The 288,358-nt window shown below is 42.9% G+C and overlaps 7 protein-coding genes and 1 pseudogene across 8 annotated transcripts; 7 read left to right on the top strand and 1 right to left on the bottom strand.

Moving 5' to 3' along the window:
* Positions 1 to 5,210: 5,210 nt before the first annotated feature.
* LOC311308070 (lymphoid-specific helicase-like) lies at positions 5,211 to 21,431 on the top strand (the record flags this gene model as incomplete). The annotated part of the gene is made up of 13 exons (XM_084437008.1): positions 5,211 to 5,300; positions 6,382 to 6,550; positions 7,209 to 7,265; positions 7,962 to 8,019; positions 8,372 to 8,399; positions 9,004 to 9,200; positions 10,138 to 10,237; positions 10,828 to 10,989; positions 11,481 to 11,629; positions 12,049 to 12,193; positions 14,091 to 14,174; positions 14,275 to 14,394; positions 21,282 to 21,431. The coding sequence occupies 13 exons, from the start codon at positions 5,211 to 5,213 to the stop codon at positions 21,429 to 21,431; spliced, it is 1,509 nt and encodes a 502-aa protein (XP_084293134.1).
* Positions 21,432 to 56,952: 35,521 nt separating this feature from the next.
* Positions 56,953 to 58,068, top strand: LOC311308071 (7-alpha-hydroxycholest-4-en-3-one 12-alpha-hydroxylase-like; annotated as a pseudogene). The gene is made up of 2 exons: positions 56,953 to 57,177; positions 57,210 to 58,068. The product of its transcript is annotated as a 7-alpha-hydroxycholest-4-en-3-one 12-alpha-hydroxylase-like (transcript).
* A 56,405-nt stretch (positions 58,069 to 114,473) lies between these two features.
* LOC311308072 (uncharacterized protein) lies at positions 114,474 to 129,662 on the top strand (the record flags this gene model as incomplete). The annotated part of the gene is made up of 7 exons (XM_084437009.1): positions 114,474 to 115,014; positions 115,165 to 115,248; positions 117,166 to 117,299; positions 125,967 to 126,033; positions 128,364 to 128,452; positions 129,271 to 129,361; positions 129,655 to 129,662. Exons 1-7 carry the CDS (start codon positions 114,561 to 114,563, stop codon positions 129,660 to 129,662), a joined length of 927 nt encoding a protein of 308 aa, XP_084293135.1. The 5' UTR covers positions 114,474 to 114,560.
* A 904-nt stretch (positions 129,663 to 130,566) lies between these two features.
* On the top strand, positions 130,567 to 228,621 carry LOC311308073 (uncharacterized protein; the record flags this gene model as incomplete). The annotated part of the gene is made up of 30 exons (XM_084437010.1): positions 130,567 to 131,048; positions 133,409 to 133,536; positions 133,804 to 133,914; positions 134,061 to 134,118; positions 134,390 to 134,518; positions 136,953 to 137,381; positions 137,473 to 137,541; positions 137,682 to 137,815; positions 137,911 to 138,030; positions 138,320 to 138,377; positions 138,864 to 138,941; positions 139,692 to 139,784; positions 139,914 to 140,081; positions 140,426 to 140,620; positions 142,746 to 143,414; positions 143,547 to 143,600; positions 144,062 to 144,195; positions 144,312 to 144,440; positions 144,542 to 144,599; positions 144,726 to 144,806; positions 144,910 to 144,957; positions 149,893 to 150,959; positions 160,002 to 160,088; positions 160,438 to 160,490; positions 169,038 to 169,197; positions 169,469 to 169,471; positions 178,373 to 178,459; positions 198,747 to 198,833; positions 228,093 to 228,176; positions 228,535 to 228,621. Exons 1-30 carry the CDS (start codon positions 130,652 to 130,654, stop codon positions 228,619 to 228,621), a joined length of 5,055 nt encoding a protein of 1,684 aa, XP_084293136.1. The 5' UTR covers positions 130,567 to 130,651.
* A 21,365-nt stretch (positions 228,622 to 249,986) lies between these two features.
* Positions 249,987 to 259,953, top strand: LOC311308074 (uncharacterized protein; the record flags this gene model as incomplete). Its single annotated transcript, XM_084437011.1, has 11 exons — positions 249,987 to 250,011; positions 250,166 to 250,243; positions 250,430 to 250,566; positions 251,062 to 251,184; positions 251,410 to 251,470; positions 252,110 to 252,424; positions 252,555 to 252,694; positions 252,831 to 252,944; positions 253,089 to 253,146; positions 256,343 to 256,420; positions 256,769 to 259,953. The coding sequence occupies 11 exons, from the start codon at positions 249,987 to 249,989 to the stop codon at positions 258,448 to 258,450; spliced, it is 2,811 nt and encodes a 936-aa protein (XP_084293137.1). The 3' UTR covers positions 258,451 to 259,953.
* A 3,684-nt stretch (positions 259,954 to 263,637) lies between these two features.
* Positions 263,638 to 264,823, top strand: LOC311307796 (c-Myc-binding protein-like). Its single transcript, XM_084436671.1, has 5 exons — positions 263,638 to 263,698; positions 264,084 to 264,156; positions 264,253 to 264,301; positions 264,528 to 264,657; positions 264,764 to 264,823. The coding sequence occupies exons 1-5, from the start codon at positions 263,684 to 263,686 to the stop codon at positions 264,806 to 264,808; spliced, it is 312 nt and encodes a 103-aa protein (XP_084292797.1). The 5' UTR covers positions 263,638 to 263,683; the 3' UTR covers positions 264,809 to 264,823.
* A 3,621-nt stretch (positions 264,824 to 268,444) lies between these two features.
* On the bottom strand, positions 268,445 to 271,047 carry LOC311308075 (uncharacterized protein; the record flags this gene model as incomplete). Its single annotated transcript, XM_084437012.1, has 3 exons — positions 270,870 to 271,047; positions 268,801 to 269,064; positions 268,445 to 268,681 (listed from the first exon to the last, which is right to left on the bottom strand). The coding sequence occupies exons 1-3, from the start codon at positions 270,942 to 270,944 to the stop codon at positions 268,445 to 268,447; spliced, it is 576 nt and encodes a 191-aa protein (XP_084293138.1). The 5' UTR covers positions 270,945 to 271,047.
* An 8,011-nt stretch (positions 271,048 to 279,058) lies between these two features.
* Positions 279,059 to 282,272, top strand: LOC311308076 (mitochondrial carnitine/acylcarnitine carrier protein-like; the record flags this gene model as incomplete). Its single annotated transcript, XM_084437013.1, has 4 exons — positions 279,059 to 279,064; positions 279,848 to 279,947; positions 281,563 to 281,684; positions 282,139 to 282,272. The coding sequence occupies 4 exons, from the start codon at positions 279,059 to 279,061 to the stop codon at positions 282,199 to 282,201; spliced, it is 291 nt and encodes a 96-aa protein (XP_084293139.1). The 3' UTR covers positions 282,202 to 282,272.
* Positions 282,273 to 288,358: the final 6,086 nt, after the last annotated feature.

Here is a 288,358-nt window from a genome sequence, read left to right on the forward strand (position 1 = left end):
CGTTATGCATTTTGAATACATAATCTGATTATTATGCATTTAAAGCAAATAGACTTTATTTATACTGAATACATAAACCTGGTGATTATGCATTTCAAATAAATAGGTTTTATTACACTGACAAATATGCATCATGTTAAGTTTATTAGGTACATTTATGTTAAAACTACCTAAAGCAAATTCATGGAAATTTGTCATGCAATTAAATTACATAAATCTTAAAAGTTAGGCTTAAATATTTCTGTGAGTGCAGTGTACCAGTAGAGACCAGTGTATCTGGAGGAGCCCAGTGTACCAGTAGGAGACCAGGCCTAGGTCTGTGTGAGTTTCAGAAGAACATCTTCACTCTTCATAGTGTTTATAATCTGATAATCTGCATCCTCTGCTTGCAGTTTGAGGTCTCCTAGCTGAGCTCTGTGCAACACCGCCACTATGTGGTTAACTGCTATCATTGCATGTTGATGAAGGTCTTCGGGTGGCCAGTTAAATAGTGTTACAGAAACATGACAATAACTAGAATAGCGCTCAAGAGAGCACAGACCTCTGCCTGTGATGCATTTCGTCAGCATGGACAATTGTTGAATGTGTGCTTTTTTAGTTTAGCAGTTCTATATGGCCAACTTGAAAATGCTTGTTGCAGATGAAATATTGATCACCTTGATGTAGCTGAATCTGTTGTAGTGTGAGACCAAGCTGATCAGGGTGCTGTTCTGGGTTTAAAATGACCCGCCATAGGAATTGAATGGGTAAAATGACCCGCTATAGGAAATGAATGGGTAAGACAATATTATGTTCATCCAGCAGATGGAAAACATCCCCATACACACCCACAGCCACAACTCACCTGGGTTACCCGGGTTCTAGGTCTAAAATGAGCCCCCGTTTTATAGTGTTCAAGGCCAAATTTGACTATTCTGTTTTAACTGCTCTTATATGAACACAAAACCCATAAATCCCCAAATGAATGTGAACCACCTGAAGCATTCAGGTCAATACCATTCTCTTAGTGTACACCACATGCTCCCCCACACGTCCATAGTGTGAAACCACTTGGATACTGAAAGTGTAGAGCCATTACCAGTCAATACAAAGTTATTCTAAGTGATCATCTTTATCCTATTAGTGAAACATATCCAGATGAAAATGATTTATTTCAAAACCGCAATACACCCATCCACAAAACACAAAATCAGTGAATGTTTTGATTTGTATGAACATGATGTCAATATGTTGTAGCCTTCCAATTAATCCACTTAAAACCTAGCTAGTGTTGTGTTCGGCTGCTAACACTTAATAATGGAACCGGACAACAGTGTGCATACGGCTATACTTTTATTCACAGCTCCCATTACAGGCGGCCATCACTCTCGCTGGCTCCCGCATCACTGCCTCGATCAACCTAGACATCCGTGACATCACGTATGACACATCTCTCCTGTCAAGAACTATGTTTACAGTGTCTGGAAACATAAACAATTTCTCTTAAACGCCAAACAGTGTTTCAGCTTTAACCCTCAATTAACAGTTTCAGAGCCTGTAACAATTACAACTGTAGAGAATAAAATAATAACATAACATGACAAACAAAAACAAACTCTTGTTACTGTCCCATCACCTCATATCACCAAGCTCCCATCACCTCATTACTGCCCCATCACATTTCCTCAATGAGTCTCTTTGGCGCTTTGGTCTGTCTACCCAACCTCCTCTCTATGTCTATGTGTTCACCACACTCACGTATGGGCGTGTCACACACCGGTGACCCTGCACTAGCGCCCTCTGCATTTGTCAGTACTGTCTTCATTTTTAGGTACCTTGAGTAATTGTCTGCGATTTCACCTGTATGTTACCCCCTCGCGCGTGTGATTAGGTAGTCCACTGCTATGGACGGTTCTACGTCTCAGACTGTCCTCTCCAGGGTTCTACTGTTCTCTACAGGGCTGTAGACTGTTCTCCAGGGTTCTACTGTTCTCTACAGGGCTGTAGACTGTTCTCCAGGGTTCTACTGTTCTCTACAGGGCTGTAGACTGTTCTCCAGGGTTGTAGACTGTCCTCTCCAGGGTTCTAGACTCTTAAGCTATTTGATTAATGTCAGATTTTCTGTTGCAATATGTGAGATTCACCCCTTTTCTCTTCACCAAATGCCAATAGAATTAAAAATATATTTCTGTATATGCACTGTGATGCATCCTATATAGTTTCTGGTTGATTGGGGACAGTGTTGTGTGGACATCAGACAAGAAAACATGCATCAACCTTTTTTTTTTACATAGGCGAAAATTGGAAATTGGTATATTTGTCACATACCTTCCATCTGCATTTTTCATTACTTTCCACCACTGGGATTTTGGGGGACTAACTGATATGTTATAAAGAACATATGTATGACACTTAAACAGTTGAAATAATTTCTGTTGCAATTTGTTCAAGGTTATGTCATAAAATGCCTGGACTATAGGGGCAGGGGAGCATCACTACTGATCCATAGCCAGGACTGGGATGCCCTCAGTGGAGGTCCCAAGTCAGTCTTCCAGTCATTCAGCCAGCCTGTCAGTAGATGTGCTCTACTTGTATTGATTTGTTCATACACTAGTATTCCACCACAGGTTATGTTCTTGAATGCTTCTGGTGACTAGCAGTTCTCTTAGCAACCTAATTTAATCCCTATCACCATTTTCAGATCAACATAGGGGAAACATATGGCTGAGAGATGTGTGGAGGAAAATCAACAGCACCCCACACACACTTGCATAACCAACCAAGCAAGTTCTACCTTTCTATACCACAAATATAAGTTTGAGAACCTAGGATACATACAGCCCGCCTAAGGGGGTTCTAATGTACTGACCTCCCGGCACAGGCCTGACCTTGCTGGCAAGCTGCCTTGGGCCTAGCCAAGGAACAAGCGTTTCAGCTTCCGCTCACCTGTATGCAGCTGACACCATGCCTGGACTAGTTACCACATCCACAGTCTAGCCAAGTTAGAGATACCCTTGTGCATTTGACAAAACAAGTGTCATACAATTAAGGTTATCATTTGTGCAGCATGTGTGCTGTAAGTGTAAAGACAAGATACAGATAATTTTCTCCAGGTTTTATTGAATAGCTTGTAGACCAGACTGAAACACTGGGCTGACAGTTCAGTTGTACAAGGCGGACCTGGGAGACCATTCAGGACACCTTGTTTGGGTCGAGGCTCTGCTTAGTCTACTGGCCCAGGTGAACCATCAAACTGGATGTACTGACGCTGAGAATGGAGACACACACATGACACAGCTGGCCGACACTTCCTGCACTCTAAGAGGTTAGGGTTAGGGCTAGACTGAATGTAGGTTGGCATAAAATACATACTTATTTTTAAATGGATGGAAAGATGCTGCCCATGCCTAGATCTTTATGTCTATTCAGCATGTCTGTTCTCACCCACTGAGGTCCCATCACCAAACGTGAAGCCTCTGATACAATAATAAAACAGGGGCAGACAATGAAAGATAGAGATGGACAGACAGACATGTAGACAGATAGGTTAAAAAATTAGATTAGAACTCTTAGTGTTGTGATCAGACGGTACAACCAAAATGTCACCACAGTGTAGTGATGCAGACAGAGTTATGAACACCTGCTCCTTGATTAGAAGGAGGTTATCATCTGCCCTCTGAAACATTCAGGACCAGGGCCGTACGCAGGATTTTTGTAATACCGAGGTCATTTAGTTGTGGTGCTTCAATCTGGTGCACTTTGAGAGCAAAATGAAGAGGCTAGATCTATAAAGAACAACACGCATCATATTGGATTAATATCATCTTTAACTGAGAGCAGTGGAGGTCATCCAGAGAGGACACAACTTAAGTGAATGTTGATGAGAACACACCATCTATTAGAAACATGAGACTAGCTCCTCCGGTCACCTCTCTCCCAGCCTGGCCTCCTCCACTCTGATGTCCATGCTGGTCTCCTTCTGTCACCTCTGCTCCTGTCTTTTGTCCATGTTGGTCTCCTCCACTCTGATGTCCATGTTGGTCTCCTCCTGTCACCTCTCTTCCACTCTTGTCCGTGTTGGTCTCCTCCTGTCACCTCTCTTCCACTGTGGTGTCCATGTTGGTCTCCTCCTGTCACCTCTCCTCCACTGTGGTGTCCATTTTCATCTCCTGTCCACAAATTAACAAAACATAAACATAAGCTATAAACACACCCACCCCCACCCACCCATCCATCCACATTATTTTTTAAACTTGCAGGATCTAATTAATGTAGTGTCTCTTTGGCTAACATCAGGTATCTCCCCTCTCATCTCTATGTCCTCTCCTCCTGTCCCCTCTTCCACTCTCTTGTACCTCTTGGTTTCCTGTCAACAAATTATATATTTTTAACAGAACATAATCATGCATACTGTGTATATGTATACACACCTACCTGTCTATTTATTTATCTATATAAGCGGCACACCTGATTAATAACTTCCATCCAATGGTATAGGACAGGAAATAAGGATGCCTGTAGAATTTCAGGAAGTAGTGGAGCTTGTGCAAAGAGCCTAAGTGCTTGGCAACACCAAACGCCCAGTGTTTACATGAGAAAATAAATATGATAGATTTCTTTGTAGAAGCACTGCTCTGTTTGTGCATGTGCGCAGGTACACCGCTTTGCTAATGTTAACTTGGGTCAAGAATAGCCTACACCTAGCTAGCCACGTTGTGACGGCTAGGATCATGGATGTATTCACTAACTAGCTATTTATCTAACGTCAGGCATCTCAGCATCTTCGTCTACGTTCTTAAATGTGAGCATTTAGGCGCTGTCAATGTTATAACTAATTGAAAATACGTTAAAATAACTGCTTATTGTTATGTTACTTGTGTCAATCTCCCTTACCTCGAAAGACGTCCAATATGTTCGCTTGATCGTCCGCAGCTGACACTTATTAATGACAAATTAGCTTTGCGTCTCACACCCCTTCTCCTAAGAGAAAGAAGATTCGCCAAATCAAAAGTGATTCAACCGTTTCAGGCGAAATGAGTTTTTGATTGACAAGACGATTGTCAGCCTCTGATTGGCCAAAGTAGAAATTGATTGACAGTTGACCCGCCCCCTCGAAGTCTCCGGGCCTGCAGAGATACCCTTCTCCAAAAAACGGCTCCAACGGGAGGCGGCTCCATCGGTCTTAAAAGAGGCGACCGACACATGATCATTATCAGAGATCACATGAGATCATGGCTGACAGACCAACTGCTCCCCCGGCGCTGCCCACCATAAATGAGCCAGAGGTCATCCAGCTGGCCCAAAAATTGGAGATGTTCAACGTGAGTGATTAAGAGTAAATTGTAGTAGGCCTATTTATGAAGAGGGTGTTCGTGATAATTAGGCTACTGCGTTTATGCTATCACGCATTTGTAATTGGCGTTGACAAATTAGGCTAATGGTTTGGATAGCCTACGTTTATAACACGTGCTATGACTGCATGTATCATATGCTTGCACTATTTATAATTCGCATGAACAAATTCATGGTTTTGATTAGACCATAGTGGCCTGCGTTAAACCACGTGCATTATTTGGTGATGGCATTTCCATCGAATTAATTCAATTTGTCATTTGTCGTCAAAAAAGTAGGCCCCTAACAGTAGGCTAGGCTCGTGGTTAGGCTATTGGCTGTAATGTTTTCACATTTTACCTTTTCACATCTAAACACCAAACTATCAACATACAATGTTGTTTTCATTAAGTTAGTCGCTTGAAAAAAAAATAACATATTGACATTAACATTGTAAAATGCAGCGCTATGTTGAAGATTAGCAACCAAGTTACAAACCGACAAACGCAGTTACTGTATATTTAAAACCCGGAATTGTTTACAACATGTTTACCTACAAAGTAGGCTACATAGATGTCACCAAAGATGGTGTGTTTTTTATACATTTTAGTTTTAATAAAAAAAATAGGTGACATGGCATTGGCTAAGGAACAATATACAGGGTAATATATTTGAATTTACAGAGTAAAAATTGCATGAGGAGAGCAGGAGATTGATCTGCAAGTCTTAAGGGGAACCTTGGCTGAGGACAGGGTGGGAGGTTCACCGGGACAAGTTACCAGGTGTGCTACAGGAGACAGGGAGGTGTTCACAGGACCTGTTTAGAGTAAAAGGGAGAGATACTAGGGAGGAGGGAGGAAGACAGGATTAGTATAGCATCTAAGCAGACATGGGGGTCATCTATCAGGCCCAGGGTGGTCTGCGTGTGGCAAACATGTGTTGCTGTTGTGCATCAGGCAAATCAATGTTACCTGAAGCATGGATCCAGTGTACATTTTTGTTCCTTATTGTGTTATTGTTTTCCCTTTTTTCATTCACGTGTCCTTAAATGTATTGTTGTGTTTTTTACAGCTACAAATAATGAATCCGTGGGCGACAAGGGAGTACCTCCACTCGGAGGGTCATGTACTGGCCACAGAGGTACTCCAGGCGCTGATCCGCCACGTCAGGTGTGCACGTGCCCGTGATCAGCGCCTGGAGTACCTGGAGGGGCAGCTCCTGGAGACCTCTGCTGTGTTTGGTAAGTGTTTATGTCATTGAATGATATTTATTTGTTGACTTTAGATTCGATTTTTCCCAGGCTTTGTTACTGTTTGAAAATTACTGATGTTATTTTTCTCTACACCATTATACTACTGTTGCACTTTGAGTTCTAAAATATAACAATAATACATTTACTTTTTATACTGAAAATATTAATGACATATCTCAACACAACATAGAGTGGATTTATTGTACTCTACCATCAAAAAATCTCAATGATGAAATAGCTGGCATATTGCCTATAATCTGTGTGTGCCAATTTATATAAGCAGCTTGAACATGGCTGTGAGGTGCAGTAGGCATAGGGCCTATAGTTTGCTGTTACATAGCCAATAGGTAATAATTTAATGATATGAGGTTATTCACCTCATCCACAGTTTTGTGAATTGTTTTGAAATGAATTTGACAATAGCTGTGGTGTTTACTTGAGTAACATTTAGAATGTATTTAACTTCCAATTACAAGAAAATATCAGCTGTGAATTACTATACAGGAAATCATGACACAACTGATTGTCTGTTTGTGTAGGCTATTTTACAAGATAAGGCATTGTGAGTGTTTTTATTTTGTGGGCAATGTCAACAATTTTTCCAGAACTAATGTTTATTCAATATATTATTCCATGTGAATCTCAGCTGACAGCGATTTTGAGGAGGCAGCACAGGGAGAGGACCAGGCCACTGCGCTCTCTCGTAAGTGTCCAGCGAGTGATGAGGTCTGTTGTGTTGAAGTTGTCAAGTTTGATTCGCCATGCCTGTCTCCATGCCTTTGTGTGTCTCCCTTGTTTAGTCAGGGGCGAGGTATACGCGTTAAGTGTGAATTATGCCTCCATGTTGAATCGATTGTGTAGGTTATGGGTTGCTAGCCGTAGGTCAGTCGTTATGGCTTAAGCTAAATTGTAGCCTGACGTGCACCTTCCCAAAAATATAACTATGCGTCATGGTGATGTCAATCAATCAATCAATCAAAGCTTTATTTGTATAGCGCATTTCATACCCAGAGGCAACACAATGCGCACAATGCGATGTGGTTTGTAACACATGAACGTAGAAGCATAAATGACTGACAGCGCTGTAGGGTACAGGCGTTCAACCATAAATCACGCTTAAGGTTGTCTGCCTATAGCCTACTGAGGGTGGAGCTGTAGTTTTCAAACTTTTTCATAGTTGCAGTCACCATCCTTACCATACTGCAGGAATAATACAGAATGTATAGTCTCTTTGTGTTTGGCGTAGATATATCATATTGAATGGGATTTATATGAGGGGTATTATTGCCAATGTACACATTAGTACTGTTTATGCTGTGTTTATCAACCCAACACCATTAATAAAGGTGTTGTATCTCACAACTAATGTTTTTCTTTCTGTTTACATTATGATTAATAGAGTGCATTGAACCGATGGAGGCTCCAGTGGAGCTCCCCCCTGTAGAAGGAGTCCCTGTGTGAGTATTGTTTTGCAATATCTACCGGGAGAAAGTAGTGTTGCAGCCTACAGTAAATGTCAAGGGGAAAATTAATGGATTGGATTTTAAGTCCAAAATACTTTTTCTTCATGTGATTTTGAAGTGTCAAAAACAGTGGCAGGTAAAATGCAAATGCCTAGGAGAGCATAGAAGCCGGGTATTGTAAGTTGAAGGGGTGCAGGGAATTACTTTAAATGTAGTTGCATGGGTGAAATGACCGCTCCTCTGCATTTGTAATGTTAAAGGAAAATGCTCGTTTTTGACAACCTGGACCTTATTTACGACATATTATAAGAAGTTTGACTCACCCAGATCACTTTTGTGCATGCAGCATGGCCATCGACAGGAAGTACCTCCAGGTAGGCCCCCGCCCACCTGCCACACTCTTCTCTGTGGTTCACTTGTGTCCTTTCCTGCGAACAGTACAAGTTTTCTGTCAAAGTGACCCAAAAAAAGTGTTTTGCGAAGCGATTGATGGTGTTTTGTGCATTTGTGGCTTCAGGAGAAATCCCTCACTTCTCTAGCTGAATGTTGAATTCATTGAAATTGATGGAATCTATTGAATACATTTTTTCATTGAATAACGTGAACATGTATGAATGTGTACATGTATTCATTCATTTCTTAATATGGCATGTTTGGTAAATGGACTGCACTTATATAGCGCTTTTCCACCTTAGCGGCACTCAAAGCGCTTTACAACGGCCTCTCATTCACCCATTCACACACACATTCACACACCAATGGCGGTAGCTGCCATGCAAGGTGCTAACCTGCTCATTGGGAGCAATTTGGGGTTAGGTGTCTTGCTCAAGGACACTTCGACATGTGGACAGTCGGAGCTGGGATTCGAACCGCTGACCCTTCGATCACTGAACGACCCGCTCTACCAACTAAGCTACAGCCGCCCCGTGGTCATCCATTTTGATCATCCCTTTCCTTCCCTCATCCCTTCCCACCCAGCGGTTCCAGTGGAAGTTCCTGATCGTGGACGAGGGTCACCGGATCAAGAACATGAACTGTCGCCTGGTGCGCGAGCTGAAGATGCTGCCCGCGGACAACAAGCTGCTCCTCACGGGCACGCCGCTCCAGAACAACCTCGCCGAGCTCTGGTCCCTGCTCAACTTCCTGCTACCGGAGGTGTTCGACGACCTCCGCAGGTAGGCGTCCCCTTCTGGTGGAGTGTTGTCAACATGTGGCCGTCGGTGTCTGGTTTAGGCCACTGGTTGGGGGGTATTTAAAAGTCTCACTGAAACGGACGTTTGAGATCATCTAACTTCCGTAGTTTGACGTATTCCTGACGCAAACAAGCTATGAGGGCGGGACATATGTTTAGAGGAATTTGATTGGAACATTGACAAGTGGACGGGTTTTAAGAACTTTAGACAGATTCGATAGAAGGATAGCGTTGATTGACGGGTGGATGCCGTGAGATTATTGGCCTAAAATCTAAGGTACCTGTTGTCGTCATTGCACGTGACCTACCGTTTTCCAGGAAGTAAGAAATTATATACTTCGATATAAAATTCTGTAAAATTTTTGGCATACATCGTTGAATAGGTGAACACTATGACCAATTATGTGAACCAAAATGGGACAGAATGCTTTTTTCATTTCAGTGCGACTTTAAGGTGTCTGAACACGGCCACAACCGCACCAACCAACTCCCAATACCCAACATTCTAAAGTTGTCAGTTGTTGTTAGAATGTGGGAAGTTTAAAATTCAGCTGCAAAATCCATCCAACCAACGGCAAGAGTCACGAACAAGCATGGCACACCAATCCAGCAGACACCTTTAGTGTACAGAGATTCATTTTTGGCTGCAACCAGCAGTTCTATAGCTTGTTCTGTCAGTCGGTCCACAAAAATGTTCACAAACATGCGAGTTTAGCTATTGTGAATTTGCGCTTTTTATTTTAACTGCTGCAATGGCCATGATCTCACTCACTGCAAAGGAAACGAACAAATTTGATAGAGGAAAAAGTGAGAATTATGTCTTAATGTTTATTTATTGTTGACATTTACTTATTGTTTACGTTTCCTATATTTTGGGTCGATCATTCTGAGGATGTCGTTGTTGTCGTTGTTCTCTGCAGCTTTGAGTCGTGGTTCGACATCGACACCATCATCAGCTCGGACGCCGAGAACATTGTCGCCAACGAACGCGAGCAGAACATCCTGAACATGCTTCACCAGGTACTCCACCCTCACCAGCGGTCATACCAGAGTTACAGGACAATGCTCGTTTTTGACAACCTGGACCTTATTTACGGCATATTATAAGACGTTTCACTCACCGAGATCACTTTGGTGTAATTCGGAGGCCTGTAGAAGAAATTTCAAATCCAGCGCGAGCCAAGTATATCCATGTAATGGCGGCGGACGGGGCACCGAGAATGCAGCTTCTAAAAATCTATTTTCTGCCACGAAACGGTTGTTTTCATCAATCTGTCTTCATGAATCGCTAGTTGTGCTTGCATAGAGCCAGGGCTTGTTGTGGTTTTTCACATGCCTCTGTAATATGATCTTTAGAAACGTCTTTAGAAACGAAATGGCTTCCCCACTTGCTCCAGCACGCATGCGCACAGCGCGCAAGCGTCGCTCCAGTTTAACCGTCTTATAATATGCCGTAAATAAAGTCCAGGTTGTCAAAAACGAGCATTCTCCTTTAATCACCAGTGTCAAGTCACTCTAGGCCTGAACTTGAACTTTATTTCCAGGTTGTGGTTTGTGTGTCTGGGACCCTTGTCATGTGACCCCCTTACGCCTTCTGTCTCCGCCCCCAGATCCTCACGCCGTTCCTTCTCAGGAGGCTGAAGTCTGACGTGACCTTAGAGGTGCCGCCGAAGAAGGAGATCGTGGTGTACGCCCCCCTCACCGCCAAGCAGGCGTCCTTCTACACGGCGGTGGCCAGCAAGACCATCGCCAAGATGCTCGGCCAGGAAAAGGTTAAAGTTCAAATCTACCTTCTCTTCTGACTGGGGGTTTCAATGTCAATGTTCCAATTCTCCAAAAAGCACCCCCCCACGACGCTTTGACATGATGTAAACCGTTATTGGGATTTGAAAACAGTATCTTAACACAGGGTACCCACGGGTCATGGTATTTCTGGAATATCATGGAATTTTAATTAGATTTTTGGCCCAAGTCATGGAATATCAGGGAATTTTGTTAGCATTTTCAATTTAAAAAAATAAAAATGATAATATTTTCCATGCAGTATTTTTCTTTATCAGGTTATTTAACGCGTTTCCTGTATTGCGTGAGTGGTTGTTGTTCAGCAAGCATTTATCCTCTTCCCACAGTTTGTCTGTGCATTACAGGTCATGGAAATTCAGCTTTTCAGTCACTGGAAGTCGGGGAAAAGTCAGGGAATTTGACATGTGGCTTAAGAGTGTGAACCCAGTGAACACGGTGTGTGTGTGTGCTCTCTGTCCAGGTGGAGGCCCCGGTGGAGCTGACGCCCGGCGGCCGGCCCAAGCGACGGGTCAGGAAGCCGGTCAGGTACTCGGAGACGGAAGACGACTCTCCCCACGACCTGGAGAAATACCTGGAGAAGCTCCAGAAGGAGCTGGAGGCGAAGCAGAGGTCTGTAGCAGCTCCCTCCGTGTCGTTAGCTCCTGCTCAGTGGAGCTAGTGGAGGCTGCGCACCCAAGCCCAAGTTAACATGTCAAACATTTAGACCAGCGTTTCTCAACTGGTGGGTCGCGACCCATAGGTGGGTCGCGGAGCCGTTTTGATTGGGTCGCGGCCTCGTGGGCGGTTTCCCTTTCTTTTCTTTTTTTTTTTAAGGGATTTAAAAATATATATTTATAGAGAAAATGTTGGGTTTTTATTTTGCAGGACACACAATTCAATAATTTCAATAATTTATTTATGAGACATGACAGGAAGTGGGCTAACCTTGGCGTGGGCCAATGTTGTGTTATGTGTCACGGACTTTTTCTATTTTTGCTGAATAAATTTGAGTGCTGTGGAATAAATTTGGGTCACGACTTTCTCCCCAGCTCTGGCGCAGTAGTGGAGGTTCAGACGCCCCTCGACGCCCAGATCAACCTGAAGCTGCGCAACATCCTCATGCTGCTGAAGAAATCCTGCAACCACCCCTACCTCATAGAGTACCCGCTGGACCCCGCCTCTCAGGACTTTAAGGTAATGTCCCTACCTCATAGAGTACCCCCTGGTCCCTACCTCATAGAGTTCCCCCTGGTCCCTACCTCATAGAGTTCCCCCTGGTCCCTACCTCATAGAGTTCCCCCTGGTCCCTACCTCATAGAGTTCCCCCTGGTCCCTACCTCATAGAGTTCCCCCTGGTCCCTACCTCATAGAGTTCCCCCTGGTCCCTACCTCATAGAGTTCCCCCTGGTCCCTACCTCATAAAGTTCCCCCTGGACCCTACCTCATAGAGTTCCCCCTGGACCCTACCTCATAGAGTTCCCCCTGGACCCTACCTCATAGAGTTCCCCCTGGACCCTACCTCATAGAGTTCCCCCTGGTCCCTACCTCATAGAGTTCCCCCTGGACCCTGTCTCTCAGGAGTTCAAGGTAATGTCCCTACCTCATAGAGTTCCCCCTGGTCCCTACCTCATAGAGTTCCCCCTGGTCCCTACCTCATAGAGTTCCCCCTGGTCCCTACCTCATAGAGTTCCCCCTGGTCCCTACCTCATAGAGTTCCCCCTGGTCCCTACCTCATAGAGTTCCCCCTGGTCCCTACCTCATAGAGTTCCCCCTGGTCCCTACCTCATAAAGTTCCCCCTGGTCCCTACCTCATAGAGTTCCCCCTGGACCCTACCTCATAGAGTTCCCCCTGGACCCTACCTCATAGAGTTCCCCCTGGTCCCTACCTCATAGAGTTCCCCCTGGTCCCTACCTCATAGAGTTCCCCCTGGACCCTACCTCATAGAGTTCCCCCTGGACCCTACCTCATAGAGTTCCCCCTGGTCCCTACCTCATAGAGTTCCCCCTGGTCCCTACCTCATAGAGTTCCCCCTGGACCCTGTCTCTCAGGAGTTCAAGATAATGTCCCTACCTCATAGAGTTCCCCCTGGTCCCTACCTCATAGAGTTCCCCCTGGACCCTGTCTCTCAGGAGTTCAGGGTAATGTCCCTACCTCATAGAGTTCCCCCTGGTCCCTACCTCATAGAGTTCCCCCTGGTCCCTACCTCATAGAGTTCCCCCTGGACCCTGTCTCTCAGGAGTTCAAGGTAATGTCCCTACCTCATAGAGTTCCCCCTGGTCCCTACCTCATAGAGTTCCCCCTGGACCCTGTCTCTCAGGAGTTCAGGGTAATGTCCCTACCTCATAGAGTTCCCCCTGGTCCCTACCTCATAGAGTTCCCCCTGGTCCCTACCTCATAGAGTTCCCCCTGGTCCCTACCTCATAGAGTTCCCCCTGGACCCCGCCTCTCAGGACTTCAAGGTAATGTCCCTACCTCATAGAGTTCCCCCTGGTCCCTACCTCATAGAGTTCCCCCTGGTCCCTACCTCATAGAGTTCCCCCTGGTCCCTACCTCATAGAGTTCACCCTGGACCCTACCTCATAGAGTTCCCCCTGGTCCCTACCTCATAGAGTTCACCCTGGACCCTACCTCATAGAGTTCCCCCTGGTCCCTACCTCATAGAGTTCCCCCTGGTCCCTACCTCATAGAGTTCCCCCTGGTCCCTACCTCATAGAGTTCCCCCTGGTCCCTACCTTATAGAGTTCCCCCTGGTCCCTACCTCATAGAGTTCACCCTGGACCCCGCCTCTCAGGACTTCAAGGTAATGTCCCTACCTCATAGAGTTCCCCCTGTCCCCAGCTGGGTGATCATGTCAGCCTGCTTCATAAAGTAGAAAAATGGTTTGCGCTCTTTTCAACTAGTTCAAAAGAATATATTTTTGAACAGGCGGATAAGCCAAATGGATTTAAGATTTAAAACAGAAAAAAATGCCCCGTTTCATACACACATGGGAATGGCAATCTGACACCACAGACGTGACGGAACAAAGTATGCATGGTTTGGTCAGATACAGTAGTTTTGAGTCGGTCTGTCATTGTGATGTGTCTCTAGATTGACGAGCAGCTGGTCCAGACTTCCGGAAAGTTCCTCATCCTGGACAGAATGTTGCCCGAGCTGAAGAAGAGAGGCCACAAGGTACAAACTTGTCACATGGGTACAGATTTAGTTTGACCACTTCCTGGACCAGCAGCCCCAGATGTGAGCTCTTGGGGTTTTGTGTGGCGTTTGTGGGCAGGTGCTGGTCTTCAGTACGATGACGACCATCCTGGACCTGCTGGTGGACTACTGCTACCTGCGGGGGTATCAGTACAGCCGTCTGGACGGCGCCATGGCCTACTCCGACCGAGACCACAACGTGAGTCCCCGGGACGCACACACTCAGGGCTGTTCCTGGCGCAGAATGAGGCGGTGGGGGTACTGTGTCTGGGGGGTCTGGGGGAAATTTTGGGCATCAAAAGCTTCATTTTCTGCATTCTGGGGAATTTTCTATACACTGTGTGCTTTATTAGCTTGTCTGCCTAACTATATTAGCCTACATTATCCAATTTCATTTATTTATTTTTAAATAACAAACAGGCTAGAACATTTGTGAGCCTCGTAATTCTCTATGCGTACACTTGAATCACTTATTTGTTTTAAATGACCATTAAGCCCCTATTACCGTGCGTGCAATTCGAAAAACGTATTCAATTACCACTTATAACAACGATGTGTTAGTAATATGAATATAGTGATCTGAGTATAGTTTACTACACCCATGAGTTTACTACACCCATGAGTTTACTACCCATGAGTTTACTACCCATGAGTTTACTACACCCATGCGTTTACTACCCATGAGTTTACTACACCCATGAGTTTACTACCCATGAGTTTACTACCCCCATGAGTTTACTACCCCCATGGGTTTACTACACCCATGAGTTTACTACCCATGAGTTTACTACACCCATGAGTTTACTACACCCATGAGTTTACTACACCCATGAGTTTACTACACCCATGAGTTTACTACCCATGAGTTTACTACACCCATGAGTTTACTACCCATGAGTTTACTACCCCCATGAGTTTACTACCCCCATGAGTTTACTACCCCCATGAGTTTACTACCCATGAGTTTACTACCCCCATGAGTTTACTACACCCATGCGTTTACTACCCATGTGTTTACTACACCCATGAGTTTACTACACATGAGTTTACTACCCCCATGAGTTTACTACCCCCATGAGTTTACTACACCCATGAGTTTACTACACACATGAGTTTACTACCCATGAGTTTACTACCCATGAGTTTACTACACATGAGTTTACTACCCATGAGTTTACTACACCCATGAGTTTACTACCCATGAGTTTACTACCCATGAGTTTACTACACCCATGAGTTTACTACCCATGAGTTTACTACACCCATGAGTTTACTACCCATGAGTTTACTACACCCATGAGTTTACTACCCATGAGTTTACTACCCATGAGTTTACTACACCCATGAGTTTACTACCCATGAGTTTACTACACCCATGAGTTTACTACACCCATGCGTTTACTACCCATGAGTTTACTACACCCATGAGTTTACTACCCATGATTTTACTACCCCCATGAGTTTACTACCCCCATGAGTTTACTACACCCATGAGTTTACTACCCATGAGTTTACTACCCCCATGAGTTTACTACCCATGTGTTTACTACACCCATGAGTTTACTACACCCATGAGTTTACTACCCATGAGTTTACTACACCCATGAGTTTACTACACCCATGAGTTTACTACCCATGAGTTTACTACCCATGAGTTTACTACACCCATGGGTTTACTACCCATGAGTTTACTACACCCATGAGTTTACTACACCCATGAGTTTACTACCCATGAGTTTACTACACCCATGAGTTTACTACCCCCATGAGTTTACTACCCCCATGAGTTTACTACCCATGAGTTTACTACCCATGAGTTTACTACACCTTTGAGTTTACTACCCATGAGTTTACTACACCCATGAGTTTACTACCCCCATGAGTTTACTACCCATGAGTTTACTACCCATGAGTTTACTACCCCCATAAGTTTACTACCCCCATGAGTTTACTACCCATGAGTTTACTACCCATGAGTTTACTACCCATGAGTTTACTACACCTTTGAGTTTACTACCCATGAGTTTACTACCCATGAGTTTACTACCCATGTGTTTACTACACCCATGAGTTTACTACCCATGAGTTTACTACCCCCATGAGTTTACTACCCCCATGAGTTTACTACCCCCATGAGTTTACTACACCCATGAGTTTACTACCCATGAGTTTACTACCCATGAGTTTACTACCCATGAGTTTACTACCCATGAGTTTACTACACCCATGAGTTTACTACCCATGAGTTTACTACACCCATGAGTTTACTACCCATGAGTTTACTACCCATGAGTTTACTACACCTTTGAGTTTACTACCCATGAGTTTACTACCCATGAGTTTACTACCCATGTGTTTACTACACCCATGAGTTTACTACCCATGAGTTTACTACCCCCATGAGTTTACTACCCCCATGAGTTTACTACCCCCATGAGTTTACTACACCCATGAGTTTACTACCCATGAGTTTACTACCCATGAGTTTACTACCCATGAGTTTACTACCCATGAGTTTACTACCCATGAGTTTACTACACCCATGAGTTTACTACCCATGAGTTTACTACACCCATGAGTTTACTACCCATGAGTTTACTACACCCATGAGTTTACTACACCCATGAGTTTACTACACATGAGTTTACTACCCCCATGAGTTTACTACCCATGAGTTTACTACACCCATGAGTTTACTACCCATGAGTTTACTACACCCATGAGTTTACTACCCATGAGTTTACTACACCCATGAGTTTACTACACCCATGAGTTTACTACACCCATGAGTTTACTACCCATGAGTTTACTACCCATGAGTTTACTACCCATGAGTTTACTACCCATGAGTTTACTACACCCATGAGTTTACTACCCATGAGTTTACTACACCCATGAGTTTACTACCCATGAGTTTACTACACCCATGAGTTTACTACCCCCATGAGTTTACTACCCCCATGAGTTTACTACCCATGAGTTTACTACCCATGAGTTTACTACACCTTTGAGTTTACTACCCATGAGTTTACTACACCCATGAGTTTACTACCCCCATGAGTTTACTACCCATGAGTTTACTACCCCCATAAGTTTACTACCCCCATGAGTTTACTACCCATGAGTTTACTACCCATGAGTTTACTACCCATGAGTTTACTACACCTTTGAGTTTACTACCCATGAGTTTACTACCCATGAGTTTACTACACCCATGAGTTTACTACACATGAGTTTACTACCCCCATGAGTTTACTACCCCCATGAGTTTACTACACCCATGAGTTTACTACACCCATGAGTTTACTACCCATGAGTTTACTACCCATGAGTTTACTACACATGAGTTTACTACCCATGAGTTTACTACACCCATGAGTTTACTACCCATGAGTTTACTACCCATGAGTTTACTACACCCATGAGTTTACTACCCATGAGTTTACTACACCCATGAGTTTACTACACCCATGCGTTTACTACCCATGAGTTTACTACACCCATGAGTTTACTACCCATGATTTTACTACCCATGAGTTTACTACACCCATGGGTTTACTACCCATGAGTTTACTACACCCATGAGTTTACTACCCATGAGTTTACTACACCCATGAGTTTACTACACCCATGAGTTTACTACCCATGAGTTTACTACCCATGAGTTTACTACACCCATGGGTTTACTACCCATGAGTTTACTACACCCATGAGTTTACTACACCCATGAGTTTACTACCCATGAGTTTACTACACCCATGAGTTTACTACCCCCATGAGTTTACTACCCCCATGAGTTTACTACCCATGAGTTTACTACCCATGAGTTTACTACACCTTTGAGTTTACTACCCATGAGTTTACTACACCCATGAGTTTACTACCCCCATGAGTTTACTACCCATGAGTTTACTACCCATGAGTTTACTACCCATGAGTTTACTACCCATGAGTTTACTACCCATGAGTTTACTACACCTTTGAGTTTACTACCCATGAGTTTACTACCCATGAGTTTACTACCCATGAGTTTACTACACCTTTGAGTTTACTACCCATGAGTTTACTACACCCATGAGTTTACTACCCATGAGTTTACTACCCATGAGTTTACTACCCATGAGTTTACTACCCATGAGTTTACTACCCATGAGTTTACTACACCCATGAGTTTACTACACCCATGAGTTTACTACCCATGAGTTTACTACCCATGAGTTTACTACCCCCATGGATTTACTACCCATGAGTTTACTACCCATGAGTTTACTACCCATGAGTTTACTACCCATGAGTTTACTACACCCATGAGTTTACTACACATGAGTTTACTACACCCATGAGTTTACTACACCCATGAGTTTACTACCCCCATGAGTTTACTACCCCCATGAGTTTACTACCCCCATGAGTTTACTACCCATGAGTTTACTACCCATGAGTTTACTACACCCATGAGTTTACTACACCCATGAGTTTACTACCCCCATGAGTTTACTACCCATGAGTTTACTACCCATGAGTTTACTACACCTTTGAGTTTACTACCCATGAGTTTACTACACCCATGAGTTTACCACCCATGAGTTTACTACACCTTTGAGTTTACTACCCATGAGTTTACTACCCATGAGTTTACTACCCATGAGTTTACTACACCCATGAGTTTACTACCCATGAGTTTACTACACCCATGAGTTTACTACACACCACGTTTTATGTTTTACTCTACTTTATTGAGTTTATTGTTACAGGGATGGTGTCAGATCATTTTCAACTGTAGTCCCTTGGCAGGTTATAAATAAAGGGTAAATACTGAAAATGACAATACAGACAGATAATGAGCAGGCAATGAACACAGACAGAGCAGTATGATGCAGACAGTGTAGAGGTTTAAAGATTGAAATTATATTATGCTTGTTAAAGTCATAAGTCATATATTTTTGTTCTATTAATTAGTTGTTTTCTAGCTGTGACTCAATGCACCATTCACATTATATCCAGAGAAATATGTGGCCTTGATGAAATGTACCCAGATCTGTATGTTGATAACTGCTGCACATATGGCGCTTGTTGTGCTGCTGTATGAATGTAATCTGAAGGGAGTACTATACTCTTCAGAGAGATGTTGTAATGACTCTGTGTATTGTTTCTCTCCATGCCGCATATAAAATAAAGAATTTTATACCTGAAGCCACAAAGAGTGAAGACTGAGTTTTCTTCCACAAGAGCAACACATGACAAGCAACACTGTAAAAGAGCAGGATTACCCATGCCCTGTACAACCCAACCTGTGATGTTGAGTGATAATCTACCAAGACTTTTGGGGGTTTCTTTCCCCAGCCGTTTCTTTATGGGAAATAGACTTCTTGTCCCCCATGGTGTCACATGACTTGCAATACTGAGCTTTGGACACAAACTGGCTTCATGCACTGGGTGAGCAGTGGAATGAATGGGCAGCCATTGTTCAATGCCATGTCCAGTTATCTTAATATCCATGCTAGACCCCAGTAGTGGACAGGTAGACAGAGTTGTGACACATGGGAAGGGACAGTGGAAAGATTGGATTCTATCTTTCAAACTGAACAGTGCTTGGGAATATACCCTTTTCCCACCATTTTGACAGCAGGGCAAACAGGTGCAATTGATCAAATTAATTAAGGTCCTATTCTATTATAGTCTGTCAGCCATTCCAGTGAGCCTGCATGCATAATATTAGGCCCCTGGCCCACCTAAATCCTACATGGCACAGGACATAATTACTGTTATTGATTACACCTGTTTACCCTGCAAGATGTCAAAATGGCTGTTGGGAAATATAGTCTATATTGGTCACAGGAAGCGTACGATTCAACTTGCATATAGTAGCAGCTGGTAACATTTCTACTGATTTATTACATTTGATTTTGGTGGGACAATTGTAGTCTTGGTGTAGCCTAGGCTACAAGCTTTCTCAGTCACAGCAACTTTGTAGCAGTTGTCGAACTCAGCTCTCAGTTGCTGAATGCCAGTTTATGACATCAGTTGCTGATAAGGAGAGAGACCCTGGCGAAACCTCCATAGGCTACCAGAGCAACCTGCAAATCTTATGACTTGCCTCCTCTACAACTTCCTGCATTGAAGAGAAATGGCGACGGGTGGTTTAACTCGGGAGCAGTTCGTCTGTTCAATCTGTCTGGATGTCTTCTCTTGCCCAGTCACCATTCCCTGCAGGCAGAGCTTCTGCCAATAGCCTACTGCCTAGAGGCCTACTGGAGCAGAGGTGAGTGCAGCTGCCCTCTCTCGAGATCGTTCCCTCAGCCTCCTGAACTGGCCATCGACCACATTCTAGAAGCTCTGGTGAACAATCTTAGTCTGGATGAGTCATACCTTGAACCAGCCACAACCTCGGCTTCTCTAAAGAAATGCCTGTAGTAGCAGATCTGCCCGAAGTTGCCAATGTGTGTGAAAAGCACGATGCGCCACTATCTCTGTTCTGCATGAATGACCAAACTCTGCTGTGTCCAAAATGTCTGCCTGTCAAGATCACAAATCCCAGATAACTCTACCTGCTGAAAAACACATCCCCAAAATCAGTGTAAGGAGTGAGAGAGGTGAAAAGGGCTAGAATTATTGATATTCAGACACTTATAATTATATCAAAACTGAATTGAGATTAATCTTTGTAAGACTTTTGAAGTCCAATGTCAAGGAGTTTGACTGTCTAGTGTCAACTGATATTTCAATGTCAATTCGTAGAGCATGAGTAAAGCTAATGTCTTGTTTATTTTCAGCAATTGCTGACGGAAAGAGCTGCTTGTTATAAAGAACAAAATGTACTCAGTAAAGATGGAGATTCTCAAACCAAAGACAACCATGGAAACTTTTAAGGTGAAGTCATGCAATATCCTCCACTGTTTTCCATATACAAATATTATTATAAAAATAATAATACAGATGAATGAATGAGAAATAGGCATTTGTTGGATGTGCAGTCCTTCATTGAGGTGGCAGTCTCATGGAAAGGTGTTTTGTTTACACTTTTATGTACCCACTGCATGAACTAACATGTGGGATTGGGTAAACCTTCTTTTCTGTCCCATTCAGTACTACTGCCCTCTAGTGGTGCTCGCCAGGAACTCCATAATGAACTGTGTCTCATATTACCCATCTCTCCTGTGCCTGTCAGACAGCTGGCAGACTGCAGTGAGAGGATATGGAGAGCGGTTTCACCATGCTGATGTCAGCTGTGGATGACGACGAGTGTTGGCCTCCATGGCAGAGAAGGAGAGGATAATGCTGCAGAGAGCTGATGGTGAGCTGAAGGAGATGGAGAAGAAGGGAGGAGATCCCCAGATGCTGCTTCAGGTGACTTCCATTTCCACCTTATTTCATCTGATAATATGAAATAAAAGCTCTCATTGGATTTGTCAACATTTTGTAAATGTATCTTTGAATTTTAATACTTTGTATTAAAACAGGATGTTTAACTCCCCCACACACACACACACCCACTCAGAACTACATGGTGAGTCAGAAAGGTCCAGTTGGTGCCGCTGGGATCTCTGAGCTGCTGGACCCAGAGGAGAGGTTAGTAGAGATAGGAGACCCAGAGGAGAGGTTAGTAGAGATAGGAGACCCAGAGGAGAGGTTAATAGAGATAGGAGACCCAGAGGAGAGGTTAGTAGAGATAGGAGACCCAGAGGAGAGGTTAGTAGAGATGGGAGATCCAGAGGAGAGGTTAGTAGAGATAGGAGACCCAGAGGAGAGGTTAATAGAGATAGGAGACCCAGAGGAGAGGTTAGTAGAGATAGGAGACCCAGAGGAGAGGTTAGTAGAGTTAGGAGACCCAGAGGAGAGGTTAATAGAGATAGGAGACCCAGAGGAGAGGTTAGTAGAGATAGGAGACCCAGAGGAGAGGTTAGTAGAGATGGGAGATCCAGAGGAGAGGTTAGTAGAGATAGAAGACATCAGGAAGCAGCTGAAGGCTGAGGTGGACAAGATCTTGAGGGGTGAGTAGTTGATTAATGTCCCCTCATGATTCTCTTATGCTTCCCATGTCATGTTAATACTGTATTGTCCCCATATCGTGCCATTATGGTCCTCAGAAATTCAGAAGTTCCTTTCTTTTTAAAATAATTAAGGTGTTAAACAATCCATGTTTTTTTCCCCAACAAACTGGATTTATTTTCTATTTGACTTTTCAAATAGAAAATAAATTTTCTATTTCTGTTTTCTATTTGACTTTTGACTTTGACTCAGAATGATGACAGAAATTAATTATTTCACATAAGCGTTTTTGTTTTGATTGTTTAATCTACAGAACAAGAATCTATAACTGCTTCAGCTTTTGGCTTTAGATTTCCCACCCTCCGACGTCCCATGGTCAACACTAGAAAGATGTAAGTGTCTCTGTGTCCGTAGGCCAACTGCACTCCTAGAAAATATGTTAAAAACAACACACATTACATTATTTTAACACATCTGTGTATTTGGTTAAGGACAATATAACACATGATGTTTTGAACACATCTGTTCTGAGTGTTTAATGTAAAAACAGTGTTGGAATCCCCCAGTGAAAGGGAATTTATTCTACAGAATTTATTCTACAATGTGAGTTGAATCAATTACATCTGTTGGCACAGACATTTAACTGATCTTGAAATGATTCAACAGATGGAAGCACCGTCACTCTGGATCCTCACACGGCCGGCGGTCATATCTGGGGGTCCGCTGATGGAACCAGAGCTCGGAACACAGTCCCACATATCCAGCCTGGTGCCCCGCACCAAGACAGGCTTGAAGACAGAGATATGGTGATGGTCACATAAGGAGCGGGCGCCACCAATCTTTATGTAGTATCTGATCAGAAATGCAAGGTTGGAGTAATGTACAAGGCAACTCAGGTAAAAACAAACGAAACGTGCAGGCTAAAATGGACAGGACGGAGACAGGGGGGCAGGAAAGAGAGGGAGAGGATGGATTTGGGTGGGTGCTGGCGGCCACATTCATAACATGGAGCTGCAGTCCCTCTCTCACCATCTGTCTAACTCTCTCTCTCTGTCTGAATGTGTGTATATGTGTGTTTGTTCTGTATGTTTGTGCCTGTAGTTGGGGGTCCTACTTTGCAATGGTCAAATGCTTTGAAACATTTATTTCAGGATAATCTACAAAATTATCATTTTACAATACATGATATATAAAGGAAAAAAGGTTTGTCAGTGTGGTCACTATTTTACCTTACTGTACCCCAACACAGTGCTTTTAAAGGTAGGTCTAATTGACCACAATACTAAAACACGTTATATTAGTAATAAGTCACTTGTAGTCCAACAATAACAACGATGCACTGAACATAATTCAAGAACATAACCAGCATCATTGGTTAATATGTTACAGTAGCTGCGCTGTCACGAACACAGCAAGCCACTTTATTTTCTACTCTAGTTCTAGTTCCTCTGCTAAGTTCTCTGAAGTGTCTCACTAAACTCAAAACAGTCCAGAAGACAGGACTCCATTAATTTGCAATGAAGTGACATGTAACCAACATGAAGGAAGTGGTGGCTCTGGGTGTCAGGCAAACTGCTGTAGCCTTTTTAACCCTTTATTGCAATGAAACACATTCTCTGTCGTACAGTCTTGATTGTTGTTTGGGAGAGTTTTTTTCTGCTTGGGATTAAGAGCATGAATGTAGCTTCCGAATCCCTTGTCCTCCACGATTGACAATGGTTGGAAATCCCTTGCAATCATGTTACCCAATTCCTCATCAACTGTGTTCTGTCTAGCTGGGGTTGTGGCCTTTGGCATACTTTGGCTTCTAGAGCACTGAGTTGCAATAGGTGTACCTGATGCCTGAGCGGTAGTGCGATCTTTAGTAAAAAGTAAAAAGTATTACACTGCTGTCAAATGTAATGATGAAATGTAAGGCTGATGCATGTTGCTGAGCAGAGAGGGGGGTTTTATGGTTTCAAATACATAGGAATTGAGCTACTGCAAGAAACCACAACTCTGGTTTAGAGGTGTTCGCAGAAACTTCTCACCTATTGCAAAAGTAGCCTACACCCTATCTGGTTTTGTAAGAGTACGTCTGTGTGTTTTCTAGGTCAAACCACAAACGCCCTTTCCGTGTGCTTGTGTAGTATTTTGCAGCAGGGAAATTTCCCTTCTGGGATTATTAAATTATTTTTATGTACAGGTATCTATCTAAAACAGGAGAGTCCACACAGAGCATTCTGCTGGTGTGTCTCTCTCCTTGCAAGAAGAAATGCCGCATACTGTATTGTACTAAAGACCATTGACCGGTCCCAGCTGGCACACGACCGACCTTCAACGTTGAAATATAGTTGGATTAATGTCAGTTGTCGTTTCAACCTTGAAACAATATTTAATGCTCAATGGTTGAAAAAGGTTGATAAAATACTTATAAATCAACGTTGAAATTCTGTTGAAGATCTGTACGTTGATGTACAACAACATCAACATGATGTCTTCAACCAGCCTTATAGCCCTTTAATGCACAATATGGGTAAAAAGTGGCCCAACAGAGGTTTTGCTTTATATATCTTTACAATAAATTAATTATATTGGTCACAAATTCTTATTTTGCGCTTGCACAAAGAATGAGATTCGAATTTCCTTTCGTGGACGTCCGAGGATGTCCTATTATGGACACTGTAGTTTCTTAGGAAATTTTGGTGCGGTGCATCGTGTCTAGGCCTAATGTTTGTCTCGCACTAGCTGGATGTAGCTAGTATCTACATACATACAAGCTGAGCAATGTGCCAGTCATTCCCTTGTTGTCCAACTTTTGCAGCTACTTGTAGATTGTAAGGTTACTATATTGTTTAGCTTGCTAGTTGAGATGGTTTTGCTTTCGCGTTTTAACACAGCAGACCACCCTGAGTCCGATAGATACCCCTGTGTCTGCTGTGGATGTCGTAGCAATTAGTTAACACACACACACACGTACACACAGACATACACCAGTCCACTTTAGGCATGGACCTAGTCCCCCCTTCCCCTCACCCTAACCCGGGTCCGTATCCTTTTCCTACCCCCACCCTACCCCTGACCCCTGCCTCTACCTGGACCCAGGCACACACACACACACACACACACACACACACACACAGACATACACCAGTCCTGGGCTCAGATTGTAATTTACAGATCCTGTAATTTATTGCTTTATAAATGTTCTTAGCCGGTAGACAAACATACTCCAGGAGCTTGCTCGATCGCCTTGTTGAGAGGGGTCAGGAAATAATTTTTACAGCTCACTTATCTGGCCCCCGGGTGATACTGTTTTTTTGCTTCCCTCTGGAATATGTAGAGAGTGGGACCTATGCCCACCTCCCTTGTTCTCTGTAAAGCGCATTGTGTTGCCTCTGGGTATGAAATGCGCTATACAAATAAAGCTTTGATTGATTGATTGATTAACATAGGCTACATCCTGGGTCGTATTGTGCTGCAGAGGTTGTATGTTTAGAAAACTAAAAGCTGTTACCAGCTGGCAGATTGACTGTGAATGCCTTTTTCTGTAGCATTGCTGTATAGAAGGATGTCACAAAATGTGTGTTTGTGTGTGTGTGCATGCCAGTGCCACAAACATTTATTTTTCACATTATTGTTGGATTGATGTTGTTGCTATTTGCAGTTGTCAGTGTTGCAGCCCCATTCACTGCTGTTGTGGGCCTACATGTGCATCTTGATTGTAATGTAAAATAAAATTGAAAAAACTTTACGCCTTTCTTCTCCGTGGCTACATGATTGAAAAGTAAGAAGTTGACAGTTTCAACAGTGATGCAAAGTTGACTCAAATACCTTAATTTACCCATGTTGAAAAGTAAGCAGTCAAAACAAAGTTGGGACTTCAAAGTTGATTCACCTTTCAAATTCAACACATTCAACAGTGATTGTAAGACCTTAATTCACCCATGTTGAAGAGTAAGATGTTGGAACAACGTCATGATATCAACGTTAATTCACCTTTCAAAATCAAAATCTAATCCAACGTTGATTCACGTAGTCACATGACGTTGAATCACCCATGAATCAAAGTTGAAATGCCAGCTGGGGTGAGGCTCACGTCTACCTGAGCATATCCAGGTGGAGATTTTCCACCACAGTGGCTGGAGACACTGCAGCAGCAACGGTTCCAGTAGACACTGGCTTTTATGTTCAGGAGAAACGCTAACTTGCGTTACTTCTTCTAACTGCACTGTTGGATGTATAATTCTAATATACCTGTGAAGGTTAGACCCTGCTTGATATATTTTTACCTTACAAATTCTACATTCTGTCTTTATTCTACATTCTGTCTTTGTTGCCTATGTTATTAAAATACATCCAAATGCTACTTTGTTTACGACTCACACTCATTGTGTTTTCTTCTGTCCTCTGTTGATTGGCTGCCTCGTGGCTAGATAAGCTCAATGGCACACGTGAGGTAAAGTGATTTCTCTGGCCACTGCCTAAGTTACTTTCTAATTTGTTGCAAGAAATAAATATGCAATATTCTTCATCTGCAATATATTGATGGTTAAAAAGTGTGATATGTCAAGAATAACCATTGCGTATAACAGAAATAACACTGCTAATTAAATTGTATGGTTAAAACATAATTACACAGCTCTAAACAGACATATATTTCAATTTAATTTGTATGATAAATAATATGAAACAAAGCATTTCTGCTCTGTTAAATGTTATTGTGTCGTCATGAATTTCCTGGTACAGCCAAAACAACCTGTTCAAAGCTCAACGTTCTTAAGACAGTGGAGTTGCTTCTGGAACCAGGCCAGGTCCAGCCTGGCTTATGTGTGTTGGCTGGCTTGTTTCTGTGCGGGACTGGTAGGACGGTAATGTTTGATAAATAAAGATGGGTCTTGTCACCTGGACACATCAGTTCCAATGCTAATCCAGCACAATAAGAGCAGGATAGCCAGTTAGCTCATGGGCTCACAACAACTAGCAGCAGCTTCCATAACATTAATGGTAGCGGTCAGTGGCTAAAGCAGTTACACTGATGATAACATAAAGTCATCCCCACCAGGAACCCCGGTCTCCTGGGTGGGAGTCCAATGCTCTCACCACTACTCTACTTGTGCAGTGGAGATCGGCGGGTGGGTTTTGGTGTCCTTCTTCCAGTCCCTAGAGTGGGTTGGGGTTAGAATATGGGTTGGGGTTGGGACATGATCTGATCTATAAGGCAAGGGGTAAAGGTTGGAGTGAAAGGATGAACATGTGGAGGTTTGGGGTATAGTCCCATAAAGTCATCCCCACCGGGTCTTCAACCCCAGTCTCCAGGGTGGGAGTCCAATGCTCTCACCACTACTGTACTTGTGCAGTGGAGATCGGCAGGTTGATTTTGGTGTCCTTCTTGATTTTGGTGTGCTGGGACTACTGCCTCTTGTGGCCAACATTGTGCCAACAGAGAAATGCAGGCCAACATTGTCCGCAGTAACGGAGGGAGGGAGGGAGGGAGTGATAACCGGACGAACGCTATACTAGGTGCGCTGGCTTACAGCCACGCACAAAAAAGCATCAATACATTAAGCTAATTTCTCCATCACCACCTAAAGCTGTGCCAGTCAACAGTCAGTCTAATCACTGAAAATAAACCACATAGGCGTAGAGCGACTGGTGCTTCACATCCTATACAAAAATTAATTACTATTGTATTTGAAGTGTCCTACTCCTATTGTAACGAGGACTGTCTGTCTATAATGCAGTAGCGTACCGTGGGGTCTTGCACAGGGTCTTCTCCGACATTGTTATTACTCCCAATGCCCCCCAACCCCCCCCCCCCCGCCCGCACACCCCGTACACACACGCAGATAGGGAGAGAAACTACGCACGTAGGGGTCAGTGGAGTCTGGTGGATCCTAGAACTGGGTAAGCCAGGACCAACGAAGCACGCATGCACGCGCAGTGCGCATGATTTTCTGGGGGGTGCGCTGTCAAAGCATGCCCTGATGGGTTTCACAACACCAGAAGGGCGCTGAGCATTGGCATTTATATGTAAAAACATACAGGAAAACTATAGTATCCTAGGCTACTGATGTTTTTTTAAACACATCAACAAAGGCCAATAATTTGAGAGCGAGCGAATAAGAGGGCAATATTTAGGCCGAAACAACCAAGCTTTTAGGGACACACTAAATAAACTACAGAGCCATTATGACAACATTGGCCAAGCACCACGAAGAGAATGGCAGGACGATAAAATACACCCCCTTAGGACACAGCACTCAATAGCCTACTCCCCTACTTCACTAATCAGTGTTTAGACTACTAGCCTACTAGGCTACTAGGCGTATTAGCCCACCGCTCCAGGTCTTGATTTGGTCTTGATTTGATTTGGTCTTGACTTCCGTAAGCTAGAATCATTTTATCTGGCCTACAATGTTAAGTGAATAACGAGCTAGTAAGACCGGTGTCAAAGGACCGTAACATGGACTGTATTTTCATGAGGAATGTAGGGGGCGACGGCGCACTACCAAAATGCTAAACACTGATGAAAATGAAGCGATATGGCAGAATACAAGACGCATTTAAGTCAAAAACAGTCTGAAAGTCGATTTCAGGCTTCCCCTTATGGTGTCAGAACGATGGCTTATGATCAAGTTTTCAAATCAAGTTTTATTTGGATTCGTATGGGTAAGCCAGGATTACCCTGGCTTATAGGAGCAATCGCCACTGGTAGGGGTACCAATAATTTGCAACACTTGGGACAATTTAATTGTTCCTATCAAAACGTAAACAACTATAATTCCGCACCAAAACTTAGTCCATTAGGCTACGACAACTCCTGCTCAAACACCACAACGCCTTTTATCAAACTGAAATAGCCCTGCCATGTGCTAACCATCTCTGGGCTACTGTATTTAACATAATAACATCGCATTCATAAGCCATCGTTCTGACACCATAAGCGGAAGCTTGTCAACGACATGTGACAACAGGTCCTTATCTCTCACATAGCAGCAAATTCACACACATTGCCAACATGAGCAATCTGAAATGCATAAGGTTGCGTGTCCACCGACAAGCTGTATTTTAGGGCGCTATAGGGACGAGAAAATGACTTACCTGATATAAAATGGGCACCGCAAAGGCATTTCTGATTATGTCTTCAGTCCAGTCTGTAGGCTATGCTTAGCCACAGGTGACTCCAGTTCTGAAAAGGCCGGTTTCCTCTTGAAACGAATAAAGTTTGTCACTAGAGCGCCGATTTGTAGCCTACACCCGAAGACGCAACAGCCAGACATATTGATGGTATATAAAATACTAGTCTTTGCACTAAAATACGGCTGCTCTGAAATCTGTCTCCCCCTGCTTCTGTTTCAAGAATGCGCGCGCATACATAGCTGGGTCTATAATGAACAAATATGACCCATGCTCTATTTTAACAAATGCTGGGTTTTGAAGCCTCGGCGCTACCAATAAATAACTTATTTAGACGCTACCAATAAATAACTTATTTAGACGCGTTCTGTCTGAGTGAAATTATTTTTCCGAGGTAGTCTTCTTCTGTGGTGGTGGCGGTGCTTTGAAGCTTCAACCCAGCATTTGTTAAAATAGACCCTTTTGCTTAGGTAAATGAAGTTTCATGTTTATCTGACACTTGTAGGCTAAATATGAGCGCCTCTCCTAACTAGGCCGACACCGATTCATTTTGACGGAAAAGTGAATGGACCAGCAAAGGACTGTTGTCTGGCATGAGCGAGCGTAATGCGACAACGGGACTGAGAAGGGCTACATTTCAACCAGACATTCCAGTGAAACCAGGTAGTCAAAATAACTTACCTGATATAAAATGGGCACCGTAAACGCAGGCATTTCTGGTGATTTCCTCAGTCCAGTCTGTACGCTTAATAATGGCGATTTTGTCTGTCTTCCTCTGCTACTGTTTCAAGAATGCGCGCGCATACTTGTGCTGACTAGGCTGTAAAAGGGTCTATAATAAACAAATATGACCCACGCTCGTTACATAACTTCTACAACATCCAGTGACAAAATATGTCATGGTACCTTGGTATGTCCACACCAAGGATTGAACTCACAACCTTCGTGATGATAGGCAGCGCACTATCCACTCAGCCACAGCTAACCTGGGATTCTGTGGGGTTTTGCTGTTCTGGGACCACTGCCTCTTGTGGTAGCAACAATAGAACTGCAGGTCAACAACAAGAAGAAAGAGGAAGGGAGCGACAAATACGATTCCCTCTTCTTGGTGTGTCGGCTTACAGCCAACACACAAAAATCCAGCCCCCATCTGAATGGCTCCCCGGTCGCCACTGTGGATTCCTTCCTCTTTCTGGGCACCGCCATTTCCTGGGACCTCAAATGGGAACTGAACACCAGCTCCTCACGAAGAAGGCACAGAAGACGCTTCCTGGGGCAGCTCAAGAAATTCGGCCTACCATCATCAAGTCCATCCTCACCTCCTCCATCACCACCTGGTCCTACCTGGCCAAAGATAGGGCCAAAATGCAGCAAGTCGTCTGCGCCGCGGAGAATGTGATTGGCTGCAGCCTGCCTCCCCTCCAGGCCCTGCACGACTCCAGGGCCTGTAGCGGGTCCCCACCCGGCCACAATCTCTTCGTTCCACTCCCCTCCGGCAGGAGGCCGCGGTCCATTGTATATACACTGAAAACACTACATTTTCTATACTGTTTTAATCTCATTTTGCATTCGTATTTTGTACTGCTCATTTGCACTGTCCTGTCTTTACACTGTCCAGTCTCGTCTCTGCACCCTGTCCAATGTTGTCTTCATGTTATTGTTGTCTTATGAACCACGACCGAACCGAACAAATTCCTAGTAGGCCTATGTTGAAAAACTACATGCCAATAAACAAATTCTGATTCAAAAGATAGAATACTAAAATGGTACACATGGATAGATATGTGCCCCCTGTACAATTACAGACAGACACGCACATGTGCGCGCAGACACACACACACACACAGACATAGCCTACTAAACACAATTATGTCCGCAGTGGCGTATTTAGGCATGGGCAACATGGGCAGCCGGGGGGGGGGGGTGTGTGGTGGCAAGAGGAGCAGAAAAAAACTCTGCGAAGTAAACCGCGTCCCCCCCCCCCCCCTCCCCCCCCAATTATGTCCGCAGTGGCGTATTTAGGCATGGGCAACATGGGCAGCCGGGGGGGGGGGTGTGTGGTGGCAAGAGGAGCAGAAAAAAACTCTGCGAAGTAAACCGCGTCCCCCCCCCCCCCCCCCCCCCGTCAACAAATCGCACGTCAATCAGAATTGCCTGACAGCCCCGCCCCCCCCCAAAAAAAACACAACAACAACTTGCTGACAGTTTATCATTCACAATCGGAAAGCCCGTTCATTTCACTTTTAAAAAACGAAATTGAAAGTGTTCCATCTCACCGCATCGGCTCGGGGCCGGGGGGGGGGGGGGGGGGGGGGGCGCCGTAGCGGGGGTGAAAATAATATATATTACCGTTTAATATAAAACAAATAATGAGCATTCAAAAAATGTGTTGACAAAACTTTGATGAAGATGAGGTGTGGCATATTTTTTAGGTAGCCTACTTTTTCCAGTAAACTCTTTAACTGATCTTGTGGTTATGTTGGTGTGTGGGTATTTTAGATAAGCCCACACCCTGGCTGGAAAGTTACAGGGTGACCTTTTAGAAAATGATGAAGCTGCAGCGTAACAGATAGAGCCAGGGTGTAGGTGCACAATCATGTCACTTTTTATTTTCCTATTTCTTATGCACGGTTTTGAAAATGGGGCCCATTTTGTCATTTGCCATTTTGTCACAAATACAACCATTTTGACACCATATGGCACACGTTTCATACGATTTGATTCTGTTTGAACCAGTTACATGCTCCTGTGCTCAATCTGAAACCTTTTTAACATTCATACTTTTCTAACCTAATCTGGGTTAGATTTTTTCTGAGATATTGTTAGAGTAAAGTACATGCATATATTGACCAAACACAAACACACAAGACCAGTACTGCACACTGATGAACATACAGTAGCCTATCTCTTCTGAGGCCGACGGCGTTCCTGATGCGAGTGGCTCCGTGTTCGACGAGTCATCCGGTCGTTCAACTGCGACCTCCCTTGGCTGCTAGCGAGAGCCGCGCATCACCTGCAGGTTCCCCTCCCGGAAGTAGAGGCTGAAGTGGGGCTGCCTCCGCCCAAACCGTCGGGGTCGTTGCCCAGCTTGCGATCGTGCCGCAGCATCGGAAGTAGCTGCGCTTTGCGTTCCAGGGCGTGGCGTACGAGTATACCAGACTCCTGTTTGGGTATGCTCTTGCCCCTAGGACAGGCGCGGATCTATGGGTGGGCCTGGGTGGGCCTAGGCCCGCCCAGATTGACAGCTGGCCCACCCAGTCAGATTCATGAAAATACATATTTTTAAAAAATAAAAAATAAAATATTTTTAAAGTTTAATTTTCACTAACTACCTTGAATGTGAATAGTTTTGTCTTGGAAATGATTAAAAGTATGTATTAATACTAATAATATTCAACTTCCTCTCTTACGTTTACATTGCGTCAACCGTCTTTTTCGTACTGCGTAAGTTAACGTTACCTGATTGGCGCCGGCGGGCAGTTGTTCAGTGCGCGCGCTATGACTGCTAAACAGCTAACATTGACCCGCTTTCTTAAAAAGCCACGTCTGGAAGAGAATGAAAGTTTGGACCAGGCCTTGTCCAAAGACAGAGTGGAGGATCGTGGGGAGATGTGTGCGGGCTCTGGGGATGAAGAAGGAGAAACGGCCACAGCTTCAACATCTCGTGAGTGTAATGCTAACGTGAGCATACAAGCTGAAGCTCCACCGAAGCGACCCTCATTGCCACCGGCTTCTGACCCAGCAAACACGCAACGTCAGGGAGACGTTCAGATCATGTCTTAATAACGTCCGTTGGTCCAGAACCCCATTTGTACGTCTGCTGGACCCCTCAATATTCAAACGTCTGGCTTGGACCCCTCTAAGACGTCTGTGGACGTGCAAAACGGGTCCAATATCTGAACGTTAAAAAAAACATTCACTCTGGCTCCTATAATTGGATGTCTATGGACGTCCGAAAAAGTCAAAAAAGACATCTAAAAGACGTCTTTTAGACGTGTCTTTGCTCAGTGGGGAAGAGGAAGTTCCACCGAAGCGACCTTCACTGCCACCGGCTTCTGAAGAGCTAACTGGTAGGCCTGCACCGTCAGAGACTTTTCCCCGCAACAAACCGGATCAAGACACGCCTGAGATCATCAATGTTGACTGGACGCTTGAACAACCTGACGCTCCTGTCGTTTGAAAGAGAACTAACAGAGACATTGGATCATGACGACATCATCAGTTTCTTCAATTCCACACCCAGACGACTCCGCCTTGTATAACCAACCGATAAGGTAGGCCATGGTTTCATATTTGAGTCTGGCCCGCTGTGGCATGTATGTTTATGATTGCAGGCACCCTCTGTGAGCGAGGGACTTCTGAATTGTGACAGGCTACTGTAGGCTATTGGCTATTTAATTTGTGTTTGTATGATTACAGCCCGCCGTGGCATGCACGTTTATGATTAGGAAGCCTCTGATAAGCGAGGGAGTTATTTAATTGTGGTTGTATCCCTGTCAGTGCACTAACGAGGGTTATGCAACATTTGTTATTATCGCGAGATGTTCCATCCATTCATCTGGCTGCTCATACATAGGTCTAAAACGTGCGGTGATGAGTTTCACTCAGGCCTACCCAGATTTTTCCAGGCCTACCCATCAGCCACTTTCTGTATCCGCCACTGCCCTAGGACCTTCTCCATATGTGTGGAATCGGCGCTGAGTGGATCACAGTACTGGCATACCTGCTTAACAAGCAAGACGCTAGTCATAATCAATTAATGAATTTAACGTAATGATGAACACCACACAACCAATGTCAGTAGAATTTGTTGTTGGTACAGCATGTGATCTTATTGGTACAGCATCTGTCAGCACAGCCACTTAATTACCTAATTATTAATTAAGTTATTAATTAATTATTAATTAAACTTAATTATTGTCCACTTAATTGATAAGGCCATAGAAGGGCCACCTGCTGGTGGTGGCCAGTCCTTTAGATAAGATTAGTTAGTTTAATATAAGTTAGCAGTCCCCTAACTTGTAACCCTGGTTACACTTATGACCGCCCATCACGAACACACAAGTACTGTAGATCTGATCCCCAGACTACAATTCCATTGGCGTAGGCTATGCCATGACATTATTTTGCTTAGATGAATATTTATTCATGGCATAGGCCTAATTCTTTCAGCTGCAACCCATGAGCCTTGGAAAGGGACAACACTTAAAAGTTAAGTCATTAATGTTTGCTTCAGGTTGGAGCAACGTGAGGTCTCTAAACAAGAGGAGTTTAGAACTCAAGATTAAGCTTAACAAAATATGAAGATCAATAAAGAGAAGCATTAAGGCAGAGACCACAGAAATTACTAATGCATCACTCACTGATGTCACATTCTGAAAGTTTCCTTCATTTAGCAGATAGCATTTCCTTCTTCATCTTCACTCATAGTGGTGTCGGGCTCAGAGGTCTACATACTGATACACATCAACGGGAGATCATGTTACCCTCTTACTGTCAGGTCCTCAGTTTACTGGTAAGACTGTTTGTATCATGTTAGTGCTGTGTTGAAAATGTATTCTTACTTTAATAACAAGGCAGAAATATCTTGAAAACACTACTTTATGAACTTTAGGAACATTACTTCCTCAAACGCTTTGTGTCACAGATCACTGAGAGAAAGTTGCAATCGTAAATCTCAGATCAGAAAAAAAGTAATTATTGTAAATTTGCACTCAGTAAATTAGCCCTCAACTGTAATAACAAAAATGCAAAATCTCGATATCTGTAGAGTCGGACGACCGGGCCGATGAAGCGCTTTCATAGGCAAATTGCATTGAGAGTAACAGGGCGTTACACGTAGGATATCGCCCTGGACCAGGTCTAATCCCACCCAACATAATTTTTAAATTATTATTAAAACAGACGTCAATCGGTCAGTTTGCAGAGCCGAGCGGAGAGCTGAGGGGAGCGAGAGCAGCCACTGCGTCGGAGGGACGCGGCAGCCAATGAAAACGAAGTGGGAGGGGCATTGTATGGAGTCAAAATGAGGCCAGAAAGCATTGTAAACGTAAGTGAAGTATTGTAAACAAAAACATATGAATTGTAAACGTAAGTGAAGTATTGTAAACGTAAGTGAAGTATTGTAAACGTAAGTGAAGTATTGTAAACAAAAAATATATAAATTATTACTTAATTATTAAAAAATAAAATAAAAATTGCATTTACAATACTTTTTTGCGTTTACAAAACCTTTTCTGCATTTACAAAACTTTTCTGCCTTTACAATACTTTTTCTGCGTTTACAAAACATTTCTTGCGCTGCAAAACATTCTGGCCTCTCTTTGACGTGGGGGCGGGGCTAGATGAGTGGCGTGTCCAGAGAGGAAGAGGCGGAGTTTCGGGATGCCCACCGCCATATGAGCGCTGCTCAACGTTTTTTGGACTTCTTCTATGGTTTTGATTTATATATGGTGGTGGGCATCCCGAAACCCCGCCTCTTCCTCTCTGGACACGCCACTCATCTAGCCCCGCCCCCACGTCAAAGAGAGGCCAGAATGTTTTGCAGCGCAAGAAATGTTTTGTAAACGCAGAAAAAGTATTGTAAAGGCAGAAAAGTTTTGTAAATGCAGAAAAGGTTTTGTAAACGCAAAAAAGTATTGTAAATGCAATTTTTATTTTATTTTTTAATAATTAAGTAATAATTTATATATTTTTTGTTTACAATACTTCACTTACGTTTACAATACTTCACTTACATTTACAATTCATATATTTTTGTTTACAATACCTCACTTACGTTTACAATACTTCACTTACGTTTACAATGCTTTCTGGCCTCATTTTGACTCCATAGCATTGAGCTAAACTGGCTTGGGAATCGTTGGCACGCCGCTGGAAGCATGGAAGTGCTGTCCCATTTAATTCACGGCCCTGCACCCTCTGGCCCTTCCAGCTGACGTCAATTAAGTGCTCAGGCCGCAAGGGTGGTTTGCGCACTCAGCTGGATTCAGCTATTGTTACTTGACTGTAATGTTAGCTGTTATTTCTCTCGCTACTTTTCCCTCTCTGAAGATATCCCAAAGATGCAGATCTTAGGAAGAAGTGGGAAGTCGCCCTCAAAAGGAAAGATTTTGCTGCCAAAGAAGACTGTCATTTGCAGCAACCATTTCGAGGCAGAGCACTTTGACAGGACCGGTCAGACTGTCCGGATTAGATCTGGTGTCAATCAATCAACTTTTATTATGCAGACTCATGGTCCATTACAAAACACATACAACAAAAATTAAAAAAGGCAACAATACCAGTGTTTCCACATAGGTGACTGGTATCTCACCGCACTGAAAACAGGATTTGACAGCAGCACAATAATGGAATTCTGAGAACCATTTAGTCGGCATATAAATTTGTACATCAGATTCCTCAACAGGGCTATATTGACACCTGCACTACAAAACAGTTCACTTGCACTGTACCACCTTGGCTTTTTAAGCAATATACGCATGCAGTCATTATAGGCAACCTTAAAGGACTATGCTCGTTTTTGACAACCTGGACCTTATTTACGACATATTATAAGAAGTTTGACTCACCCAGATCACTTTTGTGTTGTTCGGAGGCCTGTAGAAGAAATTTAAAATCCAGCGCGAGCCAGTATATCCATGTAATGGCGGCGCACGGGGCAAAGGGAATGCAGCTTCTAAAAATCCATTTTCGGCCGCTAAACGGTTGTTTTCATCAATCACATTGCATGAATCGACAGTTGATATTCCTCTACGCGAGCCATTCTTTCGGTTTTCAAATACGTGGTCTGTAGCCACTGTAATATGATCTTTACAAGCCTCTCCCCCACTTGCTCCAGCACGCATGGTCAAAAACGAGCATAGTCCTTTAAGCTTATGGATGCTAGCCTTTTTAAACTTTATCCACAAGGGAGCAGTGTAGAGAGGAGTACAGTACGCTCTAAACAGGCTTATCTTGACATTGTCTGAGCACCAGTGGAATTTCCTAACCAACATGTTAGCTTGTGCATATAACATGCGGCGCTGTCTATACAAGTCATCATCATCAGACATTTGATCTGTGATGACATGTCCCAGATACTTAGCTTTACAGCAGACAGATAGAACTTGCCCTGAGAGGTAAAATGATGGGAAGATTAGATCTTTGTCCCCTTTTGTTTTACAGATCATGACAATGCTCTTTTTAGCATTGTATTTCACATCAAATTGGACACCATACTCAGAGCATATATTCAACATCTGTTGGAACCCAGCACTGCTAGGAGAGAAAATAGCCAGATCATCGGCATACATAAGATGGTTTACCAGGGTGTTACCAATCATACATCCTATTTTACAGCCTCTTAGCTGGTCAGATAAATCGTTCATGTACACATTAAAGAGGGCTGGTGAGAGTAGCCCCCCCTGGCGCACCCCATTACCAACACCGAAAGGTCCAGAGACTGCATTACCCCATTTGACCTGCATGCTCTGGTTGGCATACCAATATGCCAGGACCCTAATTATACTGTTAGGCACTCCTCTTTGACTCAGTTTTATGAACAGCTTATGATGGTTGACTCGATCAAAAGCTTTAGAGGCATCAATAAAACCAATTAACACAGAGGAATTCTGTCTTCTATACATTTCAACAGTTTCCTTCAGGGCATAGATACATAAATCAGTACCATGCTTAGCCTTGAAGCCAAACTGGTTGTCTGTGGTACCAAAATAAAAACATAATCTGTCTAATAAAATTCTTTCCAGGACTTTGGATAACACACTAGCTAGAGCAATTGGTCTGTAATTATCCAAGCTCCCCACCTTGCCCGCTTTGTCCTTGATGACAGGCACCAGAGTAACAGACAACATGGAGTCCGGCAGCAGACCATGATTCATAAGGCCAGTAAAACAGATGGCGAGAAGGGCAGCGACCCTCGGACTTGCAAGTTTGAGGTGCTCTGCAGTGATCTGATCTAAGCCGCTAGCTTTGTTATCAGCTAGCTGTGTAATAGCTTGATAGACCTCATTGGCTGTTGTTCCCACTGTGTCACTGTTGGCAATGTTGCCCACTTTGTAGGGGTCACTTTTAACACAATTGAATAGCTCAGAATAATGTTGTCTCCACAAATCAGCTATGTTGTCGGCTCCCGAGACTCCTTCTATGGTACATGGTAACGATGTACTGCCTCTGTTCAGAGCTCTCACCTCCTTCCAGAAGCCAGTAGCATCGTTACCAAGGAGCTTTTCAGCCATAGAGTCCGCTCTCATTACTTGTTCGTGTTTGCTGATATACCGAACTGCATATTTATATTGAGCGTTAGTACGCTTTATGTGATCCAGGACAGGCCCCTCTCTGGGCCTACCTGCCAGGACCCACTCCTTAAAGGCATTCTTAGCTTCAGCATGATGAGCAGCCACATGTTTATTCCACCCTGGCTTAATGCTGTGTCTTTTATCAGAGTGAGTAAAGCATGGCCTACTAGCTTCATACACAGCTCCCACAATACAATTATACATGTGACAGATGTCCTTACAGTGAGAGCTTTTGTTACAATTCACATCAGGACACATAATTGCATCTCTGGGTAGATATACATTACTTAGAAGGACATCAGTTCTCCCGTAGTATAACATCACATCCTCATCTGTGAGTTTAGACCAATCCAGTTTAGCCTTACAGGCACTATTAACCTCCTGAGACATCTCTGGGAGACTGTCACAATCAAGTGACATGACAAACGGAACATGATCAGACATAGATGCCTCATACACAATCTCCATAGATCTTAGAATAGCATGAGCATCAGCAGTGCTAATGCAGTGGTCAAGCCATGATGTAGAGTGCCAGGCCTCACTTATGTAAGAATAACTATCTGCAGGTAGGAGCTTTTGGCTGGATAATATAAGATTGTTATCATCACAAAACTGCAGCATATGCTTTGCAAACAAGGAACTTTTGTCTGATAGATCAGCATTCATGTCACCGACTACATAGATACTTGTGGAATGATTATCAGAAATAAAATAATTTATAAAAGCTAGACGATTCAGGTATTCGTCTTCATTTTGTTGTGACTCATACGGTGTGTATACATTGAGGATAGTAGCCTCTTTGTTATTCATTTTTATCTGTATAGCGATACACCAGTCAGCTTCTAGCCTAATGACATGCCTAGCCCCATGGAAATTGTCATTAAAAGAGTTCAAATTTCCCAAGTCCTGTTTAGATAAAAAAGTTTCTTGTAAACATAAAATATCACAGTTTTTCAGCAGGTTGTCAACTACTCTACGTCGGGCTCTGTCTCCTGCGTTGTTTCCCAGGCGTAGCCCTCGGCAGTTGTATGATCCAACCCGCATAAAGTTTAACTGGGCAGGGTGACCCCGTTCGGCGCTCTTGCACCAAGTGAAGCAGAGATAGGCCTAGCTGTGCTAGCTCCCGTCTCTCCCGCTTTGCGTGGCTCATAATATCGCCTCACAACAGAGCCTTCAGGCCAGAGTTCTGGGTTGTACATGTCCGCAACTTCATTGCACTCAACACACACTTTAAACGAGCTATATCTGTTGCTCGCAGTGACAATATGTTCACAGTTAACGACACGGTCAAGTTGAGCAGCCAAATAGTTAGACAGCGTCTCTGCATCAAGGTCCGGTGAGAATTTGGTAGCAAAAACACTTACCAACTTCGTCTGAACCACTCTTATATTCCCTTGCGCACGAGTACCAACAATAGGCTTGGACACCCTCCGTTCAGGTTTTCCAGCACGCTGTTTGAACGCTTCGCGGGCAGGCTGGCCCTCGGCATGATTCTTCCGAGCTTGGCCATGTTTCACCACACGGCTCCATTTCGGCGAGTTTTCCACCGTTCCTCCAGGAGTCAGACAGGCACGCCCCGCCCCACTCCCTGCACCTGCCTTGGCATAAACGCCCGGGGTCAGCTCCGTGCGAGATGATGCAGGAGCCGGGAATCCACCGTTGGAATCACCACCAGCAGAAGGGCCAGGGGCACTCGTATTAGCCGGCACCACGCCATTCTCCCCAGCCGGGGGATTGTGCGGTGTGCTCCCGAAGGTCGTTCCAGCATCACTCGAGACAACCAGCCCTCCACCACCACTCGGTTCCAGCCGGCGCTCAACAGCAGCAACTCTGCAGTCCATGGTCACAGCCACAGAACGTAGGTCCTCGCCAACATCTGCCTGTAGTTTGACTGCATGCCTTAGCGCGCAAACCTCGCTGTGCAGCCGCTCCATCTTGCTGAGCAGGTTTGAGACATCCAGGTTGTTAAACGTCACAGGTGGCAGCTCGTCCAGGTAGTGGGAAACAAAACGGGGGATATTTTCTCCACACTCGTTCAGCACTTTTAAGCAGCTTTTAACATTGTTTGCGTCCTTATGGTTGCCTTTGGAGGCCACGTACCGTTGTTTAGTAGGACAAAGTTCAAACAACACCTTTTTAGAAGACTCAATCCACTCGGAGTTGAAGGTGTTTGTGGCTACAAGGACTAATTCGTCCTGGGTCATTGTTTTAATTTTAACCGCAAGGAAATTAAGGAACTCATCCTCTACAATAACTTGGTCGTCAACAGTTTTGTATATTGTAGGTTTTTCTCGAGGCCGGTGGTTAAAACCAGGAGCTGCCGAACCACGATCCACACCATCCGCCATCTTGGATCAATCATCAAAACTGATCATTGCTTGATGGTGTCATACCATCAGTCTTTAACTTCCCGGCTCATCTCCAAAGAAAGAGTAGGTTTTTCATTAAGGCTTTCTGCATTCTGTATGTCAATGATGGGGGTCCCCCGGGTTGAATATACCTGATGTTTTACACTCGCATTTTCAACCTGGGACGGAACTTTCAACCAAGGTTGAATCAACACAAGTAAAGGCTAGGGTTGAGTTTTTTCAACCCAGGTTGAAATGCTCTTCCCAGTTAAACATACATATATAATGTTGTATCTGAAAGAATGCCATTGTGAGTGAAAACACGCTGGGTTGAACTCTGGAGTGAGTCAACTCAGAATGCTTCTCTAACGTCTCTCTGTCGTGTGCTCTGTTTCTCCAGGTGGCCGGCGAGACTCAGTACATCTACAGTTTTTGTGTCCGACCCCGAAACCTCTCCACGGGAACAGAACCTGGAGAGAAACTCCCATCCACAGACCTGTTCTTCTTCTGGGGACTTACTGTTGAGGGCCGTTTTTAGTACGCCATGCTGGCGTTCCTACGATTGGTTTAGGACTTCTACCCTGTCCTCTGGAATGCTCTCTAGTTTCAGCTTAGCTGGAAGGACTGCTCAAACCGGAGGCCAACTGTTTTCTATTGTTAGTTTTGATTGCTAGATTTGTTTTAGCCCAGTGGGACATACTGTGTTCTGTTCTGTTGTCATTTTCTTTGGGCCCAGATACTGGTTGTTGTTTTTTTGCCAAGTTTTTTTTGTTGCATTTTTAAAAACAATAAAGACCCAGGTTCTGGTCTTAGTTTAGTTAGGATCAGGTTAGAGGTGTCTGAACGCACAGGGCTGTATTTTCTTTTGTCCAGCTGCAGCTCTCCTCCCTGGTCTCCTACCCTCTGTTAGTCCCCAGCGTTGATCTGTTTTTGTTAAATAATAAATTGCATTACACCATCCAGAGAAGGCTGGACACCAACCACTACTGGGGCACCAGCAAGGACATGCAGGACTTCAACACCATGTTCAACTGATACAACTATAACAAGGTAGGTGGTGTACACACACACACACACACACACACACACACACACACCACACACACTTCCGGAGTGCTGATGGGTGGGTAATTGCAGGACAACATGATGTTGCTGTTCACCTATTTTTTCCAACTACTACTCTATCACTTTGTCTCCAACAATGTAAACACTGCTGCTACAGATCATATGCAAGCTTAACACGGCTGTGTTTCTGTGATGGAGGTGATTCGATGACCAGTTGACTTGTTAGACATGGACTTGCTCCTAAAGCTGACCAAGAAGCAAGCCAGAGGCTCCGTCAGGGGGATGAGAGAGTGCCCCTGGTGTTTGTGAAATGGATGGGCACACAAGATGTTTCAATCTGATCCACCATCCATGCAGCCCCACTCATGCCTTGTCCACACGGGCACAGGTATTTTTGTCCAGCAGGGGAAAGTCTGAGAGTCGTCACAGTCAGACAGAGTGGGGCTAGAATCCCTGAAAGAGAACTGTCTTGCACACTTTCTTCCTTGTGCTTCCACTCTGCCAGGTGAGGGTTGTCATTTTTGCGATGTGGTGCAGCCGGATTTTCAAAAAAACAGACACAATCAGAGACAACAGTTGGGACTGATGATTGTCAATCCCGAACTGTGTCTCCTCAATGTGCCTGCCGAGTGAAAAGATGTCTTCCTTGCCCATCTCTTCACGGATGATGTGTGTGACAACCAACTCGTTTGGAGCTTGCCCTGATGGCCCACGGCGAATCACCCTCTCTGCAGCTCTCACCACCTTCAGAAAGAGAATCAGAAGATGTTTCATGCCATTAAAGCTAAGCCTATTATGAATTAGTATTGTCTCAGTTGTGTATGGTGTATTCAGTTTCAGATCAATGGCAATGCACTGTTAGTGCAGTAAAGACTACACTGTGTTCACTTGTGTGAGTGTGTGCATGTGTGTGTGTGTGCGGGGGGGGGTTGTCCTTGTGGGCAGCATGCTAGCTGGGGGTACAGAGGGGCAGATGGATGTTCTGACTCACCTTAACCGTTCCTTCTGAGGGAATCACCAGCCCACCGTTGTTTCTCAGCTCAAGAAGCTGGTAGCTCTCGTCGAATGATGCGTGCACAGCATCTGTCACCAGGCTGGTCCGGCACACATCACAGGACAGGCTGCAGAGAATCCGCCTAACAACAAATCCTGCGATGTAGACCAGAGCATTCTCCACAAGACCACCAAAGCGGCTAGGGAGGTAGCTGTGGTCATTCACAATGGCAGAAATGTCGGCGAATGGGGAATGCAGATCTTCAGCAGGGGAGGCATCAGGAGAGGACAGGGATACTGCAGACAGGGACACAGTGGCATCCTGTTCTGTCACGTTGCCAGACTGAACTGGCTTCACACCGCACCGGAACATCAGCCGGCGGAAGATGGCCTGGAACTGTCCAGCAGTGGGATTGTTGTTGCTGCCGCCTTATAGGGAAACAAACACACACATACAACATTTTATAAAGATCTAGTTTTTCAGGGTTTACTTACACGAGTAGTAGAGAGAGGAGTGGTAGTGTAGAGAGGGGAGTAATGAGAGAGGAGTGATAGAGTAGAGAAGTAGAGTAGAGAGGAGTGATAGAGTAGAGTAGAGAGGAGTGGTAGGAAGAGGTTTGTCTGTCTGTGGCTCTGTCTGTCCCTACAAGTAGACCAATCACAGTGCACACTGCTCACAGGTGACACAGTCAAACAGTAAACTGAGGTCATGATCAGCATAGGATGGTGCATGCAAGTCCTATTTCAGGCTGGAAGGTTTGCTACTGTAGCCTAACTTGAATGTTACTCTGTGTCCACAGACGCACAGTATACCCACAACCAAACACAAGGCTACTTGAGATCAAGGCAACTTGCTTATTCCATAGTAACACTATACCAGACACGGAGGCCACAAGGTGATTAGACCCTTTTTTGTTGCAAATACTATAAAATGTAAATCAAACCTGATGCTCTGATTGAATTGAAGAGCAGCTCCAAATGATCCTAGCTAAACCTGTAGGTCAGCACATACTGCTGGTCCTCCAGCAGTTTTGGGATCATTTGCGTCAAGGTATCGATGTTAATCACCAGCCCAATGACAGACAGGTGCCTTAAAAGGAAAATGCTTTGATTATATTAAATTAAAACATTCAGACAACATTGAGAGAATTGTATGAACCCCATTCTAACAGTGCTGTGAGGCCTTTGACCTCGCAACCCTCTGGCGCTATCGTGAGGCCTTCTCAGCACATCACCAGGGCGTCGGCTCTTTCCTCCACACCCGAGAGTGATCTGGCAGTGATCTGATTGGCCTGCCAATCAGCCGACGCCTATAAAGACCCAGCGCAAACAACCACCAGTGCCAGTTCTTACTGTTGCTGACGGGTCACCTATGCAGAGTGACTAACAGCGTTTTATTCTTTGTTCCTCGTGTTTTCCTACCATGCGTGTTCTTTACCCCAGTCTCCTGTGTTCCTCCCCAGGTTTCTGTACCCGCTTCGGTGCTCCTGTTTTCCCATGGACCTTTCCCGGCTTCCATCCCTACTACCCCGGATTCCTCCATTCCCTTCTCAGCCTCCCTCTTCCCCGGATTGGACCTCCTCCTCAACGACCACAGACCCACCTCGACTACTCTCACGGATAAACGATTACATGGACACAGATGTTATTATTATTTAGTTATTTCTTGCTTGGACTAACAACTAACAAACAATTTTTCCCTCTGCTTCCGTGTGGCCCTCCTGGGTTTTGTCAGCATAGTGTAACACAGAGCATCTTATGAACTTGATGCAGAAGATACATGAGCATCTTATGAACACTATGCAGAACAGCATCTTGTGAACTCGATGCAGTCTGTATTTTTAAAAACCTCTTTGACTGGTGAAGGTATTTGCCATCCTGCATCACCAAATCAATCAGGTACTTCCTGGCTCTCGACAAGAAGTCTAATTTCTGGCACCAATTGAGGTTCCCAAGAGGAGCTTTGAATCCTCCAGCTCGGGGATTGCGGCTATTCATTATATCGAACAGCCTGTCAATCATCTGAAAAATGTGTGGGTTAACTGACACATCTAAATCACCATAACATGTTATCTGATGCCATAGCTACGGCAACTACAGAGGGAAGAAGCTGATGACCCATAGGTATCAGAGATCTAACTTAATTTTTGATGGTCAGTGGCACAAAGTTATAATGGCAAGAGGGGGCTGCCTGGAAAGGGGGTGAGAGGGCATCATTGTCCCTACACAAAGCCACTCTACCTTCACAACTCATTACAACTCTACCATCACAACACATCATAATCAGTGCATTGTTCTTGATGCTACAATTCAACTTTTACACTAATTATTGAAATACTTTGACAGGCTATACTGCCATGCAAGTGTGTAAGAGATATGTAACCTAATAATAACCTAATGTCGCAATACCTCAATGAACTCTGAAGCTGTGGCTTCAGTCTTTGAACTGTGTGTAGCCAAGATCTCTCAGTGTCCGGAGGGCCACTGCAACTGAGTGGCTTAATGTCTGTGCAGCCAGGGACACCTTAATAATAATAATGGAATTTATTTGTATTGCACTTTACATTTGAACGAAGCTCAGAGTGCATGAACATACAACATACATACACAGGTACATACATACCTTCATTTTTTGGTTGTTGAAATTGACATGTTTGTCTGTCAATATATTGGCCGCATGTAGTCCAGCATTTTTTTGCACATTATTCAGCTGAATAATGTGCTTCCACTCAATCCTGCCACTGCTGCTTTTGGTAGTCCTGTATGACTACAGACATGGAATCAGAATCATTATTTGTCACTACTTGCACAAGTACAAGAACAAGGCTGATGTCCAGTGCTTTGGCATCTACAGAGGGACAAAACTAATCAGTCATAGCATGAAGACATGAGAAAGAATAGTGGATGCTAGGTTAAGAGAAAAGTGAGCAGTTCCATCAAACATTCATTAACAAACAAAAACAGTGAGAGAGGAGGATACAGAGGATAGGAATAGACATTATCTGCTGTGGAGAGGACTGGCACAAATACTAATAGAGACATTTAAAGCATCAATTACCTCGAGCATGTTGCGTGAGAGCTTGAGCATGTGGCACGCATCCATTACAATGAACACCTCTTCACCTGAAGAGGGGTGGGGAAAGCTGGTCTTCAGAGGAACTTCCGGGTTTCCCTTCAGGTCACATCCAAGCAGGTGGCAAATACCCATGTTGGTGGCATGTCCATCCATTGTAATGCTGACTACTTTGATGCACCTCTCATGCAGTGCCTCTAAAGCGTGGACAACCAGCTCTTTCTGTGTGTCTGCGTGGAGTGTAGATGTAAGGTAATACGCGATTGGTGACTTTTAATGGCCTTGGAGGCCAACGACCATCAAGACCAGAGCTTCAGTGGCAGGATCTGTTTCATTGCTGCCATCGCCGGTCTACATAACCTGACATGTTTTGAGCGCGTGGGTTGTACTGCAGGTGCCTCTTGATGGACATGGCATCCAGCATCAATGCAACCCGTCCATATTTGTCCGGGTCCTCCTCGCGTCTTCGCCTCAACATGTCCAGCATCATGACATTCAGCCCCAGCTTGTCATCCAATGATGACAACCACCTTTATAAAATTAAAAAGTACCTTTTAAATTAGTTGACCAGGTGAAAAGTAAGAATTCAGCGATTTAAAATCAGGTGTCTAAAGGAATAGGAATTCTACAGTGACTGACTAAATACACAGCAAAACATTTCAATTTTGTAGAATAAAAAAAGCGCCTTTCCCCACTTGCTCCAGCACGCATGCGCACAGGCCAGCGCGCAGACTGGCTATTCTCCGGCTCACATTCTCTGCGCTACGATCGGATTGTTGCTGACGAATGACGACGACAATATTCTCGGCACCAACAACGATCGTAGCGCAGAGAATGTGAGGGAGAATAGCCAGTCTGCGCGCTGGCCTGTGCGCATGCGTGCTGGAGCAAGTGGGGAAAGGCGTGTAAAGATCATATTACAGAGGCTAAAGACCCAGTATTTGAAAACCACCACTACAATGCCTCGCGTTGAGGAATCTCAACTGTCGATTCATCCAATCTGATTGATGAAAACAACCGTTTAGCGGCCGAAAATAGATTTAGAGAAACTGCATTCTCGTTGCCCCGTCCACCGTCATTACATGGATATACTGGCTCGCGCTGGATTTTAAATTTCTTCTACAGGCCTCCGAACTACACCAAAGTGATCTCGGTGAGTCAAACTTCTTATAATATGTCGTAAATAAGGTCCAGGTTGTCAAAAACGAGCATTGCCCTTTAAGACCTCCTCCTTATCTCTCTGGGCTAGTGGAAAGGGCTCTCCCCCTCCCCCAACTTAACATTCTTGAAGCTCACAGACCTGCTTCCACAAAACACTGATTCTTCTTCCAGGAACACAAGGTGATATTTCCCCCACGCTGCCCAGAGACATTCACAACAGCTCTTTGTCCTGTAACATCTGGGCCCCGACGCCTGGTTTTAGATAGATTGAATCCAGCTTCATCAATGAAAATTAGGTCATGACGCTGTGCAGCTGCGCCAAATACCACCAATAGGCCGTTCACACCTCTCATATTGAAATGAATGGAATGCACAAGAACAAGAGCCCTGGATCAGGTCCAAATCCAGCCAGCTTGCTAATAACACCAGCTAACATTAACTAGCCAACTTCAGATAGAAATCTAACCAGGTAGATATGAATAGGCTATTGCAGGATCTTGACTTGTCGTAACGTTAGAAGACCATAAACGCAAATGAAAACGCAAGTGCTCATTTTACCATACTTTGGAAAACAAGTACCCTAACACACCCTATAGAACATGTAATCTATGGGCTGCAGCTATTGAGTCTGAGAGAAATAATAATAGGCACAAATCCTTATTAAATCAATTTTAATTCATTGCTTTTATCTCTAGCAAGATTGATTATGCTCTCCTAAAGCTATAATCAAAGTTTTGATGACTGAGGCCCAATCTAGGGACCCAAATAAGATTGAGTCCACCCAAGAAAAAACAAAACGAATAATTCCCTTTATTTGACAAGACAATCATAGTCTACATACCAGTGATTATACCAAAATGAGGTCATTTTAAGATCAATCAAACATTCAGTTCCGAGTCCGGGTCCAGAACCAGGGCTACAGCCAACAGCAGGGGGAGGCGGACTGGACTGGGAACGTGTTTGCATAGTCCTTGAACTCTGCTCCCTTCTTTTCTCCTCCAGATCCAGGTACCTATAGCCGTCACAACGTGGCTAGCTAATTGTAGGCTATTCTGGACCCACGTTAACATTAGCAAAGCGGTGTACCTGCGCACATGCACAAACAGAGCAGTGCTACAAAGAAATCTATCATATTTATTTTCTCATACACTGGGTGTTTGGTGTTGCCAAGCAATAGGCTCTTTGCACTACAAGTTCCACTACTTATCTAAACAGTCTGTGTTTGTACATCACATGAGAGAATGTCACCCTTGGCCTAGGGAACATGTAAATCTGTCAGGTGGAGACACGTCCCCTGCCTAGAACCCCCCTTGAGTATCAACGTGACCCCCTGGCGTGACCTCCTTCTCCAGAAACCCTCGGGCGGTCACACAGGAGTCACACACAAAAATTAGAAACAGCTTACAGTGTTAAGATTGACATTTCTTGATAACAGCCAGCTCCATACATTTTCATCAGTATGTAGGGCTACTAATATGTTCATCCAGGATTGCTACAGTGTAAATAAGCTGTGACATTTATAATTTTTTACTTAGAGCTATCTGAAGCCAGCCATGCTCTCCTCATATTCACTGCACATTCTAGCTCAATAAATCTCTAATGTTCATGATTTAAAAAATGTAATTTTCATAGGTATAGGTATAGGTACTGCATTTGTAACGCGCTCCCCATCCAGTTGTTACACTGGCCCGGAGCCCCATCACATGATAGATGAAGTGTGAAATGTATTGTGTGCCAGAAACAACCACAAACAACCTCAGATCACAACACCAGATTTAACTTTTCTCCATTTCCATGGTGGCCTGCTATACACTGTCGAACAGTGTCACAATATGGATTAGAGCAGGGGTTCCCAACCTTTCTTCCCCAGAGCCCCCCACTTACACCTGATGGAATTTGACCATCAGCACCATTTCCCCCCCCCAAATCGGTGTGAACGTCCGGTCTGTGTATGTTTGTGTGTGCAAATTACATCAGGCGTAAGTTAGGGTACATATAAGTACTTTGCCAATGTAGCAGGAATATTAAATGTTGTCACGATTCATAGTCTCTGATTAATGTGTTGAATGTATATGATATTGTAGTGCCGTACATACAAGGCTTTTTGGCCCTTCATCAGATATAATCATGTATTTTGCTGTGTGACATGTCAATAACATGATTCTTTGACAAATATTTGTCTAGCTAATATTAGGGCCTCAAATTATCTGAGGTCTGGCGCACCAAACAGAACAATAACAAGACAAGACTGGCTCACTAGTCACCAGACACCAGTCGTCTAACAGGGTTCTTATCACAAACATGCATCAGCAGGTATGTGTGTTCTGATTGGCTGTGTGACAAGCCGCTGTGTGTGTGTGCCTTGTTTTCTCTTCCACAGTTCAAGTTCTGCAGCCTGTTCAGCTATGAGGACTGGGGGAATCATCCCAAACTCCTGCTTCTGCCCGGAAAGGCCAAGCAGCAGGGACGCTGTCAGGGGATGAGCTTCACAGTGAGCCATCTATCAATACACACACACACACACACACACACACACACACTCACATAGACACCAACAGACACACACACACAGGCCAACACACACACACACACACACACACACACAGACAGACACATGCACACACACACATAGACTGATACACACTCACACACACATGGACACACACAAACACACACATGCTGTAGGAGCAGCAACCTTAGCTGGCAGCATCATCTCTGTCTCTCTCTCTGTCTGTCTCTTTCTCTCTCAATAAACAGTATAAAGGAGAGTTCCCTATGGTGACAAAGAAAGGGGCACCATCTTTTATCTTCCGTTGATTAAACCCACCCCCCTCATTTCTCTTCTATCTCAGTACATGCTCAGTTATGGGGTTGGCAAGGAGGTCTACAAACAGGTGAACACTAGACTTCTGTACAGACTTATTAAGGAAATGATCAATCAATCAATGATGTGCATGTGTGTGTATGTGTGTTTGTTTGTGTGTGTGTGTGTGTGTCTGTGTGTGTGATTGAAACGTCTAGTATGTCCCTAGCACGTCTGTAACGTCTCTCTCTCTGTCTCTCTCTCCCTCTCTCTCTCTCTCTCTCTCTCTCTCTCTCTCTCTCTCTGTCTCACAGACATGCTCCTCCATCCTCATGGCTTCCTCTCCATGGCCGATGACATCATAGTGGGGATCTTGTTGGGGTTTGCGTCCCTGTCTGAGTAGCCAGTTCTTCACTGGCCTGCCGTCCTAACGGTCACCTGGCTACATAGTTCTGAAGCTGTGCCCACAGACCATAACAAGCACATTTGCTGTATGGAAATATGGTATAAAGCCTGATTTACCTTGAGCTGCTGTGTACAGGAAGTCACAGATTCAAAACACAACAAAATATGTACAGTAAGGGTTATGGTTCACCTCACGATAACAGAAACGTATGTGAGAGACTGGGGGAAATTCTACTGATGTAACTGAAATTGTTAGATATGAAGTGAATGGAAAAGAATGTTAAATCCATTGGGTGTTAATCAAAAAATTACATAAATGTGATGCATTTTGATTTAATTAGGTTTATTGCATAAGCCTCATTATTATGTATTTCAAACAAATATATTATTAATCTTGAATAGATAACCTGATTATTATGCATTTCAAACAAATATAGGCTACGTTATGTATTTTGAATACATAATCTGATTATTATGCATTTAAAGCAAATAGACTTTATTTATACTGAATACATAAACCTGGTGATTATGCATTTCAAATAAATAGGTTTTATTACACTGACAAATATGCATCATGTAAAGTTTATTAGGTACATTTATGTTAAAACTACCTAAAGCAAATTCATGGAAATTTGTCATGCAATTAAATTACATAAATCTTAAAAGTTAGGCTTAAATATTTCTGTGAGTGCAGTGTACCAGTAAAGACCAGTGTATCTGGAGGAGCCCAGTGTACCAGTAGGATACCAAGCCTAGGTCTGTGTGAGTTTCAGAAGAACATCTTCACTCTTCATAGTGTTTATAATCTGATAATCTGCATCCTCTGCTTGCAGTTTGAGGTCTCCTAGCTGAGCTCTGTGCAACACCGCCACTATGTGGTTAACTGCTATCATTGCATGTTGATGAAGGTCTTCGGGTGGCCAGTTAAATAGTGTTACAGAAACATGACAATAACTAGAATAGCGCTCAGAGAGCACAGACCTCTGCCTGTGATGCATTTCGTCAGCATGTACAATTGTTGAATGTGTCCTTTTTTAGTTTAGCAGTTCTATATGGCCAACTTGAAAATGCATGTTGCAGATGAAATATTGATCACCTTGATGAAGCTGAATCTGTTGTAGTGTGAGACCAAGCTGATCAGGGTGCTGTTCTGGGTTTAAAATGACCCGCCATAGGAATTGAATGGGTAAAATGACCCGCTATAGGAAATGAATGGGTAAGACAATATTATGTTCATCCAGCAGATGGAAAACATCCCCATACACACCCACAGCCACAACTCACCTGGGTTACCCGGGTTCTAGGTCTAAAATGAGCCCCCGTTTTATAGTGTTCAAGGCCAAAATTGACTGATCTGTTTTAACTGCTCTTATATGAACACAAAACCCATAAATCCCCAAATGAATGTGAACCACCTGAAGCATTCAGGTCAATACCATTCTCTTAGTGTACACCACATGCTCCCCCACACGTCCATAGTGTGAAACCACTTGGATACTGAAAGTGTAGAGCCATTACCAGTCAATACAAAGTTATTCTAAGTGATCATCTTTATCCTATTAGTGAAACATATCCAGATGAAAATGATTTATTTCAAAACAGCAATACACCCATCCACAAAACACAAAATCAGTGAATGTTTTGATTTGTATGAACATGATGTCAATATGTCGTAGCCTTCCAATTAATCCACTTAAAACCTAGCTAGTGTTGTGTTCGGCTGCTAACACTTAATAATGGAACCGGACAACAGTGTGCATACGGCTATACTTTTATTCACAGCTCCCATTACAGGCGGCCATCACTCTCGCTGGCTCCCGCATCACTGCCTCGATCAACCTTGACGTCCGTGACGTCATCACGTATGACACATCTCTCCTGTCAAACACTATGTTTACAGTGTCTGGAAACATAAACAATTTCTCTTAAACGCCAAACAGTGTTTCAGCTTTAACCCTCAATTAACAGTTTCAGAGCCTGTAACAATTACAACTATAGAGAATAAAATAATAACATAACATGACAAACAAAAACAAACTCTTGTTACTGTCCCATCACCTCATATCACCAAGCTCCCATCACCTCATTACTGCCCCATCACATTTCCTCAATGAGTCTCTTTGGCGCTTTGGTCTGTCTACCCAACCTCCTCTCTATGTCTATGTGTTCACCACACTCACGTATGGGCGTGTCACACACCGGTGACCCTGCACTAGCGCCCTCTGCATTTGTGTCTTCAGTACTGTCTTCATTTTTAGGTACCTTGAGTAAGTGTCTGCGATTTCGCCTGTATGTTACCCCCTCGGGCGTCTGCACCTCATATGACCTTGGGGCCACATTCTGCAGCACTCTTGCATCTAAGTTCCAGTACTGACCATTGTGCAGTTTTACTCTGTCATCTGGCCTCAGCTCACTCAGGACTTTAGACCCCCTGTCATAGTCTCTTTTCTGCCCCAGTTTGTTCCTACGTTTTGCCACCACTACTTCTGTGTGTCCTGTAGCTGATGTCCCTTCACTCTCCAGTAACTGTGGCATCCGTGTTTTGATCTGTCTATTGTTGTACAGTAGCTCAGCTGGCGCTTTGCCATTAGACAGTGGAGTTGCTCTATAGTTAAGTAGAGCAAGATAAGGGTCAGTCCTTGAGTCAAAAGCTTTCTTAAGCAGCAACTTTACGATTTTCACCCCATTTTCTATGAGACCGTTAGACTGAGGGTATTTGGGGCTTGATGTCACATGTTTGAATGTGTACGCCTTAGCAAAGGCACTAAACTCCTCACAGCTAAACTGTGGACCATTGTCTGTCATTACATAGTCTGGTATGCCATGACGGGCAAATACCGACTTGATGTGTGTGATAACCTGAGATGCTGTTGTGTTTTGTAGGAGCGCCATCTCTGGAAAGTTTGAAAAGTAATCTACAAGGAGCACATAGTGCTTCCCTTCTAGCTCAAACAGATCTATACCCACTTTGCTCCATGGTTTACACACCTCCTGTTCCTCAACCCACATGGGTTCTTTTGTCTGCCTTGTCCTATGTTTTTGACATGTCTTACACGAGCGTACAGTTTGCTCTATGTCTGAGCCCATCCCAGGCCAGTATAATGCTGCTTCGGCCCTTCTTTTAGACTTTTCCATGCCCAGATGTCCCTCATGTATGGTTATTAACATGTTGCGTCGCATCACCTTAGGAACTACTATCCTAGAGCCCCTAAACAGGATGCCATCTACCGCCGATAGCTCATCCCAGTACTGGTGGTAGGGTGCAGGTACTTTGTGTACAGACTCACCCAGGGTGATTGCTTTCACTACCCCTCTAAGTGTGTCGTCCTCAGCTGTGGCTCTCGCTATGACAGTCCACATTTCATTTGAGACTGGGCAGCTCTTCCTTATCATGCACAGTTTCATCTTGCTCATACTGTTGCACTGGGACTGTTGTGTCGTACGCACGTGAGAGCGTATCTGCTACTAACAGTTCTTTACCTGGTCGGTACTCAAGGTCAATGTCATATTTCTGCATTTTTAGAAACAACCTTTGAACCCTAGGTGGTGTGTCTGATAAGCCCTTTTCCGAGATGGTCACGAGCGGCTTGTGATCTGTCTCAGCCCACACCTTTTTACCATATATGAACACATGAAACTTTTCACACCCATATGCCAGAGCCAAAGCTTCCTTCTCAATTTGTGCATAATTGCACTCTGAGGTTGTCAACACCCTTGAAGCGTAGGCGACAGGGCGCCATCTGCTGTTGTACCTCTGCAGCAGCACTGCACCTAAACCTGACTTTGATGCATCTGCTGATATTTTGGTTTGACGTTTCTCATCATAGTATTTCAAGACAGGGGCTTTCACTATTAAGCCTTTTAACTCATCAAACTCTCGCTGATGGTTGCTGTCCCAGTTCCAGTCAGCTGTTTTGACCAGCAGTCCTCTCATAAGACTGGTGTGACTGGCTAGGTTAGGAACGAACTTGCCTACGTAGTTTACCATACCTAAAAATCTCTGGACGCCCTCTCTGTCTGTCGGTGCAGGCATGTTTCTGATTGCAGAAACTTTGCCTTGGTCTATTAGTACACCCTCTTGTGTTAACCGTTCCCCCAGGAAGGTGATCTCTGTTTGCCTGTACTGGCATTTGCTTGCATTTAGCTTTAAACCACTGGACCTGGCTGCGTCTAGGGCCATTTTCAGCCTCTCATTATGTTCCTCCATTGTGCTTCCCCAAATCAGGACATCGTCTATGTATACCTTTGCACCCGGAACCTTCTCAAATATCTGTTGTACTGTTCTATGAAATACCTCAGGTGCCGAAGCCAATCCAAAAGGTAACCTCTTAAAGGAATACCTTCCAAAGGGGGTATTGAATGTGCTGAGTTTGACACTGTCCTGGTCTAAACCTATCTGCCAAAACCCGGAGGAGGCATCTAGTTTAGAAAAGTATTTTGCACCAGCTATATCCCCAAATATGTCCCCTCTTATAGGCAGCTGGTAGTGCTCTCGTTTCAGATCTTTGTTCAACTCTTTGGGATCCATACATAACCTTATTGAGCCATCCTTTTTTTCCACCACAACGAGTGAGTGTACCCACTCTGTAGGCTCCTCCCTCTTCTCTACGATGCCCAGGGACTCTAGCCTGTCTAGCTCAGCTTTAAGACTTTCTCGCAGTGCCAAGGGCACCTTCCTGGCAGCATGTATGACCGGTTTGCATGGCTTTTTAATCTCTATTCTGTGTGTGACACCCAGCTTCCCAATGCCCTGGTATACATCTGCATACTGATCTTCTATGTTGCCCTTGTCACTTGCCGTCACCTCATGTACACGTTTCACTAAACCTAAAGCATTGCATGTTTTGAACCCAATTATGGGCGTCTTTTTACCTTGCACAATGACAAATGGCACATCATATCGCTCACCTTTCCTGGACAGTACCAAAGTGCATGTACCACATGTGGGAATAGCCTCCCCACTATATGCTCTTAGTTTCACTCTGTCTTTAGTGTTCACAATGGCTGGGATCTCCAGCCTGGCCAAATCAATCTCAGACAGTATGTTGGCTTGCACTCCAGTATCCAACTTGAAGCTGATGTCTGTACCATTGACCCTGTACTTGCCAGTCCAATCTTCATCCTTCACTGTTGGACCGGACACCATCCCTATGAAGAGTTCTCCTGTACCGTCACTGTCAACGCTGTCACCACTGTCGTGCTGTTCGATGCAGCAGACCTTCTTCTGTTTGCAGACCCTGGCGAAGTGGTTCCTACCACCACACTTGCGGCATTCTCTCCCGAATGCAGGACACTGCTGTGGTCTGTGTTCTCCACCACAGCGCGAGCACTGCCTTAGCTCCTCCCTCTGGTTTTTTTCTTGTCCTTCGCCGCTTTGCCGCTTTTGTTTGTGCTTTGTAGCCATGTCTATTTCCATAACTGTGTCTTTCAACTGACTACAGTCCATGCTTTTTATTCTATTCTGTGTCACTTCTCTTGCCTGACAAATCTGTACAGCCCTTTCCAGGGTCAGGTCAGTCTCTCCAAGCAACTTCTCTCTCAGTCGCTTATCGCGCACTCCCATCACAATCCTGTCGCGGACCAGTGAGTCAGCAAGCCCGCCAAAATTACATGACTGACTTTTTAGCTTAACGTCCATGATAAATTCCTCAACACTCTCTGACTCGGTCTGTGACCGGCTGTTGAAAATATATCTTTCAAATGTCCCATTCTTTTTCGGAATGCAAAACTCAGCGAATTTATCCATAACCAGCTTGATATCTTTCTGCTGTGCCTCAGTTAGCTGCATACTATTGAATACATCTAACGCATCCGCACCTGCTACAGTCAGGAACAATGCAACCTTCTGTTCAGCGTCCCTGTCAGCACCCGCAATTGCAGTCACATAGAGCTCGAATCTCTGTTTGAACTTTCTCCAGTTCGCCTCGACATTTCCCGTCAGCTTAAGTTCGCCCGGAGGCTTCAGATGATGCTCCATCTTGACAGCGCGGCGTGTCTCCCGCTCGCTCGCCTAGCTAACTTTCACTTCACTTGCTAGCTAGCAACCTGCCGTCTCGTCCTCCGACTTTTTCTTCTCTTTTTTTTTTTCCGTCGTTTTACTCGTCTGCCCGCGAGCCATTCATGAGTCTGAAAACTCCTGGTACCATGTTGTGTTCGGCTGCTAACACTTAATAATGGAACCGGACAACAGTGTGCATACGGCTATACATTTATTCACAGCTCCCATTACAGGCGGCCATCACTCTCGCTGGCTCCCGCATCACTGCCTCGATCAACCTTGACGTCCGTGACGTCATCACGTATGACACAGTGGCGACATTGCACGCATACTTTATTACATGACTCTATTGGTACAAACATTTACCCGCCAGCGTGGCAGATAGCCTCCGAAATTTAGTCGCCATTGGCGGGTGTTAATTTTCAGCCCTGAGCACAGTGTTTGACTAATACAAAGGAATATGAGCTGGAGAACAGATTAGCTCTGCGAGTAGCACAGGAGAGGACGATGGGCTTTCTGCTGCCATTCCTGCTTGCTCTGCTAGCCTTCCTCCTTGGAGGACTCTATCTCCTGGGGACCTTCCGTCAGAGGCGTCCCGGGGAACCCCCCTTAGATAAGGGACCCATTCCTTGGCTGGGCCATGTCCTGGAGTTTCGCAGGGATACTGCAAAGTTCCTGGAGAGAATGAAAAGGAAACATGGGGATATTTTCACAGTGCTGCTGGGGGGCTTTTATTTCACATTCGTCACAGATCCAAGCTGGCCTACAGGGTGCTGCTGCCGTCGGAGAAGATGGAGGTGGAACGTCTGAAGAGGCTGTTCTGGAACACGCTGTCGGTCCAGAAGATCAGCACCAAAGACAATGTTAGCGGCTGGGTGCGCGATCAGCAGGAGATTAGGGAGGAGCACGGCATGCAGGAGTTCATGCAAGACAGGTACATGTTCCTGCTTCTGTGGGCGTCCCAGGGTAACACGGGGCCGTCAGCCTTCTGGCTGCTCCTCTATCTCATGAAGCACCCCGACGCCATGAGGGCGGTCCGGGCGGAGGTGGAGGACGTGCTGAAGGAGGCCGGGCAGGAAGTGAGGCGTGGTGGGCCGCTCATCGACCTGACCCGGGACATGCTGCAGAAGACGCCCTTCATGGACAGCGCCGTGGAGGAGATCTTGCGTTTGACCGCCGCCCCCGTCCTCACCAGGGCCGTGCTCCAGGACATGAGCCTCAAGATGGCCGACGGACAAGAGTACCAGCTCAGGGGAAGGCGACAGGGTGGCCCTCTTCCCCTACACCACCGTTCAGGTGGACCCAGACATCCACCCCGATCCGCACACGTTCAAATATGACCGTTTCCTCACACCAGACGGGGGCAAGAAAAATGATTTCTACAAGGGCGGGAAGAAGCTGAAGTACTACAACATGCCGTGGGGGGCTGGAATCAGCATGTGCCCTGGTCGTTTCTTCGCCACCAATGAGCTGAAGCAGCTTGTTTTCCTCATGCTCACGTACTTTGACTTTGAGTTAAAGAATCCAGATGAGGAGATCCCGCATATTGACATCAAGCGCTGGGGCTTTGGGTCCATGCAGCCAACTAGAGACATTCAGTTTAGGTACAGGCTCAAGTTTTAGGTTTGAAAGCACACTTAGATGTTAATCTAACCAAACTCATAGTAGTGAGTGAGTATTTAAGGGGTAATTTGTTTGAGCGCACAACATGTCCTGATGAAGACTGACAAGGTCGAAACATGTTGACTTTTTTAAATTATGTAAGCCTGATACATTAAAGTCGCACTGAAGTGAAAAAAGCATTCTGTCCCATTTTGGTTCACATAATTGGTCATAGTGTTCACCTATTCAACGATGTATGCCAAAAAAATTACAAAATTCTACTTTTGTTGTAATCCTATATCAAAGTATATAATTTCTTACTTCCTGCAAAACGGTAGGTCGCGTGCAATGACGACATCAGGTACCTTAGATTTTAGGCCAATAATCTCACGACATCCACCCGTCAATCAACGCTATCCTTCTATCGAATCTGTCTAAAATTCCTCTAAACATATGTCCCACCCTCACAGCTTGTTTGCATCGGAAATACGTAAAACTACGGAAGTTAGATGATCTCAAACGTCTGTTTCTGTGCGACTTTAAAGGTTTTTTAACATTACCACTTCCTTTCCGAATACTTATTCTGAGTGCCTGGATCTACTTTTGTTTTTGGATATTGCCTCCATTCCCAGTGATCCAAGAGCACCAACAACACTAATGGTTTATCTCACTTTTTGAGCACCTTGTTCCTCCCTGTTGTCTAAACTCATAGTAGCGTTCATCATTACAGTAGGTTATGCTTGAAATGTTGCCATATTCAATAATAAAGTATTTTAGATCATCATGTTACTGTGAAAACTGTTATACGTAGATTTACTCATATCTTATCATCTTTATTATAACAGTATTAAAAACTGAATTCCATCAGGTGTAAGTGGGGGGCTCTGGGGAATAAAGGTTGGAACCCCTGCTCTAATCCATATTGTGACACTGTTCGACAGTGTATAGCAGGCCACCATGGAAATGGAGAAAAGTTAAATCTGGTGTTGTGATCTGAGGTTGTTTGTGGTTGTTTCTGGCACACAATACATTTCACACTACATCTACCATGTCATGAAAATGACATTTTTTAAATCATGAACATTAGAGATTTATTGAGCAAGAATGTGCAGTGAATATGAGGAGAGCATGGCTGGCTTCAGATAGCTCTAAGTAAAAAATGATAAATGTTGCAGCTTATTTACACTGTAGCAATCCTGGATGAACATACTAGTAGGCCTACATACTGTGATGGGAATGAGTTGTGGGACTCTGGACTGAGCATGGATTCACTGATTGACTGAATTGAACACAGGTGGGACTGATTGAGATGTAAGCAGACAACAGGCTGGTCAGATGAAGAGATGTAAACAAAATGAAGAAACAGTAACATCTACAAATAAATACATAAATAAGTTAAAAAATCATGTCACAGCATAATGCCTGAGTATGTACATGTATTAGCATTTTTATTCTGCATCCCCCCTGGGCTTGAACTCTTGTTGAGTTACCTGCCATGTGAGAAGCCATAGATGGTTTCATACTGACTTAAGCAATCACAAGGGCTGCATGTAACTGTCACAGGTGCATTGAGGTTTCAGCAGTTTTCACAAAACCAAAGACCAAACAATAAAACCACGGTATACACTCGACAAGTGAAGAAGAAAAGACAGAGCTTCTAAACTTACAGACTTACAAGATGGCACCGGAAACACCAGGGACTATGCACAGCTACAGCAAATGGAACAGACAAAGAACAAGATGGGAGCTACTGTACATGTAGGCTAGAAATACTGTACACATACTAACGAGGCAGATGGAAATCAATCAAACAATCAGTGGCACAGGTCTCTCAATCAGAGCCAATTTAGCCAGTTGTAGTCCTAGGTCCGCTATTGGGGCGGGGTTGCCAACAACAACAAGTACTGTACACATGTAAACATGTTGTCCCCCACCCATTATGCATGTTCCCTTGTGGTATCAAGCCCCCTGCTTCTCATTAGGCGTTTTTATACAGAGACCCCTCAATTTTCCAAGTGTGTATCTCTGCAGGCCCAGAGACTTCCAGGGGGCGGGTCAACTGTCAATCAATTTCTACTTTGGCCAATCAGAGACTGACAATCGTCTTGTCAATCAAAAACTAATTTCGCCTGAAACGGTTGTCAATCACTTTTTAATTTGGCGAATCGCCTTTCTCTTAGGAGAAGGGGCATGGTGGAAATAACGCTAGCTAGTTAGCTAGCTGTCTACATTGACTTTGTTTGCTAGCTTGCTAGTTACGTAGGCCTAATGCATTTTGTTTTGGAGTTAGATTGACTGGATTACATGACTGTGTGTGAGAGAGAGATTATATTTTTTAATGCAAATAATGTAGCTTGAAAGACGTTATCCATCAACCTCCCTGATAAAACTCCCCTTGGTATTCTCTTAGTAGGCCTATGATCAATGTAATGGCTTGTGGGTAGAGGCTAGCAATGGTCTACACTAGCCCAGGGGCAGGGGAGCATCACTAGCCTACTGATCCATAGCCAGGACTGGGATGCCCTCAGTGGAGGTCCCAAGTCAGTCTTCCAGTCATTCAGCCAGCCTGTCAGTAGATGTGCTCTACTTGTATTTATTTGTTCATACACTAGTATTCCAGCACGGGTTATGTTCTTGAATGCTTCTGGTGACTAGCAGTTCTCTTAGCAACCTAATTTAATCCCTATCACTGTTTTCAGATCCACATAGGGGAAACATATGGCTGAGAGAGGAGTGTGGAGGAAAATCAACAGCACCCCACACACACACACTTGCATAACTGTTGCACACTTGGACATTTAAGAATGGCGTTCCAGGCATGCATGGATTTTTATGTCTTCTTTATCTCGGCAGAGTACTGCAAAATACAAAACGTGGCACACATCATTCACGCAGCAGTCTCGCATTCTCTACGCTGCCTCTGGGAGAACTGAACGTCTGCTCGTGCGCGATACAGAAATATTCCTGAACATACCCAACCTAGAATGTTCACTAAACAATATAATGTTACATCTAGAGCACGGAATTCACAGTATCCGCTTAATAATCAAAGGGATTCTCTACACACACTCACACTGATAACATTCTACACACATTCATCATTGATCCATTACTGGCTTACGTGACATTAACCACTCAGCTAGCTAACATTACATGGCTAATCTGTATTGCTAGGCGGAGCTCCGTACTTTTATGCAACTAGCAAAACTCCGGTGGATTACAACATAACAAACGTCTACATTGCAGATCCTCCATACATTACATATTCATCATACAGTGGCGTTGCATACATTTTGTCACATTATCTCACCTGCAAAATACAAAACGTGGCACACATCATTCACGCAGCAGTCACGCATTCTCTACGCTGCCTCTGGGAGAACTGAACGTCTGCTCGCACTGACGTCCTGACCTGTACCCAAGGCCCACTGCTGCCCTCTACTGTGCCCTTGGGAGCATAACTCGTTCTAGCCATAATGAATCTATTGAAATCACAAGTGATGAATGCACATGAATATCTCAATTGCAAGTGAATAAAACAATACAGTATCCCAGTACATAAACAATGCAAAAACAAAACAAGTTGATGGGGGGTGCCTCAGGATGTCCCTAACTTGACTATAGTCCCACATAACCAACCAAGCAAGTTCTACCTTTCTATACCACAAATATAAGTTTGAGAACCTAGGATACATACAGCCCGCCTAAGGGGGTTCTAATGTACTGACCTCCCGGCACAGGCCTGACCCTGCTGGCAAGCTGCCTTGGTCCTAGCCAAGGAACAAGCGTTTCAGCTTCTGCTCACCTGTATGCAGCTTATACCATGCTGACTGGCCTGGACTAGTCACCACATCCACAGTCTAGCCAAGTTAGAGATACCCTTGTGCATTTTACAAAACAAGTGTCATACAATTAAGGTCATCATTTGTGCAGCATGTGTGCTGTAAGTGTAAAGACAAGATACAGATCATTTTCTCCAGGTTTTATTGAATAGCTTGTAGACCACACCGAAACACTGGGCTGACAGTTCAGTTGTACAAGGCGGACCTGGGAGACCATTCAGGACACCTTGTTTGGGTCGAGGCTCTGCTTAGTCTGCTGGCCCAGGTGAACCATCAAACTGGATGTACTGACGCTGAGAATGGAGACACACACACACGACACAGCTGGCGGACACTTCCTGCACTCAAAGAGGTTAGGGTTAGGGCTAGACTGAATGTAGGTTGGCATAAAATAATACATATTTATTTTTAAATGGATGGAAAGATGCTGCCCATGCCTAGATCTTTAGGTCTATTCAGCATGTCTGTTCTCACCCACTGAGGTCCCATCACCAAACGTGAAGCCTCGGATACAATAATAAAACAGGGGCAGACAATGAAAGATAGAGAGAGACAGACAGACAGATAGATATGTAGACAGATAGGTTAAACATTAGAACAGTTAGTGTTGTGATCAGACGGTACAACCAAAATGTCACCTCAGTGTAGTGATGCAGACAGAATTATGAACACCTGCTCCTTGCTTAGAAGGAGGTTATCATCTGGCCTCTGAAACATTCAGGACCAGGGCCGTACGCAGGATTTTTGTAATACCGAGGTCATTTAGTTGTGGTGCTTCAATCTGGTGCACTTTGAGAGCAGAATTAAGAGGCTAGATCTATAAAGAACACACATCATATTGGATTAATATCATCTTTAACTGAGACCAGTGGAGGTCATCCAGAGAGGACACAACTTAAGTGAATGTTGATGAGAACACACCATCTATTAGAAACATGAGACTAGCTCCTCCTGTCACCTCTCTCCCAGCCTGGCCTCCTCCACTCTGATGTCCATGCTGGTCTCCTCCTGTCACCTCTCCTCCTGTCTTTTGTCCATGTTGGTCTCCTCCTGTCACCTCTCATCCACTGTGGTGTCCTTTTTCATCTCCTGTCCACAAATTAACAAAACATAAACATAAGCTATAAACACACACCCACCCACCCATCCACCCATCCATCCATCCATCCACATTATTTTTTAATCTTGCCAGGATCTAACTTAATGTAGTGTCTCTTTGGCTAACATCAGGTATCTCACCTCTCATCTCTATGTCCTCTTCTCCTGTCCTCTCTCTTCCACTCTCTTGTACCTCTTGGTTTCCTGTCAACAAATTATATATTTTTAACCGAACATAATCATGCATACAGTGTATATTTATACACACCTACATACCTGTCTATTTGTTTATCTATATACAGACATACAATTTATCCCATCAATGTGCTTTTCCCATCATGTAAAGTAAAGAGTAGGCAGTGTACCACCATCATCACCTCTTTCTTTTTGATCTTGTCCTCAACAGTTCACTTTCCAAAGCTGAGCTTTGTTTGATGAAATATTTTCTTCTTCTCCTTCTCTTTCCACCTCTCTCTCTCTGTCAGTGAAGAAAGCAAACACGGTCAACTGTTATGTGAATAACGGCCTCTGCTATAGTTGCAATGGAAAAGAGGGGGCTTCATTTCAACATGAATTTCAACCATTTACACGTCATTGACGATTTATCAGTCACAGACATGCAACGTGCCAGCAGTTGACTTGTGTGATTTACACTGTTCCTGAAGTACTGTCTGACAATAGGCTCTTTGCACAAGCTCTACTACTTCCTGAAATTCTACAAGCATTTTTATTTCCTGTCCTGTACTTTTGGATGGAAGTGATTAATCAGGTGTGCGGCACAATGGTATAGGACAGGAAATAAGGATGCCTGTAGAATTTCAGGAAGTATTGGAACTTGTGCAAAGCAAAGAGCCTATTGCTTGGCAACACCAAACGCCCAGTGTATGAGAAAATAAATATGATAGATTTCTTTGTAGCACTGCTGTTTGTGCATGTGCGCAGGTACACCGCTTTGCTAATGTTAACGTGGGTCAAGAATAGCCTACAATTAGCTAGCCACGTTGTGACGGCTATAGGTACCTGGATCTGGAGGAGAAAAGAAGGGAGCAGAGTTCAAGGACTATTATGCAAACACCTTCCCAGTCCAGTCCGCCTCCCCCTGCTGTTGGCTGTAGCCCTGGTTCTGTACCCGGACTCGGAACTGAATGTTTGATTGATCTTAAAATGACCTCATATTGGTATAATCACTGGTATGTAGACTATGACTGGTTTGTCAAATAAAGGGAATTATTCATTTTGTTTTTTCTTGGGTGGACTCAATCTTATTTGGGTCCCTAAATTGGGCCTCAGTTATCAAAACTTTGATTATAGCTTTAGGAGAGCATAATCAATCTTGCTAGAGATAAAAGCAATGAATTAAAATGGATTTAATAAGGATTTGTGCCTATTATTATTTCTCTCAGACTCAATAGCTGCAGCCCATAGATTACATGTTCTATAGGGTGTGTTAGGGTACTTATTTTCCAAAGTATGGTAAAATGAGCACTTGCGTTTCATTTGCGTTCATGGTCTTCTAACGTTATGACTAGTCAAGATCCTGCAATAGCCTATTCATATCTACCTGGTTAGATTTCTATCTGAAGTTGGCTAGTTAATGTTAGCTGGTGTTATTAGCAAGCTGGCTGGATTTGGACCTGATCCAGGGCTCTTGTTCTTGTGCATTCCATTCATTTCAATATGAGAGGTGTGAACGGCCTATTGGTGGTATTTGGCTCAGCTGCACTGCGTCATGACCTCATTTTCATTGATGAAGCTGGATTCAATCTATCTTAAACCAGGCGTCGGGGGCCCAGATGTTACAGGACAAAGAGCTGTTGTGAATGTCCCTGGGCAGCGTGGGGGAAATATCAACTTGTGTTCCTGGAAGTAGATTCAGTGTTTTGTGGTGTGTGGAAGCAGGTCTGTGAGCTTCAAGAATGTTAAGTTGGGGGAGGGGGAGAGCCCTTTCCACTAGCCCAGAGAGATAAGGAGGAGGAGGTCTTAAGGTGAGGTAATTTTGGCTGAAGTATGAGACTCATTGTTTTCTGACCACACATTTGTACTCTGATATCCCTGCTCTGGAGATCAGACATACCTTGTGAGCTCACAATAAAATAATTTAAACATGCCTTAGTTTACGGAATATAATTACTAGATTGATTATCAACCTGCAAAAACCTAGATATGGCCTTTGAGGGCTGAAATCATTTTCAAGAGGTTTCTACATCTGCAAGGAGTTCTCCATCACCATGCCACCCTAGGTCCATCCAGTACTGCACACATGATCACGTTCTGAGGAGGCGGCAGCAGCTCAGGAGGTAGAGTAGCCGTCTGGGAGCCTCCAGTTCAATTCCAGCTATCTCCTCTGCTTCGTTGACATGTTCTTGAGTAAGACACTAATTTATCCCAAAGAGCAGGCTAACACCAGCTGGCCACCATTGGTGAGTGAATGAGAGAAGATATTGTAAAGCGCTCTATGCTTTAGAAGTGCACTCCACTCACAATGACATATCTGGTGCTCTATATAATGCAGTTGTACAGGATGGAGCAGAGCAGCCCAGGTTTGTTGTCATGTGGGATAATGTTAGGTTCCACCGGGCTGCTCTGGTCTGGGACTGGTTCACCAACCACCATACATAACTTCACAGGTGGATACACTGTTACCCCCTTACTCCCCATTTCTCAGTCCCATTGAGGAATTATTTTCACTTTGGCGTTGGAAGGTTTATGAACACCAACCATATACCCGCATGACTCTCCCTGGGAGCAATGGAAGAGGCATGCAGAGACACTGAGGGAGGGTCAGTCCAGGGTTGGATACTGAGGTGGGGTCAGTCCAGGGTTGGATACTGAGGGGGGTCAGTCCAGGGTTGGATACTGAGGGGGGTCAGTCCAGGGTTGGATACTGAGGTGGGGTCAGTCCAGGGTTGGATCTTGAGGGGGGGGGGGTGGTTAGTCCAGGGTTGGATACTGAGGTGGGGTCAGTCCTGGGTTGGATACTGAGGTGGGGTAAGTCCAGGGTTGGATACTGAGGTGGGGTCAGTCAAGGGTTGGATATTGGGGGGGGGGGGGGGGGGGTCAGTCCAGGGTTGGATACTGAGGTGGGGTCAGTCCTGGGTTGGATACTAAGGTGGGGTCAGTCCTGGGTTGGATACTGAGGCAGGGTAAGTCCAGGGTTGGATACTGAGGGGGGGTCAGTCCAGGGTTGGATACTGAGGGGGGGTCAGTCCAGGGTTGGATACTGAGGCAGGCACACAAATGAACACACTCTCTACAGTACCTCTCTCAGGTTACACAATGTTTATTAAAAAGGCTAATGAAAAAAAAAACATTCTGAAAAGTAAGGGTTAGAGTTTAAAATGCAGCTGTCCAGCCATCCAACCAACGCCAACAGTCACAACAAATACATTTCCATCCCAGTTTGTGTTCCATGTCTGGTGCGCATCCACTGCTTTTAAAATAATCTCAAATCCAAAAAGTTAGGCTACTTATTCCAATCTAGATCCAATCTTCCAAAGAGATACAGTTGTAAGCCATGAACTCAACCAGGTATATTGGAATTCATTTAAACAGTTCCCTATGCAATCACCATTTCATTTACTTTGTGTTGCAGTACTTTTTGGTTTTATTCTTTCATGCTTTTAAAGCAATTGACTTTTACCCAGAGGACAAAATTAAATCCATTCATTCACCCAACTTCCTGAACAGCATTCCATAGGCCTATAGGATAAGGCCTGCCGTATTATTCAGTTCACCAAGGATCTTCCTCAAGTTCCTCTTTTCATTTTCTCCAGTAATCCAAACTCCATATCCAATTCCTATTTTGATCATTGGCTCACACCTGAATAAACCAATTGCTTGTAGAGTGATTACAGATCTGATTTCAGAATATTATTCCAGATTAAACTGTATAAAATATTTGAGGGGTTCTTTTGCAAAAGCAAACATCTCCTTTTACTGGCCTAATAGGTACCCTAAATCATGTTTGTCCATATCTGTGGTGCGGTTTAAAATAGTAGGCTTATACATCTCTTGATGGTGATGTTTTAGAACGACACCATGCGGGACAGACAGTTGGCATATTCGTAAAAACATTCACATACCCTGATAGATATTAATTATTATTATCAAGTCTCATCATAATACGGGAGATATCGTGAGGGAATGGATGAAGGACTTAAAACTAAATGATTGTAAGGACTATATATCTGAATATTTGGACTGTATTTGAGTATTGATTAGAGATATTATTGAAAAAGAAAAGTGCAGGAATGCTGGGAAGTTCAGACAGGTGTGATCAAGGTGATATTTGGTCAGGAACAGGAAAGGCTGAGCTGGGGAGTCTACCAACACGTGTAGCAGCATACCTCAATATATATCTTATATAGCTATAGCTCAATAAAAATATTGTAACTTTTTGCTAGTTACTTTTCTTTGAACAAGAGAATATTATTATTTGAGGCGTCTATTCTCATGTAGGTTATGATTTGAAGTGTCTACTTTTTGGGGGGAACATGTAAACATGGAATACAGTGAAATTCCTCCTATGATATTATCCGCTTGTCTGATTAACTATAGTATACAGTAAGACACTATGTAGCTCAAACTCGTGAATCATCTGTTTTATTGTTATAAGGTGAAGTTAACACATAGTTACAATGTAACCCTATTCCTATAGTTTTTTTTTCTCAAAGGCCTCCGGATCTGCCTATTACACTAGAACGCATCTCCGGATTTAAAGAAACAAAACGTGGCCCCGGACGTATCGATCTGCCTCCAGAAAAACTCAGTAGTGTAATCCAGTCCTAAGGCTGTGACTTCTCTCCTGTATGAACACACTGGTGTGTCTTTAACTCTCCTGACGTAGTGAAGTTCTTTCCACACTGGACACAGTGGTATGGCTTCTCCCCTGTATGAAAACGCTGGTGTGTCTTTAAATATCCTGATGTAGTGAAGTTCTTTCCACACTGAACACAGTGGTATGGCTTCTCCCCTGTATGAAAACGCTGGTGTGTCTTTAAATATCCTGACGTAGTGAAGTTCTTTCCACACTGGTCACAGTGGTATGGCTTCTCTCCTGTATGAACACGCTGGTGTATCTTTAACTCTCCTGACGTAGTGAAGTTCTTTCCACACTGGTCACAGTGGTATGGCTTCTCTCCTGTATGAACACGCTGGTGTTTCTTTAAATTTCCTGACGTAGTGAAGTTCTTTTCACACTGGTCACAGTGGTATGGCTTTTCTCCTGTATGAACACGCTGGTGTATCTTTAACTTTAGTGAGTCAGTGAAGTTCTTCCCACACTGGTCACAGTGGTATGGCTTCTCTCCTGTATGAACACGCTGGTGTTTCTTTAAATTTCCTGACGCAGTAAAGTTCTTTCCACATTGGACACAGTGGTATGGCTTCTCTCCTGTATGAACACGCTGGTGTGTCTTTAAATCTCCTGACGTAGTGAAGTTCTTTCCACACTGCTCACAGTGGTATGGCTTCTCTCCTGTATGAACACGCTGGTGTGTCTTTAAATTTCCTGACAAAGTAAAGTGCTTTCCACACTGGTCACAGTGGTATGGCTTCTCTCCTGTATGAACACGCTGGTGTCTTTAAATGTCCTGACGTAGTGAAGTTCTTTCCACACTGATCACAGTAGTATGGCTTCTCTCCTGTATGAACACGCTGGTGTTTCTTTAAATGTTCTGACGTAGTGAAGCTCTTCCCACAATGGACACAGTGGTATGGCTTCTCTCCTGTATGAACACGCTGGTGTATCTTTAACTCTCCTGACGTAATGAAGTTCCTTCCACATTGGACACAGTGGTATGGCTTCTCTCCTGAATGAACACGCTGGTGTATCTTTAAATCTCCTGAAGTAGTGAAGTTCTTTCCACACTGGTTACAGTGGTATGGCTTCTCTCCTGAATGAACACGCTGGTGTATCTTTAAATCTCCTGACGTAGTGAAGTTCTTTCCACACTGCTCACAGTGGTATGGCTTCTCTCCTGTATGAACACGCTGGTGTGTCTTTAAATTTCCTGACAAAGTAAAGTGCTTTCCACACTGCTCACAGTGGTATGGCTTCTCTCCTGTATGAACACGCTGGTGTGTCTTTAAATTTCCTGACAAAGTAAAGTGCTTTCCACACTGGTCACAGTGGTATGGCTTCTCTCCTGTATGAACACGCTGGTGTATCTTTAAATCTCCTGACGTAGTGAAGTTCTTTCCACACTGCTCACAGTGGTATGGCTTCTCTCCTGTATGAACACGCTGGTGTGTCTTTAAATTTCCTGACAAAGTAAAGTGCTTTCCACACTGGTCACAGTGGTATGGCTTCTCTCCTGTATGAACACGCTGGTGTGTCTTTAAATGTCCTGACGTAGTGAAGTTCTTTCCACACTGATCACAGTAGTATGGCTTCTCTCCTGTATGAACACGCTGGTGTTTCTTTAAATGTTCTGACGTAGTGAAGCTCTTCCCACAATGGACACAGTGGTATGGCTTCTCTCCTGAATGAACACGCTGGTGTATCTTTAAATCTCCTGAAGTAGTGAAGTTCTTTCCACACTGGTTACAGTGGTATGGCTTCTCTCCTGAATGAACACGCTGGTGTATCTTTAAATCTCCTGACGTAGTGAAGTTCTTTCCACACTGGTCACAGTGGTATGGCTTCTCTCCTGTATGAACACGCTGGTGTATCTTTAACTTTCCTGAGTCAGTGAAGTTCTTCCCACACTGGTCACAGTGGTATGGCTTCTCTCCTGTATGAACACACTGGTGTGTCTTTAACTGTCCTGACGTAGTGAAGTTCTTTCCACATTGGTCACAGTGGTATGGCTTCTCTCCTGTATGAACACGCTGGTGTTTCTTTAAATTTCCTGACGCAGTAAAGTTCTTTCCACATTGGACACAGTGGTATGGCTTCTCTCCTGTATGAACACGCTGGTGTATCTTTAAGTCACCTGACGTAGTGAAGTTCTTTCCACACTTGTCACAGTGGTATGGCTTCTCTCCTGTATGAACACGCTGGTGTGTCTTTAAATATCCTGACGTAGTGAAGTTCTTCCCACACTGGTCACAGTGGTATGGCTTCTCTCCTGTATGAACACGCTGGTGTATCTTTAAATGTTCTGATGTAGTGAAGTTCTTTCCACACTGGACACAGTGTTATGGCTTTTCTCCCGTATGAACACGCTGGTGTATCTTTAACTTTCCTGAGTCAGTGAAGTTCTTCCCACACTGGTCACAGTGGTATGGCTTCTTTCCTGTATGAACACGCTGGTGTTTCTTTAAATGTTCTGACGTAGTGAAGTTCTTCCCACACTGTTCACAGTGGTACGGTCTTGGCTTGTCTGTGTCTCTCTTTCTCTGGGCGGGAGCTGGGGTGAGGGGGGTGGTGATAGGGAGTGATTGAGAGGAGGAGGAGGAGGAGGAGAGAATCTCTTGTCTGATCTGTCTGCTCGAGAGACGAGAGAGAGAGACGTAGAGGTTGTCATGGCTCCTCTTGAGGTGCTTGTTGAGGTAGATCTGGGAGGTGTAGGTGAATGGGCACACAGAGCAGGAGAACACCTGAGTCTGGGACAAGTCTGACATCACTCCTGGGAGAGTGAAAGAGAACGAGACAAACATTAAAAAGGATTCTCACACCTGTATTACAAGTGCAAATACTGTATAGAGTGTTTATACGTATGTAACTAGTGGGGGGCGAAACACGACACCACAACTTCAGATTGAGGACAGGAGAGAGAAAGATATGTAAGAGGTTCCTCTGGCTGAGCTCGAGTGAAGGAGAGCGACAGAGGAGAGAGAGGAGTGAGAAAAAGAAAAGAGGAGAAAGGAGAGAAAACAAGCATGAATACATTGAAGCCCACGGCAATAGCTACCTTAGATAGCTAGAGTAAGCTAGCACTCCTAAAGATAAGTCAAGCTACCATGTTCCATGGCAACTAACAGCATTCCATTTTGTTCTGAGCAAGTGGGCCTGCCTAATATATATATATCTGAGCAAGTGTGCCTGCCTCAACAGCGATTTGCACAGGCACCATTGCAGTTCATGACATAGTGCCCTCTGTATCGTTGCATCCATGAGTGTCCTGAATTTCACGCTGTATGCCCATGTCTTGCCTGCTGGCTGGCACCATGGGAAAAAGACAGAGGAGAGGAAGGACGGTAGAGGAGAGCTACTTGGACAGCGGTTATTATTATGACCAGCAGACCTCTTGTTCTTTCAGCTTTAAGGAAAGAGGTGGATGAGAGAGAGGGAAGAAGAGTTGAGGACAGATACCTCTAGCGGTGCTCTTTTCTTCCCAGACGTAGTTGAAGGAGATGCTCTTGTATCTGTACTCCTGTCCGTACCAGACCAGCAGCTCCTCCCCGACAGCCAGCAGCCGACAGCCGCGAAAAAGGATCCCTCCACGTTACTGAAACGCTACTAGGTTCTGCTCTTCCTCAGTACGGGCACAGTTCACATACCTGGGGGAGAGAGGGGGTGGTTTCATAAGAACAAACAGGTGAGGGAGGGAGAGACGGGAGGAAGGAAAGATGAAGGAAGAGAGGGAGGGAGAAAACCAAGTGGATGAGATGTAGGGACTGACTGTATGGAGGGAGGAAAACTTTCAAGACTGGAGAGATGGTTTATTTTGAGTGAGAGCAGCAGAATAGATTCTGGAAATATGAGAAATTAGCATGTGTTCATATTTCTTAACCTGATTGTAATGCCTGATTATTCTACAGTTTACACATGCAATGATGGGTCCATCCCTGACACGATCTCTAAAAAGCCTGCCTATTGTTGTCCTGTTTAATTGTTCATGAAGTCTTTCCCTTAACATAGCCTTTTTATTTGCATCTCATTGTTTATAGGCCTCTGGATTCTAGTTGCTTCTCTATGAACTTCCTTCTGTTAGTTCTATCACAGTCCCTTAGCATCTCTGGATCCTGCTGTTTCTGTCTCTCTAGTGGCATGATGTTCATATGCGCAGTTTGACTTTTTGATCAGGGGGGCAGTCAGTCCCAGCCTACTTCTAACAATATAGATTAGGCCTACTTCTATCAATATAGCCTAGGCCTACTTCTAGCAATATAGCCTAGGCCTACTTCTAACAATATAGCCTAGGCCTACTTCTAACAATATAGCCTAGGCCTACTTCTAACAATATAGCGTGAGCGCAGCCAAATACATTCTGGAAATTTGAGAAATGAGCATGTGTTCATATTTCTTCACCTGACTGTAATGCCTAATTATTCTACAGTTTACACGCGCAGAGTCCATCTATTTGTAGGCATCTGGCATGACTTGCACATAGTCCTCCGTGGGAGCAGTGAAAACAAGTGCCAGGGGAATGCTCAAGTCCAAGCCATGCCAAACATGTACAAATATTGGGATTGCGATACATTTCACAGGAGAGCATATTGAGACTGATTACACCCTGTGCTTCCCGTCTCAGTAAAGCACATTTTCACTAACACAAATCCCTATCCATCTATCCATCCATCCATCCAAGTATGAATGGATAACTATCTGTATGTCTTCTATATTTTACTTCAATTCAAAGGGCTTTATTGGCATGGGAAACATACATTTACAATGTCAAAGCAAAGATCCCAAAGGGTCACAGAAATGTTATGGTTGAATTGAATGAATAAGTAAGTGTAATATTTACAAATGTATTTAAATGGTAACTTTAAAGTTTGTATGTACAGTGTGTATATGTATAGTGATCAGTGCGGTGTGCAGGGATACTGATTGAAGATTTTCAATCGTGGAACCAAGCCAACCAGCTATCTGATCAATCGTGACCACAAGTCCGTATGGTAGAAGCCATAGCGCGCCACAGACTGGAAGATGAGGAAGAGGAGTATGCCCACATGATGTACAATATCGATGATGAAAAAAGAGTAGAGCCATACAGAGAGCAGATGGCAGTGAATGGATTAAACATTGAGTTTGAAGTAGACACTGGGGCAAGCCTGACTATAGTGAATGAGAAAACATACAGGAAGATGGGAGGGGGGAAACTCCACCATACAAGAACAAAGCTGTATATGTACACCAGAGATAGTGTAGGGGTGCTAGGCAAGATGTACACACAAGTCAGTTACAAGGGGCAGACCAGACAGTTGCCATTGATAGTGGTAAGAGGGGAGGGGCCAAATATCTTGGGGATAAATTGGCTAGAGGCCATTAGGCTAGACTGGAGGGCCATTTTCAGACTACATACAGGTCAGCAGCAGGAGTTGAGTGAGCTACTCTCACAACACGGAGAGGTGTTTAAGGTGAGCTGGGCAGTTTAGTGGGAGCTACAGCAAAGATCTCTGTTGACCCCGAGGCCAAGCCAAGGTATTTCAAAGCCAGGCCTCTGCCATATGCCCTCAAGGACAAAGTTGAGACAGAGTTGGTTAGATTAGAGAAGGAAGGCATCATAGAGCCTGTGAGTTTCCGAGTGGGCCGCTCCCATAGTTCCTATACTTAAACCAGACAAAACAACTAGAATATGTGGGGGACTATAAAGTTACCGTGAATCCAGTGTCTAAGATAGATAACTACCCAATTCCAAAAACTGAGGACTTGTTGGCAGTACTGGGAGGGGACAGAAATTCACCAAACTAGACATGTCTCAGGCATACCAGCAACTCCCACGGGATGAAGAATCTAAGAAGTTCACAACAATTAACACTCACCGCGGTTTATACCAGTACACCAGGCTACCCTATGGGGTGTCATCAGCCCCAGGCATAGGAGAGAGAAATGTGTCTTCATGGCACCAGAGGTGGTGTACCTGGGATACAGGATCAACGAAAAAGGAATTCATTCCGTAGCAGATAAGTGTTCAATCTGGCTGATTTTCAAAGAAATATTGATTTAATCTGATCCTGTTAGCTATTTCTAAATTATTATGATCGACCTCTGACTATGGCTGTAGCTGGTGTGTTCTGTAAGAAAACGGTGTCCCTCTTCCATAGACTTATGAGATAAAGATGACATTCTTAGGGCTGGTACATTCTGTGCTAAACAGCAATTGTTGTGGTTAGCGCCGAGGCGGCGTAGCTTATCTTGACCAAGCAAGGCCACAGAAGAGATGAGAAAGACAGTCTTATCGGAGAAGAGACGAGGGGGGGGGGGGAGACACCCGAACCATAAGAACGTTGCAACGAGACCAATGCTTTAATTTGAGTTCAGACAGCATACAGAGAGGTCAAGTGTACATTAGACTTTATGCCATCGTCTTTTGTATGTTAACCCTTCTGGAATAAACAGCTTTTGATGTCGCTCAAATCCTGTGTTGGAGAGATTAATTTGGAATACATCAGGACAAGGAGACACTGGACTGTGTGGTATTGTGTGAGATCGGGGGCCGTCTTTTATTGTAATCAAAACACAACGCAGAGCTTAATAAGGACAATGATAAAAGACAACGAAAGTCAACACAAGGTACAGGCCATTGCAAGCGCTCCACAGCCAACTGACCAGACACAGTTGAAGTACTTCTTGGGCTTCATGCTTAACTACAGTAGGACCCCTAATTCCCAACTTCAGAGAGCCCAACCTCCCGGTTTACCGGACAGGCTTAAAAAACTTTCTTTTTTTTTAGCCTGCTATCTGGTTACTGGTGGGATTTTCATTACAGTACTGTACTTAAATCTGTCATAGTAAACATGTACTGTATCCTACTGTGAATAAAAACTGAACTGTATGTAGACCTACATGTTGCCTGTAGGCTGTAGCCTATTGTCACGTTTCATTTCTTTGTTACTCTAAAGCGGGAAAATGTCGAGCACAAAACGCAAACGAGTCGTACGAAGTACTGTATTTGATCAAAGCACGCACTCAAGTGGAAATTCGTTTATTTTATTATAGGCTAGGCTATATGAGTTTAGTTGGCTATTTGATTGCAATTTTGATGCATTTTCACAAGTAATTAAGGGTATTTATCGGTGTATTATGAGTCTATATGAAACAAGTATGCCACTTATTGAATTTGGTGCATTTTAACATACGTTTTAGTCATCCGGACATTTCAGAGAGACGAACGACCTTCGGTCCCGTTGGGTTCGGATAAGTGGGGTTCTACTGTACTACTTCCTTGTAGTCTAATAAACATGATGAATCACTTGAATGTCTTTCCTACCTTGTAATTTCTTCGGAAAATGATATTTAGATAATGTTAAATATTAGCTAAAACAACAAAGATGTGTGAAACGTCACTATTGTGTGCTCCACGTATTGACGCAATGACGTAGTATGCGATTTTCAGGGACATCCTCAAATTTGCTCTAGAGCGAATACTAATGGTCAAAAACTACATTGGGTAACTTTAAAGGAGTAGTAAGGGGGAAAATCATGTTTAGCCCTGCTTTAAGGTTACTTATGATCATATACAAGAGTTTGACATATTTTTTGAATGATTTTCCACAGTGCTCACCCACATCCATTGTATGACCAAAACGGTGGTAGAGCAATTATCCCACTTTCTCAAAAGTGCTAGTTTTGTCAACTTTTTGATCTGAACCATTGTATATGATCATAAGTAACCTTAAAACGGGGCTAATCATGATTTTTCACTTTACTACTCCTTTAAGAAATTCCACCAGTATCTGTTTGGGAAACACTGCACCATTGTGACAGACCACAAACCGCTGCTGGACCTCCTGGGAGAGAGTAAAGGCATCCCACACCCACACACACACCTCCTTTACCTCCTTTAAGAGGTTACCTTTTGGATTGGCTTCGGCACCTGAGGTATTTCATAGAACAGTACAACAGATATTTGAGAAGGTTCCGGGTGCAAAGGTATACATAGACGATGTCCTGATTTGGGGAAGCACAATGGAGGAACATAATGAGAGGCTGAAAATGGCCCTAGACGCAGCCAGGTCCAGTGGTTTAAAGCTAAATGCAAGCAAATGCCAGTACAGGCAAACAGAGATCACCTTCCTGGGGGAACGGTTAACACAAGAGGGTGTACTAATAGACCAAGGCAAAGTTTCTGCAATCAGAAACATGCCTGCACCGACAGACAGAGAGGGCGTCCAGAGATTTTTAGGTATGGTAAACTACGTAGGCAAGTTCGTTCCTAACCTAGCCAGTCACACCAGTCTTATGAGAGGACTGCTGGTCAAAACAGCTGACTGGAACTGGGACAGCAACCATCAGCGAGAGTTTGATGAGTTAAAAGGCTTAATAGTGAAAGCCCCTGTCTTGAAATACTATGATGAGAAACGTCAAACCAAAATATCAGCAGATGCATCAAAGTCAGGTTTAGGTGCAGTGCTGCTGCAGAGGTACAACAGCAGATGGCGCCCTGTCGCCTACGCTTCAAGGGTGTTGACAACCTCAGAGTGCAATTATGCACAAATTGAGAAGGAAGCTTTGGCTCTGGCATATGGGTGTGAAAAGTTTCATGTGTTCATATATGGTAAAAAGGTGTGGGCTGAGACAGATCACAAGCCGCTCGTGACCATCTCGGAAAAGGGCTTATCAGACACACCACCTAGGGTTCAAAGGTTGTTTCTAAAAATGCAGAAATATGACATTGACCTTGAGTACCGACCAGGTAAAGAACTGTTAGTAGCAGATACGCTCTCACGTGCGTACGACACAACAGTCCCAGTGCAACAGTATGAGCAAGATGAAACTGTGCATGATAAGGAAGAGCTGCCCAGTCTCAAATGAAATGTGGACTGTCATAGCGAGAGCCACAGCTGAGGACGACACACTTAGAGGGGTAGTGAAAGCAATCACCCTGGGTGAGTCTGTACACAAAGTACCTGCACCCTACCACCAGTACTGGGATGAGCTATCGGCGGTAGATGGCATCCTGTTTAGGGGCTCTAGGATAGTAGTTCCTAAGGTGATGCGACGCAACATGTTAATAACCATACATGAGGGACATCTGGGCATGGAAAAGTCTAAAAGAAGGGCCGAAGCAGCATTATACTGGCCTGGGATGGGCTCAGACATAGAGCAAACTGTACGCTCGTGTAAGACATGTCAAAAACATAGGACAAGGCAGACAAAAGAACCCATGTGGGTTGAGGAACAGGAGGTGTGTAAACCATGGAGCAAAGTGGGTATAGATCTGTTTGAGCTAGAAGGGAAGCACTATGTGCTCCTTGTAGATTACTTTTCAAACTTTCCAGAGATGGCGCTCCTACAAAACACAACAGCATCTCAGGTTATCACACACATCAAGTCGGTATTTGCCCGTCATGGCATACCAGACTATGTAATGACAGACAATGGTCCACAGTTTAGCTGTGAGGAGTTTAGTGCCTTTGCTAAGGCGTACACATTCAAACATGTGACATCAAGCCCCAAATACCCTCAGTCTAACGGTCTCATAGAAAATGGGGTGAAAATCGTAAAGTTGCTGCTTAAGAAAGCTTTTGACTCAAGGACTGACCCTTATCTTGCTCTACTTAACTATAGAGCAACTCCACTGTCTAATGGCAAAGCGCCAGCTGAGCTACTGTACAACAATAGACAGATCAAAACACGGATGCCACAGTTACTGGAGAGTGAAGGGACATCAGCTACAGGACACACAGAAGTAGTGGTGGCAAAACGTAGGAACAAACTGGGGCAGAAAAGAGACTATGACAGGGGGTCTAAAGTCCTGAGTGAGCTGAGGCCAGATGACAGAGTAAAACTGCACAATGGTCAGTACTGGAACTTAGATGCAAGAGTGCTGCAGAATGTGGCCCCAAGGTCATATGAGGTGCAGACGCCCGAGGGGGTAACATACAGGCGAAATCGCAGACACTTACTCAAGGTACCTAAAAATGAAGACAGTACTGAAGACACAAATGCAGAGGGCGCTAGTGCAGGGTCACCGGTGTGTGACACGCCCATACGTGAGTGTGGTGAACACATAGACATAGAGAGGAGGTTGGGTAGACAGACCAAAGCGCCAAAGAGACTCATTGAGGAAATGTGATGGGGCAGTAATGAGGTGATGGGAGCTTGGTGATATGAGGTGATGGGACAGTAACAAGAGTTTGTTTTTGTTTGTCATGTTATGTTATTATTTTATTCTCTATAGTTGTAATTGTTACAGGCTCTGAAACTGTTAATTGAGGGTTAAAGCTGAAACACTGTTTGGCGTTTAAGAGAAATTGTTTATGTTTCCAGACACTGTAAACATAGTGTTTGACAGGAGAGATGTGTCATACGTGATGACGTCACGGACGTCAAGGTTGATCGAGGCAGTGATGCGGGAGCCAGCGAGAGTGATGGCCGCCTGTAATGGGAGCTGTGAATAAAAGTATAGCCGTATGCACACTGTTGTCCGGTTCCATTATTAAGTGTTAGCAGCCGAACACAACACTAGCTAGGTTTTAAGTGGATTAATTGGAAGGCTACAACATATTGACATCATGTTCATACAAATCAAAACATTCACTGATTTTGTGTTTTGTGGATGGGTGTATTGCTGTTTTGAAATAAATCATTTTCATCTGGATATGTTTCACTAATAGGATAAAGATGAACACTTAGAATAACTTTGTATTGACTGGTAATGGCTCTACACTTTCAGTATCCAAGTGGTTTCACACTATGGACGTGTGGGGGAGCATGTGGTGTACACTAAGAGAATGGTATTGACCTGAATGCTTCAGGTGGTTCACATTCATTTGGGGATTTATGGGTTTTGTGTTCATATAAGAGCAGTTAAAACAGATCAGTCAATTTTGGCCTTGAACACTATAAAACGGGGGCTCATTTTAGACCTAGAACCCGGGTAACCCAGGTGAGTTGTGGCTGTGGGTGTGTATGGGGATGTCTTCCATCTGCTGGATTAACATAATATTGTTTTACCCATTCATTTCCTATAGCGGGTCATTTTACCCATTCAATTCCTATGGCGGGTCATTTTAAACCCAGAACAGCACCCTGATCAGCTTGGTCTCACACTGCAACAGATTCAGCTTCATCAAGGTGATCAATATTTCATCTGCAACATGCATTTTCAAGTTGGCCATATAGAACTGCTAAACTAAAAAAGAACTGTACATGCTGACGAAATGCATCACAGGCAGAGGTCTGTGCTCTCTGAGCGCTATTCTAGTTATTGTCATGTTTCTGTAACACTATTTAACTGGCCACCCGAAGACCTTCATCAACATGCAATGATAGCAGTCAACCACATAGTGGCGGTGTTGCACAGAGCTCAGCTAGGAGACCTCAAACTGCAAGCAGAGGATGCAGATTATCAGATTATAAACACTATGAAGAGTGAAGATGTTCTTCTGAAACACAGACCGAGGCCTGATTAATCATTTTAACTCTATTCACCTGTTCTCTTTATTATGTTGGAGATACTGTATCTATCTGTGGGTTCACTTTCAAACGAACACTTCTGAAGATGGAAACACCAGCCTCTCCATGTTCTTTTTAATCTGATGATCACCTGTTGTGACCTTAATTGACTTCTGCTTCATTCCTTTGGGTTTAGGAATGTCTCAGGACATATTTTAGATATGAAGACATTTTAGGTATGAGGAACTGCTTATCTCTACATTATAGCTTATCTAATGATCATTACTTATCATATCTAACCTTAACTCCTCCCACTGCTGCTTGGACCAGTGGGTCCAGTTTGTTACATTCCTCATAGGGCTTCTGTTAGTATGTTTTGGCTACTGTACTGTTCACATTTCTCCTAATTCCACTGGATTAAACATTGATATTCGTAAATAAATACATTGAGTGTTCCATAAAGTACGTTTTTAACATATGGATGGAGTTAATGTTTAACATTTAGTGCTAGTGCCTATTGTACTGTAAGTGGGGTACTGGGGTGCTGAGAAAATGTATTTGATCCAGCATTAAACTATCATACCAAAATATAAACTACACACATGTAGGAAGAAAAAATACCGATATTATTTGGTCACTTTAGGTGGTACCGAGTCTGGATAGGCCCCTGGACTAAATGGTTAGTTTGTAAACTGCCTGATCAGCCTTTTCTATCCATTTTGCATCTTTCAGAATGGCATATTATGCAAATTAATTGATTACTACTTCTAGCTACTTTTGGGAGAACCAACAGCTACTTCCCTTACAGAGGAGCTGGCAACACTGCACTTAGCACCCCGATATCAGTCAGTCTTTCATTGTTCATGGAGTTGCGCACTGAAATGTATTGATTTCAGTGCAGAAAAGTTGGCATCAGCTGTGCTTAGAGATAGGTCCATGGCAGGGTCTTGAAGACAACAACTTGTTAAAGAACGTAGTGTCTGGAGTACTCGGGTATCTGTTGTGCAAGGGGGAGGAGCACAGTCAGGGATGAAAATTAACTTTTTGGCTCACCTGCCAAGGGGACTGGTAGATGAAAAAATCCGCCGGCCAAGTATATTTTTTACCGGCCAAAATAATAAATTGCCTTTTTTGTCACATTATACATCTGTTTCAGTACTTTTCATTCAGATAATAGTATTATGTTGAATACATGCTTAAGGAAGAGGCCAAAGTAAAATTTCAAAAAAAGTACTTTAATTCGATGCCTAGAAACATTGCAACTCATAGAAATCCAAATATTCATGTCCATTCACTTCCACGGTGTAGAATTATCCATAACTAGTTAACCCTACACAAATATGAGATATAAATGATCCAAGCCTTCACCTCATGGTCTTTATGTGTTTATGAACAAAATAAAAAATACTGTAACATATTCACAGCCTGTCATCATGTAAAGTTAAACCTGAGCTGGTTGCAGGGGCGTAGGTTTGATTTGAGCTTTGGTAGGGACACAATAGGTTGTTGTTGTTTCACGTAGTCTGGATTGAATCTGGGCCGAATCAGATTAATTTCCGTCGCCACTGATTGGGCAATGTGACAACGTATGACAAGGTTTATCCACAAAACCTACATCTGTTGAGTCAGACTATAATCTCACCTGTAACCCTGATGCATCTCCCGCCTGCCTCTCCAGGTCCTGCCTTTCTGCTGCTTTGACCAAAACAATTCTAATGTCGGTTTTTGTCTTATTTTTTCTGGTCATAAAAGGGAAATGATTGACAATATCAAACTACTTGCAGACATGAAACACTCTTTTCCGTGTAACCTACAGTTACACTGTAACAGAAAACCTATTCTGTGTAGCATATGAAATATGAACATAATTACGCTGGACTTGGACTGAATTGCATAAACAAACCAGACGTCTCGTCTCGTTTGTTTAGCCTGTTATGCAATTCAGTGGGCGAGTGAACCTAGCTAGTCATTGCTCAAACCTAGGAGTTTGCAACGGTTATACCAAAACTGATTTATTACTAGCTAAAGACAACTGTTATGACAACATTACAGCACCTTATCTCTGCCTCAGCAAACGTTTACGAGACCTAACGTTATAGCTAAATACGTACAGCTCTGACTAGCTGCACCACCAGCACTAACATTACAGTTTACAGGCATTTAGTAGGACGCAAACTAAACTATTATCATTGATACTCTGTACTGAAAAATAATTGTCGGTCAACATATTGTATTCCCTATTGTTCAATAACTTCAATCTTACTTCTGCTTAATCAAAATTCCCGCTGTTGCCGACAGTCGATGCTCGATGTGCTGTGAGCTGCTGAGCTCGCGAGGCCCTCGCTGGGTCACAGAGGGAGGGAGGGAGGGGGGGAAGTAGGCTACTGTACATTGAGGGGGGGAAGTAGGCTACTGTACATTGTTGAGGGAGGGAGGGGGGGAAGTAGGCTACTGTACATTGTTGAGGGAGGGAGGGGGGGAAGTAGGCTACTGTACATTGTTGAGGGAGGGAGGGGGGAAGTAGGCTACTGTACATTGTTGAGGGAGGGAGGGGGGGAAGTAGGCTACTGTACATTGTTGAGGGAGGGAGGGGGGGAAGTAGGCTACTGTACATTGTTGAGGGAGGGAGGGGGGGAAGTAGGCTACTGTACATTGTTGAGGGAGGGAGGGGGGGAAGTAGGCTACTGTACATTGTTGAGGGAGGGAGGGGGGAAGTAGGCTACTGTACATTGTTGAGGGAGGGAGGGGGGGAAGTAGGCTACTGTACATTGTTGAGGGAGGGAGGGGGGGAAGTAGGCTACTGTACATTGTTGAGGGAGGGAGGGGGGAAGTAGGCTACTGTACATTGTTGATTGGATAGCTTGCTGAACGCAGCTGTCAACCAGGCCTTAATTCCCAACCGTTTTGCTTTCTTAAGTTGTGAATGGTAATTAAAAACTACAGTTTCAGTACTCTGTATTATTTTTGGTAGGGACAATTCGTGTTCCCGTGGCTTTGGTATGGACATGTCCATAGCGTCCATACCTAAAACTACGCCTATGACTGGATGACCAGTGAAGTCAGTCAAGCAGGAACCAGTACCTGTTGTGTTCGGCTGCTAACACTTAATAATGGAACCGGACAACAGTGTGCATACGGCTATACTTTTATTCACAGCTCCCATTACAGGCGGCCATCACTCTCGCTGGCTCCCGCATCACTGCCTCGATCAACCTTGACGTCCGTGACGTCATCACGTATGACACATCTCTCCTGTCAAACACTATGTTTACAGTGTCTGGAAACATTAACAATTTCTCTTAAACGCCAAACAGTGTTTCAGCTTTAAACCTCAATTAACAGTTTCAGAGCCTGTAACAATTACAACTGTAGAGAATAAAATAATAACATAACATGACAAACAAAAACAAACTCTTGTTACTGTCCCATCACCTCATATCACCAAGCTCCCATCACCTCATTACTGCCCCATCACATTTCCTCAATGAGTCTCTTTGGCGCTTTGGTCTGTCTACCCAACCTCCTCTCTATGTCTATGTGTTCACCACACTCACATATGGGCGTGTCACACACCGGTGACCCTGCACTAGCGCCCTCTGCATTTGTGTCTTCAGTACTGTCTTCATTTTTAGGTACCTTGAGTAAGTGTCTGCGATTTCGCCTGTATGTTACCCCCTCGGGCGTCTGCACCTCATATGACCTTGTGGCCACATTCTGCAGCACTCTTGCATCTAAGTTCCAGTACTGACCATTGTGCAGTTTTACTCTGTCATCTGGCCTCAGCTCACTCAGGACTTTAGACCCCCTGTCATAGTCTCTTTTCCTCTCATTATGTTCCTCCATTGTGCTTCCCCAAATCAGGACATCGTCTATGTATACCTTTGCACCCGGAACCTTCTCAAATATCTGTTGTACTGTTCTATGAAATACCTCAGGTGCCGAAGCCAATCCAAAAGGTAACCTCTTAAAGGAATACCTTCCAAAGGGGGTATTGAATATGCAGAGTTTGACACTGTCCTGGTCTAAACCTATCTGCCAAAACCCGGAGGAGGCATCTAGTTTAGAAAAGTATTTTGCACCAGCTATATCCCCAAATATGTCCCCTCTTATAGGCAGCTGGTAGTGCTCTCGTTTCAGATCTTTGTTCAACTCTTTGGGATCCATACATAACCTTATTGAGCCATCCTTTTTTTCCACCACAACGAGTGAGTGTACCCACTCTGTAGGCTCCTCCCTCTTCTCTACGATGCCCAGGGACTCTAGCCTGTCTAGCTCAGCTTTAAGACTTTCTCGCAGTGCCAAGGGCACCTTCCTGGCAGCATGTATGACCGGTTTGCATGGCTTTTTAATCTCTATTCTGTGTGTGACACCCAGCTTCCCAATGCCCTGGTATACATCTGCATACTGATCTTCTATGTTGCTCTTGTCACTTGCCGTCACCTCATGTACACGTTTCACTAAACCTAAAGCATTGCATGTTTTGAACCCAATTATGGGCGTCTTTTTACCTTGCACAATGACAAATGGCCCATCATATCGCTCACCTTTCCGTCCGTCAAGCAGCAGCTAGGTCCCAGTGTGTGCACTCACATTCTCTTCATTCATGCTATAGCTGGGTGTGACACTACGTCCTGCCTTTATGGCATTGGGAAAGGAGCTCCCCTCAAGAAGTTCAGAGCCAGCAGCGAGTTCTATCAGCAAGCTACAGTGTTTGACAGAGCAGAGATTGTTTCAGCAGGAGAGAATGCTTGGCTGTGCCTGTACAATGGGAAGCCTGGGGAGGGACTTGACAGTCTAAGATACAAGCGCTTTTGTGAGAAGGTGGCTACCAGCACTTCTCATGTACAGCCACAGAGTCTACCAACAACGTCAACAGCAGCAAAGTACCAGAGTCTCCGTGTGTACTACCAGGTGCAACAGTGGAAGGGACCTGTAGATGAACTCCTGCCACAAGAATGGTTGTGGAAAGAGAATGATGGGAGGCTTGTCCCTGTCCAGACGGACTTACCACCAGCTCCACAAGAACTTCTTAAGATCATCAGATGCACCTGCAAGACAGACTGCAGCAGCCTGAGGTGCACATGCAAGAAACATGGCCTTGAGTGTTCTGTTGTATGTAGCAGCTGTGAAGGATCAGGGTGTACAAATTCACATCAGGCGGCATGTGATGATGAAGATGATGATGAATGCAAGTTATTATTATTATCATCCTGCTCATGTTCTCTTCTCTCCTGAAGTGGACCCTCTAATCGTGTGTGTGTGTGCGCGCGCACGCACGTGTGATTTTCTCCCACAGGTATCTGAAGTGGACCCTCTAGCACCTGGCTGCTCTGCTATGGACGGTTCTACGTCTCAGACTGTCCTCTCCAGGGTTCTACTGTTCTCTACAGGGCTGTAGACTGTTCTCCAGGGTTCTACTGTTCTCTACAGGGCTGTAGACTGTTCTCCAGGGTTGTAGACTGTCCTCTCCAGGGTTCTAGACTCTTGAGCTATTTGATTAATACACGTCAGATTTTCTGTTGCAATATGTGTGAGATTCACCCCTTTTCTCTTCACCAAATACCAATAGAATTAAAAATATATTTCTGTATATGCACTGTGATGCATCCTATATAGTTTCTGGTTGATTGGGGACAGTGTTGTGTGGACATCAGACAAGAAAACATGCATAAACCTTTTTCTTTTACATAGGCGAAAATTGGAAATTGGTATATTTGTCACATACCTTCCATCTGCATTTTTCATTACTTTCCACCACTGGGATTTTGGGGGACTAACTGATATGTTATAAAGAACATATGTATGACACTAAAACAGTTGAAATAATTTCTGTTGCAATTTGTTCAAGGTTATGTCATAAAATGCCTGGACTACAGGGGCAGGGGAGCATCACTACTGATCCATAGCCAGGACTGGGATGTCCTCAGTGGAGGTCCCAAGTCAGTCTTCCAGTCATTCAGCCAGCCTGTCAGTAGATGTGCTCTACTTGTATTGATTTGTTCATACACTAGTATTCCAGCACAGGTTATGTTCTTGAATGCTTCTGGTGACTAGCAGTTCTCTTAGCAACCTAATTTAACCCCTATCACCATTTTCAGATCCACATAGGGGAAACATATGGCTGAGAGATGTGTGGAGGAAAATCAACAGCACCACACACACACTTGCATAACCAACCAAGCAAGTTCTACCTTTCTATACCACAAATATAAGATTGAGAACCTAGGATACATACAGCCCGCCTAAGGGGGTTCTAATGTACTGACCTCCCGGCACAGGCCTGACCTTGCTGGCAAGCTGCCTTGGGCCTAGCCAAGGAACAAGCGTTTCAGCTTCCGCTCACCTGTATGCAGCTTATACCATGCTGACTGGCCTGGACTAGTCACCACATCCACAGTCTAGCCAAGTTAGAGATACCCTTGTGCATTTTACAAAAAAAGTGTCATACAATTAAGGTTATCGCTCACCTGTATGCATCTTATACCATGCTGACTGGCCTGGACTAGTCACCACATCCACAGTCTAGCCAAGTTAGAGATACCCTTGTGCATTTTACAAAACAAGTGTCATACAATTAAGGTCATCATTTGTGCAGCATGTGTGCTGTAAGTGTAAAGACAAGATACAGATCATTTTCTCCAGGCTTTATTGAGTAGCTTGTAGACCACACTGAAACACTGGGCTGACAGTTCAGTTGTACAAGGCAGACCTGGGAGACCATTCAGGACACCTTGTTTGGGTCGAGGCTCTGCTTAGTCTGCTGGCCCAGGTGAACTATCAAACTGGATGTACTGACGCTGAGAATGGAGACACACACACATGACACAGCTGGCCGACACTTCCTGCACTCTAAGAGGTTAGGGTTAGAATAGAGACACACACACATGACACAGCTGGCCGACACTTCCTGCACTCTAAGAGGTTAGGGTTAGGGCTAGACTGAATGTAGGTTGGCATAAAATAATACATATTTATTTTTAAATGGATGGAAAGATGCTGCCCATGCCTAGATCTTTATGTCTATTCAGCATGTCTGTTCTCACCCACTGAGGTCCCATCACCAAACGTGAAGCCTCGAAAACAATAATAAAACAGGGGCAGACAATGAAAGATAGAGAGAGAGAGAGACAGATAGATATGTAGACAGATGGGTTAAAAATTAGAACAGTTAGTGTTGTGATCAGACGGTACAACCAAAATGTCACCTCGTGTAGTGATGCAGACAGAATTATGAACACCTGCTCCTTGCTTAGAAGGAGGTTATCATCTGCCCTCTGAAACATTCAGGACCAGGGCCGTACGCAGGATTTTTGTAATACCGAGGTCATTTAGTTGTGGTGCTTCAATCTGGTGCACTTTGAGAGCAGAATTAAGAGGCTAGATCTATAAAGAACACACATCATATTGGATTAATATCATCTTTAACTGAGGGCAGTGGAGGTCATCCAGAGAGGACACAACTTAAGTGAATGTTGATGAGAACACACCATCTATTAGAAACATGAGACTAGCTCCTCCTGTCACCTCTCTCCCAGCCTGGCCTCCTCCACTCTGATGTCCATGTTGGTCTCCTCCTGTCACCTCTCTTCCACTGTGGTGTCCATGTTGGTCTCCTCCTGTCACCTCTCCTCCTGTGTTTTGTCCATGCTGGTCTCCTCCTGTCACCTCTCCTCCACTGTGGTGTCCATTTTCATCTCCTGTCCACAAATTAACAAAACATAAACATAAGCTATAAACACACACACACCCCCACCCACCCATCCATCCACATTATTTTTCAAAACTTGCCAGGATCTAATTAATGTAGTGTCTCTTTGGCTAACATCAGGTCTCACCTCTCATCTCTATGTCCTCTCCTCCTGTCCCCTCTCTTGTACCTCTTGGTTTCCTGTCAATAAATTATATATTTTTAACAGAACATAATCATGCATACTATGTATATATATATACACACCTACCTGTCTATTTGTTTATCTATATAAGCGGCACACCTGATTAATAACTTCCATCCAATGGTATAGGACAGGAAATAAGGATGCCTGTAGAATTTCAGGAAGTAGTGGAGCTTGTGCAAAGAGCCTAATTGCTTGGCAACACCAAACGCCCAGTGTTTACATGAGAAAATAAATATGATAGATTTCTTTGTAGAAGCACTGCTCTGTTTGTGCATGTGCGCAGGTACACCGCTTTGCTAATGTTAACTTGGGTCAAGAATAGCCTACACCTACAACCGTTTCAGGCGAAATGAGTTTTTGATTGACAAGACGATTGTCAGCCTCTGATTGGCCAAAGTAGAAATTGATTGACAGTTGACCCGCCCCCTCGAAGTCTCCAGGCCTGCAGAGTCTGAACAGTGAAACGCGTCATTGTTCCCGGCTTTCACCGATTGGTTAAGAGCATTGAAAAGACTAGCAGTCACCAAAAGTGTATATAAATTGTGTTCGTAATTTGTGTCTCTCTCAACCTTGGAAACTTTTCACAGTTGAACATTGTTTGTCACAACTGTAAAGATTCCCCATTGCAAAGATTTTTTCATCCATCTGAAGAAAACAAGTGAAGCTCTTTATTCTTTTTGAGTAAACAAACGTTTTCATCACAACCTGCTCACTAGCCTTTCACTGTAGGCTACGACAATCCTCAATTCGGTAAGTTGTATGTTATTTTTCATTTTTGAAAGATTAGAGCGAAGCCGTTTGGGGCTTCGGTTTAGGAAGTGAACTTCGAATGAACAAGGGAGGGTTAGACGACTGTTTTTGAATTTGAGTCCAGGAGAGGGTTACTGTTCTTTTTAATTTGAGTCCAGGAGAGGGTTACTGTTCTTTTTAATTTGAGTCCAGGAGAGGGTTACTGTTCTTTTTAATTTGAGTCCAGGGGAGGGTCATATAGCTACACATTTGAATCGAAAACAGAATAGTTTATTCATCTTTTCGGAATTCAGCAAGCTGTTTTGTATGACCATGTTGAGAGGGAAGCGCGTGAAGCGAACATACCGACATGCGGTCTGTTTTCAGTGAATTTCTCTGTTGCTGGTCGTTGCTGCGTGCGTTCACTTCTTTTATTCGCTGGTGATATTAAGTGGAGAGCATGGCCGTATAACGTAATTCATAAGCAGATCTAGAGGCCACCACCTGTGCTGACTCAAAAAAAATAGCTGATGTGACCGGTTTGGTCTTGTAGCCTACGCATGTGTTTCTGCATTGTGTATTAAATAGCTGGACCACTTCTTGCTGCTGAAGGCTGATTTATTCTGGATAGAATAAACACACACATAGTTATACATTTGCACTGAGGCTGGTCAGGCATCAGATGGACCGCCAGCAACTGAGGTTTACATGTTGCTATACAATTACTGTAATTAAGTCAAGGATGATACACTCTCAAAGTTATTTACTCTTTATTGCATTCTGCACTTCAGACCCCATTACTACGCATTCTGGTGGTTATCTCCTTGCTGAACGTTACTTCCGGTCCCCCTCTACATTAAGCCCCTCTCCTTATATCACCTGACTGCCTGACTGAATATAACATACAACATGAATCAGAACATTACAACATTCCTCCCCCCATAGTCTACAAAAACCCTTCTTTTATGTGCTGAACAAATGCACTTAAACCTAGTCTGATTCTACGAGGGGATTATTCAGCCCCTGCTACCACTTAGTCCTTGAGATACGTGGGTGCCTGTCTAACTCTCACTGGGTAACAATTTCCCAAAACCCCAATGTCTGGAGGCCCCGGTGCCACTGCATCTGGTGCTGGATTCTCTAGTTCTGCTGGCGGCACCAGTATGCCTGGATCCTCTGCTTCTTGTGGCAGTGCCCATACTACCTCGTGTGCCTGATTTTCTAGTTCTTGCTCTGCTGTGTCCACAGGAACACTCTCCTCTTAGAGACAGGGGTCAGCCAGGTTGTGATCATAACATGGCCGTATCTGATCCTGATGTCGTCTCACCAGTTTCCCATCCAGTGTTTTCACTCTCCAAGAGACTGGACTGGTCCTCTCTATAAGTTGCCGGAATCCACTTCTGGCCTGAGTATCCCCTCACATAGACAGAAATTACAAGGTAGGAAAGACATTCAAGTGATTCATCATGTTTATTAGACTACAAGGAAGTAGTACAGTAGGACCCCACTTATCCGAACCCAACGGGACCGAAGGTCGTTCGTATCTCTGAAATGTCCGGATGACTAAAACGTATGTTAAAATGCACCAAATTCAATAAGTGGTATACTTGTTTCATATAGACTCATAATACACCGATAAATACCCTTAATTACTTGTGAAAATGCATCAAAATTGCAATCAAATAGCCAACTAAACTCATATAGCCTAGCCTATAATAAAATAAACGAATTTCCACTTGAGTGCGTGCTTTGATCAAATACAGTACTTCGTACGACTCGTTTGCGTTTTGTGCTCGACATTTTCCCGCTTTAGAGTAACAAAGAAATGAAACGTGACAATAGGCTACAGCCTACAGGCAACATGTAGGTCTACATACAGTTCAGTTTTTATTCACAGTAGGATACAGTACATGTTTACTATGACAGATTTAAGTACAGTACTATAATGAAAATCCCACCAGTAACCAGATAGCAGGCTAAAAAAAAAGAACGTTTTTTAAGCCTGTCCGGTAGACCGGGAGGTTGGGATCTCTGAAGTTGGGATTAGTGGGGTCCTACTGTAGTTAAGCATGAAGCCCAAGAAGTACTTCAACTGTGTCTGGTCAGTTGGCTGTGGAGCGCTTGCAATGGCCTGTACCTTGTGTTGACTTTCGTCGTCTTTTATCATTGTCCTTATTAAGCTTTGTGTTGTGTTTTAATTACAATAAAAGACGGCCCCCAATCTCACACAATACCACACAGTCCAGTGTCTCCTTGTTCTGATGTATTCCAAATTAATCTCTCCAACACAGGATTTGAGCGACATCAAAAGCTGTTTATTCCAGAAGGGTTAACATACAAAAGACGATGGCATAAAGTCTAATGTACACTTGACCTCTCTGTATGCTGTCTGAACTCAAATTAAAGCATTGGTCTCGTTGCAACGTTCTTATGGTTCGGGTGTCTCCCCCCCTCGTCTCTTCTCCGATAAGACTGTCTTTCTCATCTCTTCTGTGGCCTTGTTTGGTCAAGATAAGCTACGCCACCTCGGCGCTAACCACAACAATTGCTGTTTAGCACAGAATGTACCAGCCCTAAGGATGTCGTCTTTATCTCATAAGTCTATGGAAGAGGGACACCGTTTTCTTACAGAACACACCAGCCACAGCCATACTCAGAGGTCGATCATAATAATTTAGAAATAGCTAACAGGATCAGATTAAATCAATATTTCTTTGAAAATCAGCCAGATTCAACACTTCTGCTACGGAATGAATCCCTTTTTCGTTGATCCTGTATCCCAGGTACACCACCTCTGGTGCCATGAAGACACATTTCTCCTATGCCTGGGGCTGATGACACCCCATAGGGTAGCCTGGTGTACTGGTATAAACCGCGGTGGGTGTTAATTGTTGTGAACTTCTTAGATTCTTCATCCCGTGGGAGTTGCTGGTATGCCTGAGACATGTCTAGTTTGGTGAATTTCTGTCCCCCCCCAGTACTGCCAACAAGTCCTCAGTTTTTGGAATTGGGTAGTTATCCATCTTAGACACTGGATTCATGGTAACTTTATAGTCCCCACATATTCTAGTTGTTTTGTCTGGTTTAAGTATAGGAACTATGGGAGCGGCCCACTCGGAAACTCACAGGCTCTATGATGCCTTCCTTCTCTAATCTAACCAACTCTGTCTCAACTTTGTCCTTGAGGGCATATGGCAGAGGCCTGGCTTTGAAATACCTTGGCTTGGCCTCGGGGTCAACAGAGATCTTTGCTGTAGCTCCCACTAAACTGCCCAGCTCACCTTAAACACCTCTCCGTGTTGTGAGAGTAGCTCACTCAACTCCTGCTGCTGACCTGTATGTAGTCTGAAAATGGCCCTCCAGTCTAGCCTAATGGCCTCTAGCCAATTTATCCCCAAGATATTTGGCCCCTCCCCTCTTACCACTATCAATGGCAACTGTCTGGTCTGCCCCTTGTAACTGACTTGTGTGTACATCTTGCCTAGCACCCCTACACTATCTCTGGTGTACATATACAGCTTTGTTCTTGTATGGTGGAGTTTCCCCCCTCCCATCTTCCTGTATGTTTTCTCATTCACTATAGTCAGGCTTGCCCCAGTGTCTACTTCAAACTCAATGTTGCATCCATTCACTGCCATCTGCTCTCTGTATGGCTCTACTCTTTTTTCATCATCGATATTGTACATCATGTGGGCATACTCCTCTTCCTCTTCTTCCAGTCTGTGGCGCGCTATGGCTTCTACCATACGGACTTGTGGTCACGATTGATCAGATAGCTGGTTGGCTTGGTTCCACGATTGAAAATCTTCAATCAGTATCCCTGCACACCGCACTGGTCACTATACATATACACACTGTACATACAAACTTTAAAGTTACCATTTAAATACATTTGTAAATATTACACTTAATTATTCATTCAATTCAACCATAACATTTCTGTGACCTTTTGGGATGTTTGCTTTGGTATTGTAAATGTATGTTTCCCATGCCAATAAAGCCCTTTGAATTGAAGTAAAATATAGAAGACATACAGATAGTTATCCATTCATACTTGGATGGATGGATGGATGGATAGATGGATAGGGATTTATGTTAGTGAAAATGTGCTTTACTGAGACAGGAAGGGTGTAATCTTACCAGTCTCAATATGCTCTCCTGTGAAATGTATCGCAATCCCAATATTTGTACATGTTTGGCATGGCTTGGACTTGAGCATTCCCCTGGCACTTGTTTTCACTGCTCCCACGGAGCACTATGTGCAAGTCATGCCAGATGCCTACAAATAGATGGACTCCACGTTGCGTGTGTAAACTGTAGAATAATTAGGCATTACAATCAGGTGAAGAAATATGAACACATGCTCATTTCTCAGATTTCCAGAATCTATTTGGCTGCGCTCACGCTATATTGTTAGAAGTAGGCCTAGGCTATATTGTTAGAAGTAGGCCTAGGCTATATTGTTATAAGTAGGCCTAGGCTATATTGATGGTAGGCCTAGGCTATATTGATAGAAGTAGGCATAGGCTATATTGATAGAAGTAGGCCTAGGCTATATTGTTAGAAGTAGGCATAGGCTATATTGTTAGAAGTAGGCCTAGGCTATATTGATAGAAGTAGGCCTAGGCTATATTGATAGAAGTAGGCCTAATCTATATTGTTAGAAGTAGGCCTAGGCTATATTGTTAGAAGTAGGCCTAGGCTATATTGTTAGAAGTAGGCCTAAGCTATATTGATAGAAGTAGGCCTAGGCTATATTGTTAGAAGTAGGCCTAGGCTATATTGATAGAAGTAGGCTTAATCTATATTGTTAGAAGTAGGCTGGGACTGACTGCCCCCCTGATCAAAAAGTCAAACTGCGCATATGAACATCATGTCACTAGAGAGACAGAAACAGCAGGATCCAGAGATGGTAAGGGACTGTGATAGAACTAACAGAAGGAAGTTCATAGAGAAGCAGCTAGAAATGAATCCAGAGGCCTATAAACAATGAGATGCAAATAAAAAGGCTATGTTAAGGGAAAGACTTCATGAACAATTAAACAGGACAACAATAGGCAGGCTTTTCAGAGATTGTGTCAGGGATGGACCCATCTTTGCATGTGTAAACTGTAGAATAATTAGGCATTACAATCAGGTTAAGAAATATGAACACATGCTCATTTCTCATATTTCCAGAATCTATTCTTCTGCTCTCACTCAAAATAAACCATCTCTCCAGTCTTGAAAGTTTCCCTCCCTCCCTTCCTCCCTCCATACAGTCAGTCCCTACATCTCACCCACTTTTTCTCCCTCCCTCTCTTCCTTCATCCTTCCTTCCTCCCGTCTCTCCCTCACTCACCTGTTTGTTCTTTATGAAACCACCCCCTCTCTCCCCCAGGTATGTGAACTGTGCCCGTACTGAGGAAGAGCAGAACCTGGTAGCGTTTCAGTACCGTGGAGGGATCCTGTTTCGCTGCTGTTGGCTGCTGGCTGTCGGGGAGGAGCTGCTGGTCTGGTACGGACAGGAGTACAGATACAAGAGCATCTCCTTCAACTACGTCTGGGAAGAAAAGAGCACCGCTAGAGGTATCTGTCCTCAACTCTTCTTCCCTCTGTCTTCTCCATCTCTCTCTCATCCACCTCTTTCCTTAAAGCTGAAAGAACAAGAGGTCTGCTGGTCATAATAATAACTGCTGTCCAAGTAGCTCTCCTCTACCGTCCTTCCTCTCCTCTGTCTTTTTCCCATGGTGCCATGGGCATACAGCGTGAAATTCAGGACACTGAACAGGATACAGAGGGCACTATGTCATGAACTGCAATGGTGCCTGTGCAAATCGCTGTTGTGAGGCACGCAAATTGCCAATATTAGGCAGGCACACTTGCTCAGAACAAAATGGAATGCTGTTAGTTGCCATGGAACATGGTAGCTTGACTTATCTTTAGGAGTGCTAGCTTACTCTAGCTATCTAAGGTAGCTATTGCCGTGGGCTTCAATGTATTCATGCTTGTTTTCTCTCCTTTCTCCTCTTTTCTTTTTCTCACTCCTCTCTCCTCTGTCGCTCTCCTTCACTCGAGCTCAGCCAGAGGAACCTCTTGCATATCTTTCTCTCTCCTGTCCTCAATCTGAAGTTGTGGTGTCGTCGTGTTTCGCCCCCCACTAGTTACATACGTATAAACACTCTATACAGTATTTGCACTTGTAATACAGGTGTGAGAATCCTTTTTAATGTTTGTCTCTTTCTCTTTCACTCTCCCAGGAGTGATGTCAGACTTGTCCCAGACTCAGGTGTTCTCCTGCTCTGTGTGCCCATTCACCTACACCTCCCAGATCTACCTCAACAAGCACCTCAAGAGGAGCCATGACAACCTCTACGTCTCTCTCTCTCGTCTCTCGAGCAGACAGATCAGACCAGAGATTCTCTCCTTCTCCTCCTCCTCTCAATCACTCCCTATCACCACCTCCAACACCCCCCTCACCCCAGCTCCCGCCCAGAGACAGAGAGACACAGACAAGACAAGACCGTACCACTGTGAACAGTGTGGGAAGAACTTCCCTACGTCAGGAAATTTAAAGAAACACCTGCGTGTTCATACAGGAGAGAGGGCATACCACTGTGACCAGTGTGGAAAGAACTTCACTAGGTCAGAAAATTTAAAGACACACCAGCGTGTTCATACAGGAGAGAAGCCATACCACTGTGTCCAGTGTGGAAAGAACTTCACTACGCCAGAACAATTAAAGATACACCAGCGTGTTCATACAGGAGAGAAGCCATACCACTGTGACCAGTGTGGGAAGAACTTCACTACGTCAGGAGAGTTAAAGACACACCAGCGTGTTCATACAGGAGAGAAGCCATACCACTGTGTCCAGTGTGGAAAGAACTTCACTACGTCAGAACAATTAAAGATACACCAGCGTGTTCATACAGGAGAGAAGCCATACCACTGTGACCAGTGTGGGAAGAACTTCACTACGTCAGGAGAGTTAAAGACACACCAGCGTGTTCATACAGGAGAGAAGCCATACCACTGTGACCAGTGTGGGAAGAACTTCACTACGTCAGGATATTTAAAGACACACCAGCGTGTTCATACAGGAGAGAAGCCATACCACTGTGACCAGTGTGGGAAGAACTTCACCGACTCAGGAAAGTTAAAGAGACACCAGCGTGTTCATACAGGAGAGAAGCCATACCACTGTGACCAGTGTGGAAAGAACTTCACTACGTTAGAACATTTAAAGATACACCAGCGTGTTCATACAGGAGAGAAGCCATACCACTGTGACCAGTGTGGAAAGAACTTCACTAGGTCAGGAGAGTTAAAGAAACACCAGTGTGTTCATACAGGAGAGAAGCCATACCACTGTGACCAGTGTGGAAAGAACTTCACTACGTCAGGAGACCTAAAGATACACCAGCGTGTTCATACAGGAGAGAAGCCATACCACTGTGACCAGTGTGGAAAGAACTTTACTGCGTCAGGAAATTTAAAGAAACACCAGCGTGTTCATACAGGAGAGAAGCCATACCACTGTGACCAGTGTGGAAAGAACTTCACTACGTCAGAACATTTAAAGATACACCAGCGTGTTCATACAGGAGAGAAGCCATACCACTGTGACCAGTGTGGAAAGAACTTCACTAGGTCAGGAGAGTTAAAGAAACACCAGTGTGTTCATACAGGAGAGAAGCCATACCACTGTGACCAGTGTGGAAAGAACTTCACTACGTCAGGAGACCTAAAGATACACCAGCGTGTTCATACAGGAGAGAAGCCATACCACTGTGACCAGTGTGGAAAGAACTTTACTGCGTCAGGAAATTTAAAGAAACACCAGCGTGTTCATACAGGAGAGAAGCCATACCACTGTGACCAGTGTGGAAAGAACTTCACTAGGTCAGGAGAGTTAAAGAAACACCAGTGTGTTCATACAGGAGAGAAGTCATGGCTATAGCCTTAGGCATGGATTACACTACTGCGTTTTTCTGAGTTTTCGCCTGCCTTTGCGCCTAGCAATTACAATACCGAGGCCAAAATGAGGCTCGAACCCGGAGGCAGATCGATACGTCCGGGGCCACGTTTTGGTGCTTGAAATCCGGCGATGCGTTCTAGTGTAAAAGGCAGATCTGGAGGCCTTTGGAAAAAAAACTATAGGAATAGGGCTACACTGTAACGCTGTATTCACTTCACCTTATAACAATCAAACAGATGATTCATGAGTTTGAGCTACATAGTATCTTACTGTATACTATAGTTAATCAGACAAGCAGATAATATCGTAGGAGGAATTTAACTGTATTCCATGTTTGCAGGTTCCACCCAAAGAGAAGACATTTCAAATCATAACCTACACAAGAGTAGACACCTCAATTATCTTGTTAAAAGAAAAGAAACTAGCAAAAAGTTTTCTTGTTAAACCTTTTTATTGAGCTATCGCTATATAAGATATAAATTGAGATATGCAGCTACACGTGTGGGTAGGATCCCTTGCTCAGTCTTTTGTGTTCCCGACAAACAGCAACTTGATCACACCTGTCTGAACTTCCCAGCACTCCTGCCCTTTTCTTTTTCAATAATATCTCTATTCAATACTCCAATTCAGTCCAAATGTTCCAATGTATTGTTCACAATCATTGTGTACAATCAGCTTGTTTTAAGTCCTTCATCCATTCCCTCACGATATAGCTCCCATATTATGACGTAATATGTTTTTACGAATATGCCAACTATCTGTCCCGCATGGTGTCGTTCTAAAACATCACCATCAAGAGATGAATAAGCCTACTATTTTAAACCGCACCACAGATATGAGCAAACATGATTTAGATGACCTATTAGGCCAGTAAAAGCAGATGTTTGCTTTTGCAAAAGAACCCCTCAAATATGTTATACAGTTTAATCTGGAATAATATTCTGAAGTCAGATCTGTAATCATTCTACAAGCAATTGGTTTATTCGGGTGAACCACTGAGTGTGTTTACATGCACTCAATAAACCTTGCTTAAACAGAATATTGACAATGGCCATGCAAACATCAATAAACCGTTTGAATAAACGGAATATGGGCATATAACGAATATAAAAAAAAACGAAGTCCCCTGGTTTATTCCTTTTCCAAACCGAATATTGGGTCATGTATACGCTTATCGGTTTATTCCCACCAAAAGGAACATGAATTTGTGCTTTGCGCATGTTTTATTCGCAAGGAATCTTGGTTCTAGATTGCTGAACTAACGTTAGCCATTCTCAAAATGCAATACAACACAAATATATAGTATATTTCATAGGTAGGCCTACAGTTTATTTTATTCTGCAAAATCAATTGTTATTTTTAAACAAACTAGTTTTGTACTGACTTCTATTTGTTGCTGCTGTAATGATTGTATTTCTGCTTATGTTCTCTCCTGTTCTGTGATTGTATTTATGTATTTCCCACCAATCCTAGCTGCGAATCTTCATCCAAAGGGCCCGGGGGGCTCTGGTGTGAACGAGTGGCATATGAAAGAGAGCCACAGCACCGGCGTTTAACATTTCCTCTCGTTTTTTCCTTTCAGTAAGGAAGTGAATGAGGAGGAGTGTGAAGTGGTGTTGCTGGATGAGAGCAAGCACTAGCGCACCACAAACATATTGCTATCGTTTCCATTCTTTGCTGTCTGGGGAGATGGGCTAAACAGGAAGAAGAAACGCGCCGAAAAACTTTCATTGCGATGATGTTCTCCGTGCATCGCTGGTTTAAATTCGGAATATACCGAATGATTACAATTACCATACAGGAATATTCCTTTTTGCTTGCGCATGCAAACTCCTTATTCCTAATGTTTCAATAACCGGAATATGGACAATAAACCGAATATTGAGTGCATGTAAACGTAGTCAGTGATAAAAAATCTAAATAGGAATTGGAGTTTGGATTACTGGAGAAAATGAAAAGAGGAACATGAGGAAGATCCTTGGTGAACTGAATAATACGGCAGGCCTTATCCTATAGGCCTATGGAATGCTGTTCAGGAAGTTGGGTGAATGAATAGATTTAATTTTGTCCTCTGGGTAAAAGTCAATTGCTTTAAAAACATGAAAGAATAAAACCAAAAGGTACTGCAACACGAAGTAGATGAAATGGTGATTGCATAGGGAACTGTTTAAATGAATTCCAATATACCTGGTTGAGTTCATGGTTTACAACCATTCATCTCTTACAATATACATGAATAAATTATCAGATGAACAGTAGTAATGGTAGGCTATAATATTGTTACCACAGCAGTGCAGATTGCAATTAGAGATTAGAATAAGTAGAGTATCTTTTTGGATTTGAGATTATTTTAAAAGCAGGGGATGGGCTCCACACATGGAATACAAACTGGGATGGAAATGTATTTGTTGGTGACTGTTGGCGTTGGTTGGATGGTATTTTAAACTAACTTTTCAGAATGTTTTTTTTTTTTTTTTTTTCATTAGCCTTTTTAATAAACATTGTATAACCTGAGAGAGGTACTGTAGAGTGTGTTCATTTGTGTTCCTGCCTCAGTATCCAATCCTGGACTGACCCCACCTCAGTATCCAACCCTGGACTGACCCCCCCTCAGTATCCAACCCTGGACTGACCCCTCCTCAGTATCCAACCCTGGACTGACCCCTCAGTATCCAACCCTGGACTGACCCCCCCCTCAGTATCCAACCCTGGACTGACCCCACCTCAGTATCCAACCCTGGACTGACCCCACCTCAGTATCCAACCCTGGACTGACCCCACCTCAGTGTCTCTGCATGCCTCTTCCATTGCTCCCAGGGAGAGTCATGCAGGTGTCTGGTTGGTGTTCATAGACCTTTGTTGACTTTCGTTGTCTTTTATTATTGTCCTTATTAAGCTCTGCGTTGTGTTTTGATTACAATAAAAGACGGCCCCAGATCTCACAATACCACACAGTCCAGTGTCCCTTCTTTAGGTGTATTCCAAATCAATCTCTCCAACACAGGATTTGAGCGACATCAAAAGCTGTTTATTACAGAAGGTTTAACATACAAAAGACGGTGGCATATAGTCTAATGTACAGCTGACCTGTCTGTATGCTGTCTGGACTCAAATCAAATCATCTGAGCTCGAGCACGGTTCTTATGTGGTTTGAGTGCCCCCACCCCCCCCTCGTCTCTTCTCCGATAAGACTGTCTTTCTGGTCTCTTCTGTGGCCTTGTTTTGTCAAGTCAACCTACGCCGCCTTGGCGCTAACCACAACAATTGCTGTTTGGCACAGAGTGTACCAGCCATGGAATGTCATTTTTATCTCATAAGTCTATGGAAGAGGGTCACAATTTCTTACAGAAAGCTCCAGCTACAGCCATACTCAGAGGTCAATCATTATAATTAGGAACAGCTAACAGGATCAGATTAAACCAATATTTCTCTGAAAATCAACCAATATTCAACACCTTCCAACACCAAAGTGAAAATAATTCCTCAATGGGACTGAGGAATGGGGAGTAAGGGGGTAACGGTGTATCCACCTGTGAAGTTATGTATGGTGGTTGGTGAACCAGTCCCAGACCAGAGCAGCCCGGTGGAAACTAACATGATCCCACATGACAACAAACCTGGGCTGCTCTGCTCCATCCTGTACAACTGCTTTATATAGAGCACCAGATATGTCATTGTGAGTGGAGTGCACTTCTAAAGCATAGAGCGCTTTACAATATCTTCTCTCATTCACTCACCAATGGTGGCCAGCTGGTGTTAGCCTGCTCTTTGGGATAAATTAGTGTCTTACTCAAGAACACGTCAACGAAGCAGAGGAGATAGCTGGAATTGAACTGGAGGCTCCCAGACGGCTACTCTACCTCCTGAGCTGCTGCCGCCTCCTCAGAACGTGATCATGTGTGCAGTACTGGATGGACCTAGGGTGGCATGGTGATGGAGAACTCCTTGCAGATGTAGGAACCTCTTGAAAATGTTTTCAGCCCTCAAAGGCCATATCTAGGTTTTTGCAGGTTGATAATCAATCTAGTAATTATATTCCGTAAACTAAGGCATGTTTAAATGATTTTATCGTGAGCTCACAAGGTATGTCTGATCTCCAGAGCAGGGATATCAGAGTACAAATGTGGTCAGAAAACAATGAGTCTCAAACTTCAGCCAAAATGACCATCTTAAGACCTCCTCCTCCTTATCTCTCTGGGCTAGTGGAAAGGGCTCTCCTCCCCAACTTAACATTCTTGAAGCTCACAGACCAGCTCCCACACACCACAAAACACTGATTCTTCTTCCAGGAACACAAGGTGATATTTCCCCCACGCTGCCCAGGGACATTCACAACAGCTCTTTGTCCTGTAACATCTGGGCCCCGACGCCTGGTTTTAGATAGATTGAATCCAGCTTCATCAATGAAAATGAGGTCATGACGCTGTGCAGCTGCGCCAGTGTAAATCACACAAGTCAACTGCTGGCACGTTGCATGTCTGTGACTGATAAATCGTCAATGACGTGTAAATGGTTGAAATTCATGTTGAAATGAAGCCCCCTCTTTTCTCTTTATTTCTGGGGATAAATTGTATGTCTGTATATAGATAAACAAATAGACAGGTACGTAGGTGTGTATAAATATACACAGTATGCATGATTATGTTCGGTTAAAAATATATAATCTGTTGACAGGAAACCAAGAGGTACAAGAGAGTGGAAGAGAGGGGACAGGAGGAGAGGACATAGAGATGAGAGGTGAGATACCTGATGTTAGCCAAAGAGACGCTACATTAAGTTAGATCCTGGCAAGTTTGAAAAATAATGTGGATGGATGGATGGATGGATGGATGGATGGATGGATGGATGGATGGATGGATGGATGGATGGATGGATGGATGGATGGGTGGGTGGGTGGGTGGGTGTGTGGGTGTTTATAGCTTATGTTTATGTTTTGTTAATTTGTGGACAGGAGATGAAAAAGGACACCACAGTGGAGGAGAGGTGACAGGAGGAGACCAACATGGACACCACAGTGGAGGAGAGGTGACAGGAGGAGACCAACATGGACAAGAGACAGGAGGAGAGGTGACAGGAGGAGACCAACATGGACAAAAGACAGGAGGAGAGGTGACAGGAGGAGACCAACATGGACATCAGAGTGGAGGAGGCCAGGCTGGGAGAGAGGTGACAGGAGGAGCTAGTCTCATGTTTCTAATAGATGGTGTGTTCTCATCAACATTCACTTAAGTTGTGTCCTCTCTGGATGACCTCCACTGCTCTCAGTTAAAGATGATATTAATCCAATATGATGTGTGTTCTTTATAGATCTAGCCTCTTAATTCTGCTCTCAAAGTGCACCAGATTGAAGCACCACAACTGAATGACCTCGGTATTACAAAAATCCTGCGCACGGCCCTTGTCCTGAATGTTTCAGAGGGCAGATGATAACCTTCTAAGCAAGGAGCAGGTGTTCATAATTCTGTCTGCATCACTACACTGAGGTGACATTTTGGTTGTACCGTCTGATCACAACACTAACTGTTCTAATTTTTAACCTATCTGTCTACATATCTGTCTGTCTGTCTCTCTCTATCTTTCATTGTCTGCCCCTGTTTTATTATTGTATCCGAGGCTTCACGTTTGGTGATGGGACCTCAGTGGGTGAGAGCAGACATGCTGAATAGACATAAAGATCTAGGCATGGGCAGCATCTTTCCATCCATTTAAAAATAAATATGTATTATTTTATGACAACCCACATTCAGTCTAGCCCTAACCCTAACCTCTTAGAGTGCAGGAAGTGTCGGCCAGCTTTGTCATGTGTGTGTGTCTCCATTCTCAGCGTCAGTACATCCAGTTTGATAGTTCACCTGGGCCAGTAGACTAAGCAGAGCCTCGACCCAAACAAGGTGTCCTGAATGGTCTCCCAGGTCCGCCTTGTAGAACTGAACTGTCAGCCCAGTGTTTCAGTGTGGTCTACAAGCTATTCAATAAAACCTGGAGAAAATTATCTGTATCTTGTCTTTACACTTACAGCACACATGCTGCACAAATGATAACCTTAATTGTATGACACTTGTTTTGTCAAATGCACAAGGGTATCTCTAACTTGGCTAGACTGTGGATGTGGTGACTAGTCCAGACCAGTCAGCATGGTATAAGCTGCATACAGGTGAGCGGAAGCTGAAACGCTTGTTCCTTGGCTAGGCCCAAGGCAGCTTGCGAGCAGGGTCAGGCCTGTGCCGGGAGGTCAGTACATTAGAACCCCCTTAGGCGGGCTGTATGTATCCTAAGTTCTCAAACTTATATTTGTGGTATAGAAAGGTAGAACTTGCTTGGTTGATTATGTAAGTGTGTGTGTGTGGGGTGCTGTTGATTTTCCTCCACACATCTCTCAGCCATATGTTTCCCCTTTGTGGATCTGAAAATGGTGATAGGGGTTAAATTAGGTTGCTAAGAGAACTGCTAGTCACCAGAAGCATTCAAGAACATAACCCGTTCTGGAATACTAGTGTATGAACAAATCAATACAAGTAGAGCACATCTACTGACAGGCTGGCTGAATGACTAGAAGACTGACTTGGGACCTCCACTGAGGACATCCCAGTCCTGGCTATGGATCAGTAGTGATGCTCCCCTGCCCCTGTAGTCCAGGCACAGTGGAGCTGTGGATATCGTAGTATTTAGTACACACACGTACACACAGACACATCAGTCCACATCCGGCTTAGGCCTGGACCTGATGCTCTTAGCCTTTCTTGCTCCGAAAATTTAATTTAATATTATTTATTGTTCTTTAAATGTTCTTAGCCATTAGACATATTCCAGGAGCTTGCCCCAGGTTGATTGCATTTAATAGTGCATATACAGAAATATAATTTTAATTCTATTGGCATTTGGTGAAGAGAAAAGGGGTGAATCTCACACATATTGCAACAGAAAATCTGACGTGTATTAATCAAATCAATCAATCAAAGCTTTATTTGTATAGCGCATTTCATACCCAGAGGCAACACAATGCGCTTTACAGAGAACAAGGGAGGTGGGCATAGGACCCACTCTCAACATATTCCAGAGGGAAGCAAAAAAACAGTAATCACCCGGCTTGTCCCTGTCCAGACGGACTTACCATCAGCTCCACAAGAACTTCTTAAGATCATCAGATGCACCTGCAAGACAGACTGCAGCAGCCTGAGGTGCACATGCAAGAAACATGGCCTTGAGTGTTCTGTTGTATGTAGCAGCTGTGAAGGATCAGGGTGTACAAATTCACATCAGGCGGCATGTGATGAAGATGATGATGAATGCAAGTTATTATTATTATCATCCTGCTCATGTTCTCTTCTCTCCTGAAGTGGACCCTCTAATCGTGTGTGTGTGTGTGTGTGTGTGTGTGCGCGCGCACGCGCGTGTGATTTTCTCCCACAGGTATCTGAAGTGGACCCTCTAGCACCTGGCTGCTCTTCTATGGACGGTTCTACGTCTCAGACTGTCCTCTCCAGGGTTCTACTGTTCTCTACAGGGCTGTAGACTGTTCTCCAGGGTTCTACTGTTCTCTACAGGGCTGTAGACTGTTCTCCAGGGTTGTAGACTGTCCTCTCCAGGGTTCTAGACTCTTGAGCTATTTGATTAATACACGTCAGATTTTCTGTTGCAATATGTGTGACATTCACCCCTTTTCTCTTCACCAAATGCCAATAGAATTAAAATTATATTTCTGTATATGCACTGTGATGCATCCTATATAGTTTCTGGTTGATTGGGGACAGTGTTATGTGGACATCAGACAATAAACATGCATTAACCTTTTTCTTTTACATAGGCGAAAATTGGAAATTGGTATATTTGTCACATACTTTCCATCTGCATTTTTCATTACTTTCCACCACTGGGATTTTGGGGGACTAACTGATATGTTATAAAGAACATATGTATGACACTAAAACAGTTGAAATAATTTATGTTGCAATTTGTTCAAGGTTATGTCATAAAATCAATCAATCAATCAATCAAAGGATTGGAAGCGGCAAACAATAATTTATTGGACAGACTTAAACTCACGTTACAGTCCCTGTCTCTCCCTGTCTATCGGCTGGCTGGAGCTGTGGGCAGAAAACAAGGCCTCAATCTTCTTCCCAGCTTGATCTAATCGGGGCTGGGCAACCACAGGCACAGAGAGTCTACCGCATCCCAAAATCAAGGTCTCAAGGTTAACTCAAGACACTAAATAGTATCCTCTTGCTCCACCCCCACACCTCCCTTAAGGTCTAGTGTAGTCAGATTGGCTCCCCAGAGGGGCCCTACTGTCACAAGATGCGTAGCCTGTCAGCCACAAGGTGCATGAGCTGTCATCCACCATCTGAAGTCTCAATCCCACTGATTGTTTGGCCAGTGGTACTTTTATGACAATCTATGAAAAGGAGGATGGGGGCCCCCCCTGTGACGTCCCAGCGTGGCCTCTTAACCCCCGGCCCCAGCACAGCACAACTGTCTCCTTTCATCCCTACCACTGCACATTTAGACCGTCCACATGAGAACAGAAACACACAAACAGCTTTACATTGACTTTAAGACTTTGTAGACTTTTACCTATATTCTTCATCATCCTCTGAGTCCGAATAAGTAGGTTATGATTTGACAAGCAGCTCTAAATGGCTTCCCAATCAATGAGACGTGGTTATAAAAATGACGTTTTATTGATGAAAAGGGTAAAACTGGAAAACATGGAAAGAGAAAATGGAAAACTCACATTACTGTCGTTAGTCCCAAACAAAGACTTGCGTAATGTGGAGTCATTGCATTGATCGATGCAGTCCGTTCAAATAGGCATCAGAAGATAAAGTAGTCCTATCTAAGATGACCAGTTACATCCTCAAATCCAATTCATCCCATAAACATCTTAAAGTAGCCTTCAGCCGTAATTCAAAGTAGCAAAGACGACAAAATAAAGTGAAAGGTTGCCCAGTGGCGCTTGCGCAGTCCCGGACATCTATAGGGCATGCGAATCATGAAAGCCAAAGCTTATAGATAACAAAAAGGTATCGCACACCAAGGTACTCTTATGAGGTGCTGATCACTGGAAGAACTGGTCATAAGAAAGAAGAAAAAGTGTTGCACACTCTGGCTCCATATGCAGTTACTTTATTTTGACATTTTGGCCTGTCGGCCTGATTGTGAAGAAGGCCAACAGCCTAACATATAGCACACATCGTATCGGATGAGAAATAGACATTAAATTGCATATTTACTGTAGGCTACACAACAGCTAATCACCACGACAGACACCTATAATATTATATTATAATATAATGACCAGAATTTCTCCTGTTTGTCCGGGACATTGAAATGTTTCCGGACACATGGACCGGCACCAATATTTTCTAACAGAAATGCTGCACAAATCATTAAACAATCACATGTAGCCTATGTTGCTGATCACATACCCGTAAGAACGTCTTGTACTTTTGAATGTCCTGTACTCTTAAACTGTTGAATAAGAGAACTGTTGCCATACACCTGGGGCCTCATTTATAAACGTTGCGTAAGTACAAAAGCGTGCGTAACCCATGCTGAGCAACTTTCTACGCAACTTTCGGTATTTATAAAAAACGAGCTGAGCGATAAGTTGGCGGAAGGTGTGCGTAACTCTACCATGGATGTATTATATAAACTGGATACAGCCACTCCATTCACTGGCCGCTATCAACAATGAAGCCCTATTGAACCGCGCCATCTTGGCAAAATTTGTAGTCATTTGACTATTTCCGGTTACTTTTGACTTGCGCAGTTGTGCTTTTCTGGCCTTCCGGTTACTTTTGACTTGCGCAGTTGAGCTTCTCTGGCCGACGCGCGTCCACGAAAAAGTTCACATTTCTCTGAAATGTAGACGCGCGTTCCCGGCTCTCCCCGCTTTGATTTAGCAATGAAAACCGGCTTGCATATTAACCTGTTTTTGTCAAATATATCAATTGGAGAAATTATTTTTTGATCCTGGCATCTTAGTTTTAACAGGTTAAATATAATTTAACATGTTTTGTTTGCTAGTAGATGGTATTCATTCCGTTCGCGATAACGTTCTTGCAGCCAGGCTAAATTCCTCCAGGGAGCCAGTGACCGGCGAGTTGAAGAGCTTCACTCCCCGCCAGCAGGAGCTCTGGCCGCGGCTACCGCATCTCGGAAAACCCGCTGAGTTCGTGGCTGCTATTTCACACTCGCCCTTGATCAATCCCAATACCGATCCATGGTAATAATGAATCAATCGTTCAGATCAGATCGGCAGTGCTGCATGCATGTTACAACATCATTGTTAGCTTTATTAACATAACCATAGCCTACATTTATCTCTCTAACGTTAGGCTATCCATCACACCAGTCGGCCATTCGATAGCTGGAAGCGGTGAACGCCAACGTTGACTGAAAACACCTAAACTCAGTGTATCGTTTCATCTTCATGCTACACATCAACTCCTTTACATTGTATGTGAATAAATTCCTGTTATTCTAAAAATATCCCATTTCTGTCCATTCTTGGAAAAGGCTAATAATTGCTGTCAAAAGATCACTCCAGTTTATCACCGTATCCCACTACCATTTCAACTATGCACAGGAGGTTGTCTTGTGGTCATTTTCATTAAAAAATGATTAGCCTGATCAGTTTGTTGTATGTATTAAGCCCTTTTTGAGCGTTTTGTGTGTGTGCATTGTTAAGTGTAAGCTTATGCAGCCTACTCCAAACTTTAATGGTTACAGCAGTCTGAAACTGTGAAAGTCTTCATGTAGGCCTAGTTGTTATTTCCAAGTCTCCAATAGTTTAAGAAAATTTGGTCTTATATTTAGATGTTGTGTATATTCCTCGATTATTTGTATGCTGTGTTGTCCCGTCTGAGTTTGTCCTGTTCGTGATTGGTCTCGTGTTCCCACTCGATAGGCTTGCACCTTGACGTTGGTGAGTGGGCTTTAAACCAAGACGGGCCTTTGTATGTGTATGTGTGTATGTATGTGGTTTGTGTTTTGTGTGTCATATTCTATTATTGAAATGTAATAACAGAAACAGTGTGCCTCCTCTTATCCTCACAGCTCAAGCCATTTTTAGGAGACCAGTTCACACCTCAACCAGACCTGCTGCTGTTTAGGACCTGCTTTAAGCCCTTTTTTGTGGTGTCCGTTTTCTGTGTTCTGTGTCAAGTAAGCCAACCCACCTTCAATGCAGTGTAGCCTCCACATTTGAATGGTTACAGCAGTCTTGTCGTCTACAAGCAACAGTCTCTGGCTTTGCATGGCAATTTATGTAGTATCATCCGAGTTCTACAAATGCTGTACTTTTTTGTACTGTAAGTAACCCCTCAATTATTCAATTTTACTGGGGAGCAGTGACCATAGCCTACTTGCCAACCCTCCTGACTTCCGCGGGAGATTCATAAATTTGAACTAGGTTGTGTAGTAGATAGGCTACAATAAATTAGGACAGATGCACATTTACTGAACAGCACAGACAAAAGTCGGACATTAAAAACAATTGCTCCATACACACATATATATATATATATAATGTTTCACATTTCGTTTTAATGCTTTTAATGTCTAATTTGTAATGCTTTTAATGCCCCCCCCCCCCCCCCCCCCCCCGCAATTTGGTTTGGAAATGCTCCCTATTTCTGAGGTCCCAAGGTTGGTGAGTATGGCAAGCTATAAGCTATTAATACAAGCATACCGCTCAAAAAGGGCTTAATACATACAACAAACTGATCAGGCTAATCATTTTTTAATGAAAATGACCACAAGACAACCTCCTGTGCATAGTTGAAATGGTAGTGGGATACGGTGATAAACTGGAGTGATCTTTTGACAGCAATTATTAGCCTTTTCCAGGAATGGACAGAAATGGGATATTTTTAGAATAACAGGAATTTATTCACATACAATGTAAAGGAGTTGATGTGTAGCATGAAGATGAAACGATACACTGAGTTTGGGTGTTTTCAGTCAACGTTGGCGTTCACCGCTTCCAGCTATCGAATGGCCGACTGGTGTGATGGATAGCCTAACGTTAGAGAGATAAATGTAGGCTATGGTTATGTTAATAAAGCTAACAATGATGTTGTAACATGCATGCAGCACTGCCGATCTGATCTGAACGATTGATTCATTATTACCATGGATCGGTATTGGGATTGATCAAGGGCGAGTGTGAAATAGCAGCCACGAACTCAGCGGGTTTTCCGAGATGCGGTAGCCGCGGCCAGAGCTCCTGCTGGCGGGGAGTGAAGCTCTTCAACTCGCCGGTCACTGGCTCCCTGGAGGAATTTAGCCTGGCTGCAATAACGTTATCGCGAACGGAATGAATACCATCTACTAGCAAACAAAACATGTTCAATTATATTTAACTTGTTAAAACTAAGATGCCAGGATCAAAAAATAATTTCTCCAATTGATATATTTGACAAAAACAGGTTAATATGCAAGCCGGTTTTCATTGCTAAATCAAAGCGGGGAGAGCCGGGAACGCGCGTCTACATTTCAGAGAAATGTGAACTTTTTCGTGGACGCGCGTCGGCCAGAGAAGCTCAACTGCGCAAGTCAAAAGTAACCGGAAATAGCCAAGTGACTACAAATCTAGCCAAGATGGCGCGGTTCAATAGGCCTTCACTTTAGATTTCGATTCCTGGGGGCTTGAACTCTACGCACACTTCGACCCTCCTTTAACTACGATAAGCACGTTTCTGGAGAAAGGGGAAAACGCGACTCCGATGGCAGAGAGATGAAACTCGGGAAAGTCTGCGAAACACATGACATATTGAATAATAAATACATCGGTCGCTGCACGAAACCCTCCAATGTGTCACACAGTTTAAACGGAATCAAACGCCACCGTAGCCTAATCACGAAATAATGTCGGCATTGCTTTGGATGTGTCTGTGAATTGACCCATTTGTGTCATAATATAATGTTATGTTGTAGGCCTATTCATTTCTAGGCTATCCCGAGAAGCATCACGGGCAGTAGCCTATGAATAAAAGCCACATATTACGTTGATAACACAACACGACACGAGCCTATAGGCTTATCATAGTAATGATTCCGTATGTCGATAGCCTACAACTATAAGGCCTATACCGCACCAAACAAATGTTGCATTCGGCGTTGAAGTATATTTATTCAGTTAATCATTTATTTAATTAATTATTCGTATGTTTAATTATCCACCTATTCATTCGTTAATGTATTTATGTATTTATAGCCTATATTTGATTAGGCTTTTATGTAAACCCGAATGACCACTGAGGCAAGCCGCAACAATGATGTTGAGCGGTGAATGGAAATGTCCTACTTGAGGCAACTGTAGGCTACATTAGGCTATATTGTACATCATCATATATCCTCATATTGTCGTATGATTGTCATGTAGCAGGCATACGAGGAATGTGGGCCTTACAACGCATGTCATCCCAATGCTCACATGCCGCTTTGGTAGAATTAGCTGTGCGCAAAACAGAGCATGGAGGTGATGCGTCTCCAAGTTGTAAGAACACAAGGGAGCAAGTTAGATTATTAATTTGCCGAATCGTCATGTGTGTAGCAATAATTACCCTTTATAGAATCACATGAAACTCATCCATGGACCCCATATATTTACAAGACCTCGATACAGGCACTGATATAGCTGGATTATAGTAGGCCATGACGCACGGGGCCTTGGATATGCCGGGACTTGGCACAGATGTTCTAATATGTGCTTGGCTATCCCGCAACATCCATTAGAACACGTAGCTTCTATATGCCTACAGAATGTTTTGAGAAAGTATGTGAAATGCATGATATCCCGGAAAATACACAAATTGGCTGCTGCAAAGAACCCTCAGATCTGTCGTACAGTTAAATTGGGGATACTTGCCTTAAGTAGTCACTATAGGCCTACATGTTTGCATTGTTATGGATGTCATTGTAAATTGACCCGTTTATACGTTGATAAGTTAGGCATTTTATTCATGGGCCACCCTGTGAAGCATTAGATTACGTGCAATATAGAACCAAACCCCATTACCCATGCAACAACACTATAGGCTTATAATGATTATCAGTTTGGATATAAGCAGCCACCTAATAAGGCCTACCGCACTAAAGGAATGCCAATATAGCCTGCATGATAGATAATTCATTATCTAACAGACCACTCAGGCCTAACAGGTGCTCTTATCAGTCGTGCACATGTGAAATCATCGTTCCGAAAAGATAATTTTGCGGCGTCTCTACCTCGTTGACCAATACCTCCACCTCGCATCGGTAAAATGTATCTTTCTCTTTCTGCCTTTTGCACTCGGCTCCATTGTCGTTGCATATGTATAGGCGTATCACTGACCATTTATAGGCAATTGTGGGCGTTAATTGGGGTGTGATCAGAACGCGCGTTCACGTGCGCCAAGTTAAGTGTTGATTGTGATTTATAAAGGGCAGCTGGCGTAGGCGTGCCTGAGTGAACATGGGTTGTGATACGCAGCGTTTTATAAATCGGAGATTTTTTGTGCGTATATTTTAGTAATCACTTAGCTAAGCTAACTTAGTTACGTGGATTCTACGCAATGTTTATAAATGAGGCCCCTGGAGGGTGCATTTTCTATGAGCTAATGTATCAAACATTTCTTTGTCTGATACAAACAGGTTATTTTTGTTCTGCACATATTGGCAGTACTTTGTTATTGAAAGCTGTTCACCAGCCTAGATAGAGGGTCTGCATTATACCTTTGAGGTGATATTATGCTAGCATAAGCATTTTTCCATGGCCCTCTGGAACCCAGAAAGTGTAGATAGACTCTTAAACTGACAGAATTGGATATGATGGCATACCAGAAGGTTTAGGTAGACTCATCAAGTGGTCAGAATTGGGTATCAGAAGAATTGGCCTCATGTTCAGAGATGTCTATATAAGCAGCTCATGCAAATTCCCTAGTCAGTCCAGACCAGTTTCACCCGTTGGTTTTGTGTGGACTCATCATTCTGCAGAGTGATTAGATGCTTTGATTCAATAAAGAGTGTTGAACGGCATCAATGGATCCAGACATTCTTCCTTTCTCCTCAACTACCAAATTACACTACAGTAACACGCACAGAAAAATCTGGAAAGTGAGGGGAGATGCTATGTATTGTCTCTCTCATTCTGGCCTTCTAACCTCTCTCCCTCTCGTTCTCTCTCAGGTGCTAGATGTTCCAGCCGTCCATTTCTCTTTCATAACTACTGGCGTCATTTCCTATTACCATGGTAAGACTTATAGACTGACCACTAGCCAACAAGAGTGTCCAACCTGTGTTCTGTTTCTGACTCTGTGTTCTGGTTCTGACTCGGTGTTCTGGTCCCTCCCCTCTCCACGATGCTGGTCCTGTTTCAACGGCCTCTCCAGTCCTAAAAGAACTGCAGCACTTTGCGCATTACCTTAAAGGTCAGCTGTCAAGTTGTCGTCTTCACCCTAATATTTAAACTTTCTCTCTGGTGTCCTTCAGAGGAGCTGTGGGGGCCTAACTGTGTGTGTGTGTGTGTTTCCTAGATGGGTTCCATGCAAGTCAAGAACTGTGGGAAAGCAAGTATCCTCTGCTTGGTGAGCACAGCTGGACACTCAAAACACAGCATACTGTACAGGGAAGAGGGTGCGTGTAAAAAAAGGGAACAAACAAAAAAGTGTATCTCTGTCCTTTCCCTTTTTGTGTCCCATCTTTATTCCTTTCCCAGGCCTGCAGTGTCTGGTTCAATATAGCGTTGTCAGAAAATCCCCTGAGGATCCAGGACATGGCTTCCTATGCCTGCTTTGTAAGAGGAAGTTAACGGTCTGGACCATTGGCGGCCATGCTTTCAGCTATGAGCACGTCACCGCCTTTCTTGTGAGCCTACAAACATATACACACACATGAACAATACAAACACTTTGCAAGATTGCTTCAACGGGGTGGTTATATCAGTGAGATCCTTCTGACTGCGCGTGTGTGTGTGCAAGTGTGTGTGTGTGTGTTTGTAGAAGTGTATCAATCCCAACTCACTGAAAGACATGGAGGATTCTGGTACCCAGAAGGATCAAGAAAGGTTGCTTGAGCTTGCGATACAGGCACAGAAAACACACCCGCCTGGCCGTGTACAGGTATGACACATTATTACTCCAAAGCCTGAATCTGAATCAAAGCCACCACTGTTTTTGGATGAATGTTAACTTCTGAGGGCATTGTAATATATTTCTGCCTGCCCTGGCCTTCTGTCTCCAAAATGAAGAAGATTTGATTAAAGTTATTAATGGGATATTTGTTTTATGCAATAATAAATGTAATGGATTGAGTTGTGACATACAAGTATAAGAGATTTGTGCTGGAGCATCGAATTACAGCACTAGGCCACACAGGAGAAATGACCAGTACTTAATTGGGAACAGATGTTTTGGGGGCTCCTTTACAATGTGTTTTTAAGAGTCTAGAATAACCCTCTGTCACCCCCTTTTCTTAAACATATAATAATTTGGCCACTGGCCAACAGTATGGTTGGATAGATTTTACTGCAGTATATTAGTATAGAGTATATGATAGGTTAGTATATGGAGCAATATGGTACTTATAAAGTATAAATTCGAGAATCGGACAAAGGACTGTTGAATGCTTTCTGCCTTCCCTGGTGCACTTGGCTAGACCTAGGGACTTTCTTTGGATACTTGCATGCTTTTTGTAATGATCATTGGTGGTCTATATGCTGTTTGAAGACTATATAAAAGATTTTTGGAAATAAGTTAACAGTTTGAAGGTCCAGACCTCACCAGAGAATTCTGTTTTTGATTAGGCTAAAATCCTCATCAAAAACTGTTTTGTCTTTCAGGAATGTTTGGCCGTTCCCATCAAAAACTCTGCCTATAACACTGGTCAGTGCATGCCTGCGTTTGTGTTTTGAGTGCTCTTGTCTTGTGTGCTGTGCATGACAAGCTGTGTATGACAAGCTTTGTATCATGGTGAAGTCTTGTGTATTTCTGTTGCAGTTCTGTGGAACCTGAAGAGATTGTACTCTAACGTGCAGCCATTTGTCAGCAAACTGGGTGAGAGCTGGTTTTTACTAAATTAGTTATAACCGGCTAAAGTAGTAAAATAAATAAATATTTGTGCCAGATCAGAAAATGAATTCGCCAATCAACGTTCTATGAGGAAATTTAAACAGCTACGGTGGACAGGTTTGCGGTTGAAGTTAGCGCCTGATCGACGGTGATGGATGGTTCATGATCCAATCACCTGCCCCAGTATTTTTGAAAGTGCATGCCCTTTTCCAAACAGTTTCCAATGGAGAGTTCCCAGCTGGTTATGTGAAGCAAACAATTTGAATTGATTTGATTTTTATTTGGAAATTAAAAACACAACATCTTAAGGGAAAGTATACAAAGAAAACCCCAAACTTGCAAGCATTACTAAAAACACTCATTTCCACAGTGGAAATTACAAGCATTACTAAAAACACTTATTTCCACAATTAATACAGACACGCCACCCCAGAAATACGCCTTTACCTTACCTACTAAAAATCTAGTGCATCAGGTTAGGAACTGCTGGAATATCATGGAATTTTAAAAAGTATATATTTAAAGACCAGTCAGGGGATTTCCAAATTTTTTGGGCCAAGTCTTGGAATATCAGGGAATTTTGTTTTTAGCATTTTTTAAATTTAATTGCAATTTATAAAAAATATAATATTTTCCATGCAGTATTTTTCTTTATCGGGTTATCTCACATTTCCCGTATTGTGAGTGGTTGTTATGGTTACTTGATTTTCAGCGCTCATTTATCCCCTACCCACTCAACAGTTTTTCCATTCATTATAGGTCATGGAAATTCTTGAAAGTCAGGGAATTTGACTTTGACTTGAGTGGGAACCCTGTATGTGAGTGAAGGTGATATGAGAGTGAGAAATGTTCTCTCTTTCAGTTCCATCAGCCCAGACCTTGGCTGAGCCACAGCCAACTCCTGCAGAAGAGAAGGGAAGAGAGACCTCAAAAGAGACTGACAAAGAACACGGAGGAGAGACTGACGGAGAGACCAGCAGAGTGACCAAGGAGACTGTAAAAGACTGTGGGCGAGAGAACAGTGACACCAGCCAAGGCAGTGGCACAATGACCCAGGAAGAGACTGTCAAAGAACCTCCCCATGGGATCATTACCGAGCCAGGTATAGAATCCAACAGAGAAACAGGGAGAGAGATAAAAAGAGAGACAGGGAGAGAGACAGGAAAAGATGCAGGAAAACAGATGGGGGGAGATGCTGGAAAAAAAACAGGTACAGAGATAGGAAGAGAGGCAGGAAAAGAGACGGGAAGAGAGGCAGGAAAAGAGACGGGGAGAGAGACAGGAAAAGATGCAGGAAAAGAGACAGGAAGAGAGACCGGGAGAGAGACAGGAGGAGAGACAGGAAGAGAGATGGGTAAAGAGACAAGAGAGATAGGGAAAGAGACAGGGAAAGAGAGCGGAAGAGAAGCAGGAAAAGAGACGGGAAGAGAGACAGGGAAAGAGACCGGAAGAGAGACAGGGAAAGAGACCGGAAGAGAGGCAGGAAAACAGGCCTCTAGAGAATCGGGAAAGGAGACAGGGAAAGAGACAGGAAAAGATGCAGGAAAAGAGACAGGAAGGGAGACAGGAAAAGAGATTGGAAGAGAGACCGGAAAAGAGACTAGAAGAGCGATAGGGAAACAGACCTCTAGAGAATCGGGAAAGGAGACAGGGAGAGAGACAGGGAAAGACGCAGGAAAGGAGACAGGAAGACATGCGGGAAGAAAGATGGGGAGAGAGACAGGAAAAGATGAAGGAAGACATGCAGGAAGAGAGACTGGAAAAGAGACTGGAAGGGAGACAGGAAAAGAGATTGGAAGAGAGACAGGAAAAGAGACGGGTGAAGAGACAGGAGAGACAATAAGAGAGATGGAGAAAGAGACAGGGAAAGAGAACGGAAGAGAGGCAGGAAAACAGACGTCTAGAGAACCGGTAAAGGAGTCTGTTGTTAGTTTGATCTCCGAGAGACCCAGCGAGGAGAGCAATGAGAATGACCCGGTCACAGGGAGAGAGACCGGCGAGATCATAGAGACCATCATTGCACCTAAGACGAGGAAAAGAGGAACACCTGGGAAAGGAAATGCCGGTAAAGATAGAGGCAAGAGTGGGACCTGCAAAAAGAGAAAGCTAATGACTAACTCTGATACACTGGAAAGAAATACCAGCAAGGTGTTGGAGAAAGGTGTGTATTATGAGTGTTTTCCTGTATGGCATAATCAGTTTGTGTGTGTGTGTGTGTGTGTGTGTGTGTGTGTGTGTGTGTGTGTGTGTGTGTGTGTGTGTGTGTGTGTCTGAAGCATGTTGCAGTGTTGACACTGTGCTTTTCCTGCAGTGACTCCTCCCGCTCCTCCCATGTCCACTGTATCCAGCCATCTGTGGAAATACCTGAAGCAGTCCCCACGAGAACCTGTTATTGGTCAGTACCGTACCAATCCGTGATATAGTTTTATCGGTCGCACTTTAGATGCAATGATGCAGCATATAAGGCTTCATTCAACCTTCATAAAAGCACTACATAAATGTGTTTTTTATTTTCCATCACACAATCCTCTTTCTCTGACCGGCACAACTCACAGTTCCCACAGTAGCAGGGTTTTTAAAATAACTTCGGTATTTAAAGCAATACATCGCAATATTTGGACCTTTACAAACATGTCTGGTGCTAATTCTCCAATTAGATTTACTAAAGGTAAGCTGAATCGTCCAAACAGTTTACTCAGAAAGATAATAAATTGACATTTATTACCTTTAAAAAAAAAAAAAACCCGGGACGCAGCATCCAGTCGAAGTGCACATGCGCAACGTTGTGCTTAAACAACACAGTAGTAGATAACTATTCCAGCGTCTATGGATATCATGCATTTTCTAGCTAAATGATATCATGGCGGAGGTGAGAAAACCGAAGCGAAACATCACGGCGGAAGCCAGAAAAAGACAATCTGATAACGTTACGACAGTGCACTTATTCGCAGAGCCTGTGGGGGCACAGTTCCGAGAAAATCGGAGAAAACGCTAAGTATTGCTTTAAAGTAATGATCTAAAGCTTTTTGATGTCTGTTTCGCCGCTATCTATTGTCGATTGTTGACAGTAATGATTCAGCTGATTCCCCATTCACAAAAGCCTTTCCATTTGCAGCATTGCCAAGTTTTGTGAATTGGGTGTCTGAGGCGACATTCCCACACAATATTCATTAGCGGTGCACAGGTCAAACAAGGTCATGCATGTTTGCACAGGTAAACTCTTTGCCTTTCAGCTACATCACTGTTCAGGCCATTCACTTGAATCGTGTAGAGCCAGAGTTTTTTTTAAAGGGGTGGGCTGAGTGAGTGAGGAGAGAGGACTGCGCAGTAGGCATCAGATTTCACTTATGAAATGATGAGAATAAGAGAGAAGGCTAGGAGTGGCATGTGGCTCGGGAGGTAGAGCGGCCAGCTGGGGATCGCAAGGTCCCTGGTGCGATCCCAGCTTCCGGAGTGTGCTGAAGTGTCCTTAAGCAAGACTCTTTACCCCAAAATCGCTCACGTGCGGCATGGTGACCCAGTACTGTCGCATTACAGCAAGAAGGTCTCTGGGCCTGTCTGTGCGGAGTTGGCATGTTTTCCTCGTATTCACAAGGGTTTCTTCCCAAAGACCTGGACTGAGCACTTGGGACTTTTTCCCACGGGCATCATGAACGATGGCTGCCCACTGCTCCTGGCTGCCCCTGGAGGAGGACAGCTGGGATGGGAGAAATGCAGGGAACGATTTCCACCGGCGAGCCCAGAAAGTTGCATGTGTGTGTTGTGTGCGGTGTCGCCGCTCACTGAATGTAATGTGTGATCGTTGTGTGGCCAAATAAAGACTCCCCCTTAGTGTCCGGTAATTGAATTGTAAAAAATTATTTATTAACTTTTTTTTTATTTTAAAAGAGTTTTAGAGTAGAGTTTTTACCACTTATCGCCAAAGGCAATGAAACTGAAATCTTCGCAATTAACACTTTAAATACTCAACCGTGACTGAAAATATATAGTGAGGAATTAACAGTACAACCCTGGGGAGAGTCAACCCGGTATATTTCGAACATTGTATTTCACAAAGCATGTGCGAAAACACACAGGGTTGACGCGAACACGGACGGGAAGGGGAGGGTCAACCCCGAGTTCGCCCTGGGTTTACTCACACCAGTTTGAAATCGTCAGTCAGAAAGCGTCTTAAAACTGTCATGTATGGTGTTACCAATTGTCACAAAACAATTGAATGTCGTTTTAGAACTAGTTAGACTGCTTAAAACCATCTCAGCTGTTGTATGTGAAACCCGGCTTTACACAATATGTTATCAACCTCTCTCTCCAGGCCTTAGCATGCTGATTGAGTGCCACAGTGAAGGACACAGCCCCATCTACCTGTGTGAGGGGTGTCGTTGGAAAGGCGATACGAAAGGAATCGTCCATCATGTGACCTCACCCACCCACTACTTGGCCTACGTGGTGAGACCACCATCCTATTTGTGTGTGTGTATTGCTCCTGTGTGTCTCAGCTCACTAACTGACGGGCTTACCTGCTAAGTAAACTCCCGCTGGCCTGTGAATTTGTGACTCGATCCTCAATGTGTCAGGGATGCATACCATGTCTCTTTTTGCATGTCAATTTGCATGACTTGTGTGAATGTCACGTAAACAGAAAGAGAAGTCTCATTGCTTAACACATCATCCCTTTGACATTCTACTTAATATGAATAAGGTTTAATGGCCACCGGTAGATCGAGAGCTTTGCCTTTTGGTCTATCTTCGTCCCCACCCTCACCTATGGTCATGAAGGATGGGTCATGACCGAAAGAACAAGATCACGGATACAAGCGACCGAAATGAGTTTTCTCCGGAGGGTGGCTGACAGATCGGGTGAGAAGTTCAGTCATCCGGGAGAGACTCAGAGTAGAGACGCTGCTCCTTTGCGTCGAAAGGAGCCATTTGAGATGGTTCGGACCAGGTGGCGGGACTACATCTCCACACTGGCCTGTGAGCGGCTAAATATAAAGGCAGAGCTGGTTGATGCTGCTAGGGAAAGGGATGTCTGGGGCCCCCTGCTGGAACTGCTGCCTCCACGACCCGACCCCGGATAAGCGGATGACGATGGATGGACGATGGATGGATGGTTAATGGCCACAATTCAACATGGCTTCCTCTTAATGTCAGCACAATGCTGCGTCAACAGGACGTGAGGTCTCATTGCTTAACGCATCATCCCTTTGACATTCTAATTAAAATGCATACTCCACAAGGTTGAATGGCCACAATTTAACATGGCTGCCACTCAACGTAATTGCAACGTCGCGTAAGCAGGAAGTGGGGTCTAATTGCTTAATGCATAGGGCAGGCAATGACATTTTGTCCAGAACTAACAAAAGAGCAGCTGTATGTACACCCATCAGCCATAAGCCAGGCTAGACATGGCCTGGTTTCACATTACATGTGTTTGCATCCCTGATGTGTGGTGTCGAGAGATCTGAAACTTCCCTAGGTGCAACTTCTCCGCTTCAACTTTCTCCTCTTCAGCTCTCTCCTCAGCTTTCTCCTCTTCAACTTTCTATTCACGCTGGCTCTCCACGGATCCCAGGGGTAGTAGAGATATTATCTGAGGCTCATTATGATTCGGCCCAGGAGTCGCAGGTTGAGGATGAGGAAAGTGGAGGCGGGGATGGAGAGGTAAAACAAGGGCAGGCCATTGGGGCTTCAGGGGCAGCCCAGGAGCGAGAGGTGTCTGGGAGCCGTAAAGAGCAGGCTCGGCCATTAGAGATAACCACCCCAAGAGGCACTGAAATGGAGACACTGGATCCTAAGGTGACATCAGCAGACAGACCTAGACACACACATAAAAAGGGTAGGAAAGAAAGAAAGCATGGATCGGAACGCACCAGGAGAAACGGAGACAGAGGAAAGGGAAAAGAAGTCAAGACCGTGATCCCAAATCAGTGTTCCTGAACTCCCGGCCAGCTCCCAGTTTGAAAGACAGGTCATGCCACCAGAGAAAAGAAGAAAAGTTCATGGAAAGGAGAAGTGGAAAATTCCTTAAGCAATTTTTACCCAAGTAGGCTATACCTGTAGCATGGTGATAATCGAGGTTATAGCATGATGTGTTTGTATTTGATTGGTTGATGTAAAATGACCCAGGACTAGGTGGCGGGACTACATCTCCGCACTGGCCTGGGAGCGGCTAAAGATTCCCCAGGAAGAGCTGGTTGATGCTGCTAGGGAAAGGGATGTCTGGGGCCCCCTGCTGGAACTGCTGCCTCCGCGGCCCGACCCCGGATAAGCGGATGAAGATGGATGGATGGATGGATGTAAAATGATGCAAGGAAACTGGGAGGAGAGAGGCAGGCTTAGGGTAGAGTATAAAACATTGATACACGGAAGAATCTTGGGACTCCAACGGCCACCTTTTTCACCAATTGGATTGAGTCCCCCAACTCTAAACCTTAGAACGATGGACAAATTGGAAGGATTGGATGAAGCCAAACTGAACAACTCAACTGACTGTCTGAACAACTAACTAAGGTTTTTACCCCTCTCTCTCTATCCCTCTACACCAATTAGTTGCTTAAATCTGTAGAGCCTTGCGGTGTAGAAACCTGCAGAGCTGCCAGACCTGGTATTAGATTGGTAAGGGTCTGGTAGTGACATAACGGTGTCTGAGGTGAGGGTGGTTATTGATCATTATATAATTTTTAGTCAGTTAAGAACCTTTGGTGAAGAACCTTTGCAACAACAGAGTGAGGCAATCCATCTCTATGTCGGATGAACGGGGTGAAGAGGTCGTGAGAGAGACTGGTTGTATGTTTTCCAACTGTGACATGCACGGATGGGGCCATCCCCACTCTAAGCGAATCTCTCAAACAGTAGTGGGGAACATGATCAAGGTCAGTGTCCGGTAACACAACAAACCTAAGATTTCCGAGGGACAGTTGCGCAATCTCCCTTCCGAGTAGAAGTTACATGAGCACACATTCATAGTTCCCCCTGGTGCAATAAGAACTTGAGATCAGTCTGCACACAGCTTTTTTGCCCTCTACGAAGCGGTTTCCGCCTCTCACTCCCCGACTGTCAGAAGAGGAAGTTGTGCTCACACAATATCAGGGCATTGGCTCAACGTTCAAAACTGGACAATCAAGTAGGCCATCTTTTAGATTCTCTCTCCAACAGGTTATCCATCTATACTATGTTGATTTTAATTGGATTTGATTATATCATATATATTGCATATATCTGCCTAGCAATAACTATATCCTTCTCTATTATTCTAAATAAAACGCATATTGAGCATTATAAAATGTTAATCATCTCATGTCAATTTACTGTTAATTTAATGGATTAGCCATTTTGTGGGGAAGACAGTTAGGTACTTCAGGTCATGTAAAACTTAGGTGATGCATACTATAATTCTTATCAGTTGCCTCTGCTAGTAAATAACACACCCTTAGGACTAAAGTATACTAGTCGTTAAAACCATACCCAGCAACCACACCAACATTGATCTCACAGAGAAGAGCAGTCGTTAACCAGTAGCAACCCCTGACGGTATCTCCCTTCTCAGCTCATTGGGGGGGGTGCTGTGGGGGTGGGAGCAGGGTGGAGACTGGGATGTAGACTGTTAGCGGACTGGGCAAGTCTTCTCATCCTGCCTAAGTAGGCTATCAGAAACCCGCACTTGCGGAGAACCAGGTGGGCTGATAAGCGACACTTTGAACGTAGGGCAGAGCGGACCCTTGTATTAAGGGCACCGGAGACATTTTTGGCATCCCTGGGTGGGCACGACTGAGGTCACGAGCTGGGGCACAGAACCGCTGACAGACCCTGACCACAGGAGCGGTCTCACAGTGACCAAACAGCTAAAAGGAGTGGAGAACCCCTAGCTGGAGAGGTCATAAAAAAAGGAAACAACTGCAAGAGGAGTTTCTAATTGAATCACCAAGAGGACTGGTGAGGAGAAAAGACCCATTGAAAGTCAGCTGGAAGAAAAGCTGCCAGCAGAGGGAGCGGCTGCAGAAACAGCTCCCCGGAAAGTGGTTGAAGGAGTGAGGGGCTTAAGGAACCTAGGATAGCCCCAGCAGACAATTCTGCCCAGCCACTAATGACCTGGAAAACAGTCATCCACGTAATCTAGCCTAAGGATTTACGCTAAGGGGAATACTGTGGATTGGCAACTCGACTAACCGACAAGAATGGCCCAGCAAATACTTTCAGACACACGTCTGGGCTGCTGCCTATGGTGGGGCCCTGGACTAACTTCAGTACAGGAATAATTGAACTGATAAATAAGTACATGAATGGGAGATCTATACTGATGGATCAAAGAAAGGACAGGACAGAAATGCTCACTGGGTGTTCATTGTATATAGGAATGGACAGGAACAAGGCTGACAGAGAGGCTACACCCCAAGTTCGGCACAAACTGGAGAAGCCACAGCATTATTGGAAGGACTGCTTGAGTTAGAGAGGAGTAAAATCAAAAGAGTGGTCACTGATGGTTATTGCTGTACTCAAGCAATGAATGAAGACCTTGATATATGGCAAGAGTGGACATTTATTCCTCAGTGTGTGTTCTTCTCATCCCAATAACAGCAGTCAAAAAACACGGGAGGACTGAAGCCTACCAAGAAGATGCGTAGACGCGCTCGCATGGTGGAGAAGCAAATGGGATGGGGAGAGGCTCAGGTCAGCACTGGGCCAGACTCTTGTCTACCTCCCTACCTACCTGTCTGTCCATCTCTAACTGTCTACATCTATACGCCTCTCTGTGAGCATTTCATTGTGCATGGTACCTGTATCTTATATATATTCTACCACTTGACCAGGACATCACAGGAGAGACTTGTCACAAAAAGTGTGCCTATTTTAGGTTTTAAGATGACAGAAAGAAAAGACACACTCAAGCTCTCGATGCTGGGCGATTGATTTTGACGTTTCGGCCGAGTGTGCGGATTCTTTTCTTTTTCTAGTATATTTCACCCTTTACCTAGCCTGGTATGACCATCCCGTTCTTGCAAGCTCACATTCTGTTTCACTAACGCAGAACGATCTGGCCTTCGCCTCCTCCAGAGCGATTATCCCAAAATCCAGACCATACCAGGCCAATCAGGGACTGCGTTTTAACTGCTGTTCCGTACCACAATAGAAAGCAGGCCCTGATTGGTTCTTGTCCCTGCCGCTCGCTGAACAAACATGGCGGCTCCCGAAGCAACGAGTGGTAACATTAACGCTAGAAGAATAAATGCAGCTATAAGTGCAGTTATTGCAGAAATAGACTTAATCACAACACTTAAACAAGAACAAGAGTATGCACTAGCAGAGTTTATCAGTGGAAAATACGTTTTTGCCGTTCTTCTGACTGGATTTGGCAAAAGTTTGCTGAACGCTGATTGGCTGAAGGTGTTTGTCTGTCAAGGCAAGTACCCCCGCCCACATAATCGCTCTCTATGGGGCGAAGGCCAGACCGATATTGCGGAGCGAAGCAGTGAGCTCGCTAGATCGGGATGCTCATACCAGGCTAGGGATGGGAATTGATAAGATTTCAGCGATTCTGATTCCATTTTCGATTCTGCTTATTGATCCGATTCCTTATCGATTCTCTTATCGATTCTCATTGGGCAAAAAAGAGTACAAACAGGTTTATAAACATTTTTTTTTTTTTATATGTACTACTTTAAACATGCCAATTACAGTGCTGTTTTTAGGTGTATTCACCTTGAACTAAAAATAAAACTGACAAACAAATCAGTATTTTTTCAGACCGACTACCACCACCCTGACTCTGAACGTCATCATCTAAATTACATGGATGGAAATGGAGATTATTCATATAGTGAAAGCTGGTTTACACAATTAAACAAATGGCACTAACACAATAGACAGGGACTCTGGAGGAATTTACCTTCGACTACACTAACGTTAGCTGCGCTGCTGTCGTCATTCCGGAGCGCATCAAAAACGGGACATTCCTGCAAAGTTGTCCCTGCAAAGTTATCGCATGCTGTGTGGCCAAATGTTTTTGCATAATTGTAGTATTTCCCCCCTTTGATGAGGTTTTTGCAAGCATTGCAAGTGGCCGTGTTTTCATCTTGTCGCGTGAAATGTAACCACACTTTCGAACGTTTATGCCTAGACGATGTTGCTGGCTTCTTCTACCGTGGTCTATAAAACAAAACAAGGCAGCGTGCGTGACGATATTGCACATGCGCAGCAACGACAGGCATCGATAGCGAAATCGTTAAGGATTTTGGCTTATGATTCCAAGGAATCGAGTCACTGGGAACCGCTTCTCAACAAGAACCGGTTTTCGATTCCCATCCCTATACTAGGCTACCCTTTACCAGCACTTCCCCAAGACTACGGTGTGTATTTTCTCTCTCTTCCTCAACCTGAGATGTTTTAAGATGACCACATCGCAATGCAAACCAAATGGCTAGCTACTGCTAACATCCATGATAATAAACTACGAGAGCACTTGTAGTTAATTAATTCAAGCTTAGATGGAGTAAAGAAAGGCTTGCAGAGGTCCGGATGAGTTAGCTTAAAAATCTTTTATTAATCATAATGCATCAATATTATTCTGCTGCAGCAGATGGAGAATCCCCAGGCCAGATCAGGATGAACTCTGCCTTGCAATTCAACCACACAATGTTTTAGTCCAATATGGTCACACTTATGTCTCTCCTCATATGGGCATAACTAGTCTGCACATTTAATAGTTTACTTAAGAAACCTAAGGCACTTCCTGACATCCTGTTCAATTCCGTCGTAATCTAAACACATTCCGTTTAAAGGGATTATAGACTGTCCAAGCCTCTCAAATGTTTCCCCCAAAGTAAGGCTATTCTAAACACAGCTGGCTTCTACTATTAGAGTGACTATTAAAATATACTACACACTTGGAATAGGAACTTATAGTTTACAAGTAATAGGCCTACATTCATATATTATTTATTCCTCCTCACATTTATTGTGGTTTGCCTGCATCTTTAGGTCACTGGATGGTAGTCAGTAGATAACCAGGCCAGGTCCAGCTTGACTTATATGCGTGGCTGGCTTGTTTCTGTTCAGGACTGGTAGGACGGAAGCTAGTCATGCCACTGAAATAGCTGTGAATTGAAATTACATTAAATAATGTCAGATAAATTAAGATAAGTCTTGTCGCCTGGACACAAAAGTTCCAATGCTTCCAATGCTAATCCAGCACAATAAGAGCGGGATAGCCAGTTAGCTCATGAGCTCACAACAACTAGCAGCATCTTCCATAACATTAAAGGTAGGGGTCAGTGGCTAAAGCAGTTATGATGATAACATAAAGTCATCCCAGCCAAGACTCCGGTCTCCCGGGTGCGAGTCCAATGCTTTCACCACTTCTCTACTTGTGGAGTGGAGATCGAGGGGTTGGTTTTGGTGTCCTCCTTCCAGTCCCTAGTGTGGGTTGGGACAGGATCTGACCTATAAGGCAAGGGGTAAAGGTCGGAGTGAAAGGATGAACATGTGGAGATTTGGGATATAGTCCCATAAAATCATCCCCATTGGGTCTTGAACCCCGATCTCCCGGGTGGGAGTCCAATGCTCTCACCACTACTCTACTTGTGGAGTGGAGATCGGCAGGTTGATTTTGGTGTCCTTCTTCCAGTCCCTAGTGTGGGTTGGGGTTAGAATAAGGGTTGGGGTTGAGATGGGATCTGACCTATAAGGGAAGGAGTGTGGGTTGGGGTTAGAATAAGGGTTGGGACAGGATCTGACGTATAAGGCAAGGAGTAAAGGTCGGAGTGAAAGGATGAACATGTGGAGGTTTGGGGTATAGTCCCATAAAATCATCCCCCTGATCTCCCGGGTGGGAATCCAATGCTTTCACCGCTACTCTACTTGTGCAGTGGAGATCGGCGGGTTGATTTTGGTGTCCTTTTTTATTTTGGTGTGCTGGGACTACTGCCTCTTGTGGTGCCAACAGAGTAATGCAGGTTAACATTGACCGGAGGGAGGGAGGGAGTGATAACCGGACAAACACTATCCTAGGTCCGCTGGCTTATGCTGTGTTCACACCGGGCGCGGCGAGAAAATACGCGGCGCCCAGTTTGCCCAATCTCGCCGCGGGATCAATGGCAAATCAATTTGCAAATCAATTTGCTAATGTCGCCGTGCGGCGAATCCTGGCCGCCGAGCCACCGAGTTCGCGCAAATTGTATTGACTTTCTATGTAAACTCACCGCGCCGCAGGAAATATTTGTGCCCGGTGTGAACACAGCATTACAGTCACGCACAAAAAGGGATGAATCCCAGACGAAAACTTAATACTACAACTGTATGAACTGTAGTTTTAATGAGGCAGATATAGCCTAGTTGTGGTACATATGGTTTGGTGAGTCAAAAGATAACTGATTCTGCCGGGGAGTCGGAATTCGGCACAACACCCCGCCACCATCATTTCGAGAATACAGTGTTTCTTCCATGACTGACAATTCTTGACCACATGAATGATGCGCATGGTCGTTAAAGATAGCATACGATGATTGGTCGCGGTCATTCGTGTAGTGTAGCCAGTGTCTCCACGATGCAGCAAGAATTTATGGAACTGTGATCGCCCAATCTGACGGTCACTATGGTGACCATCGTGAAAGACAAAAATATTGTGTAGTCTGTACGTGTCATAGGTCGGTTTGCTGGGTCAAAATTTAACGTGGATCCCACTATAGAGAGCTACTTAACTGGAAGAGGGGTGGAACGCGTCACTGCCCCTCCGCTGTCATCAGAGGCTCCCTCTTTCTCGTGTAGGCTGGTTCGCTTCTCTGGTCACGCCACTTCCACCGTACTCCACTGTCCACGTCTGCTGCTCATTTGTACAGCACCTGATGAAATATCTGAGGGAAAGGAGAAAACCCCCCAAATTGCCCACACCTGTGTGCGAATAAATCCAAACGCCCAGTACACCGCTAGCATGGTCGACACAGCAGTGTTCTAATTAGGACTGTACCCTACTATCTATGCACACCCACTTGTCACCCTGTGACGTTACTTTTTACCTGTCTGTCTTACTCTTTACCTATCTGTCTGTATCCAGCCATCTCCCTGTCTCTGACTGACCTGCCCATCTGTCTCTATGCTAAACCCCCATGTACCCGTCTTCAGGCAGTGGATGTGTTTGATGATCTTCACAGCTCCATAAGGAACTTGGACGACGAGTCTTTTGATGAGGGTAAGACCTGCCATCCTTCAATCATCATGTTATGCTTCTCTGTTGCTGCATCCAGTGCTGCGTGACGAGACACTCTGTAAACTCATATCTTAGCTGCTGTACACACAACATGCAGTTGTTCAGCCTCTCCTAAAAAAGATGAACCATCCCTGCCCAAGAATTATAGGCCCATATAAAATTGCCTATGATTGTCTCAAAAACCATGGAAAAAGTTGTTGCCAAACAGCTCACTGCTGTTTTGAATGCTTACTCCATTTTTGATAAATACCAGTCAGGTTTCAGTCAGAAACATTCTAGGGAAACTGTATAATGAGTCTTAAAGTCAATGTAAGCTGATTGTGTCTGTTTGCTCTCACATGGACACGGTGTAAATGTGGAATGGTAGGGATGGAAGGAGACAGCTGCGCTGCTTCTGGGGCCGTGGGTCAGGAGGTCACCTTAGGGCATCACAGGAGGGGGAAGTTCCCCCCGGGGTGTCCGTTGCGTCTCTCCAGAATCTGTTGTCCATTGTGGAACCATATTGTTGGCTTTTGGCGTTGTTCTTCTTCTGTTGCTCTGCGTTGTGTATTTTTGTAAGTCTTAATAAATGTTGCAGCAAATCTAATATGGACTACGATGTTAATAGCCGCCTTGTTGTGATGGTCATTGATGAAATCACCCAACACGGGATTGGAAGCGGCAAACAATGATTTATTGGACAGACTTAAGCTCACATGTTACAGTCCCTGTCTCTCCCTGTCTATCGGCTGGCTGGAGCTGTGGGCAGAAAACGAGGCCTCAATCTTCTTCCCTACTCCCCAGCTTGATCTAATCGGGGCTGGGCAACCACAGGCACACAGAGTCTACCGCATCCCAAAATCAAGGTCTCAAGGTTAACTCAAGACACGAAATAGTATTCTCTTGCTGCACCCCCACACCTCCCTTAAAGGACAATGCTCTGTTTTGACAACCTGGACCTTATTTACGACATATTATAAGACGTTTGACTCACCGAGATCACTTTGGTGTAGTTCGGAGGCCTGTAGAAGAAATAAAAAATCCAGCGCGAGCCAGTATATCCATGTAATGGCGGTGGTGGGGGCAACGAGAATGCAGCTTCTAAAAATCTATTTTCTGCCGCGAAACGGTTGTTTTCATCAATCTGTCTTGATGAATCGCTAGTTGTGCTTACATAGAGCATAACTGTTGTGGTTTTCACATGCCATGATCTTTAGAAACGTCTTTCGAAACGAAATAGCTTCCTCACTTGCTCCAGCACTAATGCGCACAGCGCGCAATCGTTGCTCCAGCACGCTGTGCGCATGTGTGCTGGAGCAAGTGAAGAAGCTATTTCGTGTCTAAAGACGTTTCTAAAGATCATATTACAGAGGCATGTGAAATACCACAACAGGCCTATGCTCTCTGTAAGCACAACTAGCGATTCATCAAGACAGATTGATAAAAACAACCGTTTCGCGGCAGAAAATAGATTTTTAGAAGCTGCATTCTCGTTGCCCCCACCACCGCCATTACATGGATATACTGGCTCGCGCTGGATTTTAAATTTCTTCTACATGCCTCCGAACTACACCAAAGTGATCTCGGTGAGTCAAACGTCTTATAATATGTCGGAAATAAGGTCCAGGTTGTCAAAAATGAGCATTGTCCTTTAAGGTCTAGTGTAGTCAGATTGGCTCTCCGGAGGGGCCCTACTGTCACAAGATGCGTAGCCTGTCAGCCACAAGGTGCATGAGCTGTCATCCACCATCTGAAGTCTCAATCCCACTGATTGTTTGGCCAGTGGTACTTTTATGACAATCTATGAAAAGGAGGATGGGGGCCCCCCCTGTGACGTCCCAGCGTGGCCTCTTAACCCCCGGCCCCAGCACTGCACAACTGTCTCCTTTCATCCCTACCACTGCACATTTAGACCGTCCACATGAGAACAGAAACACACAAACAGCTTTACATTGACTTTAAGACTCTGTAGACTTTTACCTATATTCTTCAATATGATCTCAGCCTCAGGCTTAGCTTGGATATTCAGTGTGAACTTGGTGTCCTGACCACATGGCACATGGTGTGAGCGCATTCTGACAGTCACGTGAAAAGCACCACTAGGTTGAACAACCAGTGGGATTGAGACGTCAGGTTCTGGGTGACAGGCCCCACATTTATGACAGTATGGTCCCTTCTCGGCCAATCTGGCTTCACTAGGCCTAAAGAGGCGTATGGGTGGGGCGAGAGAGTACTGTTTAAAGTCTCGACCAAACCGTGAGACTTTGATTGTGAATGCGGTAGACTCTCGGTATTCGTGGCGGCCAACAGCCCCATACGCTGATAACAATGAGCGGGGGAGTACAGGAAGAAGACGATAGGCCTCGTCTTCGGCCACAGCTGCAGCCAGCAGAGAGACCGGGAGAGACAGGGACTGTTCCACGTGAGTGAATCTCTGTATAATAAATCATCTTCCGCCGCTTCCAATCCCGTGTTGGGTGATTTCATCAGTGATTATCACATCATCAACAGGCAATTAACATTGTGGTTCATGATTAGATGGTGCTGCAATTCTTTATTAAGGCTTATAAAAAAAATGACAACGCAGAGCAACAAAGAAGACATCAAAAGCCAACAGTATCTCTGACTGGTTCTCCTCCTATGTCTCCGATGGGAGTTTCTCTGTGTCAGTTGGTCCTTAGGTCTGAAGCTACTGCCCTGTCTTGTGGTGTGGGTTCAGTTTTGGGTCCCATCTTGTTTATGTTGCTTTATGTTTCCCCTACGGCTGATTATTAGCTAATTTAAAGATGTCTCTTATCACTTCTACGCTGATTTTCAGCTGTACATATATTTTAAGCCAGATAAGACTGATAAGATGTCTGTTTTACCTGACTGAGTGCTGTTAAGGATTGGATGGCCAACAATTTCCTTCAGCTTAACACTGACAAGACTGAGGTTCTTGTTATTGGCTCAGATAATGTCACCTCTAAAGTTCTTCAATGTATGGAGCTTGTTTGTTTTTTTTTGTTTTTTTTTTAAGTACTATTTTCCACATGTTAAGCGTTTTGTGACCCTGATAAATGGATACTTAAATAATCCCTGTGGAGGAAATGCTTGGGGTGCCTATTTTTTGTGTTCATCACATCCTGTAAAGCTCTACTTTGTGTTGGGATGTCACAAAACGTCTTGAAGAAGGTCAAGGAGGCCGTGTCGAAGCAAAATGAGAGCCCCGTACCCCAGCTTGTGATCCCTGACCCTCAGCCTCAGGAAGTGGAGGAGGTGGACCCCACCCAGACCTTCACTGCCCTGTGGGACTACCTCAACAAGGCCTCCAGACAACAGCCTGTCATCGGTCAGCACATTGTCTGTGTGTGCACGCGCGCATGTGTGTGCTTTCTCTGTATTCATGTCTCTATGGCCCTGCAGAGCGTATGACTTCAACCCACTACCCCCCCCTCTCTCTCTCAATCTCTCAATCTCTCTCTCTCTCTCTCTCTCTCTCTCTCTCTCAGGTCTGAATACAGTGACAGAAATCCGGTCACCAGGACAACCAAGTCAAAACCAGTACTGGTGTGGCAGTTGCTCTGGGACAATTCAGCCAAATAAATACATGTATCATCTAATCTCTGCCCGTCACCGATACAGCTACATAGTGAGTGTGTTTGTGGATACGGTCACTATCCCAAAGGACAGTGTTTTGATATTTTGTGGTAGTGTTTTCATCATGACTACATTCTGTGTGTGTAGAAACTGAAGCATAGCCATCTGATCCATGATTGGCCAGAGATTGCCAATCCATGGGATCGAATCAAACCGCTGCACAAACTCGCCGTAGAACTGGAGAGTAAAGAGGGTTGGGGGAAACTGCAGGTAGTTCATCACTATACTTGAGAATACACATGACTTAACCTTGTCAATCACTTTCATAAAATACTCAAATCACATGGCATACTAGAATCAATACCATTCCGAATAACTTATTCAGTTGTTAATTGGTCCTGAAGGTGAAGATAGAACATGCTGGTCAGTCATCCATGACCACCACCAGTGATGAAGGTGAGACACACGCACGCACAAACACACACACACACACACGATCTGTGATTTAGTCTTTAATGAGTATTTGTATATTGCAGCTTCCAGAGATGCTGAGACCACCTCCATTACATCAAAGTCTGAGACCACCTCCATTACATCAAAGTCTGAGACCACCTCCATTACATCAAAGTCTGAGACCACCTCCATTACATCAAAGTCTGAGACCACCTCCATTACCTCAAAGTCTGAGACCACCTCCATTACCTCAAAGTCTGAGACCACCTCCATTACATCAAAGTCTGAGACCACCTCCATTACCTCAAAGTCTGAGACCACCTCCATTACATCAAAGTCTGAGACCACCTCCATTACATCAAAGTCTGAGACCACCTCCATTACATCAAAGTCTGAGACCACCTCCATTACATCAAAGTCTGAGACCACCTCCATTACATCAAAGTCTGAGACCACCTCCATTACATCAAAGTCTGAGACCACCTCCATTACACCAAAGTCTGCGACCACATCCAATGCTGCAAAGTCCACAGCCAACTCAAGTATTGCGACGTCTGCAGCTACCTCCATTATAGCCAAGTCTGCAGCCATGGGCAGTACTGAAAGATCTGCAACCACGACCAGTACTTCAAAGTCTGCAGCCTCCCCAACCATGCCTGATTCTGCACAGTCTAAAACCATGCCTGATTCTGCACAGTCTAAAACCATGCCCAGTACCGCAAAGTCTATATGTCCCTCTAGTGCAGCAGCGGACCCAAGTACTGCAGCCACAGCTCTTCCTCTGCAGGAGTTGCAGGCACTCAGCCAGGTCACACGCACACCTGTTTCCTCAACCTCGGTTGCGCACGCGCCCGTGTCCAAGACTCGGGGCCGAGACAGCCATCCGTCACCGACCCCAACCACACACAGATCTGTTTCCTCAAAATCGCCCAAGCCATCAAAGCACCAGAAAAATCAGAGCAGGCGGAGCAGAGTTTCAGTGGTCGGTTAGTAGGACTGTTTTTTATAACTACAGTAGCTGCTTTATTTGTCACTTCAGCGCTACAGCATACATCAAGTCATTGGATGGGTGCACCTGCACGGTCTGTGTGTGTGTGTGTGTGTGTGTGTGTGTGTGTGTGCGCGCGCATACAGCAGGGGTGGGGAGGGGGAGGGGCTGACTGACTGGGAGTAACGGCTGCTCTGTTGGAGCAACGGTGCAAAAACACAACGTTAGAGATCTTTTATGTTATTACATCAAAGTAATTACGAGCCCAAAATTAGCTGTTTTTCAAAAAAAAACATTCCAAACAATTTAAAATCAAATATAAAAGGTGACACTGTATGGTGTAGCTAAAAAGAGTAATTTTGCATGCAATATTATGACTCTACAACTAGCTAGCTACAGCGAGAGAGGGATCGATATTTCAATACATCACCATTCCATTTACATCACCCGGACACGATTTGGTATGACAAGGCCAAAATAGAATGTCCACATTTGATTTTACCACTATTTTTGGTGGAACTCAAAACCATGCAGGCTGATATGGACATTTCCAGTTGTCCATGACTCATGTCCATTGGCCCAACAAGAAGGACCTTGTTAGTAAATTATCACAGAAGGAATCTACTTGTAGGGTATTCATCTTTCACATACAGTACCATACTGTAGTTTTAAGATAAGTCTGCTAGGCAACAAAAATGAACTGTCAGGAGAACTGTAGTCAGACTGTCAGACTTAAAGGAGTAGTAAAGGGAAAATGCATGTTTAGCCCTGTTTTAAGGTTACTTATGATCATATACAATGGTTCAGATCAAAACGTTGACAAAGCTAGCATTTTCGAGAAAATTGATAATTGCTCTACCACCGTTTTGGTCATACAATGGATGTGGATGGGCATCTTGAAAAATCATTCAAAAACATGTTAAACTCGATTTCAAAGACAAGAAACTCACCTAGGTGTTAGTTGGCGTTCTGACATATAATTCGCCATAAAGTAAGGTTCTAATTCATCTGAAAAGGCTTTTTTTTAATATTTAGCATAGAACTATTTAGTCGCAGCACATGTGTGTAAACTTCCGCAAACTAGGTAGCCTAGCAACATAAACAATAACAATAGCTACCGTAAGTAGAATCCCATCTGCGGATTGAATTACACGTCTACAACGGTTGCTTCAATACAAGTCAATGGATTTCATAAAATGATCAATAAAACCCTACAGGATTCATACTTTGCAGCAAATTTTATGTCAGAACACCAACGGACACCAATTACACCCTCTGTGAGCTTCTTGTCTTTGAAATCGAGAGTTTAACATGTTTTTGAATGATTTTTCAAGATGCCCATCCACATCCATTGTATGACCAAAACGGTGGTAGAGCAATTATCAACTTTCTTGAAAAACCTAGTTTTGTCAACGTTTTGATCTGAACCATTGTATATGATCATAAGTAACCTTAAAACAGGGCTAAACATGCTTTTTCCCTTTACTACTCCTTTAACTTCAGTCAGAAGTCAAACTCTTCAACTTTTTACAAATCATAACCACAGCTACTTTTTAAGCAGTGACGTGTCCGTACCGTTGCACACCAGCAGTAGAGGGCAGGCATGGGGAAAGCATGGACAGTTTTAGACTGCTCTATCTCAAGAAGTGTCACAGCCTTTATATTTACCCCATAGGAATCCTGGGATCCAGATGAACATTTCGGTAGATGATATGTTCATGTAGTTTAAAAACATTAGGAGTGGGGTCAAGTTAGAAAACAGGTATGATTTCAAAATTAGCAACTCAAAAGCTAGAGTGGAGTGCCATTCGTTTCAATGGTGAGCATGGTTGTCAAACAAATCAGCAAATCATGTGAACATTTCGATATATAATATGTGTATGTGCTGTTAAAACTTGGAGTGCTGTCAGTTTACAAAATGTGTGGACATTTTCAAACTGCCACCACTCTAAAACTAAGCATTCTATCAATCTTTTTAATGGGACAAAGAATAGACTACATATTTCAATGATGGATAAAACTTGTCACTGCTTCTACATTTTTCAAGCTACACTGATATATTTAAATGTATTTCAGTGTTGAGATAGAGCTGTCTGAAACCAGCCATGCTTTCCTCATATAGAATGAATGGTGGTACTTAGGACAAGACCATGCTCCCCAGTAGAATGTTCAGAACACTCCAGGTGTTGGTAATTTCAGATGCATACACATTTTCTGTTTCATTTAAATTTTTGACTGCTTTTGACTCCCTGCATTCACCTGGGTGTGATTTTTATATATAATAGACCTAAGTGTACAGTATTTCTTCAATCATTTTCAAACTTGTATTTTGTGTGTGTGTGTTTGTCCATTCTTTAGGCTTAAACTTCCTGGTTTTGGTCAGATCCAAGAAGAGGCAATGTTACTTCTGTCAGCTGTGTTCCATTAGGATATACAAAGCCCATGCTGATCACATGACCAGCTCCAGTCACCAGTACAACTATGTGGTATGTTTGTGTCTTAATCAGTGCTTCAGCCAGGGCTGACTATAGAGGTCTATGTTATCTAGGGAGAGTAAGATTTTCTGGAAGTCGTTAAGATTAATAAAGCAGTTAAAGCAAACGGTTATCTGGCATTAGCTCCCAGACTCTTATGTACTTAGGACGTTTAGAATTTAGCTTACTCTGTGTGTGTGTGTGTGTGTGTGTGTGTGTGTGTGTGTGTGTGTGTGTGTGTGTGTGTGTGTGTGTGTGTGTATATGTGTGTGTATATAGAGGTTGAAGTATCCTGGTTGGACCGCTCCCCCAATGGTGAAGGACGAGAAGCTGCACAAGATTACTGCTCGCCTGGCGAAGGTTGACAGAGACGCTGGCCTCTTTATGCAGGTGACTACATTCCATTAGTCATTTAGCAGATGCTTTTATCCAAAGCAGCTTACAGTAATTGCATTTAACATAGGAAATCAGTGTACTACTACTCACCAGAACTCATAAGTGTTTTCACCTCCCATCTCCTTTTTTCTCTGGTATAGAAAGTGAAGGTGAACGACGATGAGTTAAAGCAGCTGATATCTGCACCAGAGCAGGAAGGTGAGCTTCATTCCTGACCATTCCCAGTTCTTCACCGATTTGTGTCCGTTTGCGGTTACTTTTAGTTTTTACGTCCCGACAAAGTCTATGACTACTAGAGACAATCCATCAGTGCATCACTGTAGGGAGATCTGGGCTTGATTACTATATCAACCTCATACAGGGGTTCTGTATGCTATTTACTGATCATTTATTTATATAATTTGTAATGGTTTACAAATAGTTTATAAATAGTTATTTATCTACCGATTGTAAAAAAAAAAAACCTCAGCTTTGAGGAAACTGGAGGTCATCATCAGACAGCAGGAGGGAGTGCAGCAGGAGGAGGGGCAGCAGGAGGAGGGGCAGACGGAAGATCTGAGACAGACGGCTCCCTTCACCAGTACAGAGGCAGCGCAAGGTAAATAGAACCAGTTTGTTATGAGAGGGTTGCAGACTGATGTTGAGTTGATGTGTGTGGCATGCAAATGATGTCACTCGCCATGTACTGTAGCAGCGCTGGTGTCTCGTGGTGATGATGAGCAGCCAGAGTGAAATAGAGTGGTGAGGTGATGCCGCCATTTTGTAGGCTTAAAGGTTAGCTTTGGTGGCGCAGCACTTAGTACTGTATTATGGCGCAGTACTTACACTGTAGTACCTTCACAGCAGGAAGGTCTCCTGGGCCTTTCTGTGTGGAGTTTGCATGTTCTCCCCGTGTTCACAAGGGTTTCTTCCCAATGATGATGATGATGATGATGAAAGTGAAGCTACCTCGGAGAAAAGGCTTTTATCGTTAGAAAACCGTCTTCACTTCAGCGAGTAACAATAATATGTGATGTGCAGACTGAGTGACAAGAGTCAGTGGTGCAATGAATGGTTCCTGGCAGGGCGGTATACCAGGGATATAGCCCTGAATACTGCCCTGGACCAGGGCTACCTTGCCCATAGCTAAAACCGGCCCTGGTGCCCAAAATTACAGCACTCTTCTCTAAAAGGCTTTGTTTTGAGATTTGGATTGGATTTGCCCTCTTATTAGACATATATTCATGTTAGTTTATATAGGCTTCTTGGTCGGTCTAACCGTCCATCTGTTATCTCAAAAGGCCAATATGGTTACAAAAGATACAGATTGTGCTATCTGGGCATAGCATGAGTTATTTCCCCACTCAAGCCACAATAGGGAAATAACTCATGATAACCATAAGATGGGAAAGTAGTTCTCAAGCATCGCATACCCTTCATTTCCTGTTATGTGATGTACTAGATTCTATCTCATTTCCTGAGCACCTGCCAGTCGCAGGAAGTCAAACCAAATATGGTTATACTGTGAATTTGGTTTCCGCACGAACGGAAATACTAAGGTATTGGTATGCTGCAGGAAGGTTTAGCTACAAGGGAGAGAAAGCATGACTAGAGTCCGAACATGGTATTTAGGAGAACTGGGAATGGCCATCCGTTCAACAGCGCTCTAAATACTGATCAGACATTACTTCATAGAATACATGAGTTTGATTAATAAAATCCCATTAAACATCCAAGAACAACTTTTGGGCATTTGCTTGAGCTTCAAAGGTTTCAAAATGAACCAATACATAGGCTAGATAAGACACGGTATTAAAAACATTTCCCCCCCTTAAAATAACCTTTAATAACTGTTTATTTTCTTTGAATAAGAGTGCCTTTGTGTTTCTTGTAAAACAATTCTGAGGAAATATGCAGTAAAGTAAATTACATGGACACGTGTAGTCTTTTCAGCAACCTAATTGGCTTAAGAATAAGAATTTGATAAAAATGATACTAGTGCAGATATTAAAGGAGTAGTAAAGGGAAAATGCATGTTTATCCCTCTTTTAAGGTTACTTATGATCATATACAATGGTTCAGATCAAAATGTTGACAAAACTAGCACTTTTGAGAAAGTCTGATAATTGCTCTACCACCGTTTTGGTCATACAATGGATGTGGATGGGCACCTTGAAAAATCTTTCAAAAACATGTTAAACTCTCGATTTCAAAGACAAGAAGCTCACCGAGGGGGTAATTGGTGTCCGTTGGTGTTCTGACATCAAATTCGCCGCAAAGTATGAATCCTGTAGGGTTTTATTGATCATTTTATGAAATCTATTGACTTGTATTGAAGCAACCGTTGTAGATGTGTAGATCAATCCGCAGATGGGATTCAGGAAGCGGAACTACTTACGGTAACTATTGTTATTGTTTATGTTGCTAGGCTACCTAGTTTGCGGACGTTTCCACACGTATGTGCTGCGACTAAATAGTTCTATGCTAAATATTTTAAAAAGCCTTTCCAGATTAACTAGAATCTTACTTTATGGCAAATTATATGTCAGAACGCCAACTAACACCTCGGTGAGTTTCTTGTCTTTGAAATCGAGAGTTTAACATTGAAAGAATTTTCAAGATGCCCACCCACATCCATTGTATGACCAAAATTATCAGACTTTCTCAAAAGTGCTAGCTTTGTCAACGTTTTGATCTGAACCATTGTATATGATCATAAGTAGCCTTAAAACAGGGTTAAACATGCATTTTCCCTTTACTACTCCTTTATGACCAGTGTATGAAATAGTGGCATTAGAATGTGCCAGAGGCCACCAAATCTGAGCTTTTATGCCCAAATCTTCTCTCCGGTTGTTTTCCCAGATGGCTCCGCACTCTGTATATTTTCTAGCTTTTTTGTCCTTTGCCAATCACTTGTCTCTCCCCCCCCCCTCTCCCTCTCTCTGTCACAGTGTTTTTGGGAGAAGACCAGGAACCTCAAGTTCCTTCCCCATCCCTTGCCTCCCCCTCTCTTCACCTCATTGTCTCAATCCCTGTTGCCCTCCGTACCTCAGACACCCCCCCTTCCTGTACCCCTCCCCCCATCACCCCCACCCTGTCTGCGAACGAGCCATGTCCAGATCCTGTCGCCCCTGGTCCGGAACACTGTGACAAACTTGCACCAGCGCACCCTCCTACGGAGGTGCTCGCACCCGCGCCGCTGCCTCTGCCGGAAGCTCCAGGGAGCCCGGCGTGGTGGGAGCGCAAGACTTCGGGAGACCACACACCTCCGGAATCCGGCGCCCCCGAATGCGGCGCCGCTCCCCCGTCTCCCGTGGCGTCCGTGGAGACCCTCCTGTACAGTCCGACGGGGACTGTTCCCAGTCAGGTCCAGGAACAGGCGGGCGCGCCCTCCTTCCCGCACACACACGCACACCCGGAGCCCCGCCCTGCATGGTGCGGCAGCTTTCCGCAGGGGCGTGTGCTCCAGAACACGTTTACTGGTGAGTGACTCAACTCGGATTGGTGGACTGATTTGTCACTCTGTAGTGTGCTGGTCTATCATTGGCTGACGTGTGTGTGTGTCACTCACAGGCAAGAGACGAAGTAATCTGTCAGGGTACCTGAGCGTGAAGGGGCTGCGCAACAAAGAACCTATTATAGGTCAGTGTGTGTTTCTCTCATATAGTTTTCTCAGTATAGTTTTTTGGGTGGGATGATGTGGAGTGTTGAAATGTGTTCGCATGTGTGTTACAGGGCTGGGATATGTGATAGAGTGCCAGGGGATATCATGTGTGTTACAGGGCTGGGATATGTGATAGAGTGCCAGGGGATATCGCAGGCCACATTCTTCATGTGCGTGAGCTGTGCCGAGATGCTCCCCCGCACACACATCTGTGATCACATCATCTCCAAGAGACACCAGTGCCGCTACATGGTGAGTCATTTGTATGCGACCGCGGCATCAGTCTACCCCCCCCCCCCCCCCCACCCCAATAAAAACGGACATATACATTTTCTGTGTGTACACAGTGGATGCTGTCCTACAGTGATGATCCTGCTGTCCTCTCTGCATGGGAGGAGTTTTTGCCACACCACCTCAGGAAAATCGCCATAGTACTTAGTCACCAGGAGGCGGGGATAGATGCCCAGGTAACCAATCAGCAAACCGTCAGCACAGATGAGATGGGAGATGGCTCAGCCATTAGTGCTGTAGAAAAAAACCTTGCTCTCAGATCTAAAGCTGTAGTTCTGAAGATTTGACATAATGAACCTTCAAGATTCCAGTTTTAGAACAGAGACATTCTAGAGCTACAAACATTCTAGAACTGCTTAAAACTGTCTTGGCTGTTGTTTGTGAACCCCGCTTAAAACTGTCTTGGCTGTTGTATGTGAACCCTGTTTTTTGTGTTGTTGTGATGTGTTGTGATGTAATGATCAGGTGATTAGACTGGGCCCGACGTGGTATGGGCGTGTGCAATGTGCTCCGTTCAAACAAGGTAATTGATCTTGTTGATATATTTTGGGTTTGCTTTAAGGTACTTTGTAGTTAGAAATAGGGGCCTATTATGAAGAACTCACTTTTTCAGTGCTTGTGCATATACATTTGGGTCTCTGATGGGTCCACAAACTTTGAAATAAGACAACCCAGTCATTTTAGGTTTTCAGAATTTGACAGCCAAATTCTGAAAACATTTGATTCGACAAGCCATTTGATTTGCCTCCTGTTCTGACATCAGAAGCCCCCCATCTGAAATTAAGTTAATTAGCCATTCAGAAATGCTCTCTATGAGCACAGAAACGGCGCATCCAGAACAGGACTGAAACAGATGGGTATTGAGCCATGCTAGAATGCTTAATCTGAGCGGTATTTTCAGTAAAAATATTCAAAGACATGTTTTGGGGACCCCAGAGACCTATATTAACTTGTTTAAAAGGAGCATAATAGGGGGCCTTTAAAGTGATTTTGTGTGTTTGTGTTACAGCCCTATACATGCTCAATCTCATCTGTAAGGAGCAGAACTGTGACTTGCCCCTGATTAGTGCCCCCAAACACCCACTGAGTGAGTTACACACACAGAGCACACACAGAGCACACACACACATGGAACACACACACACACGGAGCACACACAGAGCACACACACACAGAGCACACACACACACACACAGCGCACACACAGAGCACACACACACATGGAACACACACACACACAGAGCACACACAGAGCACACACACACACACACAGCGCACACACACACAGAGCGCGCACACACACACAGAGCACACACACACACAGAGCACACACACACAGAGCACACACACACACAGAGAGCACACACACACACATGGAACACACACACACACGGAGCACACACAGAGCACACACACACACAGAGCACACACACAGAGCACACACACACAGAGCACACACACACACAGAGCACACACACACAGAGCGCATACACACACAGAGCGCATACACACGGAGCGCACACACAGAGCACACACACACAGAGAGCACACACACACACACAGAGCACACACACACACACAGAGCACACACAAACACAGAGAGCACACACACACACACACACACAGAGCACACACACACACAGAGCACCCACACACACAGAGCACATACACACATGGAGCGCACACACACACACAGAGCACACACATAGGGCACACACACACACGGAGCACACACACACGCACAGAGCACACACACGCCCAGAGAACGCATGCGCATGCACAACACACAGACACATGCAGACTGGTGTAACTAGCAGTACCTCTCTGTTCTGTTTAGCTCTTATAGCAGGTTGGGAGCCTCATCCTGGGTGGAACACTGAGGAATTCCCACCAGAAGCACCGGCAGCTGGGAGAACAGAGACAGAGACCGGTTAGTCTGGGAACGGGAGTTCTCACATACAACCGACGCTTGATGAACACTGTATACTCTGAACACCTTGTGTAGACTTATCGAAGATCGCACGCTCTTTCTTTCTCGTCGTTATTGTGCTGTTCTCAGTTGGCCCTGGTCTCGAGAGGGAGCCGATCCACAGAGAGGCAGTCACATGCGTCCCGGATCATCCCCCGTCCAATCAGAGCTCAGAGAGGGAAGAAGCGGTTCCAGAGCCCATCGGAACCCAGAACCCTTGGAACTCTCCAGAGTCACACCTGGGCCCTGTCTCAACAGGTGAGAGGAAAAGAATAGTTACATTTTTATATTAACGACATGTCATTTAGAAGACGTTTTTATCCAAAGCAGCTCCAAAGCGACTTACAAGTACACTGTCAACAGTATGTGAACTGAAGTTATGTTCAAATACGTACATACTCCGTGAAGCCGGGTTCACATCCAGTACAACTGCTGCAACCGGGCTAGTTTTAGAATGTTTAGAATGTTGATGGCAGTTTTAGAACTTAGTTCTGAAACGCAAAACCACCTGGGCTGCTTCATGTGAACCGTGCTTAATACAGCTAGCACTGTGATGGAGGAGGAGGAGGTTAAGCAGAATGTTTCTCCCTTTCTCTACCCAGTCAGGGTTAAACAGGAGCGAGTGGACCCCGAGTTTGAGTTTCTGGTCCAGCCTGTAGTGCCACTACACCACCCTGGACATCTGGCGCAGAACCAGCCTGAGGGGAACCAGAACCTGAAGAGAGACGAGGCCGCCCAGGACCGAACCCAGGACCCACGGAAGTCTCCAGAAACGCCACCTTGCTCGGACGCAACAGGTAAGAGGGTGTTGTGGGTTGAGCTTTCTCCTTGGACCCCCAACTCAGTCTCACAATGACAATGAGCAGTGCACCGTTTGATTAGTTTATGCTTCAACGCCTTTAAAGGAACAGGCCAAGATTTAGCTTATTTCCCATCTTCCCCAGAGTCAGACAAGAAGATACATACCCTTCTCGTGTCTGTGTGTGCAGTAGTCAGCATTGAGACGTGCCGTTAGCCTAGGTTAGCTGCAATCACTAGAAGTGGCTTCGAACCATTAGCCTAGCACACAGTGGAGAGGGAATTTCAAGAATAACTTTTTCGCAGTTGTCAGGACTTGGCAACCTAGGTGAAGAACACCTGTTCTAAGAGTGTCGGTCATGGTGACACTAGCGCTTTTATTTTAAGAAAAGGCGGAGGTGGTAATGCCTTCTTTTGTTGCAATAACGCACCCAGCCGAAAACCAAACTACTACATTGCCCTAATGTTCTGTGCTTGGGTTTCCACTTGTACCTTACGCTCTTATGTAGTTTTGTTTCCTGTGATGAAAATGGCTGTTTTCAGAGAAATGTTGTGGTTTAACCTGATCTTGTTAGCTGTTTCTAATTATGATGTTTGACCCCTGAATGTGGCTGTCGGCCACAGTTTCTGTAAGAAACTGTCTCCCTTCGCATAGACAAACATCCCATATGAGATAAAGATGACATTCCATGGTTGGTACATTCTGTGGACAACAGCAACAGTTGTGGTTAGAGATAGAGACCTGGGCGCCGAACCATCGGCCAGTTATCTCGCTACAAGGCCTTAAGTCACAGGAGAGACCAGACCAGTCCAGACCAGTCTGATCAAGGAAGGAGGGGGGGTGGAACGCCCCCGAACCATAAGAACCATGCTCAAGCTCAGATGCTTTGATTTGGGCCAGACAGCCATACAGACAGGCAAGCTGACATTAGACTAGATGCCATCGTCTTTTGTATGTTAAACCTTCTGTAATAAACAGCTTTTGATTGTCGCTCAAATCCCATGTTGGAGAGATTCATTTGGAATACATCAGAAAAGGGACACTGGACTGTGTGGTATTGTGTGAGATTGGTGGCCGTCTTTTATTGAAATCAAAACGCAGAGCTGAATAAGGACAATAATAAAAGACAACGAAAATCAACACCTGTAAAGCTTATTTTGCTCTGCACTCACTTCCTCTGCCTTTTGCCAAGTACTAAAATTAAGTAGAACTGGGATGTGGGTGGACGTGTGATGTAATACAGGATGAGTTACAAATAAGTCTGTCTGAGTCTGTTTGCGTGTATTGACAAAGTGAGTGAAATATATATTGTTATCATACATTTTTGTGTGTTTCTCCCTCTCTGCCCAGTCACCATCAAACAAGAGAGAGAGGACTGTCTGGTTCATCCTGAAGAACCACACTATGGATATCTGGGTAAACTGAAACAGCTAACTGAAGCCCATGTTGTATACTTTGCTTCTCGCCGGTTACTGGCGCCACGTTAACATGGTTATTGTAGCCTTGGGAGCTCCTCGCAGACCTTGCTTTGGAAGACAGGAGAAGGAAAGAAAAGGTGGATGCTCCATAGCAACATGTCGTAGTCTAGCCAAAAGTTAAACTGTTACAGCTCGAAGCGCACAAAACTACTATTTCCACTTTCCTTCCTCCAATTACTATGAAACAAGAAGTTGTTGACTTTGAAGCTGATGTCTTTCATCAAGTTAATAAAAAACCTTCATGCATGGATGAATAAATAAATACACTACTCTGTAGCTTTGCAGCTAGCCTACTCCTATTTAAACGTGCTTATGATTAGCAGTTAGGACATTTAGCCTCCTGTAGCCTTAGTGGTGTGTTTCACTCCTGGACTGTTTCAATGCTGACAGAGAACGGCCCTCTCTTGATATGAAGGAGGTGACAATCACAGAGAACATCGGGATGCTGCCATGGCTGTTTGAATAAAAAATTTGAAAAGACACACACAATCCACTGTGCATGTTAGGGCATTTTTAATGAGAGCTATCTGGTGTGTGGAACTCTAATTTTTCCCTGTTCAGATAGATAACCCATACTTACACACGTTGGCACACACGTGCACAATGCAAACGTATCTGCTTCTCGTTCTGTAAGGTGAGCGTGAGGCTGTGATGGCGGGGGCCACTGCAGGACCCAGTCAGGAGGGCGTACGGTTTACCACAGGACCCAGTCAGGAGGGCGTACGGTTTACCACGGGACCCAGTCAGGAGGGCATACGGTCGACCACAGGACCCAGTCAGGAGGGCGTACAGTCGACCACGGGACCCAGTCAGGAGGGCGTACGGTCGACCACAGGACCCAGTCAGGAGGGCGTACGGTCGACCACGGGACCCAGTCAGGAGGGCGTACGGTCGACTGCAAGACCCAGTCAGGAGGGCGTACGGTCGACCGCAAGACCCAGTCAGGAGGGCGTACGGTCGACCGCAAGACCCAGTCAGGAGGGCGTACGGTCGACCGCAAGACCCAGTCAGGAGGGCGTACGGTCGACCGCAAGACCCAGTCAGGAGGGCGTACGGTCGACCGCAAGACCCAGTCAGGAGGGCGTACGGTCGACCGCAAGACCCAGTCAGGAGGGCGTACGGTCGACTGCAAGACCCAGTCAGGAGGGCGTACGGTCGACCGCAAGACCCAGTCAGGAGGGCGTACGGTCGACCGCAAGACCCAGTCAGGAGGGCGTACGGTCGACCGCAAGACCCAGTCAGGAGGGCGTACGGTCGACCGCAAGACCCAGTCAGGAGGGCGTACGGTCGACTGCAAGACCCAGTCAGGAGGGCGTACGGTCCGGAGCCGCAGGTGAGGCCTAACACCCCCAAACTGGTGAATCATGGCGTTTTGTCTTGTTTGCCGGAGAGCTGAGGGGTTGACATTGAGTTGTGAAGAGGATGTTTTTTCTTTTGTTCTGGCAGAAAGGACACAGCTGAGGGACTACATCAGGAGCAAACTATCGGAGCCGGTGGTCGGTCAGTATGGCAGGAGTGTGTGTGTGTGTGTGCGCGTTCTCGATATCTTATTGTTTGTCCATGATGTACTGATTTGTAATTCTACTGTAAGTAAATTGAATTCGGAGGTCATCTTCTATTGTGATCTCCTTCAAGATTACATTCATTCCGTTTCGCTACAGAGTGTGAGTTCTTGAGATCAGGATGGTTTTACGAAGTCAACAATTCAATACACCTTGAATAATCGAAAGAATCGAATCCCCATGGTTGTTACTGGACCTTGTTAATTCAATTCAATTGTTAAGATTTTTTTATTTCGGCTGCCCACACTTCAAACCCGGTTATGTTGCTCCTTACTGTAGTGTGAGTACATATCCTGTGTGTGTGTGTGTGTGTGTGTGTGTGTGTGTGTGTGTGTGTGTGTGTGTGTGTGTGTGTGTGTGTGTGTGTGTGTGTGTGTGTGTGTGTGTGTGTGTCTCCAGGTCTCTGCGCTGTAATAGAGTGCTGCAGTGAGGGCCAGGCTCCGTTCTACCTGTGTGTGTCGTGCGGGAGCAAGGTCAAGCGTGAGCTCATCATCAACCACGTCATTAAATACAGGCACCGTCAGGTGTACCTGGTAAATTCTCTCTCTCACACACACACACACACCCTCTCACGCACAAACATACAGTATACTACCACAAGCACAAAATCATCTGGTGAGTAAACGCATACACTCTTTAACCCCCCCAGAGTGCACGGTACCCCTGGTACATCCGGGGGCTGTTGGAGGGCCTCGGGGTGACAGAGCAGTCCGTGCTGCTGATGCAGTTGGCCAGGGAGCTGGAGGCGCAGAACCACGATGAGCCTGGCACACTACAGGTGGGTGTGGCCCTCGAATGGAGTCAGGGTGTTAAGTGTTACTGTGATACGCTGTGCGTTCCCAGTTCCTAGCTTGTCGCTTTTTTCTGTCGGCTCTGCAGGAGGTGCACCTGGACCCTGCAGACTACAAAGAGATCTGGCTCATGGACCTGGACAAAGGTACAGCTGTGAACTCTTCCATCCCAGAGAGGAGGCTCATTTACCGTATAGGACTTTTACAGTGGCATTAGTGGAACACCGCTTTAACCTGCCCTTGACTATGTTCCCCCCACCACCTCCCCTCAGCTGTGTCCAGACTGCAGGAGATCCGCACGCAACAGAACCAGCCGGAACTCCTGACCCGCGTGACCAGCAAACCAGAGCCTGGTACAACTTTGGCTTTCTCTGTAGTCAAAATAGTAGTTTGCATGTATGACCTTGACCACAATGTGTCTTGAGTACTGAGCGGGTTGGTTGTTTGTGTTCACAGTGGCGGTCAAACAGGAGGTGGAGGAGAGTCCGCTGAGCTCCCACCATGGTAGGTGAAGTCCATGAGGAGTTGAGGAAGCCATTCCTCAGAACTGTGAAGCTGCTAGTCAAAGCTTTCTCAAAGTTCCTCTCTGTTCAGCAAGCATTTATAGAAAGTATGCATTGGTGGCGGATGGTCCTCTCATCAAACCTGGGTCAAAGTACTATTTGAAATCATTTCAATTACTTGATAGTAATTGATCGTTTTTGTCCTGGCACAATAGAACCAATGGGCTGTTCATAAAAGAGCACACGTGGCGCATCAGGCGGACTCAAGCAAACAATTAAGTAATTGAAAGAATTTCAAACTGTATTTCAACCTAGGTCTGATTCTAAGTCCCCCATTCCTAACAAAGATAAGATGGAATCTTAAAGCTGCATTCATTTATTTTATTTTACCACGAGATAGCAGTAAGGGACTCATGCAACTGCTGAAACAAGCAGCCAGAGCCATATAAGGCACAGTGGGCGGGGCAAAGGCACGGGTCAGCAGACAACACAGGCAATTGACAACACAGGCAGAAATGCTGGAATAACAACAGCCAGGTGACCGATAGGGGTGAGTCATTGAAGTAGGACGCTATTAGGATGCGATGGCTCAATGAAACAATCTGATATCAAGTGGTTTTAATTAGTTTTGACAATATGCATAAAATCAGTGAATGCACCTTAACTGAAATAAGGTCATATGGTTTGTAGTGGGCTATCTAGTTGGGTCAGTTCAGGAAGGAAATTATTTACAGTCCTGTGGTGTCCCCTCCTGTCTGACAGAGTAGCACCAGATTCAGGACAGCTTCCGCTTTATTACAGCTATGTAGGGTAACTGTCTGGCCTGTCTAACAGTGCGCTGAGTACTGTTGTTTACAAATAGCTCACAATGTTGGTAATTTCTGATAGTACAAAACTTCACAGGAGACTCTAGTCGATCAGCCTTTACGGGTATTTTATTACTGATACACACTCAACACAGCTTCACAAATCTGATGTACAGCCCCAGCCCAACTGAGCTCATCATCACCTTTATATCCTAACCTCAAACACAGTGTGTGCTGTGGCTAATGGCTTTCTTGGAACTTGTGTAAGTAGATATAAATCTTTGTTGTTGAGACATGCAGTACTATGAAGTGGAAAATTCCTGACTAGAACTCTCTGAAGTGGGGAGCTCACTCTGGGGAGCTCTCCCCAGATGACCCAACTTGACCTTACGGCCTAACACACCTCTAAACTCTACTAATTTCCACGACATAATCCCCCCTTTGATGGGCTCGTCCATCATACTGACTAACAAGAAACCAGTGGCCTTAATTCTCAAATGCATTAACTAGTTTTTAATCAACCACTGCAGGGGGGAAGGTTTCCAAGCACGATAACAGTAGTATCGGCCAAAAGTCAAAGTAGGTTTGTGTTCAAACATTACAATTCTGTTTTTACTCTAAATGAGGTTGAGACCCCGTCTCACACATCTGTTGACCAATGTAATCATAATATGTAAATCTCTTTCAACCAATCACTGACCAGTTTGAGGATACAAAGAGAAAGGGCCATTTGTTTGATAGGAATCAACAGCATTGTGGAGTTGGTGTTAACCCTACACCCATAACATACAGGGCCTATAAAAGATATTCACCCCCTTGGACTTTTTTTCTTCTTCTGATAAACACAAGGTATTCTAAAATGGAAAAAAAACTAATTTGTCCTAATTTAATTACAAATAAAAAACAGAAAATAATTGATTCCATAAGTATTAATAGAGTTAATACTTATTGCAATTATAGCTGTAAGTCTGTTTGGGCAGATCTGCACATCTGGACGTAAATGAAAACTCTTTGTGGCTTCTGGTATAAAACTGTCTTTATTTTACTTGCAAGGGGAGAGACAATGGCGCATTCAGAGTGAATGCAAAAAAAGAGTTCCTCCCCTTGAGATTACATTCATACAGAAGCACAAACAGGTGTCAGAGCTGGACAGCAGTTATCAAAAGCAGATGGTGGCTACTGTATGTATTTCGTCAAGGCCACTTATTTCTCAGGGCATGATGTGTACAGTGCATTGAGTCACAGATAGAAAACAACTAGGCCTAATTAAAAGAACAAAAATGTTATTGATTAACTTGATTCCAGCAAGCATATACATGTGCAATCTTTAAACTTTACAGCAATAATTGTCACCCATTCTTTGCAAAATTGCTTAAGCTCCATCTAGTTGGATGGGTGCAAGTCTTGCCACAGATTCCCAATTGGATTGAATAGCCACTCCAGTGTAGCTTTGGCTGTATGTTTTGGGTCATTGTCCTGCCGGAAGATGAATCTTCTCCCAAATCCCAGGTCTCTTGTAGACTGCAGTATATTTATTCTCTTTTCACCAAGTCTCGTATTTCGGCAAATTTCCACCTCAATTTTGGCGCTGTCAGGCAGGACAACTGATTGCCCGCGGCGCACTGCTGAAGGACTGGAAACTAGTTAAAGACAGGTCTTTGTGTTCCAACCCTCCCTTGGTGAGCGCCAGGGTGAAGACGAGAACTCCTGGGTCTCCACTGACCTCTCATCAGTAGCCGTTTAATTATTCAAAGCACAATGAAAGCTCTATAATGTAATGGGTCAAAAATGGTGTATAGATTGCAATGAAACTGAACGCAATAATGTTTCTCTGTCTATGAGAACATCCCAACAGGAACAAAACCTTGATTGTATCACATGGTTATATATCTGATTGAATGACTCCTCATGCAGAGTTAAGTCAATTGCTGCTGTAGAAGTCTTGATACTTTGCCAATGAAACAGATGGACAACAGAAATGCCAGTTGAAACTGCGTTTATTGACAGATCATCAACGACACTTCATCCCAGATGGTTGCCTGCAACTGGGGTCAATCAAGTACAATCACACTTTAATATAGCATTTAATGATGAAGAAAGGCCACATTATGATTGGACAATATGAATGGCGCGATAAATAAACCCTAGGTGGAGTTCTGATCTAAGTCCAGACAAGAACTGCTGATGTGTCAGGTTGTACAAACAAGCAGTACATTTCCAGTAATCTGAGAATGGATCGGTCCAATATGTCAGTGTGATGAGACAAGGCAGGTTAATACATCTTTATTACTGTAGGTGGGTTCAAAGCATGCCCACAACACTGCCAAAACCGTTTTCCACCACAACCTAACCACTGCATCTGTCTTTCTAAGAAATAAGTTTCAAGTTCAGCAGGAGGAGTCAACTTTCAGCGCAGGGGTGTCTGTAGCAATATAGCATTCTATGTCGCAGTATAACAGCCATATCTCTTTAACTAGGTTATCAACTTTTATTAAGTTATAACTAAATTAGCTTTTATTAGCTTTGTGCTAGTACAAGCAGACTATATAGCCAAAATATCCTTTATCAGAAAAATATCACTCAATAGTTCAATAATAGTAAGTAAAAGGTAATTATCATTCAATAATTCAATAACAGTAGGAAAGAAACAATTATTCTTCAATAGTTCAATATCAGTAGGAAAAAACACATCTAGTATTTAAAATGTATCTGCTGAGTCTAGAGGATCCGGGTTACATCAGGGTGTGTAGAGACCTGGGAGTAAATGGAGGTCAGGACGCTTTTATGGGCCTCACTCACACACATACACACACACACAACACAAGATATTCACATGCGTTGGGATAATGCAACATCAACCTTCTGTGTTGTTGTACGTGAGCTCAAGAATACTTTAATTACGTATAGAATGATGTCATGTGGTGTTAATACGTTTACTCAGTGATATCTCAACAGCATAACCAGACAATACGACACAAGTGAGTTGTCAGCTACTAAAGTTAGAAGTACTTTTTAAAAAGACCTATCCCTCAAAATCAAACTCATGCATAATTAACTAATTACTAATTAACTAATAATCAACTAATTACTCATCAAAACCACGCCCACCTTAATGCATACCTTACTTTAATATTTTTCAAGCTTGTAGAATGTTACAGATACTGTAACTCAATGCATGGCTAGACTGTTAATGTGACTGAACAGTAGGGGGCAGTGTCTTTAAGCAAAGAACCTTCTCTCCATGCATGAATAAACTTGAATAATGTCATAGCATCCTGAGAGTTTTGGATTGAGAAACATGATAGTAAGGGATGGTGTTCTTGGTAAGGGATGGTGTTCTTGGTAAGGGATGGTGTTCTTGGTAAGGGATGGTGTTCTTGGCATTGATGTGCTCAACAGCGCTTATTGTCGATGCCAAAAAGTTTTTATTTTAATCTCATCAGATTTAACTGCACCTGGCGGTTTTTTTCTAATTAGATGTAGATTGTATTTTCACTTTGACATTAAAGTGAGTACTTTCTGTTTATCAGTGACAAAACTCAAATCCATTTTGATTACATGCAACTATGAAATGTGAAAAAGTCAAAGGGGGGTTGAATGCTTTTCACTGGCACTGTAGATTGCTCTTATCCACCACAGGAGAATGTGATCACTCAAGACTCAAGCCACTCAAGCATCACCCCAGCTCAATAGCTCCTGCAATGTCTGCCATGCCTAGGGGTTGTGAACTCCTTTGAACTGGGCTTTTGTTGCTGAGCCCCCAAGCAAATGGCGCAGATTAGCAGGGCCTAGTCATTGTTAGGAGGTGTAAATGGCTTGTAGTAATTAGCTCCCCAGACAGCCCCTTGCCTGCTACAATTGCCTACTTACAGTATTCTAGTGTCACTCATGATTACAGTACTCATCTTTCACATATTTCTGCTAATCATGACTTTTGCTTGTCCTACCTTTTGGAGGATACATGTACGTATTGTAACACCATTGAGTTGAGTTGATTCTCACGTATATGCACAAGTAAAGCTTTTGCATCCTGAGACATCATACTCTTGTTACTGAGGTATTTTTCCTTGGCTTCGGTCCCCCATCACAGGGATTTGAATGCTGAATACTCTTTGTATATCTCTTCACAGAGGGCAGAGACACAGTGAAGAGGCGTCACGAAGACTTGGAGGACAGCGAGACGAAACACTCGCACACAAACCGTCCCAGTTCAAACAAGAGACCGCGACATGACTCCTGCTCCCCCTCTAAAGCAAGTAGGCAGGCTTCCGCACACCCGCCGCCCTCTGAGCAGCACAGGCATTCTAACGGCAAAGCCTCGGAACAACCACCTGGACAGTCCAGCGAGCCGACAACCAGGCCCTCCAGGACCACAAGTAACCCTGACACAACCCTAGCGTCCATACCCACCCGGACTATAAACGCCTTCCCCCAGCACCTCTCGGATCTCCGCTCAGCCAAACTCACTGAGGCGTCCTCAGCCCGGGCCCAGTCCTCTAGGAGCCCCTCAGGTCAGCCCAGCTCCAGCCCAGCCAGCTCGGGCCCTGCCATGCTGAAGGAGAGGCCCCTGGCCCAGCCCCAGCCTGCCACCCCGGCCGGCCCAGACAGCGGTGGCGGGGCACCGGTTGCGAGGGCCAATAACAGGTGGGATGTGAAGTGGAAACCACCTCCTAAGGGTTCTCGGAGCGATGAGACGATGGGCCAGCCTATCGCCACTGTGCTGGCCCCTACTGACCAGCTGGAGACAGCACTGTCACACAAGGAACTGGCTGGTGTAGACCCTTGGAACTATGAGAACCGACAGTTCCGCTTCGACCACAACCATGTGAACTCTGTACCCTGCTCTGATCCCCAGCCCTTGGTGGGCTATGGCCACCCGCAGACTGATCCCATCTATATGGTAGAGATTCTACCACCGGTGTTCAGAGGCGGGTATCTGGGTGGCGGGTATCACGGCTACCCCATGCTGGCTTATCATGGAGCAGAAGTGGGCCCTGAAGGGATTTCTGGAGGCAGCTTCAACCCTTACGACCCACTGATGGTCCATATGGGCACAGCGGGTTTGGTAGTACCGGCACCAGTTTGGGGCACGGCCCAACCACTGCCAGCGGGACATCAGATGAGTTACGACACCTGGGCTGGTGCTGCCACAGCTACAGTCAACCAAGTTTCCTTGGAAACAGGCTCAGCCAGAGAGGTACTGGTGAAGCGACCGTATTAGACCTGCAGCCAGTCAAAATGACACCCCTGCTGCATACATACTGACACACTGAAGACGTAGATTATATACTGACACAGAAGACTTGGATTATATACTGACACACAAAAGACATAGCATATACTGACACAGAAGACTTGGATTATATACTGATACACAGAAGACTTGGATTATATACTGACACAGAAGACTTGGATTATATACTGACACACAGAAGACATGGATTATATACTGACACACAGAAGACTTGGATTATATACTGACACACAGAAGACAGCATATACTGACACACAGAAGACTTAGATTATATACTGACACACAGAAGACTTGGATTATATACTGACACAGAAAACGTATCATATGCTGACGCACAAGATTTAGATTATATACTGACACTCAGAAGACATGGATTATATACTGACACACAGACGACTTGGATTATATACTGACACACAGAAGACGTAGCATATACTGACACACAGAAGACTTAGATTATATACTGACACTCAGAAGACATGGATTATATACTGACACACAGACGACTTGGATTATATACTGACACACAGAAGACGTAGCATATACTGACACACAGAAGACTTAGATTATATACTGACACACAGACTTGGATTATATACTGATACAGAAAACGTAGCATATGCTGACACAAGATTTAGATTATATACTGACACTCAGAAGACATGGATTATATACTGACACACAGAAGACTTAGATTATATACTGACACGGAAGATGTAGCATATACTGACACAGAAGATTTAGATTATATACTGACACACAGAAGGCTTGGATTATATACTGACACACAGAAGACTTGGATTATATACTGACACACAGAAGGCTTGGATTATATACTGACACACAGAAGACTTGGATTATATACTGACACATGGAAGACATAAACTATATATACTGACAGACAGAAGATGTACAGTAGAGTAGATTATATACTGACACACGGAAGACGTAGACTATACTGACACACAGAAAACAGATTATATACTGACACACAGAAGACGTAGATTATATACTGACACACAGAAGATATAGATTTTTTACTGACACAAAAGATGTAGATTATAAACTGACACAGAAGATGTAGATTATATACTGACACATAGAAGATGTAGATTGTATACTGACACACTGAAGACAGTACACCTACAGTACTGACACAGACCCACACTGGCGGGGGGGGGCGTATGTAGAAGGACGATTCTTATCCTCTCTCTGTGGTTTGTTCCAGAAGAGGTGCTGACTGCAGATCCCTCTCTACCCCTGGTGCTACTGGAAGAAAGAGCTGAAACTTCAGACAGACATACACACACACTCTTACATCAGCTATATTGTTTATAATAGACATTGTAATGGAATTTCCTAATTATATTTCCCTTGATATGTTTCATTGCGAGTTGATTATCTGGTTACTATCACACTCATGCCCAAAAATCTGAATTTCTTATGGAAAATGAGGCACAAGATGTTTATTTTATTTTTATGTTGTTACATTGTAATGGAATTTATTTTTTATTTTTCTCTTTATATGTTTCACTGTGAGTTGACGTTCTGGTTACTCATTCCCAAAAATCTGAATTTCATATGGTTAATGAGGCACAGAGATGTTTTTTTATGTTTATCTTGTTATATACAGCAGTATTTTAAGTATAAGGCTTAAAGTATTTTCGTTTTAATAAAAAAATAAATGCATGGAAAGACTTTTGGAGCCGAATGCTTGTTTTAATGTATATTATGCTATGATATTATTTTTGTATTTGAAAAGACTTATTTTGTTCTATTAAATCTTTTCTATTAAATGTATACATGCCTCCGGTGTGTGTGTGTGTGTGTGTGTGTGTGTGTGTGCGTGCGTCCGTGAGTTTTGATGACACTGACTGCTGTGATGGATGATCCACTATCTGCCTTTGCACTGTCCCATCTCTTCCCTGCACCCGGTCCAATGATGTCTCCATGTTCTGCACCATTGACCGAAACATACCTGGTATGTTGTAAACGTACAAACACACACAGGTGCATATATGAGTCACACATTCTTACACACGCATCACCTACTGTACTGTAAGGGTAAAAATGTGTTCTGGATAATGTGTTTAGTACCTTGAACTCAAAGACAGTGTTTAATGTATCACAATGTGAGACAAGGGTTTGGGGTCACAAAGAGGTCAGGGAGAGCTATGTTTGGACAGGCAGCTGAAGTATAACTGGGTGGGATGGAAAGGGCAGGCCCCACTGACCCATGTCCTAGGGAACTTTACTACATACGCTTGGGATCTGGAGGGTCTGGACCTGCATAGTGTCTCTACGCATGTCTAGTTCTGAGTCTTATCTACATCCTGATTTATGGACAGGAAAGGGGGAGCTGAGCACTTTCTGGATGAATTCTGAATTCCAGAGAGCATCGGTCTCTCTCTCAACTGACCGCCCTTGTTGCAGGTTGCTTGTCAGAGAGCCACACTTAAGTGTTGTAATTATCCATGGATGAAATAAATTCTTCTAACACTGTTGAACTGTTCTGGCTTAACACAATATTGTACGAGAAATTCTGTAACGTGCACAAATACACAACAGTAGTCAGCAAAATCTCACTAATACATGTTCTCTCTCTCACACACACCCTGAAGATATCAGTCCACAAGGCCCCTCGCTAAGCCTGGAGGGTAGAGTATTGCTAATTTCATTGAATTGGGAGACCGGGGTCTTGGCTGGGGATGACTGTATGTTATCATCAGTGTAACTGCTTTAGCCACTGACCACTACCATTAATGTTATGGAAGCTGTTGCTAGTTGTTGTGAGCTCATGAGCTAACTGGCTATCTCGCTCTTATTGTGCTGGATTAGCATTGGAAGCATTGGAACTGATGTGTCCAGGCGACCTATCTTAATTTATCAGACATTATTTCATGTCATTTCAATTCACAGCTATTTCAGTGGCATGACTAGCTTCCATCCTACCAGTCCTGAACAGAAACAAGCCAGCCATGCATATAAGCCAGGCTGGACCTGGCCTGGTTCTCATTCACTACTCTGGTTTGTCCTGCACCTGGTCTGCATAGTGGTTGTGCAAGCTCTTTTCTTTTCAATAACCTCATTATATGTGCCTATCTCTATACATTACTCTGGACACATTATATTGTGGCGTAGAGGCATTGGAAGGCATACATCAGAAGCGTTCCTGTTTCTCTAAACTTTAACTTCACTTTGTGACAGTGCTGGTTTATTCTGAAGGTGATTTAAAACTAACCATGCTTAAAATATTCTGTGGATGACTCTTAAGCAAAATAAAAAACATCTCCCACAACAGGGATATATTTTCTGGGGTGTTTAGTCATCACACACACACACACAAAACACAAAATTCCTGCTGGGATTAAAGCCTCTGTACTGTGGGAGAAATATTTGATTCTGCATTGTGGAATAGGCCTATTGATGAAATGTCTAGTTTTGGTTAAGTTCTGTTGTAGTCTTTATCTAACCCCCAGGAAAGCTGAACTGGTAGGCGTGTGTTTTCGCCAGTTCTTGGTGTACAGCCAGTCTCCAGTTGCTGGAAAGAGCGCTCCATGTTTGGCGAACTCTTAGCTCCCTGACTGATTGAGTCAGTGTCTCCATCGGGAACTTGGTCTGGTACCAGTTCCCTCTTGGCTTATACTTGGGACTGAGCTGTCCTCCACCAATAAGATGATGGCAGACACCCCCCTCCTGTTATTAATATCACACTGTTATGTAACCATTGAAATGCTTTATAATATTGTGTTACAGTAGCCTATGCTCTCATGAGACCAGCTGATTGCAACCAACCCGGGATGAAGTGTTGAGAAAACAGAATATGATACCTTCAGGTTGTACGTGAGCTTACTAGATCAATGGGAAAAGCATATTCATATAATCAAATGATGGCTCTTGTCTTAGTTCATACCCATATCATCATTACTGCAGAATGATTTGATGCTTTGATTCAAATAAAATAGTTGTCATCGACGGACCTGGACAGTAAATAAGAATTTGTTCTTAATGATTTGCCTGGTTAAGTAAAGGTTAAATAGAATTAAATAAAAAACAGTCCTTCTTTATCCAAACCAAAATATACTAGTCAACAGTTAAGCCTACTGTGAGGAAAGTGACACCCTCTGGCAGGTGGGACGTCAGTAATTCATTATCAGCTTTGGCTAAACTTGATATGGTCTGAGTTAAGCTTGCAGCTGACCTTGGTGTTTCTTCACATACTTGTAGGGTCAGCGTGTCCCTAAGGAGATACAATTATAATTAAAGCTGCTTCGCAGCGATGAGGCGGGGCCAGGCAATTTCCGACAAGTTTAGGAGCAATAAGCGAGAGAATAGGACAACAGGAAAGTTGACATTCCAATGTTCATTTTGTACATTCGTATCGTAAAACATTTGTAAAACATTTTGATGCGTTGTAAGCTCGATTTTGATAATTCAACAATGGTCAATGAGTTTGTGAATTACAGTCTGAAGATCCAGTGTAGCAAGTTTGGTGTTAATTGATTGAAAAATGTTGGATGAGATATGTTTATTAATTTTTACAGGTTTTGTTTGCTTTTCTTCATAATTGAACATTAACTTCAGCAGCTGTGTACTCAGTCAGTTGCCAATCAATCGATTTAGTCATTGTAATCCTCGGCGGGGGTTGGGTAGGGTTGCCAACAGCGATGTCTCCGATTCGTGGAGCTTGTGTTGGATTATGGGTAACGTAGTTTTCTCTGTATGAAGTGTTGGTTTCAGAGGACAGAATTAAACATATTTTAAAAAATTCAATTTTTGAGATAAAATTCTAAAAAAAAATCATACTACATCTTGGATATGTGGCTAATGTTGTCACTTTTTATGAGGATGATCAGCCATTGATTTGGCGAGAATAAATAGGAACTATATACAGAACTGTTAACAGTAAAACCTTTTGATGTGCTGTGGGCTCAATTTTTCATATTTCAAAAATCTGTGAGGATCGTTTGGTAAGGACAGTCTGAAGATACAGTAGATCCATTTTGGTGTCAATTGAACTAAAAATGTGGGAGGAGATAGGTTTGATAGGTTTTACAGTTTATGAAGAAATCAGAGTGATGGACTTCAAAATTCCTGCAAGGTCAAAGTGTATGAAAGTTTTGTCTCACTTGGGCCTACATTCACGTGGTGGTTTTACAGTGATAGCACCTATGGCTGATTTGTTATGATTTGTTTAAGTTTTAAACTTTAGACTGTTGCTGTAGCGCCACCTTCAGGTTTATTGACCTACAATGCAAGTTGAGGACTTTGGGTATACTACTGGAGCTATGTGCAAATCTTGGTGATTTTTTGTCCACGGGAAGTTAGACTTCAGTGGAAGATGGAGAATAATAATAATAATCAAAATTCCTGCAAGGTCAGAGTGTATGAAAGTTTTGTCTCACTTGGGCCTACATTCACGTGGTGGTTTTACTGTGATGGCACCTATGGCTGATTTGTTATGATTTTTTAAAGTTTTAAACTTTAGACTGTTGCTGTAGCGCCACCTTCAGGTTTATTGACCTACAATGCAGGTTGAGGACTTTGGGTATACTACTGGAGCTATGTGCAAATCTTGGTGATTTTTTGTCCACGGGAAGTTAGACTTCAGTGGAAGATGGAGAATAATAATAATAATCAAAATTCCTGCAAGGTCAGAGTGTATGAAAGTTTTGTCTCACTTGGGCCTACATTCACGTGGTGGTTTTACTGTGATGGCACCTATGGCTGATTTGTTATGATTTTTTAAAGTTTTAAACTTTAGACTGTTGCTGTAGCGCCACCTTCAGGTTTATTGACCTACAATGCAGGTTGAGGACTTTGGGTATACTACTGGAGCTATGTGCACATTTTTGTGATTTTTTGTCCACAGGAAGTTAGACTTCAGTGGAAGATGGAGAATAATAATAATAAGTAAAACATTTTAATGCATTGTAAGCTCAATTTTGATAATTCAATAATCTGGTCAATGAGTTTGTGAATGACAGTTTGAAGATCCAGTGTAGCAACTTTAGTATTAATTGATTGAAAAATGTGGGTTACAGGTTTTGTTAGCTTTTTTTTTTCATAATTGAACATTAACTTCAGCAGCTGTGTACTCAGTCAGTTGCCAATCAATCAATTTAGTCATTGTAATCCTCGGCGGGGGTTGGGTAGGGTTGCCAACAGCGATGTCTCAGATTCGTGGAGCTTGCGTTGGATTGTGGGTAATGTAGTTTTCTCTGTATGAAGTGTTGGTTTCAGAGGACAGAATTAAACATATTTTTAAAAATTCAATTTTTGAGATAAAATTCTGAAAAAAATCATACTACATCTTGGATATGTGGCCAATGTTGTCACTCTTTATGAGGATGATCAGACATTGATTTGGCGAGAATTAATAGGAACTATACAGAACTGTTAACAGTGAAACCTTTTGATGTGCTGTGGGCTCAATTTTTCATATTTCAAAAATCTGTGAGGATCCTTTGGTAAGGACAGTCTGTAGATACAGTATATTAATTTTGGTGTCAATTGAACAAAAAATGTGGGAGGAGATATGTTTGATAGGTTTTACAGTTTATGAAGAAATCAGTGTGATGGACTTCAAAATTCCTTCAAGGTCAAAGTGTATGAAGGTTTTGTCTCACTTGGGACTACATTCACGTGGTGGTTTTACAGTGATAGCACCTATGGCTGATTTGTTATGATTTTTTTAAGTTTTAAACTTTAGACTGTTGCTGTAGCGCCACCTTCAGGTTTATTGACCTACAATGCAGGTTGAGGACTTTGGATATAGTACTGGAGCTATGTGCAAATTTTGGTGATTTTTTGTCCATGGGAAGTTGGACTTCAGTGGAAGGAGAATAATAATAATAAATATACCTGCAAGCAGGAATGTGGGGGCCAAGCAGTTTAACTGCAAGCAGACAAGGAATCAGCTAGACTGACGTGGTGACATGTTTGACAAGGGTCAAGGATGGGCCCGAGATTTTCTGAAGTCAGACATATGGTTGAACGGGATTCGATCTCCGTACCTGCTGCTTGCAAGGCCGACATGCTAACCACTGTGCTACGCCGGATGTTGCGAAGGTAAATCACCCTAGTCCCCAAGGCATGTTAGCCTTTGCTTACCCTATTAGCTGAATCCCAATCTGAGTCTGAGTCCTGAGCACTTAATTAATGTCAGCTGGAAGGGTCGCTTCCTCTCGGTTGAGTGAGAGGGGGGGGGTGTCGTCGTTTAAATTGGCACACAGCGAAAAGTATACATAGCATAGCTCAACTATTTACTTCTTCAGAATCCAGACAATCATGCGAACATTTCCATGTATAATATGTCGTTCGGTCTTCAGAAGTGTAGGAGAGGTGACGACACACACAACATTGATTCAGTCATTTTCTTAATCAAGTTAGATCGTGGCTTTAAGCATTTTGGGTTTTTATAGTGTCACCCTGTGGCCAATTCGCTTAATAGTGGCCATTAGACATGCCCTGGTATCAGCAGCAACTTGATATGATCATTTCAAAAGCATTGATGTAAACACAGACACATATTTGCTTATTGCAGTGCTCCCTCATGGTCAACATGATGTAAAATGTTTTGTGCTACTATTCCTCAAAGTGGGGTCTCAAGTATTTTCACAACCTGAGAGCAATTAATCCCTGAAATGGTCTGAAACTGAAATTAACTGTTTGTGGTGAAATAACAATAGGGTATTTTTCACAGCAGCCATCTTTAGTAAGCAAAGTAATGTTCATCATGTGACTGAAACCAGATTGATTATTAATTACACCTGTTAATCTGGCAAACGAAACACTGGAAGTTTAACAAGCCAATCAGAGGCAGCTTTTGACCTAGATATCTGCTTTTCAGCCAGAGTCGCCTTCTTGTAATTAGCTTCAAGCTACTGAAAGGTAAGGCTGTGTGTGTTTGATGTGATTAGCTGGATATAACACTGTAGACAAATATTGACTTGCTATGCATATATGTTTGTGAGAGACCATATATTATACTTTAAATGTGCTGTATCATAATTAATTTTTGAATATTTCTATTGGATGGTAAAGATTAACCTCGAATTGTGTCAAATTATGCTCCTATTTCCTAGCTAGCTTTAGCTACCTCATGGTAGCTAATGCTAGCTAAATGCAAGTGTGTGGGAAGCCATCCTTCATTAATTTAAAATAGTGTGTTAAAATACTTGTATGCAACAATTTCATTTGAGTCCTAAGTCCATGTTTGTGATGTCCAGACATTAATCTGTAACCATGATGCAGGCATGCCACCTTCCTTCATTAGCACACTTTGCATATATTATTTAAACCTTTGGTCAAAATAGGGCTTGGGAAAATGTAGTCCCAGACACGACCATCTTTTTTCTACACAGGTGTATCTATTTGTCTGATTGGCTCTACTGCATAGAATCCTATGCAATCAGAGAATAGATACACCTGTGTAGAAACAAGATGGTCGTGTCTGGGACTACATTTTCCCTAGCCCTATTGCTATATTTCCACTGAGTGCATTTGGAAGGGTGATCTTAAAGTCCAAGTCTGTTTTCAAGGTCACTGTGATCTCACAAAATGTGTTTTTGGCCTGATGAACACTATCTCAAGAAAGGTTGAATGGAATTTGTTCATATTTGGCCAAAATGTCCAGTTGGACTTAATTAGATGTATTGGATTAGGTTTTAGTATTCAAAGGTCAAGGTCACCGTGACATCACAAAAGGCACTTTTGAATGCTAACGCTAGCTAGCTAATGCTAATGCTAGCTAATGCTAACACTAGCTAGGTAACTCTAATTCTAACAATAATGCTAGCTTTAGTGAGCTAGCATTAGCATTAGAGTTAGCATTAGCATTAGGTAGCATTAGCGTTAGAGTTAGATTAGCAGTTAGTTAGGGATAGGGTTAGTTAGGTTAACTGCAACTTGCATTGTTGGGCAGTGGCATTTAGCCGCTATGCGGTTTTTCTAGTTCTAATGTGTGTTCTGTCTGTGTTGTAGATGCCACGATCCAGCAAAAAGTCCCAGGCACAGAAAAGAAGGTGGGCTAACCTGAGGTCTTCAGACCACCAGGGGCCCACTGCCGAGGTTAGACTTCCTTGTGAAAAAAAAGCTGACTTTGACCATGACTCTAAGACCAACACGTTTTCAAAACAACTTTGTGAAACAGATTTGTCAACAGATTTGTCAACGAACTTGCCATCAAACTTGCCAACAAACTTGTCAACAAACTTGCCAAACTCTACCAAACTGTCAAACCTTCCAACAAACTTGTCAAACTTGTCAAACTTGTCAAACTCTCCAAACTTACCAATCTCTGCCAAACTACCAAACTCTCATGATTCTCCAACTAACTCACTGTCAAGTACCGTGGAAAAAGAACACACTGTTGTTACTGATGATTCATTCTCTTTAACTCAATCTGTTGATTTTCCAGAGAGGTCTGTGTTATTGGGATCTTTTCACCAAGGTCATCCACAGTTTCAAGATGTACGTAACAAGCAGTGTGGTGCAATCAGTCTGACTGCAATTTTGAAGTGCAAGATGAACAGTGTGCTGACTTGGGAGACTCAAGATTTGGATGATGTTCTTGTGAAAGGGACTGATCTGTATAAGTCAATGAGAGCTGAAGGTAAGATAAGCGACCATGTTCAAGAAAGGGGTTACATTGCTGTCTCTGAATTACCAAGGCAACACATATTATGGAATTCTGTTTTCTCAATTAACTTTGCTGATTCTTTCGCTGGATTTGTTCTAGTTGATGATTATGATGATGCGGTACGTGATGTTGCCATGCCATTTGATGTAGCATTACAACGGACACTGCTGAGTAATGACGCATGCCTCTTAACCATTTGTGCTAATACATGTGCTATTGTGAAAGCAGGATCATGGTTTGCGGTCATTGATTCACATGCTAATAGAAATGTTAATCAGAAACTACAGAAGGCAAGTTGTGTTGCTTATTTTAGCTCTGCTACATCTCTTTATAGCTACGTTTTGGACTTGGCACAGTCATTTGGGGTAAGAACACCACAGTTTGAGATAACTGGAGTTGAAGTGACCATAACTGATGCCAGTGCTGAGGTGCGTACAACATCTGGTCCATCTTCCAGTTACATGGTAAGCACACCGACTACAACGATCAGCAACCCACTTTACAGCAATGTTGTCAAAGGTAAGCCTAAAGTGTACGGACAGCAGGCAGTTGGAAATACTTTCAGCGAGTCCACTACAATTGTAACAACTTCTGAAAACGGCAGAAAATCACATTGTACTCAGGCGGAAATGGAGAAAAACACTGAATCTAAAGCAAGCAGTAAAGTACTCTACAGTGACGTTTTAAAACGTAAGGCCAAGGTATGTGATGCTGACTTTGGTATTGGTGCTGCGAAACACAATTCAGATTTTTCTGAAGTATATACGATTGGCAGGGATGTAAACACAAAACACAGTACACCAAGGAAAACACAAAGCCGACACTATATTGAACCTAAAGCGTCTAATGATTTTCCTAGAAACCACAAGCCCCTTAATCGTTCTGAGCTTAAACCAGAGAAGCTTCACCAGAGTCGTTCATTCCATTATAACAAACAAGTGAGAGACGACAGTGATAAGGCAACAGAGTTTTCAAAAAGAAAGAGAGACAAACAAATCATAACAGAACCTATAGAAATAACCCATAACGGAAGTAAGGGATCAGATTCGGACAGTGTCATTATTAATGATATAAGAATTCATGAGCGACCTTTTAAACCATTAACAGGTCAGGATCAGGTGGCTCTGTGCACATGTTTAGAACTGCCTAATGCAAACATTGATGTTATTGCACCTGCAAATGTTTATAGCATCGGGTCTCCCTGTAAGATGAAGGGCATAAAGCCAGATGGAAACTGTTTCTACCGTAGTTTGTCCTTTAGCATATGCCAAAACGAAGAGAAGCATCTTAAAATTAGACGGGCTATCGTGCGACACCTTCGAGACAACAGTTCCAAATTTGAAACATATTTGAGAGATGAGTACACATCTGTGCAGGACTACATGACCAAATCAAGAATATATTACAGTGGCTCATGGGCAACCGAAATAGACATTTTTGCTGCAGCTGACTTATTAAAAACAACCATCATGACTTTTAATGATAGATGGAATGCACATATGCCTACTACAGATTTGCTCACAGAGAATTGTATTTATTTAAACCACACTGGCAATCATTATGAAGTTGTTACATGTGTTAAACAGGGAGATGCAGGAAATGCTTGTGCAGGAACATGTCATGATAAGGGTGATAACTTGAGGTCATTACGGAAAAGGAAGCTTAATGATGAACCAGACAATGTAAAAGCTAAGAGAGAACGCCAACGGTACCAGAATAAGAGCGATTACAGAGAAAAGAAACTTAAAGATCTTAAAGATAAATATCACAAAGACACAGATTTTCAAGAATGTAAGCGTGAATGTATTCGAAGTAAATACAAGACTGATCCAAAGTTCCAGAGATACATGCGTGAACGTATTCGAAGTAAATACAAGACTGATCCAAAGTTCCAGAGATACATGCGTGAACGTATTCGAAGTAAATACAAGACTGACCCAAAGTTCCAGAGATACATGCGTGAACGTATTCGAAGTAAATACAAGACTGATCCAAAGTTCCAGAGATACATGCGTGAACGTATTCGAAGTAAATACAAGACTGATCCAAAGTTCCAGAGAGACATGCGCGAACGTATGCGCGAACGTGTTGGAATTAAATACAAGACTGATCCAAAGTTCCAGAGGGACATGCGCGAACGTATGCGCGAACGTGTTGGAATTAAATACAAGACTGATCCAAAGTTCCAGAGGGACATGCGCGAACGTATGCGCGAACGTGTTAGAATTAAATACAAGACTGATCCAAAGTTCCAGAGGGACATGCGTGACTACAGCATGAAGAAGTACCATGAAAATAATGATGTTCGTCTAAATAAAATCCAAAGAAGTCGTGAGAATTATTTTAAGTCGCAAAAGAGACAGGAAGACATAGATTGTACTATTGCTAATTTTCGTCAAGAAGTCAGCCGTGGTCCAGAATATGTGTGCTCTGTCTGTCACCGTTTACTCTTCAGGAAACAGGTGGTTGAGTGTAAAAGACATTGCTATGAAATCAGAGGAGAGCAAATTGCTGCAGTTGCTAACAGATGTATAACATTGCAATATTTACATGTGTGTGATGCTGAATGCGAACATGAATGCTATTTCTCTACTAGTCCATCAAACAAATTATGGATTTGTTATACATGCCATCGAAAAATACTTTGTGGAAAACTACCAGAAGAAAGTGTTACCAATAACATGCATTTAGAAGAAATCCCCGCCAAACTTAAATGTCTTAACTCTTTGGAACAACATCTTATTGCACGTCATATTCCCTTCATGAAATTGTTGTGTTTGCCTCGAGGACGTCAGAATGCTTGCCACGGACCATGTGTGTCTGTTCCAATTAATACTACAGATGTAACAAATATTCTTCCAAGAAATGAATGTGATGATAAAATGATAAGAGTAAAACTTAAACGGAAATTGACTTTTAAAGGTCACTACGAGTATAAGTTTGTCCATACTGATCGAGTCAGAAATGCACTGAAGTATTTGATGAAAAACAATAAGTGGTATGACGATGTCTTGTTTAATGAAGATTGGGTAAACTCTCTGGATGGAATTGATCATGATGAGGAAAATATAAAACATGAAACACAGTGTCAAGAAACAATTGAAAAGAGTGATGATGAAAACAGCCGTGAAGATGAAGTAGAGGAAGATTTAACATATATTAAAGATCAGAATGGGCTTTTGTCAGATACGTCATTACAACCAGTTGATCTGGGTTCTGAGATAATTGATCAGAATTTTCAAGACATAGTCAATGTGGCACCTGGTGAAGGCAACAGTCCAGTTAGGTTGCTGTCAGATATAACCAATGAAGCAAAATCTTTCCCTGTTTTGTATCCAACTGGCGGACCTACCTTCCATGATAAGAGAGAGGTAAAAATAACTCTGGCACGATACCTGAATACACGCCTACTCAATGCAGATGGTCGTTTTGCACGAAACACAGACTTTATATTTTATGCACAATACATTTCAGAGGTGTATCAAGTTGTGTGTAGTGTTTCCATTGCATTACGCAAAGGTGGTGGCAATAGTTCTTTGAAAGAAATAACACCAGACATGTTGTTAAACTCCGAGTCTCTTCGTAAAATATTACACAATAATGAAGGATACAAGTTTTTACGAGGAATTCGTGGGACACCTCCATACTGGATGTCAGCACAGAAAGATTTGTTTGCCATGATACGACAACTGTCCATACCCACTTTCTTTGCATCTTTTAGCTCTGCTGACTTGAGATGGCCTGAAATGCTGAACACTATGGCAAGACTAGAAGGACAACCAATTGATGTGGATAACCTTGATTGGTCTGAAAAATGTGGACTTCTACGCCGTAATCCTGTCACGGCAGCAAGAATGTTTGATCACAGATGGCATTCTTTTTTGCATAATGTAATCATGTCTCAAGCTCAGCCCATAGGGAAGGTCAAGGATTACTTTTATCGGATTGAATTTCAACAGCGTGGATCTCCTCATGTACACTGTCTTTTTTGGATTGAAAACGCTCCTAAGATTGATAAAGAAGAGGATGCCGAAGTAACACATTTCATAGACACATACATTACTTGTGAGACTCCACCTCAAACTGACGCAGAGCTTTATGAGACTGTGAACAGCGTGCAAAAGCACAGTACAAGACATTCCAAAACATGCCGTAAGAAAAACAGTCTGTCGATTTAATTTCCCACGACCACCATCGAGCCGTACTTTTATCACAAGAGGAGACAACTCGGATGACTTGAATGGCAAAGACAAAACTAAAAATGCAAGTGCAATTATGAAGAAAGTCAAAAGTGCATTGAAGATCCCTGACATGAATTTTGATTCGACTGAGGCATTTTTTGAATCTCTTGGGATAGATCAAGGATTGTTTGAAAGAGCATATAATACATGTTCCAAAAAGAAAAGCGTTGTCCTTAAACGAAATCCAAAAGACATTTGGGTAAATCAGTATAACAGAGACTTACTGCATGCATGGCAAGGCAATATGGATATCCAATATGTGACGGATGCTTTTTCAGTAGTGGTTTATATACTGACATATATCACAAAAGCTGAACAAGAAATGGGATTGTTGTTGCAACGTGCACAGAATGAGGCCATGAATGGGAACCTTGATGCAAAAGGAGCATTTAAGAAGCTTGGAAGCATATACCTGCACAACAGAGAAGTTTCAGCTCAAGAAGCAGTGTATCGGTTAACACACATGCACTTGAAGGAATGCTCTCGTCAAGTACAGTTTATTCCCATTGGAGAAAACCCTGTAAGAATGAGTTTGCCTTTGCACCTACTCCAAGGTAAAGCTGAACATAAAAGGTCTCATGATGACAGCAGTTTGTGGATGACCAATGTGGTTGAGAGATATAAGAACAGACCCAAGACGGAGCAATTCGAAATTCTATGCCTTGCCAGTTTTTGTTCTGAATACAGAGTACTCTCAAGGTCACAGGTGTCACCAAAGAAAGAGTCTTCAGAATGTGTCATAAAACTAGACAACGACTGTGGTTTTATCCAAAAAAGGACTCGAACTGAACCTGCTGTTGTAAGGTATCCCAGATTTTCTCCAACAAGAAACCCAGAGCAGTACTTTCATTCCTTGCTACAACTGTTTTTGCCATATTATGATGACCATCAGCTCAAGCCAGCCCACTTTGATACATTTGAGCATTTCTATGAGAATGGCGCAGTGAAATGTGTCAATGATCTCCAAACAGTGAAGTCAATTGTTGATGTTAATAAATCTCTTTTTGAAAGGGAAAGTGACGAAATAGACAAAGCTAAAGAATTGCTTGAACAGGACATTGATTTAGAAGATGCCTGGGCTCAAATATGTCCTGAAACAGAAAGAGAACGTCTTCATTGTTTGGAACTGATGAAAGACAAAGTTATGCCTGATGAGGATGATCATGAGCAACTTATTCCAGACCTTACTGCAAATCCAGAAACCGCATGCACTCTTGAAACAAATCATGTGTCAATGCCCAGACAGGATGCACTGCATTTACTGCGCTCATTAAATGAAGAGCAGTCGGCAATATTCTATAGTGTCCGTAAGTGGTGTTTGCAGAAGCAGCTTGGACAAAATCCAGAACCATTTCGCCTATTTGTTACTGGTGGTGCTGGTACAGGGAAAAGCCATTTGATCAAAGCAATACATTATGAAGCCTCCCGACTGTTGTCTCCGCTTGCTGAAAACCCTGATGATGTCACTGTAATCTTAACTGCGTCTACAGGTGTGGCTGCATTTAACATTGGTGCTGCAACAATTCACAACACATTCTCCATTGGTGCTAATATCAGATTGCCATATCAACCTCTAGGTGATGAGAAGGTTAATTCTTTACGGACTAAAATGAGCAGTTTGCAAATTCTCATCATTGATGAAGTGTCCATGGTTGACCACCGCCTTCTGGCCTACATTCATGGTAGACTACGTCAGATCAAGCAGACTGGTGATTATTCCCCCTTTGGAAAAGTTTGCATTGTTGCTGTGGGCGATTTCTATCAGTTACCAGCTGTAAAAGGTACTCCTCTTTTTGCCGATAACAAAGGAGTCAATCTGTGGGAAAGCAACTTTGAAGTTGTTGAACTAACTAAAGTTGTTAGACAACAAGATGCAACATTTGCTGAGATGCTGAACCGACTGAGAGTTCGTAAAAAGAAAGAACCCCTAAGCGCCAATGATCTTCTGATGTTGAAACGGTGTGAAACTGGTGAAGAACCTGACCACATCCACATATTTGCTACTAATGGAGAAGTTGATGACTATAACCTTAAGAGGCTGCAAAAGACCTGCCCAGACGCAATCAGTATACATGCTCAAGATTTTATCAGAAATCCCAAAACTGGAAGAATGGAACAGATGGTTGGTTTTCACAGCAAAGTGTTTAATTCATGTTTATCAAATTGTGTTTCTTTGGGTATTGGAGCAAGAGTGATGTTGAAGAAAAACATTGATGTGTCTGATGGCCTTGTCAATGGAGCGTTTGGTAGAGTTGTGCACATCAGTAAAGGTCAACAACAGGATGATTTCCCTACAGCTATTCATGTGGAGTTTGATAACCCAAATGTTGGCAAGATTCAGAGATCGAAAACACAGAGGTTTTCTGAACATTTAACTCTAATCAAAGTGGAAGAGGATCAAGTCACATATGCTGGTGGAGTACGCCGTCAATTTCCACTGAGACTTGCATGGGCATGCACAGTACACAAGGTTCAAGGTCTTACTGTTGAAAAAGCTGTTGTATCACTCAAGAAGATCTTTACTGCAGGGCAAGCATACGTTGCTTTGAGTCGTGTGAAAACTCTCACTGGATTGATAATTGAAGACTTCAAAGAGTCAACCATATATTGCAATAACAAAATAGACTTGGCCCTGAAAAACTTGCCTCGGTTTTCATTTGAAAAGTCTGTTTTCTCTAATGTTAACCATACCTGCACACTAGCACTTCACAATGTACAAAGTCTAAAAGCCCACATTCAAGACATTCATGCCCATAAAACCCTAATGCAAGCTGATTGTATTTGCTTAACAGAGACATGGCTCAACGTAGACACTGAAGAAGTACCACAACTTCCAGGATTTTGCTTCAACCACAACCCAAGGGCAAACTGTTATGACGACACTCAGCCACTTTTTGCAGAATTGAAACATCAAGAAAGAGGTGGAGTTGGTTTGTATTATTCAGACAACATTGACATGAACACCGTGATTCCAGAAAGATCCAATTTGGAATGGTTGTATTTTGCAATACCTCATGTAAATTTGACTGCTGCTGTTTTGTACAGGCCTAGTTCTTATAAAATTGACATGTTTCGGCAACAACTCTTAAAGGTAATCTGTGAACTTGAGAAGCATCCAGGGAAGAAAATCATAATGGGAGACTTTAATGAAGATGTCTTTGGATCATGTACAATTTTACAGGTAATGGAACACCATGGATATACTCAACATGTACAAACAGCTACAACTGAAAAAGGTACTCTCATAGACCATGTGTACATTAAAGGCACAGACGATGTTATTGTTGAAGTTGTTCAGACATACTACAGTTTTCATGAAGCGATACTTATTTCATTTGTGTAATATTTTTTATAATCACCATTTAATATTAAAGTATACCTATTATATTCTGAGTGCCCTATATTGCACAATGTAATCTTGTCAATGTTATTGTTGCGCAGACTTACAGAATTATAGTTTTCATAGCACGGTACTTATATCACTTTGTTCATATCTCTCACAATTAAATATATTCACCATTAAATAGTAAAGTATACCTACTGTGAATGTTCAAAGTTTGTTCTAACCTATTCCGTCCGCAAAGCAGGGGGGGGGGGGGAGGAATATAAGACTGGACGGCTCCCCGTAGCAGGTTTAATTTAATTCATATTTCATTTAATAACACTACACAATTCTGTTTATTTATTCTTTTTCATTTCTGTTGAATTTGCTGGTTTATCTAGTTTTTTTTTCGTTATACAAATGTTACTGTTGGCTGTGTGAAACGAACTACAACAAAACACATTGTGAGTATATAGTTTAACAGTGTTTATTTTTCTAACATACACATGCTATATATGATATATTATAAGTTATATATTATAATATATACTATATATTATAAGTGATGTTATTCTTGTTAAACATGCATTATGTTGGTTTGCTTCACCTACTGTATGTTAAAGCATGTACACTTTTTGTAGAAGGACATGTCTCCTAATTACCTTACAGATTTGAAATGAACTATTACAAAGGTAGTCGACCCTGCTCCTGCTTCCCTGAATGTAGAGGAGACCTTACAATGCTGTGGGCGATGGAAAGCCGGCTACAACCCTGATATTGTGTTTGTCAGCCATAGCATCTCTGGACTGAGCAAGAAGCTGGTACTGGAGCCACTGCCAAAAACCCAAGAACATCCCAAGAGGCTGCCGCACCCAATACATCGCCGGCCTCGATGCTCCAAGCAGCAACAGCAAACTATATGAGCAATACCAACAGCTCTACGAATCTGATCCCTTTGCTGACAGCACCATCGAAGTAGGTGAGAGACTCATGACCTCCCTATCAGAACACCGCCAGCAGAAATGGCAAACCCTACTGGAGACAACTGAATGGCAAGGAACAGCAAAAAGGCATGGAACCTCATCTGAAAAATCAGCAATGACCCACAGTGTTCAATAAAAATGCAAAGGACTGTGTAAAGACATGCGAAACTGTCATATAACCAACCAGCTTCAAAGACACGAAAGAGAGAGAGAAATGCTGTGGAGTGTATTACCATTCGTCCCCCTACTCTGGTTCTTCATAGCTGGTAAGCTGCTGGTAAATAACTATAATATTCATCATAATATTTATAATGCACTTTCCAATGAGAGACAATCTCAAAATGCAAAAAAAAAAAAAAGATTTCTTGTCTTCTCAGGTTCATCAGCCATCACCTCCCATAGGGCCTATCAGCCAGGTTTGCCGAAGCCTATCCACACCAACACTACAGGTCTCATGGAAAGGCCTCTTTTGCAACAAAGGCAATTATACTATCTTGGGGTTGTGGAGGGCAGTTAATTTCTCAGTGGGAATTTATGTAGAAGTCCTCAGGTAGACCTATTATGGGGGTAATTGATAAATTAAAGTAGAACTAGAAGCCGTGGCTGTTTCCAGGTGACAGTGAATTAGTTGATTAACAAATGCATTTATTTTAAATTATTCTGAGCTTACCTGTTGTGAAGAAGCATTCATTTTGTCTCATTATTTTTCTATACATGTCTGTAACAGGTTCTTGGCCCAACCACTCACATAGCTCATGTTCCAGTCTACCTGTTGTTCACAGCTAGCTGTCTCCAGAAAACAGTGAGTCGATCAACAAATAAATCTGTTTTTAATTATTCTTATCTGGTGTGAAGGTGCAGATGCATTGGTCTTTTGTCTTATTACTTCCCTGTACATGTCTGTAACAGGTTCTTAGAGAGACCACTGTTGCAGGTAGCTCATCTTTTCCAGTCTGCCTGCTTGTCGCTTACAGCCAGCGGTCTCCAAGTGTTTACGACACAGCCAACAGTAACATTTGTATAACATTTGTTTTTATGATTTTTGTGCAACATCTGCTCTAAATAAATTGCCCCTAGTGGGACTAATAATCACCAAATGAGTCTGTTTTAAATTTTTCTGAGCTTACCGGTCATAAAGAAGCATTGATCTTGTGTGGCACATACCAGTAGTGGGGCTTGTTGAATTTCATTCAGTTTCACCAGCAGTGGGACAGGCCAACCTCCTCCAGCCCCCGAGGACCAAGCTCCAAATGGGAGACGGGCCTTCTGCTCCGCCGCTCCCATGCTATCCCTGACCATCTGAGGGCGCCACAGATTCTGGATGCTTTTTAAAAAGGCCTAAAAACCCACCTTATTTTATGAAAGATTTTTGTTAGATTGTGTCAGATTGTTTGTGTTAGTTCTAGCCCTGTGTAGCCTGTCTTGTCATAGTTTTTTTTTTTTTACATTAGCTGCTGTAGCTTTTTTATGTTTTGTCCTGTAGCACTTTGTTTGTTCAATGTAAAGTGTATTTACAAATAAAATATTATTATTATTATTGCTATTGCTGATGCTCATCAACCATCACCAGCCACAAACTCCATCAACCAGTTGCAGGACTTGCCGAAGCCCACCCACAACACTACAGGCCTCATAGAAAGGCCTCTTTTGCAAAGGCCCCTAAGCAGCAGAGGCAGCCATCTACTCATTTAAGGTTATGGAGGCCCATTTTTAAAAGTGCATTTCTGTAGAAGGCCTTGGGTAGAGATATTATACTGTAGGCTATGTATAATTGATGTATGTGTGATATAGTTGCTGTTGTAACAGTCATGTTTAAGTACAGTTATTTCTGTGTTTATAAAGGAATTTTGACTTTAATAACTTTAATGGTATTTCTGTTTGAGATAGTGTGTATGATTGCAGAATGCATGCATTCTGTTTACAGCTTTAATAGAACAAGGCTATTATATAAAAAGGCAAGTGTATAAAAATATATTAGATTAAAAAGACATGAATGGTAACTAATTCTCAAGCTGTCAACATGTGACTTGATGACAGGGGATCCATAACCAGTGTGCCAAATGTGGTTTTGATACATTAGCTGAATCCCAATCTGAGTGCGCAAACCACCCTTCCGCCCCTTCACACTTGAGCCTGAGTCCTGAGCACTTAATTAATGTCAGCTGGAAAGGCCAGAGGGTGCAAGGGCCCTGAATTAAATGCTATTAAAGCATTTCTGATACAACTCCTGTTTAGCGGCATTGTCGCCAAATGCAATTGGCTGTCACAAGCGAACGCATTGGAAAATTAGAAAAAATCATATTGAACCTTTGTAGACTAGGATTAGTCTACATATTGTGTAGGCCTATCACGTTTCATGCAGATTGGAGGAAAATCTGACATGTGGTTGAACGAGATTCGAACTCTGCACCTGCTGCTTGCAAGGCCGACTCCCTATCCACTGTGCTATGCCTGATCTTGCAAAGGAGAATTGCCCTAGTCCACAAGGCATTTCAGCCGTTGGTGGCTTTGTCGCCAAATTCAATTGGCTGTCACAAGCAAACGCATTGGAATATCAACAATTCAAATCATTCCTTTGTAGACATTGGTCTCCAGATAATGTGTATTATTTTGTTTTGCAGATTAATGAAAATCTGTAGGAGGAGTAGCATTTTAAGTGTTTTTCACTAAATCCAAAATGGCAGACAATTCAATATAGTATGCAAGACGTAATAGGGTTTGTTTAACTCGGCTTGAGCCAAGGAATCATATAGCACCTTGATTTTGAAAATTGGACTTACGGTTCAAAAGTGGCGTGCATAAATGCATTGGCAACTTTGACATGTTGGTGGCACTAGAGTGTAGGAGCTGAGGACATGGGTCTTGGTGAGAGGGGTCATGGGACTGTCCCGAATCAGTGTGCCAAATTTCATAACTTTCTACCATACGGTTCTATGGGCTGCCATAGACTCCAATGGCAGAAGAGTATAATAAAGAAAGAAAGAAAAAAAAAAAGGATGATAATAAGAAATGGTAGAAACATAATGGTGCAAGTACAAGGCTAGACTGACGTGGCGACATGTTTGACAAGGGTCAAGGATGGTTCCGAGAATTTCGAAAGTCACACATATTACTTACTCTGAACAATAGGCACAAGAGTCCCTGGTCTGTGAGCCAAATTTCACAACTTTGAACTGGCAGCAGCGACCGACAACGATTCTGTTGTCTGCCATTGACTTCCACAGCAGCATAATTACAATAATTATAAGAAGGCATTTTGGATGAACGGGAATCGAACCCTGAACTCACTGCTTGCGAGACTGATGCGCTACCCGCTGTTCCACGACGGATCTCAGGAACGCAATTCGCAGATTTGAGTGGATAATGTCAGCTTTTGCTTCCTCTTGGTAGAGTGAGTCCTGAGCACTTAATTAATGTCACCTGGTAGGTTTGCTTCCTCTCGGTAGAGTGAGAGGGGGGGGTGTCGTTGTTTAAATTGGCACACAGCGAAAAGTATACATAGCATAGCTCAACTATTTACTTCTTCAGAATCCAGACAATCACGCGAACATTTCCATGTATAAAATGTCCTTTGGTCTTCAGAAGTGTAGGAGAGGTGAAGAGTTAGAAACAGTTAGAGATTCTAGAGCGAAGAGAGATTTTCTAGAGTGTGGCTCCATTGATTTCAATGGAGGGGGGGGGGTCAATATTCGAACTGTCACAGAGTGAAAAATATACATCGAAGAGCTTAGCTTTTTTGATTTTATGAATCCCAAGAGTCGTGTGAACGTTTTGATATATAATATATGTATGAGCTGTGAGAATTGGAAGAGGGATGGCAGTTTAAAATGCGCCTTTCACCACTCTGAAACTGGTGAAATTGTGCAGAAGACAAAAAGTGTTCCTTTCATTCTGCAATCAAACAAATGAAGTAATAATGAAACCATGGGGTGTTTTGAACTCAGCATGAGCCAGGGAATCCATTGCTACCATAATTTTGAAGATTGGACATACAGTTCAAAAGTTACTGGCATAAACGCAACTCCAACTTTGACACGCTGGTGGCGCTAGAGTGCACTAGATGTCAACATGAGGCTTGGTGACAGATGTCATGGATATGTCCCGGATGAGTGTGCCAAATGTGGTTTTGATGGATTAAAACATTACTGAGATATGATCCCTGTTCCTGTTTTGCAGCTTTTCTGCCAATTTTGATTGGCTGTCACGAGCGAACGCAATGGATAATCAAAAATCCCTGTACATCCTTTGTAGACATTGGTGTATAGATGACATCCACCGATGTCCGTGCAGATTGGTGAAAGTTCCTAGGAGGAGATACATTTTAAGGGTTTTGCACATCATTCAAAATGGCGGAGGAGCCAAGATGGCCACAATGACGTCTTAGAGTGCGTTGAATCCGGCTTGAGCCAAGGAATTGAAGGACACCTAAAGTTTGAAAATTGGACTTGCTGAAGAAAAGCTGCATGCATAAATGCACCTCCAACTTTGACACGTTGGTGGCGCTAGAGAGGGTGAGGTGTGGACATGAGACTTGGTGAGGAGGGTCAGGGCACTGTCCCGAATGAGTGTGCCAATTTTCATAACTTTCTACCATAAGCTTCTATGGGCTGCCATAGACTACAATGGCAGAGGAATAATAATAATAATAAAGAAAGAAATAAGAAAAGGTAGAAACTTAGTGGTGGCCTACGCAGCTTCGCTGCTTGGCCCCCAATTAAAGCTGCTTCGCAGCGATGAGGCGGGGCCAGGCAATTTCCGACAAGTTTAGGAGCAATAAGCGAGAGAATAGGACAACAAGAAAGTTGACATTCCAATGTTCATTTTGTACATTCGTATCGTAAAACATTTGTAAAACATTTTGATGCGTTGTAAGCTCGATTTTGATAATTCAACAATGGTCAATGAGTTTGTGAATTACAGTCTGAAGATCCAGTGTAGCAAGTTTGGTGTTAATTGATTGAAAAATGTTGGATGAGATATGTTTATTAATTTTTACAGGTTTTGTTTGCTTTTCTTCATAATTGAACATTAACTTCAGCAGCTGTGTACTCAGTCAGTTGCCAATCAATCGATTTAGTCATTGTAATCCTCGGCGGGGGTTGGGTAGGGTTGCCAACAGCGATGTCTCCGATTCGTGGAGCTTGTGTTGGATTATGGGTAACGTAGTTTTCTCTGTATGAAGTGTTGGTTTCAGAGGACAGAATTAAACATATTTTAAAAAATTCTATTTTTGAGATAAAATTCCAAAAAAAAATCATACTACATCTTGGATATGTGGCTAATGTTGTCACTTTTTATGAGGATGATCAGCCATTGATTTGGCGAGAATAAATAGGAACTATATACAGAACTGTTAACAGTAAAACTTTTTGATGTGCTGTGGGCTCAATTTTTCATATTTCAAAAATCTGTGAGGATCGTTTGGTAAGGACAGTCTGAAGATACAGTAGATCAATTTTGGTGTCAATTGAACTAAAAATGTGGGAGGAGATAGGTTTGATAGGTTTTACAGTTTATGAAGAAATCAGAGTGATGGACTTCAAAATTCCTGCAAGGTCAAAGCGTATGAAAGTTTTGTCTCACTTGGGCCTACATTCACGTGGTGGTTTTACAGTGATAGCACCTATGGCTGATTTGTTATGATTTTTTTAAGTTTTAAACTTTAGACTGTTGCTGTAGCGCCACCTTCAGGTTTATTGACCTACAATGCAGGTTGAGGACTTTGGGTATACTACTGGAGCTATGTGCAAATCTTGGTGATTTTTTTGTCCACGGGAAGTTAGACTCCAGTGGAAGATGGAGAATCATAATAATAATCAAAATTCCTGCAAGGTCAGAGTGTATGAAAGTTTTGTCTCACTTGGGCCTACATTCACGTGGTGGTTTTACAGTGATGGCACCTATGGCTGATTTGTTATGATTTTTTAAAGTTTTAAACTTTAGACTTTTGCTGTAGCGCCACCTTCAGCTTTATTGACCTACAATGCAGGTTGAGGACTTTGGGTTTAGTACTGGAGCTATGTGCACATTTTTGTGATTTTTTGTCCACAGGAAGTTAGACTTCAGTGGAAGATGGAGAATAATAATAATAAGTAAAACATTTTAATGCATTGTAAGCTCAATTTTGATAATTCAATAATCTGGTCAATGAGTTTGTGAATGACAGTTTGAAGATCCAGTGTAGCAACTTTAGTATTAATTGATTGAAAAATGTGGGTTACAGGTTTTGTTAGCTTTTTTTTTTCATAATTGAACATTAACTTCAGCAGCTGTGTACTCAGTCAGTTGCCAATCAATCAATTTAGTCATTGTAATCCTCGGCGGGGGTTGGGTAGGGTTGCCAACAGCGATGTCTCAGATTCGTGGAGCTTGCGTTGGATTGTGGGTAATGTAGTTTTCTCTGTATGAAGTGTTGGTTTCAGAGGACAGAATTAAACATATTTTTAAAAATTCAATTTTTGAGATAAAATTCTGAAAAAAATCATACTACATCTTGGATATGTGGCCAATGTTGTCACTCTTTATGAGGATGATCAGACATTGATTTGGCGAGAATTAATAGGAACTATACAGAACTGTTAACAGTAAAACTTTTTGAAGTGCTGTGGGCTCTATTTTTCATATTTCAAAAATCTGTGAGGATCGTTTGGTAAGGACAGTCTGAAGATACAGTAGATCGATTTTGGTGTCAATTGAACAAAAATTGTGGGAGGAGATAGGTTTGATAGGTTTTACAGTTTATGAAAAAATCAGAGTGATGGACTTCAAAATTCCTGCAAGGTCAGAGCGTATGAAAGTTTTGTCTCACTTGGGACTACATTCACGTGGTGGTTTTACAGTGATAGCACCTATGGCTGATTTGTAATGATTTTTTAAAGTTTTAAACTTTAGACTGTTGCTGTAGCGCCACCTTCAGGTTTATTGACCTACAATGCAGGTTGAGGACTTTGGGTATAGGACTGGAGCTTTGTGCAAATTTTGGCGATTTTTTGTCCATGGGAAGTTAGACTTCAGTGGAAGATGGAGAATAATAATAATAAATATACCTGCAAGCAGGAATGTGGGGGCCAAGCAGTTTAACTGCAAGCAGACAAGGAATCAGCTAGACTGACGTGGTGACATGTTTGACAAGGGTCAAGGATGGGCCCGAGATTTTCTGAAGTCAGACATATGGTTGAACGGGATTCGATCTCCGTACCTGCTGCTTGCAAGGCCGACATGCTAACCACTGTGCTACGCCGGATGTTGCGAAGGTAAATCACCCTAGTCCCCAAGGCATGTTAGCCTTTGCTTACCCTATTAGCTGAATCCCAATCTGAGTCTGAGTCCTGAGCACTTAATTAATGTCAGCTGGAAGGGTCGCTTCCTCTCGGTTGAGTGAGAGGGGGGGGGTGTCGTCGTTTAAATTGGCACACAGCGAAAAGTATACATAGCATAGCTCAACTATTTACTTCTTCAGAATCCAGACAATCATGCGAACATTTCCATGTATAATATGTCGTTCGGTCTTCAGAAGTGTAGGAGAGGTGACGACACACACAACATTGATTCAGTCATTTTCTTAATCAAGTTAGATCGTGGCTTTAAGCATTTTGGGTTTTTATAGTGTCACCCTGTGGCCAATTCGCTTAATAGTGGCCATTAGACATGCCCTGGTATCAGCAGCAACTTGATATGATCATTTCAAAAGCATTGATGTAAACACAGACACATATTTGCTTATTGCAGTGCTCCCTCATGGTCAACATGATGTAAAATGTTTTGTGCTACTATTCCTCAAAGTGGGGTCTCAAGTATTTTCACAACCTGAGAGCAATTAATCCCTGAAATGGTCTGAAACTGAAATTAACTGTTTGTGGTGAAATAACAATAGGGTATTTTTCACAGCAGCCATCTTTAGTAAGCAAAGTAATGTTCATCATGTGACTGAAACCAGATTGATTATTAATTACACCTGTTAATCTGGCAAACGAAACACTGGAAGTTTAACAAGCCAATCAGAGGCAGCTTTTGACCTAGATATCTGCTTTTCAGCCAGAGTCGCCTTCTTGTAATTAGCTTCAAGCTACTGAAAGGTAAGGCTGTGTGTGTTTGATGTGATTAGCTGGATATAACACTGTAGACAAATATTGACTTGCTATGCATATATGTTTGTGAGAGACCATATATTATACTTTAAATGTGCTGTATCATAATTAATTTTTGAATATTTCTATTGGATGGTAAAGATTAACCTCGAATTGTGTCAAATTATGCTCCTATTTCCTAGCTAGCTTTAGCTACCTCATGGTAGCTAATGCTAGCTAAATGCAAGTGTGTGGGAAGCCATCCTTCATTAATTTAAAATAGTGTGTTAAAATACTTGTATGCAACAATTTCATTTGAGTCCTAAGTCCATGTTTGTGATGTCCAGACATTAATCTGTAACCATGATGCAGGCATGCCACCTTCCTTCATTAGCACACTTTGCATATATTATTTAAACCTTTGGTCAAAATAGGGCTTGGGAAAATGTAGTCCCAGACACGACCATCTTTTTTCTACACAGGTGTATCTATTTGTCTGATTGGCTCTACTGCATAGAATCCTATGCAATCAGAGAATAGATACACCTGTGTAGAAACAAGATGGTCGTGTCTGGGACTACATTTTCCCTAGCCCTATTGCTATATTTCCACTGAGTGCATTTGGAAGGGTGATCTTAAAGTCCAAGTCTGTTTTCAAGGTCACTGTGATCTCACAAAATGTGTTTTTGGCCTGATGAACACTATCTCAAGAAAGGTTGAATGGAATTTGTTCATATTTGGCCAAAATGTCCAGTTGGACTTAATTAGATGTATTGGATTAGGTTTTAGTATTCAAAGGTCAAGGTCACCGTGACATCACAAAAGGCACTTTTGAATGCTAACGCTAGCTAGCTAATGCTAATGCTAGCTAATGCTAACACTAGCTAGGTAACTCTAATTCTAACAATAATGCTAGCTTTAGTGAGCTAGCATTAGCATTAGAGTTAGCATTAGCATTAGGTAGCATTAGCGTTAGAGTTAGATTAGCAGTTAGTTAGGGATAGGGTTAGTTAGGTTAACTGCAACTTGCATTGTTGGGCAGTGGCATTTAGCCGCTATGCGGTTTTTCTAGTTCTAATGTGTGTTCTGTCTGTGTTGTAGATGCCACGATCCAGCAAAAAGTCCCAGGCACAGAAAAGAAGGTGGGCTAACCTGAGGTCTTCAGACCACCAGGGGCCCACTGCCGAGGTTAGACTTCCTTGTGAAAAAAAAGCTGACTTTGACCATGACTCTAAGACCAACACGTTTTCAAAACAACTTTGTGAAACAGATTTGTCAACAGATTTGTCAACGAACTTGCCATCAAACTTGCCAACAAACTTGTCAACAAACTTGCCAAACTCTACCAAACTGTCAAACCTTCCAACAAACTTGTCAAACTTGTCAAACTTGTCAAACTCTCCAAACTTACCAATCTCTGCCAAACTACCAAACTCTCATGATTCTCCAACTAACTCACTGTCAAGTACCGTGGAAAAAGAACACACTGTTGTTACTGATGATTCATTCTCTTTAACTCAATCTGTTGATTTTCCAGAGAGGTCTGTGTTATTGGGATCTTTTCACCAAGGTCATCCACAGTTTCAAGATGTACGTAACAAGCAGTGTGGTGCAATCAGTCTGACTGCAATTTTGAAGTGCAAGATGAACAGTGTGCTGACTTGGGAGACTCAAGATTTGGATGATGTTCTTGTGAAAGGGACTGATCTGTATAAGTCAATGAGAGCTGAAGGTAAGATAAGCGACCATGTTCAAGAAAGGGGTTACATTGCTGTCTCTGAATTACCAAGGCAACACATATTATGGAATTCTGTTTTCTCAATTAACTTTGCTGATTCTTTCGCTGGATTTGTTCTAGTTGATGATTATGATGATGCGGTACGTGATGTTGCCATGCCATTTGATGTAGCATTACAACGGACACTGCTGAGTAATGACGCATGCCTCTTAACCATTTGTGCTAATACATGTGCTATTGTGAAAGCAGGATCATGGTTTGCGGTCATTGATTCACATGCTAATAGAAATGTTAATCAGAAACTACAGAAGGCAAGTTGTGTTGCTTATTTTAGCTCTGCTACATCTCTTTATAGCTACGTTTTGGACTTGGCACAGTCATTTGGGGTAAGAACACCACAGTTTGAGATAACTGGAGTTGAAGTGACCATAACTGATGCCAGTGCTGAGGTGCGTACAACATCTGGTCCATCTTCCAGTTACATGGTAAGCACACCGACTACAACGATCAGCAACCCACTTTACAGCAATGTTGTCAAAGGTAAGCCTAAAGTGTACGGACAGCAGGCAGTTGGAAATACTTTCAGCGAGTCCACTACAATTGTAACAACTTCTGAAAACGGCAGAAAATCACATTGTACTCAGGCGGAAATGGAGAAAAACACTGAATCTAAAGCAAGCAGTAAAGTACTCTACAGTGACGTTTTAAAACGTAAGGCCAAGGTATGTGATGCTGACTTTGGTATTGGTGCTGCGAAACACAATTCAGATTTTTCTGAAGTATATACGATTGGCAGGGATGTAAACACAAAACACAGTACACCAAGGAAAACACAAAGCCGACACTATATTGAACCTAAAGCGTCTAATGATTTTCCTAGAAACCACAAGCCCCTTAATCGTTCTGAGCTTAAACCAGAGAAGCTTCACCAGAGTCGTTCATTCCATTATAACAAACAAGTGAGAGACGACAGTGATAAGGCAACAGAGTTTTCAAAAAGAAAGAGAGACAAACAAATCATAACAGAACCTATAGAAATAACCCATAACGGAAGTAAGGGATCAGATTCGGACAGTGTCATTATTAATGATATAAGAATTCATGAGCGACCTTTTAAACCATTAACAGGTCAGGATCAGGTGGCTCTGTGCACATGTTTAGAACTGCCTAATGCAAACATTGATGTTATTGCACCTGCAAATGTTTATAGCATCGGGTCTCCCTGTAAGATGAAGGGCATAAAGCCAGATGGAAACTGTTTCTACCGTAGTTTGTCCTTTAGCATATGCCAAAACGAAGAGAAGCATCTTAAAATTAGACGGGCTATCGTGCGACACCTTCGAGACAACAGTTCCAAATTTGAAACATATTTGAGAGATGAGTACACATCTGTGCAGGACTACATGACCAAATCAAGAATATATTACAGTGGCTCATGGGCAACCGAAATAGACATTTTTGCTGCAGCTGACTTATTAAAAACAACCATCATGACTTTTAATGATAGATGGAATGCACATATGCCTACTACAGATTTGCTCACAGAGAATTGTATTTATTTAAACCACACTGGCAATCATTATGAAGTTGTTACATGTGTTAAACAGGGAGATGCAGGAAATGCTTGTGCAGGAACATGTCATGATAAGGGTGATAACTTGAGGTCATTACGGAAAAGGAAGCTTAATGATGAACCAGACAATGTAAAAGCTAAGAGAGAACGCCAACGGTACCAGAATAAGAGCGATTACAGAGAAAAGAAACTTAAAGATCTTAAAGATAAATATCACAAAGACACAGATTTTCAAGAATGTAAGCGTGAATGTATTCGAAGTAAATACAAGACTGATCCAAAGTTCCAGAGATACATGCGTGAACGTATTCGAAGTAAATACAAGACTGATCCAAAGTTCCAGAGATACATGCGTGAACGTATTCGAAGTAAATACAAGACTGACCCAAAGTTCCAGAGATACATGCGTGAACGTATTCGAAGTAAATACAAGACTGATCCAAAGTTCCAGAGATACATGCGTGAACGTATTCGAAGTAAATACAAGACTGATCCAAAGTTCCAGAGAGACATGCGCGAACGTATGCGCGAACGTGTTGGAATTAAATACAAGACTGATCCAAAGTTCCAGAGGGACATGCGCGAACGTATGCGCGAACGTGTTGGAATTAAATACAAGACTGATCCAAAGTTCCAGAGGGACATGCGCGAACGTATGCGCGAACGTGTTAGAATTAAATACAAGACTGATCCAAAGTTCCAGAGGGACATGCGTGACTACAGCATGAAGAAGTACCATGAAAATAATGATGTTCGTCTAAATAAAATCCAAAGAAGTCGTGAGAATTATTTTAAGTCGCAAAAGAGACAGGAAGACATAGATTGTACTATTGCTAATTTTCGTCAAGAAGTCAGCCGTGGTCCAGAATATGTGTGCTCTGTCTGTCACCGTTTACTCTTCAGGAAACAGGTGGTTGAGTGTAAAAGACATTGCTATGAAATCAGAGGAGAGCAAATTGCTGCAGTTGCTAACAGATGTATAACATTGCAATATTTACATGTGTGTGATGCTGAATGCGAACATGAATGCTATTTCTCTACTAGTCCATCAAACAAATTATGGATTTGTTATACATGCCATCGAAAAATACTTTGTGGAAAACTACCAGAAGAAAGTGTTACCAATAACATGCATTTAGAAGAAATCCCCGCCAAACTTAAATGTCTTAACTCTTTGGAACAACATCTTATTGCACGTCATATTCCCTTCATGAAATTGTTGTGTTTGCCTCGAGGACGTCAGAATGCTTGCCACGGACCATGTGTGTCTGTTCCAATTAATACTACAGATGTAACAAATATTCTTCCAAGAAATGAATGTGATGATAAAATGATAAGAGTAAAACTTAAACGGAAATTGACTTTTAAAGGTCACTACGAGTATAAGTTTGTCCATACTGATCGAGTCAGAAATGCACTGAAGTATTTGATGAAAAACAATAAGTGGTATGACGATGTCTTGTTTAATGAAGATTGGGTAAACTCTCTGGATGGAATTGATCATGATGAGGAAAATATAAAACATGAAACACAGTGTCAAGAAACAATTGAAAAGAGTGATGATGAAAACAGCCGTGAAGATGAAGTAGAGGAAGATTTAACATATATTAAAGATCAGAATGGGCTTTTGTCAGATACGTCATTACAACCAGTTGATCTGGGTTCTGAGATAATTGATCAGAATTTTCAAGACATAGTCAATGTGGCACCTGGTGAAGGCAACAGTCCAGTTAGGTTGCTGTCAGATATAACCAATGAAGCAAAATCTTTCCCTGTTTTGTATCCAACTGGCGGACCTACCTTCCATGATAAGAGAGAGGTAAAAATAACTCTGGCACGATACCTGAATACACGCCTACTCAATGCAGATGGTCGTTTTGCACGAAACACAGACTTTATATTTTATGCACAATACATTTCAGAGGTGTATCAAGTTGTGTGTAGTGTTTCCATTGCATTACGCAAAGGTGGTGGCAATAGTTCTTTGAAAGAAATAACACCAGACATGTTGTTAAACTCCGAGTCTCTTCGTAAAATATTACACAATAATGAAGGATACAAGTTTTTACGAGGAATTCGTGGGACACCTCCATACTGGATGTCAGCACAGAAAGATTTGTTTGCCATGATACGACAACTGTCCATACCCACTTTCTTTGCATCTTTTAGCTCTGCTGACTTGAGATGGCCTGAAATGCTGAACACTATGGCAAGACTAGAAGGACAACCAATTGATGTGGATAACCTTGATTGGTCTGAAAAATGTGGACTTCTACGCCGTAATCCTGTCACGGCAGCAAGAATGTTTGATCACAGATGGCATTCTTTTTTGCATAATGTAATCATGTCTCAAGCTCAGCCCATAGGGAAGGTCAAGGATTACTTTTATCGGATTGAATTTCAACAGCGTGGATCTCCTCATGTACACTGTCTTTTTTGGATTGAAAACGCTCCTAAGATTGATAAAGAAGAGGATGCCGAAGTAACACATTTCATAGACACATACATTACTTGTGAGACTCCACCTCAAACTGACGCAGAGCTTTATGAGACTGTGAACAGCGTGCAAAAGCACAGTACAAGACATTCCAAAACATGCCGTAAGAAAAACACAGTCTGTCGATTTAATTTCCCACGACCACCATCGAGCCGTACTTTTATCACAAGAGGAGGCAACTCGGATGACTTGAATGGCAAAGACAAAACTAAAAATGCAAGTGCAATTATGAAGAAAGTCAAAAGTGCATTGAAGATCCCTGACATGAATTTTGATTCGACTGAGGCATTTTTTGAATCTCTTGGGATAGATCAAGGATTGTTTGAAAGAGCATATAATACATGTTCCAAAAAGAAAAGCGTTGTCCTTAAACGAAATCCAAAAGACATTTGGGTAAATCAGTATAACAGAGACTTACTGCATGCATGGCAAGGCAATATGGATATCCAATATGTGACGGATGCTTTTTCAGTAGTGGTTTATATACTGACATATATCACAAAAGCTGAACAAGAAATGGGATTGTTGTTGCAACGTGCACAGAATGAGGCCATGAATGGGAACCTTGATGCAAAAGGAGCATTTAAAAAGCTTGGAAGCATATACCTGCACAACAGAGAAGTTTCAGCTCAAGAAGCAGTGTATCGGTTAACACACATGCACTTGAAGGAATGCTCTCGTCAAGTACAGTTTATTCCCATTGGAGAAAACCCTGTAAGAATGAGTTTGCCTTTGCACCTACTCCAAGGTAAAGCTGAACATAAAAGGTCTCATGATGACAGCAGTTTGTGGATGACCAATGTGGTTGAGAGATATAAGAACAGACCCAAGACGGAGCAATTCGAAATTCTATGCCTTGCCAGTTTTTGTTCTGAATACAGAGTACTCTCAAGGTCACAGGTGTCACCAAAGAAAGAGTCTTCAGAATGTGTCATAAAACTAGACAACGACTGTGGTTTTATCCAAAAAAGGACTCGAACTGAACCTGCTGTTGTAAGGTATCCCAGATTTTCTCCAACAAGAAACCCAGAGCAGTACTTTCATTCCTTGCTACAACTGTTTTTGCCATATTATGATGACCATCAGCTCAAGCCAGCCCACTTTGATACATTTGAGCATTTCTATGAGAATGGCGCAGTGAAATGTGTCAATGATCTCCAAACAGTGAAGTCAATTGTTGATGTTAATAAATCTCTTTTTGAAAGGGAAAGTGACGAAATAGACAAAGCTAAAGAATTGCTTGAACAGGACATTGATTTAGAAGATGCCTGGGCTCAAATATGTCCTGAAACAGAAAGAGAACGTCTTCATTGTTTGGAACTGATGAAAGACAAAGTTATGCCTGATGAGGATGATCATGAGCAACTTATTCCAGACCTTACTGCAAATCCAGAAACCGCATGCACTCTTGAAACAAATCATGTGTCAATGCCCAGACAGGATGCACTGCATTTACTGCGCTCATTAAATGAAGAGCAGTCGGCAATATTCTATAGTGTCCGTAAGTGGTGTTTGCAGAAGCAGCTTGGACAAAATCCAGAACCATTTCGCCTATTTGTTACTGGTGGTGCTGGTACAGGGAAAAGCCATTTGATCAAAGCAATACATTATGAAGCCTCCCGACTGTTGTCTCCGCTTGCTGAAAACCCTGATGATGTCACTGTAATCTTAACTGCGTCTACAGGTGTGGCTGCATTTAACATTGGTGCTGCAACAATTCACAACACATTCTCCATTGGTGCTAATATCAGATTGCCATATCAACCTCTAGGTGATGAGAAGGTTAATTCTTTACGGACTAAAATGAGCAGTTTGCAAATTCTCATCATTGATGAAGTGTCCATGGTTGACCACCGCCTTCTGGCCTACATTCATGGTAGACTACGTCAGATCAAGCAGACTGGTGATTATTCCCCCTTTGGAAAAGTTTGCATTGTTGCTGTGGGCGATTTCTATCAGTTACCAGCTGTAAAAGGTACTCCTCTTTTTGCCGATAACAAAGGAGTCAATCTGTGGGAAAGCAACTTTGAAGTTGTTGAACTAACTAAAGTTGTTAGACAACAAGATGCAACATTTGCTGAGATGCTGAACCGACAGAGTTCGTAAAAAGAAAGAACCCCTAAGCGCCAATGATCTTCTGATGTTGAAACGGTGTGAAACTGGTGAAGAACCTGACCACATCCACATATTTGCTACTAATGGAGAAGTTGATGACTATAACCTTAAGAGGCTGCAAAAGACCTGCCCAGACGCAATCAGTATACATGCTCAAGATTTTATCAGAAATCCCAAAACTGGAAGAATGGAACAGATGGTTGGTTTTCACAGCAAAGTGTTTAATTCATGTTTATCAAATTGTGTTTCTTTGGGTATTGGAGCAAGAGTGATGTTGAAGAAAAACATTGATGTGTCTGATGGCCTTGTCAATGGAGCGTTTGGTAGAGTTGTGCACATCAGTAAAGGTCAACAACAGGATGATTTCCCTACAGCTATTCATGTGGAGTTTGATAACCCAAATGTTGGCAAGATTCAGAGATCGAAAACACAGAGGTTTTCTGAACATTTAACTCTAATCAAAGTGGAAGAGGATCAAGTCACATATGCTGGTGGAGTACGCCGTCAATTTCCACTGAGACTTGCATGGGCATGCACAGTACACAAGGTTCAAGGTCTTACTGTTGAAAAAGCTGTTGTATCACTCAAGAAGATCTTTACTGCAGGGCAAGCATACGTTGCTTTGAGTCGTGTGAAAACTCTCACTGGATTGATAATTGAAGACTTCAAAGAGTCAACCATATATTGCAATAACAAAATAGACTTGGCCCTGAAAAACTTGCCTCGGTTTTCATTTGAAAAGTCTGTTTTCTCTAATGTTAACCATACCTGCACACTAGCACTTCACAATGTACAAAGTCTAAAAGCCCACATTCAAGACATTCATGCCCATAAAACCCTAATGCAAGCTGATTGTATTTGCTTAACAGAGACATGGCTCAACGTAGACACTGAAGAAGTACCACAACTTCCAGGATTTTGCTTCAACCACAACCCAAGGGCAAACTGTTATGACGACACTCAGCCACTTTTTGCAGAATTGAAACATCAAGAAAGAGGTGGAGTTGGTTTGTATTATTCAGACAACATTGACATGAACACCGTGATTCCAGAAAGATCCAATTTGGAATGGTTGTATTTTGCAATACCTCATGTAAATTTGACTGCTGCTGTTTTGTACAGGCCTAGTTCTTATAAAATTGACATGTTTCGGCAACAACTCTTAAAGGTAATCTGTGAACTTGAGAAGCATCCAGGGAAGAAAATCATAATGGGAGACTTTAATGAAGATGTCTTTGGATCATGTACAATTTTACAGGTAATGGAACACCATGGATATACTCAACATGTACAAACAGCTACAACTGAAAAAGGTACTCTCATAGACCATGTGTACATTAAAGGCACAGACGATGTTATTGTTGAAGTTGTTCAGACATACTACAGTTTTCATGAAGCGATACTTATTTCATTTGTGTAATATTTTTTATAATCACCATTTAATATTAAAGTATACCTATTATATTCTGAGTGCCCTATATTGCACAATGTAATCTTGTCAATGTTATTGTTGCGCAGACTTACAGAATTATAGTTTTCATAGCACGGTACTTATATCACTTTGTTCATATCTCTCACAATTAAATATATTCACCATTAAATAGTAAAGTATACCTACTGTGAATGTTCAAAGTTTGTTCTAACCTATTCCGTCCGCAAAGCAGGGGGGGGGGGGGGGAGGAATATAAGACTGGACGGCTCCCCGTAGCAGGTTTAATTTAATTCATATTTCATTTAATAACACTACACAATTCTGTTTATTTATTCTTTTTCATTTCTGTTGAATTTGCTGGTTTATCTAGTTTTTTTTTCGTTATACAAATGTTACTGTTGGCTGTGTGAAACGAACTACAACAAAACACATTGTGAGTATATAGTTTAACAGTGTTTATTTTTCTAACATACACATGCTATATATGATATATTATAAGTTATATATTATAATATATACTATATATTATAAGTGATGTTATTCTTGTTAAACATGCATTATGTTGGTTTGCTTCACCTACTGTATGTTAAAGCATGTACACTTTTTGTAGAAGGACATGTCTCCTAATTACCTTACAGATTTGAAATGAACTATTACAAAGGTAGTCGACCCTGCTCCTGCTTCCCTGAATGTAGAGGAGACCTTACAATGCTGTGGGCGATGGAAAGCCGGCTACAACCCTGATATTGTGTTTGTCAGCCATAGCATCTCTGGACTGAGCAAGAAGCTGGTACTGGAGCCACTGCCAAAAACCCAAGAACATCCCAAGAGGCTGCCGCACCCAATACATCGCCGGCCTCGATGCTCCAAGCAGCAACAGCAAACTATATGAGCAATACCAACAGCTCTACGAATCTGATCCCTTTGCTGACAGCACCATCGAAGTAGGTGAGAGACTCATGACCTCCCTATCAGAACACCGCCAGCAGAAATGGCAAACCCTACTGGAGACAACTGAATGGCAAGGAACAGCAAAAAGGCATGGAACCTCATCTGAAAAATCAGCAATGACCCACAGTGTTCAATAAAAATGCAAAGGACTGTGTAAAGACATGCGAAACTGTCATATAACCAACCAGCTTCAAAGACACGAAAGAGAGAGAGAAATGCTGTGGAGTGTATTACCATTCGTCCCCCTACTCTGGTTCTTCATAGCTGGTAAGCTGCTGGTAAATAACTATAATATTCATCATAATATTTATAATGCACTTTCCAATGAGAGACAATCTCAAAATGCAAAAAAAAAAAAAAGATTTCTTGTCTTCTCAGGTTCATCAGCCATCACCTCCCATAGGGCCTATCAGCCAGGTTTGCCGAAGCCTATCCACACCAACACTACAGGTCTCATGGAAAGGCCTCTTTTGCAACAAAGGCAATTATACTATCTTGGGGTTGTGGAGGGCAGTTAATTTCTCAGTGGGAATTTATGTAGAAGTCCTCAGGTAGACCTATTATGGGGGTAATTGATAAATTAAAGTAGAACTAGAAGCCGTGGCTGTTTCCAGGTGACAGTGAATTAGTTGATTAACAAATGCATTTATTTTAAATTATTCTGAGCTTACCTGTTGTGAAGAAGCATTCATTTTGTCTCATTATTTTTCTATACATGTCTGTAACAGGTTCTTGGCCCAACCACTCACATAGCTCATGTTCCAGTCTACCTGTTGTTCACAGCTAGCTGTCTCCAGAAAACAGTGAGTCGATCAACAAATAAATCTGTTTTTAATTATTCTTATCTGGTGTGAAGGTGCAGATGCATTGGTCTTTTGTCTTATTACTTCCCTGTACATGTCTGTAACAGGTTCTTAGAGAGACCACTGTTGCAGGTAGCTCATCTTTTCCAGTCTGCCTGCTTGTCGCTTACAGCCAGCTGTCTCCAAGTGTTTACGACACAGCCAACAGTAACATTTGTATAACATTTGTTTTTATGATTTTTGTGCAACATCTGCTCTAAATAAATTGCCCCTAGTGGGACTAATAATCACCAAATGAGTCTGTTTTAAATTTTTCTGAGCTTACCGGTCATAAAGAAGCATTGATCTTGTGTGGCACATACCAGTAGTGGGGCTTGTTGAATTTCATTCAGTTTCACCAGCAGTGGGACAGGCCAACCTCCTCCAGCCCCCGAGGACCAAGCTCCAAATGGGAGACGGGCCTTCTGCTCCGCCGCTCCCATGCTATCCCTGACCATCTGAGGGCGCCACAGATTCTGGATGCTTTTTAAAAAGGCCTAAAAACCCACCTTATTTTATGAAAGATTTTTGTTAGATTGTGTCAGATTGTTTGTGTTAGTTCTAGCCCTGTGTAGCCTGTCTTGTCATAGTTTTTTTTTTTTTACATTAGCTGCTGTAGCTTTTTTATGTTTTGTCCTGTAGCACTTTGTTTGTTCAATGTAAAGTGTATTTACAAATAAAATATTATTATTATTATTGCTATTGCTGATGCTCATCAACCATCACCAGCCACAAACTCCATCAACCAGTTGCAGGACTTGCCGAAGCCCACCCACAACACTACAGGCCTCATAGAAAGGCCTCTTTTGCAAAGGCCCCTAAGCAGCAGAGGCAGCCATCTACTCATTTAAGGTTATGGAGGCCCATTTTTAAAAGTGCATTTCTGTAGAAGGCCTTGGGTAGAGATATTATACTGTAGGCTATGTATAATTGATGTATGTGTGATATAGTTGCTGTTGTAACAGTCATGTTTAAGTACAGTTATTTCTGTGTTTATAAAGGAATTTTGACTTTAATAACTTTAATGGTATTTCTGTTTGAGATAGTGTGTATGATTGCAGAATGCATGCATTCTGTTTACAGCTTTAATAGAACAAGGCTATTATATAAAAAGGCAAGTGTATAAAAATATATTAGATTAAAAAGACATGAATGGTAACTAATTCTCAAGCTGTCAACATGTGACTTGATGACAGGGGATCCATAACCAGTGTGCCAAATGTGGTTTTGATACATTAGCTGAATCCCAATCTGAGTGCGCAAACCACCCTTCCGCCCCTTCACACTTGAGCCTGAGTCCTGAGCACTTAATTAATGTCAGCTGGAAAGGCCAGAGGGTGCAAGGGCCCTGAATTAAATGCTATTAAAGCATTTCTGATACAACTCCTGTTTAGCGGCATTGTCGCCAAATGCAATTGGCTGTCACAAGCGAACGCATTGGAAAATTAGAAAAAATCATATTGAACCTTTGTAGACTAGGATTAGTCTACATATTGTGTAGGCCTATCACGTTTCATGCAGATTGGAGGAAAATCTGACATGTGGTTGAACGAGATTCGAACTCTGCACCTGCTGCTTGCAAGGCCGACTCCCTATCCACTGTGCTATGCCTGATCTTGCAAAGGAGAATTGCCCTAGTCCACAAGGCATTTCAGCCGTTGGTGGCTTTGTCGCCAAATTCAATTGGCTGTCACAAGCAAACGCATTGGAATATCAACAATTCAAATCATTCCTTTGTAGACATTGGTCTCCAGATAATGTGTATTATTTTGTTTTGCAGATTAATGAAAATCTGTAGGAGGAGTAGCATTTTAAGTGTTTTTCACTAAATCCAAAATGGCAGACAATTCAATATAGTATGCAAGACGTAATAGGGTTTGTTTAACTCGGCTTGAGCCAAGGAATCATATAGCACCTTGATTTTGAAAATTGGACTTACGGTTCAAAAGTGGCGTGCATAAATGCATTGGCAACTTTGACATGTTGGTGGCACTAGAGTGTAGGAGCTGAGGACATGGGTCTTGGTGAGAGGGGTCATGGGACTGTCCCGAATCAGTGTGCCAAATTTCATAACTTTCTACCATACGGTTCTATGGGCTGCCATAGACTCCAATGGCAGAAGAGTATAATAAAGAAAGAAAGAAAAAAAAAAAGGATGATAATAAGAAATGGTAGAAACATAATGGTGCAAGTACAAGGCTAGACTGACGTGGCGACATGTTTGACAAGGGTCAAGGATGGTTCCGAGAATTTCGAAAGTCACACATATTACTTACTCTGAACAATAGGCACAAGAGTCCCTGGTCTGTGAGCCAAATTTCACAACTTTGAACTGGCAGCAGCGACCGACAACGATTCTGTTGTCTGCCATTGACTTCCACAGCAGCATAATTACAATAATTATAAGAAGGCATTTTGGATGAACGGGAATCGAACCCTGAACTCACTGCTTGCGAGACTGATGCGCTACCCGCTGTTCCACGACGGATCTCAGGAACGCAATTCGCAGATTTGAGTGGATAATGTCAGCTTTTGCTTCCTCTTGGTAGAGTGAGTCCTGAGCACTTAATTAATGTCACCTGGTAGGGTTGCTTCCTCTCGGTAGAGTGAGAGGGGGGGGTGTCGTTGTTTAAATTGGCACACAGCGAAAAGTATACATAGCATAGCTCAACTATTTACTTCTTCAGAATCCAGACAATCACGCGAACATTTCCATGTATAAAATGTCCTTTGGTCTTCAGAAGTGTAGGAGAGGTGAAGAGTTAGAAACAGTTAGAGATTCTAGAGCGAAGAGAGATTTTCTAGAGTGTGGCTCCATTGATTTCAATGGAGGGGGGGGGGTCAATATTCGAACTGTCACAGAGTGAAAAATATACATCGAAGAGCTTAGCTTTTTTGATTTTATGAATCCCAAGAGTCGTGTGAACGTTTTGATATATAATATATGTATGAGCTGTGAGAATTGGAAGAGGGATGGCAGTTTAAAATGCGCCTTTCACCACTCTGAAACTGGTGAAATTGTGCAGAAGACAAAAAGTGTTCCTTTCATTCTGCAATCAAACAAATGAAGTAATAATGAAACCATGGGGTGTTTTGAACTCAGCATGAGCCAGGGAATCCATTGCTACCATAATTTTGAAGATTGGACATACAGTTCAAAAGTTACTGGCATAAACGCAACTCCAACTTTGACACGCTGGTGGCGCTAGAGTGCACTAGATGTCAACATGAGGCTTGGTGACAGATGTCATGGATATGTCCCGGATGAGTGTGCCAAATGTGGTTTTGATGGATTAAAACATTACTGAGATATGATCCCTGTTCCTGTTTTGCAGCTTTTCTGCCAATTTTGATTGGCTGTCACGAGCGAACGCAATGGATAATCAAAAATCCCTGTACATCCTTTGTAGACATTGGTGTATAGATGACATCCACCGATGTCCGTGCAGATTGGTGAAAGTTCCTAGGAGGAGATACATTTTAAGGGTTTTGCACATCATTCAAAATGGCGGAGGAGCCAAGATGGCCACAATGACGTCTTGGAGTGCGTTGAATCCGGCTTGAGCCAAGGAATTGAAGGACACCTAAAGTTTGAAAATTGGACTTGCTGAAGAAAAGCTGCATGCATAAATGCACCTCCAACTTTGACACGTTGGTGGCGCTAGAGAGGGTGAGGTGTGGACATGAGACTTGGTGAGGAGGGTCAGGGCACTGTCCCGAATGAGTGTGCCAATTTTCATAACTTTCTACCATAAGCTTCTATGGGCTGCCATAGACTACAATGGCAGAGGAATAATAATAATAATAAAGAAAGAAATAAGAAAAGGTAGAAACTTAGTGGTGGCCTACGCAGCTTCGCTGCTTGGCCCCCAATAATAATATAGGCAAATACAATAGGGTTCCGGCAGCTACGCTGCCTGGCCCCTAATAATTAAAGCTGCAAGCAGCGTTGTGGGGGCCAAGCTGACCACGCAAAAGATGAAGCAAATACGACTGATGTTTTGAAGGCTTTAGAGATATGTTTGTCAGACTGCAACTACACTGCAGACTTGGTAAACACAGCAAACGTTATAACCACTGTAAACTTCAACCACTGCAAACTATGAAAATCATTCAGCTCAATAAAACAAGAAAAGTAGGCTGGTCTAATACTCAACACTCGTGGGCAGCGGATGAGAGCTAAAGTCTTTCCCACACCCGTGTGGCCAGCCCGTTCGTGGAAATTCTGCCACACCTTCTCTTTCAAGGCTGTAGGGAGGACCAGCTGAAAGATGGAGTTTGCGGTGTTGGGGTCCCTCACACACTGATGCAAGACTCCCTCCCTCAGAGTCAGCCTCTATCTCTCCTTGAGGATCTGCCGAGTGTCACGTTGCAGGGCGATCCTTTCTGTTGCACTGGGCGGTTTCCCTGTCTGCAAGGATAACAGCATGTGGCGAATCATGTCATCTTTTTTGCTGGGCGTCCTTCCATTCTCCAGGGGGTTCGGCCCAGCTGCACTTCTTCTAGGTCAACTTGGACAGGAGAGTTAAGCATTTCTGGGCATGGGTTTTCCACCCCGGTGAGAAAAGTCTTCAGGGCCAGGATCTCCTCCTCTTCACCATCCTCTCCTCCATCCACAGGTACACGAGATAGGGCATCAGCATTAACATTGGTTTTGTCAGGCTGGAACTTGATGTTGAAGTGGTAGTTGTAGAGTCTGGCTGCCCACTGTTGCTCCAAGCTTCTCAGGTTCACCTCCTGTAAGTTTGCGAGAATGTTGTTGTCAGTGAACACTACAAAATGGGAGCCTAGAGTGGAATTTCTTGCTGCACCAGCGAAAGACGGCCTACCTTCTGATAGCAATGAAGGTAAACAGGAGTCTGGCCAGTGTTCTTCACTTCTTCACTTGCACCTTCCCATTCAGACAAACTAGACTCCATTGAATCTTCAAAACCTTCCCCTACTCCACAGAAGTCTACACCCACTCACTGCATTTCCTTTACCCACTTTGACTATTTGTACACGGCCATGAACATGGCAAACAATACGCAACCAAGTTCCGTCTGCTGCATTTTACACAAGAGGAGCGCATTACTGTACTATATGTGATTGTCTGTACTGTATGTGCTTGTGTCTATGTAATTGTGTCTATTGTATGTTATGTTCTCTGCTGTACTGTATGTCTGTGATTGTCTACTGTATGTGCTTCCGTCTGATTTTCTCTACTGTATGCAATTGTCTATGTGATTATCTTTACTGTATGAGCTTGTCTATGTGATTGTCTCTACTGTATGTGCTTGTCTGGATAATCGTCTCTACAACAAAACCCATGAATATGATGTACCGTACTGTAAGATGCCTCCCCCACATGGCAAACATTTGTAATACACACATATTACTTACTCTAAACAATAGGCACACGAGTCCCTGGTCTGTGAGCCAAATTTCACAACTTTTAACTGGCAGGAGCGACCTACAATGATTCTGTTGTCTGCCATTGACTTCCACAGCAGCATATTACAATAATTATAAGAATGCACTTTGGATGAACGGGAATCGAACCCTGAACTCGCTGCTTGCGAGACTGACGCGCTACCCGCTATGCCACAGTGCGTCGCAGATTTGAGTGGATAATGTCAGCTTCTGCTTCCTCTTGGTAGAGTGAGTCCTGAGCCCTTAATTAATGTCACCTGGTAGGGTTGCTTCATCTCGGTAGAGTGAGAGGGGGGGGTGTCTTTGTTTAAATTGGCACACAGCGAAAAGTATACATAGCATAGCTCAACTATTTACTTCTTCAGAATCCAGACAATCACGCGAACATTTCCATGTATAAAATGTCCTTCGGTCTTCAGAAGTGTAGGAGAGGTGAAGAGTTAGAAACAGTTAGAGATTCTAGAGTGAAGAGAGATTTTCTAGAGTGTGGCTCCATTGATTTCAATGGAGGGGGGGGGGTCATTATTCGAACTGTCACAGAGTGAAAAATATACATCGAAGAGCTTAGCCTTTTTGATTTTATGAATCCCAAGAGTCGTGTGAACGTTTTGATATATAAAATGTGTATGAGCTGTGAGAATTGGAAGAGGGATGGCAGTTTAGAAAATGTGTGACTTTTTCCAAAATGCGCCTTTCAGCACTCTGAAACTGGGGAAATTGTGCAGAAGACAAAAAGTGTTCCTTTCATTCTGCAATCAAACAAATGAAGTAATAATGACACCATGGGGTGTTTTGAACTCAGCATGAGCCAGGGAATCCATTGTTACCATAATTTTGAAGATTGGACATACAGTTCAAAAGTTACTGGCATAAACGCAACTCCAACTTTGACACGCTGGTGGCGCTAGAGTGCACGAGATGTCAACATGAGGCTTGGTGACAGATGTCATGGGTATGTCCCGAATGAGTGTGCCAAATGTGGTTTTGATAGATTAAAACATTACTGAGATATGACCCCAGTTCCTGTTTTGCAGCTTTTCTGCCAATTTTGATTGGCTGTCACATGCGAACACAATGGATAATCAAAAATCCCTGTACATCCTTTGTAGACATTGGTGTATAGATGACATCCACCGATGTTCATGCAAATTGGTGAAAGTTCCTAGGAGGAGATACATTTTAAGGGTTTTGCACATCATTCAAAATGGCGGAGAAGCCAAGATGGCCACAATGACGTCATAGAGTGCGTTGAATCCGGCTTGAGCCAAGGAATTGAAGGACACCTGAAGTTTGAAAATTGGACTTGCTGAAGAAAAGCTGCATGCATAAATGCACCTCCAACTTTGACACGTTGGTGGCGCTAGAGAGGGTGAGGTGTGGACATGAGACTTGGTGAGGAGGGTCAGGGCACTGTCCCGAATGAGTGTGCCATTTTTCATAACTTTCTACCATAAGCTTCTATGGGCTGCCATAGACTACAATGGCAGAGGAATAATAATAATAATAAATAAATATAGCTGCAAGCAGCAATGTGGGGGCCAAGCAGGACACGCGACCAGCGCATCAAAGACAACAAGCGAAACACGTCATAGGAGTCTATTCAAATCGCTACCGCAGTGTTGAAAATCGGGCGTACGGTTCAGAATATACGCACTTCCAACTTTGACAGGTTGGTGGCGCTAGAGACTTTGAGGTGTCGACATAGACTTGGTGACAGGGGTCTCGGGACCGTCCACGATGATTGTGCCTAATGTGGTTATGATACATCAAAACCTTACTGAGATTTGACCACACTTCCTGTTTGGCGGCTTGGACGCCAAATTCGATTGGCTGTAGCGAGCGAACACCTTCGACAATCGAAAATCCCTCTAGGAGTTTTGTGGACATTGGTCTAAAGAATGTGTACAGCCAGTTTCATGCAGATTGGTGAAAATCCTTAGGAGAAGATACATTTTAAGTGTTTTACACAAAATACAAAATGGCGGGAAATCCAATTGGTGGAAAATGACATCATAGGATGCGATGAACTCGGCATGAGCGAGGGATTCCAACGGTACCTCATTTTTCAAAATCGGTTACACAGGTCAAAAGTTGTGTGCATTAACGCACTTCCAACTTTGACATGGTGGTGGCGCTAGAGGGTTTGAGCTGTCGCAATGCCACTTGCTGCCAGAGGTCATGCGACTGTCCCCGATGAGTGTGCCAAATGTGGCTTTAATACATTAACAATTTTCTGAGATATGACCACACTTCCTGTTTGGCGGCTTGGACACCAAATTTGATTGGCTGTAGCGGGCGAACCCTTTCGAAAATTGAAAATCCCTGAACATCCTATGTGGACATTGGTCTAGAGAATGTGCCTACCGAGTTTCGTGCAGATTGGTCAAAATTCCTAGGAGGAGATACATTTGAAGTGTTTTTCAAAAAATTCAAGATGGCGGAAAATCTATATAACCGGAAGTTATGGGTCCTTGAGGCAGATTTGTTCATCATGAGGAGAGACATATGTGTGCAAAGTGTCATGTCTGTAGGTCAAACGGGGCCTGAGATATGCCGGTTCAAAGTTCGCAACTTCAGTCGGCTGCTATAGCGCCCCCTATTGGCTAATCGATCTGGGTCGTGCTCCATGGACTCAGCACATCATCCTCTACCATCATGCAAATTTTGGTAAAAAGTTACCACTCCGTTCTATAGGCTGCCATTGACTTCAATGGCAGAAGAAGAAGAATAATAATAATAATAATAATACCATCAATTACAATAGGGTCTTCGCCCCTACGGGGCTTGGCCCCTAAATATACCTGCAAGCAGGAATGTGGGGGCCAAGCAGTTTAACTGCAAGCAGACAAGGAATCAGCTAGACTGACGTGGTGACATGTTTGACAAGGGTCAAGGATGGGCCCGAGATTTTCTGAAGTCAGACATATGGTTGAACGGGATTCGATCTCCGTACCTGCTGCTTGCAAGGCCGACATGCTAACCACTGTGCTACGCCGGATGTTGCGAAGGTAAATCACCCTAGTCCCCAAGGCATGTTAGCCTTTGCTTACCCTATTAGCTGAATCCCAATCTGAGTCTGAGCACTTAATTAATGTCAGCTGGAAGGGTCGCTTCCTCTCGGTTGAGTGAGAGGGGGGGGGTGTCGTCGTTTAAATTGGCACACAGCGAAAAGTATACATAGCATAGCTCAACTATTTACTTCTTCAGAATCCAGACAATCATGCGAACATTTCCATGTATAATATGTCGTTCGGTCTTCAGAAGTGTAGGAGAGGTGACGACACACACAACATTGATTCAGTCATTTTCTTAATCAAGTTAGATCGTGGCTTTAAGCATTTTGGGTTTTTATAGTGTCACCCTGTGGCCAATTCGCTTAATAGTGGCCATTAGACATGCCCTGGTATCAGCAGCAACTTGATATGATCATTTCAAAAGCATTGATGTAAACACAGACACATATTTGCTTATTGCAGTGCTCCCTCATGGTCAACATGATGTAAAATGTTTTGTGCTACTATTCCTCAAAGTGGGGTCTCAAGTATTTTCACAACCTGAGAGCAATTAATCCCTGAAATGGTCTGAAACTGAAATTAACTGTTTGTGGTGAAATAACAATAGGGTATTTTTCACAGCAGCCATCTTTAGTAAGCAAAGTAATGTTCATCATGTGACTGAAACCAGATTGATTATTAATTACACCTGTTAATCTGGCAAACGAAACACTGGAAGTTTAACAAGCCAATCAGAGGCAGCTTTTGACCTAGATATCTGCTTTTCAGCCAGAGTCGCCTTCTTGTAATTAGCTTCAAGCTACTGAAAGGTAAGGCTGTGTGTGTTTGATGTGATTAGCTGGATATAACACTGTAGACAAATATTGACTTGCTATGCATATATGTTTGTGAGAGACCATATATTATACTTTAAATGTGCTGTATCATAATTAATTTTTGAATATTTCTATTGGATGGTAAAGATTAACCTCGAATTGTGTCAAATTATGCTCCTATTTCCTAGCTAGCTTTAGCTACCTCATGGTAGCTAATGCTAGCTAAATGCAAGTGTGTGGGAAGCCATCCTTCATTAATTTAAAATAGTGTGTTAAAATACTTGTATGCAACAATTTCATTTGAGTCCTAAGTCCATGTTTGTGATGTCCAGACATTAATCTGTAACCATGATGCAGGCATGCCACCTTCCTTCATTAGCACACTTTGCATATATTATTTAAACCTTTGGTCAAAATAGGGCTTGGGAAAATGTAGTCCCAGACACGACCATCTTTTTTCTACACAGGTGTATCTATTTGTCTGATTGGCTCTACTGCATAGAATCCTATGCAATCAGAGAATAGATACACCTGTGTAGAAACAAGATGGTCGTGTCTGGGACTACATTTTCCCTAGCCCTATTGCTATATTTCCACTGAGTGCATTTGGAAGGGTGATCTTAAAGTCCAAGTCTGTTTTCAAGGTCACTGTGATCTCACAAAATGTGTTTTTGGCCTGATGAACACTATCTCAAGAAAGGTTGAATGGAATTTGTTCATATTTGGCCAAAATGTCCAGTTGGACTTAATTAGATGTATTGGATTAGGTTTTAGTATTCAAAGGTCAAGGTCACCGTGACATCACAAAAGGCACTTTTGAATGCTAACGCTAGCTAGCTAATGCTAATGCTAGCTAATGCTAACACTAGCTAGGTAACTCTAATTCTAACAATAATGCTAGCTTTAGTGAGCTAGCATTAGCATTAGAGTTAGCATTAGCATTAGGTAGCATTAGCGTTAGAGTTAGATTAGCAGTTAGTTAGGGATAGGGTTAGTTAGGTTAACTGCAACTTGCATTGTTGGGCAGTGGCATTTAGCCGCTATGCGGTTTTTCTAGTTCTAATGTGTGTTCTGTCTGTGTTGTAGATGCCACGATCCAGCAAAAAGTCCCAGGCACAGAAAAGAAGGTGGGCTAACCTGAGGTCTTCAGACCACCAGGGGCCCACTGCCGAGGTTAGACTTCCTTGTGAAAAAAAAGCTGACTTTGACCATGACTCTAAGACCAACACGTTTTCAAAACAACTTTGTGAAACAGATTTGTCAACAGATTTGTCAACGAACTTGCCATCAAACTTGCCAACAAACTTGTCAACAAACTTGCCAAACTCTACCAAACTGTCAAACCTTCCAACAAACTTGTCAAACTTGTCAAACTTGTCAAACTTGTCAAACTCTCCAAACTTACCAATCTCTGCCAAACTACCAAACTCTCATGATTCTCCAACTAACTCACTGTCAAGTACCGTGGAAAAAGAACACACTGTTGTTACTGATGATTCATTCTCTTTAACTCAATCTGTTGATTTTCCAGAGAGGTCTGTGTTATTGGGATCTTTTCACCAAGGTCATCCACAGTTTCAAGATGTACGTAACAAGCAGTGTGGTGCAATCAGTCTGACTGCAATTTTGAAGTGCAAGATGAACAGTGTGCTGACTTGGGAGACTCAAGATTTGGATGATGTTCTTGTGAAAGGGACTGATCTGTATAAGTCAATGAGAGCTGAAGGTAAGATAAGCGACCATGTTCAAGAAAGGGGTTACATTGCTGTCTCTGAATTACCAAGGCAACACATATTATGGAATTCTGTTTTCTCAATTAACTTTGCTGATTCTTTCGCTGGATTTGTTCTAGTTGATGATTATGATGATGCGGTACGTGATGTTGCCATGCCATTTGATGTAGCATTACAACGGACACTGCTGAGTAATGACGCATGCCTCTTAACCATTTGTGCTAATACATGTGCTATTGTGAAAGCAGGATCATGGTTTGCGGTCATTGATTCACATGCTAATAGAAATGTTAATCAGAAACTACAGAAGGCAAGTTGTGTTGCTTATTTTAGCTCTGCTACATCTCTTTATAGCTACGTTTTGGACTTGGCACAGTCATTTGGGGTAAGAACACCACAGTTTGAGATAACTGGAGTTGAAGTGACCATAACTGATGCCAGTGCTGAGGTGCGTACAACATCTGGTCCATCTTCCAGTTACATGGTAAGCACACCGACTACAACGATCAGCAACCCACTTTACAGCAATGTTGTCAAAGGTAAGCCTAAAGTGTACGGACAGCAGGCAGTTGGAAATACTTTCAGCGAGTCCACTACAATTGTAACAACTTCTGAAAACGGCAGAAAATCACATTGTACTCAGGCGGAAATGGAGAAAAACACTGAATCTAAAGCAAGCAGTAAAGTACTCTACAGTGACGTTTTAAAACGTAAGGCCAAGGTATGTGATGCTGACTTTGGTATTGGTGCTGCGAAACACAATTCAGATTTTTCTGAAGTATATACGATTGGCAGGGATGTAAACACAAAACACAGTACACCAAGGAAAACACAAAGCCGACACTATATTGAACCTAAAGCGTCTAATGATTTTCCTAGAAACCACAAGCCCCTTAATCGTTCTGAGCTTAAACCAGAGAAGCTTCACCAGAGTCGTTCATTCCATTATAACAAACAAGTGAGAGACGACAGTGATAAGGCAACAGAGTTTTCAAAAAGAAAGAGAGACAAACAAATCATAACAGAACCTATAGAAATAACCCATAACGGAAGTAAGGGATCAGATTCGGACAGTGTCATTATTAATGATATAAGAATTCATGAGCGACCTTTTAAACCATTAACAGGTCAGGATCAGGTGGCTCTGTGCACATGTTTAGAACTGCCTAATGCAAACATTGATGTTATTGCACCTGCAAATGTTTATAGCATCGGGTCTCCCTGTAAGATGAAGGGCATAAAGCCAGATGGAAACTGTTTCTACCGTAGTTTGTCCTTTAGCATATGCCAAAACGAAGAGAAGCATCTTAAAATTAGACGGGCTATCGTGCGACACCTTCGAGACAACAGTTCCAAATTTGAAACATATTTGAGAGATGAGTACACATCTGTGCAGGACTACATGACCAAATCAAGAATATATTACAGTGGCTCATGGGCAACCGAAATAGACATTTTTGCTGCAGCTGACTTATTAAAAACAACCATCATGACTTTTAATGATAGATGGAATGCACATATGCCTACTACAGATTTGCTCACAGAGAATTGTATTTATTTAAACCACACTGGCAATCATTATGAAGTTGTTACATGTGTTAAACAGGGAGATGCAGGAAATGCTTGTGCAGGAACATGTCATGATAAGGGTGATAACTTGAGGTCATTACGGAAAAGGAAGCTTAATGATGAACCAGACAATGTAAAAGCTAAGAGAGAACGCCAACGGTACCAGAATAAGAGCGATTACAGAGAAAAGAAACTTAAAGATCTTAAAGATAAATATCACAAAGACACAGATTTTCAAGAATGTAAGCGTGAATGTATTCGAAGTAAATACAAGACTGATCCAAAGTTCCAGAGATACATGCGTGAACGTATTCGAAGTAAATACAAGACTGATCCAAAGTTCCAGAGATACATGCGTGAACGTATTCGAAGTAAATACAAGACTGACCCAAAGTTCCAGAGATACATGCGTGAACGTATTCGAAGTAAATACAAGACTGATCCAAAGTTCCAGAGATACATGCGTGAACGTATTCGAAGTAAATACAAGACTGATCCAAAGTTCCAGAGAGACATGCGCGAACGTATGCGCGAACGTGTTGGAATTAAATACAAGACTGATCCAAAGTTCCAGAGGGACATGCGCGAACGTATGCGCGAACGTGTTGGAATTAAATACAAGACTGATCCAAAGTTCCAGAGGGACATGCGCGAACGTATGCGCGAACGTGTTAGAATTAAATACAAGACTGATCCAAAGTTCCAGAGGGACATGCGTGACTACAGCATGAAGAAGTACCATGAAAATAATGATGTTCGTCTAAATAAAATCCAAAGAAGTCGTGAGAATTATTTTAAGTCGCAAAAGAGACAGGAAGACATAGATTGTACTATTGCTAATTTTCGTCAAGAAGTCAGCCGTGGTCCAGAATATGTGTGCTCTGTCTGTCACCGTTTACTCTTCAGGAAACAGGTGGTTGAGTGTAAAAGACATTGCTATGAAATCAGAGGAGAGCAAATTGCTGCAGTTGCTAACAGATGTATAACATTGCAATATTTACATGTGTGTGATGCTGAATGCGAACATGAATGCTATTTCTCTACTAGTCCATCAAACAAATTATGGATTTGTTATACATGCCATCGAAAAATACTTTGTGGAAAACTACCAGAAGAAAGTGTTACCAATAACATGCATTTAGAAGAAATCCCCGCCAAACTTAAATGTCTTAACTCTTTGGAACAACATCTTATTGCACGTCATATTCCCTTCATGAAATTGTTGTGTTTGCCTCGAGGACGTCAGAATGCTTGCCACGGACCATGTGTGTCTGTTCCAATTAATACTACAGATGTAACAAATATTCTTCCAAGAAATGAATGTGATGATAAAATGATAAGAGTAAAACTTAAACGGAAATTGACTTTTAAAGGTCACTACGAGTATAAGTTTGTCCATACTGATCGAGTCAGAAATGCACTGAAGTATTTGATGAAAAACAATAAGTGGTATGACGATGTCTTGTTTAATGAAGATTGGGTAAACTCTCTGGATGGAATTGATCATGATGAGGAAAATATAAAACATGAAACACAGTGTCAAGAAACAATTGAAAAGAGTGATGATGAAAACAGCCGTGAAGATGAAGTAGAGGAAGATTTAACATATATTAAAGATCAGAATGGGCTTTTGTCAGATACGTCATTACAACCAGTTGATCTGGGTTCTGAGATAATTGATCAGAATTTTCAAGACATAGTCAATGTGGCACCTGGTGAAGGCAACAGTCCAGTTAGGTTGCTGTCAGATATAACCAATGAAGCAAAATCTTTCCCTGTTTTGTATCCAACTGGCGGACCTACCTTCCATGATAAGAGAGAGGTAAAAATAACTCTGGCACGATACCTGAATACACGCCTACTCAATGCAGATGGTCGTTTTGCACGAAACACAGACTTTATATTTTATGCACAATACATTTCAGAGGTGTATCAAGTTGTGTGTAGTGTTTCCATTGCATTACGCAAAGGTGGTGGCAATAGTTCTTTGAAAGAAATAACACCAGACATGTTGTTAAACTCCGAGTCTCTTCGTAAAATATTACACAATAATGAAGGATACAAGTTTTTACGAGGAATTCGTGGGACACCTCCATACTGGATGTCAGCACAGAAAGATTTGTTTGCCATGATACGACAACTGTCCATACCCACTTTCTTTGCATCTTTTAGCTCTGCTGACTTGAGATGGCCTGAAATGCTGAACACTATGGCAAGACTAGAAGGACAACCAATTGATGTGGATAACCTTGATTGGTCTGAAAAATGTGGACTTCTACGCCGTAATCCTGTCACGGCAGCAAGAATGTTTGATCACAGATGGCATTCTTTTTTGCATAATGTAATCATGTCTCAAGCTCAGCCCATAGGGAAGGTCAAGGATTACTTTTATCGGATTGAATTTCAACAGCGTGGATCTCCTCATGTACACTGTCTTTTTTGGATTGAAAACGCTCCTAAGATTGATAAAGAAGAGGATGCCGAAGTAACACATTTCATAGACACATACATTACTTGTGAGACTCCACCTCAAACTGACGCAGAGCTTTATGAGACTGTGAACAGCGTGCAAAAGCACAGTACAAGACATTCCAAAACATGCCGTAAGAAAAACACAGTCTGTCGATTTAATTTCCCACGACCACCATCGAGCCGTACTTTTATCACAAGAGGAGGCAACTCGGATGACTTGAATGGCAAAGACAAAACTAAAAATGCAAGTGCAATTATGAAGAAAGTCAAAAGTGCATTGAAGATCCCTGACATGAATTTTGATTCGACTGAGGCATTTTTTGAATCTCTTGGGATAGATCAAGGATTGTTTGAAAGAGCATATAATACATGTTCCAAAAAGAAAAGCGTTGTCCTTAAACGAAATCCAAAAGACATTTGGGTAAATCAGTATAACAGAGACTTACTGCATGCATGGCAAGGCAATATGGATATCCAATATGTGACGGATGCTTTTTCAGTAGTGGTTTATATACTGACATATATCACAAAAGCTGAACAAGAAATGGGATTGTTGTTGCAACGTGCACAGAATGAGGCCATGAATGGGAACCTTGATGCAAAAGGAGCATTTAAAAAGCTTGGAAGCATATACCTGCACAACAGAGAAGTTTCAGCTCAAGAAGCAGTGTATCGGTTAACACACATGCACTTGAAGGAATGCTCTCGTCAAGTACAGTTTATTCCCATTGGAGAAAACCCTGTAAGAATGAGTTTGCCTTTGCACCTACTCCAAGGTAAAGCTGAACATAAAAGGTCTCATGATGACAGCAGTTTGTGGATGACCAATGTGGTTGAGAGATATAAGAACAGACCCAAGACGGAGCAATTCGAAATTCTATGCCTTGCCAGTTTTTGTTCTGAATACAGAGTACTCTCAAGGTCACAGGTGTCACCAAAGAAAGAGTCTTCAGAATGTGTCATAAAACTAGACAACGACTGTGGTTTTATCCAAAAAAGGACTCGAACTGAACCTGCTGTTGTAAGGTATCCCAGATTTTCTCCAACAAGAAACCCAGAGCAGTACTTTCATTCCTTGCTACAACTGTTTTTGCCATATTATGATGACCATCAGCTCAAGCCAGCCCACTTTGATACATTTGAGCATTTCTATGAGAATGGCGCAGTGAAATGTGTCAATGATCTCCAAACAGTGAAGTCAATTGTTGATGTTAATAAATCTCTTTTTGAAAGGGAAAGTGACGAAATAGACAAAGCTAAAGAATTGCTTGAACAGGACATTGATTTAGAAGATGCCTGGGCTCAAATATGTCCTGAAACAGAAAGAGAACGTCTTCATTGTTTGGAACTGATGAAAGACAAAGTTATGCCTGATGAGGATGATCATGAGCAACTTATTCCAGACCTTACTGCAAATCCAGAAACCGCATGCACTCTTGAAACAAATCATGTGTCAATGCCCAGACAGGATGCACTGCATTTACTGCGCTCATTAAATGAAGAGCAGTCGGCAATATTCTATAGTGTCCGTAAGTGGTGTTTGCAGAAGCAGCTTGGACAAAATCCAGAACCATTTCGCCTATTTGTTACTGGTGGTGCTGGTACAGGGAAAAGCCATTTGATCAAAGCAATACATTATGAAGCCTCCCGACTGTTGTCTCCGCTTGCTGAAAACCCTGATGATGTCACTGTAATCTTAACTGCGTCTACAGGTGTGGCTGCATTTAACATTGGTGCTGCAACAATTCACAACACATTCTCCATTGGTGCTAATATCAGATTGCCATATCAACCTCTAGGTGATGAGAAGGTTAATTCTTTACGGACTAAAATGAGCAGTTTGCAAATTCTCATCATTGATGAAGTGTCCATGGTTGACCACCGCCTTCTGGCCTACATTCATGGTAGACTACGTCAGATCAAGCAGACTGGTGATTATTCCCCCTTTGGAAAAGTTTGCATTGTTGCTGTGGGCGATTTCTATCAGTTACCAGCTGTAAAAGGTACTCCTCTTTTTGCCGATAACAAAGGAGTCAATCTGTGGGAAAGCAACTTTGAAGTTGTTGAACTAACTAAAGTTGTTAGACAACAAGATGCAACATTTGCTGAGATGCTGAACCGACTGAGAGTTCGTAAAAAGAAAGAACCCCTAAGCGCCAATGATCTTCTGATGTTGAAACGGTGTGAAACTGGTGAAGAACCTGACCACATCCACATATTTGCTACTAATGGAGAAGTTGATGACTATAACCTTAAGAGGCTGCAAAAGACCTGCCCAGACGCAATCAGTATACATGCTCAAGATTTTATCAGAAATCCCAAAACTGGAAGAATGGAACAGATGGTTGGTTTTCACAGCAAAGTGTTTAATTCATGTTTATCAAATTGTGTTTCTTTGGGTATTGGAGCAAGAGTGATGTTGAAGAAAAACATTGATGTGTCTGATGGCCTTGTCAATGGAGCGTTTGGTAGAGTTGTGCACATCAGTAAAGGTCAACAACAGGATGATTTCCCTACAGCTATTCATGTGGAGTTTGATAACCCAAATGTTGGCAAGATTCAGAGATCGAAAACACAGAGGTTTTCTGAACATTTAACTCTAATCAAAGTGGAAGAGGATCAAGTCACATATGCTGGTGGAGTACGCCGTCAATTTCCACTGAGACTTGCATGGGCATGCACAGTACACAAGGTTCAAGGTCTTACTGTTGAAAAAGCTGTTGTATCACTCAAGAAGATCTTTACTGCAGGGCAAGCATACGTTGCTTTGAGTCGTGTGAAAACTCTCACTGGATTGATAATTGAAGACTTCAAAGAGTCAACCATATATTGCAATAACAAAATAGACTTGGCCCTGAAAAACTTGCCTCGGTTTTCATTTGAAAAGTCTGTTTTCTCTAATGTTAACCATACCTGCACACTAGCACTTCACAATGTACAAAGTCTAAAAGCCCACATTCAAGACATTCATGCCCATAAAACCCTAATGCAAGCTGATTGTATTTGCTTAACAGAGACATGGCTCAACGTAGACACTGAAGAAGTACCACAACTTCCAGGATTTTGCTTCAACCACAACCCAAGGGCAAACTGTTATGACGACACTCAGCCACTTTTTGCAGAATTGAAACATCAAGAAAGAGGTGGAGTTGGTTTGTATTATTCAGACAACATTGACATGAACACCGTGATTCCAGAAAGATCCAATTTGGAATGGTTGTATTTTGCAATACCTCATGTAAATTTGACTGCTGCTGTTTTGTACAGGCCTAGTTCTTATAAAATTGACATGTTTCGGCAACAACTCTTAAAGGTAATCTGTGAACTTGAGAAGCATCCAGGGAAGAAAATCATAATGGGAGACTTTAATGAAGATGTCTTTGGATCATGTACAATTTTACAGGTAATGGAACACCATGGATATACTCAACATGTACAAACAGCTACAACTGAAAAAGGTACTCTCATAGACCATGTGTACATTAAAGGCACAGACGATGTTATTGTTGAAGTTGTTCAGACATACTACAGTTTTCATGAAGCGATACTTATTTCATTTGTGTAATATTTTTTATAATCACCATTTAATATTAAAGTATACCTATTATATTCTGAGTGCCCTATATTGCACAATGTAATCTTGTCAATGTTATTGTTGCGCAGACTTACAGAATTATAGTTTTCATAGCACGGTACTTATATCACTTTGTTCATATCTCTCACAATTAAATATATTCACCATTAAATAGTAAAGTATACCTACTGTGAATGTTCAAAGTTTGTTCTAACCTATTCCGTCCGCAAAGCAGGGGGGGGGGGGGGGAGGAATATAAGACTGGACGGCTCCCCGTAGCAGGTTTAATTTAATTCATATTTCATTTAATAACACTACACAATTCTGTTTATTTATTCTTTTTAATTTCTGTTGAATTTGCTGGTTTATCTAGTTTTTTTTTCGTTATACAAATGTTACTGTTGGCTGTGTGAAACGAACTACAACAAAACACATTGTGAGTATATAGTTTAACAGTGTTTATTTTTCTAACATACACATGCTATATATGATATATTATAAGTTATATATTATAATATATACTATATATTATAAGTGATGTTATTCTTGTTAAACATGCATTATGTTGGTTTGCTTCACCTACTGTATGTTAAAGCATGTACACTTTTTGTAGAAGGACATGTCTCCTAATTACCTTACAGATTTGAAATGAACTATTACAAAGGTAGTCGACCCTGCTCCTGCTTCCCTGAATGTAGAGGAGACCTTACAATGCTGTGGGCGATGGAAAGCCGGCTACAACCCTGATATTGTGTTTGTCAGCCATAGCATCTCTGGACTGAGCAAGAAGCTGGTACTGGAGCCACTGCCAAAAACCCAAGAACATCCCAAGAGGCTGCCGCACCCAATACATCGCCGGCCTCGATGCTCCAAGCAGCAACAGCAAACTATATGAGCAATACCAACAGCTCTACGAATCTGATCCCTTTGCTGACAGCACCATCGAAGTAGGTGAGAGACTCATGACCTCCCTATCAGAACACCGCCAGCAGAAATGGCAAACCCTACTGGAGACAACTGAATGGCAAGGAACAGCAAAAAGGCATGGAACCTCATCTGAAAAATCAGCAATGACCCACAGTGTTCAATAAAAATGCAAAGGACTGTGTAAAGACATGCGAAACTGTCATATAACCAACCAGCTTCAAAGACACGAAAGAGAGAGAGAAATGCTGTGGAGTGTATTACCATTCGTCCCCCTACTCTGGTTCTTCATAGCTGGTAAGCTGCTGGTAAATAACTATAATATTCATCATAATATTTATAATGCACTTTCCAATGAGAGACAATCTCAAAATGCAAAAAAAAAAAAAAGATTTCTTGTCTTCTCAGGTTCATCAGCCATCACCTCCCATAGGGCCTATCAGCCAGGTTTGCCGAAGCCTATCCACACCAACACTACAGGTCTCATGGAAAGGCCTCTTTTGCAACAAAGGCAATTATACTATCTTGGGGTTGTGGAGGGCAGTTAATTTCTCAGTGGGAATTTATGTAGAAGTCCTCAGGTAGACCTATTATGGGGGTAATTGATAAATTAAAGTAGAACTAGAAGCCGTGGCTGTTTCCAGGTGACAGTGAATTAGTTGATTAACAAATGCATTTATTTTAAATTATTCTGAGCTTACCTGTTGTGAAGAAGCATTCATTTTGTCTCATTATTTTTCTATACATGTCTGTAACAGGTTCTTGGCCCAACCACTCACATAGCTCATGTTCCAGTCTACCTGTTGTTCACAGCTAGCTGTCTCCAGAAAACAGTGAGTCGATCAACAAATAAATCTGTTTTTAATTATTCTTATCTGGTGTGAAGGTGCAGATGCATTGGTCTTTTGTCTTATTACTTCCCTGTACATGTCTGTAACAGGTTCTTAGAGAGACCACTGTTGCAGGTAGCTCATCTTTTCCAGTCTGCCTGCTTGTCGCTTACAGCCAGCTGTCTCCAAGTGTTTACGACACAGCCAACAGTAACATTTGTATAACATTTGTTTTTATGATTTTTGTGCAACATCTGCTCTAAATAAATTGCCCCTAGTGGGACTAATAATCACCAAATGAGTCTGTTTTAAATTTTTCTGAGCTTACCGGTCATAAAGAAGCATTGATCTTGTGTGGCACATACCAGTAGTGGGGCTTGTTGAATTTCATTCAGTTTCACCAGCAGTGGGACAGGCCAACCTCCTCCAGCCCCCGAGGACCAAGCTCCAAATGGGAGACGGGCCTTCTGCTCCGCCGCTCCCATGCTATCCCTGACCATCTGAGGGCGCCACAGATTCTGGATGCTTTTTAAAAAGGCCTAAAAACCCACCTTATTTTATGAAAGATTTTTGTTAGATTGTGTCAGATTGTTTGTGTTAGTTCTAGCCCTGTGTAGCCTGTCTTGTCATAGTTTTTTTTTTTTTACATTAGCTGCTGTAGCTTTTTTATGTTTTGTCCTGTAGCACTTTGTTTGTTCAATGTAAAGTGTATTTACAAATAAAATATTATTATTATTATTGCTATTGCTGATGCTCATCAACCATCACCAGCCACAAACTCCATCAACCAGTTGCAGGACTTGCCGAAGCCCACCCACAACACTACAGGCCTCATAGAAAGGCCTCTTTTGCAAAGGCCCCTAAGCAGCAGAGGCAGCCATCTACTCATTTAAGGTTATGGAGGCCCATTTTTAAAAGTGCATTTCTGTAGAAGGCCTTGGGTAGAGATATTATACTGTAGGCTATGTATAATTGATGTATGTGTGATATAGTTGCTGTTGTAACAGTCATGTTTAAGTACAGTTATTTCTGTGTTTATAAAGGAATTTTGACTTTAATAACTTTAATGGTATTTCTGTTTGAGATAGTGTGTATGATTGCAGAATGCATGCATTCTGTTTACAGCTTTAATAGAACAAGGCTATTATATAAAAAGGCAAGTGTATAAAAATATATTAGATTAAAAAGACATGAATGGTAACTAATTCTCAAGCTGTCAACATGTGACTTGATGACAGGGGATCCATAACCAGTGTGCCAAATGTGGTTTTGATACATTAGCTGAATCCCAATCTGAGTGCGCAAACCACCCTTCCGCCCCTTCACACTTGAGCCTGAGTCCTGAGCACTTAATTAATGTCAGCTGGAAAGGCCAGAGGGTGCAAGGGCCCTGAATTAAATGCTATTAAAGCATTTCTGATACAACTCCTGTTTAGCGGCATTGTCGCCAAATGCAATTGGCTGTCACAAGCGAACGCATTGGAAAATTAGAAAAAATCATATTGAACCTTTGTAGACTAGGATTAGTCTACATATTGTGTAGGCCTATCACGTTTCATGCAGATTGGAGGAAAATCTGACATGTGGTTGAACGAGATTCGAACTCTGCACCTGCTGCTTGCAAGGCCGACTCCCTATCCACTGTGCTATGCCTGATCTTGCAAAGGAGAATTGCCCTAGTCCACAAGGCATTTCAGCCGTTGGTGGCTTTGTCGCCAAATTCAATTGGCTGTCACAAGCAAACGCATTGGAATATCAACAATTCAAATCATTCCTTTGTAGACATTGGTCTCCAGATAATGTGTATTATTTTGTTTTGCAGATTAATGAAAATCTGTAGGAGGAGTAGCATTTTAAGTGTTTTTCACTAAATCCAAAATGGCAGACAATTGAATATAGTATGCAAGACGTAATAGGGTTTGTTTAACTCGGCTTGAGCCAAGGAATCATATAGCACCTTGATTTTGAAAATTGGACTTACGGTTCAAAAGTGGCGTGCATAAATGCATTGGCAACTTTGACATGTTGGTGGCACTAGAGTGTAGGAGCTGAGGACATGGGTCTTGGTGAGAGGGGTCATGGGACTGTCCCGAATCAGTGTGCCAAATTTCATAACTTTCTACCATACGGTTCTATGGGCTGCCATAGACTCCAATGGCAGAAGAGTATAATAAAGAAAGAAAGAAAAAAAAAAAGGATGATAATAAGAAATGGTAGAAACATAATGGTGCAAGTACAAGGCTAGACTGACGTGGCGACATGTTTGACAAGGGTCAAGGATGGTTCCGAGAATTTCGAAAGTCACACATATTACTTACTCTGAACAATAGGCACAAGAGTCCCTGGTCTGTGAGCCAAATTTCACAACTTTGAACTGGCAGCAGCGACCGACAACGATTCTGTTGTCTGCCATTGACTTCCACAGCAGCATAATTACAATAATTATAAGAAGGCATTTTGGATGAACGGGAATCGAACCCTGAACTCACTGCTTGCGAGACTGATGCGCTACCCGCTGTTCCACGACGGATCTCAGGAACGCAATTCGCAGATTTGAGTGGATAATGTCAGCTTTTGCTTCCTCTTGGTAGAGTGAGTCCTGAGCACTTAATTAATGTCACCTGGTAGGGTTGCTTCCTCTCGGTAGAGTGAGAGGGGGGGGTGTCGTTGTTTAAATTGGCACACAGCGAAAAGTATACATAGCATAGCTCAACTATTTACTTCTTCAGAATCCAGACAATCACGCGAACATTTCCATGTATAAAATGTCCTTTGGTCTTCAGAAGTGTAGGAGAGGTGAAGAGTTAGAAACAGTTAGAGATTCTAGAGCGAAGAGAGATTTTCTAGAGTGTGGCTCCATTGATTTCAATGGAGGGGGGGGGGTCAATATTCGAACTGTCACAGAGTGAAAAATATACATCGAAGAGCTTAGCTTTTTTGATTTTATGAATCCCAAGAGTCGTGTGAACGTTTTGATATATAATATATGTATGAGCTGTGAGAATTGGAAGAGGGATGGCAGTTTAAAATGCGCCTTTCACCACTCTGAAACTGGTGAAATTGTGCAGAAGACAAAAAGTGTTCCTTTCATTCTGCAATCAAACAAATGAAGTAATAATGAAACCATGGGGTGTTTTGAACTCAGCATGAGCCAGGGAATCCATTGCTACCATAATTTTGAAGATTGGACATACAGTTCAAAAGTTACTGGCATAAACGCAACTCCAACTTTGACACGCTGGTGGCGCTAGAGTGCACTAGATGTCAACATGAGGCTTGGTGACAGATGTCATGGATATGTCCCGGATGAGTGTGCCAAATGTGGTTTTGATGGATTAAAACATTACTGAGATATGATCCCTGTTCCTGTTTTGCAGCTTTTCTGCCAATTTTGATTGGCTGTCACGAGCGAACGCAATGGATAATCAAAAATCCCTGTACATCCTTTGTAGACATTGGTGTATAGATGACATCCACCGATGTCCGTGCAGATTGGTGAAAGTTCCTAGGAGGAGATACATTTTAAGGGTTTTGCACATCATTCAAAATGGCGGAGGAGCCAAGATGGCCACAATGACGTCTTAGAGTGCGTTGAATCCGGCTTGAGCCAAGGAATTGAAGGACACCTAAAGTTTGAAAATTGGACTTGCTGAAGAAAAGCTGCATGCATAAATGCACCTCCAACTTTGACACGTTGGTGGCGCTAGAGAGGGTGAGGTGTGGACATGAGACTTGGTGAGGAGGGTCAGGGCACTGTCCCGAATGAGTGTGCCAATTTTCATAACTTTCTACCATAAGCTTCTATGGGCTGCCATAGACTACAATGGCAGAGGAATAATAATAATAATAAAGAAAGAAATAAGAAAAGGTAGAAACTTAGTGGTGGCCTACGCAGCTTCGCTGCTTGGCCCCCAATAAATAAAGAAGAAAGAGAAAAGGTACAAACTTAATGGGTGCCTGCGCAGCTGCGCTGCTTGGCCCCCAATAAATATACCTGCAAGCAGGAATGTGGGGGCCAAGCTGTTTAACTGCAAGCAGACAAGGAATCAGCTAGACTGACGTGGTGACATGTTTGACAAGGGTCAAGGATGGGCCCGAGATTTTCGGAAGTCAGACATGGTTGAACGGGATTCGATCTCTGTACCTGCTGCTTGCAAGGCCGACACGCTAACCACTGTGCTACGCAGGCTGTTGCGAAGGTGAACCACCCTAGTCCACAAGGCATGTGAGCCTTCCCTAACCCCGTGTGTCTGAGTCCTGAGCACTTAATTAATATCACCTGGTAGGGTTGCTTCCTCTCGGTAGAGTGAGAGGGGGGGTGTCGTTGTTTAAATTGGCACACAGCGAAAAGTATACATAGCATAGCTCAACTATTTACTTCTTCAGAATCCAGACAATCACGCGAACATTTCCATGTATAAAATGTCCTTCGGTCTTCAGACGTGTAGGAGAGGTGAAGAGTTAGAAACAGTTAGAGATTCTAGAGCGAAGAGAGATTTTCTAGAGCGTGGCTCCATTGATTTCAATGGAGGGGGGGGAGTCATTATTCGAACTGTCACAGAGTGAAAAATATACATCGAAGAGCTTAGCTTTTTTGATTTTATTAATCCCAAGAGTCGTGTGAACGTTTTGATATGTAAAATGTGTATGAGCTGTGAGAATTGGAAGAGGGATGGCAGTTTAGAAAATGTGTGACTTTTTCCAAAATGCGCCTTTCAGCACTCTGAAACTGGTGAAATTGTGCAGAAGACAAAAAGTGTTCCTTTCATTCTGCAATCAAACAAATGAAGTAATAATAAAACCATGGGGTGTTTTGAACTCAGCATGAGCCAGGGAATCCATTGCTACCATAATTTTGAAGATTGGACATACAGTTCAAAAGTAACTGGCATAAACGCAACTCCAACTTTGACACGCTGGTGGCGCTAGAGTGCACGAGATGTCAACATGAGGCTTGGTGACAGATGTCATGAATATGTCCCGAATGAGTGTGCCAAATGTGGTTTTGATAGATTAAAACATTACTGAGATATGACCCCAGTTCCTGTTTTGCAGCTTTTCTGCCAATTTTGATTGGCTGTCACGAGCGAACGCAATAGATAATCAAAAATCCCTGTACATCCTTTGTAGACATTGGTGTATAGATGACATCCACCGATTCTCGTGCAAATTGGTGAAAGTTCCTAGGAGGAGATACATTTTAAGGGTTTTGCACATCATTCAAAATGGCGGAAAAGCCAAGATGGCCACAATGACGTCATAGAGTGCGTTGAATCCGGCTTGAGCCAAGGAATTGAAGGACACCTGAAGTTTGAAAATTGGACTTGCTGAAGAAAAGCTGCATGCATAAATGCACCTCCAACTTTGACACGTTGGTGGCGCTAGAGAGGGTGAGGGGTGGACATGAGACTTGGTGAGGAGGGTCAGGGCACTGTCCCGAATGAGTGGGCCAATTTTCATAACTTTCTACCATAAGCTTCTATGGGCTGCCATAGACTACAATGGCAGAGGAATAAAGAAATAAGAAAAGGTAGAAACTTAGTGGTGGCCTACGCAGCTTCGCTGCTTGGCCCCCAATTAAAGCTGCAAGCAGCGTTGTGGGGGCCAAGCTGACCACGCAAAAGATGAAGCAAATACGACTGATGTTTTGAAGGCTTTAGAGATATGTTTGTCGGACTGCAACTACACTGCAGACTTGGTAAACACAGCAAACGTTATAACCACTGTAAACTTCAACCACTGCAAACTATGAAAATCATTCAGCTCAATAAAACAAGAAAAGTAGGCTGGTCTAATACTCAACACTCGTGGGCAGCGGATGAGAGCTAAAGTCTTTCCCACACCCGTGTGGCCAGCCCGTTCGTGGAAATTCTGCCACACCTTCTCTTTCAAGGCTGTAGGGAGGACCAGCTGAAAGATGGAGTTTGCGGTGTTGGGGTCCCTCACACACTGATGCAAGACTCCCTCCCTCAGAGTCAGCCTCTATCTCTCCTTGAGGATCTGCCGAGTGTCACGTTGCAGGGCGATCCTTTCTGTTGCACTGGGCGGTTTCCCTGTCTGCAAGGATAACAGCATGTGGCGAATCATGTCATCTTTTTTGCTGGGCGTCCTTCCATTCTCCAGGGGGTTCGGCCCAGCTGCACTTCTTCTAGGTCAACTTGGACAGGAGAGTTAAGCATTTCTGGGCATGGGTTTTCCACCCCGGTGAGAAAAGTCTTCAGGGCCAGGATCTCCTCCTCTTCACCATCCTCTCCTCCATCCACAGGTACACGAGATAGGGCATCAGCATTAACATTGGTTTTGTCAGGCTGGAACTTGATGTTGAAGTGGTAGTTGTAGAGTCTGGCTGCCCACTGTTGCTCCAAGCTTCTCAGGTTCACCTCCTGTAAGTTTGCGAGAATGTTGTTGTCAGTGAACACTACAAAATGGGAGCCTAGAGTGGAATTTCTTGCTGCACCAGCGAAAGACGGCCTACCTTCTGATAGCAATGAAGGTAAACAGGAGTCTGGCCAGTGTTCTTCACTTCTTCACTTGCACCTTCCCATTCAGACAAACTAGACTCCATTGAATCTTCAAAACCTTCCCCTACTCCACAGAAGTCTACACCCACTCACTGCATTTCCTTTACCCACTTTGACTATTTGTACACGGCCATGAACATGGCAAACAATACGCAACCAAGTTCCGTCTGCTGCATTTTACACAAGAGGAGCGCATTACTGTACTATATGTGATTGTCTGTACTGTATGTGCTTGTGTCTATGTAATTGTGTCTATTGTATGTTATGTTCTCTGCTGTACTGTATGTCTGTGATTGTCTACTGTATGTGCTTCCGTCTGATTTTCTCTACTGTATGCAATTGTCTATGTGATTATCTTTACTGTATGAGCTTGTCTATGTGATTGTCTCTACTGTATGTGCTTGTCTGGATAATCGTCTCTACAACAAAACCCATGAATATGATGTACCGTACTGTAAGATGCCTCCCCCACATGGCAAACATTTGTAATACACACATATTACTTACTCTAAACAATAGGCACACGAGTCCCTGGTCTGTGAGCCAAATTTCACAACTTTTAACTGGCAGGAGCGACCTACAATGATTCTGTTGTCTGCCATTGACTTCCACAGCAGCATATTACAATAATTATAAGAATGCACTTTGGATGAACGGGAATCGAACCCTGAACTCGCTGCTTGCGAGACTGACGCGCTACCCGCTATGCCACAACGGATCTTACAAAGTGCGTCGCAGATTTGAGTGGATAATGTCAGCTTCTGCTTCCTCTTGGTAGAGTGAGTCCTGAGCCCTTAATTAATGTCACCTGGTAGGGTTGCTTCCTCTCGGTAGAGTGAGAGGGGGGGGTGTCTTTGTTTAAATTGGCACACAGCGAAAAGTATACATAGCATAGCTCAACTATTTACTTCTTCAGAATCCAGACAATCACGCGAACATTTCCATGTATAAAATGTCCTTTGGTCTTCAGAAGTGTAGGAGAGGTGAAGAGTTAGAAACAGTTAGAGATTCTAGAGCGAAGAGAGATTTTCTAGAGTGTGGCTCCATTGATTTCAATGGAGGGGGGGGGGTCATTATTCGAACTGTCACAGAGTGAAAAATATACATCGAAGAGCTTAGCCTTTTTGATTTTATGAATCCCAAGAGTTGTGTGAACGTTTTGATATATAAAATGTGTATGAGCTGTGAGAATTGGAAGAGGGATGGCAGTTTAGAAAATGTGTGACTTTTTCCAAAATGCGCCTTTCAGCACTCTGAAACTGGGGAAATTGTGCAGAAGACAAAAAGTGTTCCTTTCATTCTGCAATCAAACAAATGAAGTAATAATGACACCATGGGGTGTTTTGAACTCAGCATGAGCCAGGGAATCCATTGTTACCATAATTTTGAAGATTGGACATACAGTTCAAAAGTTACTGGCATAAACGCAACTCCAACTTTGACACGCTGGTGGCGCTAGAGTGCACGAGATGTCAACATGAGGCTTGGTGACAGATGTCATGGGTATGTCCCGAATGAGTGTGCCAAATGTGGTTTTGATAGATTAAAACATTACTGAGATATGACCCCAGTTCCTGTTTTGCAGCTTTTCTGCCAATTTTGATTGGCTGTCACATGCGAACACAATGGATAATCAAAAATCCCTGTACATCCTTTGTAGACATTGGTGTATAGATGACATTTACCGATGTTCATGCAAATTGGTGAAAGTTCCTAGGAGGAGATACATTTTAAGGGTTTTGCACATCATTCAAAATGGCGGAGAAGCCAAGATGGCCACAATGACGTCATAGAGTGCGTTGAATCCGGCTTGAGCCAAGGAATTGAAGGACACCTGAAGTTTGAAAATTGGACTTGCTGAAGAAAAGCTGCATGCATAAATGCACCTCCAACTTTGACACGTTGGTGGCGCTAGAGAGGGTGAGGTGTGGACATGAGACTTGGTGAGGAGGGTCAGGGCACTGTCCCGAATGAGTGTGCCATTTTTCATAACTTTCTACCATAAGCTTCTATGGGCTGCCATAGACTACAATGGCAGAGGAATAAAGAAAGAAGAAAGAAGAAAGAGAAAAGGTACAAACTTAATGGGTGCCTGCGCAGCTGCGCTGCTTGGCCCCCAATTAAAGCTGCAAGCAGCGTTGTGGGGGCCAAGCTGACCACGCAAAAGATGAAGCAAATACGACTGATGTTTTGAAGGCTTTAGAGATATGTTTGTCAGACTGCAACTACACTGCAGACTTGGTAAACACAGCAAACGTTATAACCTCTGTAAACTTCAACCACTGCAAACTATGAAAATCATTCAGCTCAATAAAACAAGAAAAGTAGGCTGGTCTAACACTCAACACTCGTGGGCAGCGGATGAGAGCTAAAGTCTTTCCCACACCCGTGTGGCCAGCCCGTTCGTGGAAATTCTGCCACACCTTCTCTTTCAAGGCTGTAGGGAGGACCAGCTGAAAGATGGAGTTTGCGGTGTTGGGGTCCCTCACACACTGATGCAAGACTCCCTCCCTCAGAGTCAGCCTCTATCTCTCCTTGAGGATCTGCCGAGTGTCACGTTGCAGGGCGATCCTTTCTGTTGCACTGGGCGGTTTCCCTGTCTGCAAGGATAACAGCATGTGGCGAATCATGTCATCTTTTTTGCTGGGCGTCCTTCCATTCTCCAGGGGGTTCGGCCCAGCTGCACTTCTTCTAGGTCAACTTGGACAGGAGAGTTAAGCATTTCTGGGCATGGGTTTTCCACCCCGGTGAGAAAAGTCTTCAGGGCCAGGATCTCCTCCTCTTCACCATCCTCTCCTCCATCCACAGGTACACGAGATAGGGCATCAGCATTAACATTGGTTTTGTCAGGCTGGAACTTGATGTTGAAGTGGTAGTTGTAGAGTCTGGCTGCCCACTGTTGCTCCAAGCTTCTCAGGTTCACCTCCTGTAAGTTTGCGAGAATGTTGTTGTCAGTGAACACTACAAAATGGGAGCCTAGAGTGGAATTTCTTGCTGCACCAGCGAAAGACGGCCTACCTTCTGATAGCAATGAAGGTAAACAGGAGTCTGGCCAGTGTTCTTCACTTCTTCACTTGCACCTTCCCATTCAGACAAACTAGACTCCATTGAATCTTCAAAACCTTCCCCTACTCCACAGAAGTCTACACCCACTCACTGCATTTCCTTTACCCACTTTGACTATTTGTACACGGCCATGAACATGGCAAACAATACGCAACCAAGTTCCGTCTGCTGCATTTTACACAAGAGGAGCGCATTACTGTACTATATGTGATTGTCTGTACTGTATGTGCTTGTGTCTATGTAATTGTGTCTATTGTATGTTATGTTCTCTGCTGTACTGTATGTCTGTGATTGTCTACTGTATGTGCTTCCGTCTGATTTTCTCTACTGTATGCAATTGTCTATGTGATTATCTTTACTGTATGAGCTTGTCTATGTGATTGTCTCTACTGTATGTGCTTGTCTGGATAATCGTCTCTACAACAAAACCCATGAATATGATGTACCGTACTGTAAGATGCCTCCCCCACATGGCAAACATTTGTAATACACACATATTACTTACTCTAAACAATAGGCACACGAGTCCCTGGTCTGTGAGCCAAATTTCACAACTTTTAACTGGCAGGAGCGACCTACAATGATTCTGTTGTCTGCCATTGACTTCCACAGCAGCATAATTACAATAATTATAAGAATGCACTTTGGATGAACGGGAATCGAACCCTGAACTCGCTGCTTGCGAGACTGACGCGCTACCCGCTATGCCACAACGGATCTTACAAAGTGCGTCGCAGATTTGAGTGGATAATGTCAGCTTCTGCTTCCTCTTGGTAGAGTGAGTCCTGAGCACTTAATTAATGTCACCTGGTAGGGTTGCTTCCTCTCGGTAGAGTGAGAGGGGGGGGTGTCTTTGTTTAAATTGGCACACAGCGAAAAGTATACATAGCTCAACTATTTACTTCTTCAGAATCCAGACAATCACGCAAACATTTCCATGTATAAAATGTCCTTCGGTCTTCAGAAGTGTAGGAGAGGTGAAGAGTTAGAAACAGTTAGAGATTCTAGAGCGAAGAGAGATTTTCTAGAGTGTGGCTCCATTGATTTCAATGGAGGGGGGGGGGTCATTATTCGAACTGTCACAGAGTGAAAAATATACATCGAAGAGCTTAGCCTTTTTGATTTTATGAATCCCAAGAGTCGTGTGAACGTTTTGATATATAAAATGTGTATGAGCTGTGAGAATTGGAAGAGGGATGGCAGTTTAGAAAATGTGTGACTTTTTCCAAAATGTGCCTTTCACCACTCTGAAACTGGGGAAATTGTGCAGAAGACAAAAAGTGTTCCTTTCATTCTGCAATCAAACAAATGAAGTAATAATGAAACCATGGGGTGTTTTGAACTCAGCATGAGCCAGGGAATCCATTGCTACCATAATTTTGAAGATTAGACATACAGTTCAAAAGTTACTGGCATAAACGCAACTCCAACTTTGACACGCTGGTGGCGCTAGAGTGCACTAGATGTCAACATGAGGCTTGGTGACAGATGTCATGGATATGTCCCGGATGAGTGTGCCAAATGTGGTTTTGATGGATTAAAACATTACTGAGATATGATCCCTGTTCCTGTTTTGCAGCTTTTCTGCCAATTTTGATTGGCTGTCACGAGCGAACGCAATGGATAATCAAAAATCCCTGTACATCCTTTGTAGACATTGGTGTATAGATGACATCCACCGATTTTCATGCAAATTGGTGAAAGTTCCTAGGAGGAGATACATTTTAAGGGTTTTGCACATCATTCAAAATGGCGGAGAAGCCAAGATGGCCACAATGACGTCATACAGTGCGTTGAATCCGGCTTGAGCCAAGGAATTAAAGGACACCTGAAGTTTGAAAATTGGACTTGCTGAAGAAAAGCTGCATGCATAAATGCACCTCCAACTTTGACACGTTGGTGGCGCTAGAGAGGGTGAGGTGTGGACATGAGACTTGGTGAGGAGGGTCAGGACACTGTCCCGAATGAGTGTGCCATTTTTCATAACTTTCTACCATAAGCTTCTATGGGCTGCCATAGACTACAATGGCAGAGGAATAAAGAAAGAAAAAAGAGAAAAGGTAGAAACTTAATGGGTGCCTGCGCAGCTGCGCTGCTTGGCCCCCAATTAAAGCTGCTTCGCAGCGATGAGGCGGGGCCAGGCAATTTCCGACAAGTTTAGGAGCAATAAGCGAGAGAATAGGACAACAAGAAAGTTGACATTCCAATGTTCATTTTGTACATTCGTATCGTAAAACATTTGTAAAACATTTTGATGCGTTGTAAGCTCGATTTTGATAATTCAACAATGGTCAATGAGTTTGTGAATTACAGTCTGAAGATCCAGTGTAGCAAGTTTGGTGTTAATTGATTGAAAAATGTTGGATGAGATATGTTTATTAATTTTTACAGGTTTTGTTTGCTTTTCTTCATAATTGAACATTAACTTCAGCAGCTGTGTACTCAGTCAGTTGCCAATCAATCGATTTAGTCATTGTAATCCTCGGCGGGGGTTGGGTAGGGTTGCCAACAGCGATGTCTCCGATTCGTGGAGCTTGTGTTGGATTATGGGTAACGTAGTTTTCTCTGTATGAAGTGTTGGTTTCAGAGGACAGAATTAAACATATTTTAAAAAATTCTATTTTTGAGATAAAATTCTAAAAAAAAATCATACTACATCTTGGATATGTGGCTAATGTTGTCACTTTTTATGAGGACGATCAGCCATTGATTTGGCGAGAATAAATAGGAACTATATACAGAACTGTTAACAGTAAAACTTTTTGATGTGCTGTGGGCTCAATTTTTCATATTTCAAAAATCTGTGAGGATCGTTTGGTAAGGACAGTCTGAAGATACAGTAGATCAATTTTGGTGTCAATTGAACTAAAAATGTGGGAGGAGATAGGTTTGATAGGTTTTACAGTTTATGAAGAAATCAGAGTGATGGACTTCAAAATTCCTGCAAGGTCAAAGCGTATGAAAGTTTTGTCTCACTTGGGCCTACATTCACGTGGTGGTTTTACAGTGATAGCACCTATGGCTGATTTGTTATGATTTTTTTAAGTTTTAAACTTTAGACTGTTGCTGTAGCGCCACCTTCAGGTTTATTGACCTACAATGCAGGTTGAGGACTTTGGGTATACTACTGGAGCTATGTGCAAATCTTGGTGATTTTTTGTCCACGGGAAGTTAGACTCCAGTGGAAGATGGAGAATAATAATAATAATCAAAATTCCTGCAAGGTCAGAGTGTATGAAAGTTTTGTCTCACTTGGGCCTACATTCACGTGGTGGTTTTACAGTGATGGCACCTATGGCTGATTTGTTATGATTTTTTAAAGTTTTAAACTTTAGACTTTTGCTGTAGCGCCACCTTCAGCTTTATTGACCTACAATGCAGGTTGAGGACTTTGGGTTTAGTACTGGAGCTATGTGCACATTTTTGTGATTTTTTGTCCACAGGAAGTTAGACTTCAGTGGAAGATGGAGAATAATAATAATAAGTAAAACATTTTAATGCATTGTAAGCTCAATTTTGATAATTCAATAATCTGGTCAATGAGTTTGTGAATGACAGTTTGAAGATCCAGTGTAGCAACTTTAGTATTAATTGATTGAAAAATGTGGGTTACAGGTTTTGTTAGCTTTTTTTTTTCATAATTGAACATTAACTTCAGCAGCTGTGTACTCAGTCAGTTGCCAATCAATCAATTTAGTCATTGTAATCCTCGGCGGGGGTTGGGTAGGGTTGCCAACAGCGATGTCTCAGATTCGTGGAGCTTGCGTTGGATTGTGGGTAATGTAGTTTTCTCTGTATGAAGTGTTGGTTTCAGAGGACAGAATTAAACATATTTTTAAAAATTCAATTTTTGAGATAAAATTCTGAAAAAAATCATACTACATCTTGGATATGTGGCCAATGTTGTCACTCTTTATGAGGATGATCAGACATTGATTTGGCGAGAATTAATAGGAACTATACAGAACTGTTAACAGTAAAACTTTTTGAAGTGCTGTGGGCTCTATTTTTCATATTTCAAAAATCTGTGAGGATCGTTTGGTAAGGACAGTCTGAAGATACAGTAGATCGATTTTGGTGTCAATTGAACAAAAAATGTGGGAGGAGATAGGTTTGATAGGTTTTACAGTTTATGAAGAAATCAGAGTGATGGACTTCAAAATTCCTGCAAGGTCAAAGCATATGAAAGTTTTGTCTCACTTGGGACTACATTCACGTGGTGGTTTTACAGTGATAGCACCTATGGCTGATTTGTTATGATTTCTTTAAGTTTTAAACTTTAGACTGTTGCTGTAGCGCCACCTTCAGGTTTTTTGACCTACAATGCAGGTTGAGGACTTTGGATATAGTACTGGAGCTATGTGCAAATTTTGGTGATTTTTTGTTCATGGGAAGTTAGACTTCAGTGGAAGGAGAATAATAATAAATATACCTGCAAGCAGGAATGTGGGGGCCAAGCTGTTTAACTGCAAGCAGACAAGGAATCAGCTAGACTGACGCGGTGACATGGGTCAAGGATGGGCCCAAGATTTTCGGAAGTCAGACATATGGTTGAAAGGGATTCGATCTCTGTACCTGCTGCTTGCAAGGCCGACATGCTAACCACTGTGCTACGCAGGATGTTGCGAGGGTGAATCACCCTAGTCCACAAGGCATGTGAGCCTTCCCTAACCCCGTGAGTCTGACTCCTGAGCACTTAATTAATATCACCTGGCAGGGTTGCTTCCTCTCGGTAGAGTGAGAGGGGGGGGTGTCGTTGTTTAAATTGGCACACAGCGAAAAGTATACATAGCATAGCTCAACTATTTACTTCTTCAGAATCTAGACAATCACGCGAACATTTCCATGTATAAAATGTCCTTCGGTCTTCAGAAGTGTAGGAGAGGTGAAGAGTTAGAAACAGTTAGAGATTCTAGAGCGAAGAGAGATTTTCTAGAGTGTGGCTCCATTGATTTCAATGGAGGGGGGGGAGTCATTATTCGAACTGTCACAGAGTGAAAAATATACATCGAAGAGCTTAGCTTTTTTGATTTTATGAATCCCAAGAGTCGTGTGAACGTTTTGATATATAAAATTTGTATGAGCTGTGAGAATTGGAAGAGGGATGGCAGTTTAGAAAATGTGTGACTTTTTCCAAAATGCGCCTTTCACCACTCTGAAACTGGTGAAATTGTGCAGAAGACAAAAAGTGTTCCTTTCATTCTGCAATCAAACAAATGAAGTAATAATGAAACCATGGGGTGTTTTGAACTCAGCATGAGCCAGGGAATCCATTGCTACCATCATTTTGAAGATTGGACATACAGTTCAAAAGTTACTGGCATAAACGCAACTCCAACTTTGACACGCTGGTGGCGCTAGAGTGCACGAGATGTCAACATGAGGCTTGGTGACAGATGTCATGGATATGTCCTAGATGAGTGTGCCAAAGGTGGTTTTGATAGATTAAAACATTACTGAGATATGACCCCAGTTACTGTTTTGCAGCTTTTCTGCCAATTTTGATTGGCTGTCTCGAGCGAACGCAAAGGATAATCAAAACTCCCTGTACATCCTTTGTAGACATTGGTGTATAGATGACATCCACCGATTTTTGTGCAAATTGGTGAAAGTTCCTAGGAGGAGATACATTTTAAGGGTTTTGCACATCATTCAAAATGGCGGAGAAGCCAAGATGGCCACAATGACGTCATAGAGTGCGTTGAATCCGGCTTAAGCCAAGGAATTGAAAGACACCTGAAGTTTGAAAATTGGACTTGCTGAAGAAAAGCTGCATGCATAAATGCACCTCCAACTTTGACACGTTGGTGGCGCTAGAGAGGGTGAGGTGTGGACATGAGACTTGGTGAGGAGGGTCAGGGCACTGTCCCGAATGAGTGTGCCAATTTTCATAACTTTCTACCATAAGCTTCTATGGGCTGCCATAGACTACAATGGCAGAGGAATAAAGAAATAAGAAAAGGTAGAAACGTAGTGGTGGCCTACGCAGCTTCGCTGCTTGGCCCCCAAATATACCTGCAAGCAGGAATGTGGGGGCCAAGCTGTTTAACTGCAAGCAGACAAGGAATCAGCTAGACTGACGTGGTGACATGTTTGACAAGGGTCAAGGATGGGCCCGAGATTTTCGGAAGTCAGACATATGGTTGAACGGGATTCGATCTCTGTACCTGCTGCTTGCAAGGCCGACACGCTAACCACTGTGCTACGCAGGCTGTTGCGAAGGTGAACCACCCTAGTCCACAAGGCATGTGAGCCTTCCCTAACCCCGTGTGTCTGAGTCCTGAGCACTTAATTAATATCACCTGGTAGGGTTGCTTCCTCTCGGTAGAGTGAGAGGGGGGGGGTGTCGTTGTTTAAATTGGCACACAGCGAAAAGTATACATAGCATAGCTCAACTATTTACTTCTTCAGAATCCAGACAATCACGCGAACATTTCCATGTATAAAATGTCCTTCGGTCTTCAGAAGTGTAGGAGAGGTGAAGAGTTAGAAACAGTTAGAGATTCTAGAGCGAAGAGAGATTTTCTAGAGCGTGGCTCCATTGATTTCAATGGAAGGGGGGGAGTCATTATTCGAACTGTCACAGAGTGAAAAATATACATCGAAGAGCTTAGCTTTTTTGATTTTATGAATCCCAAGAGTCGTGTGAACGTTTTGATATATAAAATGTGTATGAGCTGTGAGAATTGGAAGAGGGATGGCAGTTTAGAAAATGTGTGACTTTTTCCAAAATGCGCCTTTCACCACTCTGAAACTGGTGAAATTGTGCAGAAGACAAAAAGTGTTCCTTTCATTCTGCAATCAAACAAATGAAGTAATAATAAAACCATGGGGTGTTTTGAACTCAGCATGAGCCAGGGAATCCATTGCTACCATAATTTTGAAGATTGGACATACAGTTCAAAAGTTACTGGCATAAACGCAACTCCAACTTTGACACGCTGGTGGCGCTAGAGTGCACGAGATGTCAACATGAGGCTTGGTGACAGATGTCATGGGTATGTCCCGAATGAGTGTGCCAAATGTGGTTTTGATAGATTAAAACATTACTGAGATATGACCCCAGTTCCTGTTTTGCAGCTTTTCTGCCAATTTTGATTGGCTGTCACGAGCGAACGCAATGGATAATCAAAAATCCCTGTACATCCTTTGTAGACATTGGTGTATAGATGACATCCACCGATTTTCATGCAAATTGGTGAAAGTTCCTAGGAGAAGATACATTTTAAGGGTTTTGCACATCATTCAAAATGGCGGAGAAGCCAAGATGGCCACAATGACGTCATACAGTGCGTTGAATCCGGCTTGAGCCAAGGAATTGAAGGACACCTGAAGTTTGAAAATTGGACTTGCTGAAGAAAAGCTGCATGCATAAATGCACCTCCAACTTTGACACGTTGGTGGCGCTAGAGAGGGTGAGGGGTGGACATGAGACTTGGTGAGGAGGGTCAGGGCACTGTCCCGAATGAGTGGGCCAATTTTCATAACTTTCTACCATAAGCTTCTATGGGCTGCCATAGACTACAATGGCAGAGGAATAAAGAAAGAAAGAAAGAATAAGAAAAGGTAGAAACTTAGTGGTGGCCTACGCAGCTTCGCTGCTTGGCCCCCAAATATACCTGCAAGCAGGAATGTGGGGGCCAAGCAGTTTAACTGCAAGCAGACAAGGAATCAGCTAGACTGACGTGGTGACATGTTTGACAAGGGTCAAGGATGGGCCCGAGATTTTCTGAAGTCAGACATATGGTTGAACGGGATTCGATCTCTGTACCTGCTGCTTGCAAGGCCGACATGCTAACCACTGTGCTACGCCGGATGTTGCGAAGGTAAATCACCCTAGTCCCCAAGGCATGTTAGCCTTTGCTTACCCTATTAGCTGAATCCCAATCTGAGTCTGAGTCCTGAGCACTTAATTAATGTCAGCTGGAAGGGTCGCTTCCTCTCGGTTGAGTGAGAGGGGGGGGGGGGTGTCGTCGTTTAAATTGGCACACAGCGAAAAGTATACATAGCATAGCTCAACTATTTACTTCTTCAGAATCCAGACAATCATGCGAACATTTCCATGTATAATATGTCGTTCGGTCTTCAGAAGTGTAGGAGAGGTGACGACACACACAACATTGATTCAGTCATTTTCTTAATCAAGTTAGATCGTGGCTTTAAGCATTTTGGGTTTTTATAGTGTCACCCTGTGGCCAATTCGCTTAATAGTGGCCATTAGACATGCCCTGGTATCAGCAGCAACTTGATATGATCATTTCAAAAGCATTGATGTAAACACAGACACATATTTGCTTATTGCAGTGCTCCCTCATGGTCAACATGATGTAAAATGTTTTGTGCTACTATTCCTCAAAGTGGGGTCTCAAGTCTTTTCACAACCTGAGAGCAATTAATCCCTGAAATGGTCTGAAACTGAAATTAACTGTTTGTGGTGAAATAACAATAGGGTATTTTTCACAGCAGCCATCTTTAGTAAGCAAAGTAATGTTCATCATGTGACTGAAACCAGATTGATTATTAATTACACCTGTTAATCTGGCAAACGAAACACTGGAAGTTTAACAAGCCAATCAGAGGCAGCTTTTGACCTAGATATCTGCTTTTCAGCCAGAGTCGCCTTCTTGTAATTAGCTTCAAGCTACTGAAAGGTAAGGCTGTGTGTGTTTGATGTGATTAGCTGGATATAACACTGTAGACAAATATTGACTTGCTATGCATATATGTTTGTGAGAGACCATATATTATACTTTAAATGTGCTGTATCATAATTAATTTTTGAATATTTCTATTGGATGGTAAAGATTAACCTCGAATTGTGTCAAATTATGCTCCTAGTTCCTAGCTAGCTTTAGCTACCTCATGGTAGCTAATGCTAGCTAAATGCAAGTGTGTGGGAAGCCATCCTTCATTAATTTAAAATAGTGTGTTAAAATACTTGTATGCAACAATTTCATTTGAGTCCTAAGTCCATGTTTGTGATGTCCAGACATTAATCTGTAACCATGATGCAGGCATGCCACCTTCCTTCATTAGCACACTTTGCATATATTATTTAAACCTTTGGTCAAAATAGGGCTTGGGAAAATGTAGTCCCAGACACGACCATCTTTTTTCTACACAGGTGTATCTATTTGTCTGATTGGCTCTACTGCATAGAATCCTATGCAATCAGAGAATAGATACACCTGTGTAGAAACAAGATGGTCGTGTCTGGGACTACATTTTCCCTAGCCCTATTGCTATATTTCCACTGAGTGCATTTGGAAGGGTGATCTTAAAGTCCAAGTCTGTTTTCAAGGTCACTGTGATCTCACAAAATGTGTTTTTGGCCTGATGAACACTATCTCAAGAAAGGTTGAATGGAATTTGTTCATATTTGGCCAAAATGTCCAGTTGGACTTAATTAAATGTATTGGATTAGGTTTTAGTATTCAAAGGTCAAGGTCACCGTGACGTCACAAAAGGCACTTTTGAATGCTAACGCTAGCTAGCTAATGCTAATGCTAGCTAATGCTAACACTAGCTAGGTAACTCTAATTCTAACAATAATGCTAGCTTTAGTGAGCTAGCATTAGCATTAGAGTTAGCATTAGCATTAGGTAGCATTAGCGTTAGAGTTAGATTAGCAGTTAGTTAGGGATAGGGTTAGTTAGGTTAACTGCAACTTGCATTGTTGGGCAGTGGCATTTAGCCGCTATGCGGTTTTTCTAGTTCTAATGTGTGTTCTGTCTGTGTTGTAGATGCCACGATCCAGCAAAAAGTCCCAGGCACAGAAAAGGTGGGCTAACCTGAGGTCTTCAGACCACCAGGGGCCCACTGCCGAGGTTAGACTTCCTTGTGAAAAAAAAGCTGACTTTGACCATGACTCTAAGACCAACACGTTTTCAAAACAACTTTGTGAAACAGATTTGTCAACAGATTTGTCAACAAACTTGCCATCAAACTTGCCAACAAACTTGTCAACAAACTTGCCAAACTCTACCAAACTGTCAAACCTTCCAACAAACTTGTCAAACTTGTCAAACTTGTCAAACTTGTCAAACTCTCCAAACTTACCAATCTCTGCCAAACTACCAAACTCTCATGATTCTCCAACTAACTCACTGTCAAGTACCGTGGAAAAAGAACACACTGTTGTTACTGATGATTCATTCTCTTTAACTCAATCTGTTGATTTTCCAGAGAGGTCTGTGTTATTGGGATCTTTTCACCAAGGTCATCCACAGTTTCAAGATGTACGTAACAAGCAGTGTGGTGCAATCAGTCTGACTGCAATTTTGAAGTGCAAGATGAACAGTGTGCTGACTTGGGAGACTCAAGATTTGGATGATGTTCTTGTGAAAGGGACTGATCTGTATAAGTCAATGAGAGCTGAAGGTAAGATAAGCGACCATGTTCAAGAAAGGGGTTACATTGCTGTCTCTGAATTACCAAGGCAACACATATTATGGAATTCTGTTTTCTCAATTAACTTTGCTGATTCTTTCGCTGGATTTGTTCTAGTTGATGATTATGATGATGCGGTACGTGATGTTGCCATGCCATTTGATGTAGCATTACAACGGACACTGCTGAGTAATGACGCATGCCTCTTAACCATTTGTGCTAATACATGTGCTATTGTGAAAGCAGGATCATGGTTTGCGGTCATTGATTCACATGCTAATAGAAATGTTAATCAGAAACTACAGAAGGCAAGTTGTGTTGCTTATTTTAGCTCTGCTACATTTTTTATAGCTACGTTTTGGACTTGGCACAGTCATTTGGGGTAAGAACACCACAGTTTGAGATAACTGGAGTTGAAGTGACCATAACTGATGCCAGTGCTGAGGTGCGTACAACATCTGGTCCATCTTCCAGTTACATGGTAAGCACACCGTCTACAACGATCAGCAACCCACTTTACAGCAATGTTGTCAAAGGTAAGCCTAAAGTGTACGGACAGCAGGCAGTTGGAAATACTTTCAGCGAGTCCACTACAATTGTAACAACTTCTGAAAACAGCAGAAAATCACATTGTACTCAGGCGGAAATGGAGAAAAACACTGAATCTAAAGCAAGCAGTAAAGTACTCTACAGTGACGTTTTAAAACGTAAGGCCAAGGTATGTGATGCTGACTTTGGTATTGGTGCTGCGAAACACAATTCAGATTTTTCTGAAGTATATACGATTGGCAGGGATGTAAACACAAAACACAGTACACCAAGGAAAACACAAAGCCGACACTATATTGAACCTAAAGCGTCTAATGATTTTCCTAGAAACCACAAGCCCCTTAATCGTTCTGAGCTTAAACCAGAGAAGCTTCACCAGAGTCGTTCATTCCATTATAACAAACAAGTGAGAGACGACAGTGATAAGGCAACAGAGTTTTCAAAAAGAAAGAGAGACAAACAAATCATAACAGAACCTATAGAAATAACCCATAACGGAAGTAAGGGATCAGATTCGGACAGTGTCATTATTAATGATATAAGAATTCATGAGCGACCTTTTAAACCATTAACAGGTCAGGATCAGGTGGCTCTGTGCACATGTTTAGAACTGCCTAATGCAAACATTGATGTTATTGCACCTGCAAATGTTTATAGCATCGGGTCTCCCTGTAAGATGAAGAGCATAAAGCCAGATGGAAACTGTTTCTACCGTAGTTTGTCCTTTAGCATATGCCAAAACGAAGAGAAGCATCTTAAAATTAGACGGGCTATCGTGCGACACCTTCGAGACAACAGTTCCAAATTTGAAACATATTTGAGAGATGAGTACACATCTGTGCAGGACTACATGACCAAATCAAGAATATATTACAGTGGCTCATGGGCAACCGAAATAGACATTTTTGCTGCAGCTGACTTATTAAAAACAACCATCATGACTTTTAATGATAGATGGAATGCACATATGCCTACTACAGATTTGCTCACAGAGAATTGTATTTATTTAAACCACACTGGCAATCATTATGAAGTTGTTACATGTGTTAAACAGGGAGATGCAGGAAATGCTTGTGCAGGAACATGTCATGATAAGGGTGATAACTTGAGGTCATTACGGAAAAGGAAGCTTAATGATGAACCAGACAATGTAAAAGCTAAGAGAGAACGACAACGGTACCAGAATAAGAGCGATTACAGAGAAAAGAAACTAAAAGATCTTAAAGATAAATATCACAAAGACACAGATTTTCAAGAATGTAAGCGTGAATGTATTCGAAGTAAATACAAGACTGATCCAAAGTTCCAGAGAGACATGCGCGAACGTATGCGCGAACGTGTTGGAATTAAATACAAGACTGATCCAAAGTTCCAGAGAGACATGCGCGAACGTATGCGCGAACGTGTTGGAATTAAATACAAGACTGATCCAAAGTTCCAGAGGGACATGCGCGAACGTATGCGCGAACGTGTTGGAATTAAATACAAGACTGATCCAAAGTTCCAGAGGGACATGCGCGAACGTATGCGCGAACGTGTTGGAATTAAATACAAGACTGATCCAAAGTTCCAGAGGGACATGCGCGAACGTGTTAGAATTAAATACAAGACTGATCCAAAGTTCCAGAGGGACATGCGTGACTACAGCATGAAGAAGTACCATGAAAATAATGATGTTCGTCTAAATAAAATCCAAAGAAGTCGTGAGAATTATTTTAAGTCGCAAAAGAGACAGGAAGACATAGATTGTACTATTGCTAATTTTCGTCAAGAAGTCAGCCGTGGTCCAGAATATGTGTGCTCTGTCTGTCACCGTTTACTCTTCAGGAAACAGGTGGTTGAGTGTAAAAGACATTGCTATGAAATCAGAGGAGAGCAAATTGCTGCAGTTGCTAACAGATGTATAACATTGCAATATTTACATGTGTGTGATGCTGAATGCGAACATGAATGCTATTTCTCTACTAGTCCATCAAACAAATTATGGATTTGTTATACATGCCATCGAAAAATACTTTGTGGAAAACTACCAGAAGAAAGTGTTACCAATAACATGCATTTGGAAGAAATCCCCGCCAAACTTAAATGTCTTAACTCTTTGGAACAACATCTTATTGCACGTCATATTCCCTTCATGAAATTGTTGTGTTTGCCTCGAGGACGTCAGAATGCTTGCCACGGACCATGTGTGTCTGTTCCAATTAATACTACAGATGTAACAAATATTCTTCCAAGAAATGAATGTGATGATAAAATGATAAGAGTAAAACTTAAACGGAAATTGACTTTTAAAGGTCACTACGAGTATAAGTTTGTCCATACTGATCGAGTCAGAAATGCACTGAAGTATTTGATGAAAAACAATAAGTGGTATGACGATGTCTTGTTTAATGAAGATTGGGTAAACTCTCTGGATGGAATTGATCATGAGGAAAATATAAAACATGAAACACAGTGTCAAGAAACAATTGAAAAGAGTGATGATGAAAACAGCCGTGAAGATGAAGTAGAGGAAGATTTAACATATATTAAAGATCAGAATGGGCTTTTGTCAGATACGTCATTACAACCAGTTGATCTGGGTTCTGAGATAATTGATCAGAATTTTCAAGACATAGTCAATGTGGCACCTGGTGAAGGCAACAGTCCAGTTAGGTTGCTGTCAGATATAACCAATGAAGCAAAATCTTTCCCTGTTTTGTATCCAACTGGCGGACCTACCTTCCATGATAAGAGAGAGGTAAAAATAACTCTGGCACGATACCTGAATACACGCCTACTCAATGCAGATGGTCGTTTTGCACGAAACACAGACTTTATATTTTATGCACAATACATTTCAGAGGTGTATCAAGTTGTGTGTAGTGTTTCCATTGCATTACGCAAAGGTGGTGGCAATAGTTCTTTGAAAGAAATAACACCAGACATGTTGTTAAACTCCGAGTCTCTTCGTAAAATATTACACAATAATGAAGGATACAAGTTTTTACGAGGAATTCGTGGGACACCTCCATACTGGATGTCAGCACAGAAAGATTTGTTTGCCATGATACGACAACTGTCCATACCCACTTTCTTTGCATCTTTTAGCTCTGCTGACTTGAGATGGCCTGAAATGCTGAACACTATGGCAAGACTAGAAGGACAACCAATTGATGTGGATAACCTTGATTGGTCTGAAAAATGTGGACTTCTACGCCGTAATCCTGTCACGGCAGCAAGAATGTTTGATCACAGATGGCATTCTTTTTTGCATAATGTAATCATGTCTCAAGCTCAGCCCATAGGGAAGGTCGAGGATTACTTTTATCGGATTGTATTTCAACAGCGTGGATCTCCTCATGTACACTGTCTTTTTTGGATTGAAAACGCTCCTAAGATTGATAAAGAAGAGGATGCCGAAGTAACACATTTCATAGACACATACATTACTTGTGAGACTCCACCTCAAACTGACGCAGAGCTTTATGAGACTGTGAACAGCGTGCAAAAGCACAGTACAAGACATTCCAAAACATGCCGTAAGAAAAACACAGTCTGTCGATTTAATTTCCCACGACCACCATCGAGCCGTACTTTTATCACAAGAGGAGGCAACTCGGATGACTTGAATGGCAAAGACAAAACTAAAAATGCAAGTGCAATTATGAAGAAAGTCAAAAGTGCATTGAAGATCCCTGACATGAATTTTGATTCGACTGAGGCATTTTTTGAATCTCTTGGGATAGATCAAGGATTGTTTGAAAGAGCATATAATACATGTTCCAAAAAGAAAAGCGTTGTCCTTAAACGAAATCCAAAAGACATTTGGGTAAATCAGTATAACAGAGACTTACTGCATGCATGGCAAGGCAATATGGATATCCAATATGTGACGGATGCTTTTTCAGTAGTGGTTTATATACTGACATATATCACAAAAGCTGAACAAGAAATGGGATTGTTGTTGCAACGTGCACAGAATGAGGCCATGAATGGGAACCTTGATGCAAAAGGAGCATTTAAAAAGCTTGGAAGCATATACCTGCACAACAGAGAAGTTTCAGCTCAAGAAGCAGTGTATCGGTTAACACACATGCACTTGAAGGAATGCTCTCGTCAAGTACAGTTTATTCCCATTGGAGAAAACCCTGTAAGAATGAGTTTGCCTTTGCACCTACTCCAAGGTAAAGCTGAACATAAAAGGTCTCATGATGACAGCAGTTTGTGGATGACCAATGTGGTTGAGAGATATAAGAACAGACCCAAGACGGAGCAATTCGAAATTCTATGCCTTGCCAGTTTTTGTTCTGAATACAGAGTACTCTCAAGGGCACAGGTGTCACCAAAGAAAGAGTCTTCAGAATGTGTCATAAAACTAGACAACGACTGTGGTTTTATCCAAAAAAGGACTCGAACTGAACCTGCTGTTGTAAGGTATCCCAGATTTTCTCCAACAAGAAACCCAGAGCAGTACTTTCATTCCTTGCTACAACTGTTTTTGCCATATTATGATGACCATCAGCTCAAGCCAGCCCACTTTGATACATTTGAGCATTTCTATGAGAATGGCGCAGTGAAATGTGTCAATGATCTCCAAACAGTGAAGTCAATTGTTGATGTTAATAAATCTCTTTTTGAAAGAGAAAGTGACGAAATAGACAAAGCTAAAGAATTGCTTGAACAGGACATTGATTTAGAAGATGCCTGGGCTCAAATATGTCCTGAAACAGAAAGAGAACGTCTTCATTGTTTGGAACTGATGAAAGACAAAGTTATGCCTGATGAGGATGATCATGAGCAACTTATTCCAGACCTTACTGCAAATCCAGAAACCGCATGCACTCTTGAAACAAATCATGTGTCAATGCCCAGACAGGATGCACTGCATTTACTGCGCTCATTAAATGAAGAGCAGTCGGCAATATTCTATAGTGTCCGTAAGTGGTGTTTGCAGAAGCAGCTTGGACAAAATCCAGAACCATTTCGCCTATTTGTTACTGGTGGTGCTGGTACAGGGAAAAGCCATTTGATCAAAGCTATACATTATGAAGCCTCCCGACTGTTGTGTCCGCTTGCTGAAAACCCTGATGATGTCACTGTACTCTTAACAGCGTCTACAGGTGTGGCTGCATTTAACATTGGTGCTGCAACAATTCACAACACATTCTCCATTGGTGCTAATATCAGATTGCCATATCAACCTCTAGGTGATGAGAAGGTTAATTCTTTACGGACTAAAATGAGCAGTTTGCAAATTCTCATCATTGATGAAGTGTCCATGGTTGACCACCGCCTTCTGGCCTACATTCATGGTAGACTACGTCAGATCAAGCAGACTGGTGATTATTCCCCCTTTGGAAAAGTTTGCATTGTTGCTGTGGGCGATTTCTATCAGTTACCAGCTGTAAAAGGTACTCCTCTTTTTGCCGATAACAAAGGAGTCAATCTGTGGGAAAGCAACTTTGAAGTTGTTGAACTAACTAAAGTTGTTAGACAACAAGATGCAACATTTGCTGAGATGCTGAACCGACTGAGAGTTCGTAAAAAGAAAGAACCCCTAAGCGCCAATGATCTTCTGATGTTGAAACAGTGTGAAACTGGTGAAGAACCTGACGACATCCACATATTTGCTACTAATGGAGAAGTTGATGACTATAACCTTAAGAGGCTGCAAAAGACCTGCCCAGACGCAATCAGTATACATGCTCAAGATTTTATCAGAAATCCCAAAACTGGAAGAATGGAACAGATGGTTGGTTTTCACAGCAAAGTGTTTAATTCATGTTTATCAAATTGTGTTTCTTTGGGTATTGGAGCAAGAGTGATGTTGAAGAAAAACATTGATGTGTCTGATGGCCTTGTCAATGGAGCGTTTGGTAGAGTTGTGCACATCAGTAAAGGTCAACAACAGGATGATTTCCCTACAGCTATTCATGTGGAGTTTGATAACCCAAATGTTGGCAAGATTCAGAGATCAAAAACACAGAGGTTTTCTGAACATTTAACTCTAATCAAAGTGGAAGAGGATCAAGTCACATATGCTGGTGGAGTACGCCGTCAATTTCCACTGAGACTTGCATGGGCATGCACAGTACACAAGGTTCAAGGTCTTACTGTTGAAAAAGCTGTTGTATCACTCAAGAAGATCTTTACTGCAGGGCAAGCATACGTTGCTTTGAGTCGTGTGAAAACTCTCACTGGATTGATAATTGAAGACTTCAAAGAGTCAACCATATATTGCAATAACAAAATAGACTTGGCCCTGAAAAACTTGCCTCGGTTTTCATTTGAAAAGTCTGTTTTCTCTAATGTTAACCATACCTGCACACTAGCACTTCACAATGTACAAAGTCTAAAAGCCCACATTCAAGACATTCATGCCCATAAAACCCTAATGCAAGCTGATTGTATTTGCTTAACAGAGACATGGCTCAACGTAGACACTGAAGAAGTACCACAACTTCCAGGATTTTGCTTCAACCACAACCCAAGGGCAAACTGTTATGACGACACTCAGCCACTTTTTGCAGAATTGAAACATCAAGAAAGAGGTGGAGTTGGTTTGTATTATTCAGACAACATTGACATGAACACCGTGATTCCAGAAAGATCCAATTTGGAATGGTTGTATTTTGCAATACCTCATGTAAATTTGACTGCTGCTGTTTTGTACAGGCCTAGTTCTTATAAAATTGACATGTTTCGGCAACAACTCTTAAAGGTAATCTGTGAACTTGAGAAGCATCCAGGGAAGAAAATCATAATGGGAGACTTTAATGAAGATGTCTTTGGATCATGTACAATTTTACAGGTAATGGAACACCATGGATATACTCAACATGTACAAACAGCTACAACTGAAAAAGGTACTCTCATAGACCATGTGTACATTAAAGGCACAGACGATGTTATTGTTGAAGTTGTTCAGACATACTACAGTTTTCATGAAGCGATACTTATTTCAATTGTGTAATATTTTTTATAATCACCATTGAATATTAAAGTATACCTATTATATTCTGAGTGCCCTATATAGCACAATGTAATCTTGTCAATGTTATTGTTGCGCAGACTTACAGCATTATAGTTTTCATAGCAAGGTACTTATATCACTTTGTTCATATTTCTCACAATTAGATATTCACCATTGAATAGTAAAGTATACCTACTGTGAATGTTCAGTTTGTTCTAACCTATTCCGTCCGCAAAGCAGGGGGGGGGGAGGAACATAAGACTGGACGGCTCCCCGTAGCAGGTTTAATTTAATTCATATTTCATTTAATAACACTACACAATTCACACAATTCTGTTTATTTATTCTTTTTCATTTTTGTTGAATTTGCTGGTTTATCTAGTTTTTTTTAGTTATACAAATGTTACTGTTGGCTGTGTGAAACGAACTACAACAAAACACATTGTGAGTATATAGTTTAACAGTGTTTATTTTTCTAAAATACACATGCTATATATGATATATTATACAAGTGATGTTATTCTTGTTAAACACATGTTGGTTTGCTTCACCTACTGTATGTTAAAGCATGTACACTTTTTGTAGAAGGACATGTCTCCTCTAATTACCTTACAGATTTGAAATGAACTATTACAAAGGTAGTCGACCCTGCTCCTGCTTCCCTGAATGTAGAGGAGACCTTACAATGCTGTGGAGTGTATAACCATTCGTCCCCCTAGTCAGGTTCTTCATAGCTGGTAAGCTGCTGGTAAATAACTATAATAATCATAATATTTATAATGCACTTTTCAATGAGACAATCTCAAAATGCTAAAAAAAAGAAAAAGATTTCTTGTCTTCTCTGGTTCATCAGCCATCACCACCCATAGGGACTATCAACCAGTGGCCAGGTTTGCAGAGGCCTATCCACACCAACACTACAGGTCTCATAGAAAGGCTTCTTTTGCTACAAAGGCAATTATACTATCTTGGGGTTGTGGAGGGCAGTTAATTTCTCAAAGTGGGCATTTATGTAGAAGTCCTCAGGTAGACCTATTATGGGGGTAATTGATAAGTTAAAGTAGAACTAGAAGCCGTGGCTGTTTCCAGGTGAAAGTGAATTAGTTGATTAACAAATGCATTTATTTTAAATTATTCTGAGCTTACCTGTTGTGAAGAAGCATTAATTTTGTGTCATTATTTCTCTATACACGTCTGTAACAGGTTCTTGGCACAACCACTCACAGCTCACATGTTCCAGTCTACCTGTTGTTCACAGCTAGCTGTCTCCAGAAAACAGTGAGTCGTTCAACAAATAAATCTGTGTTTTTAATTATTCTGATAATCATAATATTTATAATGCACTTTTCAATGAGACAATCTCAAAATGCTAAAAAAAGATTTCTTGTCTTCTCTGGTTCATCAGCCATCACCACCCATAGGGACTATCAACCAGTGGCCAGGTTTGACGAGGCCTATCCACACCAACACTACAGGTCTCATAGAAAGGCCTCTTTTGCAACAAAGGCAACTATACTATCTTGGGATTGTGGCAGCCAGGTAATTTCTCAAAGTGGGCATTTATGTAGAAGTCCTCAGGTAGACCTATTATGGGGATAATTGATTAGTTAAAGTAGAACTAGAAGCCGTGGCTGTTTCCAGGTGACAGTGAATTAGTTGATTAACAAATGCATTTATTTTAAATTATTCTGATTCTGTTGTGAAGAAGCATTAATTTTGTCTCATTTCTCTATACACGTCTGTAACAGGTTCTTGGCACAACCACTCACAGCTCACATGTTCCAGTCTACCTGTTCCCAGCTAGCTGTCTCCAGAAAACAGTGAGTCGATCAACAAATAAATCTGTGTTTTTAATTATTCTGATCTGGCGTGAAGGTGCAGATGCATTGGTATTTTGTCTTATTACTTCCCTGTAACAGGTTCTTAGAGAGACCACTGTTGCAGGTAGCTCATCTTTTCCAGTCTGCCTGCTTGTCGCTTACAGCCAGCTGTCTCCAGGTGTTTACGACACAGCCAACAGTAACATTTGTATAACATTTGTTTTTATGATTTTTGTGCAATAAGCTGCTCTAAATAAATTGCCCCTAGTGGGACTAATAATCACCAAATGAGTCTGTTTTAAATTTTTCTGAGCTTACCGGTCATAAAGAAGCATTGATCTTGTGTGGCAGATACCAGTAGTGGGGCTTGTTGAATTTCATTGTTTCACCAGCAGTGGGACAGGCCAACCTCCTCCAGCCCCCGAGGACCAAGCTCCAAATGGGAGACGGGCCTTCTGCTCCGCCGCTCCCATGCTATCCCTGACCATCTGAGGGCGCCACAGATTCTGGATGCTTTTTAAAAAGGCCTAAAAACCCACCTTATTTTATGAAAGATTTTTGTTAGTTTGTGTCAGATTGTTTGTGTTAGTTCTAGCCCTGTGTAGCCTGTCTTGTCATAGTTTTTTTTTTTTTACATTAGCTGCTGTAGCTTTTTTATGGTTTGTCCTGTAGCACTTTGTTTGTTCAATGTAAAGTGTATTTACAAATAAAATATTATTATTATTATTGCTATTGCTGATGCTCATCAACCATCACCAGCCACAAACTCCATCAACCAGTTGCAGGACTTGCCGAAGCCCACCCACAACACTACAGGCCTCATAGAAAGGCCTCTTTTGCAAAGGCCCCTAAGCAGCAGAGGCAGCCATCTACTCATTTAAGGTTATGGAGGCCCATTTTTAAAAGTGTGCATTTCTGTAGAAGGCCTTGGGTAGAGATATTATACTGTAGGCTATGTATAATTGATGTATGTGTGATATAGTTGCTGTTGTAACAGTCATGTTTAAGTACAGTTATTTCTGTGTTTATAAAGGAATTTCGACTTTAATAACTTTAATGGTATTTCTGTTTGAGATAGTGTGTATGATTGCAGAATGCATGCATTCCATTTACAGCTTTAATAGAACAAGGCTATTATATAAAAAGGCAAGTGTATAAAAATATATTAGATTAAAAAGACATGAATGGTAACTAATTCTCAAGCTGTCAACATGTGACTTGATGACAGGGGATCCATAACCAGTGTGCCAAATGTGGTTTTGATACATTAGCTGAATCCCAATCTGAGTGCACAAACCACCCTTCCGCCCCTTCACACTTGAGCCTGAGTCCTGAGCACTTCATTAATGTCAGCTGGAAAGGCCAGAGGGTGCAAGGGCCCTGAATTAAATGCTATTAAAGCATTTCTGATACAACTCCTGTTTAGCGGCATTGTCGCCAAATGCAATTGGCTGTCACAAGCGAACGCATTGGAAAATTAGAAAAAATCATATTGAACCTTTGTAGACTAGGATTAGTCTACATATTGTGTAGGCCTATCACGTTTCATGCAGATTGGAGGAAAATCGGACATGTGGTTGAACGAGATTCGAACTCTGCACCTGCTGCTTGCAAGGCCGACTCCCTATCCACTGTGCTATGCCTGATCTTGCAAAGGAGAATTGCCCTAGTCCACAAGGCATTTCAGCCGTTGGTGGCTTTGTCGCCAAATTCAATTGGCTGTCACAAGCAAACGCATTGGAATATCAACAATTCAAATCATTCCTTTGTAGACATTGGTCTCCAGATAATGTGTATTATTTTGTTTTGCAGATTAATGAAAATCTGTAGGAGGAGTAGCATTTTAAGTGTTTTTCACTAAATCCAAAATGGCAGACAATTCAATATAGTATGCAAGACGTAATAGGGTTTGTTTAACTCGGCTTGAGCCAAGGAATCATATAGCACCTTGATTTTGAAAATTGGACTTACGGTTCAAAAGTGGCATGCATAAATGCATTGGCAACTTTGACATGTTGGTGGCGCTAGAGTGTAGGAGCTGAGGACATGGGTCTTGGTGAGAGGGGTCATGGGACTGTCCCGAATCAGTGTGCCAAATTTCATAACTTTCTACCATACGGTTCTATGGGCTGCCATAGACTCCAATGGCAGAAGAGTATAATAAAGAAAGAAAGAAAAAAAAAAAGGATGATAATAAGAAATGGTAGAAACATAATGGTGCAAGTACAAGGCTAGACTGACGTGGCGACATGTTTGACAAGGGTCAAGGATGGTTCCGAGAATTTCGAAAGTCACACATATTACTTACTCTGAACAATAGGCACAAGAGTCCCTGGTCTGTGAGCCAAATTTCACAACTTTGAACTGGCAGCAGCGACCGACAACGATTCTGTTGTCTGCCATTGACTTCCACAGCAGCATAATTACAATAATTATAAGAAGGCATTTTGGATGAACGGGAATCGAACCCTGAACTCGCTGCTTGCGAGACTGACGCGCTACCCGCTGTTCCACGACGGATCTCAGGAAAGCAATTCGCAGATTTGAGTGGATAATGTCAGCTTTTGCTTCCTCTTGGTAGAGTGAGTCCTGAGCACTTAATTAATGTCACCTGGTAGGGTTGCTTCCTCTCGGTAGAGTGAGAGGGGGGGGTGTCGTTGTTTAAATTGGCACACAGCGAAAAGTATACATAGCATAGCTCAACTATTTACTTCTTCAGAATCCAGACAATCACGCGAACATTTCCATGTATAAAATGTCCTTCGGTCTTCAGAAGTGTAGGAGAGGTGAAGAGTTAGAAACAGTTAGAGATTCTAGAGCGAAGAGAGATTTTCTAGAGTGTGGCTCCATTGATTTCAATGGAGGGGGGGGGGTCAATATTCGAACTGTCACAGAGTGAAAAATATACATCGAAGAGCTTAGCTTTTTTGATTTTATGAATCCCAAGAGTCGTGTGAACGTTTTGATATATAATATATGTATGAGCTGTGAGAATTGGAAGAGGGATGGCAGTTTAAAATGCGCCTTTCACCACTCTGAAACTGGTGAAATTGTGCAGAAGACAAAAAGTGTTCCTTTCATTCTGCAATCAAACAAATGAAGTAATAATAAAACCATGGGGTGTTTTGAACTCAGCATGAGCCAGGGAATCCATAGCTACCATAATTTTGAAGATTGGACATACAGTTCAAAAGTAACTGGCATAAACGCAACTCCAACTTTGACACGCTGGTGGCGCTAGAGTGCACGAGATGTCAACATGAGGCTTGGTGACAGATGTCATGGATATGTCCCGAATGAGTGTGCCAAATGTGGTTTTGATAGATTAAAAGATTACTGAGATATGACCCCAGTTCCTGTTTTGCAGCTTTTCTGCCAATTTTGATTGGCTGTCACGAGCGAACGCAATAGATAATCAAAAATCCCTGTACATCCTTTGTAGACATTGGTGTATAGATGACATCCACCGATTTTCGTGCAAATTGGTGAAAGTTCCTAGGAGGAGATACATTTTAAGGGTTTTGCACATCATTCAAAATGGCGGAAAAGCCAAGATGGCCACAATGACGTCATAGAGTGCGTTGAATCCGGCTTGAGCCAAGGAATTGAAGGACACCTGAAGTTTGAAAATTGGACTTGCTGAAGAAAAGCTGCATGCATAAATGCACCTCCAACTTTGACACGTTGGTGGCGCTAGAGAGGGTGAGGGGTGGACATGAGACTTGGTGAGGAGGGTCAGGGCACTGTCCCGAATGAGTGGGCCAATTTTCATAACTTTCTACCATAAGCTTCTATGGGCTGCCATAGACTACAATGGCAGAGGAATAAAGAAAGAAAGAAAGAATAAGAAAAGGTAGAAACTTAGTGGTGGCCTACGCAGCTTCGCTGCTTGGCCCCCAATAATATAGGCAAATACAATAGGGTTCCGGCAGCTACGCTGCCTGGCCCCTAACAAGTGCCCCCTGTCTGCTCCTAGAAAGATTGTCTCCAATACAGTAGGTCCCTCAAGACTTCAGATTTATTAGAACACATGGTCATATATGGTCGAACACTATTTAGCTAAGCATACCTAGGCCTGTCTCAGTAGTCACACAGGAATAAGTTATACTAGTGTTGGCTTTTGAAGCCTTTCTTGATGTTTCTTGTGTGTTAGTCTGAATTGTGTATAATAAGTTCAATAAAGAGGTGCAGCATCGCTTAACTATTACCACGATCTTAATTGTCTTTCTTGCAATGAAGAATCACTGAAGAATTCACTCCAACACGGGATAAGAAGCAGCGACAGATACAGGTTTATTACAGAAGTTAATCTTACAATAGACACTTTCAGCCAGTACCCTCTCCGCCTACCTGTGTGGCTGCCGCACTCCAATATCAGCTCCGAGGCCGTTGTGTTACTCCTCTCTGCCTCCTCTGCATTACAATTACAAGATAAAGGGCGCCGAGGGCACCGTCCTACCCCCCAGAGATACCTCCACCGTCCTACCCCCCAGAGATACCTCCACCGTCCTACCCCCCAGAGATACCTCCACCGTCCTACCCCCCAGAGATACCTTCACCGTCCTACCCCCCAGAGATACCTTCACCGTCCTACCCCCCAGAGATACCTCCACCGTCCTACCCCCCAGAGATACCTTCACCGTCCTACCCCCCAGAGATACCTCCACCGTCCTACCCCCCAGAGATACCTTCACCGTCCTACCCCCCAGAGATACCTTCACCGTCCTACCCCCCAGAGATACCTCCACCGTCCTACCCCCAAGAGATACCTCCACCGTCCTACCCCCCAGAGATACCTTCACCGTCCTACCCCCCAGAGATACCTTCACCGTCCTACCCCCCAGAGATACCTCCACCGTCCTACCCCCAAGAGATAGGGCAAAAGGCACAAGGAAGTTTAGAATGAGCATATATATTTTTAGCCTGTATTATATTAACCTCATGCCTGTATTATTCTCATGTAGTAATCATTCATATAAGACACTGGATATTCTGTCAAACATCAATTTAGTTAGAGCTGTACCAATTTAAGGACAGCTGGCTCAAGAGATGGCCTTTTGTCTGGTCTGAGTCAGCACATTCGGTAAGAAAGCCCGAGTGTCCGGAGGGGAGCAGGGGACTGAAAGACTTGCTGACCAGTATACTCTTTGAAGCTTCAAAACACCGCCACCACCACAGAAGAAGACTTCCTCGGAAAAATTATTTCACTCGGACAGAACGCGTCTAAATAAGTTATTTAATGGTAGCGCCGAGGCTTCAAAACCCAGCATTTGTTTAAATAGACCCTTTTGCTTAGGTAAGTTAAGTTTCATGTTTATCTGACACTTGTAAATATGAGTGCCTCTCCTAAATAGGCCGACCGATTTATTTTGACGGCGAAGTGAACGGAGGGTGAAAGGACTGGAGCGAGCGAGCATGCGACTACAGGACTGAAAAGGGCTAGGTGTTCAGTGAACATTGGTCCTCATTCCTGAACAAGTGTCTTCTTAAATGTCTTCTTACGAACTTCGTAAGACCAACCCTAAGAAAGATCTCCGCCGGATTCATGAATGGAAATGTGTTCCTAAACCGGCAAAGTGTTCTCAGCTGTGCTCCCCTTCTTAAGTTGAATGCGCGTTCTCGTACACCTGAATTTGCATAAACGCCCCGCCAGCTCCTTCCTACAGGGTCGTGTGCACACAAAACCCCCAGACAGCGCGGAAAAAGTTGAGACCGATGGCTCATCCCAATGTCAAATCGGCAAGTGCATGAGGGCTCTCTGGCAGACATTTTGAGCCCTTTATGGCCCCTTACCGTAAGTCTGCCCTTCTGCAGACTTCGCCTAAGGGAATTACCCACAGTTCATATCGTTGTGACGTGAAACACGGGGTTACCTCATGGGTTACCTGAAGAACAGCCAAAAACAAGCACCGACAGATCAACCAACCCTAATGTTCACGTTACAAAACAAAATATGTTTTCATTTTTTCAGCTGGACTTGCTTATCTGCACAAGTAGCCTTATAATTATTTTGGTTTCATTATTTTTAAGTATGGGTTATTAACCCCATGGGTTTGTATAATGTGATGTGTAAAAATATGTAGGCTATGGTTATAAATTACATCGATTTCTGTTGCTCTAAATCATATGATTTCCCAGTTAAAAGCAGTATGACATTAATCACCCATTTCGGTGCAGTGTTCTTTGAATTGAGATTTCCAACATGAATATGGAAAGAGTTGTGAGGTGCAGGAATGTGTAGGCTATACATAATATATTATCATTCTTAAGTAAATACTTTTGGATTCATCACAAACAAGAATCACAGGCAGTAATGTAGTTCGCATATCACCACAAAATGAAATGATTTCAACAAGTTGAACAGACATGTTTTGAGGGTAACACAGAGTTCGGATAAAGGGGATTTGACTCAGCCCAAAATTAATTTACATGAAGGCCTACAAGAAAAACATGTAAAATTGAAAATTTGATAAAAAGCCCCACACCCACAATAGTAAGAAATGTGTTTTCACGTCAATGTAATGTGATGTCGCAAGTGCTGTCCCATTCCTTTTTATACCAATTCGAGCCCTTGCAGCCTCTCGCACTCAACCACTTTACCAGGTGACGTCAATAAGTCTGTGAGGGCTCAGGGCTTGAGGGTTTAGGGGGGACATTGGGACTGGGCCATTGAGCGTACCTCCATGCCATTGGGCTCTGTGCACCAGCTCCACTACTTCCTGAAAGTCACTTGGCATCTTTATTTCCTGTCCTATATGATTGGCCTAAGTGATTAATCAGGTGTGCGGAAGACCCAGCGCACACCTGATAAATCACTTAATCCAATCATATTGGACAGGAAATAAAGAAGCCAAGTGACTTTCAGGAAGTAGTGAAGCTGGTGCACAGAGCACGTGCAAATTCGACGTTTTATTCGTCACATGCAACATACCAGTAAAATAAAATGAGCAGTGAGACGTTTCTCCGCTGGCTCTAACGTGCACACTAAGCTTAAGCAAGGTGAAAAAAACCAATACAAAATAGCAAAAGAAAACAAGACAGTATATATGGACTTTTAATACAAAATTAAAGCTGCTTCGCAGCGATGAGGCGGGGCCAGGCAATTTCCGACAAGTTTAGGAGCAATAAGCGAGCGAATAGGAGGACATCAAGAAAGTTGACATTCCAATGTTAATTTTGTACATTCGTATCGTATCGTAAAACATTTGTAAAACATTTTGATGCATTGTAAGCTCGATTTTGATAATTCAACAATCTGGTCAATGAGTTTGTGAATTACAGTCTGAACATCCAGTGGAGCAAGTTGTGTGGTGTTAATTGATTGAAAAATGTGGGATGAGATATGTTTATTCATTTTTAAAGGTTTTGTTTGCTTTTCTTCATAATTGAACATTAACTTCAGCAGCTGTGTACTCAGTCAGTTGCCAATCAATCGTTTTAGTCATTGTAATCCTCGGCGGGGGCTGGGTAGGGTTGCCAACAGCGATGTCTCCGGAGCTTGCGTTGGATTGTGGGTAATGTAGTTTTCTCTGTATGTAGTGTTGGTTTCAGAGGACAGAATTAAACATATTTTTAAAAATTCACTTTTTGAGATAAAATTCTGAAATAAATCACACTACATCTTCGATATGTGGTCAATGTTGTAACTTTTTATGAGGATGATCAGACATTGATTTGGCGAGAATTAATAGGAACTGTATACAGAACTGTTTACAGTAAAACCTTTTGATGTGCTGTGGGCTCTATTTTTCATATTTCAAAGATCTGTGAGGATCGTTTGGTAAGGACAGTCTGAAGATACAGTAGATCAATTTTGGTGTCAATTGCACAAAAAATGTGGGAGGAGATAGGTTTGATAGGTTTTACAGTTTATGAAGAAATCAGAGTGATGGACTTCAAAATTCCTGCAAGGTCAAAGCATATGAAAGTTTTGTCTCACTTGGGACTACATTCACGTGGTGGTTTTACAGTGATAGCACCTATGGCTGATTTGTTATGTTTTTTCTTTTTAGTTTTAAACTTTAGACTGTTGCTGTAGCGCCACCTTCAGGCTTATTGACCTACAATGCAGGTTGAGGACTTTGGGTATAGTACTGGAGCTTTGTGCAAATTTGGGTGATTTTTTGTCCACAGGAAGTTAGACTTCAGTGGAAGATGGAGAATAATAATAATAAGTAAAACATTTTGATGCATTGTAAGATCAATTTTGATAATTCAATAATCTGGTCAATGAGTTTGTGAATGACAGTTTGAAGATCCAGTGTAGCAACTTTAGTGTTAATTGATTGAAAAATGTGGGTTACAGGTTTTGTTAGCTTTTTTTTCATAATTGAACATTAACTTCAGCAGCTGTGTACTCAGTCAGTTGCCAATCAATCGATTTAGTCATTGTAATCCTCGGCGGGGGTGGGGTAGGGTTGCCAACAGCGATGTCTCAGATTTGTGGAGCTTGCGTTGGATTGTGGGTAACGTAGTTTTCTCTGTATGAAGTGTTGGTTTCAGAGGACAGAATTAAACATATTTGAAAAAAATCAATTTTTGAGATAAAATTCTGAAAAAAATCATACTACATCTTGGATATGTGGCCAATGTTGTCACTTTTTATGAGGATGATCAGACATTGATTTGGCGAGAATTAATAGGAACTGTATACAAAACTGTTAACAGTGAAACTTTTTGATGTGCTGTGGGCTCAATTTTTCATATTTCAAAAATCTGTGAGGATCCTTTGGTAAGGACAGTCTGTAGATACAGTATATTAATTTTGGTGTCAATTGAACAAAAAATGTGGGAGGAGATATGTTTGATAGGTTTTATAGTTTATGAATAAATCAGAGTGATGGACTTCAAAATTCCTGCAAGGTCAAAGTGTATGAAAGTTTTGTCTCACTTGGGACTACATTCCCGTGGTGGTTTTACAGTGATAGCACCTATGGCTGATTTGTTATGATTTTTTTAAGTTTTAAACTTTAGACTGTTGCTGTAGCGCCACCTTCAGGTTTATTGACCTACAATGCAGGTTGAGGACTTTGGATATAGTACTGGAGCTATGTGCAAATTTTGGTGATTTTTTGTCCATGGGAAGTTAGACTTCAGTGGAAGATGGAGAATAATAATAATAATAATAATAATAATAATAATAATAATATAGGCAAATACAATAGGGTTCCGGCAGCTACGCTGCCTGGCCCCTAATGAAAAATATATAGCCGAAAGGGATGTGATGTGCTGAGAGCAGATTCAATTGTACAGTTTAGTTAAATGCATGAGTAGGCTACTTATGGATCTTGATAGGCCCTATATCTATATTATGTAGGACCATATGATATATTTTAGTTATGGATATTCACGTTTATTTACAGAATGTAATTGTGTCCATTCTGACGACTATGGAATATAAGGTGCTGTTGTGCTGAGTCTTAGTATAGCGACTGAGTTTAGTGCTTATTTATTAATTCACTGCCATTTGCAGTGTTTGTGTAGTGCTTTTATTTATTTTAGGACACTGCGATGCCTTGTAGAATCATGATTGTGAAACGTAATTGGAAATGATACAAATATCCTCGTATTTATGATTATGATTATTATTCAAGCCTAGGATGTCTGTAGAATTGATGTGAACGCAATCACCTCGGATTTCTCATAAATTCAGCCCTTGCGAACGGGCGCACTCCAATCTTGCCTACCTACGACTGCATTTCCGCGTTCTTGAACAAATCCGAGATAAGAAACCATTCAGGAATGCCAGAATTGTCCCGGGAACTTCGTAAGTGGAGTTGAGAAGAAATTTCTTCTTAACTTCTTCTTAACTGCGTTCAGGAATGAGGTCCATTGTCTTTTATGTTAATTGTGATCATGTGGAATCATGTGAACCCTGGCTGAAAGCCAAGTTGCTGCTCATGGATTGTATTTCAGTTCTGCTGTAGTGTATTTCGGATGCATCTTCTTCTTGTGAAACAGAACTTCAAGGAGGCCAAAATCGTCGAATCAATTTATTGAGCATGCCTAACAGGGCCAAAACTAAGGCAATACCACTTTCTTTCACGAGGCGGCCAGCTTATATGTCCTGGCTTCAGGACAAATATCACATGACAAACCAATTTGCATACAAGGATATAAACATGATCACAAACGGTCAACTGATGTTCTGACTGGTCAAGGTGTCAACTGGTCTTTGCATCAGCTGAGCTCTTGCCCCCCTTCCTCGGACACGGGGCTTCCTGGGATCATGTTACAACTGTAGGCTAACTGACTTATTCTTCAGAGGTGTTATCTTTATTGACTCAGGGACAAAGGAATGTTGACTTTAGGACAGAACATATGTTGTCACTAACCTGTTATAATAACACAGTTCTACCTAAAGTGAAGTTTATTCATTATTCTTAATAAATGGATTACTACATGAGAGTAATACAAATGTATTGATGTAATACAGTATAATACAGTATAAAAATATACTACACTGCCTGAGACTTGTCCCTGTATTGACTTTACTCAAATACATTCTTAATTCGACCGTTTTTCCCCTGAAGTTCTTTTTTTATTAAAAGTCTATGCATTACAAATATACTGCACACGAGCTACATGCATGCACACGGGTGCATCTGGATCTACTGACGCGATCACTTTCGAGGTTCGCATGTCCGGGTCTAATTGTTGGATTGTTTTGTTGCTACATTTTTACACGAGGTCCTCGGTTTCACACGACCTCCGATTCAGACCCTCTGACGCCGCGCGTGGATTCCCTTCTGTCTGGGTGGGTGTTATCTGCTATGTGCCCTGTTGAGTGCTGATCAGATCTGCCAGCCACTTTAATCAAAGTTCACACCAGGTAGGTGGTGGTTGTCTGTCAATAACACTGACCTCCTCCCGCCGCCCGGAATGCTTTTCAATCGAACGTTAGACGAGGCTCAGTCTTCAGTTAACCCCAAGATCGGCATGATGTCAAATTAATGTCACCTGGCATAGGACTTACGAGCAAACAAGTGAGTGTGGCTTTCATTTTGCTTAGAATCCAGTGTTGTTCTAGCCAGCTAGATCCGTGGCTAATGTATTTGTGCGTCTTATTCCCTTGTTAGCTAGCCATTAGCCTAGCATTCTCCTTCAAAAGTTTGCTACGAGCGCGCATGTTTGGTATGTGGTCGTGAGGAAGTTGAAATAATGCTGTTTGCTTGCTCGTGTCTGTACCTCCCAGTACCGTCTCTCCTAGGGCAGCTGTGACCGAAGTTACTCCCTGTTCTGTTTTGTCTTCTGTTCAAAACAGGACAACTCTTCTCCGTTAAAAACAACTCCATTTGCATGCATCATAGCCAGGTGTTTCTTGGTATTGCTTGTAATATTGTATGCAAATCTCTGATTGGGACTGTCTCAGACAGAGACGTTGCCATCACTCTGTCTCCGTGAGAAACCATGGTGGTCATCGCAAGTTCTCTTTATTGATTATTAGAGAAGATTGGATTCTTTTCTTCCACATTAGGCTAGTTGCTCCACCTGGCGGCGTGTTCCTTTAACATCCTCGGTCCGTGTCCCACTTTGGCATTCCAGACTGCTATCCCTTGGCTCTACTGAAGGCTTCTAGCTTGACTTGGCTCTAGGCTTTGGTGAGTGCTTGCCAATCAGTAGACTCTTATGTTAGATAGATGGATCCTGAGTGGAAATTCATTAATTGTATCTGTACATTAAATACATAAAACACACACAAGCACGGCAAAAATGTAAGGCACAACAAGGGCATTAAAAAGACATGACCATCATTATTTTTTACAGTAGTAGGCCTCTATAGTAAAAACAATAAAAGCAGAGTCTGAAGTCTCAGTTGTAGTCAGTTCAATTCATTCTTATGTCCACTTAATCAAATCAAGCTGTGTCAGGTCAAGTCATATCACCATTTCCTTGTAGGTTCTTAGTGACTTATGATGTTGAGCATGCCGCCAGAAAGAACCCCGAAAGGTACAGTATGTCAATATCAGGTAGGCTGCCTGTCTTGTAGCTCTGAAATGGTAAATTTACCATTTACATGAATTCCCTCATGGTATGTAATGTTTAGCTTTAGTGCCCATGTGTGTCATTGTGTGTGTATGACTACCGTGTTCTCTGGCTGTAGGTGTGTGTGATCAGAGCCTACTCTTCCACTCTCTGAATGTGTATCTGAACAACAAGAACCGACTGCAGCCCATTATCGGTCAGTAACAACTGAATACGCGCGTGTGCGTGTGTAAGATTGATGGAGCGAGAATGTTTCCAATCTGTTATGCTTTAGTAATATGTTATAGTAATAGGATATGTTGTGGTAATTTGGTGAACATGGTTATTTACGTGTGTGTGTGTGTGTGTGTTTGTGTGACTGCGATGTGCAATGTGCTTGCAGGTTTGAGCTGTGTGATTGAATGTGTGAAAGCAGGTGCCAGGGAGGTGGTGTACCTGTGTGAGGTGTGTAAGTGTCGGCTCAGTAAAAATGATGCCAAGAACCACATCATGGGCAGTCTCCACAGATTCAACTACATCGTAAGTGTGTGTCTGTGAGACAATCATGTTTCTAAACACACTGTGTGCACTCTTAAAATTATGCTTTTCTTTTTTGCAACCATTTAAAATACCGCTTTTTTTGAATACAGTAGACACGCTCTCTTTAATACACAAACATGCACACTCTTTGTAGCAACATTACTCAACATTACCCACAATACATTGATTTAATATAAATGTTATATATTTATAGCACACAATCACTAATTGGCCATTTAGTCAGCCCTAAACAGAGTCGTGAATCGTGTGTGTTACCATTACCATTAGTCGTTAAGAAATCTGTCGCCGTGTGCTTGGGACCTCTGCCGGTACCTGTGCTAAATATGAACGCTGTCAGGCCGACGGTGTCCGAGGAAAATGGAAACGCACTGAGATGCACAAATGAGCAAACCTCTCTGTGTTAGATATATACATTTGTCCTGATCTGTCAGCGGTGTCTCTGTTTCCTGTCTTTGTTGCTTTGTGTTGGAGCAGAGAGTCAGGTACCCGCACTTTGTGTCTGAGTGGAAGACTAATACTGACCTGTCCAAGATGGCCAGACCTCTCATGGAGATGACTCAGATACTGGAGAGGAGAGAGGGCACCGGAAATGTACAGGTGTGTGTGTGTGTGTGTGTGTGTGTGTGTGTGTGTGTGTGTGTGTGTGTGTGTGTGTGTGTGTGTGTGTGTGTGTGTGTGTGTGTGTGTGTGTGTGTGTGTGAGAGAGTATTTGTGTTTGGGAGGGTTAGTCTGTGTGGAATCTGTTTCAATTTGTAAATTGTGTTGTATTTGAAAAGGGACTGTTGTGTGTGTGTGTGTGTGACCTGCCTGTCATCCCGTTAGGTGCTACAGCTGGACAGTGCTACATATGCAGAGAGGATGACAACCAACAGCGAGAGTCATGGTCAGTCGCGTTGCCTCTCCTCACCCTGTCCTTCTCTCTCCATCCTCCTCTTACCCAGGATAACACCCACCTGCACACGCTACCAGTCTACCTCTGCACACGCTACCAGTCTACCTCTGCACACAGCCAGATTCATCAATGAGACATGAGACACAAACAGAATTTGTGAAACTGAATTGATTTGAAAAACAGTATTTTTATAAGGTTTGCAAACAGGGAAACACTGTACAGGCCAGAGTGGTATTCTCTGACAAAGAATAGTTCAACAAAGCATTTATACATTTCCTCACTTGGTATAGGTGGGATCCACCCGGGCTGTAACACAATAAGATCATTCTAAGTATCCACACACAATGGTAGGACGTGCAAACAAACATCCAGACTTGCACAGAACATCAGGAGGGATAAGAAACAACTCAAATTCAAGGTCCTTCTCGTGGAAAACAGGATGGGAGGATAGGGTTAGCAGTCGGCCTAGAGCCAGAATGTCAAGCTGACATTTACAGAGATTGCACAAGTCTGCTTGCATACAAATATCTTTGATTGTGGCACTCCTACAGTAATATGAGAAGAATTCTTCTATAACACACAGGATATTAAGGTTTTTACACATTTCACTGCATGGTTCTCTTCCCCCAGCCCTGACTCTACTGCATGCCATCAGAACTGGACAGAAGCTCAAGAACCAATCAGACAATCCCACTGCTCCGTCCGAGCGTCACGCCACCCAATCGCAGAGAATTGTACTTCCGCCACAGAAGCGATCCGTCAAACCTGAGATCGTGGTCCAATCACAGACGACTGCCGTCCCCTTCGACAGTCATTCCAACGTAAGGCAGGATTCCTTTCAGAGGGTCTCTGCCCAATCAGAGATGGACTCACCGAACGCCATTGTACAATCAGAGATCAGTGAAGAGGATCTCCATGGTTACACAGGGGACGAGCCATTGATTGGTGAGTGTTGAATTGTACAGAATGGTGTCCTAACAGCCGAGCACAATGGAAAATGTGTGTGTGTGTGTGTGCGTGTGCATGCGTGCGTGCGTGTGTATGTGCGCGTGTGCGTGCTCATGCTCGGTATCAGGTCTGACATGTGTGGTGGAGTGCAGAAGCGAGATGGAAGGCCCTCCTTACTGTTTCCTGTGTCGGTGCTGTGATACGAAGGCCACCAATGATGACATCCTAGATCACCTGACTAACCCCTACCACCGCTTCAACTACATGGTCGGTTCAGTCTACTTCTTCCTTGTTACTCGCCACTACCAGTAAACATTACCCAGTACCACTGTGCCGTAGATGCTGGGAGAAGTGCATGTGTTGTTTCACGCGTTGTGTGTCTGTGTGTTGCGGGCGCCTGTAGATGAAATATCACGCTGAGTGTTTGGAGGGAATGAAGGCAGGGCCAGATATCAGTCAACATCTGCAATCAGCTGCCAGGGAACTGGAGAGAGAGGAAGGGAGGGGACAAGTACAGGTAACACACACACACACACACTCCTGTAAGTTCTCGTGTGGAGACGGGGACAGTCAGAGGCTCAGCTCCTCCCATTCTCCACCCCACCCTCCCGCTGTCATCTGCTCATGTCATGTTCAGATCATGTTACGTTTCCTACTGTAGGTGATGAGATTATCATCCTCCCTGTGCAGCCAAATGGTTGTGAACAGTTACCAGTGGTGTAAGTACATCACCTGCTCTCTCCATCTCTCTCTCACACCAGTGGTGTAAGTACATCACCTGCTCTCTCCATCTCTCTCTCCTCTCTCTCTCTCTCTCCATCTCTTGCCTCTCTTTCACACCAGTGGTGTAAGTACAACATCACCTGCTCTCACCATCTCTCTCAGTCTCTCTCTCCATCTCTCTCTCCATCTCTCTCCTCTCTCTCACACCAGTGGTGTAAGTACATCACCTGCTCTCTCCATCGCTCTCTCCATCTCTCTCTCTCCTCTCTCTGATGTAAATGGTATGTATGATTTGAGTTTTTATGGTATCTGCAGGTCCTTAAAAAGTCTTAAGTCAAATGAATTTAACTAAATAAAAGGCCTTAAGTCTTAAATTGTCTTAGTCTTAATAAATTAATTACAGAGCACTACTCTGTGTTGTATAGAGGGGCTGTTAAAGAATTGGTGAATGGATGTAGATTTGTGATGTTCTTGATGTGAAGGGGTGTTTCGCGTTCTCAAAACAAACCGATCTGGTTCTACAGAAAACCAGGCCTTCATGCTCAACACGCCTCAGAGCTGCAGTATCACACATGACATCATTATTACCGGCTAAACTCGTTCTTCCATGCATTTGTCAAATTGTTGAATGTTTCATTTGCAATGTGCAATAACAACATTACAAGCAAAAGAAAGGTAAAGATATTGACATTTTTTCATGATAATCCGACAATGAGATAGCATAAGAGATTGCTGGTAGGTGAGGTGAGAGAGTGATGAAAACATCCAGATTTACAGAACAGGACACAATGATAATCATCAGTCATTTTCTTTTATATAAGGCTCGCACAGCCTAATGTAAGAGAATCACAGTTTCAATAGTCAGTGCACTGTAGCTCTCACCATCTACTGTAATCCACCAATAGCCACTGGCGCTGTAGACTACCTAGCTAAAGGTCACAAAGTGTTTTTAACAGCGACACTCAATGCACACAGTGCGAGGGACAGCAGGGAGTCCTGGTCACTCAGAGCATCCAGGCATTCTTATTAGGGCTGGGTAAAAAAAAAAAAAAATATTAATCGATTCTGAATCAAATGATTCAGAATCGATTAATGAATCCCAAAATCGATCTTTTATTGAATGAATGAATGAATGAATAAATGAAGGAATGAATAGTTTAATTCATTCACTCATTCATTTTTGGAAATCACTATCGATACCCAGCCCTAGTGTTGATGTGTTGCATAACTTGGCAGTCATGTAATTAAGGTTACAGCTATAAAAAACAGGTTTTAGTAACTAACCGAATTGAATCGTGATAATCGATTCTGAACCTTGTGAATCGGAATCGAATCGATTCTTGAAATTCGAATCGATACCCAGCCCTAATTCTTATACAGGTGGCATTGTATAGTGACCTTAGTAAGCCAGGTCAGAACAACCATCAACACACAGATAAAGACTTTGTTATTTATTCCTCTTTACAGCTGGCCTCGCCAGTAGCTCATAGCAGTACGGTTCTTACTCTACACACAGACTTCCGGCAGCAAAATAGCACACACGCATCATCAGTTTCAGAATGTATATCGTCATAATAAAGACTTTGTTATTCATAACTAAGCTCGTAGCAGGATGAAGGCCTTGGATACAAGGCCTCTACAGTAGTCAAATCAAATGGTTAACCCAAAACAATCATCTTTGTCTATGCACAGTGACTTTCCATTCAGTTGAGATGACACAGACGGTGCACATTTTGTATTGATCAACTATGACACAGAGGAGTCTTACTGATGATGGGCTCTAAGGCCTATATTTGCCATCACACTTGACTTATTAATATTTGACTTACATCTGCTCTAGTGCTATTGATGTAGCTTTAATACTTTTAATAGGAAGTCAGACAGGGAGCTCAGAGTTCACCAAACAGGGTGTTTTGCCAGAAACCAGAGACTGTCTGTACACCAAGGACATTATTCTGGCCTAAACAGCGAGTACTTCACTAGATGTCAACCACCAATAAATCTTTATTCCACTGGTCCAACTGGAAACCACAACACTATCTTTATCAATCGTATTATAATGCATACTGTAGAACTATTACCTTTCATATCTGGAAAAAAAAACGTTTTCTCTGCCCTCTACAGTACAGTATATGACCTGCTAGAGGGGCCATGAATCTTATTAGAATGAGGAATGTCATGGGAGATCTATGGACACCCACCACGCGTTATCAGTCACGTCTGCAGACTGAGATTAATCAACGAGCACAAACAGAATTGCTTTTATATGATTTTTGCAAATGAGGAGACCAGCTCAATACAGGGTCACAAAGTTGTCCTTTTTTAAACACCATGGTTGACAACTCCCCCCAGGACTCTGTAGCCGTATCGGGTGAACGCTCAGCCTAGGGTGATACTAGAGTTCATATCACAACCTGGTTAGAATGGTCTGACCACACAGATGGATTGTCTGCTCAAAGTTTAGCAAGCTCAAACAGAGCTCAAACAAGCTCCCTCATTGCACAGTCGGTATTTCATACTGACCCAGGAAGTACATGTTAACTCTTTAACAGCATATATCATAATACAATCATGATTACACAATAAAGAGAATGGTTTTACACATTTAATGGAAAAATCCATCACAGGAATTGATGGATCAAAGGACTGATAACAGTCGTTTTGTTCCCCAAAATATATAATGATTAAATCAGTTTCAAATATAAATCTGATCCAAGTGTCATAATCTGCCGATTTTACTTATTAAAAATATGTTCTTGGGCATTTGGTCTCACCGTCCATATATTTTTTGTAAATATGGCCTTAAATTGCATTGTGGCATTAAAAAGGTCTTAAAAAGTCTTAAATTGACCTTGCTGAAACCTGCAGATATTCTGGTATGGCTGTGTGCTTTTCTCTCTCATTGCCTGTGCTGGAAGTTTGAACCTGTGTGTGACTGTATGTAAAGTATCAACAATGGCTGGATATTAAAATACTGCATCTGTAACCCGCTTTTCTCTCTTTAAATGGTGTACGTCTCTCTCTCTCTCCCCCAACTCCTTCATCTACTGGAGGATTGTCTTTAACTCCTCTCTCCTGAACCTGGTTCCATCGCCTTTTTTATGTACTGTCGTTCTATATTTCTTGTTCTCTCCCTTCCTTGTCACTCCGTTGTTGTGTGTGTGTATGTCTTTCTCTCCCTCTCTCTCTCAGGTGTGGACATGTTGAAGTTTGGTTTCAGTGAGGTGGCAAGATCAGGAACAGTGAAACAGAATAGGGAAGATATACCAGGTAAGTGGACCTTATAGTAACCCAAAATCAGCAGTAACGTGACCCCTCCAGCAGTAAGTGACCCCTCCAAATCCTCCTTGTGGTTGTGTTGGGTTTAACACGTGAAGGGCAAGACATGCAGTACATTTACAGACCTCCCGATGTACCTTCTTTTTATCTCTCTCTCTCTCTCTCTTCTATCTCTCTGTTCTCTTCTCTCTCTCATCCCCCTAACTCTGTACATCCCCTTCCTTCTCTCCAACCCTCTAATTCTCTTCTCTCTACACCCCTCCCTCCTTCTCTCTCTCCATCCCTCTAACTCGCTCTTGACATCCCTCTCTCCTTCTCTCTCTTTCACCCCTTTCTCAGTCTCAGAAACGGGCCATGATGCAACAAAGGTCAAAGATCAAGGAGTGTCACTAAAGCGGCATGCGTCGATGCCACAGCAGCATGACCCCGCCAGCTCCAGGCCAGCTACTGAGGTCAGGAGAAAGAAGAAAAGGCCAGTGGAGGTGCAATGCTGTGAGCCGGTGTTCAAGGTAAGCCTGTCTCTAACGGACGGCCCCCTTCTGCTGGAGAGGACATCCTTCAGCCAGGACCCCTCCCTTGAGCACCCTCCCACGCCTGACTTCCCGCCGAGCCCCTCCGGCCAACCCCAGTCCATCAGCTCAGAGGTGGATTGTGGTCCAACGCCACCCCCTAGTGGCGGACTCCCATTCCTTCAAACTGCAGACCAGGACACGCTCACTGACCACCGGCAGCCGGGAGAGCAGGACGGCGCCACTGACGGTCGTTATTTCGGCAACGGTGAAAGCACCACTAGCAGCGGCGGACTAGCCAATGTCAGTGTGACCTTGAACATTGACAGGCCGCAGCTTTTCCCTGACAGCTACTCTGCCGGTGAGGACGAGGGGCCCACCAATCCACCGCTGGCTACAAGAGAGGGGCCAACTGAACATCCGTACCATTCCGGAGAAAGGCTAGCCAGTAATCGGTACCCTTCAAGAGAATGGCTAACTGACAACCGCTACCCTTCAAGAGAATGGCTAACTGACAACCGCTACCCTTCAAGAGAATGGCCGATTGACAGTGAGTGCCGTTCAGGAGAAAGGATTACCGACGGCTTCCACCGTGAGGAAGAAAAGGCAGGCGATCGTCAATATCACTCAGGAGAAGGACAAACTGACCGTCTGTACCATGCAGACGAAAGCACAACTGCCCGTAGGTACACTGAGGAAGAAGAGCTGTACAGATCAGAGATCCAGAGGGGTGTTGGGTTGAGGGTTGAGGTGATGAAGGCGGAGGTAGAGGAGAACAACAGGGAGTCCTACTCTCCACAGCAACAGTACTACACGAATCAGCCTCCGTTGCAGTACCATACACGGCACCGGGACTACGGGGATGCCGCGGTCCTTCAGAGGCGTGACATGGACTTTCATACGGGTGACCCGGCCCTTTACGACGGCCACATGGGTGTTTACAGGGCCAATGCCAGCGTTAATATGGGTGGCGTAGCTGCAGAGCCTCGGCTGCAGTTCTACGAGATGAGGTACAGGGCACAGTGGGAACCCACACAGCCCTCCCCTGACCACTTCCGCTCCGGGTCACATGGGTACGAGGCGCCGCCCAATACCTACCCACCCCAACCTCAGGCCCACAGGATGACCTCTGACCCCTACTATGCTGTTTCGGATGGGTTTGGAACCAGCCCTGACCTGAACCCTGAACCCCGGGGGCACCCTTCTTACCAGCTATACATCCGAGCACAGACCCAGGGGTTCGGAGCCCTCCCTGGCCCGCCTGTGTTCAGGACGCTGCCAGATCTCGGCCGCCACCCAGAGGTTATGTCAGGGGGATTTGTGAGGCCCCCCTCTCAGCCCTACTTTCCTGACCCAGAGGTAGGGTACGTAGACCCCCACTTTAACCCCACCCCTGACCATCCGGGCGCCCTCTACCATGGGCACACTTCAGCGTCCAGCCCATGGGCTTCTCCAGGCCTGCCTGGGACTAACCACCCAACTGGTCCACAGGTCATTCTAATGCTGCTGTGACTAAAGACTATTTCTTTTTTTAAATGTTTGTTTGAGACACTGGATTCTGCTGGGGCGTTTTGGCGCTCTGTTTGGCCAAAAGCTGAGGTAATCCTCCACACCCACAGACCTGATCTGAGTATTTTCAGTTCTACCTGCAAGGCAATGGATTTCCAAATTCTGTTTTTCCTCTGTTTATCTGTATTTAAGCAGTAGCTGCAGTGTTAACTACAGCAGCCCCACAGTAGGGAGGAGGTGTTTGAGGTTTGAATGTGCTGATATAGATTAGTTAGTCTTTATTTAGTGGGTTTTTGCAGAGGTTTTCAGACTTAAGCAGTGAACCTACTTTAGTTTCAACTGTAGACCTCAGACCACAGGTTCAACACGCCTGTTACTTGTTAAAACTCAGCAAAAGGGACTTTTTGTCACATTGGCATCTGATTGGACAGGTGTTCATCAAGAGATAATGTGCTCTATCTGTGGATTAATGTGCTCTATCTGTGGATGAACATCAGTGATAATGTGGCACTCTGAATGAACACCTGACCTTTACAGTATTGATTGTTGTACTGCTGTACTTTTCTCTTCTGAAGTATAAGTGGCAGTGTTTGTCGGCTACATTACTGTATTATTATTTTGTATTTTATTTTTTACATTTTGATCATGGGACAAAGCCCATGTTGAGCCATCTACTGTTCAGTGGCAGATTGTTGTTGATAGTAAGCCACCATTCTATCTTTTGTATGCAATGTGAATGCAGTATTTCATTTGTAAAAAAGGTTATTCACTGTTTTATCTGAGGTGAGGAGTCCTGTGTTTGTAGATACAGACTTCTTGGTTTGGGAGGGTATACAAGTATTTTGAATCAATAGGGTTTAACTGCTATAATATATCTCATGATTTTTAATTATTTGACAACAGTCTCCAGAAATGAACACGAAAAGCTATTTTTCCCCATTTGTCATGCTGTGTACAGAAAGTGAGAATAACCTGGGTATATAATATAGTTTTGTATTTCTACCCAGACATGTGAAGTCTTCATATAAAGTCAGTGTTATGTTGTTGTTTTTTCAGAATTGGTTGCATACTACTTAAATTCAAGTGCGTTTGATTAACTATATTGTGTTAATTATCTGAAGATCCTGAGACAAACTGTCCAGTTGTTTTCGTTCAAACCTGGTTCTCAGAGTCCCTTTCTATAAAAGGTTTCCTGGCCTTTAATTATGCCAAATTCATGACTAAAATAATACACAATGTAAGAACAATTTAGAACATTTCTTCATTCAAGGCTTAATTTGTTTTGTACCCAGTAACTATAGCCAGATAATGCAATGTCCACCACATTGCTCTGAACTCATGGGTTAGACTCATCAGTATTACCATTCATCCAGCACCCACAGGGTCCTCTTAAAGGAAAATGCTCGTTTTTGACAACCTGGACCTTATTTACGACATATTATAAGAAGTTTGACTCACCAAGATCACTTTTGTGTTGTTCGGAGGCCTGTAGAAGAAATTTAAAATCCAGCGCGAGCCAGTATATCCATGTAATGGCGGCGCACGGGGCATAGGGAATGCAGTTTCTCAAAATCCATTTTCGGCCGCTAAACGGTTGTTTTCATCAATCACATTGCATGAATCGACAGTTGATATTCCTCTACGCGAGCCATTCTTTCGGTTTTCAAATACGTGGTCTGTAGCCTCTGTAATATGATCTTTACACTGGCTATGCTCCCTCACATTCTCTGCGCTACGATCGGATTGTTGCTGACGAATGACGACGACAATATTCTCGGCACCAACTACGATCGTAGCGCAGAGAATGTGAGCCGGAGAATAGCAGGCTGCGCGCTGGCCTGTGCGCATGCGTGCTGGAGCAAGTGGGGGAGAGGCTTGTAAAGATCATATTACAGAGGCTACAGACCACGTATTTGAAAACCGAAAGAATGGCTCGCGTAGAGGAATATCAACTGTCGATTCATGCAATGTGATTGATGAAAACAACCGTTTAGCGGCCGAAAATGGATTTTGAGAAACTGCATTCCCTATGCCCCGTGCGCCGCCATTACATGGATATACTGGCTCGCGCTGGATTTTAAATTTCTTCTACAGGCCTCCGAACAACACAAAAGTGATCTGGGTGAGTCAAACTTCTTATAATATGTCGTAAATAAGGTCCAGGTTGTCAAAAACGAGCATTTTCCTTTAAGGCCAGGTTTGGGTGATGGTGTTGCTTCTTTCTGGACAAAAAGCAAACTAGTAAAACAGGACTTGACTCACTGTACATTATTTGTTTGTACTGAGATTCAATCAAAGGAGTTGGTACTGTATCTTGAGTGTTATGCCTTTGACCAAATAAAAGAAGCCAGTAGCACTTGGTGTAGTGTCTTTTTGATTAAAAATTCTAATAGTAGCTCTGTGTCTCTATATTCTGCTTTAAGTATGCTTAAAGTGCACCTTCTTTCATTGATTTTAAAAGGAAAGAACTGGGGTGAGTGTCAGTGACAGGATCAGTGAAAACATCTGTAGACTACCCATCCTGTGTGTTTAAGGTCAAATGACTGACAACTCACCCATGTCAACGAAGACTGTAACCTGACAACTGAGTTGGTGCTCCGCCCCTCTTCTTGTGGTGCTTTAAATGGCAACAAAATAGTTTTATACAAACCGTAAACTACTGTTAAGAGAAATGCAACAGAAAATCCCTCTAGAAGAGTTAAGGTTTATCAGACTGACGATTGTCCTTATGACTAAGTGAACGAATATTACTGGAACCTTCACGGGGTCTTACCATAAGGCTGCTCACCGATGACCTAATTTTCTCATCCACAAGATCACTGACAAGTAAAAGAAGGGTCTCAATTATTATGATCTCAGTCAATAACTAGTATGAGATCATTGGATATTAGGACCATGGAGGCCAGGTTGACATATAACCAAATACTGCCAGAGTCATGAGCCATGCGTAGAAATATCTCTCAAAAAGGCCATAACATTTCCATAGAATTTACATTTACATGTCATTACGTCCATGACTCACTCTCACTTTCTCCTCCATATGAATACCATGTTATGATAAGGGGTCTATAGGTCACCTGATGGCCTGTCCAGTTCTTTGACACCAATACAGGTTTGGGAAATGGAAGGCTCCATAGACTAAAGGATAATCCAATACCAAGCCTCACCATACACCTTGAGCTCCCTCTCAAGCAGGGCTTAAAAACGAAATTATTTTTCAATCGGTTCGCTCCGAGCAGAACCAGAATATTTAACGTTTCCGTTCTCGTGTTCCGCCACCAACACAGCGTTCCTGAACCGGTTAAGAACGAAAAATAACGTTCCGTTCACCGTTCCGGGGGTGTTAGCCTATTAAGACTCAGGCCTACAGTATTTCTTGTACAAATATTTTCTTGTACTGTTGTTGCAAGCTATTTTATTCTGCGCCTGTAGGCCTATTGTTTGTTTTTATTTCGTTTTGTAATGTTTTATGTTATTTATAAATAATTAGTCACCTCATTCATTCATCTGCACAATCCCTATTGTTTATGCTGCGTTCCTTTTGTATGGGAGCTCCGGATTTGGCGCCTATACGTAGCCTATCGTCTGACATCCGCGGTCTTTAATATTATAGTAATTTAACTTATGCTATTCAATGATCAGGGTTGCACGGCACATTGTCACTAAAGTGTGCTCATATTAATTAATGTAGCCTAATCATTTGGTTTGTGAAAGTCAAGACGTGACAGAAATCTGTGCAACAATAGGCTATGACTAGATTCCAAGAGGCGCGCTCGCTTTCAAAGCCTAATTGCCGAGTTGAACTCTGAAGGAGGCAGACCATTAAATTCGCAAAACATAGGTTTATGCATACTAGTATAGATCCAAGCAACTGTACTCTGTGTCTTAAATAGCCAAACCACACTTGGAGCGAGATGCGCAAAGAGTGAAAATTGGCTTCCGCTGAATGTTGGTTATAAAGATAGAGGAACTTTATTGCAGACACGCAGGTCCATATAAAACATTATATTTGCACAGTAGGCAGGTCCATATAAAACATTATATTTGCACAGTAGGCTACTATTTCTTTCACTTTATTATTTGCATCATTCTTTGTGGACCAATGTTGGAATAAATTTGCCTTCGAACGTTATTGCCCTCTCTGACATCCGCGGTCTTTATGTGAAATCTAGTTTTAGCCTACTGAAACATTACAGGCTATAGGCTATCCTACTCTTCTTCAATTAAACAAAATAAATCACATTGATATCTTTGCTAAGTAATAAGCTGTAAGGACAGGCTGAACTACTGTTTTGCACTGGAAAACAAAGGAGAGTGTGACAGCCCTGCGCAACGCGTGCAAATTGGCTGCCGCTGAGTAGTTGGGAAACATCAAGAATAGTCATGCATCTTAGCTCGCAGAGTTTGAGAAACATCCTCAATTTTTCTAAATAGCACTTGTTGTAGAAACTTGGGAATCCTTTTTTTAGACTAGTCATATAATCGGTTACAAAACCACCGTCTAGTCATCAGTGAAAATAGTCGCTGCGCACATCCCTAGTCGGAACTAGGCTATGCATGTTGTGTGTTGTTGTAATAGGCTATCTAAATCTCTTCATTTCGTTAAGCAAGCATTTAAGATCCTTACTGTGAAATAACAGATTTAGGGGCCTAGGCTACATTACAAAAACAGGACAAGATGTAGGCTACAAATTTAATTAATTTAATTTAGCCTATTCGGCCATAAAAGGCTCAGCTTTCTTCTTTTTTACAATTATTTTTAAGTTATAAACTTAACACAACAAAATCGGGACAACTATAACTGCGGGAGACTTTTTGGGTCCCGTTTGAAATGTGCAATGAATGACTATACACATATGACGTTTGTCAATTTAAAACATGTTTTACTCGTCTCTGTTAACAGCCCTACAGAACTGCCTTTGGCATTGCTGCAGCTCCCAACACGGCCAGACTTATAGTGATTTCTCCTCTTTTAATACGTTTCCCTTGACAAACTACAGCGACTTTCTGGACTTGCAAGGCTGGACCATCTTTCTTGACTTGCAAGGCTGGACCATCTTTCTGGACTTGCAAGGCTGGACCATTTCTCTCGAGAATTCCCTACATTCCTCCCCCAATCAAAATGTGTGTTGTTCGTTGTTATGGCAACTGTAGTGTCTACGAAACGTGAGTGAACAGGGTGCAGTTGCAGATTGTTAGTTGGCTAAATTCATATTTTGCATTTCCTCGCACTAAAATGGCACATTACAAAGTAAGTATGCGTTCTATTAATACATGGCGTTGACATTAGCTAGTGCTACTCAACCCATTACCGAAGTTAGAAGATGTTCTGCTTGTCGACACTCAGCTCGTCTTTGACGTTTTTGTTATTGTTGTTGCGTTTTACATTTTGTTTGGAGCTAACATCGTCTGTCATTCTCGGAAGCAGTGCTGTGAAGTACTAGAATTACATCTTTTTAAGCCGAATGTGTCTCAGCTAGCTAGCTAACATCAGCCAGCCAATTTAACGTTAGCTAGCTAGCCAGCTAGCTGAACTGGACACATCACAGCTCACACTAAGGAAGCTTCCACTAAATTACAAAATGAAGTAATTATAACTGTTCAGTCACGTTAGCTGAACTTCTCGCCTATTTAAGGGTCCTGAATCCAAACGAGAAGAATTTCGAAGATACCTTGAAAAGGCTGGTGTTCTAGACAGCCTCGCCAGTGGTAGGTCTCTTTTCAGGAAGTAACTCATTTGGTTGCATGGTTTTACTAACGTTACTAACTGTTGGCCCTGTATAACTAAAAAATGTCTTCTTCCAGTACTGGTGCCACTTTACGAAGAGACGGATAAACCTGATAATGCTTTGGAGTATCCTTTTGACTTGGTGATTGCATTGGTCAGCTGTTGGTGTAGTATTCTTAAGAGGGGAACTTGGATGTAGGCCTATAGTTTCATGGATCAATTCACTAGATACATGCCAAATTCTTGCTTGGTGCCATCAACTTGAATTCACTGGTAATTAGATTACCTTACAGCAGCCTGTGATGAATTGGGGTATCATTATAGTGCTGTTCAACCTTCACTCAAACCACAGCTTCATAAAGCACCACCTTGGTGTGCCTGGGCCAGACACAGCAGATGCAGAGACACTCCGCCTGGAACTGACAGAGCTACAACAGAAGTGTGAACTGCTGATGGAGGAGAACAAAGAACTAAGGAATAGGGTGAGGGAATAATTCTTATCTCCATACTGTGCTATGTCCAAAATGGTGCCCAGTACATTCAGCACCTCTAGGTGCAAGCCCCTGAGTTTTTTATTTTGTTTTTCAGATTCTACAGTATGAACCAATGCCTGAGGATGGAGCAGCAGAGTAACATTTTAGAGCAGACTAACATTGCAGTGCGAGGGGTTGCATTGTTCTTTGTTTAAAAAAAAAAAGAATAATGTAAAGATGTACACCAATCTGCCACAACATTAAAAACACTGACAGATGAAGTGAATAACATTGATAGTGTGATGCTCTGGGAAATGTTCTGCTGGGAAACCTTGGCTTCTGGCATTCATGTAGCCTAGATGTTACTTGTACCACTTACCTAAAGATTGTTTCAGACCACGGCTAACAGGTGTCACTGCATTGCGCTTTAATATAGCTTCCACCCTCACTTTGACCCCACATTGGGTTCGAACTTGACTTACGAACTGATTTACGAACACACGTGACCACCACTCATAAACACCGCAACCAGCTACAGTATGCCATTGAAAAGCAAGCAATTCGATGGCGCGGGTGGGCGGTATTTATACTGAGTGAGTTTAACCAATTTAACTCTGTTACACAAGTACACCTCTTACGGGAAATAAGGAGTAGCCACACTCAGCTCCGATGCAAAAGTATATTTAATAGACCAATGTTTCGGCCTCAACCTTCGTTAGGGTAGCCTACTTGTAATTTTCTTATGCATCCAGGCTTTAAGCAGGATACATTGCCCTCCAAATAATAGGTGCAGGCAATCATATAATTACAATAAAGGCGGTCACAAAGAAAAGTGGAAAAAAATTTTGTTTGTAAAAAGCCATTAGAAAAAACATTTTCAAACATTTCTAGCATTATTTCAAACATGATCAAAATGTATCAAAATATTTATCAAACATCATAAACATTATAAACGTTATGGACCTTCAAATGAGTCACAGTGGTAATATAGGCTGGATAAATCACATGATGATACCTACAGTCAAAGTTATATAAATATTTAATTCTAATTCATAATTCTGGACCCATGGGGGGGTCTTTATTTGAGCCACATGGTGGGACACACGACACGTGAGTGAGCGGCAACACAGTAGCACACGACACATCTTTTTAGCGGTCGACGGAGGAAATTGTTCCTTGCATTTAACCCATCCAAGCTGCCGTCCTCCAGGGGCAGCCAGCAGCAGTGGGCAGCCTCGTCAGTGGTGCCCAAGGACCAAGGCCCGGAGACCTTCTTGCTGTGAGGTGACAATATTAGGTACTATACCACCGTGCCATACATGAGTGATTTTGGGGTTCAGTGTCTTGCTCAAGGACCCTTCGACACACTCCGGGAACTGGGATCGAACCGGGGACTTTGCATCTAGACAATTCAAAACCTTTCAGAGTTATGCACCAACTATTTTCTCATGAAATTAGGCTGGACATGGATATAACAAGCACATTTAAGGTTATTTATATTTATTTATTTATATATCCCCACCGTAAGTTGATTTAAAGTAATGGTCTTAAGTCAACTCATTGAGCAACTAATGCCAACTCTTTTAAGCCCTAATGGGTTGCTTCATTTAAGCCCCAATGTCCTGATTTCTGTTAAGTAACACTGTTAACCAGTGACATTGGTCAACATTTTTCTTATTAATAAATCATTTTTGCATATTAATTCTATAAATCAACATATTTTGGGTAATTTACTTGAGAAAATACATTACTAATTGATAGATCACCATAATCTGTTTCATAAAACAGTAGAAATAACATACATTTGCATATAACGCAACAAATAACACCTGTTTCAGTACCAGAAATATACATAATATACAATTTTAAATGATCTTTGGGCCAAACGATATCAATGCTTTTTCAGGATGGAGGACATCTGCAGTACCGAGATCTGAAAGAGAAAACAAATTGGAAGTATTATGTACTGTAACCATTTTGTGTTAGTACTGGGCATATTATCACAACTTGACCACTTGCCACTTGAATACAAGAAGAAATAGGTCAAATTATCTGGGGTTGAGTTTATTGTAATTGAAATCATGCTATAATGCGTGATGATTGACAAGATACTGAGCACATCCAATGAATGTCATTGATTCAGAGCTCAGCCTACTTACAGCAATAGCAAATTACTGCCTGAAGTTTGATTATTGATTTTCTGGTTGTGTTTTTCCATTGCACTGCACGTTATTTATCCAGAGGGCTTAGGTGCAGTAACTTGTCTATAAAAACATGCAATGGAGATGAAGAGAATGGCCGTACCTTTCAGCCTTATGGCACAGACCCACCCTTACACAAGATAACACATTGTGGCCTCAATCAAATGTAATGTTATCTCACAAATGTGACCTCACCAACCCTCGCAAACGTTCTTCATCTGTTAAATGTGCTGTGAAGCAGAACAAGTTATTTAACTAACTCTTAGATCTGCAGGTCGGTTGGGGCTCGCCTGCTGCTGGCGCTACTTGCCAATGACACTCTGCGGTCGGGAGAGAAGGCAGCGGGGCTGTCGCCGTCGCGGCTGTGCTGAGACGCAGAGCTCAGCTCCCCTGCAGAGTCCGGGCTCTGGGCCCTGCTCAGTCTCTTGAGGTCCGCCCTTGAGAACGCCCTGACCCGGCTGGCCACAAAGCTGCAGCGAGGAATGCATTAACTAAAACAACATGTCAACATGTACCTTGCTCTGTCCCCCGGAGAGGGAACAGCAGTCCCGGTCCACGTACAGGACCGAGGGAGGGGCCTGTCCGGCTTCTCTGTACCGCTGCATCAGAACGGCTGTCATGGGCAGAAGACCGTCGCCCTCGCGGTCGGTGAGTACGGACATCAACACCTGCCCGTACTCGTTGCCGACGTTGGTCACCCAGGCAGCCGTGTGAGCAGCGGCACCCGCAAGCTTCTTTGTCATCTGAAATATAAAATCAACTGTCACTGTTACAATATATATGTTATAATGTCAGCTGTTGTTATAATATATGAATTGCACTATACATTGTAGTATAAGTAGTAGTGAAGCTTGCCTTCTTGGTGGAGTCCATCTTCAGGATGTCTCAAAAGATGGAGGTGACCCTGGCCTTGGTCTCCTCCATTCTACTGGCCGCCTCCCTCACGTAGACGGAGATCAGCCAGGACACGCAGGGGACCAGGTGCATGGGAGGCAGGGACACCTGCTGCTGCTGCGGCGCTGCGCCTGGTACCCGAAGCTTGCGGAGCGCAGACAGGTAGCTCATCGACCTCGCCATCCACTCTCTGGTGTGCTGCTCCACCAGAAAGGAGTGGAGCCGAGTCGCACTGTTGCCCATAGTGCGCTGCTTCAGCAGCCCAAGCAACACCTTGTCACAGGACAGCCTGTGAGACATATTAAAAAGTGGCACAGTCACACACACACACCTTTTTATATTTAATCCACACGGCAATATAACAATGCAATAACTTACTTGTATGTGAGAACAGCTGGAAACTCCTCCCTGTGTGCAGGGTCCAGCTGGTCCAAGATGTCCTGTGCCCAGCTCGCCCACTTCTTCTGACAGGGACGGCATTCCAGGTACTCCGTGCCCATGAAGTACCAGCCGTCCCTGTCCAAGACCCTCCGCACGGTCTTGTACCAGCCAGCACCGGTGAGCCTGCGCCTACAGATGGGGCATACAAACTTGTACGCCCACATCCTTTAAAAGTCAAATTGTACATGTTATAAAATGTATTACAGTTCTGTATTTAAATCAATTTAGTTGAAATATTTTAAAGCAAATACCACATACTGCTAGAAATATAACACAACATACTTGTACGGCATCCACAGGAAGAACCGGCGCTGGAAGAAGGCGTGGGCTGAGGCGGGGGGCTGAGTGTACAACAGCCGGGCTCCGGGGGGCTCCCACCACAGGCGCAGGTTGGTGGTGAGCACGGCCTTCCCGCTGGCCCCCCTGGTGAACAGAGCCCGGCCCAGCCACTCGTGCTGCTCCTCAGGGAGCGTCTGCCTCCAGCTGTTAGGAAGCAGCTACAACAGAAATATTTTTTTATCAGTTATTACCGAGAACTGAATGCTCGCTTTGAGACTGTGCTGAATACAAGAAAAGCAGTCAATTCAACTCTGAGTTACACACTGTCAAAACACACATGGATGGGTGTGGTCTGCTGGGGAGCAAGCGCAGCCTTCTTCTTCTCCTGGTCCCGAGCCAACACGTGTGTAAAATGGTCGAGTTTTGTCGTCCTGCTTTCTCCCCCTGAGTGCCCTCTCTTCAGTATAGGCCAGGATGTCCGGGTGGATCTTCTGACTCCATCCCCACCTTGAACCAGCGCAGCTTCAACAGGATGTTGTCGACGGCAGAGTGGGTGTAGCTGGTCAGCAGCACACTGAAGACGCACACTTGTAGAATATGACTAGAGAGAGAGAGAGAGAGAGAGAACTAATGCATGTACAGTATATGTGTCTTTGTTTCGTTGTAGGTTTAACAACCTACTGTATCTGGTATCTGTATGCGACTGCTATTTGGTCATTAAATTACAAAAAGCCATTGAGTTGTGCCCGCGTGCCCTTTCTGCCAGGGAATAGACAGAACACACACTCTCTCTCTCACACACACACACTCTCACACACTCACACACACACACACACACACACACACACACACACACACACACACACACATACAAAGACAAACAGACAGGCAGAGAGACAGATGAGTTAGAGGAAGGTGACAGGAATAAAGCAGGGCTAAGTGTACAAAATACTGAGATGAACTCCCTCCCTGTCTTACACATACACATTACCTTATAGGAGATCTGAGTGTCTGAGAGGAAGTTCTTCATGGCCTGTTTCTGATTCTTGTTCAACCCTAAAGGACACACACTCTCTCTCACACAAACACACACACGCATGCACGCGCGCGCGCGCGCACACACACACACACACACACACACCTCCATCTCCCTGCTCCAATTGTTTTGTGTTCCCCGTCTCTGAACCCTGTAAACCTATCCTCCAAACACCACAAGTCACTTCCCCTTCTCTGCAGCCCACCTGGTCCGTTCAGCCTCATAGAACTCAGACTTTTGGAACTGCCTCCAGCTCATCTCCTTCTGCATGCCCTGTGGCTTGTACAGGGAGAACACTTTGGCAGTAGATGTATTTCCCTGACACCCCGGGGAAGTCTGTATGAATATGAGGGCTGTTGAGTCCCTGTTTCAGTGGCTGGTGACAGAACCTGCACAGGCGGCCTGTTGGCAGCTGCACTTCTGCCTTCCTCTTTGCCCTCTCCTGTAGCACCTTCCTTGCCTCGGCCCCCCTCTGTTTTGCACCCTCCAGCTCCCGCTCAAAAAACGAAGACGCAGAAAAGTTCTCAAAAGACATACGGGGTCGGTTAGGCCCTCGGCTGCATAGGTCTGAAAGACCTTTTTGGAGCAATAAAAGTATTTCACTGCTTCTGACTGATAGAAGAAATGAACTGAAGAGCCTTCACCTGCATAGCGTGACTTTGGCTGACCACAGGCTGAACAGTTCCTCGTCGTCTTCTTCTTCTGCGGTTGTTGTTGTTGTTTTTGCATGATCTCTGTCACAATCTGCTCCACAGCTGACCGGCTCAGTGACTGCTCCTGAGGGGGAGCTAATGGTGGAGGGTTGAGAGTACTTTGCCCTCCCTGTCACTTTTGCAGAGGCGATGTTCAGTTCTGCCATTAACAGGGGGTCAAATACAGCTGGCAGATTGACACCGGGCTGTTTCAGGTCCACTAGCCTCTGGAAGTTCCACCGTGCCACTCCAGTCATTGCCTGGGCCTGGAAAAGTTCACAGGACACCTTGTTGCCTGTCACCCACTGGGCTTGGTGAAAGTGGAAGCCCTCCTGCTGGGAGGTGCCCCTCACAGGGATCCAGATGGGCACAGCAGCTCCCTCGCCCTTGGCGTGATTGAGCTGCAAGGTGCCGCCGCGCCTGTAGAGGATCCCCTCACCCACCTCAGGGTCATCCAGTTCTCATTCATGACAGCATAGGAAGACATGGTGCCGGACGACAGCACAACCTTCCTAGCTACCTTGCGGGTGTGATCTGATCTCAGTGCCTGGCCAAAGGTCCCCTGTAGTAGCAGAGTGAGGTGCTGCTCCTGCCGCTGATACTCGTGAATCAGGCAGTCCGCTAGGTACTGAGGAGAAACAGACACCCCACCCCAGCCGTCAGCATCAGCATACCCACCAAATGGAGCTGGAGTATCTCCCTGTCTGAGGAGCCCAGTGATGGTTCTCTGGCCGTAGACTCCTGCCTCTGCATCCCGGACGTTCTGCACACTCAGGAGGTAGGCCAGGTGAGCTCTCTCATACTTTAGGTGGAGCGCCTCCGTCAGCTGCTTCGCCGTGTCCTCTGGTGATCTGCTGGGTGCAGGCTCTCTTATCCCGAGCTGAGGAGCGATGGCGAGCAGTTGAGGGGGGACCGGCAGAGGAGCCTTCACTGTGGCTGTGAGATTAAAAGAAAGAAAGAAACAAACATCACACATCATTTGGTCACATAACATAACTAGAAGCGGAATGGAGGTGTTGTTGACGGACAGATGGAAGTACACAGGCCACCAAAAACATATCCTCTCACCCTGCGACGTCATCGCTGGGGTGGGGGTAATAATAATGTCACACATTAGTCATGATGGTGAGATGTAAACATGTATAATAACCTTTCACAGAAGCCACAGGGACAGGGGCATCATTCAGGTCCGCAGCTCTGGAGACAGCTGCAACTGCTGACGTCCTGTGAGCTGTAAAGACAATTCATTCAAAAGTCATTTTCCTCACACAATCAAGTTTCGTACAATCATGGCTGGCATGTTAATTCCGTCAATTAGTGGGAAATGAACATAAATATCAGAACAGACCAAAACAACAACTAGTTGAAAGAGAATAATAATGGCTGGTGAATTCTGGTGACACAGAATCCACCCTCCACACTGATGGAGACAAACCTGGTGTTGCAGACACAGCCTGGGCTCTGGAGACTGCTGCTGGAGGCCCTGAGAGCACAGCTGCCATTACCCTTTTATCACATACAGTAACATTTTCAAGAAGCTTTTCATATTAAACTGAATCCACTCACTTTTTTCTTTGTCATATTTAGATGGAGAGAGATTTAACATTTCTCTCTCCAGCTCCTCGTCCTCCTCCATCACTAGGAGATAAACAGTGACATGCATTGTGTGTTAGATACAGTACTTTTTTTCTTTTAACATAAAATCAGTATTGTTTTTGTGAACTGACCCAAAGTGCTGGATGTCGGTGTGGAGACACAGGGCTCTGCTCTCTGCTGCTTCAGGATGAACTGCTGCAGTTTATACATCTGACTGTTTTTAAAACATTTGGTCCTTAAAATAAACTCAGCATATCCATCTGCCCTGCTGTCCCAGATCTGCTTCCAGGTGTCCTTCATTTTCAAGGAGCCAACGGTATGGTTTGCCCTTGTACTTTCCAAACTGGAGCACATCACCTCCAGTTTGTCTGACGCATCCCCTCCCTGCTGACGGACCATAGTCAGGGCGTTACTCCTCACAAGGTCATGCGGTTGAGGAGGAGACTTGTCCTGCAGTTTGGGATTTTTTTTAATCCTCATGGCCTCCTCTGACGGGTCCTTCCTCAGGTGACCTGATGGGCCCTTTCTGAAAGACACCGTCTTCCTGCCTGGGAAGAAGCTAAAGGCGGTCTTCTTCATTATAGCCTGTGCACAAAATACAATGCATATTATATAGTAATAATTAAAAAATGTAATCATACTGTTATATGAAGTTATTCATGTAAATGACAAGCAGCATTTGTAATGACATGGTAACATTTCATATTAGATAGATAGATAGATAGATAGATAGATAGATAGATAGATAGATAGATAGATAGATAGATAGATAGATGGATAGATAGATAGATAGATAGATAGATAGATAGATGGATGGATAGATAGATAGATAGATAGATAGATAGATAGATAGATAGATAGATAGATAGATAGATAGATAGATAGATAGATAGATAGATAGATAGATAGATAGATAGATAGATAGATAGATAGAGATCTTGGGCGACGAGTGTCTTTAGAGATGGCCTCGTTGAAACGAATGTGGAGAGCTGACAGCTGTAAGCGCAGCCGACGAGCCAATGCGTATTTTACGCACGGTCCAAAATGGCCATGCTGTTCAGGTCCCGAATAACACCCCGTTTAACTGATCGAGTTTAAACAGCATTTCATATTAGATGGATAAGATGGATAGATGGATAGATAGATGAACATCGAGAGCGATATTTCTCAAAAGACTAACTTAGATGACTTGACCGGTGTTGTTGTGCAACGGTAACGTGAACACACAATGAAAGCGTTGGTTCTGTAACAGCATGAGAGAATATAGATAGCTAACCCGATTGAAAGCTTTTCTAGACGTGCAAAATTATTAAATCGGATAACGTTAACGTTACTGTAGTGCTACATACATTAGCGTTTGCTAGCCTAGTTAACCTTGGCTTGCTAGAAAGACATCAAGTTAACGTTACAACCTGTCGGCACCAAGACAAAAACGTATTTGCTAAGGCATAAACAGTTGGCCCTGAGAATTGTTGATTTTTCTACTTGATACAAACAAAGATCACTTACTTTTGATAAGTCCGAGTCTTTTTGATGCTACTGTATAAACTCAGTTAGACCTTGATTGGCTAGACGATTGATAAATGACGTCAACAATCCTGTCTGAACCAAGGCCTGTCTATCAGAATACTGACAATTGTCTTAAAGGCAAAAGGAGAATGTGCACTGACCGAATGTGTGGTTTTTGGTATTCATATTTTGCAATCAAGTCTTCCATGTAAATAGTTTAAAGTTATTTTACGGTTGTTGTTCAAATAAAACAAACAAAATAAGCTTAAGTCTTGTGTGTGTGTGTTTGTGGTATGATGTGCTGGGCTGAGGTAATTATAGGTATGATAATATTATAATAGATTGCATGTAGACAGCCAAATATATCAAAAATAATCATAATAATCATAAAACAGCCCCCACCCGGTTACACATTGCTTTAAAGAAGTCTCTGGCGCCATCTCCTGACGAAATCTCCACACTGCAAATGAATAAAGCCTCAAATGAGATACTGGACTTTTGTGAGATACTGTACCTTCTGGATTTGGCAATATGGCCTATATGTCTTTGAATATATAAATAGAACACAATCACACACCACAAAAACACACATTGGCCAAAAAGTACACACATTTTTAGAATATATTGATAAAAACGCACAGCACTGTCACACAAGGGGAGCAAAAATAACTAACACACAGGAGCTAGGCTACATCTCTAGGCTACACACACACCAAACACGGCAAACGGCCCAACAAATTGTAACTGGAGTTAGGCAAGAGCCTAATTGCATTCCTCGGCCAGTTCCGTCAACATTTTGGCAGTCTCCTCGTCGCGTCTTCTACGCAGGAGACGACGAACCCTCTCCCGGATGTAGGATTGAGGGCTGCCTTTGATTCCGTCGGGACTCCAATTATGGGGCCACAGACCATGCTGGACGCCGAGTTGGACGATCGTGTTGGCTTTCTCGTCGAGGCGAGTGTGGTCTGCAGGGACAGGAGGGTAGCAGGATTGAGCAGATTTCAAAGACTGAATGCATTTTCTGCAGCAATGGGCAAAAAGCAAGCGACAAAAACATTTGAGATAGGCCTACTAACCTTTGATCTTGAGTTGGTCCACCATGCAGTGGACAAATCCTGCCTGTAGCACGGTGAGTTTTTCTCTCGGATCTAAAGCTGCCGGCAAGAAGGGCTTTACTTGTTCCGCGAGTTCAGTTTCCAGGTCCTCGAGCGATGAAGCAACCAGCCTTGGTTTTTTGGCCGGGCGTGACGGCCTACCCAGCAGCACCAGATGACCAGCAGAAGAGGCAGCTCGCTGACCGGGGATGGTTTCCGATGAGGGGCAGGGTTCTTGGCTTTGCGCTCGGGCAGTGAGCGCGGCTTGCAGGCCAGCGTGTTCCTGCCTCAGCTGGTGAACATCACTTCTCAACTGCGCCATTTCCTTTGCCTGCTGATCCAGCATCGCTTTAAAGTCCTTCATTTTCTCAACCATGAACTGCCGTAGCACGCTCACTTGGTCCTGCGCGCTCAACGCAGGCTGTGACCCAGGAACTTCTGTGGAGGGGGGGGGGTACAGTGATGGACAGTTTAGTCCATTGCAACAGAATCAATGTCTTGTCTGTCACACTGTCATAATGTCATTGTCTTTTTATTTTCTGCACATGCTCTTCCAAACGCACACCCACCCATCATCTCCTCCTCAGATTCGCTGCCGGATCGTTCCGCTGGTCGTTCCATGGCCTGTGGGGGAGATGTTCAAAGGTGTTTTTCACCTTCAGTCATAAAATAGCTCATGAGAAGATACGCCGTTTGTCTATTATTATTATTATTATTATTATTATTTGTGTATGTCAAATAAACCAAACCAAACAAACTGAAAAGGTTATTCATAAGGCACATCAAAACAACTTATATATTAACTATATATGCTACTGTTTATAAATAGGCTATTGTGTTTTTCATCCAATTTCCTCAAGAACGTGGTCAGGCCGCTGAACATAATTACATTAAATGATGAGCATGCGCAAATGTTGACAATCTTTTCGAGGCTGTCGCCATTTTTCCAACCTTCTACATTTAACCACACGACAAAAACCAATGAATGATCAAATGTGACCAAATGTTTCTCACTATTCTGTAGCTCGCTTTACTGTAGTGCTTATGTTAAGTGTTGTTAAATGTTTAAATAAATAAATATGTTATTCTATATTTTACCACAATGGTACCATTTTATATGGCCTTCCATCGGCGCCCAATCTAGGCTTCTTAATTATTGCATTAATCTAGGTCATTTCATTCTTAAAGGATTAACATGGTGGTTCAATATAACACTTTCCAGGTATCTTTAGGCAACAACAAAACACATGTGTTTAACTATTTCAGAATTCATCCATACAAATTCTTTTAAAACATGTTTTTAGAGGTCTGAATCTGCCACTCAAAAAGTTCACTCACTCAAAACTGGGCGTGATTCATTACAACTGATTGACAGTTCTCTGAGCAAATGACCAACTGGAATCATTATGATTGACAGGCGTGTGTGCCCCGTTACCATAGCTACCACCGCTCCGAGCTAAACAACACAAGAGCTAGATCGCGCAACAGCCAGATCAATAGCCATTTTTCTAGCTGCTAACCAGGGGCATTTACAAAGTCCTTAATATTATATTAACCCCCAAACATAAAGATACACGCTACCTAACAGGCCGTATCCTCGAATTTGCATTAGGCCAATTTGGGAAAAGTACGATAAAAGTATAACGACGACACGTCTCCCCCGCGACAGAGGAAAAGCACCCTGCAGCCGGCCACGCAAGCTTGGAGGCTTGGGCTATTAGACTAGCTTTCAGCCAGCTACGAACAGTATAGACCTAGTTAGTCAAATAATTGCAACTGTGGGTCTTACCAGAAGACAGATCATTTGCGCTGTGAAACCGACATAAAATCCGCATTGTTCACCAGTCTAACGTTATTTATCTTAGTAGGTGTCCAACAAAGCCAGTTGAACACTGAAACGTTACTGTTCTGGGAACATCTGTCAGTTGTGGTGATATAAAGGAATTGAGTGGAATACCACCGCAATAACTGATTATTAGTCAGATCAATTCAATCATTATAGCTTGTTTCATATACAAAGGCAACACAATGTGCGCTTTACAGAAAGGGGGAGAGGATGTAGCCTACATGTAGCCTACTTATCCTACCCCGAATTATGTGGGAGACTGCATGCGTTTGGAGAGATAGCGGGCCGTGCACCACGACTCCGTGAGCGCAGCGGTCAAGGGGTATAGCCTACTCCGGAGTCTGGAGACTAACAGGTCATGCAGTCAATAGATCTCGTTTTGAATGTTATTCTAATGCCCTCTGGTTATAATATAATATATCTACTGGAGCTGTTTAATCCCAAAATGCGCAATGCTTCCTGAAGTTGGGTCGGATCGAGGTGCTGGGATGATCAACATTATGTGGAGCAGATGCCACAGTGATGATAAGGTTTACACAACTTTCAGAATGTTTTGCAGAATTACAATTATTTGGAGTTGTAAATTATGAAAGGAACATAATAACTTGACTTAATATCTTCACCTCCACCCACCCTGAAATGTAGTCATAATTTTTGCACAATAGCCTCTATATGCGCATCACAACGCTGCAATACAAGACCTTAGGACAAACGATTCAGTACACAGGTGTTTGATCAAGTTAAGATCTCAATGTGAGAATAAATAAATGACAAAAACCCGCACGGGTACTGTAGGACTACGTCTTTATTTTCCGAGGTAATTGTTGCGCATACAACATGACATTAAATTAAGACAGACTACTTTCTCATAAAACAGGGGGTGTTGGAACATATTTATAATATCATTAGGTGACATTGGCTGCAACCTGCCCTCCAGGACCTGCACACCTCGAGCCCTGAAGCGCGGGACCTGGACCTCCCGAGTCCCAGTATTGGAAATGTAGTGATCGGGTTACAAGAAAAGGGGACAAATTATAAAAGCGATTAGTAATAGCATCGATATTTTGCATATGCAAAACAGCATAAATTACAACAATAGGCTATTTATCAGTAAATTTAAATTATATCGAATTAAGTTTGAGCGAGAGATAATCGGGAGATTCTTGTGGAGACAAACTGACTTATATCCAACTTTGACTTCGTAACTTTGCCTATTGTATTGGCCTATATACAAGCACGCTCACAACAGTTCAGGTAGGCTATCGCTTCGGAAACCTTACAGCACAGTTTGCACCTGGTGCAAGTAGATTTTATGCCAGGGAAGAGTACAGTATCATGGTGCGCTGTGTCTCTGCCATTGCACAGGACGGCTAACGTTACCAAAAGCAAATGCATTGAGAGCTAACGTTAGCATGCTAGGATAATTAACACAGCTAGCTGACATTCCAAACATTAGGCTAGCTAACATCAACATGCTGGATAAAGACAGATAGCTAGCTGGATCAGACAGCTTTTTAAAAACTGTTGCCAATTACAGCTAACGTTATGGTTCGTTTATCTAACATTAGCTAGGTTGGCTACTAATCAGACACGATCATGGTTAAAAACTTCCCAATTTGTATGACAACCACCAATACAATTAGGACTATAAAATGTACAAATTATATTAAAATAAGAGGTGGTCATCATTGAGACTGCAACTATTCAATTGTTCTCAAGATGAGAAAGGGTTCAGAGCTGCCTTACCGTGTTCGATAGATGGTGAAACGGCGCAGACAGCAGGTGCGGGAGGCAGACAGGTTTCAGTTGGAGGCGGTGCAGGGGAGTGGAGGCGGGATTTTCAAACTTTAGGGTGACGTCAAGAATGGGAAAAACGTCACGAATTCGGAGTATTTTTACCCCGAGTCAAATTGGACTGAAAATGTTACGCTTCCAGTTTCTCAAAAACGACAAAACGGATATATTTAATGTTTTTATTGTGTTTCTTCTATGTCCTATTGTGCAAATAGCACGTTCAAACTCAAAAAAAGTGAAAATGACCATGTTAATCCTTTAATAGCCTATAGCATCAGTCTTTTATTAGCAAGCACTAAGTTAGTTTAAACCAAGTAAACCAAACAATTCATATACTACAGTGCAATACATTTAACTTCGAAGCGATAGCTACCTTTATCCTTAGTCTTTCTGCAGTGCTCGTCTTTCGTCAAAGTGCTGCTTTCGCGCGCGGGAAGACACGTGACCCACAGCCGTCTGACTGCTGGTTATAAATGACGGTTATAACCAGCAGTCAGACTGCAGATGGCCACGGGAGGCCACCGTAGGACTGTAGAAAAGAAAGGACATCAAGTGTTTTGAGCTTTTCATACCAGATGCTTGATTATAAATGATTCTCTTTTTTTATTACATTTTATTAAAAAAACAACCAAAAAACGAGTAGCACTTCTATTCATAAATGTGATCTAACAAAGGTAATATATGCTGTTTATATTGCTTGTAATAGGCCTTATGCCGAAGGTCACATGACCAAACCGGAAGCTGGGTCAGCTCACTTTCGATTCTCCCGACCTGAAAATAAACCCTTCCACTTCCGCTTCTCCCGACCTGAAAATACAAACCCAAACACCCAGCTTCTTCACGTTCACCACTTATATTTTGTTATTTTATTCTTTGGATTTTGATATTCGTTTTGGAATATGGCGCTTTTTTACACGCGATGCCTCTGATCAGCATAACCGATGTCCATCGCATATATGCATGTAAAACTCCTACTACCAAAATGGACAAGGGTTTTAAGCTCTATGCTTCCTCCCACATCTGCGACTATGAGGGTATGTACAGTAAGAACTAACTAACCCTAACCAACCCTAACTAACCCTAACCAACCCAAACTAACCCTAACTGACCCTAACTAACCCTAACCAACCCTAACTAACCCTAACTGACCCTAACTAACCCTAACTAACCTTAACTAACCCTAACTGACCCTAACTAACCTTAACTGACCCTAACCAACCCTAACTAACCCTAACTAACCCTAACTGACCCTAACTGACCCTAACTAACCCTAACTGACCCTAACTGACCCTAACTAACCCTAACTGACCCTAACTGACCCTAACTGACCCAAACTGACCCTAACTGACCCTAACTGACCCTAACCCACAGTCCCCCTCTTGCTGTGTCACAGACTGGGGGACATGACTGGCGGCAGACGTTCATTCAGGATATTAATTTAGTATCATAGTCTCTAGCATAATAATATCCAATTTCAAATGTTTACATTTCCTCAAGGTAACAGGATTGATTTGGGATCGGATATTTCTTTCCTCTCAAATGTGTATGTGTGTGTGTGTGTGTGTGTCTGTGTGTGTGTGTGTGCGTGTGTGCGTGTGTGCGCGTGTGTATGTGTGTGTGTGTCTGTGTGTGTGTGTGTGTGTGTGCGTGTGTGTGTCTGTGTGTGTGTGTGCGTGCGTGCGTGCGTGTGTGTGTGTGCGTGTGTATGTGTGTGTGCGTGTGTGTGCGTGTGTGGGTGTGTGTGTGTGTATGTGTGCGTGTGTGTGTGTGTGCGTGTGTATGTGTGTGTGTGTGTGTGTGTGTTCAGTGTGTCTCAGCTCAGCACTCCCAGGATCCTCCTGGCCGGGGGCGTGGCGGGGAACCTGAACTGGGTGATCGCCCTCCCCCCCGATGTCCTCAAATCCAACTTCCAGACAGGTCAGGACGAGGTCAGCTCTGGGGTCAGGGGTCACAGATCACGGGTCAGGGTAAGGGAGGATTGATGGCAGAGGACATAAGGTCAAGGACATAAGTATTAGTGACAGGTAAGGGGATGTTTTTGGAAAAGGACATATTTCCCAACTGTCCCACTTGGGACCAGTTCAATTTCAGTCTTCAACCTCGTCTCCTCCTGTCTCCTCCTCTCTCCATCTGTCTCCTTCTGTCTCCTCTCTCCCCCTTCTGTGTCGTCCGGTCTCCTGTCTCCTCCTCTCTCCTCCTCTCTCCTGCTGCCTCCTTCCGTCAGCATACTTACTCCCATCACCAGATCAACAAGGATAAAGAGCATCACGCTGTGTGTAATTGCTCCATACAAGTGGGATCAGACCTATACAAGTGGGATCAGACCTATACAAGTGGGATCATCAAGTGGGGTCAGTGAGCGATTTAAGGTCTGGTAACCGAGCTGAACAGGGTCCGGTGGCCGTGACCCTGGCTAACCCTGAGGGGTCATGAATGCCAGATTACAGGTGCTTCTGTGTGTCTAACGAGACTAGCAGCTCCAGGGGGGTCAGTTCTCTGCTCTCTCAGTAGCAGTGAAGCTCACTGCTGCACTCTAGTGCTGAAAATGCATCATGTCACCCTACAGAAAGAATTTCTGGCCCAAACCCAATGTCCACCCTTATGGACTCACAGACTTTGAGGCGAATTCCCACTAAGTGCATGAGAGCTCAGGGCTCTAGTCCCATTGTCGAATCGTCAAGTGCACGAGGGCTCTCTGGCAGACATTTTGAGTCCTTTATGCCCCCTTACCTTAAGGAAATTCCCCACAGTTCATATTGTTGTGACGTGAAACACGGGGTTACCTGAAGAACGGCCAATAAACACAGACAGATCAACCAACCCTAATGTTCACATTTCAAAACAAAAAGTGTTTTCATGTTTTCAGATAGACTTGCTTATCTGTAGCCTTATTATTATTTTGGTTTCAATATTTTTAGCTATGCTGTAGGTTATCAACCCTATGGCTTTGTATAATTTAATTTGTTAGAAAATATGTAGGCTATGGTTATAAATTACTTTAGATTTCCGTTGCCATAATTCATATTATTCCCCATTTAAAAGCTGCATGACTTGAATCATTCATCTAGGTGCAGTATTCTTTGAATTGAGATTTCCAGCATGAATGTGGAAAGAGTTGTGAAGTGCAGAAATGTGTGTAGTCATTCTTGTGTAAATACTTTTGAATTCATCCCAAACAAGAGCCACAGGCAGTAATAGCTAATGACTCCAAAATGATTTCAACAAGTTGAACAGAAATGTTTTGAGGGTAACACAGAGGGTTGTGATAATGTAAAGAGGATTTGACTCAGCCCAAAATTAATTACATGTAGGCCTACAAGAAAAACATAACGTAAAATTTAAACATAAAATAAAAAGTCCAAAACCCACAATGGTAAGAAATGTGTTTTGGCTTCAACATAACGTGATGTTGCAAATGCGGTCACATTCCTTTTTCTACCATTTTGAGCCTTTGCAGTGTGCGCGCGTGCGCGTGTGTGTGCGTGCGTGTGTGAATGTGTGTGTGTGTGTGTGTGTGTGTGTGTGTGTGCAGCTGCTGACGGGCGCTACCGAGGTGTGGTGGATGTCCTGAGAGAGCTGCTTCGTGTGGAGGGGCCCAGGGGCCTCTACAAGGGCTTCACCGCCGTCTTCCTGAGGGCCTTCCCTGCCAACGCGGTAACGACCGCTCACTCCTCACTCCTCCAGAGGTCTTTGGGGCATCTGTGTGAGGGTTAGGATGGGGCTCAGGAGGGTTAGGGTTAGGATGGGGCTCAGGAGGGTTAGGGTTAGGATGGGGCTCAGGAGGTAGAATAGGTAGAGGAGGGTTAGGGTGAGGGTTAGGGTTAGGGTGAGGGTGAGGGTGAGGGTTAGGGTTAGGGTGAGGGTTAGGGTTAGGATGGGTTAGGGTTAGGGTGAGGGTTAGGATGGGGCTCAGGAGGTAGAATAGGTAGAGGAGGGCCGGCGGAATGGATGTGTGAATCTGTAAACCAGAGAACATTGTAAAGCGCTTTGGATAAAAGCTCTATATAAGTGGAGTCCTGTTACCATCTTTAGATTTAGTTTGCATACAGTTCTGCATCATGTGCCTAATGTGCTGCTCTCTCTCTCTATCTCTCTCTATCTCTCTCAGGCCTGTTTCCTGGGCTTTGAGTTTGCATTAAAGGGTTTGAACTGGCTGGCCCCCAGCTGGTGAACACTCTCCACTGGCCTGGACTGGCCCCCAGCTGGTGAACACTCTCCACTGGCCTGGACTGGCCCCCAGCTCTTGGACGCAGAACTGGAGCGCTCGAGGGACGCATGGACGGACATTTACCTTCCATTCCATTTTTGTGGTAACGTTACCAAATGCTACAAACAAAACAAAACGATTCCAAAACACAAATATATAATCAAAACTAACCTAGCTAGAATAAAATTATCTTTCTCTCTTTCTCTTCTCCTCTCTATATCTCCTTCTCTCTTTCTCTTCTCCTCTCTATATCTCTATCTCTCGTCTCTTCGTGTCTCTTCAGCCGGCATGTATTCAGCGCGTGAACTTTCAAACAGTGTCTGAGTTTTTGGTCACGTGACGCTGTATTCGTTCTCCTATTGGCTCAGGTGGGACACAGTCGATTCTGGCATTTTTTACCGCATCAAAATAGGACGAAATATGCCAGAGATAATCAAAAACATGCAACGCCTGCTATAGAAACTGCGCGTAAAGGCACACAAATAATATGATTTATGCATCTAAATTAAAATCGTTGTTTCCCTTGGTCTATTGACATCACACAAAAGTATGTTAGAGACTCATGCCTGGAGCTTCGGGAACAGTTGCCCGGAGCACTTTAGGTGCATTCGTTTCGATTCTATGGACTCTGGAAAATAGTCATGTGATTGCCCGCGCCGGCGCGGGCGTGGTCTGGCGAGGGTTAATTAATGAATAAACACAATCTACTCAAGTCTCTCAATCCCTAGCAGAAACGCCTCTCCCCCTCTCTCTCAGAGCGCGTCTCTCCCTCACTCGCAGAGAAGCGCATCTCTCCTCCTCCTAACCCACAGATCAGAAGCTTCGTATCTATTTTATTAGAAATTATCTAGATAATGTATCTCTATCTTGGATAAATCAGCAGACCGAAAATTTGCGAAAACACATTAGCAGGGGGAAGTGACAGTGATTTACAGTGATAGGCCAATTTCGATGCAACAAAAGAACGATATCGCTCAGTCGAAACTGCCCTTCTAGGCCCGTTCACAGCTTTAGATCAGGGCGTGGCACAATAAGTACCCAAGGGCACTTTGGACAACTGTACTATATTTTTTATTCTCATAGAGACCACACAATGAAATTACGTTACTTGGCTTATAATTGTCCTAATTCAGTCGACACATCCTAGGTCTACTAAAACAACAATACAATAAACATACAGTATTGTTTGTTGAGTATACTGTAGCCTACAGTAGGCCTAGGCTATCAGTCCAATATTTGCGTCTTCGATCTGCGCCACGCCCCCCGCGGCCGTGTACGCCCACTCAACACAGTTTAAAAGAGCAGGGTCTGGCTGGGAACATACAGCAGACGGCGCAAACCGACACCAGACCTACGTGCTACAGAGATGTAAGTTTGCATTTTCTCCTCACGAATTAAAGAGGAGTGGAAATGATATAGGAAGTGAAGGCGACATAACAGATGTTTTATTAGTCATATACATGGTCCAATACTCAAAACTGCCAAATTAGCTATAAATGAGAAAACTGTGATACGAGTTTGTTGTTTTGTTACTAGGGCGCAGCCCTTTTGAACGTGACGTCACTGGTATGGTTATAGCTAGCTCCTGTACACTAGCCTACTGTAATGCTAGCTACTGTACACACTGAAATGGCTTCCACTTCTGCTAAAAGATCTACGGGGGGAGTTTATTGTATTGCTCCAGGCTGTAGTAACGAGTTCTACAGAACTACATCAGCCGGTCTGGAGACACACTACCACCGATTGCCTTTGAAAAGGAAAGCTGTCCTGCAATGCTGGCTAGCAGCTCTGAAACGAGCTAGCCCGCCAACTGCGCCGGAATTCAGGGTCTGTAGCGATCATTTCTTGCCAACGGACTATGTGGAGAGCTACCAATTCGACAAGACAGGGAAAATTGAGAAAATAAGAACCAGACGACTGAAGCCAGAGGCAACGCCAACTATTTTTGATTTTTCGGGCTACAGCGTAGGGACAACAGACAGACCAACCCAGAGCCAGGGCCAGTCGTGCGTGAGCCGCAGAGAAAGAGCGCTCAAACGCGCAAGTCAGGCAGAGGACAGACTGGTAGGTTAAGCAGTTGCAGCTTGCTGAAATAAACTGAATAGGGCCTACGAGTCACAAGCTAATCAAGCCTCAAACTTTTTTGAACCAAGATCTACTTTTCAAGTAGCCAGGCTGCCGAGATCTAACGTTAGGCTACCAGTCCAGTTTCAACATCGCAAATGCACACACAGCCAGACACGCACACCGTTTCCAGCCTGCATAGCAATTAAACTCGAAAAACGTTCTTTCTCTTGGTATTTTGGTCCAGTCTCTAGATAACCCTAATTAACAAGCCAGTCAGTTTCAATAATGGTCTTATATGGCCTACATTTCATGGATGGAAGCCGAATCGATCAACTAGGCTACCCATAACGTTAGGCTATAACTTGGACACCAAGGCTAATCGTTAATAACAACCACAACAACGCCATGCCACACGAGGCACAACAGTTTATTACACATTTTCTCGAACAAGGTAGAGCTCTAGATAGCAAACATATGGTCTTACCTTAATTTCGAATAAATTAATCCAAAGTGTGAGAGTAATATTTTGGGGGATTTGCTTCTATACTTTTATCCGAGATTACTCAGTCCGAGTTATTCCCATAGTAAAAAAAACAAACAATGGTTAATCCCGCACGGTTTGTAGAAACTACAACGTAGTCTACACGTAGACAGGGCGCGTGCGTTTAGGGCTGGCCTGGCTTTTTCCAGCGAAAAAATAAATATGTTGAATCATGAATAGCCTACTTACATAGTAATAACCCCCGCCCCCCCCAAACTACGACAAAATGTACGTTTTTAAAAACTACAACATTGTTTTTTCCAAGATTTTTTTTTCAGACGACCGTCTTGACCCCTGTGACGTAAAGGTTTCAGGTGTCAAGTATGAGTCACTCATATTTCCAAGCAACCCCTCTCCCAATACACCACTGGAATCGTTAATTTATCCAGGTGTAATCTCAAACATCAAACCAGTTTACCTAGTCTAATGCATTGGGCTGTTCCAAGATAAAATGTGGGTTAAACTTACAATACAGTAATCATAAAACAACATTATGAATAATTCGAAATTTCTTTAAAATATTCTATTTAATTCCATAAATATCAATCCTACCTTTTCTCACCAGGGAGGACCAAATGTAAGTCTGGAGATTTACTGAATTTAATTGCAATGCATTGGCCCTGCACATTATGAACAACACAATCAACAAAGACAGGCATCTCACAGTAAAGGCATAATTATACAAACGATATACATTATGAATTTACACATATTTACACATAATCAAGGATACTTAGGTACTGTAACTCATACAGGAGGTAGGATTAACAGTGGGGGGACCACCAGGAGATGAGGATGTAGGCTAGGCTACATAGTACTTGATATAGGCTATGCTGTATCGTGTCGACACCGGACCACGTTGGATGGTATCTCGCCGATCAAGTCGAATGATTTGTTTCATCGGACACAACAGGAAACTTCACTTTCAACTGTCGCTTTCCAACTGTATCACACTCACGCACGCAGATGGGGTGGGTGACTGCGCAGGCGCTTATGTGTAGGCTAATTGAGATACTTTTTTGAGGTGGAACACAAACTCAGTTTTCTGAAAACGTTGGGGTAGGCTATTTGAGTATTGGAACATAATTGCATTACTTTAAATTACTTTCATACCGGTTTTCAATTTGCAAGGTATCATAAATAGTGTGATAATATAAGCAGGCTACATGACGACTCTAGTACAAAATTCACTCATACTCATTCATACTTCCATAATCATATGTATGTGTAAGGCGTATTATTATTATTATTAGCATATTCTAAACAAAGCATAGCCTAAGCATATACTACAGCAATCGACATGGCAGACGAGAGCCAGGGATACGAGCAGATAAAGACAAAAAATGAATTGAAACAGACAATGACACTGTTGGCAATGGCATATTATATTTCAAATTCATCACAAGCATATTCAAATCCATGGTATTCAGGAGAGGGGAACAAATTCCTGATGAAAGCCACAGCGCAGGATGGGATTGGAATCCGGTATCTTTTCCCCAAATGCCCTCTCGTCCAAAGAGTGAACTGTCTGTAGGCTGTCAACCTGAAGAGTCTGAAAAAAGTATGCAAAATGTTATTTGGGCTACCTTTATTTAAACTAGAATGAACATTGAGAATTGCCTCATGCATTTGCATTGATGTCCAGAATTAAAAATAAAAAAACTAGCCTACAGTAATGATAGGCTACAACAAGGCTTAGTCGCCTAGGTAATAATAGCCTAAATGAATGGCCAAAAACTATGCAAATAACAAAATACAACAGACTACAAACAGATGAAAGACGGTCGGTCTGTTAACTTTCCTTGAGTTATAGCCCATCTTTGACACCGCTAAATTAACTCGTGTAATCTAACGTTACGGCAGCCTATAGTAGAGTTGTGAACGTCAGAAACAATCAGAAGAATTAGCCTACTTACTGCAAGTTAGCTAACATAACTTCTACAGTCTGAAAGAGCACGAATCATCCACTATATTCGTGATAAAACAGGGGGGCTCCTGCACACCTAGGGTGTCTCGATTATAATGATGATTAGCGTGCGTTTCTGACACAACGTGGCTACCTGGGCTGGCTAACGTTAGCTACCTTCCATAGTCCATTAACCTTACCTGCTATTTATGGGACGCTCCAGCGTCTCAGCCCTGATGTCCTTCAGGGACAGCATAGCCACCTCCAGTACATCTCTCTCCCCACATAACATCTGGAAAGTCCTCTTCGAGGTAATGCACTGGCCTTCAACCACAAAATCGTCCAAGTTTGCCTCCTGGCAGCAAATACACTCCACCGCGGTCGGCATTGGGATGCAACACCCACAGCTGCACCAGTCGTTGCGGCCGACCCGCTCCTGACCCCGAACAACCACCACTTGTTCCTCAGCTTCTTCCTCTGCAAACTGCACGATTGGTGTTTCTCGCACAGGCTCATACGCATACGCTATGGGGTTTAAAGGCACCACAATTTCTCTCTCCTGGTCGTCTGAATCGCTCATTTTTAGGCTACTTTACAACTAGCTAGCTAGTTATATTCTTGTTTGCTTTAAACGCGCCGCCGGTTTCACCATACCAGTGACGTAGTGTGACGTGGAATTTAAAGATGGCGGCACTAGACAGCTAGAAACGTAAATATCAATGTTGGAAATGTGATTTATTTTGGGTTTTTATCTGTTTTTTGGGGAGTAATGAATTTACTAGTTCTCTTTAAATATGAGGAACAACACGTGATCAGTTCTTAGTTGGCTATTTCTGTTCCCCTTTAAAACTGTTTTCACATCAAGACTGACGTCCTACTATGTCTGTAGGCAGGCGCGCAGATTGGCTGGGGCAAGGGGGGGCACTGCCCCCCCTGGTGGCCAGATGCGCAAACTGTAGGTAGTGTTTTAATGCTGAGAAAATGATTGGGTATTTCTCATAACACGCGTATTCTGAAAAATTATATCTCGGTCTACATGGAAAAGTCAGTAGAATGCCTTAAATTCCATATACTTGGAGTTAAACTTTATTGATTGAGGGGATCATAGTTAATTTTCATTCCCAATCTGAATTATGTAGGCTATATATTTTTTGTAAAGAGTTGGTAAAGAACTACGGCATGACACTCACAAACTTTGGAGTTTACACTGAAAAAGATTGCACAGAGTAGCCTACATATTACAGCTAAACCTCGACAAAAATATAGCCAAATATAACACAGGAACAAAACTGCTCCCCTCAACTGTGTCTTTTTACAGGGCTAGACAGAGAGCCATATTTTTCCTTCATCCGTAGCCTACACAAACATTTACACCCTATTTCGTATAGACCTAATACTGATCTAGGCTATATACTGATTAAAAATTGTCTTATGCACTAGGCCTACTTTCCTCTTAATTATCATTATCCTAATACAGCGAGTGATAGAAAAGATCTGACAAATGTTCAAAATTCTACCTACCATTATAATTTCTATCATTAGGCCTACTATTTAATTACATGTTGATTTTTTTTAACGTTATTCTGTCTCTCTCTCTGCTACAGGTG

This window comes from Borostomias antarcticus (assembly GCF_949987555.1).
Source record: "Borostomias antarcticus genome assembly, chromosome: 4".
NCBI classification, from domain to species: domain Eukaryota; kingdom Metazoa; phylum Chordata; class Actinopteri; order Stomiiformes; family Stomiidae; genus Borostomias; species Borostomias antarcticus.

Bases quoted from the DNA above. Each gene is read 5' to 3' on its own strand.
- LOC311307796 (XM_084436671.1), top strand. The intron at 264,157-264,252 runs GTAGGTCTCTTT...GTCTTCTTCCAG, and splicing joins TCTAGACAGCCTCGCCAGTG to TACTGGTGCCACTTTACGAA. The intron at 264,302-264,527 runs GTATCCTTTTGA...CTCAAACCACAG, and splicing joins AAACCTGATAATGCTTTGGA to CTTCATAAAGCACCACCTTG.